Source organism: Notolepis coatsorum, assembly GCF_963971535.1.
Source record: "Notolepis coatsorum genome assembly, chromosome: 7".
Taxonomy (NCBI): Eukaryota; Metazoa; Chordata; class Actinopteri; order Aulopiformes; family Paralepididae; genus Notolepis; species Notolepis coatsorum.
In genome coordinates this window covers 7,565,848-7,790,847 of record NC_140171.1, presented here as the reverse complement: position 1 = coordinate 7,790,847, position 225,000 = coordinate 7,565,848, and the positions used below count along the sequence as shown (strand labels likewise).

General features: G+C 44.0%; 6 protein-coding genes across 7 annotated transcripts in view; all 6 read left to right on the top strand.

Annotated features, from left to right (window-relative positions):
• Window positions 1–31,558, top strand: part of LOC311232608 (androglobin-like) — a gene marked incomplete at both ends in the record, with an annotated part of 75,454 nt that extends 43,896 nt beyond the window's left edge. Inside the window, 11 exons of the mRNA XM_084319468.1 lie at window positions 10,536–10,689; window positions 13,636–13,862; window positions 15,212–15,378; window positions 16,548–16,690; window positions 16,839–16,947; window positions 17,513–17,601; window positions 18,651–18,806; window positions 19,439–19,505; window positions 21,023–21,107; window positions 27,813–27,996; window positions 31,346–31,558. Coding sequence (XP_084175594.1) covers window positions 10,536–10,689; window positions 13,636–13,862; window positions 15,212–15,378; window positions 16,548–16,690; window positions 16,839–16,947; window positions 17,513–17,601; window positions 18,651–18,806; window positions 19,439–19,505; window positions 21,023–21,107; window positions 27,813–27,996; window positions 31,346–31,558 — 1,594 coding nt within the window. The remainder of the gene's footprint in view (window positions 1–10,535; window positions 10,690–13,635; window positions 13,863–15,211; window positions 15,379–16,547; window positions 16,691–16,838; window positions 16,948–17,512; window positions 17,602–18,650; window positions 18,807–19,438; window positions 19,506–21,022; window positions 21,108–27,812; window positions 27,997–31,345) is intronic.
• Window positions 31,559–37,319: 5,761 nt separating this feature from the next.
• LOC311232089 (uncharacterized protein) lies at window positions 37,320–54,172 on the top strand. The gene is made up of 12 exons (XM_084318778.1): window positions 37,320–37,452; window positions 38,473–38,653; window positions 43,552–44,255; window positions 46,431–46,635; window positions 48,184–48,242; window positions 48,373–48,541; window positions 48,629–48,718; window positions 50,836–50,925; window positions 51,463–51,534; window positions 51,693–51,767; window positions 52,380–52,622; window positions 52,828–54,172. Exons 1-12 carry the CDS (start codon window positions 37,444–37,446, stop codon window positions 53,625–53,627), a joined length of 2,697 nt encoding a protein of 898 aa, XP_084174904.1. The 5' UTR covers window positions 37,320–37,443; the 3' UTR covers window positions 53,628–54,172.
• Window positions 54,173–58,998: 4,826 nt separating this feature from the next.
• Window positions 58,999–96,873, top strand: LOC311232607 (uncharacterized protein). Its single transcript, XM_084319467.1, has 17 exons — window positions 58,999–59,127; window positions 61,140–61,515; window positions 63,188–63,658; window positions 64,580–64,791; window positions 64,909–65,062; window positions 67,456–67,839; window positions 72,988–73,059; window positions 78,683–78,852; window positions 79,606–79,864; window positions 82,667–83,170; window positions 85,416–85,885; window positions 87,111–87,363; window positions 89,145–89,209; window positions 89,341–89,502; window positions 90,841–91,057; window positions 91,980–92,336; window positions 94,674–96,873. Exons 1-17 carry the CDS (start codon window positions 59,119–59,121, stop codon window positions 95,294–95,296), a joined length of 4,758 nt encoding a protein of 1,585 aa, XP_084175593.1. The 5' UTR covers window positions 58,999–59,118; the 3' UTR covers window positions 95,297–96,873.
• Window positions 96,874–99,563: 2,690 nt separating this feature from the next.
• On the top strand, window positions 99,564–124,732 carry LOC311232021 (uncharacterized protein). Of its 2 annotated transcripts, none has more exons than XM_084318685.1 (6): window positions 99,564–99,955; window positions 112,185–112,405; window positions 114,416–115,416; window positions 115,800–115,998; window positions 117,873–117,995; window positions 120,606–124,732. In XM_084318685.1, exons 2-6 carry the CDS (start codon window positions 112,210–112,212, stop codon window positions 121,340–121,342), a joined length of 2,256 nt encoding a protein of 751 aa, XP_084174811.1. In that variant the 5' UTR covers window positions 99,564–99,955; window positions 112,185–112,209; the 3' UTR covers window positions 121,343–124,732. The 2 variants fall into 2 exon arrangements, with proteins under 2 accessions (XP_084174811.1, XP_084174810.1); XM_084318684.1 differs by having other exon boundaries at window positions 117,873–118,007.
• Window positions 124,733–127,606: 2,874 nt separating this feature from the next.
• Window positions 127,607–160,534, top strand: gaa2 (alpha glucosidase 2). The gene is made up of 21 exons (XM_084317965.1): window positions 127,607–127,764; window positions 129,192–129,279; window positions 130,323–130,877; window positions 131,936–132,081; window positions 133,463–133,628; window positions 135,518–135,614; window positions 136,863–136,982; window positions 137,846–137,964; window positions 140,597–140,728; window positions 141,305–141,415; window positions 141,730–141,843; window positions 143,128–143,212; window positions 143,845–143,962; window positions 144,882–145,015; window positions 150,650–150,801; window positions 151,680–151,828; window positions 152,007–152,148; window positions 153,462–153,560; window positions 154,984–155,148; window positions 155,595–155,741; window positions 157,373–160,534. Exons 2-21 carry the CDS (start codon window positions 129,193–129,195, stop codon window positions 157,433–157,435), a joined length of 2,901 nt encoding a protein of 966 aa, XP_084174091.1. The 5' UTR covers window positions 127,607–127,764; window position 129,192; the 3' UTR covers window positions 157,436–160,534.
• Window positions 160,535–178,591: 18,057 nt separating this feature from the next.
• Window positions 178,592–225,000, top strand: part of LOC311231529 (uncharacterized protein) — a 54,702-nt gene continuing 8,293 nt past the window's right edge. The window contains exons 1-15 of the mRNA XM_084318146.1: window positions 178,592–178,936; window positions 188,337–188,385; window positions 192,657–192,798; window positions 196,094–196,296; window positions 197,747–197,877; window positions 198,530–200,740; window positions 202,123–202,361; window positions 206,486–206,543; window positions 209,685–209,812; window positions 210,698–210,762; window positions 211,980–212,103; window positions 214,269–214,371; window positions 216,251–216,324; window positions 218,259–218,373; window positions 224,371–224,417. Coding sequence (XP_084174272.1) covers window positions 178,794–178,936; window positions 188,337–188,385; window positions 192,657–192,798; window positions 196,094–196,296; window positions 197,747–197,877; window positions 198,530–200,740; window positions 202,123–202,361; window positions 206,486–206,543; window positions 209,685–209,812; window positions 210,698–210,762; window positions 211,980–212,103; window positions 214,269–214,371; window positions 216,251–216,324; window positions 218,259–218,373; window positions 224,371–224,417 — 3,832 coding nt within the window. The 5' untranslated portion in view covers window positions 178,592–178,793. The remainder of the gene's footprint in view (window positions 178,937–188,336; window positions 188,386–192,656; window positions 192,799–196,093; window positions 196,297–197,746; window positions 197,878–198,529; window positions 200,741–202,122; window positions 202,362–206,485; window positions 206,544–209,684; window positions 209,813–210,697; window positions 210,763–211,979; window positions 212,104–214,268; window positions 214,372–216,250; window positions 216,325–218,258; window positions 218,374–224,370; window positions 224,418–225,000) is intronic.

Here is a 225,000-nt window from a genome sequence, read left to right as displayed (position 1 = left end):
CAGACCCCCTGGGGAACGGTCGTGGCGGGTCTGAGCTGGCCTCCTCTCTCTATCACCAATACCTTATTTTATACCCCATTATTTCCCCTTGCTTCCATACATGGCGTTTCTCCTTAGATGACCGTGTGGGGGAGGCTGGTCCGCCCCCCCCCCCCTGACTTCCTTGTTGGTGTCTTCTTCCAGTTTTCAACATCGAGGAGGTCTGATGACTTCAGACCTTTTAACATTTCCTTAATAGGGCTTGTGTTGATCTAGCATTAACCCAGTATAGTCATTGCTTCTTAGGTTAATACCATTCAGTCCACAAGAGCCAGCACCAAACCCCATCTACCAAACTGACACTTTGTATTACTCTATGAAAGGAACCAGCTTTGGCATTCCTAAAATGGTAATCTATTATTGTATAGATTCAACCACATTTGTCTTATCTCACAGAGGCATCTCCGCTTTCATCCTCTCTTGCTGTGCTCAACCGTCACATGTCTAGAAGGTGTTTGGTTCTTGGGGGTTTGGAATGGCGCCTCTACAACTGTGTAAACAACCTTATCATTAGAGAGGTTTTGCCTGAAGGTTTCCTCCAGAATGTACTCTGAGAGTCCATGTAATGCATGAATTACTATTACCACAGATATTTTCAGTTTTCAGGGTTGTTCTAACATTTTGATTATGAAATCTCAGTCAAGGGTACCACAATTCCTCCCTTTGACATTCTAATAATGTCATATACAAGTACCTTGACTTGATTTCTATACATACTAGCCATACAATTTAACATAATAACAAAAATCATACATTTTGAATTTTTCTCAATTTTCCTTTTTTCTCACATTTTTCTTTCCATTTCCAATTTTTCTCAATTTTCCCTCACAGTTGCCCCTGACTATGATCCCCTCCCGGGAGTGCTAATAACCCATTTATCAGTTCTCCCTCTTAACTTATCCTGCCTTTGAAATAGTGTTTCCCACTTACTTTCATCAGGCTTTGTTCATCTGGGCTCACAGCCAGAGGTCATTTGTTGAAAACAATTAAAACAATTTAATCTAAACATTACACATTAAAGTATAATCAATCACAATTTTTTTAACACCCAATTTCCTTAAGTTACAGAAAGTTTGGTCCACATTCTTTTATATGATCTGGGAGAGAAAACATAATTAGTATCACAATATTTTCATTTTACATTCATTTTCTGAAATAATATCTTCCTTCTGCTAATTCTTTCTTAAAATAGTACAATCACATTTGCATAATCAATCAATTGCTTCCCACCTATCCTCCCCCCTTTATGACACATATAATGGTCATAATCTTACCACCTTGGTTTCCACAGCCCAGTCTGGTAGAGGAAAGCAGATTTTCAACGAAAAATTTCTTTCACCTACTCCGGCCATAACCTCACTATGTGAATGCGTCTTTACCTGTCCCTGCGTTGTATAATCTATCCGCCCTTTGTTTGCGCGTCTTACCAAATCAATGTGCACAAAACAAAGCCCATCAGTAGCTAATCAGTCATGTCCCTGTCCCCTACAGTCCACTCCATCCATAACCTCTCAGAGACTCTTGCTCACATTCTTCAGCTAAGCCCTCAGGCCGGCCCCGCCCCCCAGGCCAGGCGTCCCCAGGTCCAGTCATCCATCTTGGCATGACAACCTGGTCGTCAGATGAGTTTTTTACCCTGGAAATTTGTCCCAAAACCCCATCTGTTCAGTTATCACAACCTGGCCCCACCTGTAGAGACGGGGGCGAATGCATAAAACTGACCACTGCTGGACTGCAGAGTAACAGGGAAGATGAAATCCTACGTTACCACTCTAATGTAATGCATTCATGTGTCTCCCACCGCTGATCTGCAATCCCCCTCCTTGACTGAGCTGTTGAAGAAACACAAGCACAAAACAAATCCTTTTACACCATGTCAACATACTTTATAAGGGAAGCCATTAATTCCATATGCAAAAATGTGGTGGCACTACTTAACTGTCATCGATCTGTTCCAATGCATCCCAGCCTTCAACAGTCCTCTCCCACCAGATCATAACAAAAACATTTGGGAAGAAAAAGAGAAAAAATCAAACAAAGCCACACACTTCAATAAACAAACACCTCCAGTCTGTTGTGGCCCCAGTCTATGTAACAACCATGCACACCCAAACACATGAAAAAAATCCACGAATTTCTAAAACATGAAAGAAAATAAAAACCACGTTTCCAAAACCATCCATTCAGCATCATCCCTGCTGCAATTCTCACACACACTCTCAACCGGAACAGCATCCTGTCCCTGTGACTTGACACCTCTAACGCTTTGACCTATTCAACCTCCTTTCAGTCCACACAATTACAGATAAAAAATTTGAAAATAAATCTAAAATTGTACATTCAACCGCTCACCCATACATTCAAAAAAATTAAACTTAAATGAAAGCAGTGTATCTGTATCAAAACCACCACTGTTTCTAAAATAAAACTTTAAACCTTAACACTCAACCAAATAATATGACATAAAGTAAACGCTTTCATCCAAATGATATGAAACAAAATCAAAATGACACAGCCAAACCCAACAGCATCCCAATCATCCACCGTTCTACTTCATCGAAATCCTCACAAAGAAAAAAAACATCCACGCTCTGCTTCACTCCTGCATCAAACCCCTTTCATACAACATAATCTCTCAAACACACAAAATAACCAACACTCTCTCAATCATTCACAGCCACTCTGATCATTTCAACCTTGTCCTCTCCAACATACATCACTCATATTATAAACAAATACTCTCAACCTGCTCCCACACTTGTTAATCACCCAACATACAGACAAACAATGGTTAGTTGTTTCTCCCTCTCCTACTTCTAACTCAGTCTACACTCATTTCAGGCTAACACAATCTACACTTACATCTGCACTCAAAGGGTCTAGCAGAACCCCCTTTTCAACCTGAAGTCACCCCAGCCTGCTAGAACCGTAATAACACCAGGTTATTCCTCCAATCAAATAGGCCGCCCTAATCAATGTAAATAACCGCATCTGACTTGGCTCCTATTCAACCTACTCCTACCTTCTCTTCCTAAATTAGCCGCTTCCTGTCTCACCTTCCATGTCCCCTGTTGTAAAAATAACTGTCAACTGTTATCTCACTTTGCAACTGTTTTCTGCAATCTTCACCTCTGACTTCTACTTCCCCTGCATTTAACTGATTAGCTCTGCTCCGTCTTCCTGTCATAAAACAGCCCCTGTAACAGCTGCCCATCTCGACCCCCCTTGGGCCTTGTGACCTTTTCTAAATTTCTTTACCACCCCTCGACCCTCTTGAAATTCAACAAAGGGTTAACCATTACACACAAATAATTTATAATAACTGCAAAAACACAATCTTACATCAAAGCAGCATCTAAACAAGTCCCCCGTCACTAAATTATCCTATTGTGACCCAAGGATTTGCAATCAATCTTAATATAAAACATCAGCCTATGTAAACCAATGGCATTAAAGATTTAACAATCTAAAACAAGCTAAACAGTATTTTAACATAGCAATGCAACCAAATAATATGCCAACAAGCCTACATCATAAAATGATCACCCCCCATGATCTAAAGACTTGCAGCAACATTAATTCAACAGTGTATTAAAATCTGACATCTTAACATCAATGCATTCTATACAAGCATCTTAATTCAAGCTAAATAATAAACTCCAGTAAAACACAACATCATTATTCCAAGCTTACAATTGTACATGTTAAACAGATTTAAAAACTACCATTTAACACAACATCATTCAAGTAATAAATTTACAAACCTAAGCATCACTCATTCCAGAAAAACATTAATAGTGGTTAGTTCTAAATACTTCCTCATACCATACACATGTGACAAACCGATTCTACATGTATTTTACTTTGTAGAACATTTTACCCAATTCAGCCCATCTCATATTCCCTGTACTCTGTTCTCTGGTCTCTGTACTCTGTCTACATTCCCTTAACAATTTGTATGTATTTAGCTGTACTATTTTTAATCAATCAACTACTCAATCCCCCCTTGGTTAAAAATACCCTTGTGTCCAATGTGTGTATGTATGTTCCCATTAAAGACAATAATACAATTTACCCAGTTTAGCTGGTTTTATGAATCCCAGCTTATCTTAGGCAACACATCCCTTAACTATCTACCCCTTGATAGGCACACTGCAATGTTTGCAGTCCATTACCAACTTCCTCCCCTAAACCAACCACTGATAATGTTACATCCCTTTCCCTGCGTACACAAAAACACAATGCACAATATACAATTACAAACATCTTAACACAATGCCAAATATCTTCTCACCCGTTTCTCGTCCTCTGAGCGAATTAATGAAAAAACAGCGATCCGCCGCGCATGCGCACACTAGCGCAAACGGCGCACACAGAACGATGTATCGTGACAAAGTACAACTATCACCATAAAACACTTCGTTTCAACAATGCCACGACAACCAAAAAATGCCACGACAACCACCGCGTCCTCTACTACTCCCTAACCATTATTTTCCAAACTCTAATCATCACACATGTCGCCCGCAATTTCACAAAACAGCCGCATGCAAGCTAAATAGCCTAGCCAGCCTTGATGCTACCCCTTTCCTAGGTCTCACAATATGACGTCAGAAGCGACCAACTTTTGCAAATAACTCCCAATCAACGTTATTATCACACAATCGCTTCACACATAAAGACCGCTCACTTAACGCCACCATGCCGCTTCTAACCATAATATTGCATGAGCCCTTTCCACGGCGCTATCTCCCAAACTCTCATACCAGCTAAACAGCTAGCCAACCTAATGCGACGTTCAATGCCCCCCGGGAGCCGCGTTTTACGTGCTGTTCGAGACCCGTACATTCATTCAATCCGCTCAGTACCAATCCATCTCTAAACAACTCACACATGTCTAAACAACAACTACTTTAAAAGAACAAACTATCGTAAAAGAATTTAAAAACATCCTCATATATCAACGTCGTTACACAGATCAACACGAATCATTTCTCCTACCCTTTTCTCCGCCTGGCCCCATACGGGACCTTCACACTCTCCACTCAACACCATGACGTCATCAAACATCGACTTCTTCCTCCACCACAATAACGTACACAATTGTTACCGCATTAAATATAACCCTCAAAACGGCCACAATCTCCTCAACTTACGCCTCGATTCGCTTCTTAACAGCAATTGCCGCCACAGTGTTCAGTCAAATCTCCTACCTCGCCGCCTTAACGTCCCTAGATTTACCACGGTCCTTCCACAGAGCTAAGCTAGTTAGCCCCAACTTCCAATATGATCCACAGACTCGTATCGATCTGATCCACGTCTAACAACATAACAACCTTCGTCAAGCTTGCTACTGATCACATACATTTACACATCACATTGAACAGACAAACAAATTCCCCGTACGAGGCTTTTGATTACATGGCGCAACATTTATAACCTTAGATTCTTGTGTAAGCCGACTTTTCATCTAAAAATTGTTCACTGAACATCCGCTAGTGTCCATTTCCTAAAAACCCCATATTTTCCTAATCTCCCGCGTCATACACAGTTCCTCCGAGCGACGAGCCCAGTCATATATTTAATAATACAATTTCGTCCCACTAACAGGGTATAATCTCCCACATTTACACACTCCTCACACTTTTTACCTAACCCTACACTACAATCCTTTCTTTAAGATATGTCTGACTACCCTGCATTGTCCATCAATTGTCTAGCCACTTCTCAGTCCCACTTCCTGCATTTCTGTAACTTAATCCACGTTCTACCACTCCACGCCGTCTCCTTCAAATATTTTACCTAAACTATCCTATATGCTTTGGATCACCTAAGCTCTTGCTTTCATCAGACAGACATACAGATCCGTATACTCTCCCTCACTTAGGTCTGCTCATGCACGCAGCCTCCTAACTCGACACCTTGTGTCAATCATTTCCTCAGCGCCGCCTAACATCAGCCCTAGCTTGTCCCTACAATATGACTAATAACTACTCGTCGGGCCGTCATCTTTATATAATCAACAAAAAATAAAAAAGTTCCATCCTCCTGTTTACCCTGGCACTGCACAAATACGCCGCTCGTATTTCCTGCAATAAAACCCCAAGCAAGCAGGTCGACAGTCTAAATCTAACATCACTCCACCAGTCCTGTACGCAAATAATACATCCACCCTGGGCCCTACTGTGGCTTATACTTGACCAATATTCCTATTCACCCCACGTTCCCTCATCCAGACAGCCACCACTCCGTACTGCAAATTCCCAACCCGGCTCTTTTACAGTCTGTTCATTATGTGAACAAATCAGAACAGGTCTTAAAACGGCACCAATTTGTCGTATATTCCTAATGAATATCTACGGTTAATTACAGCACAATGAGGTTGCTATCTGGAAGGAGGGAAAGATCACAGAGTGATAGAATGGTCTCCTCACCTGACTTAGTCAGCTGAGGAATAAGCTTGTATTAGCCAGACAACCAGGAGCTTTGGTCCAAACTCATTTATTTTGCAGCGTGGCCAAGAGTTAATGCATTGGTTACATACAGGAAATGTATTCAATATAATACATGATTTGTACAAAAGGATTGATGAGGTAAATCACAATAGCCATTACACATTGGCTCTCTACATCAAGACAGTATTGCACATTAATAGTAGTCATGTTATGTTATGAAATAAGACCATAGTACTCCTTGTCACCACATGGGGAACGGTCGTGGTGGGTCTGAGCTGGCCTCCTCTCTCTATCACCAATACCTTATTTTATACCCCATTATTTCCCCTTGCTTCCATACATGGCGTTTCTCCTTAGATGACCGTGTGGGGGAGGCTGGTCCGCCCCCCCCCCCCCCTGACTTCCTTGTTGGTGTTTTCTTCCAGTTTTCAACATCGAGGAGGTCTGATGACTTCAGACCTTTTAACATTTCCTTAATAGGGCTTGTGTTGATCTAGCATTAACCCAGTATAGTCATTGCTTCTTAATCAATCAATCAATCAAATCCTTTATTTAACCAGATAAGCATCATTGAGATTAAAATCTCTTTTTCAAGAGCGATCTGGCCAAGCAAGGCAGCAGAAAGTTTCAACATAAAAAAGAACATCACAATAAAATACAGATAAAACATTTACATCAAGCTCCAATTTCAGGCAAGTTATCAAACAGGCAAATGATCAAACACAGTTGCACTGACCAAGGGAACTGAGTTCGTAGGATTTTAAAATGGCTTTGAATTCTCCGAGGGTGACCAGTCCTGGTAATTTTAGGTCCTCCTGTATCTTGTTCCAAGATGAAGGAGCAGCATATTTAAACATAGGTTAATACCATTCAGTCCACAAGAGCCAGCACCAAACCCCATCTACCAAACTGACACTTTGTATTACTCTATGAAAGGAACCAGCTTTGGCATTCCTAAAATGGTAATCTATTATTGTATAGATTCAACCACATTTGTCTTATCTCACAGAGGCATCTCCGCTTTCAGCCTCTCTTGCTGTGCTCAACCGTCACAGGTCTAGAAGGTGTTTGGTTCTTGGGGGTTTGGAATGGCGCCTCTACAACTGTGTAAACAACCTTATCATTAGAGAGGTTTTGCCTGAAGGTTTCCTCCAGAATGTACTCTGAGAGTCCATGTAATGCATGAATTACTATTACCACAGATATTTTCAGTTTTCAGGGTTGTTCTAACATTTTGATTATGAAATCTCAGTCAAGGGTACCACAGACCCCTTTGTTCTGATTGGCTGAAACCCTAGAGCGGCCATTTTGAGCCACCCACTATGGAGACCTTTGAATTCTGGGGGCAGTCTTGACTATTTTAAAGTACAAATGTACTGTTTGGTTTTAACATTTTTAAAACATGCTGCATTCCTATTTTACTGACTAAAACCCAAAGATTACTCTTAACTTTAATTAATAGTTTAGTTCTTTTGCCGTATTTTAATACCTATGTTAACCTATTATTTGAGTATAAGATCTTCTCTTTGGTTTTAAGACACTCCTGTTATATTTTAATCATTATCCCTTATAAGCAGCTAGTTGTCAGTATTTATGGATATTCTAAAGATTGGCTCAGAAAGCGTTTTATGGCAACTTTGGTGCTCACTTTGGGTATGAACAATGCATGTTTCATATCATTACGTCCAACCTCATTAGCACAACATAACTGTAATATTTGTAGTTTAATTTGGAGTTTCTTTAACGATATAAAAGTACTTTAATGACTAGAGTAATGAACTTAGTGTCTCCTGAAACATGTGGTCTCTCTACAGTGCCCACAGGATGTCTGCAGCCTAGGGCTTTGTTCCTGTTGCTTTGTGACACTTGTATGTAAATTCGTTCAGGGAGATGTTATTAATGGACTTTTGGTGAAACCAACTGTCTTCAACTGTTACACTATTTTAAATAGTGTCTCCATCAGCTGTGTAAATAGCACCGGCCTTTGAACTGGTGAGTTGCACCTACTTCCCCCAGGGGGAACAGAGGTTTATCTAACACAGGGAAATGCTAATCCATTTCTCCCCCAGGGCCTCACTCTTAACAGCCAAACCCCCTAGTATTGTATGTTGTTCAGACTACTATGAGACTTCTAAAATCCATGTACTATTCTAAAATGTGTGTGCACTGGTCCCACCATTTTCAGCTTAGTCCCAGTAGCGGCTGACCTCTGGGAAATACAGATTTCAATAACATTTTCCCACCCCTAGTGGTTTCATGAGTTTGAGCTTGGGGAAATCTACTACACCTTCTTATTGTCTTCTACTATTATGTACTATACGACTATGTCTATACTATCATCTACTATGTACTATGCTACTATGCCTATACTACTACCTACTATGCTAATATGTCTATACTACTATATGCACTCAAGACTGTAGCACTCAAGTTTGACACTGTGTGACTAAAGATGTTACTTACCCTTAGCCGCCAGAGATGTGCGCTTTCTGCTGACTTGTTGTACAGTCGCTTTGGATAAAAACATCAGCTAAATGTAAATGAGTAATAGCCCACCTGTTTCAACCATCGCCATTATTAGTGGAAAAAAAATAACAACCTTGTTTCCAAAACATCTGAAGTTCATAATGTCAAGATGCTTGTAGGAAACAAAAGCAGGCGATCTCAGAACATGGAGAACGCCATAGAGAGTCTTGGGGTTCATCTAAACGGGTAACAAGGGCCTTCCGCCCTCTTAATTGAGGTGAGCGGCGCCCAGCCGTCAATCTGCGGACATCAGATTTAGTCTGTTAAACTTATGGCAGTGAACAAGATGCTTGTTTAAAACAAACAAATTGCTCTAAATGTTGGCACAGTATTCTCAAATCGGTAATGACATGGTGTGAACAGCGTGCGTTTTTCTACGTATATCTCAGGCGTGTTGTTGTCGTTTACTTGCTGAAGTCTCCTGAGCTCTGCACCTTGTGGGGCGGCGGTTAGAGAAGGTTAGAGACGCAGGCTTGTGACTGGAAGGTTGCCGGTTTGATCCGCCTGGCCGGCAGCAAACATCTCCTAAGTGAATGAATAACAGCCTCCCCATCCCTCAAACCCCACTGTTGAAGTGCCCTTGAGCAAGGCACATAACTGTTGGAGCTGCCAACCGTGTCAGACTGTGGTCGTACTGGGCGGCTCCCGGGTGAGAATGTGTGGAACTGGGTGAGGGAGGCAGGGCCTTGCTGAGAAGGAGCCTCTGTGCTCAGAGAACCTACCCTGGTGAATAAAGGTGAACTGAAGCTTCTCCCTCTCTATCCTCACACTCAAATCTTCCATCTATTTCACTGTATCATGTTTTATGTAAACAGAACATCTTGCAGAGAGGGATCAGTGAGTCAAGCTGGTTGTTTCGATAGTGTGTCAAGTAAAAGAGACACATGGCTTAGATGTGACGTCCTTCAGTTGATTTTACGATCTTTAAAACATGAAATGAAGAAAACATTTTGATAATTTACAAAGATCATTTTGACGCAGATCTGGTTGTCTTCAATGAGAGCGAGTGACTTTTACCCCCCTCTCACGTGACAGGCACGTTCTGGTAACACTTTATAATAACACTCATAAGACCTTTATAAGGTATTTGTAGATAATGAACTAATCATGGACAAACCATTTATATACATTCGTAAATTATTATTAGATCATTTATAACTATATTTGTATAACATTTACAAATTAGTTCTACATTATTTACAACTCATTATCAACATTGTTTGTACTTGATTTGTTCATCATTAAATAATGTTGTTTAATGTGTAGTAGTAACACATTTGAGGATGCTTTGAAAAATGGATATGAAAAAACTACTATACTGTACCTCCATTTATTTGTTCATGTTCAACAAATGATGTGTAAAACATTCTTAAACGATCTATAAATCATTTGCAGGTGTTATTGTGTTACCGTTTAAGGTATATAAAGTGTCACCCATGTTCTTTCTGGTTACATAGCGACGTCGGTGTGAAACGAGGCTAGAACTCTGCTCTCACTTCTTCCTGGTTCCTCCAGGGAGGTGTTCCTGGTGCAGAAGGAGGTGCTGCTGGTCCCTAAGGTCTACTCCCCAGTCAGACCCTGTCTGCTGCATGTCGTAGACAACGACACGGGGGAGGAGCTGCCTATGGCCTTCAACCAAGTCTCCCCCCACATCTACAAACCCAACAAGGTTTGTGTTGTGGACTATACACCCTCCTGCTACGAAGCCTGTATCACCAGGAAAGCAGGGGAGTGACGGATTACATCATGCAAATTGGATATCGGTATCAGCCTCAAAAATACATATTGTAGCTTCCCTACAATCTAGATACGTGTGGTGTTAAAGGAGGCCTCTGTAAATACAGATGTCTTGATGTATTTCTGTCTGTTTTCTGCCTCTCTGTAAATACAGATGTCGATGTATTTAAGTCTGTTTTCTGCCTCTCTGTAAATACAGATGTCTTGATGTATTTCTGTCTGTTTTCTGCCTCTCTCTGTAAATACAGATGTCTTGATGTATTTCTGTCTGTTTTCTGCCTCTCTCTGTAAATACAGATGTCTTGATGTATTTCTGTCTGTTTTCTGCCTCTCTCTGTAAATACAGATGTCTTGATGTATTTCTGTCTGTTTTCTGCCTCTCTCTGTAAATACAGATGTCTTGATGTATTTAAGTCTGTTTTCTGCCTCTCTCTGTAAATACAGATGTCTTGATGTATTTCTGTCTGTTTTCTGCCTCTCTCTGTAAATACAGATGTCTTGATGTATTTCTGTCTGTTTTCTGCCTCTCTCTGTAAATACAGATGTCTTGATGTATTTAAGTCTGTTTTCTGCCTCTCTGTAAATACAGATGTCTTGATGTATTTCTGTCTTTTTTCTGCCTCTCTCTGTAAATACAGATGTCTTGATGTATTTCTGTCTGTTTTCTGCCTCTCTCTGTAAATACAGATGTCTTGATGTATTTAAGTCTGTTTTCTGCCTCTCTGTAAATACAGATGTCTTGATGTATTTCTGTCTGTTTTCTGCCTCTCTCTGTAAATACAGATGTCTTGATGTATTTCTGTCTGTTTTCTGCCTCTCTCTGTAAATACAGATGTCTTGATGTATTTCTGTCTGTTTTCTGCCTCTCTCTGTAAATACAGATGTCTTGATGTATTTCTGTCTGTTTTCTGCCTCTCTCTGTAAATACAGATGTCTTGATGTATTTAAGTCTGTTTTCTGCCTCTCTCTGTAAATACAGATGTCTTGATGTATTTCTGTCTGTTTTCTGCCTCTCTCTGTAAATACAGATGTCTTGATGTATTTAAGTCTGTTTTCTGCCTCTCTCTGTAAATACAGATGTCTTGATGTATTTCTGTCTTTTTTCTGCCTCTCTCTGTAAATACAGATGTCTTGATGTATTTCTGTCTGTGTTCTGCCTCTCTCTGTAAATACAGATGTCTTGATGTATTTCTGTCTGTTTTCTGCCTCTCTGTAAATACAGATGTCTTGATGTATTTCTGTCTGTTTTCTGCCTCTCTCTGTAAATACAGATGTCTTGATGTATTTAAGTCTGTTTTCTGCCTCTCTCTGTAAATACAGATGTCTTGATGTATTTCTGTCTGTTTTCTGCCTCTCTCTGTAAATACAGATGTCTTGATGTATTTCTGTCTCTTTTCTGCTTCTCTCTGTAAATACAGATGTCTTGATGTATTTCTGTCTGTTTTCTGCCTCTCTCTGTAAATACAGATGTCTTGATGTATTTAAGTCTGTTTTCTGCCTCTCTCTGTAAATACAGATGTCTTGATGTATTTCTGTCTGTTTTCTGCCTCTCTCTGTAAATACAGATGTCTTGATGTATTTCTGTCTGTTTTCTGCCTCTCTCTGTAAATACAGATGTCTTGATGTATTTATGTCTGTTTTCTGCCTCTCTCTGTAAATACAGATGTCTTGATGTATTTCTGTCTGTTTTCTGCCTCTCTCTGTAAATACAGATGTCTTGATGTATTTAAGTCTGTTTTCTGCCTCTCTCTGTAAATACAGATGTCTTGATGTATTTCTGTCTGTTTTCTGCCTCTCTCTGTAAATACAGATGTCTTGATGTATTTCTGTCTGTTTTCTGCCTCTCTCTGTAAATACAGATGTCTTGATGTATTTATGTCTGTTTTCTGCCTCTCTCTGTAAATACAGATGTCTTGATGTATTTCTGTCTCTTTTCTGCCTCTCTCTGTAAATACAGATGTCTTGATGTATTTCTGTCTGTTTTCTGCCTCTCTCTGTAAATACAGATGTCTTGATGTATTTCTGTCTGTTTTCTGCCTCTCTCTGTAAATACAGATGTCTTGATGTATTTCTGTCTGTTTTCTGCCTCTCTGTAAATACAGATGTCTTGATGTATTTCTGTCTGTTTTCTGCCTCTCTCTGTAAATACAGATGTCTTGATGTATTTAAGTCTTGTTTTCTGCCTCTCTCTGTAAATACAGATGTCTTGATGTATTTCTGTCTGTTTTCTGCCTCTCTCTGTAAATACAGATGTCTTGATGTATTTAAGTCTGTTTTCTGCCCCTCTCTGTAAATACAGATGTCTTGATGTATTTCTGTCTTTTTTCTGCCTCTCTCTGTAAATACAGCTGATGTCTTGATGTATTTCTGTCTGTTTTCTGCCTCTCTGTAAATACAGATGTCTTGATGTATTTCTGTCTGTTTTCTGCCTCTCTCTGTAAATACAGATGTCTTGATGTATTTCTGTCTCTTTTCTGCCTCTCTCTGTAAATACAGATGTCTTGATGTATTTCTGTCTGTTTTCTGCCTCTCTCTGTAAATACAGATGTCTTGATGTATTTAAGTCTGTTTTCTGCCTCTCTCTGTAAATACAGATGTCTTGATGTATTTAAGTCTGTTTTCTGCCTCTCTCTGTAAATACAGATGTCTTGATGTATTTAAGTCTGTTTTCTGCCTCTCTGTAAATACAGATGTCTTGATGTATTTAAGTCTGTTTTCTGCCTCTCTGTAAATACAGATGTCTTGATGTATTTCTGTCTCTTTTCTGCCTCTCTGTAAATACAGATGTCTTGATGTATTTCTGTCTGTTTTCTGCCTCTCTCTGTAAATACAGATGTCTTGATGTATTTCTGTCTGTTTTCTGCCTCTCTCTTCACAGCATGGTTATACCTTCGTAGCATGGGTGTACACCCCTGAATCTCCCCCCGTCGGTGCCAAGTGGAGAATGCGTTTGATTGGCTCAAGGGAACCCCTCGCCAAACTGGCTCGCAACGCCCCACTCAGCAACTTCGTGGTGAATGAATTCCAGGAGTACTACATTCCCAAATCTTACTTAGGCCCATCGCTCCCAATGGGAATTCCCAGCAGCAAAAGCATCATATGTCGGTAAGACAAAGGAATATTGGTAAATTATTTTGGTATTATGGAGGTACAGATGATCCTGGGTCAGCTGTCTTCACTGAAATTAATGATCAACCAGTTACTTTCTTCATGTGGGGTGATGACACCTGAGTGTTTAAAAACATATTGGTGCTTTGAGCAACCCCCCCCCCCCCACCCAACCTCCTCCAATGTAGTTTTTACGTCAAATGTATATACTCCCTTTTCTGGACTCTTTTTGTATCACAAACAGTACTGTATTTGCAAATCTGGTATGTCATAAATGTATAGATGTAGCAGTACTGTCTATCTGTATGTCATGTATGTCCTGATGAATTGAAAATGGGGGACCCTGATGTAAACAAGACGAAAGTCTTTCTCTGGTCTGCATCCCCTTAACAATTGTGTGTATTGAGCTGTACTGTATTGTACCCATTCTGTTAATAAAGTTTTCAATCAATCAATCAACCATGAGACACTAGCTCAACCATGAGACACTAGCTCAACCATGAGACACTAGCTCAGCCATGAGACACTAACAGTAGCTCAACCATGAGACACTAGCTCAACCATGAGACACTAACAGTAGCTCAACCATGAGACACTAGCAGTAGCTCAACCATGAGACACTAGCTCAACCATGAGACACTAGCAGTAGCTCAACCATGAGACACTAGCTCAACCATGAGACACTAGCAGTAGCTCAACCGTGAGACACTAACAGTAGCTCAACCATGAGACACTAACTCAGCCATGAGACACTAGCAGTAGCTCAGCCATGAGACACTAGCTCAACCATGAGACACTAACTCAGCCATGAGACACTAGCTCAACCATGAGACACTAGCTCAACCGTGAGACACTAACAGTAGCTCAACCATGAGACACTAACTCAGCCATGAGACACTAGCAGTAGCTCAGCCATGAGACACTAGCTCAGCCATGAGACACTAGCAGTAGCTCAACCATGAGACACTAACTCAGCCATGAGACACTAACTCAGCCATGAGACACTAACTCAGCCATGAGACACTAGCAGTAGCTCAACCATGAGACACTAGCTCAACCATGAGACACTAGCAGTAGCTCAACCATGAGACACTAACAGTAGCTCAACCGTGAGACACTAGCAGTAGCTCAACCATGAGACACTAACAGTAGCTCAACCATGAGACACTAACAGTAGCTCAACCATGAGACACTAACAGTAGCTCAACCATGAGACACTAGCTCAACCGTGAGACACTAACAGTAGCTCAACCATGAGACACTAACAGTAGCTCAACCATGAGACACTAACAGTAGCTCAACCATGAGACACTAGCAGTAGCTCAACCGTGCTGAATATCCCACAGCTTCTCTGTCGAGGTCACAAAAGACCACATGGGAACGATCCAGTTTCAGACGTCCAAGCGGGACGTTCTGATCCGTCTGTCTGTTCTGGACTGGGAGGAGGAGGTGGCCAGCAACACTGGGAGAGGCCACGTGGTCATTCCTGTGTTCCGCTTCCTGTCCGACAAAGGTGAGTCACATGGAGGGTTTGGGAACACTGGATGAGGCGAGCCCTCCTTCCTGCAGGGTGAGGTCAAGTATAGGCTCAAGTCAAGTCAGCCTTTATTACGGTCTACAGTGAAATGCAATATTATTATTATTATTATTATTATTATTGTAAAGATTATCATTACAATTATTATTATTTTGTGCACGTTGTGCAAATTGAGAGGCTGTGCTCTTTGCACACAACCCTCGTACACTTGTAACATTGCCTCTCCAGGCGGCTGCGATTGTAATGATAATCTTTACAATAATAATAATAATAATAATAATAATAATAATAATATTGCATTTCACTGTAGACCGCAGCAGCGATAGAAATATATGGCGAATGTAGCTGTGCATTCACTGTACATGTATTGCAGGACAATGTGTGTACTGCCTAATATCTGTGTTGGTACAATTATATATAAAACGATATATATTTTAGCGACTAGCCCACTAGCGTCCTGCTACGCTCATAGCGAGGGGGGCGTACTAGCGTAGGTCAGTGGCCAATCAGAGCGCAAAACGGGAACCCGGAAACACGAACGCGTTGGTAAAAGCATAGACGCACATAGTAGTAGTAGTAGTAGTAGTAGTGGTGATGTACAGTATAGTCTACCAGTGGGGCTAGAAGCATGACCAACACAAACCTGCAGAGCTCCTACGTAGTATTGTAGTAGTAGTGATGTACAGTAGAGTCTACCAGTGGGGCTAGAAGCGTGACCAACACAAACTCCCGGTAACCCTCTTTCTTTCAGCTCACTCTCATGTCATGTCACTGAGAGAAGGGGCAATTCTGAAACCTTTTCCTATTTTATTTTTTATCAAATCTTTTTATACACAAAACAAGACACAATACAGTAACAATAACAAGACCTAACGATACCACAATAATAATAACAATGACATTAGCAATAACAAAAATAATAAACACAGAACATAACATAACAATTTTTATAAGAAATAATAATAGAAAATAAAAAAAACAGTAATAATAATATATAATATAAGTAATACTCTCCAATTTGGTAGCATGTTTTCCAGATAGTTATAAAATTAAGAAATAGAAAGTAATTTTAACACCCTCAGCGGTAGTAAGACCTTTTCCTATTTTAGCACACTAAAGCACAGTACACATTTACTCTGTTATAGATGAGGAGGGGAGCCAAGAGGGATCCTCCATCCTGACCAGGGGGAGCAAGGCCGCAGATACTCCCCAGGGACGAGAGGGGCAGAAGGGCACCGCTGCAGGGACAGACCCCCTGGATGACGACCAGCCGCCCGTGGAGACATTGGTATTGTTGTCGTTTCTGGACTTATACGTACATGTTTATATCCATCTGACACAGTATCATTGTGTTCAGTGATATGTAATAATAACAACAGTGTACTAGGAGACAACAGTGTACTAGGAGTGGACTATGTGTGTATTTTGTTTCCCAGGGTCATAAATACTTGGTGCAGGCGGAGGTCCGTTATAACAGCTGGCCTCTGGATGACTGCCAGTTAGCCTTCATCCAAACAATCAGAGACTTAGAGAATGAAACCAGAGGTACGCACTTAAACCAATCACTTACTCCACATCCCCCACGGTCAGCCTCCCAGATGAACCAGGAACCAATGGGAAGCCCTGGATAATATTTTATTAAGAAATAGTGACAAAGAAACTATGACATTGTTCTTCCTCTGTGGCGTATTGCTTCACAGTTATTGTATTTTGTAGTATTATTATAGCAATACTGTTTCTACTGTTAGTCACAATTCAGACCTTCTATCATTTTTTCATCACATCCGTTGCATTCCCTCTTTCAAGTTGTACACATCTCATCCAGATTTCCTTGTGTCGTTCTCAAGTCAAAAAGGGTTATTGAAGAATATATTTTATGGAATAGATTTACAACCTTGTTAATTCAGACCTTCTATCATTTTTTCATCACATCCGTTGCATTCCCTCTTTCAAGTTGTACACATCTCATCCAGATTTCCTTGTGTCGTTCTCAAGTCAAAAAGGGTTATTGAAGAATATATTTTATGGAATAGATTTACAACCTTGTTAAGTCAAAAGTCAATTTCAGTGTGATTTCCCCTTTAATAACTTTGACCTCTGCTGCAAGTAGGTCTGGACAAGCTGGACTACGATCTCGACAGGCAAACGCCCAAATCCAGCCGCAGGAGGAAAGGGGAAAGAGATAAAGATAAAGACAAGGTAACTGAATTAAAGGAGAGAGTTAGTTCTAGGTTCCAGTCTGGGCTGAGACATCTGATGCATTGATCTGTGAAATCACGCTGTGAACGTATACCTTGCTTTTAATTTGGAAGACAAATCAAGTCTTGTGTGGTTTTAGAGATGCACTAATACTGATATTGGTATCGGATATTGGTCCGATACGAGGCTATAGGGTATCGGTATCAAAAGATTTCCCCAATACTAAAATACAATACCAAGAAATGCGTAACTTGTCAGAAATCAAAGCAAAGTGACTTTCTTTTTTAAACACATAGGAGCATGTTATCATATCTCAATGACCCCAAATCTTATCAAATTTTGTTAAGTATAGTATTATATCATCCTCTAACTCAGGGGTCAGGAACCTTTTTGACTGGGAGAGCCATAAAAGCCAAATATTTCTAAATATATTTCATTGAGAGCCAAATAGTATTTTTAACATATAATAAATTAAATATGTCTTACTTTTAATGCGACTTCTGGTGCTGCATGGTTTTGCTGATGGCCTTGTAATCTGGTTCATACGTGGTGAGGTTGAGCTTCATGCAGGCGTTGAGGCTTCCATCAGTTAAACGTGAGTGTAGGTTGGTCTTAATGTTCCTCATATGCAAGAATGACTGCCCACATGCATATGTAGAGCCAAACATGGTCAATACGGCGATACTCACGCTGCATTGTGTGGTACAGTATGTCACAGGAAGCTCGTTCCAAGTTTTAAGAATCAGCTGGTCTTCAGGTTGAAGATTTTTAATTTCTGTCCACTTGTGTTCCCTCGCCAGCTCTGCTCGCTATATCTTCAGCTACAGATACTATTAGCTGTATCTTCAAAACTAATTTCTGTTTACTTTAAAATGATACAGTATTATTAAGAAATATCACAAGTATTAAAAAAATATATATATATATATATTTTTTTTTACTCAAATATTTCTGGGAGCCATATGCTGTCACCAGAAGAGCCATATATGGCTCGCGAGCCATAGGTTCCCGACCCCTGCTCTAACTCATACTTACTGTATGTTCTGCAGAGCCTGGACCTGACCAAGCCTAACTGGACGCTGCGTCTGGTGAGTGAGCAGAGCGAAGAGCGGAATATTGACGTGAAGAAGGACACAGAGAGGATGGACCAAATTCAAGCCATTATAAATTCCTGGGAAGCTGCTGAGCATGGCCGTGCTGCCAAGGTGACCACACACACACACACACACACACACATATTACAAACATTACCAATGAAAACTTTTTTTTACCTGTTGTCTAATAATAATAATAATAAACTATTTGTATACCACCTTACATACAAGAATTGCAGCTCAAAGTGCTTCACATCAGCAAAAAAGACAGGCATACAAAATTGGCATAAAATTTGCCAAAAATCTACAAAAACATGCAGACATAAAACAAATAGAAAACAAGTATAAAAAGCAGCAAAACAGACATGTCAAGGCAAGGCACAGAACACCAAATTGTTAGTCCTTGTATCAAGAGCTCAGTCAGTCGACTAGAGAATGAAAACATGTCTACTTTTTGGGGCCGTCTGTTTGTTTACGTTTGGGCATTTTTTTTTGTTTTGTGCCATTTTTTTAGGGCACTCCCCCCCCCCCCCCCCCCTTTGGGGGACAACTTTATCATTTATTATACGTTTTAACTATTTACAGTACAAAATTAAATAAAAAGTGTAGTAAAATAAGAGAAATATTAAAAGAATATATTTCATTGCCCTCTCGGAGGGGGGGGAACTCAGACTAGACATTGACAAACAAATTACAACGTTTGGGCCTTTTTAAAGTGTCAGTATGTCGCTCTATGTTTCTAGGCCAGGAGGTCTCGAGAGACATTTCTCAACCCACTCTTGCTTCTTGAGGACACCGCTGCAGAGCCTGGTACTCTGACACACACACTCACACACACACACACGCACACAAAGTATCTACTTTTACTTGAGTAAAGGAACTGTGTACTTCTTCCACCACTGTTCTTATCCATTCCACCACCTGAAAAGGATCCAGTTCAGGTGAAGTGGAGGGTATTCAAGTTAGGAGTGGACTCTTTTTGTATCACAAACAGTACTGTATTTGCAAATCTGGTATGTCATAAATGTATAGATGTAGCAGTACTGTCTATCTGTATGTCATATGTTATGATGAATTGAAAATGGGGGACCCTGATGTAAACAAGACGAAAGTCTCTCTGGTCTGCATCCCCTTAACAATTGTATGTATTGAGCTGTACACACACACACTTTGTAGTTTAATTAAACCTCTAGTCTACATGTTCACCTTCATATGTGTTGTTTTGCTGCCAGAGTCTGCAAAGAAAAAAGGGAAAGACAAGAAGAAGGGTCATTCTGAGGGTATGTACGCGCACACACACACACACACACACACACACACACACACACACACACACACACACACACACAATGAATTGAAAATCGGGGACCCTGATGTAAACAAGACGAAAGTCTTTCTCTGGTCTGCATCCCCTTAACAATTGTGTGTATTGAGCTGTACTGTACCCATCGACTCAGAAATAATTTATTTTAAAGATATGATTTTTTTTTAAGATATGAAGAAATGGCTTAGTCACACAGGATAATGATATGCAGGTGTGCTGTAGACATTGTGTTTGTTTGTGTTATTGCATTTATTTATTTTTATTCATATTTACATTTTCACAATGCTTGGAAATTGTATTTATATGTATTTTTTGTGCATAGTGCGCATAGTGCATACTAGTCATCTTGTCCACTGTCCATTGTGAGGACCACAATGGAAATAAACCGTAAGGTTTTATTGTGTTTTAAATAATCCTCAACGATTTTAGATTATATGTGATGGCTGTACATGTTGTGTACCGGTATTGTATGGAGTGAGTTTACACCAAGGGGAGGGTGTTTAACTCAGGAGTGAGTTTACACCAAGAGGAGGGTATTTAACTCAGGAGTGAGTTTACACCAAGGGGGGGGGGTATTTAACTCAGGAGTGAGTTTACACCGAGGGGGCGACCGTTGCACATGCATACTTCCTCACACCAGCAGTTTGAAATGTAAACATTGCACTGCATATTAGGGATCTAGTTGAAGGTAAACCACCTTTTTATTTGTGACATATGGGTTTACCTTTTGTAAGCCGATATGAATCTTAATGATCAGAATTCATAGTGTACATTTTAGGAAGTAAGACCAACTGGTTGCAAGTTACATTAAAAACAAGGCATTGTTTTTAGGAAATAATACAAAATAAAACTTTTGAAATATATTAGTGTGTTGGTGTTACTGTGATCATTGACTGGATGTCATAGTTTACCAACCTTTTATTTGACCTCTGCACTACTGCCGCATGCACAGTATCTGCTGTTATATGTAAATGCATCTCTTTTCTGATTGGTTCTCCCGCAGCTGCTCCCCCTAAGTCTCCTGATCTATCCAACCAGCGAGATCTCACACTGACATATGTTCCCAAGGACTTCAGTCATTTAATCAGGTACTCTCTCTCTCTCTCTCTTATCTTTTTGCCTAACATAATGGTAATATCCACAACATGCAGTAATTACTTGCTGACTTGGCCCACAGTATCAGTACATTGTACAGGGACTTTCTTGTCTTGATGAATGAAGTGAAACGTGATTCATATTCAGTAAATCCTTCACAATATCTTGGCTCAGTTATTAGTAGTAGTAGTAGTTTTATTCAGTCATCATCTCACACAATACAATAATTATGCAAAATCATTTAACAATATATGATTTGGCAGTGACTGAAAAGGTACAGACTGAAGCATAATGCATATACATGCCTGTCCTATATTCTTAACAAAATTAAGACTCAAACAGTATTCTAAAAGAAAATAACAAAAAAGGTTTCTTAAAAACCAAAAGCAAATGACTCATTCTTAACGTAAGGTTATGTATATAACCAAGTTCTATGAATACTGGTGACGCTCAGCGTCATCTGCACTAACCTCACTTCGTGCACATGCACTGAATAAAAATCCACAATGTACCTTTACATACCAACATCCGTCTGGCCACACCCCTATCCGCTACCTTCATAAGCAGGTGTGTGGTCACCTACTCGCCTCCTTCCCAAACTTTCACCACAAGGCGAGATCAAGGGCCGCAGTGGCGTCCCGACGCTGAGCGTCACCAGTATTCATAGAACTTGTTTATATACATAACCTTACGTTCTATATCATACTGGCTGCCGCTCAGCGTCATCTGCACTACAGGAGCTGAGCGGGAGCCTGAAGCTCGACAAATGTACCCCGCTGAGGCCCCCCACAACCATCAGACCGGAGAGGACCGAGCCCCCCGACCCTCCCTAATGGAGGATACCCTCCCTATTGGAGGACGGGAGGGAGACGGATCCGACCGTGCGAAGAGAAACTCGAGCAACTCAACGCACAGGGTGAGCAGACCGTGGCTTGACACCACGAATACGCACAACCCGCATGCCACCAGGGAACGAACGGAAGGAACAAACCTCGTTACTGCCCCCAAAATCACGGGGTCAAGAGCAAACTCAACCCCTGTGGCAAGGCCGTAGCAGCGGAGCGCGAAGGAAGACCCAGACCCACTGAAGGGACTGGATCCCCCGGAAAAAGGGGGCCCGGAGAGGTCAATGACGCCAAAGCATCAAGACCTCACCAGGCGGTCACTTAGTGACACCGCCCCTCACATCGCCAGCGTATTCGGACAGGGCCCCTCCAAGAGCGGGCCCTTCCCCCCCACTAGTACGCCGCCTGGCACACTGACCCTGGCAAACTCAGGCAGTCAGCATGGCCGTAACTTGAAGCACTCAAAAGGCTATACTACAGCGGAAGCAGGCAGCGCACCGGGGAGACGACCCCAGAGGGGGTCGATCCCTTAAACCAGGCAGCAGGCGTTTGACCCGAGCCTGGAGCACTGCGGACGAGACAGCACCCCGGCGGAAGGGGCGTATGCTGGCATTGTTGCGCACCATGACAAAGCCTCCACCAAAAAACCCCGACCCAGAAGGGTCGAGGCAGAGAAAGCTGACACGATTGGCAGGCGTCATGAACGTGCAGGGGCACACTCAACCGGGTAACCCGGGAGTTGACTCTGCTCCAACACACCAGGGAATCAACCACCCTCTTGGTACCACATGCAGTGGTTGTTCCTATAACCCCTCAAGAAAAAACTCCAAAACACACCTGCGGGTATACACTGGCTATACCGCAGTACAAGTGTTTCAGTTTTCAAAAAAGGGTTATTCCAGGCCTACGGGTCGACAAAACATAACTTCGGACCGGGCCCGGTGGCTCGGGAAGCACACAGGGCTACCAGAGGAGGTCCAAAAGACCACCCCAACAGCCCCCTCTTTGCCATGCGTGAGAGAGGAGCGAAAAGAATGGAGAACCAGCCCCTTCATGATAGTGCAGGGTACAACATGTACCCAACAAAGGGTCTCCATAACGCCCAACCCTGTGACACCCGAGCCGACCCGGCATTTTTTCCCCTGAAAAAAGCACAAGTCCCTCAGGGTACCAGAACAGCAGATCTGCGTCCCCGGCGGACAACGGGTTAACTGACCTGGACCAGCGTGACCAGAACCAGTCCTGTGCCCTAACCACGCCAACATTTCCACTCCAAGAGAGGGGGTAGGTACGCGTGTCGATCTAAAACATGAAAAGAGGCTGCCACCCAGACGGTCCCATTCGTACCGCGCTCAGTGGCCCACCCCAAGGGCGTGAGACCCCTCTACCTATGTTTTGATCTATTCCGTTAACATCTCCCAGATATGAACGAGAATCCGTCGAGACCTAGTAACAGGCGCTCGGAAGAGAAAGACCTCCATCCCAGTTGCCCTATAAAAACGCTGTTTTAATAAGGAGCAACCAAGGCGTACCAGCCACATGCGTGATTCTTATCAGAAACACCCCGAGCCAGCACTATGTACGCGTCGAGACCCAAACACATCAATGGATAGTCTAACCAGACACCAGACATTGGTCCTTCATGTCGCCTGGGAGAACGACAAGGAGTTGTCGTGCTTCATATTCTTCCCTCTTTTTATTAAAAAGAAAGAAACACCGACTGACATGAATCCCACGTGACGCGGCCGAGGGTAAAAAATGTTTACATTCTTACATCCCGCCACCCTCACCACAGAGAGGAGACGGGAATCCTCAGAGAGACTTCCCACGTGAGCCACAGATTGAAAAGTCACGGTAACATTGAGCCATGTGACCAACAGACTCAAGTTACACGTATATCGAGCGTAGCAGAACAGTAAGTTCCTACGCTCTGCCCCGACAACTTGACGATGACAGACCCTACATACGGGTCTGAAAAAACTCACAGAAGCCGTCGTCCAATAGAAACGTGCCTAGTGACGTTTTCTATGACGGGGGGAAACCCATGACTCAACCGCCCGTGATAGGTGCGGAGTCAGGGAAACCCTTCCCCCCCCCCCCGTGCCAAGCTGCCTAACAGCTTGGCCCTGACCGAATGAAAAGAGTCCAAAAAAAAACCCAACCAATCAGAAGAGGGAAGGAGTGGTTTATCCGGTACCCCCTCGCAAGCCCAACCCTTGAATACGACAACAACAAATAGCCATATGATACCTTAAGTAGCCAGTATGCTAATGAACAGCGCAAAGCTAATTCAATGCACGCTAGCCACAGACAAGTCTGTGAACAGGGTTTATAACAAGGCCAAGTTATGTATGTGTGAACCCGACACCCGTGTTTATGTTGCAAGACACAGAAAATCTGATAGAGAGAGAGAGCGGCCTGAACCGCGGTACCTTTACACACACGAGCATTACTGCAGACCAACACAACAGTATTGCGGCTCAATATCACTGTTTAAGCAACAGAGCACACAACTAACCTCTACCTTTATGTGAAGACCTAACTTTCAGGTCGAGGCAGAAAAAAACCTTTTTCAACCGAGTCTAAGCTGCAGGCCTTGCTTAAGCTCTAACATGAATGTAGCGACCAACAAGACTTAAAGTCTAGCCCTTCTATCAAACCCACACTAGCGAAAGGTTCACACATCGTATCCCCATCATATGTTAGTGAATAAACACACAGTTTGTAACAAAAAATACAGTCCCTCCCAGGAGGGACTTTTTATTTCTCATAATCAAAATCATATGTTTGGGCCGGGAAGGGAACAGGGGGGGACCATTTTCAGCGACGCCTGCCACGAGCCGCTCGGGACTTGCCACCCCGGGGAGCCCCGGATGGACGGTAAAGGATAGGAGGCTGGTCCCTACCGTCACCTCCGGGCGTAGATGGGCCGGCTGCAGTGGCGGAGGCGCCCTCTTTCCTCCTGGCCTTCTTTGCCGAAGGTCCAGCAGTGGCGGTGGTAGCAGCGGCGGCTACGGCGGCGGAACCCCGACGACAAGCCTGCCGTCTGACTCCACCGGCGACATCGGGCGGGGGGAAATGAGGCTGGAGCACGGAACGCTCCTCCTGCATCTCCCTGCAGGTCGAGGTCATCAACTGCAGTGCCGACCCGAAAAGTCCAGCATCGGAGAGGGGTGCCGTCAGAAGTGGAGTCCTCTTCCTTTCCGGCACACGCGCCTGCTCCAGCCAAAGGTGGCACTGGACTAGAGTGGCCAGGGCGCGTACTTTCCCAGCGGCGATGGCCTGCGGCTGGATCAGATGCAGGATGGCTCCTGCCGACTGGGCGAGCTGATCATGTTGCAAATCGGTCAGCTCCGTACCGCCCGTCAGTATCCCGGACATGAATCTCGCCAGCTGTGCGATGTTAGAAGTGGCAGCCAGAGATTGAGTCGCGGAGATAAATGACTGGTCACTCCAGTAAGCCAACCGCCTCGCCGATTTCCCTTGGGGAACCAGCTTCCGTAACGGCTCCCACACCACCTCAGGACAAAGGAGAGCTGCCATCGGCCTATCAAGCCGAGGCACCCCCTCCTTCATGCCATCTACCAAACCCACCACCCTCGTGACTCGCACGTAGGCGGGGGTGAGGCCCATGATGTGGGAGACCACCTGTCCCTGACGGACGTAGGCCTCCATCGAGGGGAAAAATGGACAGACAACGCCCATCTCTCTCACAGGACGGCGTTGCCATAGATGACCTATGAGATCATCAGGAACAGGAACAGGCAGTGGCTGCGGCAGCGGCACGCCGTTTGCGACTGCCGCCGCCGCCATGAGCTCGGGGAACAAAGCATGCAGTTCCCCCTGCATACTTTCCCCCACCGAGCTCGCGTCCCTCACATGCAGCAGACTACTGGTTACAGAGCCACATTCTGATGTGGCTGATAGCAGGGCATCCTGCCGCCGAGTCGGAGGTTCTAACCCAACATCCGCGTACGAGGAACCCCAAGGAGACCTATCACCCCCCTCCAGTGTTACCTGGACGGGCGGCGGACATGTCTCCACCGGGGCGTCGAACAAGAACCCGTCCGCTTCTACCATGTAGTCCTCTGTTTCCATTGGCCATGGAGAATCAGACGCATCCTCATCCGGCTCCAGCAACTCACCAAAACCAGGTCGTTCGCGTCAACAAGCCACCATCTTACAACGGGAGCGAGCCGACGCAAAAGGTTTGCATCTCAAATCCTCCGCCACCAGAGGAGCCGGCCGCCCAACAGCGGACGACTCTCCGGAGGCAAAGGAACCAGAGCCGGAACCAGGCCATCGCACAGGAGACGGCGCTGGTGCACCAGCTCCTTGGAGAGGCAAACTATCTATCGGACGCCTACCGGGCGCGGCTGCCGACCACGAAAGAGGCCTCAACCCCGCTCCAAGACGCACGACAGAGGAGGCAATGGAGAACCGCTGGTGAAGGGTAACGTTGCTAGCGCGACCCTCCGAGGTAAACATTATGACTTCGCTTTTTTCTTTTAAAAATGTATGAGAGAAAGAAAAAAGCAAGAAAAAATGTAAACACGTAACTCAACTTTCTTCAGCTAAAACAACCTCGTCAAGTGATGTATACAACAGGCACTTCCTTGTGGTGAAAGTGAAGAAGGAGGCGAGTAGGTGGCCACACACCTGCTTATGAAGGTAGCGGATAGGGGTGTGGCCAGACGGATGTTGGTATGTAAAGGTACATTGTGGATTTTTATTCAGTGCATGTGCACGAAGTGAGGTTAGTGCAGATGACGCTGAGCGGCAGCCAGTATGATATAGAATAGAACTGTATATCAGCATTGTTCCACAAGTTAACCCCAATAATAGAAATACCCCTCCTTTTAATCCCTTTCTTAGCTTTTTGAACAGTAAATTTACAAATATCTCAAATCATATTTTCTTTCATGTATTGAAAAAAAACTTTGGACACCGTCCGGAAGTAACTTTGCTTTAGCTCTGTACATTATTTGCATAGTTGTATAATAAACCAAATCATTAAATTTCATAACATGAGACTTAGTGGAATTGTGTGGTCATAGTAACCAGCCTTAAAAAGGTTCCGAATGGCCCGCTTTTGCAGTAAGACTATTGGATTTACAGTTTTTTTTAAATGTCGACCCCCATACTTCCACACAGTAAGATATGTAAGGAAGTATAAGTGAGCAGTAAATGATGTTACACCAGCCTTCTGTCCACCTGCCAGACTACCATACAGTATATATCCGTAATAATACCATGGTTGGGCGGCCGGGTAGTGCAGCGGACTAAGCGTCTGTCTACCACCACAGAGCCAGTAGGATCTAATCCAGCTGCGGTGCCTCCGGCTTGGCCGACCGTCTATACTAACACAATTGGCAGTGTTAGCGGGTGGGAAGCCGGCGTAGGTGGGTCCTGGTCGTTGTAAACAGCGACTCCTACAGTTCGGTCGGGGCACCTGCACAGCAAGGGAAGGATCTGGGAGAGGTAGTGCGACCTTCCACACGTTACACTCTCCCAGTGAGAGTCCGCGCTGCCAGGTGGAAAGAAGCGGTGGTCTGGCTACACATGTGTCGGAGGAACCATGTGTGATAGTCTCCGCCCTCCCAGACCGACGGTAGGGGGTAGAGTGCGCAACGACCAGGAAGGGGATTGGGAATTGACATAACGACTAACATTGGGATGGGAGAAAAACGGAAAAATAAGGGGGGAAAAGATAATAAAAAAAAATACCATGGTTAATATGGACATACAGTAGTATAAGGGGCTTTGGATTACAGCCACCCTATGGCATATGACACGTTCAGATTCCAACTAGTGACATAATTCGCCGGTGACGCGCGTCTGTTTTTCTGAAAGGTACAACGCGGACCGTTCTGTGGTGAATATCTGTGAGATAGCGGATGCGCGACGGAAGGAGAGAGCTGCAGAGATCCAGGCCTGGCAGCTGCAGAGAGCGGTCGCCCTGGAGCGCAGCAAGCAGGAGCGTCTCGACACCACAAGGCTGCGGCGCAGACAGCTGGAGCAGCTCGAGGCCATGCAGGTCAGAGTTTTTGATTGATTGATTGAAAAGTTTATTAACAGATTGCAGAATGGGTACAGTACAGTACAGCACAATACATACAATTGTTAAGAGGATGCAGACCAGAGAAAGACTTCGTCTTGTTTCCATCAGGGTCCCCCATTTTCAATTCATCATATGACACACACACGACATACAGATAGACAGTACTGCTACATCTATACATTTATGACATACCAGATTTTCAAATACAGTACCGTTTGTGATACTAAAAAAAAATCCAGAAAAAGTGTGTATATACATTTGACATAGACACTGTGCATTGGAGGAGGTTGGGTAGGTGGGGTGGGGCTGTACATTGGAGGTGGGGGGGGGGGGGGGACACTGTACATTGGAATACTGACATACATTTGACATAGAAACTGTACATTGGAGGAGGTTGGGTAGGTGGAGTGGGGTTGGGTGGGGCTGTACATTGGAGGTGGGGGGGGGGGTTGGGTACGTTGGAATACTGACAAAGCCATGCTTGGTCTTTATTGTACAACTGGGTTAGGACATTTGTAGGGGCCAGTTTTGAATTGCAGTCTCCCGTAGGTGTTCTTTGAGAGTGTTTTTGAAGGTGGGTAGTGATTCCCATTCCTTTACAGCTTTGGGTAGGGCGTTCCACATTGTTGTGGCATAATTGCGAAACGTGTTTAGTCCCTTGTTTGAGCCGAATCTGGGTTTTACATGATTTGTGGAGCTCCCTCTGGTGTTGTGATCGTGGTATTCACTGACCTTTGGGAAGTATTTTGACATGTACATGGGTACCTTGGTCGTGTAGTGTATCTTGTAGACCAGGCCCATTGCAAGTTGCTGTACTCTGTCGTCTACTCTAAGCCATCCTAGGTTGGCAAAGTGGGCAGGGGTGAGGTGGGTTCTAGGAGTCAGGTCAAGCAGTAGTCTGACTAGTTTGTTTTGAGATGTTTGTAATTTGGTTTTTAGTGCCTTTGAGGTGCTTTGGTACCATGAGGTGCAAGCATAGTCGTAGTACCCTTGAATGAGTGCTCCTGCCAGAGTCTTCAGGGTATTCTTGTTTACCAGAGAGGAGATCCGGTACAAGAATCGAGTTCGTTGTTTGACTTTTTTTTATTACATTGGATGCCATTTTGTCACAGGAAAGATTAGCCTAGTTCACTTTAGTTTACTTTATTAGGATCCCCAATTAACACATTATTTATTAAATCTAGAATAATTAAACTTGAAGACATGGTTAAGTTTCAAACAATGTTAATTATGTTTAGGGCAAGAAGTAATACACTGCCAGAAAAATTACAAAATCTTTTTCATTTAGAAAGTGAGTTTAGTAGGAGGAAATACAATTTTAAACATCAGTTTGCACGTACCACACTTAAACAGATGTGTCCTTCAATTATTGGTGTAAAGTTGTGGAGGGATGTAATAGTGTTTGTCAATTCAAAAATAATTATAAAAAATATATATTTAGTCAGTATGAAAGTCAAATGTGATCTGAATAGCGAGATCTTTTCTTTTTTTTCTTTTATTCTTTATTATTATTATAATTAAATTTTTTCTTGTTTAAACTGTGGATTGAAGAATTATGGAAGAAGAATTATTATTCTTCCTGCTCCTTTTGCCCATGGTATGGTATTTATTTATTGTATTGTTTCCATGTGGCAAATAAAACTATGAATCTGAATCTGAATCTACAGCATTGCAGTGGCTATTCTTCCTGGGGGTCCACAAAAAAACGTACATTGTGACTGTGCAACATAATACTTACATCATGACATTACAAGTAATCCGGACAAAGGACTAGTATACACACACACAGACATAATACTTACATCATAATATAACGTTACAAGTAATCCGGACAAAGGACTAGTATACACACACACACAGACATAATACTTACATCATAATATAACGTTACAAGTAATCCGGACAAGGACTAGGGACTTGGACTAGTACACGTGCACACACACACACACACACACACGCAATCAATTGAGTCATTGAGCATCCTGATGGCCTGGGCCCAGGAGTTCAAAAGTTGTAATCCCTATTGATTGATTGATTGATTGATTGATTGCAGATTGCAGAATGGGTACAGTACAGCTCAATACACACAATTGATAAGGGGATGCAGACCAGAGAAAGACTTTCGTCTTGTTTACATCAGGGTCCCCCATTTTCAATTCATGAGTTGAAATTAATGAATCCAAATCTGATCAGATAGGGATTAAAAGTTTTGAAGTTTTGAACTCCTGGGCCCTGGGGATAGAAGCTCCTTCTGAGTCTCTGTACTGGCCATGAGACTCCTGTAGCACTTGCCTGACCGCAGCAGTTCAAAGAGGCAGTTTGGGTGACTAGAGTCTTTGGTTATTCTCTTAGCCTTGGCCCTGCGTACGCTTGTTATAAATGTCCTGGAGAGTGGGAAGCCCACCTCCAATTGTGCGTTCGGCTGAACGGGCCACTCTCTGTAGTCTGCTGCGGCCGTGTGCGGTGCTATTCCCAAACCAGGAGGTGATGTTACCCGTCGGGATGCTCTCTATATTGTGCATGAGTAGAAGTTCTTAAGGATCTTCTGACTCACTTTGAACTTCCTTAGGCGCCTAAGGAAGTAGAGGCCTTCTTCACTACACCGTCAAGGTCAACGCGTGTGTGGTCTTTGATTGATTGATTGAAAACGTTATTAACAGATTGCAGAATGGGTACAATCCAGTACGGCTCAATACACACAATTGTTAAGGGGATGCAGACCAGAGAAAGACTTTCGTCTCGTTTACATCAGGGTCCCCCATTTTCAATTCATCATAAAGTCCTCGGATATGTGGACTCCGAGGTAGTTAAAACGGTTCACTCTCTCGACCGGTGCCCCGTCGATGCTGAGGGGGCTGTACTCCCTGGCCCCCGACCTCCTAAAGTCCACAATCATCTCTTTCGTTTTGCTGACGTTCAGGGAGAGGCTGTTCTCCCGGCACCACAGCGCCAGGTTCTCTACCTCTCCCAGGTAGGCCCTCTCGTCGTTCGCAGAGATCAGGCCCACCACAACTGTGTCGTCAGCAAACTTGATAATCGTGTTGCTGTTTCGCTGTGCCACACAGTCATGTGTGTAGAGCGAGTAGAGGAGGGGGCTCAGAACACAGCCCTGGGGGGCACCTGTGTTGAGAGTGATGGATGAGGAGGTGCAGTTGCCTGCTCTCACCACCTGGAGTCTTCCTCTCAGGAAGTCCAAGACCCATGACTGGCAGATGTCGTAGTTCAAGCCCAGGTCTCTGAGCTTGACTACGAGCTTGGGAGGAGACTATGGTATTGAATTCTGATTCTGATTTATCCGACTTATCCCTCTCCTTCGTCCTGGCAGGTGACTCGGTGGGAGCAGTATCAGAGGTTCCTCGCTGTGCGCGAGGTGGTACGTAGTCATCAGCTGGCTGCACAGAGGGAGGAGGAGGAGCAGCTGGCGCTGGAGGCGGCACAGCAGGCGGCACAGCTCGCGGCGCAGGACGCGGCAAACCAGGCGGAGCGAGACAACGCCACTGCCACTCCCACCATCAAAAAGGATAAGAAGAAGAAATAACCGCGGGTGCATACAGTCAAGTCAACTCTATCCTCTAACTCTGACTTAAAAAATATATCAATCAATATCAATGTGTGAGACAACACAGTGAGTAAGTAACTCCAAAAGGGTTCCACATAGTTATGTCATATTCTGTTATGTAATTATATTTTAGGAGCGACATATCTAGGATTTTCTTTTTCTTTTTTTAAACAAATATACCTTGACATGAGATACTGTTTCTTTATGTACTTGTTACAGTTACATATATAAAAAAAAAATATATATAATGTCCAGTTGCCTTATTTGACCCACTGCCCACCTCCTGATTTAAAGGGATAGCGCATATTTGAGAAGCCTATCTGATTTGACACACAAATCAAAGTGTAAATGTTACAGTGGTTCATTGGGTGCCAGACAGTCTAAAACCTGTCAATAAATTAAAGCTTACTGTCGTTACCCGGCCGGCTGAAATAAGAGGCAGGCAAACAGTATTCAGTGAAATAATTAGGGATGTCCGATATTGGCATTCAAATGTGATATCGGTTGATATCGGTATCGGAAATTAAGAGTTGGACAATATCGGTATCGGTAAAAAAAAGCCAATATCGAGCATCCCTAGAAATAATATATACTGTATTCAAAATAATCAAGTGCAAAACAGATACATAGAATACAAGTGAAAAGGGGTAATGAGTCAAATAAATAAACAGTCCAGTTGGGTGTGTGCTCAGTGAGTGTGTGTGTGTGTGGGGGGGTAGCAGGCTGGGGTATAGGCCGAGGTGGTGGCTGAGGAGAGCTTGGGGGTTGTAGGAGGGAGCTGGGAGAACAGAGACAATGGAGACCTTGAGTGTCAAAGTGGTCAAGTCCGGGTTATTTGGGGTTTTGAAGACAGGTGACAGTTCAGTGAAGTAGTGCAATGAAAAAGAACTGTGTGATAACTTATCCGTCTGTTTCACTGGTGCCTTCTCTCCACTGGTGTCTTGGAACCTGTGATCGGCCATATCCTGTGCCACTGGATCCTTGAGAACTCCATTTTGTAATTCCTCCATATTGACTTATTTATGTTGCTTTCTTTGTTTTCTTCATCAAGTTTGGTCTCTGTCTTTGCTTGTTCTCACTCCACTCTGGTTTCTTGCTCTGCTCCACTTGCTCTGCTGCTTGCTCTGCTGCCCATGCTGCAATCAACTCAGCTGAGTCCTATATTATGGCAATTAGACTGCCTGCCTTAAAGGGGCAGTGCCAATAGGCTACTCTGCTACAACACACACACACACACACACACACACACACACACACACACACACACCCACACACACCTGTTTGTCCTATTGGTTCAGTGTGGTTGCCGGGTCCCTCTGGCCTGCAATGCCCCAGTGTTATTGTTCTCTAAAGGGCTCAGATTACATGCTAGCAGCCACCGATGAAAGACTAATCAAAGGAGAGACTTCAGAGGGAGACCTTGTTTGATTGAACAAGGTAAGGCGAGCTCTCACCGATTGGCAGATTGTGATATTAGTACATCATGAAGATGAAAGTGAAAGGAGATCAACTATCCTCCTGCTCCATTTGTGGCCGAAGCTAAAAAGAAAAGGCAACAGCCACAGTACACCACAATAACTATTTTAAGGATTAGTTCAGATTATTTAACATAAAGTGGTGTGAAATACTTGTGTAATTGATGCATAGCATGTTCTGACAATGTTCTTTGCGATCCAGGCAGCTTCAGACAGGGAGCAATCTGTCATTCCAGTTTTGATTGCAGCACAAAAGAAAACTCCTTATTTGGGTATTTTATTGAGTGCAATTTCACACACTATAGGCCTATAGTTTTTGTGCTTTTTGAGGGAAATCAATTGTTTGTTTATTTAATAATTGATTTAACTCCACCAACAAATAGTTCCACAACTGCGCTCTTGAATTTGGACCGTTGCCAGGCAACCTGAACACAAACATTTTCCTGCACAGCACGTTACATTTGTAATTCAACTCAAATGTTATTTGTGTTATGGGGGGTGTCTATAGAACCCAAGAGCAGAACACAGGCACAGGAGAATGTATCAGTTTAGAATGTTTAATTAAGCAGGGGGGAGTCCAAGGGGTCAGGGGGGGGGCTGGTGATGAGGAGCCAGAAGTGGAGGAGAGACAGACAGATGGCGTGGGGAGGTGAGGTCCAGGCTGGTGGGATCCGTAGTCGACGTGTAAGGTGTGGAGGAGGGTCATGCAACCACTGTTTATGTTTAAGAGTTATTTCTGAGTGGACCAACAGTATGTTTCATGCTGCCACTAAGTCGGTACAGAGTCCAATATATTCTGAAAAATAATGGCACTTTGAGTGTATGGTATGGCTGGTTTTGAGGGCTTGCAAACAATTCTGCTTTACATGAACCTTTTGTCATGAAATTATGAGAGCAGGTGTGCTCGAAACTTCACCATGGTGCATTAAAAGTGGATATAGAAGCAACGCAGTGTACGGGCTGTTTCTTTATTTCATATTGATTGATTGATTGATTGATTGATTGATTGAAAACTTTATTAACAGATTGCATAATGGGTACAACTACGGCTCAATACAAAACGACTGCTAAGAGGATGCAGACCAGAAAAAGACTTTCGTCTTGTTTATGTAGCAGGGTGGATTATCCCTGCTTTATGGGAGTGGTTGTACACGGCCACCTGGTAGCGGGACGCAGCAGAGCTGAGTCTAGCTGGATCCCCGACTGTAGGCCAGGAACGTCGAAGTGGAGGTCGAGCAGCAGGCCTAGGATTCACTGACCTAGGGATGGTACTCTGGTCCTTCTTGCCCTCCAGGGCGATCAGCAGTAGCTCCCCACACACCCCCACTTCCCCCAATATTTCCTGAGCCCTCCCACACCTGATGGCAGTAAGATGGATGATGTATTCGCTCCCCAAAGCAGTACCCTTCCTTAATGACCTGTAGAGACCTTTAACCATGAACTATAAGCAGGGGTGGGGAAAGGGTTAAATAATAATGAGCATTACCCGGGCAGAAAAGGGTTAAGACAACGGACTCAGTAACAGACACACACAGTGCTCCCATTCAGTGTTCTTTTAGTGAAGTCTGATTCAAGTTACAATTAATTACAGTCTGATTCAAGTGATTTACGCCCTGGGCACCTAGTGCCCTCGCTCTGTAACACAGACTAAAGTGCTTCCCACACTGGGCTAGACACAGTAACAACACCTTCCCTTTAAGGGTTTATATATACTGTTCCGCTACTCCATAGGTGGGGGGAGAGGGGAGGAAGAGGGAAGGGATAAAGGGGTTACTGAATGGGAATTTTATAAAGGAACACACATATTATTACACTCAAAAGAAATTAACAGTGGGCCCACATTTAGCAAATAAAGTCCTATCTAAAGCCGGCTTGAAATGGTTGGGGCGCCCCTATACACTGCTCTCCAGTGTGCGTTCAAAGCACCGTTTATCTTCACTCTTACAGAGCCTGCTCCCCACAGTGGACTGTCTACCAAACACGTTTCAACACTCAGAACACAGCTGATACTTATCCAAGATGACGGGCCCAACCTCAGCACCACTAGTCCGGATGCTAAGATGGCCGACGGAGATCCCGCGATAACAGCCAGCGGGGCGGAGTAGACGCTGGGGCAGGTGATGCTGGGCAACGGCTTGGAGAGGCTGGAGAAGCGTGCAGTGTAGTGGCGTCCTCTGCTGGGCTGAAGAGGTGGGCCGGCGCGCGTGCTAAACTGTGGTACTCGCCTAAACACAGCTAAACTGTGGGTCGTGTTGAACCCTCCTGCTATGACGCCTATACACAGCTAACGCAAGGTGGCCAATGCCTACCACCTGGTCTTCGGCGATGCTCACCTGTTGATTCCTTCACAGTGTCTCTGACACACGAACCAAACGCTAAGCTACCGCAGATATTTCTAGGATAACCCGTTGTGAAACTGAGTTTATCTGGCGCATTAATCAAACGCTCAACTACCGCATGTATTTCTGGGATAACCCGTTTTCTAGCTGAGTCTTCCTCGCGTGCTGACTCGCTGGAGCTCCCGTTTCAGACGTCCTTCTTCCTCCGTGTCGAACGCCGAAGAGGAAGCCCCTCCCCGCTGCACCGTGCGATGAACCATTTCTTCTTCTCCTGACGTCCTCCCTGCCCAGCGACCACCACCGCCCCCTCCCGGCACCTGTATCCTGTCTCGCTATGAGACGTCAATGTTTTGGATAAGGAGAATCAGAGAGCAGCAAGTTAACCGTCACTGTCGGGGTAGGAATGATCAAAGAGAACCGCACGTTAAGTGTCCACAACGTCCTTGTGAACATAGGGAATGCAAAAGACCAGCGTCAGACATCCTGAATAATAGTCAGACATATTCAGGTGACTACATTTACATCGGGGTCCCCCATTTTCAATTAATCAGGACATTTATGACATACAAGACATACAGATATACAGAACTGTGTAATAAAAAGAGATCATAAAAAATATATACATCCAAAGGGGTAGAAACTGTACATTGGTGGGGGGGGGGGGGGTAGGGATTCACATTCCTTCACGGTTGTGGGTAGGGCGTTCCACATTATTGTGGCATAATTGCGAAACGTGTTTAGTCCCTTGTTTGAGCCGAATCTGGGTTGAACATGATTTGTGGAACTCCCTCTGGTGTTGTGGTCGTGGAATTCACTGACCTTTGGGAAGTATTTCGACATGTACATGGGTATCCCAGTGGTGTAGTGTTTGATTGATTGAAATCAATTGATTGCTCAATACACACAATTGTGTATCTTGTAGATCAGGCCCATTGCAAGTTGCTGTACTCTGTCGTCTACTCTAAGCCATCCTAGGTTGTCAAAATATGCAGGGGTAAGGTGGGTTTTTTATGAGTAAGGCCCAGCAGTAGTCTGACCAGTTTGTTTTGTGATGTTTGTAGTCTTGTTTTTAGGGCCTTTGAGGTGCTGCGCTGCCACTAGTTGACCTATACAGTGTTTAAAGACAACCTTTTTTTTTGTTACTGTATGAAGCACAATCTCAGGAGGCTCATACAGAACCAAGCATTTCACTGTAATGTACATGTACTTGATATGTAACAAATAAAACAAAACTTGATCATCCAAATTGGTATCTATCCATTTAGACTGGCAAGAACTTCAAGTCAGTTATTATCATACAAAAACTAAATTTGCATCGCCTATGTTTATTGTAGGGCTGTCAAAATTAATGCTTTAACTCTGGAGATTAATTTAAATTAATTAAAGCATTAAAATAAATTAATCTAGATTAATCTATGGAGTGAAAAATCTTCAACGTTCTGAACTTTCAGCAGTATATTTGCTTGTTTTTTTTTTTGCATCGATTTATGCACCTTTTTGGAAATCATCTGACATGAAGATGGAACACATTTTTGTTGTTAATATGATTTATATTACTATTAAAATAGTATTTGAATCTAAATATACTTTCTTTGTGTTTTACATTAATTCCATGATTTTACTCAAGTAAAAATGCTATTTTTAATCTAGATTAATTACAGAAAATTGTGAGATTAATTAGTTAATTTGTTTTATCTATTGACAGCACTAGTTTATTGCAATGGTTAATTTATGGTGTTATGCATAAAATAATGTTTTTCAATGGTAATGTGTCTTATAGAATTAAAGATAGTGTCGCTTTTATTTTGAAACCGCTCGTCCTTGCAGGCGGAACCCTGGTCCCTGCAGCGCAACCTAACTAGGGGCGGAACCCTGGTCCCTGCAGCGCAACCTACCGTGGTGTCTCTGGAGGCGGAACGCTGGTCCCTGCAACGCAACCTAACTAGGTGTCTCTGGTCAGCTCCATCTGACGACTAGTTAGCCTGATTTATTGTGTATCTGCTCCTTCTTGTCGCTTCTTACAACACGAACACGGCGACTAAAGCACATTATGTTTGAGGTACAATATCCTAAAAGTTTGTCTTGGCGTGTTAGCTAGCTGTTAGCAACGAGTCTAAACTTAGCTGATGTTTTTCCACATTATTAGCTAACGTTAGCTAGCCATGAAGTGAGCTAACCAGCTAACGTCAAGGCTAGCCCCCGAACCGGATCATGCTAACAATCAATAAACAGCACAGTGTTGACCTACATGGCTTAACGTTTGTTTGCTAAGGTAACGTTGGATAGCTCCAATCAACAAATGATTGCGTTCGCTAACGTAACAAATGTGTATATACTGTATTTTTTTTAGACTCTTTTGGTGTCTGTCATATTATGTTATGATGAGTTGAAAATGGGGGACCCTGATTGTAAACAAGACGAAAGTCTTTCTCTGGTCTGCATCCCCTTAACAGTTGTGTGTATTGAGCTGTACTGTACTGTACCCATTCTGCAATCTGTTAATAAAGTTTTCAATCAATCACAAACAGTACTGTATTTGTAAATCTGGTATGTCATAAATGTATAGATGTAGCAGTATTGTCTATCTGTATGTTGTGTATGTCTATGAATTGAAAATGGGGGACCCTGATGTAAACAAGACGAAAGTCTTCCTCTGGTCTGCTGTACTGTACTGTACCATTCTGAAATCTGTTAATAAAGTTTTCAATTCAATCAATCAATCACAGTCGCTAATTAGCTATAACCATAGTGACGTTAAGACCGACAACATAGCTCGCTGGTGAAGCTGCATCCCATATTAAACTATTTGGGAAAAACTTAAAAATGAGTGACCTCGGAACTCCCAAGTTCCTTGACTTGGTTCAAACGTTTAGGTAAAAAAAACTAAAGCGGCAGACGTAACATAATGGCCACACGCCCCTTTGCCAGCGCCTGGGGGAAGCGGCTCGCTATAGGGGACATGGTGGAGTAAGATCTATACACAGGTTTTGCTGTGAAATATATATATATATATATCTAGCAGGGCCCTGACTGCATCCCACATGTCCACATCAGTCCATGTCTCTCCATCTCTTCGTAGGATGCCGAGCCCCAAGACTCTTTGTCACTGGGTCTAGACGGGAACTACAGTGACCAGAATTCTCCACCACCACACGACTCCAGAACGGTACAAGTCGACCCTCATCAATATAACTGTGAGATACCGGAGATTAATGTGATCGTCAAAGAAGAGGAGGAAGCCTGGACTTTCAGTGATTGTGGTGAGTGAGAAGCAAAGAGTTTTAAACGTCCTCCCATTAGGTGGACTACTGACACAAAAAATGGCCACAGCTGTCAAAAGAGACACCCCATTCATGCAATGAGCGGTACTGACATGAACATGCATTGTTGTTGTTCCATTCATAAAGTCTGCAATGAGCGGTACTGACATGAACATGCATGTTGTTGTTCCATTCATAAAGTCTGCAATGAGAGGTACACTACTGACATGAACATGCATGTTGTTGTTCCATTCATAAAGTCTGCAATGAGCGGTACTAACATGAACATGCATGTTGTTCCATTCATAAAGTCTGCAATGAGCGGTACTAACATGAACATGCATGTTCCATTCATAAAGGCTGCAATGAGAGGTACTAACATCACATGAACATGCATGTTGTTGTTCCATTCATAAAGTCTGCAATGAGAGGTACTAACATGAACATGCATGTTGTTCCATTCATAAAGGCTGCAATGAGCGGTACTAACATGAACATGCATGTTGTTGTTCCATTCATAAAGGCTGCAATGAGAGGTACTAACATGCATGTTGTTCCATTCATAAAGTCTGCAATGAGAGGTACTAACGTGAACATGCATGTTGTTGTTCCATTCATAAAGTCTGCAATGAGCAGTACTAACATGAACATGCATGTTGTTGTTCCATTCATAAAGGCTGCAATGAGCATTACTAACATGAACATGCATGTTGTTCTACCCCCCCCCCCCCCCCCCTCCCAGATATGATAATAGGCTTAACACAAGATGATGGCATGTCATGCTTGAAGTGAGTTAGTGTGAGCGCCCACGGTGGAATTTCCATTAATACTGCGCTTGTCCGGACATGTCTGACATGCCTGAAAACACAAAATCAAAGAGTTGTAATATACAGCCAATACAGAATGCCTGCTTCACCCCCGGTGCCCATTTCAGCTTCCTCTTTTCATTTGCTTGGCTACAACTCTAATCTGCGCTCAGTTCAATAAATATATACAGGAAATGGAAAAATACGGAATAAGGTTAGCTGACCACACAAAAGAAAGAAATTGCCATTTTCCTTGATCCAATTTACTGGTAATCTGTGTTGTTTTACTGTAGATGTAGGCTTTGTTATGGTGTTTGGTCCCTGGCTGTGTAACGCAAACAGCTGGGGACCAGCACATTTAGGCTATCCTTTTTGTAACAACAACTTCATGTTTTGAAGTGTAATGATTCTGAAAATGGCTCTGAGATTTTGTGCCCGTCTTCAATGCATTCAATATGCAGATTGATCATAATTAGGGCTGCAACTAATGACTAATTTGGTAGTCGACTAATCTGTCGATTATTTTTTCGATTAGTCGACTAATCGAAAACCAATTATGTAAACAAAAAAAGGGATATAATTTTTTTTTTTTTTTTTTTTTATATAAACTACCTATCTTTGTGAAAGTGGCTTCTCAGCTCTGGTCCAGCTGAAGACAGAGCAGAGGAACAGATTGGACATTGAGCATGACCTCAGAGTTGCTTGTCTACCATCACCCCAGACTTTGAGACTCTTGTCAGGACCAAACAACAACATCATAACATGATGATCCCATAGCAAATTAAAATAATGACTCATGAAACATTTGAATTTGGATCTTAAGCCACTTTAAATGAAAATGTATTTGAAGAACAATACAGCAATCACTCATAACAAGATAAATAAATTAAATAATACAAATTAAAGTGGAAGTGTACTTTAAATAACTAAAAAAATAATAATAAAAAAGAAATAACTAGCAGCATCTGCCCCCAGCACCGCGGCTGATGGGGCTGTAACTTGGTCCAGGACCAGGAGGGTGACGTGGAACAGCTATAAGGGGAGAGGGGGATGAGTCAGATCAGACAGACTTCTAGGTCTTTTGTTTGCTGTGTGTGAGAGGAGTCCGTGTATGTGTGTGTGTCTTACTCTGATCGCTGTGTGAGTGAGAGGAGTGTGTGTACTGTGTAATTTGTGTGTGTGTCTTACTCTGATCGCTGTGTGAGTGAGAGGTGTGTACTGTGTAATTTGTGTATGTGTGTGTGTCTTACTCTGATCGCTGTGTGTGAGTGAGAGGAGTGTGAATGTGTGTGTGTCTTACTCTGATCGCTGTGTGTGAGAGAGAGGAGTGTGAATGTGTGTGTGTCTTACTCTGATCGCTGTGTGTGAGTGAGAGGAGTGTGTATGTGTGACGTGTGTGTCTTACTCTGATCGCTGTGTGTGAGTGAGAGGACTGTGTATGTGTGTGTCTTACTCTGATTGCTGTGTGTGAGTGAGAGGAGTGTGTATGTGTGTGTCTTACTCTGATCGCTGTGTGTGAGTGAGAGGAGTGCGTGTGTAATGTATTGTGTGTCTAGTCTGATCATCATCTCCTGCAGGGGAACAATGTTTTCAATGTCCAAAATTTGCTATGGGATCATCATGTTATGATGTTGTCTGGAACCCTGAGAAGCCACTCTCACAAAGATAGGTAGTGCACACACAAAAAAAAAAAAAAATTAAATAAAGTTTTTTTCTTTTTTCTTTTTTTTCTTTTAATGACTAATCGACGCAACAATTTCTCGTCAACGATTTTTTATAATCGACGTCGTCGATTATGTCGACTAATCGTTGCAGCCCTAATCATAATACTATTCTCCGATTGAAAACAGAAAATGGCTGCTTATCGAGATGCCTAATGGTAACACATGACGTCACATCTATAACAGCCTGTGACAATCTACAGTAGTTAGCTTTGAAAGCAGGACAGTTACAACTCAATAGACGTCAAGCTCACTCAATAATATCATGTCAGTGAGATTTAGGATTATGTATCAAGGCGGTTGCCACTTAAAAACTGTGCGCTACTCACCATCACACGTATCTCACATTCCTTGTAAACCCGTTCACGAAGGCCTACGGCCTCTAGTCGTCTCCCCGTCCTTTGTTATTATTATTTCTTCAGCTTATGTTTTATTTGTCTTTTTGTTGCTTTGTAAAGTGTCCTTGGGTTTCACGAAAGGCACTATATGAATCCAAGCTATTGTTATTATTATTGTACAAAACCCAGCAAGTCCATTTAGTCCAGTGGAATGTTTTTCAAGATAATATTTGGTAAGGCCGCCAAATACTTGTGTTATCAGTCAAGCTCTCTGGTCCACATATCCATCAAACGCACTAGGGATGTCCCGATCACATTTTTTTGATAGCCAGGGCGCTTGACACTTTCAGACAAGTGTCATTGGACAAAAGTGTCACTCAACAGTAATTTTTCTTTCATATCACACCCACCTCCAGAAATATGATATGTGACGTATACCGTCTGTCATGTACTTTCGCACAGCGTGGATGAAATGCCAACCTTGCAAAATGGATGTACTCATGGTTTCACTTTAGTTTAGGCAAATGTCTTTATAGATGACTTCTGAGACAAAGGGAAAAACTGGCAGAGAAAATAAACAAACAGGCTTGGCATAACAGATTTATTACCGGGTGATTTACGGCAGGTCCAACTCAAGTTTCAAGTTTCTTTTATTGCCACACAGAGATTTCAAGAAGTGATCTTTAACTTCAGGTAGGGTTGGGCACGGTCTTCAGTGAGGTTGACGTTAAGGTGAGGTAGGGCTGGGCGATATAACGATAACCGATACTTATCGCGATATATTTTTAATAATCGATATCGAAAAGAAAAAAAATATCGGGGAAAAAAAATATATCGAATTATTATTATTTTTTACCTGCAACAGGGCAGTTTTAAAACCAGAGACAGTGGACAGACTTGTCTTTCTTGCCTGCAACTTAAAGTAATGGCTTTGCTTGTCCAAATGACAATACTGACCAAATTGAGATACATTCTTCTCTTGTCCATTTATTTTGTTTTTGCTTTCTAATTTAAAATACAGTTTGAAACCGTCTGTACACAGTAGGCTATGTGTGCTAGCAGAGCTAGACTCCAGTCACGAGTCACGGTGCACATGTGCGGTGGTTTGTCCACCAAAAAAGCGCCAAAAGATAGAAAAGAAACTAGCAGAGCCAGCAGAACTGTTCAACTCCCCTGGAGCCACAGCCAGCAGAGAAGCCGGTTTACTTTAGCTTTTAAACCAGCTGAGAACTGGAGTGTGAGGGGATGTAACACTAAAGATGGCGGCAACGACAAAGAATTGCTTCAAAATAACATACATCTGTTGTTAAAAAAATAAAATATAAAATAATAATATTCGCTTTTTTTTATCGAGTGATATGATATTGTTATCGATATTGTTATCGCGATATAATTTTTGGCCATATCGCCCAGCCCTAAGGTGAGGGTTAGGTTTGTAAACAACCTTTTAGGTGCGAAACGATGAGGCGTTCTGGTTTGCAGCCAAATAGCAGACTTGTGTGTTGTGCTCTTGCAGCATACAAGCCAGCAACAAGTAGCTATAATATGCAGAGAGGGTCATGTGGTTGCAGTCCAGTAGGGGGCGGGGCTCGGCCTCTGTGGTTCAGCAGGAGGCCCCTCTGAGTGGTTGCATAGCAACGTGTCCGTTCACGGCTGGGCCTATGCTCACTTCCGTTTTCAGCCCAGTGGCGCTGCCCGCGAACATGGGTCTCTGGGCTCATGGGCCAAACTGAGCTCATTCATATAAACATCACACTACCAGATGAAATATATACATTGAGATAAGATGAGATGAGAGATATTTCTTTTTTGATCCCCGTGGGGAAATGTGTACGTCGGTCATAGCAGCACGGGGGACATAGATATATAGGCAATAAAATTTGATCTGAAAAAAAAGGGTTTGACCGATTTTCTGTAAATTTATAATTATTCCAACCCCTTGTTTTCTTATCCAATGAGTTCTAACCTCAAATACAAACAACTCTTCGTTTTAATTTAACCACGTCTTTATTATTTCCACCCTGTGACGACAGATTCGTGCGATAGTAGTTTGGACGATGATGCCCCGGACCGAGAGGACGGCGTCTCGAGGCCGGGGGGGGGGCAGCCGGACGACCCCACGGAGACGACCCGGCGTCTCCACTACTGCCTGGAGTGCGGGAAGGAGTACTCGTCGTCGCGCCGGCTGAAGAGACACCAGCGGGCCCACGACGCGTCCGACAGAACCTTCGTCTGTTCGGCGTGCGGGAAGTGCTTCCCCTACGCGGAGCGGCTGAAGTCGCACCAGTGCAGGCCGGTCGGACAGGCGCTGGAGAGACACATGCAGGGGGCGCACACAGCCGGCGAGGAGCCCTACTACTACCGCTGCTTCGTCTGCGGAAAGACCTCCCCGCAGATGGAGAACTTGACTGTGCACGAGCAGCGCCGCGCCAACACGGGGGGCGAGAAGCTCTTCTCCTGTCCCGAGTGCGAGGAGAAGACCCTGGGCCGGGAGAAGAGCACCGAAGCCGCCGCCGTCCGCGAGACGTCCCAGCGGAGCGCCGCCGGCGGGGAGACGTACCACCAGAGTCCCGACCGCGGCAGGCGCGGTGTCTCTCAGAGGGACAGCCTGGAGGTGGACCGCCGCGCTCACCGCGACCACCAGGGCCTGAGCGGGGAGCGGAGCGCACCTTTATCCGGAGGACCTGAGCAGCAGCAGCGTCTGGAGAACCGGGAGGAAAAGACCCCGTCTGAACGAGTACGTCAGAATGAATGAAATACACAGAAACAACAGCATTATCTGTGCGGGGGAATTAAAAAGTCTTAAAAAGTATTAAATTCATAATTCTCAATTTTTAAGGCCGTATTAAAAAAAATCTTAAAAAATCTTAAATTCATAATTCTCAATTTAAGGCCTTAAAAGGTATTAAAAAAAAGTCTTACATTTAATTTGCGCAGGTATTACATTTTTGAGGGGGCAAGTCCGGCTGTCGGGAGATGAAATAATATTAAATATATGAAATGTTTTTGTATTCAAGTTGTTGTTCTTTCCCGGGGCCAGCGGGAGCTCGGAGCGTCTGGCGAGAGCGTGTGAGGAACGTGCGAGGATTTAAATTGGCAGGTGCAGCTGCCGGTTCAGTGTTGTTATTTATTTTTTGCTAGTATGGTCGTGACATTGGTATTACATTTAGCTCTTAATTAAGTGGTGTTAAAATGTCTTCAAAAAGTCTTAAACCTGCAGATACCCTGTTCATGCACCGTATACATACAGTATCTAATAAAAGAACACGGGAGATGATTGTGACCTGTCACCATCCGATGAAGAAAAATATCACATTTTTGTGATGGAGCACATACTGATAGCCATTCTATGGGGGATGAATTGTAAGGAGTCAGAAAACTGAAAACAGAATACTGATGTGGACTCTTTGCATTATGACCTTGACTACAGTTGCTATAGAGCACTGGCTCTTAAATGGATGTCCAGGGACCCTCAGGGGTCCTTCAGGGAATCCTAAGGGTCTCCGACAAGATGAATAATAATAATAATAATAATGGTTTCAATTTGTACCGCGCTCTACATTCGTGAGAATCTCAGAGTGCTACAGGAGATAAAGACAAAAGTTAAATGAATAAAACAATTTAAAATGAATAAAAACAATTAAAAAGACTAACAACCAGTGAAATGGAAGGACCTAAGAGTAAAATAAAATAAAAATAATAGTAAAATGAATAAAAGTAAAAGAAAAATCAGGCAAAAGCCTTGTTAAAAAGAAATGTTTTTAGGCCCCTTTTAAAAACCTCGACGGATTGTGGTGCTCTCAGGTGGATGGGGAGAGCATTCCAAAGTCTGGGTGCGGAATAGTGGTTCATTTTCACCTGGTTTCATATACTAGTCGTTAGCACGGAGAGCTGGGCGAATTTAGATTGCTTTCACTGCCCCCACTTTAAAAAAATAAATTCTATTTATATCTGGGCTTTCTGTATTTTTCACCCATCCCTATTTAGTCGCTATGCCAATTCCCTTCCTGGTCGTTGCGCGCATTGCCCCACTGTGGCTCTGAGGAGGGTGTAGAACTACCACATTAGCACAGAGATCTGAGAGAATTTAGATGAGCGGTTTCACTGCCCCCACGTTTTGGCAGCCCACCTTCAGACAGTGTTCGGCCAAAGTCAAGTTAGCATGGTCTCAGACTCGGTTGACCAAATGCCAATATACCGGTATTTGTGAGTCCTTGATTTGAGGAAGCTTGAGAACCCTTCCGTCTTCTCCTTGGCTCTTCCAGCGAGACGAGAGCCATGCGAGAGTCTATGAATGGCAGGGCTTTCCCCAGGATTCTCAAACGAGATGGTGCTGCTGACTGAGTCACAACTAGGGGGCGGTCTGTCCGTGAGGCAAAAACATGTGCAATAAAGAAATCCATTTAGCTGTAATTTCCTGCAATGAAAAAATTTAAATTAAATAGCAAAGTTTCAAATGAGTTATTTATTTAAGTACAGTGTATAAGGTTGCACAATTGTTTAACGTTGAACATGAAACTAACATGAAAACAAACGCACAGAGGACAGAGCATCACGTATTAGACAATGCATCTGTTTCTAAGCCCCAAGCTTTCACTGCAATTTTTTTTATATATATATATATATATATATATATATATATATATATATATATATATATATATATATATATATATTTTTTTTTTTCGGGAAAGCCCTACATGTTATGGAGGAGGAGCCAGAAGCATCGCCTGGCTTTGCACCCAAAACCCCCCACAAAAATAGGATTGGTCTGAAGCCAATATGAAGATTTTGTCAATGAAATTCAGTTTGGAAACTTTTCCTGTTGGGTTCCTCTTATCTTTTGATGGCAAGTGGAATCCATCATCTGCTGTATGTGATGTTTTTTTTTTTTTTATCTCTATTTGTCTAGGATTCTGGTGACGGCAGCGAGCGGAGTCCGGAGAGCGTGAAGGTGGTGTCGGCGACCCTGACGGACCAAACCCTCCGCCTGACCATCCGGCTGCAGCAGGGGGACCGGGTGATGGAGGACGAGGAGGACGAGGAGGACGAGGAGGAGGAGGAGGTCATCGGTGGTTTCATCAACTCTGATGGCGAAGAGGTGGACATGGATACTAGTGAGTAGACGAACTGTGGTGGTGGTTTGTGTTCAAAGTCATGAAACACATCGAACAGCTTTATCATAGAGCCATCAAGGTATTTGCAAGGAAACCATTGGCATACCACCATTGCAATATTTTGAAACAATATAGCTTTTTGAGCTTTGAAAATTTCAAAGTCTTAAAAAGCTCTTGTTTCATCTACAAATGCCTACATGGACTAGCTCCCCCTCCTGTACAGGAATTCATCTACAAGAAAAGAAACACTGGACTCTGCACCAGGTCAGACACCAGAGGTGACTGCATGGTCCAAAGTAGACTGACCACGTTTGGCCAAAACGTCCTGTCCATAAAAGGCAGTCAAACATGGAACAGTCTCCCTATTTCCATAAGGGAAAGCCCCACCCTTGCTTCTTTTAGAGGGCAACTAAAAAAATAGCTGAAGACCAACCAGTCATGTGAACACATGTGACATGCTGTTATGTATTTGTAATTTTTTTTTACTGTTTTTATGTGTCCTGTTTTTATGTAGTTGTACATTTCTTACTGTTTTTATGTTTGGGGACAACGGATGGAAATTAGCCTCGTGCTAAATCCGGCAATTTTTACACTCCACAGTGTTCATTAATTTTGCATTGTCCCGTCCAAATATATAAAAATAAAAAAATAAAAAATCACTCCACACGTTCATTCAGTCCCCAATCCTTCGAGATGAAACAAATATTGAAAACCGTCAAAATGGTCAAAGGTACCAACCTGTGTACAAGACACAGCCTAGCCCGATAACGCCCTACAACCCAATAATGGGCCTATCTCAAGCCCCGCCCTCCTTTCTTGATCCTCCAATCACAACTGTTGCTGAGCAACAGTTGTGATTAGAGGATCAAGAACAGAGGGGTCGGAGTTATAAGTTATAAGTCAATTATGACATTGGGAGCTGGCTACTAGTATAGTAGATTTCGGACGAATGGTTTTCTTGCAAGGCAAAACGCTGAATCATTATGTCTTTTATACATATCAAACAGACAACAACACTTACCACCCCCTCTACCATTGATTAAACGGCTCCTGTCACATCACCCCATCTACCCTGATTGTGTATATAGTGATTCTATTCAAGTCCCAGTAAGCTCTCTGTCAAACCATCCTGACTTTTTGTCATTAATTATTGTAAGTATTGTGAAAGGTATCATGTTGGATGCCTTCCTAGAAAGGAGAAAAAACCTCTGCCACCGATCAGAGTACCATGTGACTGACACGCTCTTGTCAGCATGTACCTCAATGTGACTGCTCTGTAAGCATGCAAAACGTACCTCAAGAGTACCATGTGTGACTGATGCGCTCTGTAAGCATGCAAAACGTACAGTCAATCAGTAAATACTACCATGAAGTCACACACTAATGTGTGAAAAATATAATGATACTAATAAAAATTATAATAATGATGATGATAATAATAAAGTTATCATTATTATTATTATAATCAAGCAACCATTAGTTAGGCCTGGATACGTATCAGCAGAATATGGTTAATGTTTATCATGCATCTCTGTATCATCCTGACAGGATACGGTCATGACTATGATGGCCCAGAAAGTTGCCAAAAGGCACATACTACGAGCAAGGTAAACTCATGTTTCGGTCATGTTTTTGGAGATAGTTGTCTTTTTTTTTTTTTTTTTTTTCTCTCGTTAACCCTAGCCTCCCCTTCTTCTACACCCTGCAGTGTTTTTAATGGTTCTCATGTGACCGTAGGGTGGTGGCGTCCCGTCGGAAGCTCAAACGCAAAACCACAGGGAGAACGGCAGCCCGACACTCGTGATGGAAGTGGATGACGAGGCGGGCAAGGACGGAGGAGAGGAGAAAGGGGAAGTAAAGAAGACCAAGAAGAAGAAGAAGAAGACCCCCGTCTCCACGTATCATGGTAAATTAAGTTCAAACGACCTCAGTGGGAAATATACACCACCTTAAACTTTGGAGTTGCTGATCTCTTTGCACCTGTTGTTGGCAGTGAAGACACGTGGCAGAAAGAAGATCCCAGACATACCAGTGGAGCTCTTAGACGACCTGGATGTAGAGGACGACCCCCCGGATAAGCCTGGTGAGTAGTGTTGTCACGATACTGGAATTTCGAACTTCGATACGATACCTTGAAAAGTATCGATATTCGATACCATTTTCGATACCGTGGGGAAAAAGGTTCAATCTTAAAATGTTAAAAATAAAAAAAAGATAAATATATATATATATATCTTTTATAAATTTAGCTTTTGTTGCTGGTTGATTCTCCTCAGCTTCTCTCTGGTACTATAAGAGAAGATAAATATAACACTTTTAAAACCCTTTGTTTATCTTTAGATCACACATTTCAAAATAACTAAATGATATAATCTTAGAAATTAAGTAAACACTGTAATCTGTGTTGCATGTACCTGACAAACTGAACTGTTTGTATTACAGTCATATTCCAATTTAACTGAATGCACATGTGTGTGTGTGTGGACTACTGTACCATTACAGGTATTGAAATAAACAATGCAACTTCCTTATACAAGAAAAAATAGATTTTTTTTATGAATAATTAAATGTCGATATTGCGGGAAATGAGTATTGAAACCGTTTTAAATATTCAGAATCGATATGTATCGAAAAATCGATATTTTTGACAACACTACTGGTGAGTGTGGTGTTATGGTGACAGTATACTGACTTCGCAATCTAACTTTGGCAGGTTCGTTAAGAAGAAGATTATTCAATGCGCAGTAGGGCTGGGCGATTCTTGCTCAAATGTGAATCACGATTCTCGAAGAATTGAGATCACGATTCTCTCAAACGATTCTTATTTTTTCAATAAAATCATTTATTGCACTCTTTCTTAAACAGACAACATAACATATCAAAGTGCTTGACTTAAACTTAAACATAACATATATGAAAGTGCTTGACTTAAACTTAAAAGTCTCTTGTAACATACAAAATCGTCATCATTTAAAAAAGTTAAGTAAAAAAATATATATATATATATATTTTTTTTTATAAATAAAAGTCGTCATAATTTAGAAATGAAATCGAGATCGCGATTTTTTTTTTATTAATCGCCCAGCCCTAATGCAGAGAATACGAAGCTCCACATTGGCTTCAGCCACCACAGTGTGTACCAGCTTGTTAGCTGAACTAGTCTGATTCTCCACTACAGTGTGTACCAGCTTGTTAGCTGAACTAGTCTGATTCTCCACTACAGTGTGTACCAGCTTGTTAGCTGAACTAGTCTGATTCTCCACTACAGTGTGTACCAGCTTGTTAGCTGAACTAGTCTGATTCTCCACTACAGTGTGTACCAGCTTGTTAGCTGAACTAGTCTGATTCTCCACTACAGTATGTACCAGCTTGTTAGCTGAACTAGTCTGATTCTCCACTACAGTGTGTACCAGCTTGTTAGCTGAACTAGTCTGATTCTCCACTACAGTGTGTACCAGCTTGTTAGCTGAACTAGTCTACCACAGTGTGCACCATATATGTTATTCATATGGTTTAGTGAACATGAGCAACTATCTGCAAAGCCAAAAACCAGACAACTAAGACCTGAGATATCAACATGTGGAATCTGGAGATAATCTTGTGGAGAAATAATTTGTGACGATGGTAAAGGTGGCTATGAGAGGGGATACGGATATATTTTCTGTTTTGGAACTGATAACACTTTCATAAAATAAAGTTGTATGTATAAAACGGTTTTAATAAAAAAAACTGCTTCCACAAAGTACTTCTCCAATGTATCGTCTAAATGGACTGAATTTAAATGGACGGCATTTATATAGCGCTTTTATCCAAAGTGCTTTAGAACTTATGCCTCACATTCACCCATTCACTCATACATTCACACACCGATGGCGGAGGCAACCATGCGAGGTGCCAACCTGCTCATCGGGAGCAGTTAGGGGGTTAAGTGTCTCGCTCAAGTACACTTCCGACATGCTGCCAGGATGAGCCCGAATCTAACCGGGAACCTTCCAATTACCAGATGACTGGCGCTCTACCTCCTGAGCCCCCTGTCGATAGAGCAGCTCTAGATTTTACATGTTGATGATCTCATTGGGTTCCAGCCCTAATTCTCTTGCTTCCTGGTTTGAGTGCCGTCCATGTTCACATAATGTCACAGGTTTTTATTTCTTACTCTCATCTCCTTGCTGCCATGTTTTCCGTTTGTTCTCCACCCAGTTAAGAGACGGGGCAGAAAGAAGAAGACTCCAGCCCCTTCTGTCGGACCGGAGGGTCAGCCTGGCGCTGACGGTGTCCCCGGCAAACCTGGTGAATTTCACTAAAAAGACACACCGTTCACACTTTACGGGAAATGTGCTTATCGTCTTCTCCAGAGTCAGACAAGAATATAGATGCCAGTTTCCTCTCTGCGCGTTCAGTAGAAAGCTATCCGGCTGCAAGCTAGCCTAATTTAGCACAAATGAATGGAAAAGGATGTGGACCAGCTAGCCTACCTACCTGTTGGCCAACATCGCCTCTCCTGGAGTTTTAAGCTAGGCTAGCTGATCCATACCTGCTTCCATTCATTTGTGCTAAGCTAGGCTAGCTTGCAGCCGGATAGCTTTCTACTGAACGCGCGGAGAGGAAACTGGCATCTATATTCTTGTCACATATTCTTGGTCTCATAGTAGAAAGGCTCGTCCGTCCCCCCCCCCCCCAAAATATGTTTTTGCTGAGTGGGAGAATGGGAATTGGACTTGAACATTGTCCCTCCTGATAAGAAGATAAAGTTATAGGACAGTATGAGCTTAGTTTTGCCATTACTGTTACTGATTCACACCACATACTTTCTATCGTTTCAACCAGCAAAGCGACGCTACAGAAAGAGGAAACTTACCATTCCACCCCCTGAGGCGGTGAAAGACACCCCCACTCCCGGTAAGAGAAGATGAAATCTGGTTCACAAGAATTATCATAATAATAATAATAATAATAATAATAATAATAATAATAATAATAATAATAATAATAATAATAATAATAATGCTAATAACCATAGCTGTTTAAATGATTCCAACACTCGTCTTGCAATACAGGGAAGAGGCGTTATACGAAGAGGAAAGTCAGCCTTCCTGCTGCAGAGGGAACGACTGACGGTACGGTTCCATCTGGTAAGAATGATCAAACTATCAATATTTAGAATGATCTGGTTTTGGAGCCGAGCAATAAGCTGATATTTATTTCATGTCTATTTTATTACCTGTTTATTATGTCTATTTTATTATTTAGTATTATTGCACAATCAAAGCGGGCATGGCCACCCGCATTTCACTGTATGCCCTGGTATGTATGTGACAAATAAACCTCTGGAAAATCTTGAATCTTTATGCTGATACTATTTGTGTTATATTGTGGGATTTTATTTGATCTAATACGTTTTTTTGATAGACCGTTTCATTGTCTAAATTAATGATAAGTAAATTAAGATTTCTCACAGAAATATTTGAGTGTTTATTTAAACCATTGTTTTGTACATGGCAATGGCTTGCTACGTGCAAAACAACGATTGCTACGTGTCGATATGAGAACAATCAACATAATAATTTGGTGTCTTATTACTGAATCTCGTAAAACAAGTCACAGTAGAACAGTAATACTCTAATAAAATATTCAGGTATTTATTTTTGAAAGTGGTTACCAAAAGTTACAGGCAGCCATGCTGGAAGAAAGATAACCACGCAGGGACTCCGTTCTCTGACTCCATGCTCTGTTCCCCTTCACAGTAAAGAGGCGCCCGGGCAGGAAGATGATCCAGACGCCAATAGAGATACCACCAGAGCTCTTGAAACCGCCCAAAGAGAAGGTCAGCTACCACTGCCGAGTGTGTAACAAGGACTTCCCTCATGCGTACAAACTGGACAGGCACGTGTTTACTCACACCGGCGAGAAGCCTTACAGCTGTAACATCTGTGAACGGGGCTTCAACCAGAAGGGAAATCTCAAGACGCACTACAAGGTTCACACAGGTAAGAAGAGCTGTGTGGAAATGACATACTGTAGTATTGTATTCCTCGCCTGTTAGACCAGGGTCTTCAGATCAACACGCCTAACACTTTTAAAGTAATAATTTAGTCCTGGACAAACCGACGCTTGTTGATGACGAGTATGAAGACTAAAAGCCCGATCGCCCCCCCCCCCCCCCCCCCCCCCCCCTCTGTTGTGCCCACGCAGGACGTAAGGGTGTGGTGGACTGGCCCGACGACATGAGTCCCATGACGTCGGGGCTCCCCGACTACATGGACAACCCGCTGGAGGACGAGGCCAACAAGGTGGAGTCGTGCCTGCGGTGCCTGGAGTGCGGCAAGGAGTGCGAGAGCCTCTCGGCCCTGCAGGCGCACCACATCACCACGCACACGCAGCCGTCGCCGCCCCCGGCCGCCAACAACAACGCCGTCGCCGTCGAGATGCAGCTGCACCTCTGCCGCCGCTGCGGCGTCCAGTTCGGCGAGAAGGAGCTGCTGGAGAAGCACATGAAGACCCACGTCAAGGAGAAACCCTACTCCTGCCCCGACTGCGGGAAGAGGTTCATCAACGAGAGCTACATCGAGGTCCACCGGCGGATCCACACCGGCGAGAAGCCCTTCCTGTGCTCCCAGTGCGGCAAGGGCTACCACACGGCGTCGTCGCTCAAGCTGCACGAGATGCAGCACACCGGCGACCGGCCGTTCGCCTGCTCCCTGTGCGACAAGAAGTTCCGCATCAACTCCTACCTGATGGCGCACTACCAGACGCACATCAAGGACAGGCCGTTCCTCTGCAGCGTCTGCGGCAAGGGCTACGCCCGGGCCGAGGAGCTGAAGGTGCACCACCGGATCCACACGGGAGAGAGACCCTACGAGTGTGGCGAGTGCGGGAAGAGCTTCATCTACCGCCAGGGCCTGAGGCAGCATCAGCGCACTCACGCCGGCAGGCGCATAGGGCCCACCAGACAGCTGGGCCGACCCAAGCAGCAGTCCAGGCAGGACACTTGACAATTACCCGATAAACTGTGCTTTTATAATAACCGTTTATTTTTTATTGTTTTGTTCTTTTTGATATAAAAAAAATAGTAATAACGACTGCTTAAGAAATTATGTGTTTTTTTTCCTACCTATGTACACATCTCTTTGTGTTTTCACCCCCCAACGACGATGTACACTTCTGTGTGTGTGTGTGTGTGTGTGTGTGTGTGTGTGTGTGTGTGTGTGTGTGTGTGTGTGTGTGTGTGTGTGGGTGTGTGTGTGTGTGTGGGTGTGGTGGTTTGATTTGGCTCAACATAGCTGAGCCAATTTGATCTGTAGCTGAACTGATCTGCCACAGATCCGGACGTGTTCGGCAACAAGTGATAAAAAGGGGCGACGGACCGACTGGAAAATGAGTTTCTCGTCTTTATCTTGTCGTGGTCATGATCTGATCATCATTCTCTTCATCCTGTGAGAAGAAGCCTGTCTGTATGAATCGAGTGCCTTTATACCCTGCATGCCAAATACTAATATTGTTACCTAATGATCATGCACAATACCCTTGTTATTATCAAAAAATCCCTGTTGATGATGGAATAGAAGAATTTTACAGAAACTTGCCTCGCTCTGTTTCTTACCGTCTTCTTTGAGTTTGACCGGCCTTGTAAGCGCCTACAGTGCCCGCCGTGTGAATTGTCGTCACCCTCCTACCTGTAGGTAAATGTTGACAAAAAAGGCTTTGTTGTGTTGAGCAGATCATCGTAGACTCAAAATATGAGAGAAATCTAGTAGTTCTTTCCTCCAGTATGGCTGCCTGTAACTAGGGATGCTCGATATTGGCTTTTTTACCGATACCGATATACCGATATTGTCCAACTCTTAATTTCCGATACCGATATCAACCGATACCGATATATGCAGGGTTTCCCCCCCAAAAAACTGAATAATTTCAGGTAATTAACATTACATATCTCTTGTTGTGGAATTAACACAACATTATGCATACTTTTGACAATAAATAAAATCAGAATTTGTTCATACTTGCTTGCCTGGGTAAATAAAGGTTCTAGAAATGTAAAAACATATATATATTTTTTTTAAACCGAAACCGATATTTTCCGATATCACATTTTTATGCCGATATCGGCCGATAATATCGGACATCCCTACCTGTAACCATTGGTAACCACTTTCAAAAGAAAACGTCTGATTCCCGTGCGGTGGTAGGAGTAGGTGCACCGCTGGAAAAGCCTGGTATTACTGTTCTACTGTGACTCGTTTTACAAGATCCAGTAATAAGACACCAAGTTGTGTTTTTGTTTAAATATTTCTCATACATCAACACACAGCAGCAACCATTGTCTCTTCCGTTGCCATGGACACAATGATGGTTGCTATAGTATGTTACATGCAGCCATGTGTTGGAAGAGGGAGAACAAACTCAACATTCTGTGCGAGGCCTCTATTATCAGCACCAGGGATGTGTAGCTGGTGGGGTGAGTCGTGAAGGGTTGCGATGCCCCCCCCCCCTCACACACAATTATTTGTATTTTCAAATGATAAATGATATTTTCTACACTGTAAACATAGTCAGACAGTAGGTTTCTCTCCCCGACTTCCAAAAATGGCACTACAATATGGATGAGCACCCTGAGAAATTCTTGAATTAACAAAATCTTATAGATGTATATTCTGGTTAAGATTTATTTTATTTTTTTATCCACTTTTTCTCCTCTCTTTTTCTCCCATCCCAATTTTTTCGTTGTGCCAATTCTTTCCCTCCCCTGTCTTGAACGTTGCTCGCATATGCCCCCCACAGGTCGGCCGTAGGGAGGATAGAAGCCTTGCATCACGTGTCCCCTCCGATACACGAGGAGGCAGCCTGTCACATCTTTTCACCTGCCAGCGCGGACTCTCATTGGCGAGGTGTAACGTGTGGGAGGCTCACACTACCCCCGCCATTTCCTGTCTCTGCTGTGCAGGCGTCCCCCAACCGACCTGTAGGAGTCGCTGTCCACAACGTCCAGATTACCACCCATCGACTTCCACCCTCTAACTCTGCCAATTGAGTTAGTATGACGGCCGGCCCAAGCCGGAGGCAACGCCGACAGCCGGATTTGAACCCGGTGTATCTTGCGTTGGTGACGAGCGCAATGTCCGCTGCGCCACCCAGCCCCGGTTAAGATTTTTTTAATTTATTTTTTTTAGTTCATCCAAGTCTTTGGGAACTCAAGTGGTCATTTGTGATAATTAAAGAAAATAAAAAGAAAATATATATATATATATTAGGGCTGTCAGTTTATCGTGTTAATTAGATTAATTAATTAAACAGCAAATTATCGCGTTATGAAAATTAACTCAAAATTAATTACAATTTTTTATTTTTTAATAATATTTTTTTTGTATCATTCATTCCATAAGAACGTAGAATACACATTTACAGACTTTTTTTTTAATATGGTCCATTTGCATGTTCTTGGTATCTGATTCTAGGGACATCTATGGATTTCCCCAAGGGGATCAATAAAGGAATATCTTATCTGATCTCAGGGAATGTATTCCCAGTGTCAGAAATACTGTGGGCTAGATCCACAAAGAATGGATTGCACGGTGCAAGTTGCACCCTTAGTTACAATTCATTATGAATTGAAAATGGGGGACCTTGATGTAAACAAGACGAAAGTCTTTCTCTGGTCTGCATCCCCTTAACAATTGTGTGTATTGAGCCATACTGTATTGTACCCATTCTGCAATCTGTTAATACATTTTCATTCAATCAATCAATCAATCTGCGTGGTGATTGAATGAAAATTTTATTTTGAGTAAATTGTAGGCTAATCTTTGACTGTGAATAACACCATGCTCAAAAATCTAAGCAAATTAATAGATGGAAGATGATTAAACAGAAGGTTTTGTAGATACAGTATTGAATTCTGCCATCCGGACACATGCAATTTGAAATATGATTATAGAATATATAATACCAGGCATAAAATGGTTATGCGATTAAAATGCGATTAATTAGATAAATTAATTACAAATCCTGTAATTAATTAGATTAATTTTTTTAATCGCCTGACAGCACTAATATATATATATATATATATATATTTTTTATGTCTTTCTTGCTAACAAAAGCAGAGACCAATGCCACTCAATACAGGTGTACAGTGGACTCCATTACAGTGCAATACTTCTGCAGTCAAGCTGGTTGACCTCTGGGTGTTATTCAAATCTGGTCCTTGGGGTTTAAAAGGAAATATAAATCACACGTTGCTTCAAGTGAAAATAAAGATATGGGCAATTTCAGTGATTTTCAATTTCAGTAACTTTTTCAATTTCAGTTACTTTTTCCTATCCAATTTTACTATGGAAGTCGATGGAGAAATAGGACAACAAAAAGTCTAAATTGCACCCAATTTATGATAGAACTAATTTGGTGCAACTGAATATTTGAAAGGTGTTGCTCACTTGTTCTGTGTTGCTACGGTGTTGCTCCACCAGCTCTTTACACAACAGACTGACCAGGTACATCCAAGCAGTATCCCCCTCTGATTTAACTAATAAATAGTTTTATAATAACAATAACAATAATAATAATAACAATAATAATAATTAATTAAGACCGAAGCTTGTAACAGATATTTACTTGAGTAAAATCATGGAATTAATATAAAATCAACACAAAGAAAGTATATTTAGATTCAAAGACTATTTTAATAGCTTTCTTTGAATACAGTTTCTCTCCTGTGAAATACAAATGTTCAACAAAACCATCAACATTGACTCAGCTAGACCTCTTTCTTATATCCGCAGCGCTAAGATTGAAGACTTCACTCCATAGATTCATCTAGATTAATTTATTTTAATGCTTTAAATCATTTAAATTAATCTCCAAAGTTAAAGCATTAATTTTGACAGCCCTGATATATATACAGTATACATGCACCACAAACCTCACCCACCCAAAGGGACAAGGCTTTAACTTAACGGGGGAACTGCACCCACATTACGAATGCATACATGTTACTTCTACAGTTTAAAGCAGATGAAAGGTATTAGTGCTAAAACTCAAACTTGTGCCGTCATCAGTTATAAAGTCTGGAGCTGCTCCGTAGTGAATCAAGAAGGGTGCTAAAGGTGACACTGAGCAGCACCCAGGGGAAGAACTGAGAACACTACTATAGAACGACCATCGGTTGTGTGATAGTAAAGGGTTAACCTTCTGTCGTGTGGCAGTGAAAGGGTTAAAAAAACATTCTCATGCATTGTCAGTCAGCAGCTCTGGTGTCTGGCTTTGGGAGAGATTAGCTCATGTTCACAGATATTGATTGACCTTCCTAGGCCATGGAAATAAATAACATTGTAATTTTGAATATTCCCCTTTAAAGTCTGGTCGTAAAATGTAGATTCTGCCTCGCCTTGCCCAAGTTCAGGCACAGAAATAAGGAATCCAGATGATTTGCACAGAAGGAGGACCCTGATGTAAACAAGACGAAAGTCTTTCTCTGGTCTGCATCCCCTTAACAATTGTATGTATTGAGCTGTACTGTACCCATTCTGCAATCTGTTAATAAACTTTTCAATCAATCAATCAAGGGAGCAGACCTCCACCCCATCAGAGAACCCCCAAACCATAAGGGATGAATACCATGTCATATTTCGAAACTGAACAAAAAAAAGCTTTGGATGGTTTAATGCCCCCCTCCAAAATCCTCTGCTGTCTGGCTTTGGGATAGTTGTTAATGTTCACAAATGTTGATTGATTGATGCATTCCTACATTGAGTGGCATTCCCCTTTAAATGATTGCCAGTTGCAGACAGACTTTTTGAGCCACGTCTCCCAAACATCACCTTTTATCACAGCCTAATGTTAAAAACTAAAATAGTGAGAACATGTTTTGGCCTTTATTGGATTGGGGCTTCTTTTCACTCTGGTTGCTTTAACTGTTCAAATGTCGGTCTCTGGTTGCTTATTTCTCTGCATTATCTGGCAACCCTGGGTTTTCCTGGTAGCGCCTGTGTCAAGCGAGCAACAGGACCATTTAGACTTCCGGTTCTAATTATTCAAAATAAAGATAATTCAAACTCAATAAAGTACACAAATTGAAGCGATGCCACACAAAATGAATAATACTGTACAAAGGGTTTATTGCATTTGATATGCAGATCCTTGTATATTTTAGATTAATTACAGAAAATTGTGAGATTAATTAGTAATTTTTTTTTATCTATTGAGTCAGCACTAGTAGTAGTAAAAACCGAACATCCTCGTGCTTTTACTTTGAAGGCAAAATCGCTCAACCGGAAGTGATCCAGTGGGCAACTGTTGCTGCCTTGTAGCAACGGAGCTGTTGCTACTAGCTGCTAACGTCAGACACTACTGTAGCTGGATGCTAGTGAGGGGCAGCATCGCTGCAAAAAGACAACAAACTTCCCAATCCTAGCGAAAATCCACTTGTCATCATCGGCACGAAGGCCTGGTATCTTTAGCTAAACTGGAAACCTAACGAGATCCACGATGAACGAGGTGAGAGTCGCAGTTCTCTACCAGCACAGTAAGAGAGGCTCCACCAGTCCAATATGCTGCTAGCTAGCTATGATACCTGGTTAGCGACTGTAAACGGGTTTAACAACAAAAAGTAGCATAATGTGTTGTTGCTCTCTTTGCTAAATCAGCAGCAAGGCTAGCCGAGGTGAAGCGGTTACGAATCTTGCTAGCATCAGAGAGGAAGAGGCTTGACAAGCAGATTATGATATGATGATTTATGATGAATTGAAAATGGGGGACCCTGATGTAAACTACTAGACGAAAGTCTTTCTCTGGTCTGCATCCCCTTAACAATTGTGTGTATTGAGCTGTACTGTACTGTACCCATTCTTTAATCTGTTAATAAAGTTTTCAATCAATCAAACGTAAATGGTTTTCAAACTTTGCTTGGGGGGGGGGCCCACTTACCAAAACATTTCCTTTGCTGGCTGTCATAATAGGTTAGGCCTGTCTCTGTCAAAATGGGTACTATTTCACGACCACTTACTTACCTGATTGGACCCTGATGTAAACAAGACGAAAGTCTTTCTCTGGTCTGCAACCCTTAACAATTGTGTGTATTGAGCTGTACTGTACTGTACCCATTCTGCAATCTGTTAATTAAAATTGTCAATCAATCAATCAAACCTGAGGTAGCCTGCCTTATATTGTACGCGGTGGGCACGGTTTTTGAAACAAAACATTAACGTTATTGTTAGCTACTAAATTTCTCTAGTCTAGAGTAATTTGGGAGTAGTGGCACTGGGGACCCACTTCGATCCCCAGCTGGAGTTGGTCAAAGTTACCCACATCAGTGTGACTGACAGGTCATGCGACTGTCTGTGGAGAAACGGTGTGACTTGCATATACATTCTCTGACTGATTGATTGAATTGATTGATTGAACATTTTATTAACAGATGGCAGAATGGGTACAATACAGTACGGCTCAATACACACAATTGTTAAGGGGTTGCAGACCAGAGAAAGTCTTTCGTCTTGTTTACATCAGGGTCCCCCATTTTCAATTCATCAGGACATATATGACGGGTCCCCCGTTTTCAATTCATCATAGATCAGGCGAAGTCATGGGGTCAATCAGGGAATGTCACGGATGGATCGATTGGCAGGACTCTACCTTTTCACAGAAAGACCAACTGCAGTGGATTTAAGCAGCAGACTATCAATTGAGAACTTGTTTGAGCTGACAAAGGGTGAAACCATAATGACCAGCATCTAGGCTATTTTGAAGCTGTAATAGGTTTATGGTTGCATTGTTTTGAAACACTGGAGAATGGAGAGTTATGATGGTGTGACAAGTTACAATAAGCATAATACCAGCCATCTGTGCTGTGGTACACCCAATGGAAGCTGCATTTAAAAAAAAATTATAATAAAGACAAAGGAAAAAAAGAAAAACAAACGTGTGTTGACCACATATACTACAGTAATAGTCATGTTTTTCTGCTAGTATTGGGATGCATTTTCACCCTCCACCTTTTAAAGACCACTATGTGTAGGCGGTCAGGTGGCGTAGCGGAGATTGCGCTCATCACCAATGCAAGAGGCTGCGGTCTCGACTCCCGGAGAGTCAGCATTGCCTTGGCTCGGGCCGATCGCTATACTAACTCGTTTGGCTGAGTTAGGGGGAGGGGAGCCGTGGGTGGGTCCTGGGCGTTGTGGACAGCGACCCCTACAGTTCGGTCGGGGCGCCTGCACAGCGAGGGTAGGATCTGGAGAGAGGTAGTGCGACCTCCCACACGTTACACTCTCCCGGTGAGAATCTGCACGGCCAGGCTGGCTGCACATGCGTCGGAGGAAAGCATGTGACAGTCTCCGGCCTCTCGGACCAACAGTAGGGGAAAGTGCGCAACAACCAGGAAGGGGGTTGGGAATTGGCATAACGACTAACAGTGAGTTGGGAGAAAAATCTGAAAAAGAAGGAAAAAAAAAAAAAAAAATACCACTATGTTTATGAGACACCCTTTGACCTTCCCGTCTCTCTGTCGTCAGGATCCTTCTCAGTGCTCTGGCGCCGTCCTCTCCCGGCACTCTGGACCCGCGTCCCGCCGTTCGCCTGCCACCAGTAACCATGGTAACCACGGACAACAACAACAACAACACAGCCCGGTCAGCGACGCCGACCGCGGTGACGGAAGTCCGACCGATGACGATGACGAGGACGATAACGAGAGTCACCACGGCGGTCTAAGCCCCGGCGGCGACGACGACGGACACCTTTGGGATAAAAAGACTTTGCGCTCAGGAGCCCGGAGAGGAACCGACGACAAACGTGGAGCGTTTTCACCGAGGAGGATAAAAGCTGAAGACGAGGACGCTGGAGAAACCTCAGAAACCTCAGACGGTCCGTGGGACTCTCCCCCACAAGGTGAGTGGGAGGGGGATCATCAGCCTAGACTCTCCCCCACAAGGTGAGTGGGAGGGGGATCATCAGTTTAGACTCTCCCCCACAAGGTGAGTGGGATCATCAGCTTAGACTCTCCCCCACAAGGTGAGTGGGGAGGGGGATCATCAGCTTAGACTCTCCCCCACAAGGTGAGTGGGAGGGGGATCATCAGCCTAGACTCTCCCCCACAAGGTGAGTGGGAGGGGGATCATCATCTTAGACTCTCCCCCACAAGGTGAGTGGGAGGGGGATCATCATCTTAGACTCTCCCCCACAAGGTGAGTGGGAGGGGGCTCATCAGCTTAGACTCTCCCCCACAAGGTGAGTGGGAGGGGGATCATCAGCTTAGACTCTCCCCCACAAGGTGAGTGGGAGGGGGATCATCAGCTTAGACTCTCCCCCACAAGGTGAGGGGGAGGGGGATCATCAGCTTAGACTCTCCCCCACAAGGTGAGTGGGAGGGGGATCAGCTTCACCTCAAAGTCACCACAGATAGGGATGTGTACCGAATTCGGTACTTTTGAGGTACCGAACCGAAACACGTCGGTACTACCGAGTATCGACTGAGAAACCGTTTTTTTTTTTTTTTTTTTTTTATAATTTTTTTTTATAATTTTTTTTGTTTAACTTTTTTCTTTTCATGTCAACGTTCACACGCACAATATATGCTTACCTAGGATTTGACTTGATTCAACAACAAAGCAGTCGGAGCAATGACAAGCCGAAAACTGTCGAAATTGTAGTTATTTGAAGTTTGGATTTTTTTTTTACGACTGAGGTAGGTAAATTACATTTATTGAGACTAAAGTACCGAAAAAAGGTACCGTTGGGTACCGGTATCGATTCACAGGTACCGGTACCGGTATCGGTTCAAATGTGAAAGGTACCCATCCCTAACCACAGAGTGTGTTTGGAATTCATTGTGTGTCGACAGTGGCTCGGGAGGTAGAGCAGTCGTCTGGTAATCCGGAGATTTCCCGGTTCGACTCCCGCTCCTCCCGGGCGCGTGTATATTTTCCCTAACGGAGTTGCACTTCTGCGTTCGGTTTGCGCGATCTGATTGGCCACTGAAGTTTTTATCAGCGCCAATCGCGTTACTCCTAACAATCGCGCCAGCAGGCTGTTACCCTAACCTTAACCAACTAACCCTAACCCTAACCTTAACCAACTTCGAAAGAGAGCGACTTCGAAAGAGTCCCCAAGCTTAACCAGTTTGTTAGGAGTAGCGCGTTTGGCGCTGAGAAAAACGTCAGTGTCCAATCAGATCGCGCAAACCGAACGTGGAAGTGCAACTCCGTTAGGGAAAATATACACGCCTCCCGGGCAGCGTGTCGAAGTGTCCTTGAGCAAGACGCTTAACCCCTAATTGCTCCCGATGAGCAAGTTGGCACCTTGCATGGTCGCCTCCACCGTCGGTGTGTGAGTGAATGTGTGAGTGAATGGGTCAAATGTGAGGAACAAATTGTAAAGCGCTTTAGATAAAAGCTGCTATATTAATGCAGCCATTTACCATCACCTGTACATTGTATACTGCTATTGCACTTTACTGTTACATTTGCACTCTGGTTAGATCGATGCCACTGTACGTGTGCCATACGATGACAATACATTTGAATCTAATCCAATTGGATTGTAACCCGCCCTTTCCCCGTAGAACTCAAACTGGACTCGGGCCACGAGGAGGAGGAGGAGAGTCGGACCCGAGCCTCGGACGGAGCCGAGCGGCGCTCCGACGGCCGGACCTCCAGGATACACTGCTGTGTGATCTGCGGGAAGGCGTTTAGCACTCGCAGCGGCCTGTGTCAGCACAAGAAGAACCACCACGGGGGGGCCAAGCCTCACAAATGTATCCACTGCGGGAAGTGCTTCGCCTATCGGAACCCCCTGACGGTTCATCTGCGGACTCACACCAAAGAGAAGCCCTTCCTCTGTCCCGTGTGCGGCAAGGGCTTCTCCCTCATGGGCCACGTGAGGTCGCACGTGAAAACCCACGGCAAGAAGGGCGGCGCGGTGGAGGGCGGCTTGGAGGAGGAGGGGGAGGAGGAGGAGGAGGAGGAGGAGGAGGTCGGCGGCCTGATGATCAACTCCGACGGGGAGGAGGTGGAATGGGATGCCGGTGGTCTTGGTGAGTGGTTGAGAGAGTTTAGTTTCCGGGTGCGGCTGGGTAGTGTGTAGAGGTCTAAGCACTGGCGCGGCTGGGTAGTGTGTAGAGGTCTAAGCACTGGGTAGTGTAGAGGTCTAAGCACTGGGTAGTGTAGAGGTCTAAACACTGGGTAGTGTAGAGGTCTAAACACTGGGTAGTGTAGAGGTCTAAACACTGGGTAGTGTAGAGGTCTAAACACTGGGTAGTGTAGAGGTCTAAACACTGGGTAGTGTAGAGGTCTAAACACTGGGTAGTGTAGAGGTCTAAACACTGGGTAGTGTAGAGGTCTAAGCACTGGGTAGTGTAGAGGTCTAAACACTGGGTAGTGTAGAGGTCTAAGCACTGGGTAGTGTAGAGGTCTAAACACTGGGTAGTGTAGAGGTCTAAGCACTGGGTAGTGTAGAGGTCTAAACACTGGGTAGTGTAGAGGTCTAAACACTGGGTAGTGTAGAGGTCTAAACACTGGGTAGTGTAGAGGTATAAGCACTGGAGTGGCTGGGTAGTGTAGAGGTCTAAACACTGGAGCGGCTGGGTAGTGTAGAGGTCTAAGCACTGGAGTGGCTGGGTAGTGTAGAGGTCTAAGCAACACCCTCCCCAGACTGACTGTAGGGCAGCATGTGGTAGTCTACACCCTCCCCAGACTGACAGTAGGGCAGCATGTGGTAGTCTACACCCTCCCCAGACTGACAGTAGGGCAGCATGTGGTAGTCTACACCCTCCCCAGACTGACAGTAGGGCAGTGCAACAACCAGGGGGGATACCGATTAATTTTTTTGTTTATTTGCTGTTGAACTTCAAACAGACAGCTATAACCTCTTTAATGAGTTATGACAAAATAAACGTTCACCTAACTATTTACCTTACCGCTTGTGTGGTGTTTTTTTAACACTGTTTTTACCATAGAAGAAGAGGAGGAGAGCGAGACGGACGGGAAACACGGCTGTAAAGTGTGCGGCAAAGAGTTCACCACCCGGAGTGGACTTTGCCAACACAATAAAAAGCACACGGGCGTCAAACCGCACGAGTGTGTCCACTGTGGCAAGAAGTTTGCCTATCGAAACCCTTTGGAGATTCACCTTCGAACTCACACAAAAGAGAAGCCTTTCCCCTGCCGTGTGTGTGGCAAAAGGTTCTCGCAGATGGGCAACGCACGGTCTCATATGAAGATACATTCCAAAGAGGCCTCTGGCACAGCAGCAGGTGGAGAGGAGGAGACGGAGGAGGAGGAGGAGGAGGAGGAGGAGGAGGAGGAGGAGGAGAAGGAGAAGAAGGAGAAGAAGGAGGAGGAGGAGGACAAGGAGGACAAGGAGGAGGAAAGGGGGGAAGAGGCGTTGGGTGGTTTCATCAACTCGGATGGAGAGGTGGTCGAGTGGGATCCTCCCAGTGGTGAGTTGGAGACACTGTGCCATGATATGAAGTCCCTGCTACACGTCGAGATGATTTTCCTTTACCTTTACGTTTAATTTATACTCTCAAATGTAAAGACAAGGAGCCTACTGGTGCAGCCTACATGCACCTCTCCCAAAATGTAACTCAAGAATCAAGAATCAAAGAGGTGTGCGGCTGGGTGGCGCAGCGGACTAAGCGCTCGTCACCAACGCATGAGACACCGGTATCGAATCCGGCTGTCGCCGTTGCCTCCGGCTTGGGCCGGCCGTCATACTGACTCAATTGGCAGAGTCAGCGGGAGGGCAGTCGATGGGTGGTATTCTGGTCGTTGTAAACAGCGACTCCTACAGGTCGGTCAGGGCGCCTGCACAGCAAGGACAGGAGATGTCGGGGGCAGTGTGAGCCTCCCACACGTTACACCTCGCCAATGAGAGTCCGCGCTGGCAGGTGAAAAGAAGTGGCTGGCTGACTCCGCATGTATCGGAGGGGACATGCGATAGATTCTTCAACCCTCCCTACGACCGACCAGTGGGGGGCACATGCATGCAACGATCAAGACGGGCGAGGGGGGAATTGGCACGACTAAATTGGGATGGAAGAAAAACAGAAAAAGGAGAACAAGTGGATTAAAAAAAAAAAGAATCAAGAGGTTTATTTGTCACATACATACCAGGGCATACAGTGAAATACGGGTGGTCATGCCCGCATCGATTGTGCAAAATACAATAATAAAAATAGGCATAGAAAAAAGAAAAAAAAATAGGTAAGACACAAGATGTGCATGATAAAAAAAAGACATGCTAAGTTCCTGAGAAACTGGTTCCTATGTACGCTACTATACAATATACAATTTACAATTTGAACTCCGCCATTTTTATACTTAATGTATCTAAACTATACTCAACTCTAGTATGATGCGGCACCGCAAGTGCTGTGACTGGCCCACTCGCTTTGAGTTGCACATCTCTGCATTTACCTTGCTCTCTGGAGGTCTCATAGCAAAAATGTTGTGTCTCTATAAAGGCTCCACCCCTATAACCACCGCAGATAAAGAACCAATGTGTGCTTGTTGTTGATGTTGTCATGTGACTTCCTTTTGTATTATGTTTCAAGTTCAAGTTTCAAGTTTCTTTAATAGTTGTCATACAGAAGTACAGAATACTTTTATACAAAATGCTTCTTTCTGTTACGCTCCAGAGACTGTGCTAGACAAAAGATAAGTATGAAATAAAATAGTTAATAGTATAGCATGTAAAAAATAGAAATCACGTACGTAGACACAGTGTTCAGTATATACATATGCACAATGTTCAATGCAGAATAGAAGTAACTGAGTTACCATACAATATACAATATACTATGCAATATACTAATATACAATATACTATATAGTGCAAAGCAGAAATGGGATGAGGTACAATTTAGGTACAATTTACAGTAAGGTGTACTGAGGTATGGGTTGTAGTGCAAATCCTTTACCAATAAATATAAAGTGTGTCTAGGTGTTCTAACGTGTGGAGAGTGGGTGCTGCAGTGTGTTGTTTGTTTAAAGTGAGTGTGTGCGTGTGGATGTGTGTGTTGTGAGTGCATTTGATGGTTGTTGCATAGTGTTTATTGTTCGTTGAGCAACCTGATGGCCTGGGGATAGAAGCTTCTTCTGAGTCTCTCTGTGCTTGTCATGAGACTCCGGTATCGCTTGTTTCGTAATAATTTTGTATTGCTTTGCATTTAAATTTCTTTTATTATGAACTACTGTTGTTAACTTTAGTTAACGCAACTATATTTTTCCTGGGGGTAGCTTTGTTGTAGTTCAACTCCTTCAGGTGTGAAGTAACTGGTATCTTCCCCAACACTGTATACTGTATGTATATTATATTATAAGTCATGCATGGCTCTTGGTATCAGCTTGTGTATTGGAGATATTCTCTGATACCAATATCCTATGTTAACCTGGCATCGACTAGGTCACTTGTCCCCAAGAATACCAATACAAACTGAAATGAGGGAAATTTGAATATTAATTATAACATTTACATATTATTGCCACATCAAAGCAGGCGTAAAATGCTTGCAACGAACAAGTTAATTGTGTGTCGTATTTGTTATTATGGGTAGTACCAATAGGAGACTATCGTTAGCCATTGCGGCTGTGCTTTGTAACACTCATTTTGCAGGCTTGTAATATGTATTGCAGGCACATTTTTCCAAAATCATGAAAAAAGTGTGATGCATTTTCAGTTTTGATTTATTTAATTTCAACTGGGAGTTTGGTATTAAAATTTGAATTAAATAAAAACATGAATATTAAATTAATTCTGACCGCACCTCCTAGTATCGAGGTATCCCTACTGTTCATTAAGTTGACGCCTACCTGTATCTATACCCTTTAGGCACGGCGACCGATGCCACCTGGCCCGGCGCTACTAAACAACCACGACAGAGCGGAGCAGCGTTTCCCGCCGTTCACCCGAATTCCAACGGGAAGGAGGCGGATGATTCCCGTAGCTCCGTGTCCCAGGCAGACAAGAAGGTGGCCCCCAGGGCCAGGCCTCCTCACCGGTGTGTCCAGTGTGGGAAGAGCTTTCAGCACCAGCTGAGTCTGAAGAGGCACCTGAGGACCCACCGCAAGAAGAAGCCCTTCGCCTGCCCCGTGTGCGGCCGGGGCTACAGCCGTAGGTGCCGGCTGACGGCTCACCAGAAGACCCACAGAGAGACCTCCTCGCGGGCCACGAGGAGCAGACGCTTAGCGGAGGACAGAGGGCAAGCGGTCCAAGGTGTGCTTTGACTCTCTCTCTACTATGTGTCTCTCTTTGTCAACGTTTCTATTTTTGTCAAACGAGTAAATGTTATTTACAGCTGTGCTATGTAATTTTGGGAGGGACATTTTAAACACCCAGAAAAAAAAGGTTTTCACAACTTTTCATATATAATAGTAATAATAGATAAAATTTCTATAGCGCCTTTCATGAAAAAGGGGGATGAGGGCAGGTAAGGGATAATGGACCTAATCTAAACTAACTAATGGGGAAAAGCCTTGGTGAAGAGGTGTGTTTTGAGAGCAGTTTTGAAGGTGTCCAGGGTTGGTGCATTGCGGATTTCGGGGGTGAATATATATATATATATATATATATATATATATATATATATATATATATCTCTTCATAACTGTAAGATTCTGATCAAACTGGCCAGTATCACGTCTTCGTCTGTTTGGCCCTCCATCCAATTCCTCTGCGTTGTGTACTTTTAATGGTCCTGACGTCTCCGATACTGGTAGATAAGATCCTTATCTTCCCCCGTTAGTGCAATCCATAAACCATAATACTTCTCCACTTCCGTAAGAATTCGACACTTCGACACTGTGAGATACCTTATGAGGAGAAGCGTTGTTTTATTGCTATAAACAGAACCTCGTAATCAGATGTTATCAAATTGTATCGTCCTTGAAGAGTCTATTCTAATGATCTCTCTGTGTATTCAGATTGTCCTTTTGTTATTCAGTCCAATAGTGGTCAGGCCTAGTCGTTAGCCTGAACCCTCCTCGTGTTAGCCGAAGCTAATGATGTCGTGGCATTCTTCCTCCTCCCCCCCCCCCCCTCTCTCGTGATAAGAGGAGAGAGAGAGTCCTCTGTGTGATCTCAGTCCTACTCGCTCTCGGTCAGATTATCGTCTGGCTTCCACCCGGAAACACCGTTCGACTCATAGATGTTCGTCGTCGCAACGACGGCCCCGCCTTCTGGTTGTCATGCGACGTGTTGTCATGACAACTGCATAACCTTTAACACTAATAAACTTTCATTCACTGTGAACCGCTCTCCCTCTCTGGGAGACACTCCGTCTTATCTCAGATGTTCTTCCAAGGAATGCATAACAAAACCCTCACTGACGCGGCCTGTGCCTGTGAAACCACTGGTTCCACCACCGTCAATTCCTCCTGCTTCCATGCACATTTCGATCTACCATTTTAGCTGTCATCTCTCCCCAATCTATACATCACATACATTGAAAAACCACCATTTTCTCTCAATCCCCCCTTGATTCTTATCACCCCTTCAGAATCATAAATCATTATTTGGTTTTTTAATTAATTATGCCAAAAATAGCCTGTGGTTGAAGCAAACCAACCTCGTCTCTCGTGCACAAGAAACGAAGACGGCCCACGGTCAACCCAGTGATCCTGCTGCCTGATGTCTGTTTGCGCCCCCCTTCGTGCACAAAGGGAACCGAAACCGACCACCAAAACCAACAACATCCAACGACTCATAACCATTGGAGCCCCCCTGTCTGCTCCCAATAATTATATCCTGTTGTTCTACTGTTCTCCCTCTTATCTACCTTCTATATATATATATATCCTTCTATACATATATCTTATATATGAATCCTCCATTTATATCTCATACTCCTAATCAATGAACACAGGACTTCTCGCTGTTGTCTCGTCTCTCGATCTCCTGATTGACTCTGAAAGGAAGTCCCTGCTTGTCCATGATTCACCGCCCGTGCTCTGTTGTTTCAAAACGCTCTCTAAACAGCGTCTCCGCCGGGAAGGCCTCTCCGATGTCCGCCTCGTTCTCCCCTGGGCAACACCGCCTGCGACCGCTGGACTCCGCCTCGTCGGCCGTCTCCGCCCCGTCGGTCATCTCCGCCCTGTCGGTCATCTTGGTTGAGGCTCATCTCCACCGCCGCCGTCTCCTCCCTCTCGTCGTGGATCATCTGTGTACCAGGCTGCGGTGCCTGGCCCCTGCGGCTTCCTCCTCCTCCAGTCTGTCTCCTGGCCATCTCCATCGCTGTCGGTGTCATTCCCCCCTTGAAAGCAGAAACACAACACCGGCAGTCTTTCTGTACACTCGACCCTGTGTTTTCTATTAGTCTACCGTGGCTTTGGGCCTGCAGCTCGTTCTCTATATATTTTTTCCCTCTGCAAGCCCCTGCCATGGCCACGCCCTTTCAGACTGTTGGACGGTGTGAGTGTCCTACAGCCCATGGCGCTATTTGTTCTCTATTAGTCCCCCACCTTCTCAACACCCATATCTAATCCTACAGGGCTGTTCCCTGTTTTGTTGTCTTCCGGCGTGACACCAGCAGCTAAACGATACCCACTCTGCGCTCTACGTTTGTCCCACGGGTGACCCCCAGCGCGCGCCAGTTCTTTCTGGTGACGTGTCCCCTCAAGACTCTGCCTATTTATTAGGTGTGAGAAGGCCCCACTGGAGATCGAACTCCCTCTTATTTCATAATTAAACTTATTTAATTAACCTGTATATCGATCTTATTATTATGATAATAACATACAACCGAGCATCGCTCTAACATACAACAGAGCAGGTTGGTTCCCTGCTCCTAACTCACATACGTACTCGTACTATCATCTAACATACAACAGAGCTGTCCGTCGCCCTATACCCTACGGGGCTGTCTACCGTCGCCCTGGAGCTGTCACCGTTGCTCTATACCCTACGGGGCTGTCTACCGTCGCCCTGGAGCTGTCACCGTCGCTCTATACCCTACGGGGCTGTCTACCATCGCCCTGGAGCTGTCACCGTCGCTCTATATACCCTACGGGGCTGTCTACCGTCGCCCTGGAGCTGTCACCGTCGCTCTATATACCCTACGGGGCTGTCTACCGTCGCCCTGGAGCTGTCCCGTCGCTCTATACCCTACTTTGAGTTCCTTTACAAAGTTCTACATACACCACCGTGTATACACACAAGCAGTTGGTAATCTTGAAAAAATTAAACTCCTTAATTAACTTAAACTCTAAATATTCCCCTATGGGTAATGGAAACTCCCCAGCACTACCCCCCCCTCCGCAATTAAACTCCTTAATTGAATTAAACTCTAAATATTCCCCTATGGGTAATGGAAACTCCCCAGCACTACCCCCCCCCCCCCCCTCCGCCCCTAGGTGGCGACCTACTCCTCCATTTGCCTGTATTATCCCACTGCCCCCCTAGATGGCGGCCAAAACTCAGTCTAGAGGATTGTAGGTGACGTGTCACTTCCTGATTCTAAACCCCTCGTGGCTCTGCGGCCATTTTGACTCGGTGCAAATGGCTACTCTCTCAACAAACGGCCGCTGCCCTTCCTTCCAAGGCCTGAAAACACTGCTGTTTTTCCTCTCTTTCCTATCCATTATCAGGGGACGCTTTCTCAGACTAATACTCTTGCCTGATCGGACATAATACACACTGGTACAATCTCCTTTCGACTTTCCTTCTGTTATGAAAACAGTCCCGCCATAACAATTTTTCGATCTGATTCAAGCGCCCCCCCCCCCCCCCCCCCCCCCCTTTCCTCATCTCGCCCTCCTTAAACCAAAACTGTGCAGCCTGCCTCATTTGCTTTTCATTCTCTGTAGATAACACCCTCGATTTTCACCATGGCTCTCTGCTCATATTATTACAGCTGGCATTCTCTCTCTGTGTCAAACTAGACATGTTTACGTTTACGGATTCACTATCTGTTCGTTTTTATTTGGCTATAAAAGATCAAAACAACCGTGTGCACAGTGAACTCACATTTTTGATCGGAGCGCTGTTTCCCCTACAGCGCTGGTTCGCCTCCTGACCGCTCGACTCGCCGCTCTCTCCCAGGGCTGGCCGGCCTTGCTTCGATCATGATTCTCCCACACATTGATGACTGTTGTCCACTGTCGCCCCATTATTGAAAAAGTCTTTATCCGTTGTTCTTATCTCTTGCAAATCCGGCTGTCATCAACAACCAACTGTTCCCGTTGTTTTAATCTCTTGCAAATCCGGGTCACGGCACCAACTGTAAGATTCTGATCAAACTGGCCAGTATCACGTCTTCGTCTGTTTGGCCCTCCATCCAATTCCTCTGCGTTGTGTACTTTTAATGGTCCTGACGTCTCCGATACTGGTAGATAAGATCCTTATCTTCCCCCGTTAGTGCAATCCATAAACCATAATACTTCTCCACTTCCGTAAGAATTCGACACTTCGACACTGTGAGATACCTTATGAGGAGAAGCGTTGTTTTATTGCTATAAACAGAACCTCGTAATCAGATGTTATCAAATTGTATCGTCCTTGAAGAGTCTATTCTAATGATCTCTCGGTGTATTCAGATTGTCCTTTTGTTATTCAGTCCAATAGTGGTCAGGCCTAGTCGTTAGCCTGAACCCTCCTCGTGTTAGCCGAAGCTAATGATGTCGTGGCATTCTTCCTCCTCCCCCCCCCCCCTCTCTCGTGATAAGAGGAGAGAGAGAGTCCTCTGTGTGATCTCAGTCCTACTCGCTCTCGGTCAGATTATCGTCTGGCTTCCACCCGGAAACACCGTTCGACTCATAGATGTTCGTCGTCGCAACGACGGCCCCGCCTTCTGGTTGTCATGCGACGTGTTGTCATGACAACTGCATAACCTTTAACACTAATAAACTTTCATTCACTGTGAACCGCTCTCCCTCTCTGGGAGACACTCCGTCTTATCTCAGATGTTCTTCCAAGGAATGCATAACAAAACCCTCACTGACGCGGCCTGTGCCTGTGAAACCACTGGTTCCACCACCGTCAATATCACCGTCTCCTGCTTCCATGCACATTTCGATCTACCATTTTAGCTGTCATCTCTCCCCAATCTATACATCACATACATTGAAAAACCACCATTTTCTCTCATAACTTAAGATGCAAACTGTGTTCAGAGGAACACCAGTTCCCCCGGAACCGTGTGGGAAGCGAGCAGGCTGCCCTAGAAAGCTGCTGTTTCACTGTATGGCATCATGGCATATACAGTTTAGTTTACAAACACATTTACTGTACTTTTAGGCTCAGACTTGGTTCACAGTACTGCCTCAAAAAACATGTTGGTTTTGATCGATGACATAACGTTGAATAATTCTCTCAAAAGTCTTTAAATGATTGTTAACTTGGGAATCATTTTGCTCTCGTCGTGACAAGAAGCAGATGGAGATGAAGAGACTTCCAGTCCGGCCGACTCGGACCGAGAGGACAACGAGTGGAACCCCGAAGGTGAGGAGACTCGGTACATTATGTGGAATCATAAGTAAGATTCAAGATTCAAGAGGTTAATTCATCACATACATACACAAGACATAATGGTGAAATGAAGGTGGCCATGCCCACTTCGATTGTGCAAAAAATAGAAATAATAATAATAATAGAATAAAAGAATAAAATAGAATAGAAATAAAATGGACATGATAAAATATTAAGATAAAATACAAAAGGCAATGAGTCCTATGTACACTTTCTATACAATATACAGTTCTGCCCTATGTCACTTTCACTATGCTATCCTAACTATACTATACAAAAAAAATCCAGTTATGATTATAATTCTTTTTTTTGAAGTGCCCTTTTTTCTTTCCTTTAAACGTGACCTCTTCTCATGTGATTGAAGTGACCTGTGGTGTGTTTGTGTGAGAGAGAGTGCAGAATGTGTGGTGTATGTGTGTGTGTTCATGTGTGCTTGTGTGTGTGGAGAGATCAGTGTTCAAGTAACTGAACCCTTGCACTGAAGATCAATATAACTTTTGTTTTTCAGTTGTATGAATGGGATGTATCACGAGGAAGTACTCAAGCTCTACTGTCGTTAAAGCTGCAGTAGGCAACTTCTGAGAAATTATCAAGAGTGAGTTTACCAGGCGGTTAGGTGGCCGAGCGGAGATTGCGTTCGTCACCAGCCCCGGAGCTGTGAGCTCGATTCGCCTGTTCGAATCCAGCTCACAGCTCCGGGGTTGTCACCAGCTTGGCTGGCCGTCTGCACTGATACAATTGGCTGTATCAGAGGGTGGGAGAAGCTGGCGGGGTGGGTCCGGGTCGTTGTAAACAGCGACTCCTACAGTTCGGTCGGGGCGCCTGCTAAGCGCGGATTGGACATGAGGGGGATAGTGTGGTCCTCCCACACGCTACGCCCTCTCAATGAGAATCCGCGCTGCCAGGTGAAAAGAAGCGGTGATTGGCTGGACGTGTGTCGGAGGAAGCACGTGGTAGCCTCCACTCTCCCAGATGATCTGACTGTGGGGGGTAAGTGCGCAGCGATCAGGAAGGGACTGGGAATTGGCATACGACTAACATTGGGATGGGAGAAAATCGGAGGAAAATGGAGGGGGAAAAAGAAAAAAAAAAAAAAAAAAAAAGAGTGAGTTTACCTGCCCGGCAGGAATAGAGCGAGCTCTGCATCACTTTTCAAGCCTGTGCACACGCAAAAAAAGGTTAAACACTCCCAGAGGCACCAGCAGCCTAATGGGCTGCAACTAATGACTATTTTGGTAGTCGACTAATCTGTCGATTATTTTTTCGATTAGTCGACTAATCGAAAAACAATTATATTTATATATTTAAGATATAATTTTTTTTTTTCACTACCTATCTTTGTGAAAGTGGCTTCTCAGCTCTGGTCCAACTGAAGACAGAGCAGAGGAACAGATTGGACATTGAGCATGACCTCAAGAGTTGCTTTGAGACTCTTGTCAGGACCAAACAACATCCCCAGTTATCCCATTAGTTCCCCCAAACTTACTGTCGGTCTGTTATGTTGAGCTAAGAAGTCTTCAGCTGGCTGGACCAGAGCTGAGAAGCCACTTTCACAAAGATAGGTAGTGCAAAAAAAAAAATTATAATAATCTTTTATTTATTTTTTTGAATGACTAATCGACGCAACAATATCTCATCGACTAATCATTGCAGCCCTACTGAAAAGCTATAGTCACTTTTCTGCACCTACTCCAAGTGGTGCAGTGGTGGTCCCACGCGGCACCACGATGTCCCAGCAGTTTTCTGAGCAGAAGTACGCGCACGGATGTGCACGGATGTGCACGCGCATGCACGCCCGCGCACACAAAAATGCGTTCACAACTTTCACTGGACTCGTCGCGCCGTGCGCCAAGTACCGGCACTTATCTATCACCTAGACTTTGCATAATAATAGGATAACGATAACATAACAAAGAACGAGAAGTGCAAAACCAAAATACAAGCCCCGTGGTGGTTGATCTGTGGAGCTCTCACTATGTGACAAATGGTCCTGACTGGAAGGATGAGACATTTCAAGTTGTGCTTCAGAAGGAAACTGTCCTTCTGTAAACTAAGTTACATTGTTAATTTAGTTTGTATTTACATTTACATTTACATTTACATTTAGTCATTTAGCTGACGCTTTTATCCAAAGCGACTTACAAGTTCTGTACGACAAGCCATCAGGAAGGGCACAACTCTATCAGCTGAGTAACAATGTTCATCAAAGTGTTGAGTGCTACAGTGTAGGTTAGTTTATTAGGACAAGTGCATGACAGTATGGTTAGTTAGGGTTAGATTTTTTTTTTTTTTTTTTTTTTTTTTTCTAGTTTAAGTTAATTCAATTAAAGAAATTGTAACTATTACATTTAAAACATTGTTTGTTTTTCAACCATATCTGTTGACAATATAATTTCTTTATATATTGAAGGCGACATCCTGCTACCTTTTTCAGCTTCTCTATTTCAAGGCAATATTTACAAAAACTAAACTAAAACTAGTAATTTCCTATACAAGCATGTTTCCTACTATTTATGCATAATAATCATCTGTTCTGTGCGCACGCGAGGGAACATGTATTCAAGATTCAAGATTGTTTATTGTCATATGCACAGTTAAAACGACAGTTTGCCATACAATGAAAATCTTACTTAGCTAGTCCACCCTTCACAAAAAATCACACAGTACTTAACTTAAACAAGACAAAAGTCTTTCTCTGATCTGCATCCCCTTAACAATTGTGTGTATTGAGCTGTACTGTACTGTACCCATTCTGCAATCTGTTAATAAAGTTTTCAATCAATCAAACATATTTAAATACAAGTGAGTGCTAGAAAATAAGGTAAAATAGATAAAAAAATATATACAAGGCACAGTGATGTATACGCACGTGCGTGCACGTGGCGTCCAGGCAGTTCTGATATTACGACTGCACCCCTGCCTACTCCTCAAACTCTGCATGTGCAGATTGCCCAGGGAGTCTCTCTGGATTGTCCACACACACACACACTCCCTGGCCCAATCTGTGCATGCGTAGTTCGGGAGTAGGTGCGAAAAAGCAACTTGCTCTGCCGAGAAAGTGCCGATCACCTTGGGGTTGGTCCCCCCCGTGTTCAGGAAACTCGGGCGTATAAGAAAGTCTATTGGCTCATGTCACCAGCACCCCCACTTACGTCAAGGCTCTCATCAACATTCATTAATTTTCTCCTCCCACCACCTCAACAACAGCCTGTTCAAGCTGCTGCGGTCAGGCAAGCGCCTACGTATACACGCTGCGAGAACAGAGAGACTCCGGCTCAGCTTCTTCCCCCAGGCCATCAGAACACTGAACTCTCCACCCACAAGTACACAAGAACACACACACACACACACACACACACACACACACACAGACACAACACTCATGCGGCAACCGCTAAAACAATCACTTTTTTTTATTTTTTATTATGTTTTTGGTAGTTTTTTTATTTGTTTGTACTACCGGGCAGTCCGGTAGAGAGAGAGAGAGAGAGAGGAAGAACGGGAGACAGAGCGGGGGGGAGAAGACATTCGGCAAAGGACGCCAGGTCCGGGAATCGAACCCGGGTCGGCCGCTTCGCAGGGCTACAATACAGTACGGCTCAATACACACAATTGTTAACACATCCACCGCCATAAACGGCGTACGATGTGTTTGATGTCCATGCTAATTCTGCCAAACCACGCTGTACGACGTTATTGAGATCATATTTCATTTTTTCGCCATGGTATTCACAATTCCGCCACTCAGCCTCTGCTGATACAGTGGGAGCCTGCACAACAGTGCAACGCTTCAATACCGCCGCCTGGTGGATGATCGGGCGAGTTACAACCGGAAATGGATCTGGTGATCTCGGTGCATCTGGGAAATCCGTCCAGCAATCACATATCGTTGCGGGACTCTAGACTAGAGCTGCCGCGGTATTGATATTTTCCTTACCGCACAAATTTGCGAAATATTTCCTATCGCCGCGGTTATTACCGCACAGTGCGCACAAAAAAAAATGTAATGCATTTTTTTTTTTAGTAGTCTACTCTTTATAGCATATAGCCTGCCTCTAGTCTAATGGCGCTTTTCCACTGCATAGTACCTACTCGACTCGACCCGCTTTAGGTACCTGGTACTTCGTTCCTTTTCCACTGCAGCCAGGTACTACTCCGTTTGTCTCCGTGTGGGGATGCAGGCGGGGCCGCTTGTGTACACTGAAAGCTCCGTGGGCATAGCCATGTCCGAGGGCTTGCAGCAAGCCAGAGTTTAACACAATTTCAATCAATCAATCAATCAATCAATCAATCAATCAATCAATCAATAACAACATTAACCAGACTCTCGTTGTGTCTATTGTGCTAAAGCTAACGTTACCTCATTGTGTCTATTCTACCAAGCAACCCGGGTTTAATGTTACCTCTCGTGTATATCTGCTGACGTTAGTATTAGGCTAATAACAACAACAAACTTAAAGGGGAACTATTTTAATATTTCTTTCACTATTTGGGCACTTTTACACAATTCCTGTGAGTCTATGGAACACCTCTGTAATATATATATTTTTTTTATTCATTGTTTTGTATTTCTAATCAAGTCCTCAAAAACAGCATTTTTCTACCTCAAGATCTCGAGCTGTTTTGAGCTGATGTGGACTGGGGTGCAGGTGCTGGTGCCTGAGGAGCCACATTAACATGCAGCGGTGACTATATGACATCACATATAGGCACATTTTCAAACGACTCAGTTCAGTGAGGGTGAATATTGTGAGAGGAGAATTGGAAGAATGCGCCAATATGAGAATTTTGAGACATAGATCATATTAATATAAGTTCACATAGCTAGGAAACAATGCTAAACACTCAAAAAGGCCATTTATAAGATAGTTCCCCTTTAACACATCAGCGATCTTGTTGTGACACTAAACTCTCCGCTCGGTGGTAAATTGGGTTGATGTCGGTTTTGTTTCATCAATAAATGAGGCAGAATACACAGTGAATCCATCCTTTTCTGTTTATTACACTTGGTGCTGTCGCAAACAAATCCTGAATGAAATACATCCTTAGCGAGGCAGTAAAGATGGCGGCTTTCTGTTTTTGTTCAGAGACTCCAACGTGTGACGCGTCTCTCTTCTGACCAATCAGTGGTCTGCAATGTTTCACATGACTTTTCTGGTACCACTTCTACCCAATAGGGTCGCTTGGAACCGAGTAGGGTATATCTGCAGAGCCGCAAGTCCAACGTCTGGGCGCTACTTTATTATTATTAAAAAAAACAGCGGTGATGCGGTATTCAGCCCAACTCTGCGGTGGGCGTGATGCAACAGCGATACCGCGGTAATGCGGTTATCGCGGCAGCTCTACTCTAGACACGCATCCGTGTATATGGATCGCTGCCATAACTCAATAATCGATATGATTTGGGCGTTTATTGCGCCATACAAACCGGAAATGGATCTAGTCGATCGACGTCAAATAAGTGGGATCTTTTTCCTCATGTGGGGGGGACAAACTGCGTGGCAGTTAATGTGTTAAGGGGATGCAGACCAGAGAAAGACTTTCGTCTTGTTTACATCAGGGTCCCCCATTTTCAACTCCGTATCTTACCGTGCAGCAGGGACAGCAGCGTCCCGTGGGGCCAGCGGCGCCCAGCAGCAGCAGCAGCAGCGGCAGGCGGAGGACAGCATCACGCTCTGCAGCTGCCCGCAGTGCGGCAAGGAGTTCAGTAACCCCCGGGCGCTGCACCGCCACCGCAAGACCCACGGAGGGGAGAAGCCCCACAAGGCAAGGAGAAATATATAAGAAGTCGACGTGTATCTGTTGACCCTTTCACTGCCACACGACAGAAGGTTAACCCTTTACTATCGCACTAGTAAAGGGTTAACCTTCTGTCGTGTGGCAGTGAAAGGGTTTTAACCTGCTGCCGTGTGGCAGTGAAAGGGTTAACCTTCTGTGTATTGTTGCAGTGAAAGGGTTAACCTTCTGTGACTTGTTGCAGTGAAAGGGTTAACCGTTTGGTAGTGCGGCAGTGAAAGGGTTAAAGGGGCAAAACTATGGAGTAACTTTGACAAAGAAGTACAAATGTGTAGTTCGCTATTACTCAAATTGTCACTCAAATATAAGGTGATGCATAAATATAAAAACCTCATTATTATCCTAATTATATTTGATCTATAACATAACTGTATTCAAATTGTGACAAAGGGGAAAAGAAAAACATATATATACGGTATATAAAAAAGTATATTAAAAAAAAACATAAATAAATGTGTATACATTTTGTACATAAAGCTATGAAACGTTTGTAACCTTTGCTAAATGATATACTGAATTATGTTTCTTTTTTGTATTTTTTTGTGTGTAAATTATGTAATGTAAAAATGGTAGGCAATTATATACGCCTCGACTTCATTCAGCCTACACCTTTTCGGTCATTTTATTTTTATCGTTTTGTTAGAAGTTCTACTACTATGATGTGTAAATTTTTTTGAATTTTTTTAAAAGACCGAAATAAAATCATTCATTCATTCATTCAAGTGCCCCCAGTGCGGGAAGGCCTTCAACTACCTGAACAGACTCAAGAGGCACCAGCTCACCCACACCCGGGAGAAGCCCTTCCCCTGCCCCGCGTGCAGCCGGGCCTTCTCCCGCAAGGACCGCATGAAGGAGCACCTGAGCACGCACAGCGGCTGGTCCCAGGCCACGGCCAAGGGGGCGGACGAGGCCGTGGACGACGAGGAGTCCGCCGACAGTCCGGTGGCCTCAGACGAAGGGGACGTTGACTGGATCCCAGAGGGTGGGTGTGGAGTCTGTGGTCTCTTTTTATTTATGTATTAACATAAACATAACACGCGCTGCGACAGCAGAGAGACTCCGGTTCAGCTTCTTCCCCCAGGCCATCAGAACACTGAACTCTCCACCCACAAGTACACATGAGCACACACACACACACACACACACACACACACACACACACACACACACACACACACACACACACACACACACACACACACACACACACCTACACACACACACCTACACACACACCTACACACACACACACATACACACACACACTGATGCGGCAACCGCTAAATTGATTCCGGAAGCTCCCGGCAGTGCGTCGAAGTGTCCTTGAGCAAGACACTTAACCCCCTTAACTGCTCCCGATGAGCAGGTGGCACCTTGCATGGTTGCCTCTGCCATCTGTATGTAAATGTATGAGGGAATGGGTGAATGTGAGGAATAAGCGTAAGTGTAAAGCGCTTTGAATAAAAGCTCTGTATAAATACAGTCCATTCTGGTCACAAGTCCACTTCTATAACCTTGAGGTCACAGCTGCCCCATGTTGGGTTTCAGACCCACGTTTATTTTTACATTTAGTAATCTGGGGATTGATGCAGCTGGTTTCAACATGGTGTTGATAGTGCTATTGGTTTCATGATAAGATTACAACACTTCCTCAATTTCTAGCGTTTCACAGTCCTGCAAGGCGTACAACTATAAACAGGATGTGGACAGTTTGTAACTCATGTTCATACAATGAAGCTTAACAACAACACTTAAATGTGCTGTAGGTGGTATTTTCTTTTTTTAAAACTTTGACCAGTCAGCTGGTTCTTTTAGCGTTTATCGCTTTTTCATCGCATTCATACTTGGTCAAGTTCGACCGACAGAAGCAGGCTGAAAGGGTTCAGATGGGGGGGAAGACCGCGGGATTCGAACGCGCTCAGCCCCAGATCCGTGACGAGCACGGTTGTCCACGGCGCTGAAATAGCACTCGCTGTACGTGGTGAGCTACTGGAGCTCCCTAGGTGGTATTTTCATTTATTTTTTCACTTTTTCTCCTCCTATTTTTCTGTATTTTTCTCCCATCCCAATTTAGTCGTTATGCCAATTCCCCCCCTCCCCTTCCTGGTCGTGGCACGCATGTGCCCCCGCTGGTCGGTCTAGGGAGCCCTGAAGTCTATCACATGCTTCCTCCGATACATAGGAGACAGCCAGCAGCCTCTTTTCACCTGGCAGCGAGGACTCTCATTGGTGAAGTGTAACGCGTGGGAGGTCACACTACCTTCACCATTTCCCTCCCTCGCTGTGCAGGCGCCCAGACCTGACCTGTAGGAGTCGCTGTTTACAACGACCAGATCACCACCCACCGGCTTCCCTCCCGCTGACACCGCCAATTGTGCCAGTATGATGGCCGGCCAAGCCGGAGGCACCGCTGACAGCCGGATTCGATACCAGTGTCTCTGTGGTGGTAGACAGACGCTTAGTCCACTGTACTACCCGGCCGCCCTAAGTGGTATTTTCTTGTTAAAATAAGTGGTCTACATGTTAAAATAATATCTCTACATTCCTACAGCCATCATTGATATAGAGTGTTTGGTCAGTAACATGGGTCTCCCAGTCCCTCCACTCTGCAGTAACAAGTACAATATATCAGTGCAGTAAGCAAATCTGGCTTGGCAAGATTTCTTGAAATAAGTCAAAATATCTAGGGTTCTCTCTCCTGATTGGATAAAGTGGGAAGGGATACCAGAAAATGTATGTTCTGTTTACTGCAGAGTGGAGGGACTGGGAGACCCATGTTACTGACCAGACACACTATATCAGTGATGGCTGTCAGAATGTAGAGCTATTTAACACTTATTTAAAGAAAGAAATACCACTTACAGCATCTTTAATAACCGATGAGGCTTCTTGATAATATGTTAGAAAAAGCCAACACACAGGGCGCCCTCGTGGCGCACCGCATAGTGCCTCGCACACCTGCGCGGCCGCCCCGGGTTCGCCTCCCGCTCCCGGTGACATTTGTCGCATTTCTTCCCCGCCTCCTCTCCCGTTCATCCTCTCCTCCTCTGTCGGTCATGTCTGACCATGAAAAAGCAATAAATGCAAAACGATTATTTTTTTGTTTTTTATCTACTTTTTCTCCCATTTTCTATTTTTCTCCCATCCCAAATTCGTATCGTCCAATTCTACCCTCCCCTGTCTCGAACGCTGTTAGGCCATGCCTCCCACAAGCCGGCTGCAATGTGGACGAAGCCGGTACTCGAGGAGGCAGCCGTCGCATCTTTTCACCTGCACAGCGCGATCTCTCAGCGGCGGGGGTCTGCGTGGGAGGGACACGCCGCCCTCGTCGCTTCCTGATTCTACTGTGCAGGCACACCAACCGACCTGTAGGAGTCGCTGTCCACAACGTCCGATCCCCACCCATCAGCTTCCCACCCCCTAATACTGCCAATTGTATTAGTATGAACGACCAGCCAAGCTGGTAGCAACGCAGAGAGCTGGGCTCGAACCCAGCATCTCCTGCATTAGTGGCGAGTGCCTTGCCCACTGCGCCACTTAGCCGCCCCCAAAACAATTAATCTAAAAAAAAAAAAAAGCCAACATCACCATAGCGGCATGCCTTTGTGCCATTCCCTTGTCCTCTTTCTTTGTACCGTCCTGAAAGTGCCGTTACTGCCATGTCGTCTACCTGTGTCTCTCCACGTGAATGCAACATGTGAATGTGCGCGTGCCAGTTTTGTTGAATTCTACCTCTACCTCTATTCCCCCGCCTCTGACCGCTATCCGTCATGCGACTATACAGGACCGGCTGCTGAGGATGAATTGTCCGGCGACAAGCGTCGGCGTGCGTCGGCCAGACGGCGCCAACACTCCCAGAAGACGACGTCGACGTCGTCCAGGAAACCGAGGCGGAGGAGAACGGAGGCGGAGGAGCTGTTCAGCTGTGCCGATTGCGACAAAGTGTTCCAGAGCGTCTACGCCAGAGACCGGCACGTGAGGGAGAAACACGGCAAGAGTCTGCTCCACAAGTGTTCCGACTGCGGACAGACGTTCAGGGCCAACCGGAGCCTGGCGGTCCACCGGCGCATCTACCACCCGCCACTAGGGGTGCCGGTGGAGCCCGAGGAGGAGCACAGGACTCCGAGGACGTACCTCTGCCCCACGTGCGGCAAGGAGTTCCCCACCAGCGCCTCTCTGAACCGACACGTCATCATTCACTCGGGGAAGAAACCGTACAAGTGCCAGGTGTGCGGGCGGGGCTTCACGCAGATCGGGAACCTCAAGACGCACCAGAAGGTTCACAAAGGTGAGAGAACCTGAGGTTGATGTTTTCTCGACAAAGCTGTTCCATTGCGGTGGACTCTCTCTCTCTCTCTCTCTCTCTCTCTTTTTTCTTTGTTTCTTTTTCTTTGTTTCGTTCTTTCTTTCTTTCTTTCTTTCTCTTTCTTTCTTTCTTTCTTTCTTTCTTTCTTTCTTTCTTTCTTTCTTTCTTTCTTTCTTTCTTTCTTTCTTTCTTTCTTTCTTTCTTTCTTTCTTTCTTTCTTTCTGCAGTCTTTTTTCTCAGACAGTACAGTGGGGTGAGAACAACAAGAAATGTGACGGCAAAGCAGAAATGACTTTTCAAAAGAAGAGTCCACCACACTTGCTATGTGTACATTCAAATTCTGGGGCATCCCATACTAAATGTGTATTTCTGTGAGGCAATATCTAACCTCTGAACTGCATTTCCAACAAACCTGAAATGATAAGGCAGGCACAGCAAATAATGCATCAACAAATCAGTCAAATTGGAGAACACTTCAGACTAGATTTCTGGCCCCATCCTTATCACACTAGAGTACGGGGGGGGGGGGGGGGGGTCCAGCCTCCTCAAAACGCGTGGAATACATATTTACAGTACCCAACGCTGAATCAATAAACGCGATCGATATTTGGAATGGTGATCAGGAATTGGAATAATCTTTTTGGATAACATCTGAACTGAGGTAAGCTATTTATTTTACCAGTCTTGGGGTAATCGGATCTGTTTTGACCTATATATCAGCGTGTGCCATATGTGTGTATGTGTGTGTCTGTGTGTGCGTGCTGATCAGGAAATGAGAAAATATATTTTTCAGATCGCTTCTATAGCGTGCATAAGTACACATATACTATCGATAATCTAGCGTTTATTTGAAAACGATTCATAAATAGGCCGAAAAATGACAGTTTTTTGTGTATGCCAGAATATTCCAGTAAAGGGCGTTTATCACGGAATCTATATATTTTCCTGAAAAACAAGTGCTTTTCAAAATGCTATGAAACGGAAATTAACCGATTAAAAAAAAATAAAATAAATAAAAAAAATCCGTCTCGACAATGTTGACTGCAAACAAGTCATTGATAAGCGACGGCCAGATTAGACACATAGCCATAATTTAAGACAGAGATTGTGTTCACAACGCTATCATTGAAGTGGGTGGTGGCATTCAACAGGGTTTTACCACGTTAACAAGTGGCAACCAAAGTGTTAAGGCACTGTCCAGGGTCCTGAAAACCACACTGTAATTAAAAAGCACCATCTAAATAATATGCTACAGATAGTGAACATTGAGAAGGCTCTATGTACTTGTTTTCTCTGTCCATAAAGGTTGCATTATGAAAACATAACAAGCCACAATGTCATTAGCCCCTTAACAGGCGCCCCAAAAAGTGGGCATTTTTGTTTTTGAGGACTGCATACTTTTTTAGCAAACCGAAATACTATACTTTATACTTATAGCACATGCATAAGCCTAGTCTCTTTTGAAGGATAACAGTCTGAAGTTTCACATACAATAAAGAAAGATCACTTTTCTTTTTAAGTAGTAGTTGCAATATCCAGAAGTAGTATATCCAAAGAAATTGGTATGAGCTGGAAAACACCCTGGGTCCATAGCCTGAAGTCTTATGTAGTACATGTCCAAATTTCATAAAATTCCGTTCAGAAATGAGTGATTATGAGGATTTTGGTAAACTGTGTACAAAGGAAAAAGCTCTGCAGGTTTCAGTTTTCTCATTGACTTCAATGCATTCTGTGATTTCTTTCTCTTCCTGTTTTCGCTCGTGACTTTTCACCTAGATCCCTGATTCGCAGATCCCCACCTGGGGTATCATTGGAAAGCCACTCTCATTGGCTACAACCCTGTCCAATAATTCTCGAGATCGCCAAATGATTGACGGAGCTAGAGCCCCGGGAGTTGGGGGTGGTAATAAAAAAAAAAGGTCTGCTGTGTACTTTGGCGCACGCCTCACATATCGGCATGTAACTCGAGAACCGCTGGACGGATTTTGTCACCTGAAAGGGCAATCGACGGGCAACAAATAGGGCTTTAATTGTACATTCATATATATATATATATTTTATTTTAAAAAATGATACAGAGCCGCTAGAGGTCGGCAAATTGTCCTCAAGAGGGCCCGGGGGCGGTCCGTTGCACGTTAAGAGGTTTTAATCACTAAATATCTTTTCAAAACACACAAGACAAAGCTGTTTGACGCTTGTATGAACCCTCTACGTCTCTCTCCTACAGGAATTAAATTATCCAATCTAACAGCGCTGGACGAGACCGGTTCCCTCACGCCCGAGGAGGCCCAAATCTCCGAAGAGATCTGCTTCTGTCACCTGTGTTTGACGCAGTTCTCCGACAGGAAACTGCTGGAGGAGCACATGGCCCAGGTCCACGAGTCCAAGAAGCCGTTCGCCTGCAAGGACTGCAGCAAGAGGTTCATGTCCTTCCAGAAGCTGAAGGACCACCAGGTGGCGCACGAGGGCCTGAAGCCCTACCAGTGCGCGCAGTGCGACAGAGGCTTCGGCACGTCGAAGGGCCTCGAGAACCACATGAGGGATCACACCGGGGAGAAGCCCTTCCCCTGCAGTATATGCGGGAAGAGGTTCAAGCAGGCGTCCACCCTGCGAGCGCACTACGTGACCCACTCCGGGGAGAGACCCCACCTCTGCTCCATCTGCGGGAAGCGCTACGCCCGCGCCGAGGAGCTCAAGGTCAGTTCAGTTCAGTTCAGAGTTTTTATTTGCCACATGGAATCATACAATCAGAGTTTCTTCATTACACAATCATAAATAACATTCCATGGACAAAAGGAGCAGGAAGAAGAATAAATCTTATAGTTACCTGCCCCTTATTCCTAAACTAAAGAAGTACCGTAATTCCTCTAATAGTAACCGGGTCTCAAATACAAGCCGGGTGATTAATGACCGGGTGCGCTCTTGAGCTAAGCAATTATAAGCCGACCTCCTAATACAAGCCGGGTTACTAATATACTGAGCTGCATACTGAGCTAGTTACTTGATTTCACTTTGAAAACGTTGAAATGACCAGTGACCACCTGTAATTGCGCTGTTTACTATTTCATACAGTACTTGGTTTCAATAAATGAACCCAGTACATTTTACTGGGTTCAAACTGACACAAAATGTTGATTTATTCATTATGATCCGTTTGAAAATTTGAAATATAGGCCTCCCTCTTATACAGGCCTCCTCCTAATACAAGCCTGGTACCCGCTACAGTTGAAACAAATACAAGCCGGGGTTACTATTAGAGGAATTACGGTATTTACTTAATGGTCAGCGTACAACCTAATTTACACAAATAATAATTTATACCATTATACAAGAAACTCACAATCCACAGTTAAACAAGAAAAAAATTTAATAATAATAATAATAATAATAATAATAATAATAATAATAATAATAATAATAATAATAATAATAATAATAATAATAATAATAATAATAATAATAATAATAATAAGGAATAAAAGAAAGAGAAAAAGAAAAGATCTCATTATTCAGATCACATTTGATTTTCATACTGACTAAATATTATTTTTTTATAAATTGTTTTTGAATTGATAAACACTATTACATCCCTTAAGCTCGCTATGGAGAGAATTCCACAACTTTACACCAATAACTGAAGGACACATCTGTTTAAGTGTGGTACGTGCAAACTGATGTTTAAAATTTTATTTCCTCCTATACTAAACTCACTTTCTAAATGGAAAAAGATTTTGTAGTTTTTCTGGCAGTGTATTATTTCTTGCCCTAAACATAATTAACATTGTTTGAAACTTAACCATGTCTTCAAGTTTAATTATTCTAGATTTAATAAATAATGTATTTGTGTGTTCTCGATAACTCACTTTGTGTGATTCTTATGGCCCTCTTCTGTAGTATATATATAATGGTTTTATATTATCAGGTCCATCTGAGGGTGCACACCGGGGAGAAGCCCTACCAGTGTGACGAGTGCGGCAAGAGCTTCTACTACAGACAGGGCTTCAACAACCACAAGAAGACGCACAACGCCAAGCCCATCGGACCCACCAGGCAGCTGGGCAGGCCGAGGCAGCTGGACCGGCCGAGGAAGATGAGCAAACCCAAGAGGATCCCGCAGCAGAGGGCCGTGCCGGACTCCGACGGAGAGGACCTGACCTGGGACCCCCCTAACCTCGGTAGGTGGACTGACTACTAGGGTTGGGCATCGTTTGGATTTGAACGATTCCGGTTTCCGATTCCGATTCTCCATTTCGATTCCTGTTCTAAACGATTCTCGATTCCGATTCTTTGAGGTGCAGGTCAAAACAGGTCACAGCTTATTTCGCAGGAGATTTTTATTTAATTTTTTTTATCTTAATTTTTTTTCATACTATTCACATTGTCAGTTGACTTGATACAGTTTAATTTGGGTGCTGTACTGTAACTAGGGTATTAATTAACTAAGTAAATTCTTTTTTAAGAATCGAAATTAATACCTTCCAGAACCGGAAGTTAGGAACCGGTTCCTATTAGAACCGGTTCTCGGTGCCCAACCCTACTGACTACTAGCGGGTTTCCATACCAGTAGGGGTCCGTGTCGGGGGGAAAGCATAGCGTTTAAAGCCTGCGCATCCGAGGAGAGAAGACATGCACGCAACATCCCCACATCTCTTCGTAAAAAGAATTGCCGCTTGACCAAAAAGAGTCAAAGTGAGGGAAAGTAATGTTACATTACCCACAGAGTTGTGCATCAGGTGAAGACAGTGCAGTGACCCGGGTCGAACCAGGGATCACTGTCTGTGTGAAAGGGTCCACCCCACATATCACACTTCTGTTTGGCTTGGCGTTGAAGTCAAATCAAATCAAATCAAATTGATTTGTAAAGCCCCGAAATCACAAGGTATTAATGTCCCCATGGGCTGGGCAAGTCCTCTTTAAACAAGTCGAGAAGAAACATCACATTAAATCAAGTGCAGTTGAAGCTTATTTAGAGCCACGTGTTGCATTCGCAATGGTTCCACACCGGCAGGTCTCAGATCAGCTCAACACGAGTCATTCTCTAGCTATTAGCTCCCATACAGTGCAGGGAAAGATCAGCACGGGATGAACCCATGATAATACCTACCTTACGACGGTATAAACACGGATATAAGATATTCCTTTATTGATCCCTTTAATAGGCAATACAATTATAATAAAGATACAAATAAACTATCATTAACTTAATAAGATAATACAAAAAGAAATTAAAAAAGAGTCAAACACTTTATTCTAGCTATTATTTGGAGACTTATTTCCACTGTGGTCCTGTTTTCTGAAGAATGGAGATTTTAAATGGAGGTGGGAGTCACGCGGGTAGTGCTGCAACTAATGACTATTTTGGTAGTCGACTAATCTGTTGATTATTTTTTCGATTAGTCGACTAATCGAAAAACAATTATATAAAAAAAATAAAAAATAATATATATATATATATATATATATATATATATTTTTTTTTTTTTTTTTTTTTTTTGCACTACCTATCTTTGTGAAAGTGGCTTCTCAGCTCTGGTCCAGCTGAAGACGGAGCAGAGGAACAGATTGGACATTGAGCATGACCTCAGAGTTGCTTTGAGACTCTTGTCAGGACCAAACAACATCCCCAGTTATCCCATTAGTTCCCCCAAACTTACTGTCGGTCTGTTATGTTAAGCTAAGAAGTCTTCAGCTGGACCAGAGCTGAGAAGCCACTTTCACAAAGATAGGTAGTGCAAACAAATAAAAAATTAAAACAAAAAAAATTATAATAATTTTTTTTTAATGACTAATCGACGCAACAATTCCTCGTCGATGATTTTTCTATAATCGACGTCGTCGATTATGTCGACTAATCGTTGCAGCCCTACACACGGGCGATCAATACTTTTTCGACATGCCACTAAAGCATCACTTTACAGTGTTTTCTGTGTCATCTCTCTCTCTCTGGTCGACACAGGAGATAGCCCCAACCATCACCTCGGCAACCAGGAGAATCACCACGCTGTGCCCGACCACGGCCAGGTGAGGGAAAACTAAGTCTCGCCTTGAGTCATTCAACAAATGTTATAATCAGCTGTTTTAATAAGGGGGGTGAGGGGGGAGGGGACTTCTCAGTGGGCTTGACTCATGTTGCCGCTCTGTGTTTCTCCCAGATATCCCAGTGGAACTTCACTCACCAGTACGCTGCTGCGTTCAACCCCTGGGCACAGCACCCCAACACGTCGTACTGGAGAGGAGCAGCGGAGGGCCACCAGCCCTACTACGGCCCCGCTGGAACCAACATGAGCTTTAGTGCCCTGCTCAGGGGCCCGATGGTAGGTGGTGATGACACAGGATATAATGTGGGGTATTCAAAAGTCTTACATTCAGAATTCTCAATTTAAGGCCTTTATAAAAGGGAATAAAAAGTCTTAGATTTAATTTGCACAGGTATTACATTTTTTTGCGGGGCAAGCCCGGCTGTTGGGAGATGAAACAACATTAAATAGGCCTAATATGAAATGTTTTTGTATCCAAGGGGCTACCGGGAATTTGGTGCGTCTGGCGAGAGCTTGTATGGAACACGCGTGAATTTAAATTGGTGCTGCCAGTTCAGCTGCCAGTTCAGTGTCTCTATGCATTTATTTTTGCTTAGTATAGTCACGAGTAGGGTTGGGCACCGAGAACCGGTTGTAATAGGAACCGGTTCCTAACTTCCGGTTCTGGAACCGGAAGTAACATATCGCTGCTGTCGGGACAAAACCTCATAACTCCATTTTTTGAATTTTTTTTTATTATATAAATCAACTCCGTAGATCATCCTCCATATGTGTGTGTGGGTTTTACAAAGTTTAAACAATGGGAAAGCATTAAACCGATCATCTGTCTAAACCTCCTAACTCTATTCACCCTCAAATCTGTGTTAGTTTTTTTTCATCTGCTGAAAAGTTGGGTTTTTGGAGTTATGAGGTTTTGTCCCGACAGCAGCGATATTTGCATTTCGATTCTTAATTTCGATTCTTACAACAAAAAAAAAATAATAATAATAATTTTACTTTGTTAATTAATACCCTAGTTACAGTACAGCAACCAAATTAAACTGTATCAAGTCAACTGACAATGTGAATAGTATGACAAAAATTCAAGATAATTTTTTTTTTATTCTCCTGCGAAATAAGCTGTGACCTGTTTTGACCTGCACCTCAAATAATCGGAATCGAGAATCGTTTAGAACAGGAATCGAAATGGAGAATCGGAATCGGAACCGGAATCGTTCAAATCCAAACGATGCCCAACCCTATACACGAGTGAGTGAGTGAGTGAGTGAGTGAGTGAGTGAGTGAGTGAGTGAGTGAGTGAGTCTATGACCGATGCAGTCTGTGGAAATAGAAGACTGTTTCAGTGGAATAGACCTATCTCAAACCCTGCCCCTTTTCTTGATCCTCCAATCACAGCTGTCGCTTAAGAGGAAGTCCGAGGTAAGCGACAGCTGTGATTGGAGGATCAAGAAAAGAGGGCAGGGTTTGAGATGGGTCCATTGCGTTGCTGGGGAACATCTTGGACCCAAACGTATTTCCTGTTGCCATGTTTGCCAAATATCAGGAGATGAAATGTAGTCCATTGAGAATGTTGGTGTTGTCAGGCTGGAACCATCTAACTGCTTCTGCCTCCAGGATGAAGAGCACCTCCAGGACAGCTGCGTGGCGGACCGGCCCGCCTGGCCCTCCGGGTTCCCTCTGGTACCAGGAGCCTTGGATCTCGGGCTGGGCCCGTCTCACCCACCACACAGCACTTCATCGCACCGAGCCCCGTCCAACAACAAGAGGGCCGGGGAGAGGAACCACTACGAGGACCCTGGTGCCGAGGTCGTGCCGGACCTCCCGCCCCCAGGTGACCTCGTCTACTAAACCTTATCTGACGTCTCACAGACTCCAGAGTCGTTGGCCGTATGGCATCATGCTCGGGTTGGGTTCCTTTCCTGGCCCGGGTGGAAAGGAACCCAACCTGAACACGGCGAAAGAGCGAAATGGCCACCGTGTGAATATGGTCAATGTAATTCCACCCAAAAAGCACTCGCGTCGTCGGGGTTTGGGGATTTTGAGATGGTGAAAATGTTAGCGTTTGTTTTTTTGTTGTCTGAAATTAATGATAAAAAATGTATATCAAGGCAGATTTCTCTCACAAAATTATTTCTGAAATATTTTAGAATGATCATCCATTTTGATACTATATATAACACTTCCCCATGTCCCTGCAATTAGGGATGCTTTTTTACCGATACCGATATTGTCCAACTCTTAATTTCCGATACCGATATCAACCGATACCGATATATGCAGGGTTCCCCCCCCCCCCCAAAGAACGGAATAATTTCAGGTAATTAACATTACATATCGCTTGTTGTGGAATTAAGTCATTATGCATACTTTCGACAATAAATAAAATCTGAATTTGTTCTTACTTGCTTGCCTGGGTAAATAAAGGTTATAGAAATGTAAAAAAAATAATAATAATTTTTCTTTTAAACCGATACCGATATTTTCCGATATCACATTTTAATGCCGATAATATCGGTAGGCCGATAATATCGGACATCCCTACCTGCAATCCAATATGATGAACATCAATTACATTCTCTAACATGTGATCTTCCATACTTATGCGATATAGTTATTGGGGGGGAAAAGCGCTAGTCCTTCTGAATACCCCCCTCCCCCCCCCCCCCACCCCACCCTGCCTGTATCACCAGTCGTTCAGGGCTCAGCGCTGTTCCAGATCGCCACTAACAAATACTGTTTTATCCACGACGTAGAAGAGGTTTGCAGCGGGGCCTCGACCGTTGAGGAACCGGAGGACTCGCCGGAGCCTCCTCAGGACGAGGGTGAGGGTGAGGACGAGGGTGAGGATGAGGACGAGGGCGAGGACCAGGACCAGGACCAGGACCAGGACCAGCCTCAGGAGGGCGAGGCCGAGCCGAGGCAGTTCCCGGGGGGGCGGAGGCCCAAGAAGGTCTACGACTGCCCCACGTGCAGGAAGGTGTTCTCTCACAACACCGCCCTGCGTCGACACCTGGTGATCCACACGGGGAAGAGGCCCTTCAAGTGTGCCCGCTGTGGGAGGGGCTTCACCCAGAGCGGCAATCTCAAGACGCACATGAAAGTGCACAGAGGTCAGGATCCGTTACATTAGGTCTTACCTTTTTTTTAGCTACTAAAGGTAAATATTATAAATAGTGCTGTCAGGCGATTAAAAAAATGTATCTAATTAATTACAGGATTTGTAATTAATTCATCTAATTAATCACATTTTAATCGCATAACCATTTTAGGCCTGATATTTTATATTCTATAATCATATTTCAAATTGCATGTGTCTGGATGGCAGAAATCAGTACTACAAAACCTTCTGTTTAATCATCTTCCCTTTATTCATTTGCTTAGATTTATCATGTCTGGTCAATTTTAGCATGGTGCTATTCACAGTCAAAGATAAAAGAATTGAATTGATATTCTCATTTGGTTCATTACAATTTACTCAAGCCCTAGTAACAGACACAGTATTTCTGACACTGGGAATACATTCCCTGAGATCCATAGATGTCCCTAGAATCAGATACCAAGAACATGCAAATGGACAATTAAAAAAAAAAAAAACGTTTGTAAATGTTTATTCTACGTTCTTATGGAATGAATGAGATAAAATATATATATATATATATTTATAAAAAAAAATACATTTAATTTTGAGTTAATTTTCATAACGCGATAATTTGCTGTGTAATTAATTAATCTAGTTAACGCGATAAACTGACAGCCCTAATTATAAATGATAAATATTTAGGATGCCTGTGTGAATGTGCCATGCTCTGCTACTGTACATGCTCCCCCGACAAACGGAGGGATGTCAAGTCGTGAGACACCCCAGCATGGTGCAGTGTGAACGGAATGGTTTAAAGGGCCTCGCCAACATTATGGCAAATGCGTTTACCGTCATCTCCGGAGTCAGACGAGGAGATGGATACCAATTTCCTCTCCAATGAATGGTAGCGGAATACGGAGACGTGTTTTGGCCAACAGCTAGGCTAGCGATCCGTATCCGCTTCCATTCATTTGTGCTAAGCTAGGCTAGCTTGCAGCCAGATAGCTTGAACGCACAGAGAGGAAATTGGTATCTCCCATAATGTTGGCGTGTTCCTCTTAACACATGTTTTGCTATTTAACTTGACTAATAAGTGGACTTCCAATATTTATTATTTCACCAAAAAAGCATCAATATATCAAAGATTTAAATTATGATATTGTATTTCATATCTTTTCGACCAACCAAAATCATCATCTCGTGGAGCCCTGGATGGTCCTAACCCCCAGATTGAGTCTTGCTTGGTGGTCATAATCACTGGGCTAGTAATCACAGTACATACTAGAATACTACATCTAGCTGTGCCACTGATTTCTGACCGTATTGTCAACTGGAGTCTAGATTGGAGTGCAGCACGCTCAGACTGGCATCCAGGCTGGTCATCAAGATGCTTCTACTGTTTATTCTTTAACCTTTTAACATGCACTGGCACGTATACGTGCCGTTTTGCCCTTAAACGAATGGCTGCTTTTTGTCACGGCACTTTGCGAGCGTCTAGCGGCTGCATTTTTCGCAGAACATATAAATTACCGTTCGAAAGATCTATTTGTTGCCGTTTGAACGCCCCCTCACTCGACCAAATCCGTGCCTCGGTTCTCGAGTTACATGACGATATGTCAGGCGAGCGTCTTTTTTTACGCACTGCACGTCAGATGACCACCCCGGACTCCCGACGTTCCAGAACTGCCAATCATCTGCTGATGGCGAAAATGATTGGTCAGCGTTGTAGCCAATGAGTGAATCACACTTCAGAATGAACGGCCGTGGATGAGGAAATGGATTTGAGAGCTTCCCCCCCCCCCGTCGGTTATACTCTGACGTCTCTCAAAGACCCATTTCTGAACGGATTTTTTATAAGATTTGGACCTGTACTACATAAGACTTCAGGCTATGGAACCGCAGTGTTTTCCAGCTTATACCTATATGCTGGAATATTGGAATATGGAATCTTGCAACCACTACAGAAAAATGTGAGTACTCAAGTTCAACTCAAGTTCAGACCTCTGTTACTACTATTTCATTAGCACTAAAAGTGATTTTCCTTTTTTGCATTAGTAATTCAGAATGTTATCTTTCAAAAGAGACCAGGCTTATGCATGTGCTAAAAGTATAAAGCTAAGGTTTGCAAAAAAGGTCCTCAAGTGGGTGCCTGTTAATAGTACAGAGCTGTTACGCAACAATTGACCTATACGAAACCCCGCCCTCTTTTCTTGATCCTCCAATCACTACCGTCACTTCCCCTCAGACAGGAACTTTGAACGGCAAAGGACTGCGGACTGTCCACCCCCGCGTAGCACAAGCTCCCTCTGCCTCCAAGGCTCTGTACTGCGAGTGCCCTTCAGAGTGTCTTTTTGTGTTTGTTCTGCAGGAGAGCTGCCCATAGCGGAGCTGTCCCAGGAGGAGAGCCCCGCCAAACCCACGGAGCCCCCCGCGACCATCCACGTGTGCGGCGAGTGCGGCATGGACTTCCCCCAGAAGCAGCAGCTGGAAGAACACCGTAAGATCCACGACAAACCCTACTGCTGCGCCGACTGCGGCAAGAGGTTCAAGAACGAGTACTACTTCAAGATCCACCAGCGGATGCACGCCGGCGACTCGCCGTTCCTCTGCGCCGAGTGCGGCAAGAGCTGCGTCACGGCGGACGCGCTCAAAAAACACGAGCTCACGCACACCGGCGAGAAGAACTTCCACTGCGACCAGTGCGGCAGGGCCTTCATCCAGTCGTCCCACCTGAACGTGCACCTGAAGACGCACACCGGCGAGAGGCCGCACCTGTGCTCCATCTGCGGCAAGAGCTACTCCAAGGCGTGCGACCTCAAGGTTCACCTGCGGGTTCACACCGGAGAGAAACCTTACACCTGCGACAAGTGCGGCAAGTGCTTCTATTACTCCCAGGGCTACCGGGCGCACCTCAAGACTCACGAGAAGAAGCCGAAGCGGCCCACCAAGCCGCTCGGTCGACCGAAGCAGCAGTCGCTTCTGGACAAATGATCGGAGGAACACGCCAGCGTTTTTTTTACGGGAGGTCCGCCGCTCGCCGTCTTCTCCGGAGTCGGGCCGAGGAGACGAGGGTTTCCTCTCTCTCTGTGCGCGCTCAGTAGGAAGCTATCCGGACGGCACGCCGGCCTAGCTTAGCAGCACAATGGATGGAAGCGGATTGGTACAGGCTAGCCTAGCTTAAAGCTAAAACGACTTTATTTATACTTGATAAATAGACTCGAGTAATTACACTAATTTACAGTGTCATTGAGTTGTTACATTCACAAGTGCCATAGCGCGTTAATAAATACAGAAGCATCAGACAATCAGAACAAGTAAGAGCACATATTAAAAAAAAAACGAAATCAGAGGTAACCATTTAAAAAACGTCTACATATTGTGGTGACCTGATTGGTCCATCAACGTTCTAAACCGACCTATAGACACTAAAGTGTCTAGTTTCAGAGTTTCCTGCACGGTATTCCACGAGGTAGAGGCAGATAAGCCAAAAGCAGATGTGCCAAGTTCAGTACAGACTCTAGGCCGGGCACTCTTAAGTGTAAGCCAATCACTGGCCCTCCAGGAGAGGTGTTAGTTAGTTGGCCAATGCCTAGGCTGGTAAAGCTATGCCTCCTAAAGTGTGAAAACGGAAGTACAGGAAGTACAGGCTACAGGCTTTCCGGTTTCGACACTACAATTATAGAAACGTGTGAAGTGCAACAATATTTCCTCGTTTAAGCCACTGCAACGGCGTTGCCTGAAGAATTTACTACATGACCGGGACGTTCTAGCTTGTTTGCCGACAGGATTCGGGAAAAGTTTGGTCCGTTCGGAGGCAGCTTCCAGGGGAAGTACATACACCGGAAATTCACACTTTCGATCGTAGCGCTTTACCAGTCTATCTCACAGAGGAGATAAAACTGGGAACGAGGTTAGCCAATGCCTAGGCTACCCTGTACCAATCCGTTTTCCATTCATTGTGCCCCTAGGCTAGCTGTCATGCAGCCGAACAACTTTCTGCTGAATGCACAGAGAGGAAACTGGTATCGGTCTTCTTCGTAAATGTTGGTGTGTTCCTTTTTAAAAGACACACTGTCATTTAGGAGTAGAGAAAAAAAAATCAAAGCTACTATCATGGATGTAGCTGATAGGAAATGCACCTAAAGGCAGTTTACCCACCTATAAGTTTGTGAAATCTTGTGAATTTACTCCCTGTTGTAAGGTATTCTATCTTCACTCTATCTTCATGATGAAAATTATATGCACTATCAGCCTCATGTGACTTATGTGACTTTTATTTTCTTTTTATTACAAGAAAATAAACCAATATGGCTGTAAATCATAATTATATTGGTGGTTCAGCCAAAGTTGATCACCAACAAGAGGTCCTCACATCCACTTATTTTATTATTTAGCTCACAGAACATGGAAGATGAGACCATGTCATGTCATGAGTGTCAGCAAATCAGAAAGTAAATATTTAACATCTGGGCCTCATGCAAGAACGTACGTACGTGTACGTACATTTTGTGGCATTCACAAAACATTCCCAAAATTCTCTTATTTTGGATTTGTTTCTTGGTACTGTCTATCAAAATACATAAAACATGTGTAAATTATTTTAGCAGTACATAGGATTAACAAATTAGCAGTGATTAACAGGCATATAAAGATTAACAACCAAATTATATCCCTGTAGTAACGGGGAGGAACCTGGAGGTTTAGGGAATAAGGTATTTGGTTCTTTATTAGCTTTGGGATACAAAAAGGTGCTTGGTATAGCCTACCACCGGTGGGCTTTGAGGTGTGGTTGGTGCTGTACTCAGGCTTTGATCACTGTTGAGGAATGCACTGGACACCGATGCCACCTTTTATTATAGACTATTATACCAATTTGATCCATTTCAGAGACTGGCAGGTTTCCTCCTGTCTGCTCCTGTTGCTGTCGTGGAGGGCATGGCGCTGGCGTCGCCTCGTAGCTAGAGTCCAGCTTCAAGGTAGTCTCACGTCCTTCTGATGACGCCGTTTCTTCATCGGTTGTATTTTTCCTGGTCTTTGGAAAAATGAAAGTGCTCTTCCTCTGTCGGCTCAGACAGCAGCTTTTACTTGTAATGTTATTCTTCTTTGCTCCCTTTCTAGGTGGCCTGTTTATTTTTTTTTGAACACATTTTTTTATTTCAATTTTTTTGACATGACATAAAACTAGACACACAAACATTAAAAGTAAAAATCCACAATAAATCATAGGACTATGATAGTCCAGTATTTAAATCAAAATAAATGTAGATTAAAGCATATACATATACATAATAATTACGATACACTACAATACATACAAATGCTCTTGCTAGCTCTTCTGCACCCTAATGGGGCTAGTAAGTGGAATATTCCTCAAAGTCTTGTTGTGTTTTGCACACGACACAGCAGCTGGCCTTAGAGGGTGTTAGAAGTCTTTATTTGTCATGCAGATGAACACACACATGCGACATGGGTGACAGGAACATGCATGCATTGGGTCGCAGATGAATTGCCTCTCTGCGCTTGACCCATCCCGTCGTCCTTACCCCCCCCCAAGGGGAGCAGACATGGGCCGCGCCCCGGGGAACAATCCAAGTGCTCCTGTCTGTCTTCGTCAGGGACGGTACAGCGTTGGCGATCTTTTCTGCATGTTTTTCCATTGGGTTTATCTCTTTTTGGGGGGGGGGGGGGGGGGGGGACCCTTGCGAGCACGGGGAGAACATGCAAACTCCGCCACAGAAAGACCCGGGAGATACCCCACCTGGGTACCTGGTAACCTGGTCCCCAAGCGGGAATCAAACCCAGGACCTTCTTGCTGCGAGGCGACAGTGTTAACCACTACACCACTGTGCCGTTAATTATGCTAATTGTAATGCACAGCCACGCGCATTCAGAACCGGTGACATTCATACGTGCCTAAGAATAATTTTAAGAACCCTTCACGATTCCAACGTCGATTTCTCGTAGCAGTTCTCTCAAGAGCACATTACAGAGAAATATGAGATACAATTAAATACATGTTCTTGCATGAGGTTCATTCTTTGGCTAAATGAAAAAAGAAATTCTAAATATACTTGTTTTTACTAAAGTATCGTATTAATGTCATAATTCTGGTTATATTGAAATAACCTTTCCCTTTACATCAGTTATGTACTTTAATGTAATCTACAACCAGTTATTAGGTTGCTATTACTGACCGTCGATTTACATGATGATGATAATGAGATTTATTTTATCATATGAATGTTTATTTTATCCTCTAAACATTAACACTATCGTATTACTACTATTATAAGAATCCTCCTCCACCAATAAGAATCCTCCTCCACCAATACCGTCATAACACTGCACCTGTAGTGAGGTTATAGGTCATTCAGTCTTGTGCTGCTAGTTGAGAACTCTGTTGTGGTCCGTTACCTCTGCTCTCGTCCTCCTCTCAAGACACTGATCAGCCCCACACTCCCTGGTGACCGTGATCTAACTGTAACAGACTAGTCTACTTCAATCTTGCAACAATTTGTACATGCAAACTTTTTTCATTGGTGTTCACCCATCAACACAATAAAACATTAAACATGGTTTGTAAAATGGCCTTGCTGTGTGTTTGTAGGACCGAGTGCTAATTGACCATATTCGCACGACAGACATTTTTGCTCTTATGTTGTGCTCGGGTTTGGATTCCTTTCACCCCAACAACTTATTGGATTCTATTATATGTTGTAACACTGTATTGCACATCGTTGCGGGCAAGACCACCCGCATTTCATTGTATACTTGTATGCCGTGACAATTAAAACTCTTGACTTGACTTGACAATGTACAGTTACCCCTCACCCCACCCCACCTACCCAACCTCCTCCAATGTACAGTTTCTTCGCCCTCAAATGTATATACTCTCTTTTTAGACTATTTTTGTATCACAAACAGTACTGTATATTTGTAGATCTGGTATGTCGTAAATGTCTAGATGCAACAGTAGTGTCTACCTGTATGTCATATTATGTTATGATGAATTGAAAATGGGGGACCCTGATGTAAACAAGACGAAAGTCTTTCTCTGGTCTGCATCCCCTTAACAATTGTGTGTATTGAGCTGTACTGTACTGTACCCATTCTGCAATCTGTTAATACAATTTGCAATCAATCAAACCGAATCAAGCCCCGGGGGCTTTTATTTTGACAAAGACCAACCGGAAGTGCTCACGGTTAATTCATCCCTCTGCTCCTCCGGCAAAAAGAGACCAACAAGCTAGTAGCAAGTTCACCTCGTTATAGCAGACTGAAAACAAAGCACTTTTCTTTAGTCGTAATGGGCATTAAATGGACAAAGAAGCCCGTTGCGTGGTTATTAATCCCTAGGTGGGCAACTCCCACCACCGGGCCAATAGTTTATACTTGACACAGTGAAGGGTCGGTCACACAGAAGAACTCCCCTCCATTGTCTTCTTGTTCTCTCTCTTTAGCTCCATGTTAGCTCCATGTTAGCATCATCACCGCCGGAGGCAGAGCACGGTCAGGCCTTTACTATCAGCACTTTTGCATCTCGGACTGAATGGATACTTTATCTATCTAGCTTTGTGGATATACCCCCCGTGCAGCGAGGATGGAGAGACTTCTTCTTTAGCTACTACTACTACTAAGACGTCCAGCTAAGTAAGCTAACGTTATTATAATTCACCACATCATCATCATCCTCATCATCATGTTGGCCATTTTCTGTGTTCAGCAGTCAGTCGTTACACCGGTCAGTGTCTATCTGTCTATCTGTATGTCATATATGTCCTGATGAATTGAAAATGGGGGACCCTGATGTAAACAAGACGAAAGTCTTTCTCTGGTCTGCATCCCCTTAACAATTGTGTGTATTGAGCTGTACAGTATTATTGTACCTATTCTGCAATCTGTTCATAAAGTTTTCAATCAATCAAGTGATGGCGTCATCATGAGAGGTCATCATACCGTGGCTTGGTGCTGCAGTGTAGTTACACTGTACTGCTGCTGTAACCGGTTATTGTTGTTATTGTGTGCTCAAGACAAACCAGCTGACATTAACAACAGACACTACCTGGGATTGAATGCACACAAGGTAGCCATAACAACAACAAAAAAAGCATTGATTGATTGACTTTTTATTTAACAGATTGCAGAACACACAATTGTTAAGGGGATGCAGACGAGAGAAAGACTTTAGTCTTGTTTACATCAGGGTCCCCCATTTTCAATGCATCATATGACATACAGATAGACAGTACTGCTACATCTATACATTTATGACATACCAGATCTACAAATATACAGTACTGTAACATTAACAGACACTACCTGGGATTGAATGCACAAGGTAGCCATAACAACAACAACACAAAACATTCACACTGGAGATACTCGATGAAAAGCGTGTGTAATTTCACTGCTAAATCAATGAAATTCCAAATATTATAATGCCAATTTTATTTTCCCAATATTATTTTCGTCTGGCATTTGTTTGATATGTTATTATTGTGCCTCGGTATATCATGCCTGGTTTGACAGATGCATTGAAATGATTCGCTTCGTCGACCGCTGTGTTCTGGGTGGGAGGGGTTACACAGGGGGCATGATGTACGCGAGTAGTTTATTTTCGTTCTGAGCTTTTTTTGCGGAGAGAGAGCGCTCCATTGTAGTTCGCCGACACACCGCGCTAAGTACATAACGGCGAGGGCGGAGCAAACCGCTTAAATGGAGTGTAATCTGTCAAGCGATGGACCACCGCAACACTTCCGGTATTTTGAGCTTGGGGGATGGGGAGTTTGATTGATTGATTTACATTTTTATTAACAGATTGCAGAATGGGTACAATACAGTACAGCTAAATACACACAATTGTTAAGGGGATGCAGACCAGAGAAAGACTTTCGTCTTGTTTACATCAGGGTCCCCCCTTTTCAATTAATCTTAACATATATGACATACAGATAGACGGTACTGCTACATCTATACATTTATGACATACCAGATTTGCAAATACAGTACTGTTTGTGATACAAAAAGAGTAAAAAAAAAGAGTAAAACAAATTGATTCGAATCTTGACCACTTACGTCAAGGCTCTAATCAACATTCATTAAACCCCCCCCCTCCCGAGCTCCATGTAACGGGGAAGTGCAGTGGTCTATTGTCACCTGACAAAACAAACGACAATGTCTGCCTATACGGGGTAAACGCTGTGGTTTTGATTTGATTTGATTTGATGTTTTTTTATTTTCGTGTCTTACAATCTGTTAATAAAGTTATTTTATACGTAATATAACACAAGCTGTAAGCAATGTATGTAAACAAAGAAACAAGAGGAATTCATATACATTTATATAGGATAGTGTGTTTTGTCTCAAGTGCCATGCTTTCTCCAAAAATCCTGCAAAACTGAAGATGTCCTCCACAAAAAAACAACTCAACATACAACTCTCAGACTCCCAAAACAAATCCGGATTTACAATTTGAATTTTCTCAAATAAAGCCCTCCCCAAATCGGTGTACAAAGGGCAATAAAAAACAAAATTATATTCATCTTCCACCACTCCCAGTCAGATCACATAGAACACACAACCGCTCCTCCTCGGGTTTACCTTGGAATGAATGAATGACTGTTGATTAGAGTCTTGACCACTTACGTGCTCTAATCAACATTCATTAACCCGCTCCCTTTCCCCACCCCCCCTCCCGAGCTCCATGTAACAGGGAAGTGCAGTGGTCTATTGTCACCTGACAAAACAAACAACAATGTCGGCCTACGGGGTAAAAGCCGTGGTAGTTATTCTAGTAGAAAAATAATGGCCAACATGGGACAGTAATGTTCACAATATGACTGTGTATGTAAGTCTGAATGACATTCACCAGTTATGTCTTATCAAGCGCTCTTGATGTGTGGTGGTGTTTGTTGTCGTGTGGGCCATGTGGTCGTTGGTGACGTACGATCTGGGTCCCGTTCCCCGTACCTGGTTCAACTAAGTCGATCAAGATGTCATTATCCAGATTCAGTTAACCCGATGTTTGAAGCCGGGATTTTCCTGTTCCTCGAAGGTGGATTCAGTCTCGTTAACTCAAGCCAGACTTGAGACCCAGGATAAGTGCGCGCGGCCGCTCCAGTTGAAAAGCCAGCACGTATCGATAGCAGAGATCCTGATTCTCTAGCGGCATTGATTGATTAATTGATTTAAAACTTTATTAACATATTGCAGTACGGCTCAATCGCCTCGCCGACAAGTTAAATGCGTTATCTATAGGCTAATTTTAAGTCCCTCATTACCTCAATCAATCAGATTATATTTCTTTAAACTTGCCTGCTGGATTGAATAATCAAATCAGATCTTGCTAGCGAAAATAATTAGTTAAACTGTTATACAAAATAACGATACGGCTCTCTTCCCATTGATTGATGTATGGTCGATCTTTTACTTATCTCCACTGTGGTGTAACGGGTTCTTCTTTTGACTTTCACGCAGACGACCGGGGTTCGAAACCTAGTCTTTCCCTTCTTTTTGCGATGTAGGAATAATTCAATTTGGTGCACGTTGAGAGCTATATAAAGAATAACATCCTCAATGCATGTAGATTTATAATATTCTAACTTGAAACTAGGCTACTTTGGCGTATAATCATTAATATTATATTCCAAAAAATTATATTGGAAACACGGGGTTTCGAACACCGGTCGCTGGGTTGACAGGATTGAGCACTACCGCTGCGCCACTGTGCCAGATGGGATAAATTCATTGTTTATACATTAATGAACGAGACAAGATCCACAATCCACGCATAGACACTTCAATTTTATGCTTGAATGAAACACAATCCAGGCGCTCCATTAAACATCCACAGCGGAGAATATGAAAGGAATCAGAGCCAAACGAGCGATAGGTTTCAATCATTAAAAATATCCCCGCGGGATTCACATTTGCAATGCTGCGCGTTGTTAAAATAACCACGTAATGTGTACATCGCACCGAGCGAGCGCCACGGTATATATAACGTGCATTATTTAGGACAAAGTGAATTTAGTATCAGCATTTTGGGTATATTTTACATTTCAAAAGCCCCCTCTGGAAGAATGGAGCACAAAAACGTAATTCAGAATGGTATAAAGCAGTTCCTAGACTGTGGGAATAATTTCAGGAAACGCGCTGTCACTTTCTTTGCGGGGGCGTGGCTGTGCTTCATCCGGCTAACTTGAACTTAAACCCTGCTTTCGACCAGGCTCAAACTTTTGGATCTGTTGTCATGGTGATTTGGACAATCCAGGTACGGGGAACCGGAAAGTCCGGCTTAAGTCAGACTTAACCGAAAGTTATCCGGCTAACTCAGTTATCCAGGTACGGGGAACGGGGCCCTGATCTGCCCGACGTCTGTCAAATCTCAAATGGTGTGCAGACCAGGGTTTCCGTTAGAAAAAATTGTTGCCGGTCTCCGTGACCTGCAAGATTTCAACTACCGGACAAATGAGATTAATTCCGGTCATAGTTTATTAAGCTTTAAAACAATTGATAGGCAGGCTATATAAAGAATGTCATCCTCAAGGCATGTAGATTTATAATATTATTACTTAAAACTAGGCTACTTTTGCGTATACAGTCATTAATATATTCCAAATAAAATAAGTCCCTCGATACTCCGTCTCCGTGCTGCTGCTGACTTGAAATAAAATAGACCGCGTATGTGGCAGTCGGTCCGACACTAAACAGCAGTCTGTTATAATCACATTTTTATGAGCTAACGAATTCCGTTATATTGGACATTTGTATTAATTATATCAAGCGAAGAACTGAGAAAGCAGAGAGACGGCAACATTATTGTGGTTTGCGTGACTACTCTCTCCACCTCAATGTCACGCGGTCGAAAAGGGCGCTTGTCTATTGGACAGTGGAAATGTGTGTGTGGCTGCGATCCTGTGTGTGCGCGCGCGCGTGTGTGTGTGTCTGTGTGTGTACTGCGGAGCCCAGATCAGCGGAGCCGAGTTTTGACATGGCATTGATCCATTGTTCTATTGAAGCACATTACCACCATCCTCTCGCTAAACAACTTGTAGACCACGGTGTTTTTATGAGTGCCCACAAGTAGCCGTTTTAATAATATAATAAGCCGCGCGCCTCGGTAATAATAATAAGCCGCGTTTTTTCTTCCTTCTTCCCAAGATGCACAGACATAGATAGATAGATAGATAGATAGATAGAGAGATAGAGAGATAGATAGATAGATAGATAGATAGAGAGATTAGATGCAGTGTGCTTGTTTTGCAGTGAGTGCTGCGAGCAGTGGTAATAATAATCACTTCCTATATTTGGTTCGCGTTTGGTCCGATGAAGCGAACCGAGACCTACGTTTTTAAAGCTCTCGCTGACAACGTCGTTGTCATTATTAGAAGCAACGAGGAAACAAATGTAATGATCGTTTCGTTCATCGCATAGGCTATTTAATTTTAGCCTATTTTAATACAATTCAAATAATCAAATTGTGCTTAGACTCAGGGAATTATTTTCACCGGACATTAAGACCGGAGAAATTAAATATGTCGGACTTCAAGAGATTTTGCCGGACAAATACCGGTAATTACCGGCTAACGGAAACGCTGGTGCAGACACCGCCCACTCGGCGTACCACAGGTTTTGTGATGGTGCGCACCCACTATGAGTATGGCATCCATTCAGATTATGTTCGAGGATGTGTGAGTGATTATTCTGATCATAGGTTTCCTCAAAATCCACTCTATATCATCATACTGTATCTAACAATATAAATCTTCTCAGATGGAGGTCCCAGAAACAACATCTTAGGAGAACCAGTGATTTGAGAGATGGAAGTGAAATTGAATTGAAGCTAAAATTGAATGAGAAGAAGAAGAATTAAATAGTTCAATCGATCGTTTTCTACTTCGCCTCGATTTCAATTTAATTGATTGTCAAATGTCTTCCCGTGCACAGCTTTGAGTTTATTCTTGGTTTCCTTCGCTGGAATAGATGTGTATCTTTCAAATTATAGGCTTCAATTCAAGAGTTTTCCCAGTGGTGGCAGAAGAAATTAAAAACACATAATTTGTCTGGCAAATAATTGCAGCGGTTAACCGGTTTTAATTGTCTCATTCTGCTTAAATCCAAAGTGTGCCCAGATCAGTGACTGATGTCATCATGTAGCTTCGCAGGTCATCCATGTTGCTCACTGGGCTACATTGAAACAATTGTAACTAGGGATGGGTACCAACTACCAAACCGAATGAACACTTTCAGTGCCTTTGATTAACATTGATTTACCCTGTTGAATGCCACCATCCACTTCAATGTTAGCGCTAAAAACGCCTAAACTATGTTTTAAATTATGGCTATGTGTCTAATCTGCCCGTTGCTTATCAATGACTCGTTTTCCAGTCAACATTGTCGAAACGGATTGTTTTTTTATCGGTTCATTATCGTTTTATAGCATTTTGAAAAGCCCTCGTTTTCAAGGAAAATATAAAGATTCCATGATAAAAGACATTTACTCTGGAATATTCTAGAATACACAAAAACGTTGTCATTTTCCTTCCGACTGACCGAGAACCACAGGGGGGCACTGGTAGGACTGACTGCTCGCAAATGGGTCCACCGCGGCCTCCCCCGAATCGGTTCCAGATCAGTCTGACTATGTCTGGGTCCAGACTCCAGACCCCACTCGTCTGGGTGGGGACCTCCCCCCGTGACATCAAATCTGCACCCACATTCTCCTTGCCGGGGATGTGGAGAGGCCTCAGGCTGCGCAGATTGCGAGACGCCCATAGCCATAGAGTCTGACCGCCGCCTGGTGGAGACGGGGGGGAGCGCACTCCTCCCGGTCTGTTGATATATGACGCTGACGCTGTGCTGTCTGTCCTGACCAGAACGTGCTCGCCCACCACATGAGGGCGGATCCGTTTGAGGACTAGAAGCACTGCCTTCAAGTCCAACACATTGATATGTAGGGGAGACCGAGCAGGCCAGCTGCCTCCTACTGCGTCCCGTGAGGGAGGCGTCGGAGAAGACTGTCACGTGCAACGTCCTGCTGCCCATGGGGACCCCGTCGGTCAGGGGGGTCCCCGGCCTCCTCCAGTGGTTGAGGTCCCCTATCACTGAAGTGGGGACTCTTCCAGACGCTTCCGCTTGCCTCTCACAGGGTCTATTTTCATACTGAAAAACCACCCCTGTATCCTCATGAAGAGGAGACCAAGCGGGACCATGGAGTGGGCAGATGCCATCATGCCGAGCAGGCGCATCACAAACCACGCCGTAACCGCCGTGCCAGGAGGGAACCCCCTGAGTGCACCGAGAATATCCTCTCGACGCCGCTCTGAGAGAGTTGCCCTCGTAGACCTTGAACTTAGAATCAAGCCCAAGTACTCCACCTGTTGTCTGGGAAGAGGGGTACTCTTCTCCCAGTTCACAGCTAAACCGAGCCTGGTGGTGAGGTGTTCCACCACCTGCCTGGTGTGAGACCTGGCGACCTCCTCCGACCGGCTGAGGGCCAGAATGTCGTCCAGGTAGAATAGAATTTGTATTCCCTGATGACGCAGAGGTCCCAGCGCAGTCTCCAAGCACTTGGTGAAAGTGTGAGGAGCCAGAGAGTTGGCAGTTAAGTAACCGGAGACGGTCGAAGTCATTGCCGAGCCGCAGAACAGCGGAAAATGTGTGTTTCCAGTACCCAGCGTTGGATCAGAGAGACTTAGGCTCAGCTTCTTCCCACAGGCCATCAGAGCCTTGAACACTGAACTCTCCACGCACAAGCACACATGAGCACACACACACTGTACACGCAGGGACCGAAACTAGAGAGCGCCACCCGCCATTTGCGCTCAGTTTTTACGTTTGGCGCCTCCCACTGAGACGTCGGTCTGAGCGCCGTGTGACGGGCAATCAAATAGTCATGTGAAAACCGAAAATCATGATCCAATTCTTTAGCGGAGTTCTCACTCGCTGTCTCAGCACAGACATGCAGCGCACTGCTGCTCCTACCCCCTCCCCACCTGTTTCTGTAACTATGTAACGTTAGTTAGCACTGCTGCTGCTGCTAATGCCTGCATGTAAACAGAGGCTATTGCCTCACCGTGACGTTAGTCTAGTCAGTGTGGGACCTTCGTGAGATAACGTTAGCTACCGTTACAAAATGACCCAGTCAACTATTCACTTAGTTTAATACACGAGGCATTGTGTAACGTTATCCAGCCGGCTAGCTACGGATAGCTCCCGACATCAACAAATCCTCCAGCAATAGTCCAGTGCATAATACCTCCGTTGGCTAGGTAACTAGTCACTACGAAATGTCGCAGTAAACTAAATAGTTCACTGAGGCGTTGTCCCAACGCCATCCAGCAGTAGCTACAGATAGCTCTTGGCATCAATGTCCTAAAACAACAACATGCGTATTCGAGTCCCTGGTTTACATCGCATGAGTGAGGGCTGCTGACTAGGGTCCAGGTGCAGCGCCGGAGAATTCTTTTGCATGCTGAATGTAGCGTTTAGGGTCCAGCTGCACCCCCGGAGAATCCTTGCTGGAGCTGGAGGCCACTCGAGTATACACACAGACAGTGGAGCTGTTTGCAGACAGCGAGGTGGCGATGTCTCGCAGATAACACAATCACAAGTATGATTATATAATATATATATTTTATTAAAAAAAAATCTATATAAAATAATAATCAAAAAAAAATTTATCAAAAAAAAGTTGGCGGGTAAGAAATATGCTTGGCGGGTAGATTCTTCCCATCTACCCGCCACTGGCCGGTGAGTCAAAAAGTTAATTTCGCTCCCTGTGTACACGCTCACACACTAGCAGCCACTTTAACATGAGCACACAGACACTCATGCTGCACACGCTCACACTATGGACACTTTACAGAAGGAAAGATCACTTTAAGAATAGTATAGCTTGAGATCGTATATAATATAGCATTGTATAGCAGTGTACATAAAGACCCAATGCCTCATCCGTAGCTAACAGTGTACTGCACTGCCACAGGACCTGTGGCATGCTCTGTAAATAGCTCATGTACAGATACCGATATGCCTACTTTGTTTACTTGTTTATTGCACTATGTCGCTCTATTGGTTGGACTCTTATATTATTACTTGTATTATGCACATCGTTGCGGGCGAGACCCCCCGCATTTCACTGTATACCTGTATGCTGTGACAAATGAAACTCTTGTATCTTGTTGTATCTTGTATAAACGCGATCGATATTTGGAATGGCGATCAGGAATTGGAATAATCTTTTTGGAGAACATCTGATCTGAGGTAAGGAATCTATTTTACCAGTCTTGGGATAATCAGAGCTATTTTCACGTGTGCCATATGTGTGTGTCTGTGTGTGTGTGCGATCAGGAAATAAGATAATCGATTTTTCAGCCCGCTTCTATAGCGTGCATAAGTACACATGTATATACTATCGATAATCTAGCGTTTATTTGAAAACTATTCATAAATAGGCCGAAAAATGACAACGTGTTTTGTGTATTCCAGGGCATAACAAAAAATATTGTTTGTTTCCTGTTGGTTGTCAGTTAAGGCCATGGGTAGGTAGGGAATTTATTTTATTTTTTATTTTATTCTTTCCCACAGCGACTATGGATAGGGAATTTCTTTATTTAATTAAAATGTTTACAACAACATGGATGCATGTACTCTGCCAGCATGTTTATTATCCATAATACTAAAGGTTTGACTAAGATTTCTATGAAACTTTATTGTAAAAAAAATATATATTTAATCTTTTATTTTTATTTTTAAACTCATCAAATAAATTGGGTCGCACCAATCGGCAGGGTCGGTCGGCAACCGGAACCAAACCATTATTTGACAATTACTATGACAAATAAGACGGTTCAATTACTTTATCTAAATCCAATCAATATTCCTAATGCCGTTTCAATCTAAGGTTATAAAAATAAACATATAAACATTCATATAATAATACAATAACCTAAATATACAGCTAAGCCCCATTGTATTATGAAATGTAGACTTTAACAGTGTAGGCAACTAAGCCAATAGAAATAAGGTATAACTCATGAGTGCTTTGGCTCCTATAGGAGTCCTTGAGCTTTTAGTTTGTTTTAGTATTACGTGTTTAGTAGTACTACATTTAATAATGTCATTTCTCAGCTATCTGTGATAGGAGTGCAGATGTTTATGCACTCCCTGCAAGAAGAATCACATATTAGTTGTTTCTCATGAGTGGGATTCATCAAAAAACTGAGATAAGAGTGTTCTTCATTACTGGAAGAGATTCACTCTGAGGCGCTTTAACAATGGATCACTAGAAGGCTTGCCAGGGGCAAGGTCATCTCTTTAGACTGAGGAATTTAATACCAATACTTCAGTTGCTAGAAGGTATGTGACCCCCCCCCCCCCCCCCCCCCCCCCCCCGAACAGTCAGTTTTCCAAACACCCCACCCCACACATCAATCTCCACCACGTCAATCCCCACCACATCCCCATCCAAGACACACACCCTGAGGCATAACAAAAAATATAGTTTGTTTCCTGTTGGTTGTCAGTTAAGGCCATGGGTAGGTAGGGATTTATTTTATTTTAATTTTTTATTTTATTCCTTCCCACGGCGACTATGGATAGGGAATTTCTTTATTTAATTAAAATATTTACAACAACATGGATGCATGTACTCTGCCAGCATGTTTAATATCCATAATACTAAAGGTTTGACTAAGATTTCTATGAAACTTTATCAATTTTTTTTTTTTTTTTTTTTTACTCATAAAATATATTGGGTCGCACCTAAATCGGCAGGGTCGGTCGGCAACCGTAAACAACCATTATTTTCTTTAGGCCCAGTGTATTCCAGTAAAGGGCGTTTATCACAGAATCTTTATTTTTTTCTGAAACTTTAAAAAAAACAAGCGTTTTTCAAAATGGTATAAAACGGAAATGAACCGATTAAAAAAAAAAAAATCCGTTTCGACAATGTTGACTGCAAACAAGTCATTGATAAGCGACGGCCATATTAGACACATAGCCATGATTTAAGATATAGTTTATGCGTTTGCAAATATGAGAGCTCTGTCATTGAAGTGGGTGGTGGCATGCAACGGGGTAAATAGGACACGGAGGCTGGCACTCAAAATGTTAAAGGGGAACTATTTAGCTATTTCTTTCACTATTTGGGCAATTTTACACAATTCCTGTGAGTATGGAACACATCTGTAAGTTTTTTTTCAATAAAATTCATTGTTATGTATTTTTAATCAAGTACTTTGGTGGACCACTTTCTGCCCTTCCAGATTCCAAGCTGTTTTTGGCTGGACTCCGCCCATACTCGCAATGCGCTTTGAGTGACAGTCACCCACCTGCACTCACTGGCACCTTTGGGGGAGAGAGAGATAGAGAGGGACTAATTAATTTCGCCGCAGGGGGGCATAATCCCACAGGACAATGCATTGATAACTTGTTTCAAATGACAATGTATACCCCCGTGAATATTATTGCACGGATCGGAATACGGTTGTGCGCGTGGAAGTGTGCGCTATGATATTTTGCAACAGGTTGACGGTGATACAGCGAGTGCTGATACGAGAGAGAGAGAGAGCTCCCCCCAGTCCCATTCCCTCCCACCCGTTTTATCTAGTTCTCTGTGTGTGATTCAGTGTGTGTGTGTGTGTGTGTGTGTGTGTGTGTGTGTGTGTGTGTGTGTGTGTGTGTGTGTGTGTGAACAGCTGACGGTCTCTGCTAAATAACCGCTTCCGCATTATTTCCACTCTCTGCTCATATAAACGTATCACAGTTGATTGCGGGCCGCGCAGTGGCAGATGAGAATTCTTACACGTCACAGATCCGCGTAAATTCGAATGGCTTGGTTTAGTGGGAGAGGATCTTGTGTCAGCTGAACTGGAGGAATGGGACTGAATGAGAATTTCACATCTAGTCAGTGTTGATACAACCCCACATTGCTAGAAAACCATGCAAACCACTGGAAAAGGCCATTTATAAGATAGTTCCCCTTTTAATATTCAGTCCAAGTCATCATATTAATATTCAGTGTATAAAACCATGTCATATTCATATTCAGTGTATAAAACCATGTCATCATCATATTAATATTCATTGTATAAAACCATGTCATCATTAATATTCAGTGTATAAAACCATGTCATCATCATATTAATATTCGGTGTATAAAACCATGGCATCATATGAATATTCAGTATATAAACCCATGTCATCATCATATTAATATTCAATGTATAAAACCATGTCATATTCATATTCAGTGTATAAAACCATGTCATCATCATATTAATATTCAGTGTATAAAACCATGTCATCATCATATTAATATTCAGTGTATAAAACCATGTCATCATCATATTAATATTCAGTGTATAAAACCATGTCATCATCATATTAATATTCAGTGTATAAAACCATGTCATCATCATATTAATATTCAGTGTATAAAACCATGGCATCATCATATTAATATTCAGTGTATAAAACCATGTCATCATCATATTAATATTCAGTGTATAAAACCATGTCATCATATTAATATTCAGTGTATAAAACCATGTCATCATCATATTAATATTCGGTGTATAAAACCATGTCATCATATGAATATTCAGTATATAAAACCATGTCATCATCATATTAATATTCGGTGTATAAAACCATGTCATCATATTAATATTCAGTGTATAAAACCATGTCATCATATGAATATTCAGTGTATAAAACCATGTCATCATATTAATATTCAGTGTATAAAACCATGTCATCATATGAATATTCAGTACATAAACCCATGTCATCATCATCGTCATTAAAATTCAGTGCAGTACATTTATGTTGACTACTTTATTCACCATTATGTCCCTGCAACCTCACATGGCAGGCAGGCCTAATCCTTCGTCTGGAAGATGGACTCAGAAAAACCGGAGGACTTGTCCCAAGCTCTGCTGCAGGCTGAGGACGATCCCCAGGAAATGTCTCTGCTGCAGGCCGAGGAGGATCCCCAGGAAATGTCTCTGCTGCAGGCCGAGGAGGAAGGCCAAGAAATAGGAGGCCTGATCAACTCCGATGGCGAGGAAGTGGCTGTGGATCTCTCTCAGTTTAGTAAGTAGATGGGATGTTTCATTCACCATTATTCACACACACGGCGGCCATTTTGCTCTTACGTCGGGATGGGATTGGTATTTCCTTTGTTCCTCTCACGGCCCACCATTTGAGGCAGATGGTCTTCTAAGACACTTAACCCCCTAATTGCTCCCGATGTGCAGCTTGGCATCTTGCATGGTCGCCTCCGCCGCCGCCGTCGGTGTGTGTGTGAATGTGTGAGTGAAGGGGAGAACGCGAGGAACAGAAATTGTAAAGCGCTTTGGATAAAAGCTGCTATATAAATGCACCATTTACCGTTTTCCATTTCTGCAATGTGTACAGGGGAAATTTATTCATTCTGTAAAGTGGTTACTCATCGCCATCACTCTTCTTCCCACTAAGTGGTTGTAAATGTGGAGGACGGTGTATTCACTGAATCTCAAATGAGGAAGAGACAGTGTTTCTGGGTAAAAAGAGATGCGGGTGGAGTTTTCATAATGACCTTGTAATGGCGCGGCGGCAGTGGGAGCGCTGTGCTGTGGAGACGGGCTCTGGCTGTAATGTCTTCTTTGGTCTCGACCTGCTTTCCTGCCCAGCTTTCATTCCTTTCTCAAATGTAGTAAATCTGCACATTTATCCTCCCTCTGTTCCACATATAATACGTATATTATAACCGATGGGGTATACTGTTTACCTTTATTTATACTTCATAGTTTATATTCAGATAAAAAAAGATTTATTAAGATACGATATTCCTTTATTGATCCCCTTGGGGAAATTCAGGCATCATAGCAGCATGGGCGATGGGGGGGGGGGTACAGGTAGTAAAAACAACACAAGCCGTGTAAACAAATAAGTCAATATAATTTACTGTCTAACTAACTGAAATATACAGTATTCACAGTATCACAGTATTCACATAAGGTGCAGTATGCATAAAGGTAGTGTTATAATTTACTATCTAACTAACTGAAATATACAGTATTCACAGTATCACAGTATTCACCTAAGGTGCAGTATGGATAAAGGTAGTGTTATTGTCCTCCTTGGGTTCCTATTAGTTCTAGTTGGATGTCTGGCCGCAGTCCCTGCCCACTGTTGTGGAGCCTGATGGCCGCTGGTATGAAGGACTGTCCGAGGCGGTTAGTTGAGTGTCGGGGGGGGGGGGGGGGGTATGAGTCTGTGGCTGAACGTGCTTCTCATCTTGACTAGCTCATCATAGAGGGGGTGGGAGGCAGCCAGCTTCCTTCTCATCCCCCTCTCTGCCATCACTTCTAGTCTGACCAGCTCGACTCCCACCACGGAGCTAGCCTTCCTCACCAGCTTGTTGAGCTTGTTGGTGTCCCTCGAGTTGATGTAGCCCCCCCCCCAGCATACCACAGCATAGAAGAGGACGCTGGCCACTACAGACTGGTAGAATGACTGCAGCAGTCTGTTGCACACATTGAAGGACCCGAGTCTCCTCAGGAAGAACATTGTTCCCCAGTCCAGTTTATTGTTCAGGTGTACCCCAAGGAACTTATTATGTCTCCACCACCTCCACCTCATCCCCAATAAAGGAATATCTTTTCATTTGACGGATGCTTTGATCCAAGGCACCTTATACAGCACCATGAGTGTATATCTTTAGTATGGGTGACCCCTCAAGGGAATCTAACCCCAAACTCCATACTCCAGTGCGTCATCATCACCGACGTGGACGAGAACTGATTCCTTTTTAATTATGTATTTTCTCTTGAAAGACAGTAGAGTTGATTCTTTTACCCAGTGGTTCCCAAAGTGGGGTCTGGGGACGCAATGGGTTCTTGGGGGGGGGGGTCACTAAGTTCGCCAAATATGAAACTGTATGAGTATGACTGTTAGGTGTCACCCCCCCCCCCGCCCCCCCACACTGTATCTCCTTTCTCCAAGTATAGAGTTATACAAAGTCAATTCTAACAACAAAAGTCTTATCAAATGGGGGTCTGTGGTTTATTTAAGTATCCAAAACGGGAACCACCGATCCCAATCTGTTTCCATTCCCCGCAGGCGACAGTGCCATCCCCGGGTGTGGAGACGAGGACGGCACTCCTCCCACAGCAGCAGCAGCAGCGGCCGCCATGTTGGATCAGAGTGATGAGAGTGAAAAAGCAGCCCAGCCACCTTCCAACTGCTCGGTGTGCGCCAAGACCTTCCAAAACTCCTCCAAACTCCAACGCCACCTGCGGACCCATTCGGGAGAGAGGCCGTACGCCTGCGACGTGTGCCAGAAGAGGTTCCCGGAGAAGGGGCAACTCCTGGTGCACCAGAGGATCCACACGGGCGAGAAGCCCTTCCCGTGCCCCATGTGCGAGAAGCGCTTCGTCAGCCAGGGCGAGCTGAGGCTCCACAAACGGACGCACACGGGCGAGAGGCCGTACGTCTGCGCCACCTGCGGCAAGAGCTTCTCCCGCCACTGGCACCTGAAGACGCACCTGCAGGCGATGCACGGCGAGATCGTGGCCGGCAGCACCCGGAAGAAGTTCCCGTGCACCGACTGCGAGAAGCGGTGCAACTCGGCGGCGGAGCTGCGCGACCACCAGAGGACCCACACCGGGGAGAGACCCTACCAGTGCTCCTTCTGCGAGAAGCGGTTCGCCCTGTCGGGCACGCTGGTGAGACACGAGCGGCTCCACACGGGCATCACGCCGTACCGCTGCGCCGACTGCGGCAAGACGTTCGCGCAGCAGTGGACCCTGACGACGCACATGCGCACGCACACCGGGGAGAAACCGTACGCCTGCACGCAGTGCGACCGCTCCTTCATCGCGCCGGGGGAACTGCGGAGGCACAACCGGATCCACACGGGGGAAAAGCCCTACACCTGCCCCGACTGCGGCAGGCACTTCTCGCTGGCGGGAACTCTGAGGAACCACAAGCGCTCGTGCACCCACATCAAGATCGAGCCCCCCGCCGCCGGTCCCGGTCCCCCCGCTGGTCAGGCCGCCGCCGGCGGGCCGTCGTCTCGGCAGGAAACGTCTCAGCCGCCGGTGAACCACGTCGCCTCGGAGGTAATGAAATTGCCCTTCCCGTTTCAGTGTCATCACTCGGTTTCTACTATTTCTGTTAACCCTTTCACTGCCACACGATCACACTACCGACGGTCGCAGTGAAAGGGTTAACCGCTTTGGTAGTGCGGCAGTGAAAGGGTTAAAGCCTTGTCTTGTCTTGTTGGGGTAGTGGAGTTTCTTCAGTAATTTCCACCGCCAGCATCCATCTTTAAACAAAAGACCTTAAAAACCAATATTTCAATATTTGGTCGTGGTACAAATAAAAAGAAAACATTTCTGTTCACTTCCTGCTTTGATCTGTTTTCAATAGGCTCCTGTTGACCTAGCCAGCCAATCGGCGCCCAGAGTTCTGTTCACCCCCTGCTTTGATCTGTTTTCAATAGGCTCCTGTTGACCTAGCCAGCCAATCGGCGCCCAGAGAACCTGAAGCAGCTCGAGTGTCAGAGGAGCGTCCTGAAACCGATGAGGAAGTCCAACAGGACGACGACTTCAGAGAATCTTCAGACCGGCCGGACGACAGCTGCTCCAGTCCACTTCTGAGCGTCGTCGTGAAGGAGGAGGAAGAGGAGGAGCCCCTGTATGGTACGCAAACATGACGTTACGTTGGAAAGTGAATTGTTACTAGGGGTGGGAATCACCAGAGGCCTCACGATACGATAGTATTGCAATACTAAATATATTGCAATATGCTGAGTGTATATATATAAGAATATATTAATATTGCGATTTATTACCTTTTTTCAACTGCAAAGTAAAACTTTGTCAACATGTTTTATCTAATAAAATAAAGTTCAGTCTGTTCATCTCACTTCAATAATTTTTATTGCAGAACATGGTATTTTCTCAAGCAGACAGATGTCAACACTGTAATCTGTGTTGCATGTACCTGACAAACTGAACTGTTTGTATTACAGTCATATTCCAACTTAACTGAATGCACACGTGTGCGTGTGGACTACTGTACTATTACAGGTATTGAAATGAACAATGCAACTTCCTTATACAAAAAAAACACACGGATCAAGATTACATGAAAACAAGATGCATGGAACAGACGAACAACCTAACTAACAGGCATACAAATATACCCACACATAACACAAACAAAAGCCAGGCTTTCGGGTCAAAAAACAAGGCAGATGCGTAAAGTGAAATCACATGACATACTGTCGCCTGAGGGATCTTAAGCCCAGCTGGCTACCAGTAATTTGCCCGGCTGTGATATGTAGTGTGATTTGATTTGATTTTTTAAATTTGAAATCTTTATCTTTCTGTAAATAAATACAAACAATATAAAATCAAAACAAATCATTGATCAAGAAATTAAATGGAAAAAATATATATAAATAAACAAAAGCATGTTCGAAAAGGAGTAGGGAGAAGTATACACTTATTTAATCCTACCCCTTTTCCACTACTCAAATGAGTGTACTAATTTAAAACCTTACAAAACAAATATATATATATATGCAAAACAAATGATTATGTAAAACATGAAAGAAATTAAATAAAAATGTAAACACCCGTGAATGTCAAATCCCTTCCTCATCCCTGTACCTCGTGAACATCATTTCCTTATCATTCAGTTTGAATTGTCTTATATTTGCACATTGCTTTAGCACCACATTCAGACTGTTCCACAGTTTCACTCCACATATTGAAATGCAGTGTCTTCTCATGGTAGTGCGTACACTAACAACTTAGCGTAGCATAGTGTTACACAGACTGGGAGAGGTACATGAGACAGGGAGAGGTACAACCTTGAAATAGTAGCAGATCAGAGAACCAAAATATTCTTTAGATTAGAAAAAACATTTATTTTCCTTCTTCCGCCTCCGTAGTGATGTGCTAGAAGGAAAATTAATACTCTTGTCTAGGGCTGCAACGATTAGTCGACATAATCAACGGCGTCGATTATAAAAAATCGTCAACGAGGAATTGTTGCGTCGATTAGTCATTAAATTTTTTTTAAATAAAATTATTTTTTTATTATTTTATTTGTATTTTTGCACTACCTATCCATGTGAAAGTGGCTTCTTAGCTCTGGTCCAGCCAGCTGAAGACTTCTTAGCTTAACATAACAGACCGACAGTAAGTTTGGGGGAACTAATGGGATAACTGGGGATGTTGTTTGGTCCTGACAAGAGTCTCAAAGCAACTCTGAGGTCATGCTCAATGTCCAATCTGTTCCTCTGCTCTGTCTTCAGCTGGACCAGAGCTGAGAAGCCACTTTCACAAAGATAGGTAGTGCAAAAAAGAAAAAGAAAAATATATATATATATATTTTTTTTTTATATATAATTTTTTTTCGATTAGTCGACTAATCGAAAAAATAATCGACAGATTAGTCGACTACCAAAATAGTCATTAGTTGCAGCCCTACTCTTGTCTTCAACTAATGGTGACATGTGTGTAACGGTGGGTTTCCTGGATTCATTCCTTTTTCCCACCAGCAGATGGCGATGATGATCTCGATCAAATGTCCGATAGTGAGGATTGTTCCATACCGGGAAAAGTTGTACAAGACCAGGAGAGCAACACGGTGAAAGAGGAAGAGGAGGGACCCATCGACCTGTCCAGTAAGCCTACGAGTGTGTATACGACCTGGGTAGAAATGTTCAGTGCCATAGCAATAGATCCTCTGTTTCTGTGTCGTGTTGTGTATATATATTAGTGCTGTCAATAGATTAAAAAAAAATAACAAATTAATCTCTCAATCTTCTGTAATTAATCTAGATTAATCTATATTAAAATAGCATTTTTCTATTTAAGACCGAAGCTTGTAACATATATTTACTTGAGTAAAATCATGGAATTAATGTAAAATCAACACAAAGAAAGTATATTTAGATTCAAAGACTATTTTAATAGCGTTCTTTGAATACAGTTTATCTCCTGTGAAATACAAATGTTCAACAAAACCATCAACATTGACTCAGCTGGAGGGCGGCTACGTGGCGTAGTGGGCAAGGCGCTCGCCACGAATGCGGAGACGCTGGGCAAGCCCAGCGCTCCACATTGCTTTCAGTTTAGCTGGTCGTTCATACTAATACACATTGGCCGTATTAGGGGGTGGGAAACTGATGGGTGGGGATCGGGCGTTGTGGACAGCGACTCCTACAGGTCGGTTGGTGCGCCTGCGCAGTAGAATCAGGAAGTGTCGGGGGCAGCGTGAGCCTCCCACGCGTTACTCCTCGCCACTGAGAGATCGAGCTGCGCAGGTGAAAAGATGCGACTGCTGTTACCTCAAGTACCGGAGGGGACTTGTGCTATGTATGACTTAGTCCACATTGCAGCCGGCTTGTGGGAGGCAAGAAACAGCGTTCGTGACAGGGGAGGGTTGAATTGGATGATACGAAATTGGGATGGGAGAAAATATAGAAAATGGGAGAAAAAGTGGATAAAAAAAATGTACTCAGCTGGACCTCTTTCTTATATCCGCGGCGCTGAGATTGAAGATTTTTCACTCCATAGATTAATCTAGATAAATTTATTTTAATGCTTTAAATAATTTAAATTAATCTCAAGTTAAAGCATTAACTTTGACAGCCCTAATATATATATATAAATCTTTGTTCCAACCAGTCACTCACATTAACTGGTTATTAATGGTTAACTGATGAGCTTAAAATCAGCTATAAACCAACAAACTCACAGCTGTGATTTTTATGAACAAGTTGAATCCGTTTTATGAACACCTGTGACCAAATCACACACACACACACTTAAATAAATACCTGAACCACAGAGTGGTTCATTGCGTATCAGTTTACTTTCGTTTTTGAGTTTACACATTTTAGGGACATATACATTTGCACTCGGCTCGACTGGCTAAAGTAACCTGGTTCAACTTTTCACTGAAGACACTTTGAAGTGAGGAGAGAAAGAAAGGACAAGTCTGCATGATGAGACACTGGGTGGGAGACGACTGAGGGAGACGGGATTGTGTTTGTGTAAAAGGTGGGAGTGCCTGAGGGATGCTAGATGTAGGTGTGTGTGTCTGTGTTTGTTAAAACCAAAGCGCTTTCATTATGGTTGCCGCGGTGATGTGGAATTTCTAGGGCTGTCCCCGACTAAGGATTTGGATAGTCGACTTTGATTGGCCGAAATTAGCCGATAGTCGACTATGACATTTTTTTTAAATAAAAAAAAATAAAAGTTTAATATATATATATATATCAATACTATCTAAGTATTGATAACACTTAGTATTTTACAAATACCTTTTTTTTTATTTACACATATTTTTTCTTATTTGATGAATGTGGGAACTGATAATGAACTAAATGGGTTTTATTTCTATATTAAAAGACCGAAAACAAAGCAGCATACACCGGTGGGGGCGGTGGGCGAGTAATGTACGCGGTGGATCCTGAATACAGAGTAACACCGACTACCTGGAAAACCTATAGCTTTCATTATGTTAATTAAATGAAATTAATTTATTATAATTTAGCAAAGCACAATGGTAATTTAAATACAGCTCTCGTTTTCAATCGGAGCAACGTGATCGGGAAATGAGCCAATATGTTTAACAATATGATTAGTTGGTCAAAATGACCGGCGGCAGTTAATGGTTAACCATTAACCATTGACATCCCTAGTGCAAATACCGACCAAAGTGTTCTAGAGGCATGTGAAGCCCTAGAGACCACAAGGTCTCAACAAGTAACACCCAGGGCAAGGCACTCACCACCAATGCTGGAGACGCTGGGTTCGAGCCCTGCTCTCCACATTGTTTTCAGTTTGGCTGGTCGTCCGCACTAATACACATTGGCAGTATTAGGGGGAGGGAAAACTGAGGGGTGGGGAACGGATGCAGTGGACAGCGACTCCTACAGGTCGGTTGGTGCGCCTGCGCAGTAGAATCAAGAAGCGATGGGGGCGGCGTCCCTCCAAAGCGCAGACCCCTGACGCTGAAAGATTGCGCAGCGCAGGTGAAAAGATGCGACTGCTGTTACCTCAAGTACCGGAGGGGACTTGTGCTATGTATGACTTAGTCCACATTGCAGCCGGCTTGTGGGAGGCAAGAAACAACGTTCGAGACAGGGGTGGGTTGAATTGGACGATACAAAATTGGGATGGGAGAAAAATAGAAAAATGGGAGAAAAAAGTGGATAAAAAAAACCAAGTAACACCCAGATGGCTCAGGAAGTTCTAAATGTTTTATCCCGTTTCTGTCCCGCCAGGAGATGGCCCCTTCGCTGAGGAGGAGGAGGAGGAGGAGAGCCCCCCTACGTCGCCCCAGAAGACGGAGAAGAAGAGCGCAGCGCCGCGGAACACCTACTGCTGCGGGCTGTGCGGCAGAGACTGTCACAAGCTGTCGGCGCTGCAGATCCACATGAGGATCCACTCGGGCGAGAAGCCCTACCAGTGCAGCCTGTGCGGCAAGCAGTTCACCCAGAAGGGCCAGCTCAAGGGCCACCTGAAGGTGCACACCGGCGAGAAACCCTTCTCGTGCCCCGACTGCGGCAAGAGCTTCGCGCACTCGGGCGCCATGAACCGGCACCGGCTCACGCACACGGGCGAGCGGCCCTACCAGTGCTCCGCCTGCGACCGCAGCTTCAACCAGTCGGGCCGCCTGCGCGAGCACGAGAAGACCCACTTCGGGGAGAAGTTCGACTGCCCCGAGTGCGGCAAGAGCTTCACCCGGGCGTCCAGCCTCAAGAACCACTGGCGGCTTCACACGGGCGAGAGGCCGTATCGCTGTGACATATGCGGGCGGGGCTTCAGTCGCTCCCAGAGCCTGCGGCTCCACAAGAAGAAGCACGACGACCGGGAGCCCGGCGAGGACGGCTCTCTGGCCGGGGGGGGGAATGACGACGACGAGGAGGAGGAGGAGGACGACGAGGACGACTCCGCCTCGCAGAGCGACGACGTCACTTCCTCTATGGATGACATCTGTATGACCGACCAGAATGACTGATGATTACGCATTTATAAAAAAAACACAGCACTGTGGGTTAATTGTAAAAAGAAGTATAGCTATCGAGGTCACAGTTTGTATTGATTAACTATTTAAATGTCTTTAAATGTTACAATTAATGGAATAGGGATCAGTAGAAGAAGCGTCTTTGTGAAAAGCCCGTCGTGGGACAGTGGTTTGCCTTCTTGGCACAGTGCTTTTAAACGTCCTCTCCACTAGAAAAAAAAAACAAGATTGTGTAGCTAAGACATGTTGTGTTTGGGTGAAATTCCTTTTGGCGAAGCATTTAGATGGAAAAAGAGAAAGTTAGCTGGTTTGGGGAAGACGTAAGAGAAACGTAATTGAGTGCGGCAAAGGTGTAGGGATGCTACTAAGACGTCTTCAGTCGTTTATTGTTTGTGGTGGAGAAACCAGACCAAACTAACTGTTATTCAATATACAACATCTTTAAAGTAGGGCTGTCAAGTTGATCAAGTTAATTAGATTAATTAATTACACAGCAAATTATCGCGTTATGAAGATTAACTCAAAATTAATTAAAAAAAAAAGATTTTTATTTATTTTTTATTTTTTTTTTATCTCATTCATTCCATAAGAACGTAGAATACATATTTACAGATTTTTTTTTTTTAATATGGACCATTTGCATGTTCTTGGTATCTGATTCTAGGGACATCTATGGATCTCAGGGAATGTATTCCCAGTGTCAGAAATACTGTGTCTGTTACTAGGCTTGAGTAAATTGTATGAACCAAATGAGAATATCAATTCATTTTTTTTAATCTTTGACTGTGAATAGCACCATGCTAAAATTGACCAGACCTGAAAGATCTAAGCAAATTAATAAGTGGAAGATGATTAAACAGAAGGTTTTGTAGATACAGTACTGAATTCTGCCATCCGGACACATGCCATTTGAAATATGATTATAGAATATAGAATATCAGGCCTAAAATGGTTATGTGATTAAAATGCGATTAATTAATTACAAATCCTGTACTTAATTAGATAACTTTTTTTAATCGCCTGACAGCACTACTTTAAAGTGTTCAAAACACGTGTGGAGTGGATCTTTAAAATCTCAACATCTAAAGCCCAGCAACATTTAGTTTTAGTTTATTTTTTACTTCTGTAACTGTCACTCTCAAAGGGGCATAAAGCTGATGCTGCGTTCACGACAGCTGTTCGGCTCGTAAAATACTACTTCGGGGGTTTTGACATGTACCTTGATTTATCCCACTTCTCAAGCCTGACGTCATCAAACGAATATCGTCCGACAACGTGCAGAAGAGCGCTTGTTTCCGCTGTCAAGTGCAAGAAGTGAAACATTTCTCTTTTTTTTTACGTGAAAACAAACGAGGCGTGGTTTTCAGCACCGATCGTTTTAAAGCATCGGTAACGCCACGACACGTCCTAACGAGGCTACTAGCTGCGCTGAATGTTTAGTTTGCTGTTGAAGTTGCGCAACTTCAGCCATAAACCACGAACTAGGAAGACTGAGAAGATGGAAATTAAATGTGAAAAGTATAACCATCAAGAGTACAAATCAAAGGTCTAGGAACCCCCCTCCCTCCCCCCCATCGCTGCTCAGACGGGTCCATAATAGTTAAAATGCCTGAACACAACCTGTTACCCCCGACCCGATGAGCCGTTATTACTACGTGACGTGAACGCAGCATGAGAGCGGATGTTCCCGCTCGTGTCCAAGTTGTTTTGCCAGATTATATTCAATAGGCAGCTTAGTGTGTTGGAGGCAACACGCGCAAACAAACGTCCACTGGAGGAAGTTCTTTCCGAAAGAAAAACCACAAACTGCATCTTTAATTCAGGAACGAATTACAGGTCCTCTCTCTGTCTCCCGGTTACCTCTCTGTTATCTCCTGTTGTATTTGATATACTAAGTAACACTGATATTGAGATGATTTGTAGCAGTGAAAATCTACTCTCGTCTCAAGGCTGTATTTAAATCATGTTTTTTTTTGTTGCAGTATTTGCCATTTAGTTGCGGTATTTGCCATTTAAACTGTTTTAATGAAGGATGTGGAAAGGAGTTTTTGTCACCTGTTTTACATTGTTCTTTTAGAGAACTGAATTTGAACATTAACCAAAGATGACGGCAAAATGGATGTCGGCCTTCGCCCCTTTGTCGGAAGAACACGCTGGGAAGTGTGATTATTTAAACACAAGTGATCGTATCGTATCGTATTGGATGGAATTCTTACGCCCCCGAGTGCAGGATGGCAAAGTGTTGCCACTTTCTAGGAAGAGAGAAGATGATCATGATGTTAATAATTAAAATATAAAGAAATTGTAGGTTTAGTCAATGAAGAAATGTGGGGGACGTATGTTGTAAAATAGCTGTACGAGTCATCCAGGGACACGATGTAACAGACACGTACTTTACACTTCATGGGGACTTTTAAAGGAGTGACAGAGCCAGAGAAGAAGGGACATTTTGGGTTAATACCTGTATCATTTTACGGACGATAATTATATGGAACATATTGTACTGAACAATAAGCCTAGTACTCTTCTATTGTGTTTAGGGTCAAATGTGACCCGTTTTCAAGTTAAGGTTATGTAATAAATACCATCTAGTTATTTTTTTTTTATTGGAACGAGGCTTCGTGATATCCTTAAAAACAAGCTATGTAAACACAAAACCAATGGTCAACTTTAATATTCAAAAACATGGTTACATCTGTGGGTCAAATAGGGCCCAGCTCCCTGCAGGAACATTTAAATAATAATAATGGATTGGATTTATATAGCGCTCTTCTCTGACTGACTGTTGCTCTGACTCAGAGCGCTTCACAGAGTATGGACAGTATGGACTTGTGCTCCCAATGCGTCTGCTGGCACCCCTCCCCCACAGGTGCTAAAATTTTCTTGCAGAATATCGACACTGATGGACACACACACTCAAACATGATTACCTCTCTCTCCCTCCCTCTCCTGGGAACACAATGTTTCTCGCAGTATGGATTTGTGCACAGTGCATCCCTCCTCCCCCCACGGGAAGTCCACCTTTCTTGCAGAATATGGACATTTATTTCACACACACATACATACACACTCACTCTCTTTCTTTCTCAATCTCTTATTTATCTCGTCTGTCACACACACTCAAAAAGACTACCTGTGTCGTTGTCACAACATTTCCCCTTCACAATATTGTGTCTCGCTTGGCATAATGAACAGCAATTACAGTTTTCTCTCAACATTTGGTATCAATCTATAAATGAGCCTCGTTTGAGTTCTTGAGTCAATTTCATTCTGCAGCACCACCATCTGTCTTTTCCAACATGAGCGAAGCATTCACCGGCTGTAGTATGAGGCTATTGATCATATCTTCGATCGTGACAATGACATGGAAGAGAGAGAGAGAGCAGCTGGAACTGAAATTGAGCAAGAGGATGTTGTGTATGATCCTGGTCGTGATGGAGATGTATCATGACGAGGTGGGCCCTAATGAGACAGGAGGTCTTCATGTCGTAGAATCCCCTGTGAAACCCAAGGGGGAGCACAAACATCTGCACTATAATAAAGGAAGGATTCTGTGTGTATTTCACATTATCCCAAGAACCGTTCATCCGATCGACTTCACACCTGGCTGGGGTGTATTGCAGTGACGACCCGAGGGTGTGCAGTGTTGAATGTGGTGCCATTCGGCCAGATGGTGGCGCTATAACGGCAAACTATGTTTCACATGTTTTATTGTTATGTAAAAGGTCTTGGGACCATAAAATAAGTGATTGTATAATTAGTTATCGATGGATAATAAATTGGTTAAGGTTAAGCCAGGCTGGGTACATGCCAGTGGGGATACTGTTTATTAAAGGGGCACTTCACCGAAAAAAAAATATGGCTGATTTATTTTGCACATAAATCACACACATCCCAAGGCTCTGAACTGTTTTGCACACATAGTTAATGCGCCACCAGTGATGCCATCGGAGGACACTGAATCCTTGTGTTTAGCTAATTACAGCTCAACTACAGCTTATGTAGATGAGAAAATAGCAATCCCTATCTCTATTATTTAATCTACATAATTTAATTGAGCTGTAATTAAAACAACACACGGATTCAGTGTGTGTATATCCCTAACTCAAAAGCTAACCCATTTTTAATGATTAACCATTCTAAGTGGGAAATCAATAATGAGCTATGTGCTCATATAGCTGTAAAGTATATTATGTCTATATATGAGTGCAAAGTCGGTCTCAGAAGTACCTCTTGATAACATCACAGATTAGAATCGTGTTTCTTTGAATGTGGGAGAGGTGCTCATCATAATATATAATAATATTATTCACAAATCCAGATTGATGTTTCAGGATCATCATGGTCATAACAGGCCAGTGGTTTTTCTGTTTTCTAGTGGATTTAAGCCACACTGGGAAGAGAATAGGAACATCATTCTCGGGATGGGAGGGTTAATGAGGCTTCCATTTCAGTCCATAGATTATAGTTTATATTCTGAATGCACACAACAGGAGCTCCGTCACGGAAATTACCAATTTGTCCGAGTTAACATGGTGCCCTGATACTGTTATGACTGTAGTTCCCATAGTTGCCTGTGGGTCCATGAGGGATCCCAATGAAATCACATACTGTATGCAATGCATAGACTACACTGTTGATTGATTGAAAACTTTATTAATAGATTGCAGAATGGGTACAATACAGTACGGCTCAATACAAACTATTGTTAAGGGGATGCAGACCAGTCTTGTTTACATCAGGGTCCCCCATTTTCAATTCATCAAGACATTTATGACATACAGTATACTGTTTCATCAAGACTTTTATGACATGCAAGACAAACATACACATATGCACGTATGTTACATATAGCCAATGCTGTGGGCAGACAGTGTAGGCCTATTATGTATATGAAATGTGCCAAAGCCAATACAAATACCCCCAAATTCACCTGTCAACTTGTATTAGTCCACCAGGAACAGAGTAGGAAGTCGAAACAGGCTATTTAGATGTAGATCGTGTCTTTCTCTGATTTCCCCACTGTTGTTCAGCAACAAACACACACACACATTTTAAATATCTTTATTTGCGTTCACATCACTTGTAATTCATATAAAACCTGTTTTCTTCGTCATTGAAAGGAGGTTGAATGTAAGAATATCTTTAGTCAAGTACATGATACAACTATGTACAATTAGTGAGTGATCTTCTTTACAACATAATCATTCATTTGTGAATATAAAATGAGGCATATTGTTCCATAGTTAATACAGTTTTTCAAGCACAAAGTAAATTGTTCCAATTCATGATTAACAAATGCTGTTATCTTCATTTTGTTTATATTCTTATTTTATTTACAATGGTCGCCTGGTGAGAGGACAAATGGGCATCACGAAGGGTAACATGTCCATTATAAATATAAATTGTAAATGCTATTGTAATTTCCACCATGCATTTAACTTTTAACTCAAAGAAAGAAAAAAAATGAATTATTATCATGGCTTTACTACCCTTGCATAGAAATCTCCCAGTTCCAATGTGTCATGATGATTGCAATAAGCTACACTATTAATTGGAAGTATCTGATGTTCATGTGTGTTCAGTGACAAGTTGCAACTGGGAGGTTTTCCCAATCCAAAAGACCACTTGAACAGCATCAGCTCACATTTACAAAACATAGCATTTCTATCTATTACCCCCCCCCCCCCCTCTCTCTCTCTAAAACTGACTTGCTTTATGTCTTCACACTGACTGTGGACAAAAATCATCATTTATTAGACCATAGATTCAGATTCAGAGTTTTATTTGCCACATGGAAACAATACAATCATAGAGTTTTTTTCATACAAAATCATAAATACCATACCATGGGCAAAAGGAGCAGGAAGAAGAATAAATCTTATAGTTACCTGCCCCTTATTCCTAAACTAAAACAAGTATTACTTGATGGTCGGCGTACAACCTAATTTACACAAAAAATAATAATTTATACCATTATACAAAGAAACAAACAATCCGGACCAGATTAAACAAGAAAACATTTAATGATAATAATAATAATAATAATAAATAAATAAAAATATCACATTTGACTTTCATACTGACTAATTTTTTTTTTTTTTATAATTCTTATAATTTTTTATTATTAGACTATTACTTCGTGCGTGTGTGGAATTCCAGTGTTATCTTTCTGAAGTTTCCGAGGTTCCGAGTTGTGTCTGGAACGCCTCTTGCAGCAGAGCAACACTCATGTAGCTCCAGCTGTTAGCCTGTTAGCCTCCTGACAGCACACTGAAACCAGAGCTCTTATGATGACAAGGCTAGCTATGATGATGCATTAGTGGATTTTCTTTCTGGGACCTTATGTTGTTGTTGTTGTTGTAGACATAAGCCTTGCAGTCAGATCAAGTGGCAATCCAGACTTTCTCATCCAGGTAAGTAAGTGGTGAAACATGTAGCTTGCTGACAGTAACCCCTGGCTGTGAGCTAACCCGACGTTACTGTGTGAAGTTAATTCGTTCGCTTATTAATACTTAATATTCACCATTGTTTGCCAACTGACATTGTGCTCACAGAAGTAATAACTTAATCTACTGGTGTCTGAACAAACTGGCTGAGGTGTTGTTCACAACTTATTTGACATGAACTGTTAGCTCATGTTACTTACTGGCTACTAGCCTATTATCCACAACACTCACTGCAAGCCTGAGCACTGTCTGTTGTTGATGATATTATTATCGGAAATATACGTTAATAATGTTAACTGTCTGCATTGTAATCATTTATACTAACAGGTATTCGTTCATGTTCAAGGCCAAATCCACCACTCGTCAGATTCTGATTCAGAATGATGCTATTGTTGTTGTTGTTGGTATGAGCCAGGTGGGCAGTTTTTGTATTTCTGTATTTGTAGATCTGGTATGTCATAAATGTATAGATGTAGCAGTACTGTCTATCTGTATGTCATGTATGTCATATATGTTATGATGAATTGAAAATGGGGGACCCTGATGTAAACAAGACGAAAGTCTTTCTCTGGTCTGCATCCCCTTAACAATTGTGTGTATTGAGCTGTACTGTATTGTACCCATTCTGCAATCTGTTAATAAAGTTTTCAATCAATCAATCAGCCAGGTGGGCAGTTCAATCAATATTGTGCACATGATCAACTGTAGACAAAGGCTGGGAGGAAAAGTAGACTAAAATCTATCCTCAAGACACACTTTTTATAGAGCTGTTCCATATAGAATGATGTTGATTTTGTGGACTTGTGTTTAGCCTACTCTTTACTGCTTTAATTTACAGTAATTGTTTTTATTAAATCATATTAAGTCTTAGTTATTTTGATGATCGTGGCTTTGGGAGAAAGCAAGTGTGCTAGTCTAAACACGTCCAAACTAAACTGCTCAAGATCATAGCAATAATCAACAGGAACTCTCCCTGTTATGAGTGACTATATAAGACACACTTAAGATACAATGGTAAATAATCAAAATGATAATCAAAATGTGAACTTTTGACCCACGTGTATCCATTCAAAAGTAGGTGATATTTATCTAGAATGTTGTTTCAGTAGTGGAATTATAAAGAACCTTACTTTGGCAATTTTTGGTATGTTTCTATTATTATATACTGCTTAAAATCAAACTTTAGTTTACACTAGTTAAGTTAGTTACAGTAGCCAACATTCCTGACCTGACTTCCCTTTTCTCTCCAGCCATGACAGACAGACAGAGAGGCCATGAAGTGAACTAAACTGAACTCTCTCTCTCTTTCTTGTTCTCACTCACTCACTCACTCACTCACTCACTCACTCACTCACTCACTCACTCACTCACTCACTCACTCACCCACCCACCAGGATGGTGTCGTACCAGCAGCTGCACCCTGAGGATGTGCAGTTCTCTGACGCTGTGTTGTCCGAGGACCAGGACCAGGAGGCCGTGACCGTGAGTGAGCTGATTATGTCCCTATTCCACTTTAGAAGATTTCCTGGACGGACAGAACCACCTGCTAGTCCAGAACTCCTCGTTGTTCTAGTCCACATGTTTTAACCCTTTCACTGCGACAACACACAGAGAGGGTTAACCCTTTCACTGCCACACAACAGCCGGTTGACAGTGTGACAGTGAAAGGGTTAATGAGACAACGAGAGAGAGGACGATGCCCGCATGCATGTTCTCACTAGAGGTGCACTGATGGAGGTACACTGATAGAGGTGCACTAATGGAGCTGCACTGATACAAGTGTCGGATATTGGCCCGAAACTACAATCAAATATTCATACTCTGTATCTGTGAAGGCCACTAGTACCAAGAGCTGAGTCCTACAGTGGTACCTGATTACGTTAAAATAAAATTATGTTTATCTGTCAGTTACATTACAAAATACAACAGGCGGTTGGGATTCTCTGTAAAGTGTTTTCCCCACACAGGATGTGAGTAGTACTCAAGACAAGCTACTTGTACTTTGGTCAGCAAATTGTGGACTTGACGCACTTCTCCTTCCTGCTGGTGCATTTCTCTATATAGGAAGGAATAGCGAGGATGAGGTACATTTTCTGCCTCATAACCGATAACACTTTTATAGAATGAAGTACATTATTGGTATAAGATTCAAATAAACATCCTTTGGGTCACACAATATCAGTCTTTGCTTCGCATTGGGGCAAACAGCGCACCTTAGTGGTGATATTATTTCCACATAACGTTTTTTTTTTTTTAACAAATGTTTTTTTATTTTCCCTTTTTTAACATGAAACTAGACAAACAATACAGTAACAGTAATAATCAATGATAAATCACAGGACAATAACAGAAATAACAATAATGACAGTCCAGTAATTAAATCAGAATGAATGTAGATTAAAAGACATACAAATAATAAATACAAGACATGTGCTCTTGTATTATTGTTAAAGAAAGATAATGCATACAAAAAATACCACAGCCTGATGTGAGTTAGTGCTTAATAATTGTAACGGTATCCCCAGGTGAAGGACCCAGAGGAGTGTGAGCGCCCCCTGCTGCCCCGGAGGCCCACCTGCTCCGTCACCACGGCCCTCCTGTCCACGGGCTGCCTGCTCCTGCTCCTCTGCTGCGGCTGGCTCCTGGCCACCATGTTCTGGCTCAAGGCTCCCTCCAGCCAGGAGCAACACAGGCCTCCGCCCCCAGCCTCCGCTCCCGCCCCACCGACGTGTGGCTCCACCCCCGAGGCCTGGCGGTTTGACTGTTACCCCGAGAGCGGGGCGGTGGTGACCAGAGAGATGTGTGAGGCGAGGAACTGCTGCTTCATCCCTGTCTCCTCCTCCTCCTCCTCCTCCTCCTCCTCCTCCTCCTCCTCCTCCTCCCCCACTCCAGGGAGGAACGGAGTGCCTTGGTGTTTCTACCCCTCGGGGTTCCCCTCCTACTCCCTGGTGTCGCTGAACGACACAGCCCTGGGGCAGAGAGGCAGCCTGGTGAGGGAGGTGAAGACCTACTACCCCGGGGACATCGTGTCTCTGGAGGTGGACGTACGGCATGAGACGGACACGCGGCTACGTGTCAGGGTGGGTAGAGGGCTCCTGTGGGCAGACTCTTAGTGTTGTACGGGTACTCCTTTGTTATTACCTGTGGCCTGTTTTTTGGGGGGTGCTAAGTATGAGTTTTTCAGCCACGTATCTGTGTATCCATTCCCTGCAGATTAAAATATCTAGACATTTGTATGGAGACATGTTATGTTATGTTATAGGCAAGATGTTATGTGTTATAGGCAAACGGGTGTGTTGTCATTTCTTTATAGGGTTTAGCTAGAAGAAGCCAGTCTATTCCATTTGGCTCAGACAAGAAGCCAGTCTATTCCATTTGGCTCAGACAAGAAGTCAGTCTATTCCATTTGGCTCAGACAAGAAGTCAGTCTATTCCATTTGGATCAGACAAGAAGTCAGTCTATTCCATTTGGATCAGACAAGAAGTCAGTCTATTCCATTTGGCTCAGACAAGAAGTCAGTCTATTCCATTTGGATCAGACAAGAAGTCAGTCTATTCCATTTGGCTCAGACAAGAAGTCAGTCTATTCCATTTGGATCAGACAAGAAGTCAGTCTATTCCATTTGGCTCAGACAAGAAGTCAGTCTATTCCATTTGGATCAGACAAGAAGCCAGTCTATTCCATTTGGCTCAGACAAGAAGCCAGTCTATTCCATTTGGCTCAGACAAGAAGCCAGTCTATTCCATTTGGATCAGACAAGAAGCCAGTCTATTCCATTTGGCTCAGACAAGAAGCCAGTCTATTCCATTTGGCTCAGACAAGAAGCCAGTCTATTCCATTTGGATCAGACAAGAAGCCAGTCTATTCCATTTGGCTCAGAAAAGAAGCCAGTATATTCCCAGAATGCTTTTGTGTGACATACTGCATCATATATCTGACATATATGTTTTTACCTGCAAAAACTGAATCTATGTTCAATATTAGGCCTATTGGGCTGGAAGTGAGCAATGGCTCCAGTACCGGTGGTTGTTGTTATTACAGAGTACTGTGTGTTCTCATCTCTCTGGACATGATCCCCTCTCCAGTATTAACGCCAGTGTTAACCATGTCTTCTCATAATATCCTTTTCATCGTTAGATTACCGACCCTGCTGACTCGCGGTTCGAGGTGCCAATCACTGTTCCCAACGCCACTGAGAAGGCAGAAAGTCCCGCCTACACTGTAGAGCTGTCCAAAGAGCCGTTTGGTATCATAGTGAAGAGGACCTCTACAGGAACAGTGCTGTACGTTTGACTGTCGACATTTTCTATATTAAATTATATTAAATAATAATAATAATAATAATAATTCATACATTTTATAGAGTGCTTCTCAGTAACCCAAACTCGCTGAAATATCTGTGTCTATGAGCCACAACAGGGATGTCAATTGTCCCAAAGAATACCACTTAGAATTTTGAATATGCTGAAATTAGGCTAATTCAATTCTAATATTAATGATACAATTTACATATTACCACATCAAAGCAGTAAATGCTTACAATTAACACATTATGGGTAATACCAATAGGAAACTCATTAGGCATTGTGCAACATTTGCAACACCCATTTATTGGATTGTAGGCAAATATATTCTAAATCATGAAAAAAAGTTAAGAACCAGCCATGCATTTTCAGTTCACCTCATATAAAAATATATATATATATTGTAATTTTTTAAATGTACATTTGACTGGCAGTTTTTTTTTTTATCCACTTTTTCTCCCATTTTTCTATATTTTCTCCCATCCCAATGTCGTATCATCCAATTCAACCCTCCCCTGTCACGAACGCTGTTTCTTGCCTCCCACAAGCCGGCTGCAATGTGGACTAAGTCATACATAGCACAAGTCCCCTCCGGTACTTGAGGTAACAGCAGTCGCATCTTTTCACCTGCGCAGCTCGATCTCTCAGTGGCGAGGAGTAACGCGTGGGAGGCTCACGCTGCCCCCGACACTTCCTGATTCTACTGCGCAGGCGCACCAACCAACCTGTAGGAGTCGCTGTCCACAACGCCAGATCCCCACCCATCAGTTTCCCACCCCCTAATACGGCCAATGTGTATTAGTACGGACGACCAGCTAAACTGAAAGCAAATGTGGAGCGCTGGGCTCGAACCGACGAGCCCAGCGGTTTGACTGGCAGTTTTATAGTGGAATTTATATAATTTCCTTAAAAAAAGGATTCTTCTTAGTTCTCGTCATAATACATATGATGTTGGCCCTTGTAGGTTTTTGACATGGTTTCCTCAATTCATTGAACTGTAGTGACCAACACAGCCGAAATTAATAGACAAATAAAGAAACAATTAACACTATTGCTAAAAAGGAAATGTGAAAATCAACATAACACTTTCCCACATGTGGCTATGTTTGATATTCTGTGTTTTTGACTCCTCCCTCACCCCTCTCATCTCCCTCATATCTCATCCTTTCTTCATCCCCTCATCTCTCTCATCCCTCCCTTATCTCTCATCTCTCCCTCATCCCTCTCATCCCTCCCTTATCTCTCTCATCTCTCCCTCATCCCTCTCCCCTCTCTCATCCCTATCCCCTCTCTCATCCCTCCCCCCTCTCTCATCCCTCTCCCCTCTCTCATCCCTCCCCCCTCTCTCATCCCTCCATAGCCTGAACACCACAGTGGCTCCCCTCTTCTATGCCGACCAGTTCCTCCAGCTGTCCAGCTCTCTGCCCAGCCGCTATGTGTACGGCCTGGGGGAGCATCGGTCCTCCTTCCTGCACGACCTGCAGTGGACCACGCTCACCATGTGGGCCAGAGACGTGCCTCCTATGGTGAGCTTGTCCCAGTCTGCCGTCCACTCTGCACATCCACAACACAAAAAATAGGCATCTTATCTTTGGCAAGAGGAGAACACTCAAATGTGCCAGCCTAAAGGGCGGCCGGGTAGCGCAGAGGACTAAGCTACCCGGTAGGGGAGGGGGGTGTAAGTGCGCAACAACCAGGAAGGGGATTGGGAATTGGCATAACGACTAACATTGGGATGGGAGAAAAATGGAAAAAGGAGGGGGAAAAAGATAATACAAAAAAAGAAGAGACAGGGATCGAATCCAGCTGCCGCGGTGCCTCCGGCTTGGTCGGTCGTCCATACTGACACATACTGGCAGTGTCAGCGGGTGGGAAACCCGGCGAGGGTGGGTCCTGGTCGTTGTAAAACAGCGACTCCTACAGTTCGGTCGGGGCGCCTGCACAGCGAGGGAAGGATCTGGAGGGCGGTAGTGTGACCTTCCACACGTTACACTCTCCCAGTGAGAGTCCGCGCTGCCAGGAAAAAGGAGGGGGGGGGGGGGGAGATCATTAAAAAAAAATAAAAAATTGCCAGCCTAAGCATAGCATGCAGGGGCCCACAGATCTGAGAGTCTGAAACTGTCAAAATCCATCACAACCTTAAAAGAAATCACTGAAAGAGGAACTGCTCAAATCATATCTCTAAATAGAATCCATACTTAGGTATATTAATTGTCTGTATTTATGTATCTATGTTGTATGTCAGTTAGTAGGTAGGTGTGCAAGCCTACCCACGTTGTATGTTTTAGTTTGTTTATATTTTGTTTATATTTATGTATCAGGCTCCCTCCAAAAGCTTTAAATAGCTTCTTGCATATGTGTGTAGGTTTTTTAGATAACAGGTATTAGGGGTATATCTTATATAAGACAACTAACTAAAATGTGATCTCATTGGATGTGCCCTGACAATTAATGCTTGTATATCTTATCGTGTGTTGTCATGTTTGTTTATATGTTTGTTTAAAAAATAATAAAAAAAATAAAATACAAAAAAAATAGCTTCTTGGGAGACCTGGCACACGCACACAATCTCGACGATGATGTTTTCACATGAAGATATGTATATGTAATATATCGTGTGTGTGTGTGAATAAATTCATTCATTCATTCATTCATTCATTCATTCATTCATTCATTCATCCATTCATTCAATGTTAACACACACACTCACCGTGTGGGCCAGAGACGTGCCTCCTATGGTAATGTTAACACTCCTCTAGTTGACCAGTACAATAGTATTACTGTTATTGCTGTTACTATTGTTGTGATCCATAGATAATAGTGTCTTCTTTATCAGTAGCAATATAATGTAGGTATTAAAAAAACGACTTCAGGTGTTCTCTTGCTATGTGTTGTCATGTCTCGGTACGGAGTGCAGTGTGTCTTTGATGGACTAGAAGAAGTTGATGCTAATTGGAGGGTTTCTTAAACTATGGGTCGGGCCCCTAAATCATACCTGCCAACATTAGACGGTGAAAAAGAGGGAGATCTTCTGAGGCTTCCAACTTGGCAACATAATATCCCCCATAGAAAGCCTGACTTAGTTCATGCCACTATGATAAACCACTCAATTAAAAACCTTTTTGTGGGGAAAAACAGGAGATTAAGGGGAGAAATTACTAAATGGGAGCACAGCGGGAGAAAGAGTTAAAGATCCACACATGTTTTTAACACTTAAATAAATGTGTATATTGAATAACAATTAGTTTGGTCTGGTTTCTCCACCGCAAATGTTCAATAAACGACTGAAAACAGCTTCGCAGCATCCCTACAGCTTTGCCCTCGTTGAGAACACAAGGATCTGTGAACGCCCCCGCCCCCCCTCACGTTTAAGGATCCCTACTAACGGTCGTGTCTACCTGTCTTTGTCCTGCAGGAGCTGACCAACCTGTATGGCGTCCATCCCTTCTATCTGGCCATGGAGGAGGGGGGGGACGCTCACGGCTTCTTCCTGCTCAACAGCAACGCTATGGGTCAGTCTGCCGCTCGCTCTGAACCGACACGTTTACACACAGGAAGAAGAGGACGTCTTTATCTGTAGCACACATCGCTACATTGTCGTGAGTGCATGTGAGCGGCGCGGGGAGCGGAGCGGGCGGTTTTGACGTGAGCGAGGAGTGGGTTTTAAAATGGGTCGGCGCGACGTCCAGAGCGAGAGTTCTCCTCCGTTCCAATCCACTCCAGGCCACTCACAGTGGTTTAACACTGATGTAATATACATGTAGTACAATGCCAAAGCAACAGATGGCGATGTACAAACATGAAGGCCATTTTCAACCAATGAGAAGGGTGAACCTGTGATATCCTGTTCAGGCTTTGTCACTCACTCCTGTTAGAAAAAGTTTTGACGCCATGGCAGCGACCATAGCATTGTGGCTAGGCTAGCTATCATCGCTTAATAGAGCTAGTGAATGGATAAACAACGTTATTTAACATTGCAGAATGGGTACAATTACAATGCGGCTCAATACAAACAATTGTTAAGGGGCCCAGGGGGTGTAGAGTGTTGTAGTTTGAGCAAATTTACACCATGCTCCAAAAAAAAAAAAAAAAATCTGCCGAGCGATGTGGAGCGGGGAGCGCTCGATTCAAGGCGAGCGGAGAGCGACTTGGGGGCGGGGTCAACATGAGCGATTAGCGGAGCGGACCAAGCTTTAAAGAGCGAAGAGCGGATTTCTCGCCCGCGCCGATCCGCTCACGTGGCCGTGTAGCGATGCAAGACACGTGTAACACATGCAAGATGGCCGACACACATAGGAACGGGATCGCCAATGAAATGTCCTCTCTGTGCTTGACCCATCCCGTCGTCCTCCCCCCCCCCCCCCCTCCCAACGGCGGCCGGTGGCAGCAGGGACCAACCCAAGTGCTCCTGTCTGTCTTCGTCAGGGAGGCGATAGTGTTAGTTATCTGCATGTTTTTGCATTGGGTTTATCTCTTTTTCTGGAGGGGAAACCCTTGCGAGCACGGGGAGAACATACAAACTCCACACAGAAATGCCCCTGTGTAGATAGATTGAAATTATATGCTATATTGCCTCTACCACAAATAAAAATAAAAAAGTACAGTTTACAACATTCTGTAGTTTTATGAAGCTCCCAGTGGACTACATGTCCCACAAGTCCTTTATACAACACCACCATTCACTGTTCTCGCAGCAGTGTGATGTTATACATGACTTGTCTGTAAACATCTGTGAATGTCTTTCAATACTATCTCATCAGACGTGGCCCTGCAGCCCGCCCCCGCCATCACCTGGCGCACGATTGGTGGGATCCTCGACTTCTACGTCTTCCTGGGTCCTGATCCTGCTTCAGTGATTGGACAGTACCTGGATGTCATAGGTCAGTATGTCGGGAAGTGCCTGTGAATGACACGTATGAGATCGTAGTGCGCGAGGACGGAATGTATACTTTTGTATCATATTATATAAAAGAGAAGTATTTTGTTTCTAACCCCTTTGTCATATCCGTAGACTTTAACTACACTAAGCAATATAAGACCATATAAAACATTCTATGTATATTTATATTTACTGTATATGTTTTTCACATCTGTCTGAATATACCTGCATATAATCCTTTTTACATATATCTGTATATCTTACCTACTCTTACTAGTTATAATGCTGTACTTACATCTGATTAGCATTATTACTTAGTAGTACTACTTTATATATATATACTCCAGTTGAATCACCTGTACATTATATATTACTATTGCACTTTACTGTTACATTTGCACTCTGGTTAGATGCCAAACATCTTTTCATTGTACCGTACTTGTGCTGTATGATGACAATACATTTAAATGTAATCTAATCTCCAATGTCCAAATGGTCAACCCCCCCCCCCCCCTCCTAATGTACAGTCTCCTCCCCATCATATGTATATATTTTCTGTTAGGATCTCTGGGTAACAGTACTGTATATTTGCATATCGTATATGTCACAAATATAACAGTACTATATAACTGTATGCCATGTATGTCCCTATGTCATGTATGTTGTGTATGTCATAAATGTCACTATGAATTGAAAATGGGGGACCCATGATGTAAACAAGACAAACGTCTTTCTCTGGTCTGCATCCCCTTAACAATTGTGTGTATTGAGCCGTACTGTATTGTACCCATTCTGCAATCTGTTAAATAAAGTTTTCATTAATTCATTCATTCATTCATCTAACCTTGTCCTGTCATCTCTCAGGCTACCCTGCCATGCCTGTCTACTGGGCTCTAGGCTACCACCTCTGTCGCTGGGGTTACGACTCCAGCAACGCCACCTGGGACGTGGTCAAGAGTCTGAGGAACAGTGGCGTACCTCAGGTAAAGGGGACGGGGTCAAGAGTCTGAGGAATAGTGGCGTACCTCAGGTAAAGGGGACGGGGTCAAGAGTCTGAGGAACAGTGGCGTACCTCAGGTAAAGGGGACGGGGTCAAGAGTCTGAGGAACAGTGGCGTACCTCAGGTAAAGGGGACGGGGTCAAGAGTCTGAGGAACAGTGGCGTACCTCAGGTAAAGGGGACGGGGTCAAGAGTCTGAGGAATAGTGGCGTACCTCAGGTAAAGGGGACGGGGTCAAGAGTCTGAGGAACAGTGGCGTACCTCAGGTAAAGGGGACGGGGTCAAGAGTCTGAGGAATAGTGGCGTACCTCAGGTAAAGGGGACGGGGTCAAGAGTCTGAGGAGTAGTGGTGTACCTCAGGTAAAGGGGACGGGGTCAAGAGTCTGAGGAATAGTGGCGTACCTCAGGTAAAGGGGACGGGGTCAAGAGTCTGAGGAACAGTGGCGTACCTCAGGTAAAGGGGACGGGGTCAAGAGTCTGAGGAGTAGTGGTGTACCTCAGGTAAAGGGGACGGGGTCAAGAGTCTGAGGAACAGTGGCGTACCTCAGGTAAAGGGGACGAGGTCAAGAGTCTGAGGAGTAGTGGCGTACCTCAGGTAAAGGGGACGAGGTCAAGAGTCTGAGGAATAGTGGCGTACCTCAGGTAAAGGGGACGTGGTCAAGAGTCTGAGGAGTAGTGGTGTACCTCAGGTAAAGGGGACGGGGTCAAGAGTCTGAGGAGTAGTGGTGTACCTCAGGTAAAGGGGACGGGGTCAAGAGTCTGAGGAACAGTGGCGTACCTCAGGTAAAGGGGACGGGGTCAAGAGTCTGAGGGATAGTGGCGTACCTCAGGTAAAGGGGACGAGGTCAAGAGTCTGAGGGATAGTGGCGTACCTCAGGTAAAGGGGACGAGGTCAAGAGTCTGAGGGATAGTGGCGTACCTCAGGTAAAGGGGACGGGGTCAAGAGTCTGAGGAACAGTGGCGTACCTCAGGTAAAGGGGACGGGGTCAAGAGTCTGAGGAACAGTGGCGTACCTCAGGTAAAGGGGACGGGGTCAAGAGTCTGAGGAGTAGTGGTGTACCTCAGGTAAAGGGGACGGGGTCAAGAGTCTGAGGAACAGTGGCGTACCTCAGGTAAAGGGGACGAGGTCAAGAGTCTGAGGAGTAGTGGCGTACCTCAGGTAAAGGGGACGAGGTCAAGAGTCTGAGGAATAGTGGCGTACCTCAGGTAAAGGGGACGTGGTCAAGAGTCTGAGGAGTAGTGGTGTACCTCAGGTAAAGGGGACGGGGTCAAGAGTCTGAGGAGTAGTGGTGTACCTCAGGTAAAGGGGACGGGGTCAAGAGTCTGAGGAACAGTGGCGTACCTCAGGTAAAGGGGACGGGGTCAAGAGTCTGAGGGATAGTGGCGTACCTCAGGTAAAGGGGACGAGGTCAAGAGTCTGAGGGATAGTGGCGTACCTCAGGTAAAGGGGACGAGGTCAAGAGTCTGAGGGATAGTGGCGTACCTCAGGTAAAGGCGACCGGACGGATGAGTGTGTCTGCACTCATCAGCCAACTGTATCTGTGCAGTGTTGCCCACAGGCTCATAGGTCACTTGTAAGGCTCAAAGTTATCGTGTTATTAACAAGTTAACGCAAAATTATTTTAGCGGCACTATTTATTTTGACGCAAGATTAACAGGCTGTTTAATTCTTTTTATTATAATATTATTTTGATTATATAAAAAAATAAATAAAAGCGTTTTCTTTCCCCTATTATTTCATGCACACTTTATTAATTGTTTTAAATGATTATTTTCTTGTAAGTAATTTTGTTTTTAATTCTATTGCAATGCATGAGGGTCATCCTTTTGTGTTAAATGGCTGCTTAAACAAAAATAAATGTTCAAGTGTAAAGTTCAACACACTACTGTGTTAGTAATCATTACTATGTAATGATGTAATGTTACAGTTAGTAAATTGGTATGCCCAATTGCCCATCTGTTATGTTTTTGTTGGGCTTTTATAAAATGGAATATTTTAATAGATTGACAGCCTTAGTTATTTGTGGTGGTGGTGGTGGTGAGCTGGAATGAATAATATACACAGTCTGAGCAGTGGGGAAAGTACGAGACGAGACATTATTAATGTGTTATTGTATCCGTTTGGGAAATCTATTGGTGGTGCCATGGGCCTTCTTGTTTTTTGTGGTGGGTCGCCTATGTGTGGGAAACACTGGTGTGTGTATGTGGTGTGCTGACTAGGGATGTCCGATATTATCGGCCTACCGATATTATCGGCCGATATCAGCATTAAAATGTGATATCGGAAAATATCTGTATCGGTTTTCAAATAAAAATCTTTTTTACATTTCTATAACCTTTATTTACCCAGGCAAGCAAGTAAGAACAAATTCTGATTTTATTTATTGTCAAAAGTATGCATAATGTAATGTTAATTACCTAAAATCATTCCATTTTTTGGGGGGGGAAACCCTGCATATATCGGTATCGGTTGATATCGGTATCGGAAATTAAGAGTTGGACAATATCGGTATCGGTAAAAAAGCCAATATCGAGCATCCCTAGTACTGACGTTATGATGCCTCTCAGCTCCGAGACATGCATGTGGTTTCAACCGTCTGTGTGTTTGTGTTGCAGGACGTTCAGTGGAACGACATCGACTACATGGATCGTTTCCTGGACTTCACCTTTGACTCCAAAAGCTTCTCCACTCTGCCTGACATGGTCAAGGACCTACACCGCCACGACCAGCGCTACGTCATGATCCTGGTGCGTACAGTAGTCTGGCCGCGTCTAGTTTTTTACCAACCCAGTTCTGCGATCTGATTGGCCACTGACGTTTCTGGTGCGATCTGATTGGCCACTGATGTTTCTGGTCATGTGACATGTGTGCCCAATCGTGTGACGCGCCCATTTCCGCCTCGACCAGCAGCAAACTACCTAACGCCTAGTTTATCACTGGTTAAGCTTCTGACTCTCAGGCTCATTAAAAACCCGTTGAGCAACTTCTAAAATCCTCCGTAATTAATCTGTCAACAAGCCAGCTCTTCTTCATTCCTCAAGTGATGTGTGTGTGTGTGTGTGTGTGTGTGTGTGTGTGTGTGTGTGTGTGTGTGTGTGTGTGTGTGTGTGTGTGTGTGTGTGTGTGTGTGTGTGTGTGTGTGTGTGTGTGTGTGTGTGTGTGTGTGTGTGTGTGTGTGTGTGTGTGTGTGTGTGTGTGTGTGTGTGTGTGTGTGTGTGTGTGTGTGTGTGTGTGTGTGTGTGTGTGTACATTGTCATTTGTGTGTTTTGACTTTGGATGTGTTAATTTACGGTTCCCCTCCTGTCCCGTCTCTCTGTCTGCAGGACCCCGGCATCAGCAGCGAGCAGCCTGAGGGGTCCTACTGGCCGTACGATGAAGGGCTGAAGAAAGGAGTCTTCATCAACCACTCTGATGGAAGCACACTCATTGGGAAGGTGAGACTCTCACACACACACACACACACACACACACATCTGTGAGAAAAGAAAAACGTTTAACCAGAGTAGGTTGTCGGAGCTCACTTGGGTTTATTCCACCAATACCCTATCAAACACATGCTCAGCTGTCCAGCTGTCCAGTGGTCCTCCAACGTTAGCCACCCAGCAGCTCCGGGGTTGAGTGCCTTGCTCAAGGGTATCTCGGGTTCAGGTCAAAGGCCTGTAACGCCAGTTCAACCCAGATGGTTTGGTATCTTACCAGTTCTCTCTCTCTCTCACTCTCTCCTCTGTCTCTCCCTCCCTGTCTCCAGGTGTGGCCTGGACTGACGGCATATCCGGACTTCTCTGACCATGTGACTCACGAGTGGTGGTACGACAACCTGAAGAGGTTCCACGACAAAGTGCCTTTTGACGGAGTGTGGATTGTAAGTGTGTGTGTGTGAGACGCTGAGAAGAGGAGATCAAACTCATGTACATTAATGCTGTATATACTGTATACATATATTTATTCTTACCATATATATATATATATATATATATATATATATATATATATATATATATATATATAAATCCACATCTTTGTGTCTGTACATACCTGCATATAATCCTTTTTACATATCTATAGCTGTGCTTATCCCTTACCTACTCTTACTAGTTACACTGCTGGCCAGTATGACTACGACCCTACTGTCTTCATACCTGTATCACTGTACATATTAATATTACAACTCTGTACATACATCTGATTAGCACTCAGTAGTATACATTTATACATATCTTATACCCAGCTTAATCACCTGTACGTTGTGTATTGCTATTGCACTTTACTGCTACATTTGCACTCCGGTTGGATGCCAAACCTTTTTTTGATTGTACTGTACTTGTGTTGTATGATGACAATACATTTGAATCTAATCTAATCTTAATGACCAGTCACCCTGAGGTCAAGCAATAATGAAAACATGAAAATACACACTGTAAATTGTTTGTCTGTTCGAGAGACACTATACACACTATACACACTTTAAGTAAATTATTATACAAGTATTGTATACAATAGTATAGTACATTAGTATACTATATACTCCATATACACAACCATATGCTGTAGTGATATTACTATAATGGTATAGGGAGGAAATTAATAATTTCCACAGTAGGCGTGTACATAAGACATACATAATTATACACACAATACAGGATTTGCAGGAGCAGTTAATTACAGGGGTCACCCAGCGGAGACAAAGACGTGGGTTGACACTCTATACACCACAGACCGGAGTTCACGTAACTTAAGAGGTTACCTGTTTAAGGCTTGTATGGCTGTGGGAACAAAGCTCTTGCTGAAACCAGACTTTCTGCACGTGGGCAGTCTATACCTACGGCCAGAGGGAAGGGGTAGAGTGGGCAGTCTATACCTACGGCCAGAGGGAAGGGGTAGAGTGGGCAGTCTATACCTACGGCCAGTGAGAAGGGGTAGAGTGGGCAGTCTATACCTACGGCCAGAGGGAAGGGTTTAGAGTGGGCAGTCTATACCTACGGCCAGAGGGAGGGCTGGGCAATTAATTAAAAAAATAAAAATAAAATCGCAATCTCGATTCATAGTCCATGTGAAATCCTGCATTTGATTGTTCTGGTCGTCAACATGCTGTGATCTCTGATCAGATGTTCAGGGTTTCCTTTGACCTTTTGACCTCTCGTTTTAGGACATGAATGAGCCGTCTAACTTCCTGGACGGCTCAACCGATGGCTGTCCGTCAAACAGTCTGGAGAATCCTCCATACACACCAGGTGAAACACACACACACACAGATACACACATACTGTACTACTAACACACACATACTGTACACACACACACACACACACACACACACACCTACTGTACTCTCTCTCTCTCACACACACATACTGTACTCACACATACTGTATTCACACACGTACACACATTGTACTCTTATACTGTACTATCTCTCTCACACACACACACTCACACACATACTGTATACACACACACACACACACACTGTACATGCACACTCACACAGACAGACAATGCTTTCCACAGGCTGTCAGGTTATTTGTTCTGGCAGGCTGGAGGGTTAGATAAGAGGAAAAATTTTCATGCAACACAAACATGGGAAGTGGAAGCAAACGTTAGAAAACCCTGAGAGCCCTCACTGTCCTGGTGAACCACTTCCCCGTGACGTCAGCAGTGAACCCTGACTTGGTGCTACGTTGACCCAGTGACGTCAGTTTAGTAAATCTTACTTGTGGAGGGCTGTCGCACAATAATGGAGACGTCACAAATCAGTCTATTTATAGGGAACACTACACAGTCTATTTATAGGAAACACACGCACACACACACACGCACACACACGCACACACACACTAAATGTAATGTCATGTCTCCCTTGCAGGTATTCTGGGGGGTTTGCTGAGAGGCAAAACTGTGTGTGCGTCGGCAATTCAGAAGACCTCCACACACTATAATATGCACAGTCTGTACGGACTGATGGAGGCCAAGGCAACCGCATGGTCAGTCAGTCAGTGTCTCTCTCTCGCTCTCTCGCTCTTTTGGTGTTTCTATCTCTCTCTCATTCTCTTGTTTTTTTTTCTCTCTCATTCTCTCTCTCTTTCAGTTTTTCTCTCATTCTCTTGTTTTTTCCCCTTTTGTTTTTTCTCTCATTCTCTCTCTTTTGGTTTTTCTCATTCTCTCTCTTTCTCACCCCTAAATATATTACACACATAATTTCCCACTGTATATACTGGAAATAATGTAAACATGTTACTTAAACAGACTTATTAGTCTTTCTCTTTCTCTCTCTCGTTCTCTCTCTCTCTCTCTTATTTCCTATGTCTCTCTCTCTCTCATTTCCTCTGTCTCTTATTTCCTCTCTCTCTTATTTCCTCTGTCTCTCATTTCCTGTCTCTCTTATTTCCTCTGTCTCTCTCGCTCTTATTTCCCCTGTATCTCTCTTTCTTATTTCATCTGTCTCTCTCTCTTATTTCCTCTCTCTGTCTCTCATTTCATCTCTCTCTCTCTCTCTCTCTCTCTCTCTCTCTCTCTCTCTCTCTCTCTCTCCTCTCTCTCTCTCTCTCTCTCTCTCTCTCTCTCTCTCTCTCTCTCTCTCTCTCTCTCTCTCTCTCTCTCCAGTGCTCTGAAGTGTATTCTCTCTCTCTCTCTCTCCAGTGCTCTGAAGTGTATTCTCTCTCTCGCTCTCTCCAGTGCTCTGAAGCGTATTTTCTCTCTCTCTCTCTCCAGTGCTCTGAAGCGTATTTTCTCTCTCTCTCTCTCTCTCTCTCTCTCTCTCTCTCTCTCTCTCTCTCTCTCTCTCTCTCTCTCTCTCTCCAGTGCTCTGAAGCGTATTTTCTCTCTCTCTCTCTCTCTCTCTCTCTCTCTCTCTCCCTCTCTCTCTCTCCAGTGCTCTAAAGCGTATTCTCTCTTTCTCTCCAGTGCTCTGAAGCGTATTCTGGGGAAGAGGCCGTTTGTCATCTCTCGCTCTACGTTCCCCAGCCAGGGTCTGTACTCTGGCCACTGGCTGGGAGACAACAGGAGCCTGTGGAAGGATATGTATACCTCTATAGCAGGTTAGAACTCACTCACTCACTCACTCACTCACTCACTCACTCACTCACTCACTCACTCACTCACTCACTCACTCCCCTGCCCGCCCACTCACTCACTCACTCACTCACTCACTCACTCACTCACTCACTCGCCCGCTCACTCACTCGCCCACTTCACTCGCCCGCTCACTCACTCACTCACTCACTCACTCACTCACTCACTCACTCACTCACTCACTCACTCACTCACTCGCCCACTCACTCACTCACTCACTCACTCGCTCACTCACTCGCCCACTCACTCGCCCACTCACTCGCCCGCTCACTCACTCGCCCACTCACTCACTCGCCCACTCACTCACTCACTCACTCACTCACTCACTCACTCACTCACTCACTCACTCACTCACTCACTCACTCAAGTGGTATTTTATTGTTAGAATAAGTGGTCTACATGTTGAAATAATAGCTATACATTCTGACAGCCTGAGTACAGTAAGAACTTTTGGCTTGGCAAGATTTCTTAAAATAAGTACTAAATATGTAGATTGGATAAAGTGGGAATGGGATACCAGAAAATGTATTCTCTGTTTACTGTAGAGCAGAGGGACTGAGAGACCTGTGTTACTGACCAAACACTCTATAGCAGTGATGGCTGTGGGAAGGTAGAGCTATTTAACACTTTTAACCACATTTATACAAAGAAAAATACCACTTTCAGGTCAACGGTGTGTAGGAGCACTAGATGCATTAGAGCACTAGATGCATTAGATCATATAAAATCAAATCAAATTTAAATAACTCTCACACACACACACACTTTATTTGAATCCACCAGTTAACTTATACATGCATATTAGAGGAACAAAACAGAATTCTATGCTGAAATCAGTGACCCGACGTCAGACCCAATTGCATAATCATCACATTCCGTTCATCACATTGACTGGAGATGATCAGAAACATCCCAGTATTTCGTAACCAATCCACCTCCTCAGCACTGAGGTTATAGTGCAGTGGTTGAGTGCATTGCTTGTTGGAACGTGTCCATTAGTCAAAACCTGGTCTATGGCTGGACCGCGATAGTGTAACTTCATCACTCAGCAGTGGCGGACTGGGACCATAATTCCTACCGGGAATTTGACTCAGGTAGGCCAGGCCCAGCCCACTGTAGAGGCTGTATACACTAGTATAAATGCGACCTTCAGCACCATGGACAGCGACGCTGTCACTCACAAAACACGGACCATAAGGGCGGCTAGGTGGTGCAGTGGGCAAGGCACTCACCACCAATGCTGGAGATGCTGGGTTCGAGCCCAGCTCTCCACATTGTTTTCAGTTTGGCTGGTCGTCCGTACTAATACAATTGGCAGTATTAGGGGGAGGGAAAACTGAGGGGTGGGGATCGGGCGTTGTGGACCGCGACGCCTACAGGTCTGTTGGTGCGCCTGCGCAGTAGAATCAGGAAGCGAAGCCCAGACCCCTGACGCTGAAAGATCGAGCCGCGCAGGTGAAAAGATGCGACGGCTGTTACCTCGAGTATCGGAGGGGACTCGTGCTATGTATGGCTTTGTCCACATTGCAGCCGGCTTGTGGGAGGCAAGAAACAGCGTTCGAGACAGGGGAGGGTTGAATTGGACGATACGAAATTGGGATGGGAGAAAAATTGAAAAATGGGAGAAAAAGTAGATAAAAAAAAATAAAAACACGGACCATACAAGTTTTATACACTACACCAAAGTGTAGAATAACTACTTTCCAAATAATGGATTGTCCAAACGTCGGGTCATAATACGAAAGTGTCCTTTATATAGAAGTTTACCGGTACACGTTACATTACATTTCTCTACTTCACTGGCGCTCTCTGTGATCTAGTCGATTCATTACTAGTATCACTCACCCTCTGCGCTGCTGCCGTCAGTTCAACATAATGACGCGTTCCTTATACATCTCCGCGGCTTCAATATCAGCATCCAAATCATCCGTCAGAGTTATAGCTGTTCTATTTCACGGTCAGGTTCCAACAAACTGTCTTCTTTAACTCCCAGTACATCCAATAAAGTGCTCAAGTGATCAACATTCGGGAGTTTCCATGTCAATTTCAATGTCCATCCGATTCAAAACTCTCGTAGTAACACCTGATTGCGCCCCGCTTTCGTCTCATTCTTTCAATTTCAGTCCGACGTTCGTCTTCACCCATTCGAGAGCGATCCAAAACGCTCATATCTCCCGGGTTTCGCCAGTCGATCTCATCATGATTTAAATCAATAGGCTTATTTGAGATTGGCGAGGCCCGCGCACTGCCTCGCGCTGGGTTGTGAATGACAAGTTAACTCATTCTTGCCTGCTTGCCGGAACTTATATAGAGAGCACATCTCCGCGCAAATAGAAACACGTACACTGACCTGGCCTGCTTCGGAGTTCAGTGGCCTGACTGCGGGCACAAACAAATACAAATTAAAAAATGTAAAAAAGCATTTGCCAGGGCAGCCATGCCAGTCTGCCAGGCCATGCCAGTCTGAAAACTCCCGGTGCTCCCTATGGCCAGTCCGCTAGTGCCACTCAGTCTAACTTCATCACTCAGTCTAACTTCATCACTTGAATGGCAACCACTTTAACTGGGAACATGTCGTGGCCATGGCAGCACTTACTGCTATGAATAAATCCCATCAATAAGAGTGAGCAACGAGTTCCTTTTAAATCATATGCCTTTGAAAGAAAAAAACTCAAATTTCAGTTTTGACATTAGACTGTTGTGGTGTTTTGACACTTCCTCTTCACCAGACTGACTCTGTGTCTCTTCTCAATTCCTCCTTTTCATGTCCTCTCATGGTTCAAACTGACGTTCCACTTTACTGTCCTATACACAAGAAATACAGCCACGTACAGAAATACTACCTCTCAGCCGTATAAGCAAATACAGCCAAGTACAGGAATACTACCTCTCAGCCTTATAAACAAATACAGCCAAGTACAGAAATACTACCTCTCAGCCTTATAAACAAATACAGCCAAGTACAGAAATACTACCTCTCAGCCTTATAAACAAATACAACCAAGTACAGAAATACTACCTCTCAGCCTTATAAACAAATACAGCCAAGTACAGAAATACTACCTCTCAGCCTTATAAACAAATACAGCCAAGTACAGAAATACTACCTCTCAGCCTTATAAACAAATACAACCAAGTACAGGAATACTACCTCTCAGCCTTATAAACAAATACAGCCAAGTACAGAAATACTACCTCTCAGCCTTATAAACAAATACAGCCAAGTACAGAAATACTACCTCTCAGCCTTATAAACAAATACAGCCAAGTACAGAAATACTACCTCTCAGCCTTATAAACAAATACAACCAAGTACAGAAATACTACCTCTCAGCCTTATAAACAAATACAACCAAGTACAGGAATACTACCTCTCAGCCTTATAAACAAATACAGCCAAGTACAGAAATACTACCTCTCAGCCTTATAAACAAATACAGCCAAGTACAGAAATACTACCTCTCAGCCTTATAAACAAATACACCCAAGTACAGAAATACTACCTCTCAGCCTTATAAACAAATACACCCAAGTACAGAAATACTACCTCTCAGTCTTATAAACAAATACACCCAAGTACAGAAATACTACCTCTCAGCCTTATAAAGGTATAAACCTTGGTATTTGTTAAACCTTGGAAGGTATAAACAAATACCAAGACAAGCACAATGTGTGGGCGTGCATTGACCATATTCACACGTGGCCATTTTGCTCTTATGTCATGCTCAGGTTGGGATTCTTTCTAGGGCTGTCCCCGACTAAGGATTTGGATAGTCGACTATGATTGGCCGAAATTAGCCGATAGTCGACTATTAGTCGACTATGAAAAAAATATATATTTATTTCTTTATTTTTTTAATCATTCCATTTGGGCTGTGGGGGTGCTTAACACTTTGAGTGCCACGAGGTGGCGCCAGAGTTAGCGCTTCAATGCCACCATCGGCGCCAATGTTACGCTTAATATCGCCTAATCTATGTTTTAAATTATGGCTATGTGTCTAATCTGCCCGTTGCTTATCAAAGAATCCTTTTCCAGTCAGTGCTGTCAAGGCAGATTGGTTTTTTATCGCTTCATTTCCGTTTGAGAGCATTTTGAAAAGCACCCGTTTTGAGGTAAAAAAACAGTTCATTCTAGACCATTCTATGATAATCGTCTTTTACTGGAATATTCCAGAACGTTGATATTTGTCGGCCTATTTATGAATCGTTTTCAAATAAACGCTAGATGATCAATATTATACGTGCACGCAAGCACATTCGAGGCGCGCACGGATAATCGCCGTGTTCATTTCCTCTTGGACTTTTACAGTGAAACCGAAAGAGCCCATTTCACAAAACAGCTTATATCTTCATCAAAATTAGTCTGATTATCCTAACACTGATAACATAGATTCCTTACCTGACATCAGATGGTATCCAACTGGTATATTCCAATTCCTGATCACCATTAGAAAAAATGTGTATGGATCGAACGTGTGTACAGTGCAGTACATGATTCCGCGGGTCTCAGAGGCTCCAGAATGAACTGTGGTAACCCCGGCTGCATCAGTGGACTGGAAAATGTGGAGTACAGGATTTTTTCCCCCATCCATTTTCATTGAGTCCATTCCAAAATCCCTTATGTCATCTGGGAGACGATAGGGGGCGCTTTTTTCCACATCTGATCGCCGGCGGCGCTCGGGTATACTAGGGTAGGCTCGCGTGATGCAATATGATTTCAGATCGCTAAAAAAAACAAAAATCAGAGAAATCTCGTGAGTGGCTTTCAACATAACTATCGGAAACCCGAGATATCTCGTGAGTGGCAGTGAAAGTGTTAATGTCTGAAGGAGTCAACTGAAGGCTTCTTGTCCTCTGGAAAAGCATGCAATTGGTCCACTGATGGATACATCTTGATATTTGTCTAGTCTAGTGTGTTCATTAGATGGTGAAATCCTCTTTCAGTGCCTCTGTGCCCGTTTTCTTAGGCAGTTAGCCTCTGGTATGTGTGCCATTAGCATTAGCCATGCTTCTAGGCCTCTTTTCTTTTGGAAAGAATGATAAAAGAATATATATATATTAAAAATATATATATAATATTTTTTTGTATTCGACTAAGAGGTTGGCAGTCGACTACGGCTCCTTTCGATCGATTATTCGACTATTCGACTAATAGGGGTCAGCCCTAATTCCTTCACATGGTGGCCATTTTGCTCTTATGTCATGCTCGGGTTGGGATTCCCTTCAGGGTGAAAAGGAATCCCAAGAGCAAAATGTCCGCCGCGTGAATATGGTCACTTAAAAGTTGGTGTTGCATGACCCACTGCTAATCGTTTGAGGATAATATCCGTTTCTAGGTTCCAAGTTCTGATGTTCTGGTCGTGTTTTCTAGATGGCAAGATTTACAATAGCCCATGTGCTGAATGGCTGTTATCCTTGATGCACAGAGCTTAGCAGTGATTGGTATAGAAGTCCTGGAGCACTGCTCCATGCTACATGTGCCTATGATTTTTCCCCAGTCCTTTTTCAATTGTTTTGTCTTGTTCGGTCAGGTTGCCAACCTGAACCCACACTAGAATCACCTCCTCACCTTGTCCGCCTCTCTTTCCTCTCCTCCCCAGGTATATTGACCTTTAACCTCTTGGGGATTCCTTTGGTGGGAGCAGACATCTGTGGCTTCAGCGAGCAGCCGGAGGAGGAGCTGTGTGTCCGCTGGACGCAACTGGGGGCGTTCTACCCCTTCACACGCAACCACAACTCCATAGACATGAAGGTATCCCTTCACACGCAACCACAACACCATAGACATGAAGGTATCGCTTCACACGCAACCACAACGCCATAGACATGAAGGTACCACTTCACACGCAACCACAACGCCATAGACACGAAGGTATCCCTTCACACGCAACCACAACACCATAGACATGAAGGTATCGCTTCACACGCAACCACAACGCCATAGACATGAAGGTATCACTTCACACGCAACCACAACGCCATAGACATGAAGGTGTCCCTTCACACGCAACCACAACTCCATAGACACGAAGGTATCACTTCACACGCAACCACAACACCATAGACACGAAGGTATCCCTTCACACGCAACCACAACTCCATAGACATGAAGGTATCGCTTCACATGCAACCACAACTCTATAGACATGAAGGTATCACTTCACACGCAACCACAACTCTATAGACATGAAGGTATCACTTCACACGCAACCACAACGCCATAGACACGAAGGTATCACTTCACACGCAACCGCAACGCCATAGACACGAAGGTATAGAGAACAAGATATGTATCACTTTACATGCAACCACAACTTGGTAGTTTGCTGGTATCTATCTTGTCCGAGTCGGGAGAAGACTGTAAGCGCATTTCCCATAAAGCTGCCTCTAATTTGAGTCGATTAACTTTCAATTCAGTCAACTCAATATGTGAACATGAATGAAATTTGATTTGCTAATGATAGAGCATTCATTCCCAATTATATACATTTTTAAAAACCGTATGCCAAAGGTTTTACAACATTTTGAATTGTGAGGAAAATTCACTTCCTGGTTTGATTTAACTGAATTGATCCTTATATATATATATTTTTAAGTCTTTACTAAAAGGTGTCTCTCTTGTGTTTGCAGCCCCAGGACCCAGCAGCCTTCAGCCCTCTGGCCCGTACAGCCATGAAGCAGGCTCTGCTCCTGCGCTACAGCCTGTTCCCTCTGCTCTACACCCTGTTCCATCACGCACACATACACGCGCACACCGTCGCACGCCCGCTGATGTTTGAGTGAGTGTCACACTTACAGTATGTCCTATAAATCCTACGAATAACACTTCAGTTGCTAATATTAACATAACATGAGCACAGCAAGGTCTTCTCCAAATAAAGCCAGTAGTTCACACACATACAGTTTTTATTTATTTTTTTGTAAACCCTTGCCTACTACATGTGTCCCACACCTTAGGTTCACCAAGGATGTGAAGACGTATGGGATTGACAGGCAGTTCCTATGGGGGAAGAGTTTGTTGGTGACACCAGTGTTGGATCCTGGTGTAGACTACGTGGTTGGCTACTTCCCTGAGGGTCTGTGGTATGACTTCTACATGGTAAGATGTACATAAACACACACGTGCGTGCGCGCGCACACACACACACACACACACACACACACACACACACACACACACACACACACACACACACACACACACAGTGATTTAGCTAAGGACACAACTGGGGACAGGGACTTACATTCAGTCCCTTACTCCTAACCATCGCCAATACAAGTCTCAACCTTAACTCAAAAATGATCTTTTTCCCAATTGAGGAGGTAGTGGTGTGGTTGTTTTTCCCCATACTAGAAAAGACATCCCTAGTCAACTGGCATGTGTTCTGAAATGTGTCGCCAATTTTTACCTCACTCACTCGCTCACGTATTAAGTACAGTGTGAAGGGTTGATTTCACGTCTCTATTAAGTACAGTGTGAAGGGTTGATTTCACATCTCTATTAACCACTTAACGTTCCGACGGCCCGCCCTCGCACACATTTCACAGCCGTCTGTCGGCGTCATGCTGTATTATCTCTCAACCAACACACCGGTTGAAAGCTGAAATGGCCGCCGTTTGATTGACACACCGTTTGACCTATTACGTGCTTCCAATCTCAGGTTATAAAACCAAACAGCCAACGAGCGTCAGTTTAGAAAACGTGACCACCTCCGGTTTCGCCTCTCAATGACCGGACCAGTCACCACTGACGCTGAAAATGATTGACTGTTTGTGTAGCCAATGAAACTATGAAGAGAATGACATCTTACTTGAGTTGGTTTTCTGAGACTGAAAAGTGAACCGTATGCAAGAGAATGAACGTGTGCCTGTCTCTCCGGAGCGCAAATTACGCTAATCTGTTGTTGCACTAATCTGTTGTTGTGTGAGGAGGGGTGAGGAGGGGTGGGGGACAAGAGATTAGTGGGGGAGGGGGAGAGGGGACTGAGGTAGTGCTGACTCCTCTCACAGATCAAAGATGTGTAAAACACAATTTCTTTTGTGATATTGTTATCGACTTTGGACATGTTCTAGGTAAGACTTCAGGCGATGGCCCCAGCAGTGTTTTCAGCTAATAACTATAGAGTAGATAGATCTGCAGGCATCTGTTTGCAAAATAATTCAGACGAAAATGAAGACATTTTTTATTTCAGTGTGTTCAAACCTCTGTAACTCTATGACTTGTGCATCTGCTACAAATGGTTCCAGAATAGTGTCCGGGTTACTTTCAGTATGCAATCGACAGGCGTTTTTATGCTAAATTAGCAGGACTGTTAAGAGGTTAAGTACAGTGAAGGGGTGATTTCACATCGCTATGAAGTACAGTGTGAAGGGGTCTGAAGCCTCTCTCTCCGTGTGACCCCTCCCTCCCAGGGGGACTCTGTGCGCAGTCGGGGAGAAGACCTGCGTCTCCAGGCTCCGCTGGATAAGATCAACCTGCACTTGCGGGAGGGATCCATCACTCCTACACAGGTGAATAATATTATATTAATATTATGATCCGACACTGCGGTTCAATGAATCACAATCCATTAGTAATTAAAAGTGCAACCTGTGTTTTGTCAGTCGGGGTGAGAAAAACACTTTGATTCACCACTATGTACAATAAAGTCAAGTCAAGTCAAGAGTTTTATTTGTCACGGCATACAAGCATACAGTGAAATGCGGGGGGGTCATTCCCGCAGCGATTGTGCAATAATACAAGTAATAAGAATAGGATGAGAATAAGACATTTGTGCAATAATACAAGTAATAAGAATAAGACATAACAGGTATAATGTACATAAAGTTTACAAAAAGCATGGTAAGACATGCTAAGGTCCTGCGATAGTGCAATACAGTGTTGGCTACGGATGAGGCACTGGGTCTTATGTACACTACTATACAATATACAGTTATACTATATATCCTTATGCTATCTTGCTATATCCATCTATTTACTATACAAGAACCACTCCTGTTCTTTTTTATTTTAATTTTTTAAAGTGACCTTTCCATTGTGTAAAGTGACCGTTGAGTGTGAGCGTGTGCAGCATGTGTGTGTGTGTGTGTGTGTGTTCATGCTAAAGTGACTGCTAGTGTGTGAGCGTATACAGTAAATGTATTATGTATTGGTGTAGAGAGGTGTACCTGTGTGTTTGTGAATAATTCTAAGTTTGCATACCATTAATCTTAATGGTTATCTATGTCTTTTTTTCTTTTTCTCTTTCGTTCCATTTGCTCCTTTCTGTCTTTCTTTCTTTCTTTCTTTCTTTCTTTCTTTCTTTCTTTCTTTCTTTCTTTCTTTCTTTCTTTCTTTCTTTCTTTCTTTCTTTCTTTCTTTCTTTCTTTCTTTCTTCTCTTGTTGATTTGTTCTTCCTTTCTTCCTATATCTTTATTTATTATTAGTATAATAATTATTTTTTATTTTTCTATTGTGTGTGTGTGTATATAGAGAACTCGCTGTACGTTCAAATACAATGCAACCCTATGTGGAGGCTGTGTGTGAATGTGTGAATGTAAACAAAGTCAATGTAAAGATGTGAACAGAGGCGAACAGGCGCAGCATCCCTCTGGGGGCGGCACGGGTGGGGTTAAAATATGTCGGCTTGAGTGAGAAATCCACCAGGCGAGATGGAGCAAATATAGGTATAATATCGTAACAATGGATATGAAATAGACTGCTGTTGAATGCTCTGTGTAGCATATAGATATTGAATAGGTTACATTTAGAAAGGGTCTAATATGTTTGTAAATGTCAACAATGCTACTGTTGAGACCGAAAGCACTAGCATGTCTTTGTGCCTGTTTAGCTAGTTATCAAGCTGTCAAACTGATGTGAGTAAAGCCAGACAATATGTATCTTTACGTTGTATCTGAACGTACAGTAACACCACCCTATATCTTGTGTATATAGAGGCCTAACACCACCCTATGGGTGAGCAGCGGTCAGCCTCTCCACATGATCGCCTCCCTCTCGGACGACGGCACGGCCAGCGGAGATCTGTTCTGGGACGACGGAGAGACCGTGGACACCTACGAGACCAACGAGTACGCTTACATCCTCTTCAACGTAGCTCAGGTAGGTCTCCTGTGGAGCTGTCTCTCCCTGCCGTCCCACAGGCCTCTCTGGGGGACCAGCGTGACTAAGACCAGTAAACACACTCCTGGGCGACTGTAAGACCAGTAAACGTACTCCAAACAGTATCTATTGAGGCCTGAGTGATTGTAAGACCAGTAAACGTACTCCAAACCGTATCTATTGAGGCCTGAGTGATTGTAAGACCAGTAAACGTACTCCAAACAGTATCTATTGAGGCCTGAGTGATTGTAAGACCAGTAAACGCACTCTTAATAGTATCTTCAAGTCAGGAAAGGTCTTTCTATGTCACAATTCTGAACACTCTGAAAGACTAATTCATGTCAACTATTAGTCATAATATAAATGTTTGTTTTGAATTGTCTAAACAACACTTTGATAGCCAGGGGCACTCACCACCACCACCCCCCTTGCACCTTGTTTTCTAGAAAACAATGACCTCAGAGGTGCTCCGAAGTCATCTGGAGGCCGCCTACATCACCGTGGAAACGGTCTCCTTCTACGGTGTGAAGGAGGAGCCTACCAGAGTGTCTGTGAACTCCCAGGATGCAGCATTCACCTACAAAGCCAATCAGGTGAGGCCAGGGTCAAGGGACAGACATTTTAAGCAAAGGAGGGTAAATGGGGGGGAGATGTCACAGCGGTCATTTCATGTCATATTATCCGGTGAGCGATTGGGGTATAACACATGCTGAGCACAGTGCTGTACCCCCCATCCCCTATTGGGTGACTTATCCTCCATTGTATATTAGCCTTGATTTTTAAGTGACTAGTGACTAAAAAGCCTTTTTACCCATAGATTTCTCTGCAATGTCATGAGGGAGACGTGCACACAACCAGGGGGACAGAGATTTACACTTGGGACATTAGATAAGCAAGCAGAAAGATTTGTTTTGCAGTATATTACAAAACACTGTCTCATAGTCTGTTAACACAGGATTCCAGTCATTCTGCTCATCATCGCTGGGATCTAATTATTACGGCAGTCGGCACAGTCTGAGCCAATGAAGCTACCAATAGAAAAGAAGTGTATACCTACCAGAGCTGTTTATTAGCAGGGTTTGGCCAGGTTACCTACCAGAGCTGTTTATTAGCAGGGTTAGGCCAGGTTACCTACCAGAGCTGTGTATTAGCAGGGTTTGGCCAGGTTACCTACCAGAGCTGTCTATTAGCAGGGTTTGGCCAGGTTACCTACCAGAGCTGTGTATTAGCAGGGTTTGGCCAGGTTACCTACCAGAGCTGTGTATTAGCAGGGTTTGGCCAGGTTACCTACCAGAGCTGTGTATTAGCAGGGTTTGGCCAGGTTACCTACCAGAGCTGTCTATTAGCAGGGTTTGGCCAGGTTACCTACCAGAGCTGTCTATTAGCAGGGTTTGGCCAGGTTACCTACCAGAGCTGTCTATTAGCAGGGTTTGGCCAGGTTACCTACCAGAGCTGTTTATTAGCAGGGTTTGGCCAGGTTACCTACCAGAGCTGTTTATTAGCAGGGTTTGGCCAGGTTACCTACCAGAGCTGTTTATTAGCAGGGTTTGGCCAGGTTACTTACCAGAGCTGTTTATTAGCAGGGTTTGGCCAGGTTACCTACCAGAGCTGTTTATTAGCAGGGTTTGGCCAGGTTGGATAGATACCATGCTGTGGCCACCTTTATCATAGTGAGTCATAAGTCACTGACAACTCTTTTTGAAGCTTCGCTGTCCAAACTCATACATTCCTCATCTGTAGATACTATATCTATATCTATATCTGTACATATTCCTTACCTACTCTTACTAGTTACACTGCTGGCCAGTATGACTTACTACCACACTGTCTTTATACCTGTATCACTGTACTAGTATTAATAATATTACAACTCTGTACATACATATGGTGAGCACTATTACTCGGTAGTACCCATTTATATATTTTATATCCAGTTTAATCACCTGTACATTGTGTATTACTACTGCACTTTACTGTTACATTTGCACTCTGGTTGGATGCCGAACTTATTTTTGTTGTACTGTACTTGTGCTGTCTGACGACAATACATTTGACTCTAATCTAAAGAAAAGCATCCACTTTTACAACATAATTCTTGTACCAATGTTTACAAACGGAAGATGTGTTCCATAGACTCACAGGAATTGTGTAACATTGCCCAAATAGTGAAAGGAATAGCAAAACATGGGACCTTTAACGGTAACGGCTCTCTCTGTTCTTACAGGTATTAACAGTAACAGCTCTGGGTCTCAACCTCAGTCAGAACTTCACCATCAGCTGGATGTAACCCCCGCCCTCATATTTCCCCACAATGCTTTGCTCTTCCACCGACTGCCGGAACCACATCATCGCCTGCCACGTTTGCGGTGAAGACAGGGACACAAGTTAAAGACGCCATGGAGTGAAGGATGACATGTTGAGTGTCGGTAAGCGGTGCGTTGCACCTGACTATAAGATACTTCAGAGGAAGGATGACGCCTATGGGAAATGTGCACTCGGTATTTCCCCCAAAACAGCTTCCTCTTCTTCTCTTCAGTGGCGTGTTCAACACTCGACCGGCACACGTGGACATAACATCCTCATTGATGTCCGTTAGCAGGTTGAGCTGCTGTGCTTCTCTCCAGGTTTTGTTGCTTCATCTTTACCGTATGTTAGCATGCTAGTAATTTCAACAAAAAAGATTCTCCCCAGTGAGTTAGAGCAACTACGGTGATCAAATCTGATAACTCCTCGAATACAGTGTAATTGGTTGGTGTTGTTATTGTTGTTTGATGTTTGGCTGTTCACCTTTTTAGCAGCCCAATGCACTTCCCCCCCCACCCTTCAACTCAGAGAATTCCTTCCCGCCAATATTTCCTTTTTTATCAGAGCCGCGTGGCTTCGACCAATGGCGTCGGCTCTGTACCAAAGGTGTAGCGATCCTGGGGCCGACTGGATGGTTGTTCTGAGTGGGAGAGATTAAGGCTTCTGCTGTGGAAACGAAACCAAATGACACTGTCTTTTGTCCTAATCTAGAAACCGCTTGAATGACCCGTGAGGAACCGATTTTAGACTTTGGTCGCCGAGAGAGATCGCCTAAAGATGCTGCTTCCGTGTGGTCTTCTGCACGGCTGTTTGTCTCAGAGGAGAGATTATGTGCAATAGATTGAAGGGAGGGTTTTCTACTTTTCCACAAGTCCAAAGACTGTTGGAGGATAACTTGAATGTACCAGTGTTCTATGGATAATGATACCATAGCGAGAGATTATTTATTTTGTTCCGTTTGAATATTGTCTATAAACGTGGCTTACACTCATCATGACTACTGCAGCGTAATGAAGGTAGTTCCTGGACAGGTGCCTTTTTTTTTTTATAAATCTGTGTTTCTGTTCTGGAGTGACTCTGGATTGGTTCTGGAACATCCCCCTTCGATCAGTTCCGTGTTCCAAATCAGTTCTAAAAAGCTGAGGAACAGTCTTACTGAAGACGGCTTTAGTTAGAAAAACCTTTTTCCGGAACAGTGTTGAGGAACCGTTTGGGTGTGAATGTCTTCAGAACAGGGTTTCTTGAGATCCGAGTGTTGGAAAGCAATTGCTTGACATAACTTTTTTTTTTTATCTACTTTTTCTCCCCTTTTTTCTGTATTTTTCTCTCATCCCAATTTAGTCGTTATGCCAATTCCCCTCCTGGTCGTTGTGCGCACTTTCTCCCCACTTGCCGGTCTAGGGAGGGTTGATAGATACTATCACATGTCTCCTCCGATACATGTGGAGTCAGCCAGCCGCTTCTTTTCACCTAACAGCGAGGACTCTCATTGGGGGAGCGTAACGTGTGGGAGGCTCACACTACTTCCCCCAGTTCCCTTCCTCACTGAGCAGGCGCCCCGACCGACCTGTAGGAGTCGCTGTTTACAACGACCAGGATACACCCCCCGCCGGCTTCCCACCCGCTAACACTGCCAATTGTGTTAGTATGGACGACCGACCAAGCCGGAGGTACCGCTGACAGCTGGATTTGATACCAGTGTCTCTGCGGTGGTAGGCAAGCGCTTAGTCCACTGCGCTACCCTACCGCCCGGAAAGCAATTTGCTTGACATAAAACTTGACGCACTAACAAAGAAAACGATGTAAGCGCTCTGCCGGCAGCTTCTATACACGACAAATACAATAGCGATCAGTGGGAACGGCGTCCTTGTTTTCCACCAAAAGTAGACGTGACCACGAAGAAATCCAAAGTACCGGTACCTGATCTGTCGGTCTGATGTATACGAGTTATTGAGCTGTAATAAGTGACGTCGCTGTTCCAGTCAAATGTTCCAAGTGAGGACCGTTTCAAAAAGCTTCTTTTGACAAACATTAACGCAATTGGAGGATTCTTGTCTCCTTGGCCAGATTTTTTTCCCCCTTTTCAGGCCGTCCCACACAAATCAAGAACATTGGGGTGAGGATCTTGTCACGGTTGTTCCCACAGGCTTCCTCAGGGCACACTGGTCTTGAAGGGTTCATAGCATGCATGCACCTTACGCCAGGCTTCTCAGAACCTTATGAAGCTTCATAAGACTGGCCTGTGAAACAAAAGATTAAAAAGCCCCATTATGTAATGGCAGTGTGTTAGGGTTAGTAGAAACAATGGTGCCTACTTTGTTTGCTTTGTTGATTTTGATTGATAACCGACTGAAAAAAAAATTATAATTATCTCTCAAATCAAATATATGAGCTTTTGATATAAGTACTGACAATGTGACGGCCACAAGTGAGTCTGTTCTGAGTACGAGGTTTGAATTGCCTTGGCAATGTTTGTAAGCACAGCAATGGACCACACTTGTATTTGGAGTTATGATGGTCAATATAGGCAATATAGTTTAAATACATTTTTCATGAACAAGTGGAAGGATGTCATGGATCTGGGGCTTTAAGCATGTGCTCAATATTAGTTATTTTTAATGTGACAAGATTATGACTGCATAACGTTTATGAAATTGTATTTTTCAATATTTCTATTATCAAGCCGTGTGTTTAGTTGTGGTACTATGGAGCGTTTGAATGCTGTGAGAACTATTTAGATTCTGTATTTTCTTTTTTTTCTTTTTTATCCTAAAAGATGATGTATTTGTCATCTCTTGGGCTAGCATTACCAGTAAGTGACAGGGTAACACGCAGTGAAGATGATAATCATCTTTAAAAAATAAAGAAATCTAATTTATAGTGCATTTAGGAACAATTCTGCACAATGTTGCTCGCTGTATGCAGTATAATTTACATTCAAAGCAAAGAGAGGTTTTTTTGTGAACAGTACATTTAATCAGCCTGCTTGTGTTTTTTATTATTATTTTGTATTATTATAGTTCATGAATACAAAATGTACATGTGTTTCATTGCAATGAATAAATGATTTTGCTCATTTGAATACATTTTATTTTGATGTTGACCTGACTCCAGTGAATTGTTTTCAAGGCAAAAGGAGTATGTCCACCACTAGAGGACGCTGTTTCTCACAGATCCTGGGACAGGCCTTGGCCTTCTTTATTGATTGCACAGTTGTCTCACAGATGGCCCTCTTGACAACATGCTAGTATCGTCCAGCACCAGGGATGGAGAAGAGGCTGACTGATCAAAGAAGGAATGCTGCCTTTTGAAGCGAAATATGAGAACATGATATCGAAGTACTTTCATGTTTGTTGATACTTGGAATACATTCAATATCACAAATGTTTTTTACTTGAAAGGCCCAATCTGGATTCTTTTTGACCATTTACATTTGGGTTACATCCACAATACATCCTGAATACATTCCTGTTTTGTATTATAAAAATTTTTATCGCTGATAAGTAGGGCAAGTAACATTTTGAATGGAAGACTTTTAGTTTTATCAGAGTAGAATATTTCAATTTTTACTTACTCAATGTTGACCCGGCGTCTAATTCAGTCCTGACCACTAAAAATAAAGGAGTATCACTCAATATAGTTAATACTACATCCTAACTAACATTATATGCATTCATAACCATATAATCCCATTGTAATTTGATTTTATGGCCCCCGAGACACATCATGTCCCTTATTTTTAAGATGAAAATTAGGTTGTTCAATCATAATAATACTAAATGTGAAACCCATAGATAATAATAATGTTTTATGACTATAATAGAACAATATTAGAATATAACTACTGAAAAAAAGTTTAGTATATTTATTATTATTTTATTTATTTATATTTAGTATATAGTTTTACCTTGCCGGGTCAAGAATGACCCTAACACCACAGTCGTACCTTTTTTTCTGCAGATACCTTCAGCATTCTCAAAATGGTGAAACATAGTTCTGATGTGTTGTGGAGGATATAAAGCCTTGTTCTAATAAAATCAACTACATGGTAGTTATTACATATTATAACCTTGAAACGGGTCGCTGGAGACCCTAACACCACATAAGGGTTAAATGGAATATTTAATATGTCTATTTTTAACTTTTTCCACCACTGCTAACAAAACAAGACTGTGGTTGCACTGGCTGGCTCCCAGGTGTAAGTCTGTATGTGCAGCCCTCCCTCCCTCCTCTGCGCTGCCAGCCCAGGGTCGGGGAGAACCTGCCAGCACAGCCCCGTTCTACTGCAGTATCCCAATATGTCCATCTTATCCATAATGATAATTCAATAGATTTATTCCTAGGCTAGTGTTGTTTCACCCTTTTATCTCCTGTTTATTTGTGTGTTTATACGTTCTGCTTTTTTCCGTGCTCTCATTAACCAGATTGCAATCTGACTGAGATGAGGAGATAGAGGGGGGCGACAGTGGCTCGGGAGGTAGAGCAGTCGTCTGGCAATCCAGAGGTTCCCGGTTCGATTCCCGCTCCTCCCGGGCAGCGTGTCGATGTGTCCTTGAGCAAGACACTTAACCCCTAATTGCTCCTGATGAGCAGGTTGGCACCTTGCATGGTTGCCTCCGCCGTCGGTGTGTGAATGTGTGAGTGAACGGGTAAAATGTGAGGAACAAATTGTAAAGCGCTTTGGATAAAAGCGCTATATAAAAAAGCAGCCATTTACCATTTACCATAGAGCAGGCATGCGTTGCTCATCGGAAGAGATTGCACTCCGTGCAGAGTAAGATTTGAGCAAAGATTTGAGCAGAAGCGCGTGCACGCACACAGGAATGCGCTGCACTCGCCAACTCGCTATAAGTACCCACCTGGGCTACTTTGCATATCAATAGCGCCGGTCGTCAGGTGTGTTAAATACGTTCTCAGATACATTCACACCTAACTTGTGAATGATATGTGTTACATTCCATTCGTAGAAGCAATTAGGCACTGTCTTTAGTCTGTGCTCAAGTGAGGGGACGTGCACGTGGTGCCATTAGCGTGCGTGCAATCACAGTTGATATCAGGAACGCACCGCTGAGATAGACAGGGCTGTCCGCTCGGCCCTCCTGTCCTCTTGACCGTCTCCGAGGTCTGAGATGAGGAGATAGACAGAGCTGTCCGCTCTGCCCTCCTGTCCTCTTGACCGTCTCCGAGGTCTGAGATGAGGAGATAGACGGGGCTGTCCGCTCTGCCCTCTTGACCGTCTCCGAGGTCTGAGATGAGGAGATGGACAGAGCTGTCCCCTCTGCCCTCCTGTCCTCTTGACCGTCTCCGAGGTCTGAGATGAGGAGATGGACAGAGCTGTCCCCTCTGCCCTCCTGTCCTCTTGACCGTCTCCGAGGTCTGAGATGAGGAGATAGTCAGGGCTGTCCGCTCGGCCCTCCTGTCCTCTTGACCGTCTCCGAGGTCTGAGATGAGGAGATAGACAGAGCTGTCCGCTCGGCCCTCCTGTCCTCTTGACCGTCTCCGAGGTCTGAGATGAGGAGATAGACAGGGCTGTCCGCTCTGCCCTCCTGTCCTCTTGACCGTCTCCGAGGTCTGAGATGAGGAGATAGACAGGGCTGTCCGCTCTGCCCTCCTGCCCTCTGACCTCTTCCTGTGGCGGCGCTCCCTCTCGTTTGTGTTTTCGGCGTTGGGAGGTTCTTCCATCTCTTTCTTCTCCTCTCTTACATCACCTCTTCTTACCCTCCTCCACCCAGAGAGCTATACAAGTCGCCGTCACCCGACTCTTTGTCGAGGGTTCCTTTCAACCCTCCCTCTCTCCCCAAGGAGCCTCTGTTGCCTCCCTCCCTCCCTCCCTCCCTCCCTCCCTCCCTCCCTCCTTCCCTCTCCTCTTTTTGTTTGACTACCATTCCCGGTCCTAACCATTCCAAACGCAGTCTATTATTAAGATAAGCAAATCAGTGTGTGTGTGTGTGCGTGCACACACGCTCATGCTCATGTGCACGTGTGTCATTAAGATATGGTGGTCTCAGGAGGGTTGAGCCAATTTAGTTTGTCTTTAATAACTTGGATTCAGCTCCTCTGTGTCACACAGTTCCTGCTGTCTTTACCTTCGCATACACACTGTGGATGGATGGATGAGTGGGTGGATGGATGGATGAGTGGGTGGATGGATGGATGGATGAGTGGGTGGATGGATGGATGGATGAGTGGGTGAATGGATGGATGAGTGGGTGAATAGATGGATGAGTGGGTGAATAGATGGATGAGTGGGTGGATGGATGGATGAGTGAAGGTACAATGTTGATGGAACAAGGTGAACAGAAAAAGAGTAAAGTCCCCTTCAGACCGAGGATGACAAGAATAAAGATAAATCGTCCCAAGTATATAGAATGTCGGCCATAAGGATAACCATAAACACAGCCAAAACATTCAAGTGTGTATTTTTTATAATTATAGTATTATCATTATTATATAATCATTTATAGCAGTGGTTCCCAAAGTGGGTGTCGCGAGCCGCCATGGGGGGGGGGGTCGCCAGATGATTTCCAAAACAAACAAAAAAAATAAGAAATGTTTTATTTATTTTTTTATTATTATTTTTTTTAATGCAGTTTCATTAAATGCAGCCACTGAACCTAGAAGCAGGCCGGGCCAGTGTTTCTAGTTGCAGCGGCGCAATAGTTAGATAACCAGGTGGGGAACAACCAGGAGATCACTGCAACTCACACAAGTTGGAGAACTATCTCTCTCTCTCTCTCTCTTGCTCACACACACACACACACACACACACACACACACACACACACACACACACGCACACAAAGGGAGCCGCATGTGATTGGTGGACCCTTACAAAAAACAAAAAATCCATCAAAATCAGTATCATGCTAATCATTGACACATGCTAGCCCCCCCCCCCCCCCCCCGAAAAATCTACTTTGCATTTGATATATTGCAAATATATGCCATCACACACACTGGCATAAAGGGTTAGAATTGTAAAATGAATATGTGGTGTTATGATCAGGGCTGAAGTTGAATAAAAGATTTATGAAAGAAAAAGTGGTATTTCAACATATAGTAATATTTGTATGGCGTTTTTGAAGGACAATTTTAGTCCCTTATAGAGATGGTGGCTTAATACTGGAGCTGAGCCAAAGTGGACTGTATATAGAGTGGTGATGCCGATACCACGTGTCTCCTCCACAGCAACCACAAGCACACAGGTGCGATCCCGGCTCTATCAAACACCAGCTAACTGGGAGAAGGTGAAAGCAAATAGCAGCTCCACCTTATCCCCTTCAGATAGCAGGGGCTTGCAGTCCCACTACTGATAAACTAAGCTCACAGTGGACATGTTTTCATTGGCTCTGGGCAAACATTCACAGGCTAACTGATTCCAGATGGGGGTTTCTGTGGGGCACATATATCATTTAACAAGGAAGGCGGGTAAAACGAGAGAAAGAGAGAGAGAGAGCAAAAGTGAGAGAACGGGAAGGAGCGGGAAAGAGAGAAAACCAGGAAAAGAAAGAAAGAGAGAGAGAGAGCAAAAGTGAGACAGCAGAACAGGGGTGAGAGAGGGAAGAGAGAGAGAGCGAGCGAGAGAGCAGCAGGGTTCTGTCAAATGCATTCTGGTCCGCGCTGACTAGGGCATTTCCTGTCTGGATTTTGGGAGGATTAAGTGTTTGTGTGTGTGTATGTGTGAGGTCACCATGCGCAGTGGGGGGGGGGGGGTGGGGGGGGGGTACAGACTGTAAAGGAGGGTTTTTACAGACTGCTGTGCTGCTGTGTATCTGTGCATGTGTTTCCAGAGCATAATGGTAGCAGCCTGTGTGTAGCCTACCTGTGTGTATGGAAGGCTGCATCACGTCACCAGGCAGCTTGCAGGGGGGGGAGCCCCACTTCTTAACAATTCACATGACGTATTTGGATTCGAGTGTTTATTTTCATTGGACATTGGACTTCCACTGAACTAGGGTCGTAGTTGGAACTTGGGAAGGTGTCTATTTTTCACCTTAAAAGGTTGTTTCTAAACCCAACTCGTACCTGAACCCCAACCTTGACCTCATACCTGTTGTTGTTTTATTGATATTTGTTTGTTTTATTGATATTGGATTTGTTCTATTATGTTTGTATATTTGTTATGGTTCTATATTTGTTTGTATATTTTATTGGTGTTTTATTGATATTTGTTTTGTTTTCATGTTTTATTGATTATTCTTGTTTGGATTTTTATATGTTTGTATCCAGACCCCAGGAAGAACAGTCGCTGCCGAGGCAGTGACTAATGGTAATGGGGATCTGAAATAAAGAAATAAAGAAATACCTGAACCTTGACCTCACTGTAGACGTCACGCCCCACCTTAAAGGAGCTTTTCTTTTTTCTTTAGTGTGTAATACAGCTGGGGGCGCATGTGTAGAACGTCATGCAGAGAACAAGTCCACGTCAAAGGGAGTTATTCTCTCGGACAGAAAACACTGTTCCTGAACGTCCTGAAACGCTGCGTTCGTAGTAGGGCTGTCCCCGACTAAGGATTTGGATGGTCGACTATGATTGGCCAAAATTTGCCGTTAGTCGACTATTGGTCGACAAAAAAAAAGTATAATATTATATATTATTTTTTTTTAACTTTTATTTAATACATTTTTTATCATTCCATTTGGGCTGTGGGGGGTGCTTAATGTCTGAAGGAGTCGACGGATGGATACATCTTGATATTTGTCTAGTATAGTGTGTTCATTAGATGGGTGAAATCCTCTTTCAGTGCCTCTGTGCCTGTTTTTGTAGGCAGTTAGCCTCTGGTATGCGTGCCATTAGCGTTAGCCACGCTTCTAGGCCTCTTTTCTTTTGGAAAGAATGATACATCTTTTTTTTTTTTTTTTTTTTTTTTTTTGTATATATTCGACTAAGAGGTTGGCCAGTCGACTACGGCTCCCTTCGACCGATTAGTCGACTAATAGGGGTCAGCCCTAGTTCGTAGTCTAGCCTTTTCTTCCTGAAATGCCACGTTTTTTGTCCAGTCTTTTCTTCCGTTACCGCTCTCTACGTCACTATGTAACACATTGCATACAGGGGGCGATCCTTGACTTCGGCATCTCAGTTTTGGAAAACAGCGTCTCGCTCGTAAAGTTTCTCTTTTTCCACCTAAACATTTAGGCAAGAAATAGCATATTATGCAATTTGCTGGATCTTCATTCATATTCATAATGTTCCTATAGTTTGACAGTTTGATCTGAATTTTCGTGAGCCAGACACTCGGGGGCGTGGGAACCAGCAGCTCGTTGGCATTTAAAGAGAGACTGGAGCCAAAACTGCACGTTTCAGACGTTGAGTGATCTGGGGCTCTGCTCTCAGCCTGTAGAGCTGGAACTAGCTGTTTCAGGGACCTGGGGCTCTGCTCTCTCAGCCTGTAGAGCTGGAACTAGCTGTTTCAGGGACCTGGGGCTCTGCTCTCTCAGCCTGTAGAGCTGGAACTAGCTGTTTCAGGGACCTGGGGCTCTGCTCTCTCAGCCTGTAGAGCTGGAACTAGCTGTTTCAGGGACCTGGGGCTCTGCTCTCTCAGCCTGTAGAGCTGGAACTAGCTGTTTCAGGGACCTGGGGCTCTGCTCTCACAGCCTGTAGAGCTGGAACTAGCTGTTTCAGGGACCTGGGGCTCTGCTCTCTCAGCCTGTAGAGCTGGAACTAGCTGTTTCAGGGACCTGGGGCTCTGCTCTCAGCCTGTAGAGCTGGAACTAGCTGTTTCAGGGACCTGGGGCTCTGCTCTCTCAGCCTGTAGAGCTGGAACTAGCTGTTTCAGGGACCTGGGGCTCTGCTCTCTCAGCCTGTAGAGCTGGAACTAGCTGTTTCAGGGACCTGGGGCTCTGCTCTCACAGTCTGTAGAGCTGGAACTAGCTGTTTCAGGGACCTGGGGCTCTGCTCTCTCAGCCTGTAGAGCTGGAACTAGCTGTTTCAGGGACCTGGGGCTCTGCTCTCTCAGCCTGTAGAGCTGGAACTAGCTGTTTCAGGGACCTGGGGCTCTGCTCTCTCAGCCTGTAGAGCTGGAACTAGCTGTTTCAGGGACCTGGGGCTCTGCTCTCTCAGCCTGTAGAGCTGGAACTAGCTGTTTCAGGGACCTGGGGCTCTGCTCTCACAGTCTGTAGAGCTGGAACTAGCTGTTTCAGGGACCTGGGGCTCTGCTCTCTCAGCCTGTAGAGGAGCTGGAACCAGTGTTAATTTTGTCAACGAAAATGATGACTAAATATGGTCGTCAACAAAGCTTTTTCCTCTGACTAAATCTAGACTAAAACAAAAAAGACAAAATCGAGACTAAAACGACTAAGACAAAAATAAAAAATAAATTAAGGTGACTAAATATGATAACTAAAAAGGAGCATTTGACACATGATTAAGACTAAAACTATTGGTTTGATTATGTCTTATGGTGTATATATGGGGAGTGGGGAGTGGGGAGAGGGGCGTCTACATGAGTCTATGATCCCAATAGAAATGAATGTGAATTTGACTGACGGTACATATAATTGCATATAATTGCATTACAAGATAATAAAATGCCTTTTTTTTCATTAACGGAAGAAATTAGACAAAAATGTCATCCGTTTTCTGCGACTAAATCTAGACTAAAACAAAAAAGACAATCGAGACTAAAACTGACTAAACGAAAAATAAATGAAGGTGACTAAATATGATGAAAACGAAAAAGGAGCATTTGACACATGACTAAGACTAAAACTAAAATTAAAATAGCTGCCAAAATTAACACTGGCTGGAACTAGCTGTTTCAGGGACCTGGGGCTCTGCTCTCTCAGCCTGTAGAGCTGGAACTAGCTGTTTCATGGACCTGGGGCTCTGCTCTCTCAGCCTGTAGAGCTGGAACTAGCTGTTTCAGGGACCTGGGGCTCTGCTCTCTCAGCCTGTAGAGCTGGAACTAGCTGTTTCAGGGACCTGGGGCTCTGCTCTCTCAGCCTGTAGAGCTGGAACTAGCTGGTTCAGGGACCTGGGGCTCTGCTCTCTCAGCCTGTAGAGCTGGAACTAGCTGTTTCAGGGACCTGGGGCTCTGCTCTCTCAGCCTGTAGAGCTGGAACTAGCTGTTTCATGGACCTGGGGCTCTGCTCTCTCAGCCTGTAGAGCTGGAACTAGCTGTTTCAGGGACCTGGGGCTCTGCTCTCTCAGCCTGTAGAGCTGGAACTAGCTGTTTCAGGGACCTGGGGCTCTGCTCTCTCAGCCTGTAGAGCTGGAACTAGCTGGTTCAGGGACCTGGGGCTCTGCTCTCTCAGCCTGTAGAGCTGGAACTAGCTGTTTCAGGGACCTGGGGCTCTGCTCTCTCAGCCTGTAGAGCTGGAACTAGCTGTTTCAGGGACCTGGGGCTCTGCTCTCAGCCTGTAGAGCTGGAACTAGCTGTTTCAGGGACCTGGGGCTCTGCTCTCGGCCTGTAGAGCTGGAACTAGCTGTTTCAGGGACCTGGGGCTCTGCTCTCTCAGCCTGTAGAGCTGGAACTAGCTGTTTCAGGGACCTGGAAAGCAAAGAAAAGAACGCAAAAAATGTATGAATAATAAAAAATAAAAACGCAAAAAAACGAACGAACTAAAACAAAAACTAACTAAAACGAAAACGAACAAAAAAATTACGCAAAAAAAATAACGCAAAAAAACAAACGAACTAGAAAGAAAACGAACTAAAACAAAAACGAATTCATGAAAACGGATGCAAAAAAACGAACGCAAAAAAATTAATGCAAAAGAACGAATGAACTAAAACGAATTCAAATGAAAATGAACGCAAAAAAAAGAACACAAACGAACGAAAAAAACGAACTAACTAAAACAAAAACGCAAAAAAACCAACGAACTAAAACGAAAAAGAACAACAAAAAAAACGCAAAAAAACGAACAAACGAAAACGAACAAAAAAATAACGCAAAAAAACAAAGGCAAAAAAACGAACGAACTAGAAAGAAAACGAACTAAAACTAAAACGAGCGCATGAAAACGAACGCAAAAAAATTTATGCAAAAGAACAAATGAACTAAAACGAACTAAAATGGAAATAAACGCAAAAAAACGAACGCAAAAAAGAACGTAAAAAAAACGCAAATAAATTAACGAACTAAAACGAAAACGAACGCAAAAAACGAACGAAAAAAATGAACTAACTAAAATGAAAACGCAAAAAAACGAACAAACTATCTGTTTCAGGGACCTGGGGCTCTGCTCTCTCAGCCTGTAGAGCTGGAACTAGCTGTTTCAGGGACCTGGGGCTCTGCTCTCTCAGCCTGTTAGAGCTGGAACTAGCTGTTTCAGGGACCTGGGGCTCTGCTCTCTCAGCCTGTAGAGCTGGAACTAGCTGTTTCAGGGACCTGGGGCTCTGCTCTCTCAGCCTGTAGAGCTGGAACTAGCTGTTTCAGGGACCTGGGGCTCTGCTCTCTCAGCCTGTAGAGCTGGAACTAGCTGTTTCATGGACCTGGGGCTCTGCTCTCTCAGCCTGTAGAGCTGGAACTAGCTGTTTCAGGGACCTGGGGCTCTGCTCTCTCAGCCTGTAGAGCTGGAACTAGCTGTTTCAGGGACCTGGGGCTCTGCTCTCTCAGCCTGTAGAGCTGGAACTAGCTGTTTCAGGGACCTGGGGCTCTGCTCTCTCAGCCTGTAGAGCTGGAACTAGCTGTTTCATGGACCTGGGGCTCTGCTCTCAGCCTGTAGAGCTGGAACTAGCTGTTTCATGGACCTGGGGCTCTGCTCTCAGTCTGTAGAGGAGCTGGAACTAGCTGTTTCAGGGACCTGGGGCTCTGCTCTCAGCCTGTGTTCACCGCCATATTTAATCAATCACTGGCGGAGTCAGTGGTCCCTGCCTGCTTCAAGAGGTCTACCATCATCCCTGTGCCGAAGAAACCCTCCCCAGCATGTCCAAATGACTACAGACCGGTGGCACTCACCTCTGTGGTCATGAAATGTTTCGAGAGGCTGGTCAAGGACCACATTTGTGCCTCCCTCCCCAGTGATATGGACCCTATGCAATTTGCATACAGGACAAACAGGTCCACCGACGACGCAGTCTCCCAGGTACTGCACAGCACCCTCTCGCACCTTGACCGTCAGAAGGGGGGCTATGTGAGACTGTTGTTCATTGACTACAGCTCAGCGTTCAACACCATAGTCCCCACCAGACTGGTGGACAAGCTGATCGAGCTAGGTCTGAGCTCCGCCCTGAGCGCCTGGGTACTGGACTTTCTTAGCGAAAGACCCCAGGCGGTCAGGGTGGGGGGTCAGACCTCCAACACCATCACCCTGAGCATCGGGTCCCCCCAGGGCTGTGTTCTGAGCCCCCTGCTGTACTCACTCTACACACACGACTGTGTGGCCAAGTTCAGCTCCAACTCCATAGTGAAGTTCGCAGATGACACGGTGGTGGTGGGGCTGATCTCGGACAACGACGAGAAGGCCTACCGGGAGGAGGTTGAGGTACTGGAACGCTGGTGCCAGGACAACAGCCTGCTCCTGAACATTGGCAAAACCAAGGAACTGATCGTGGATTATAGGAGAGGACAGCAGGAGACACACACACCACTGATGATAAACAGGGCTACCGTGGACAGGGTGAGCAGCTTCAAGTACCTGGGGGTCCACATCTCAGAGGACCTGACATGGTCAACACACATAAACACAGTAGTAAAGAAGGCGAAACAGCGTCTCTACCACCTGAGACAGTTAAGGAAGTTCAGAGTATCGGGGAAGATACTCCAGTCCTTCTACTCAGGAGCTGTAGAGAGCATCCTGACCGGAAACATCACTGCCTGGTATGGAAACAGCACGGCACAGGACAAGAAGGCCCTACAGAGAGTGGTGCGCTCAGCCGAGCGTACCACGGGTATTGCACTACCCCCCCTGCAGGTTCTATACAACAAGAGGTGCAAATCCAGAGCCTGCAGGATAATGAAAGACCCTCACCACCCCAATAACAGCCTGTTTCAGCTGCTGAGGTCAGGCAGACGCCTGCAAATCCCAGCTACTAGGACAGAGCGGCTTAGGCTCAGCTTCTTCCCCCAGGCCATCAGAGCCATGAACAATGTACATTGAGTGCTCAGAACATTGAACTGTCCACACACAAGCACACATGAACACACACACGACACGCACACTGTGCACGCTCACACACGAGCAGCCACTTAACACTTTAACATGAGCGGGCACACACTCATGTCGCACACACGCACACTTATGGCCAAAGGAAAGGACACTTTAAATTAGAATAACAGGAACAGTGTATTGCACTACCAAAGCTAACTAGCATGTCACACATGCGCTGTAAATAACTATGTACAGATACCGAGATGTCACTCCATGTTACCTGCTACCTGTTACTGCACAATGTTGTTTCTTCTTTTGATTCTATTATATGTACCACTGTATTGCACATCGTTGCGGGCAAGACCACCCGCATTTCATTGTATACCTGTATGCCGTGACAATTAAAACTCTTGACTTGACTTGACTTGACTTGTAGAGCTGGAACTAGCTGTTTCAGGGACCTGGGGCTCTGCTCTCTCAGCCTGTAGAGGAGCTGGAACTAGCTGTTTCAGGGACCTGGGGCTCTGCTCTCTCAGCCTGTAGAGCTGGAACTAGCTGTTTCAGGGACCTGGGGCTCTGCTCTCTCAGCCTGTAGAGGAGCTGGAACTAGCTGTTTCAGGGACCTGGGGCTCTGCTCTCAGCCTGTAGAGCTGGAACTAGCTGTTTCAGGGACCTGGGGCTCTGCTCTCTCAGCCTGTAGAGCTGGAACTAGCTGTTTCAGGGACCTGGGGCTCTGCTCTCACAGCCTGTAGAGCTGGAACTAGCTGTTTCAGGGACCTGGGGCTCTGCTCTCTCAGCCTGTAGAGCTGGAACTAGCTGTTTCAGGGACCTGGGGCTCTGCTCTCAGCCTGTAGAGCTGGAACTAGCTGTTTCAGGGACCTGGGGCTCTGCTCTCAGCCTGTAGAGGAGCTGGAACTAGCTGTTTCAGGGACCTGGGGCTCTGCTCTCTCAGCCTGTAGAGCTGGAACTAGCTGTTTCAGGGACCTGGGGCTCTGCTCTCACAGCCTGTAGAGCTGCGTTTTCGTTTTAGTTCGTTCTTTTTTTGGGTTTTTAGTTTTTGGCGTTTTCGTTTTAGTTCGTTAATTTTTTTGCGTTCGTTTTTTTTGCGTTTTTTTTTGCGTTTTCGTTTTAGTTCGTTCTTTTTTTTTTTTTTTTTTTTTTTTGTGTTTTTGTTTTAGTTCGTTCGTTTTTTTGCGTTTTTGTTTTAGTTCGTTTGTTTTTTTGCGTTTGTTTTTTTGTGTTTTCGTTTTTTTTGCGTTAGTTTTTTTGCGTTTTCGTTTTAGTTCGTTCTTTTTTTGCGTTAGTTTTTTTGCGTTTTCGTTTTAGTTCGTAATTTTTTTTTTTTTTTTTTTGCGTTTTCGTTTTAGTTCGTTCGTTTTTTGCGTTTTTTTTTGGTTTTCGTTTTAGTTCGTTCGTTTTTTTGCGTTTTTGTTTCAGTTCGTTCGTTTTTTTGCGTTTGTTTTTTTGCGTTTTCGTTTTTTTGCATTCGTTTTTTTGTGTTTTCGTTTTTTTTTGCGTTCGTTTTTTTGCGTTTTCGTTTTAGTTCGTAATTTTTTTCTTTTTTTTTGCGTTTTCGTTTTAGTTCGTTCGTTTTTTGCGTTTTTTTTTTGGTTTTCGTGTTAGTTAGTTCGTTTTTTTGCGTTTTTGTTCTAGTTCTAGCTGTTTCAGGGACCTGGGGCTCTGCTCTCTCAGCCTGTAGAGGAGCTGGAACTAGCTGTTTCAGGGACCTGGGGCTCTGCTCTCTCAGCCTGTAGAGCTGGAACTAGCTGTTTCAGGGACCTGGGGCTCTGCTCTCTCAGCCTGTAGAGGAGCTGGAACTAGCTGTTTCAGGGACCTGGGGCTCTGCTCTCACAGCCTGTAGAGCTGGAACTAGCTGTTTCAGGGACCTGGGGCTCTGCTCTCACAGCCTGTAGAGCTGGAACTAGCTGTTTCAGGGACCTGGGGCTCTGCTCTCACAGCCTGTAGAGCTGGAACTAGCTGTTTCAGGGACCTGGGGCTCTGCTCTCTCAGCCTGTAGAGCTGGAACTAGCTGTTTCAGGGACCTGGGGCTCTGCTCTCTCAGCCTGTAGAGCTGGAACTAGATGCTTTTTGATCATTAAAAAAATGCACATGTTTGTAAATAGACCACAAAAGTGAAAATATTAGGGGCGCCCTCGTGGCGCACCGCATAGTGCCTTGCACACCCACACGGCCGTCCCGCGTTCGCCTCTCGCTCCCGGGGGATAATTTGTCACATGTCCTCCCCGCCTCTTCTCCCGTTCTCCCTCTCCTCCTCTGTCGGTCATGTCTGACCATGAAAAAGCTGGAAAAACGCTAAAATAAATCTTAAATAAATAAATAAAGTGAAAATATTGAACTGGGAAATAGGGCCTGTTTAACCTAAAATAGAGATGAAAATGAAAAATGTTTGATTATACATTTGACATACATCGATTATAATACATTTCAACAATAACGCTTCCGTCTAGATACCTTCTAGCCGTGACCCTGAGCTGTGCTCTAACTCGATATGAATATCTCAGAATTTAAAAAATTATATATTATTCAAGTGGTCTGGGATGGTCTGATCAATGTGAACTATCAACAATTCTCCCTCACAGCCAGAAACCAGAGAACTGAGACTTAGACCTACAGTAGTATGATGTCACCCAGATGAGACATTTGGAGTTACTCAATAGAGGAACATTTGAGAGGGATGGTAAAGGTGACGAGGGAAGAGCACCCAGGGGGTTTCCTGGGGATGAGGATAACCTACGTTATCATTTAGTTATATGTAAACTAAAACCAAACCATTATTTTTTGTATACATCTTGATGACATCACAGATCTGAGCCTTCGTTCTGTGGATCAGGGAGACAATTGTTAACGTCAACAAATATTGAATGGACTGTCCACAAGAATAGTATGTATTAATTTGTCTCAACTGAAAGGTCTTCATACTGGGTCAGAGAGGACAGGGCTAATTCAATGTCCCAACAAACACCACTAACTACCGTCTACCCGGTAGTATTTGTGGTACAGTACTCGCCATTGTATCCTGCAGAAGGTTGGGGGGGTCATCTCTAGCAGGGAGACGTGATTTCCACTGGCATCTATTTCCATATAAGGCCATTGGAGATCTTCCCCCTTATGTCACTTCGTTATTGGACTGGTCTTCTGGACCTATTCATACTCAGCCATTTCACCCCAGTCTGCACTTGTTTTGAATCGTTTTATTGTTGACTTTCTTGTTTTTATTTAATACTTATTGTGCGCTGTATTTTTCTTGACATCATTGTAAAAGAGTGTTTACTCCTAATGATCCTCTGAGAATAAATAAAGATTGAATGAATACCAGTTTTGTTTTTTTTGTTGTTGTTGTTCGATTGCATTGTATTGTTTGTAATCTTTTTGTTAAAGGTCCCATATTGTAGTCCTTTTCAACAACTTAATGGATCCCTAAACAAGACAAGTGTCTTGCTGAAACCCCCCACTCAGATTCTGCATTCTAACATGCCTCTATAGTCCTCTGTTTCAGTCCTCAATGGGCTGTTTCTGTGCCTGCGGCCCTCTTGATTTCTCACATGCACACTCGAGTCAGGGCAGCGCATAGCAATGAGCTTTTTCGTATGACATCACATAAAGACGGAATTCCAAATGACTCATTGAAAGGCAGTTTCTAAATATGGGCTGAGACAGTGCAGAATCTGACTGAGTTGCCTTACTTCACTAGAGGCTCCCAGAAACAGTCAAAAGAGGATCGGTAATGCAGCCTTTATCAACTATGCCCCAAAACTATGGAACAAACTACCCCAAAACATCAGGGAAGCCAACTCACTAGACATCTTCAAAAGACAGCTTAAAACCTATCTCTTTGCTCAGGCATTTAAATGAAACATCAGGGACATCCTGACACAAATTGTACTTTACCTGCACTATTCTTACCCTACCTACTTTTATACACTTCCTATCAAATTCATGTGTCGGTTCTATGCACTGTAATTTTAAGAGCACTGCTCTGTTGTAATTCAAAATTGAACTATTTTATCACACTTTTGACTTCTTACTGATGCACTGCTCTGTTGTATGTTAAATACCCTGTTGTATGTCCGTTCTATTTTATCATTTTTAGCCTATTTTTAAACTGAATCATTTTAAACAATTTTTATTATTTGTATTACTGAATGAAACTGTAAACAGAGAGGCCTATTGAGATGCTAGATCCTAATGTGAAACACTGTGATTTACCTTACCTTGCTACCTCTCTATCTTTTTTATGCTCGCTTATGCCTGTATTTTCTTACTGTTGTGAAGCACTTTGAACTGCAACTTCTGTATGAAAAGTGCTATACAAATACAGTTATTATTATTATTATTATTCACAGTTTGAGTAGTTCGTATAGGCCCATCAGAGGCCCAAATGTTTGTACGCAAGCGCTGAAAAAGTGAGTTTTTCACAATAAGTGACCTTTAAAGTTTTGTTAACCAAACACCACACGGCAAGCCTGAGTTCCGTGTTTTTAAAAGCTATGACCTCAACAGGAAAGGATGTGTCAAAACATTGAAAAGGACCTTTTGAGGGCGGCTAGGTGGTGCAGTGGACAAGGCGCTCACCACCAATGCAGGAGACGCTGGGTTCGAGCCCAGCTCTCCGCATTGCTATCAGCTTGGCTGGTCGTTCATACTAATACAATTGGCTTTAGGGGGTGGGAAGCTGATGGGTGGGGATCGGACGTTGTGGACAGCGACTCCTACAGGTTGGTTGGTGCACCTGCGCAGCAGAATCGGGAAGCGACGGGGGCGGCGTGCCCTCCCACGCAGACCCCCGACGCTGAGAGATCGCGCTGTGCAGGTGAAAAGATGCGACTGCTGCTTCCTCGAGTATCGGAGGGGACACGTGATGCAAGGCTTCGTCCACATTGCAGCCGGCTTGTGGGAGGCATGGCCTAACAACGTTCGAGACAGGGGAGGGTAGAATTGGACGATACGAAATTGGGATGGGAGAAAAATAGAAAATGGGAGAAAAAGTAGATAAAAAAAAGAAAGGGTACCTTTTTGTTTTTTTTACGAAATCGTAATTAGTATTGATGATCATTTCAGTTTTACCAAGGTGCCGACCATGGTAAAAATAATTGACCATGGTAAACGCTATGTATATCATCATGGTACCATTGTTGTAGTTGAATAATACCATAGTATAATCCATGATGAAACCATGATAGCGATGGCAATATCATAGCATTTCCATGATTCTCTGATCACTGATTGATTGATTGAAACGTTTATTAACAGATTGCAGAATGGGTACAGTACAGTACAGCTCAATACACACAATTGTTAAGGATGCAGACCAGAGAAAGACTTTCGTCTTGTTTACATCAGGGTCCCCCATTTTCAATTCATCATAATTACACTACTATCAGCACAGCGACCAGGCCTGGATCACGGACTCTGCATACTGGGGGCCACAGCCCATCGGGGGCCCAAGAGAGCTCCGGGTTTGTGTGTAGATTAATAGATTTTATTTGGAAGGGGCCCCAGTATACTGTTTAAAGTACAGGGGCACCAATCTTGTCAGATATCCTTCATGAAAAGACTGAAAATAGTATTCCAGAGCTGCTTTCTGTCAACGCCCCCCTTGTTATGTCTGTCGCGGACCAAGGTGGACCCATATAGCACTGTCTTGCTCTGCGCGCCCCGGCCCTTGTGATATAACCCAGCCATGGTAGTGTCAAAACAACGATGGAAAACGTGTACGGGAAGTTAGTCGAGGTAGACGAGGAAGAGGCGGGCACTGTTTTCCCCTCCCTGTGAATCAGTCGTTCCAAAGGTCCTCCGTGGGCCGGCCGGCCTGCCAGCTGTAAGGACCTTGGTTCAAGCTGGTGTCAGGTGACTTAATAGTGAACGCCTTCTCCAGACACTAGACAGGCCCGGGCAGGTTGCAGATACAGGTATTGTCAGCCACACCTGCTGTACGTACCTAAATGGGTTCAATACGGCTGTTCTCCTGACACGCCCATAACAATGACTCTTGCTTTTAGACTATTCACACAGTAGAGATGGGCCACTCTTTCATGGTCCTTAGGGGCCAGGCAAGGTCCCCCCCCCCCCCCCCCCAGGTTGATCATATTTTGTCCCACGTAGGGATCCCCATGAGAAGAAGATAGCTTTTTTGTTTTGTTTTATGTGTGTGGGGGGAATCACAGTAAAGAGAGAGTGAAACGTGTGATCAGAGTAGTTTATTCATAAATGTTTATACTTATTCTGTTGACTTCTAGTGAATGGAATATTATCTCAGGAACCACTGACAACATACAGTATGCTGGCTGGTGGGCCATGTCTGTCTTAAATCTATTCAACTCATTCACACACACACACACACACACACACACACACACACACACACACACACACACACACACACACACACACACACACACATATACACACACACACACACACACACACACACACACACACACACACACACACACACACACACACACACACACACACACACAGGGAGAGAGATAGGGGGTATAGGTTGATGAGAGAGAGAGAAACAACAGACAGACAGAGACAGGGGGAGAAAGAGAGAGTGAGACAGGGAGAGAGAGACAGAGAGAGAGACAGGAGAGAGAGAGAGAGAGAGAGAGAGAGAGAGAGAGAGAGAGAGAGAGAGAGAGAGAGAGAGAGACAAGACAGAGAGAGGCAGAGGGAGAGTGAGAGAGAGAGAGAGACAGAGAGATAGACAGGGAGAGAGAGATAGAGAGACAAGACAGAGAGAGAGGCAGAGAGAGAGAGAGAGACAGAGAGAGAGACAGGGAGAGAGAGATAGAGAGACAAGACAGAGAGAGAGGCAGAGGGAGAGAGAGAGAGAGAGAGACAGAGAGACAGAGAAAGAGAGGCAGAGAGAGAGAGAGAGCGAGAGGCAGAGAGAGAGAGAGCGAGAGAGAGAGAGAGAGACAAGAGAGACAAGAGAGAGAGAGAGGCAGAGGGAGAGAGAGAGAGAGAGAGAGAGAGAAAGAAAAAGTAGGCTGCAGAACTCCACCCCATGCAACGTCATGAGAGAAACCTTTCCAGGTGTCAACTGTCAAGTCCAATGTTTTCAGATGTTTCAAACAGCACGCAGCAGCAGCAACAGCAGCAGCTATACTCCCACCGAACACCGACCGTCATGTTCCGGATATAGAAGCTGATCATCGGGAACACAGAACTGCAGTTTGTTCTCTTGTTGCTCCAGCAGCAGCAGCGGGGGCTCCGCTCCGCCACATCGACGCTGCTGCCAGCGGCCACACCGGCGGCTTCACCCGGGGGTTCGGCTCAGGATGTCGGCCGTCAAAGCTCTGCAGCATTGGGTCAAGATCCAGGTGGCCGGGTACAGGGATGTTTCCATCACCAACATGACCACGTCGTTCCGGGACGGACTGGCGTTCTGCGCCCTGATCCACAAACACAGACCCGACCTGATGTAAGTAGAGACCTGTAGAGTAGACCCACCGGACAGCTAGTTTGCTCCAAGTTTGTTGTTTACACAGTCAACATCATTCACACTGCCTTCTCCCGACTTCCTTCAACACTTCCTTCAACTCGGCGATTGATTCCAATGTCAACTCTTGTTTTATTTGTCATTTATTTGTCAAATGGGGGACCCTGATGTAAACAAGACGAACGTCTTTCTCTGGTCTGCAATGCATCCCCTTACTGTACTGTATTGTACCCATTCTGCAATCTGTTAAAGTTTTCAATCAATCAATATAAGGTACATTACAGTGAACTGCTTGGTTCTGTATGACCCTCCTGAGATTGTGCATCATACAGTAAAACAAATAACTAAAATAGACCTACACAATATGCAACTAAAGTATGAACTAAAGAGTACAAAATGCAAACTTTTTTTTAAAATGCAACACAGCTGCCCTTTCGCATAGCTACCATTTCGATCATATAAATGATAACTGTATATAATCTAAGTCTCTGACTGGGTTTCCTTGAAAGCGTTCTGCATGTAACGTGTCGGCATGTGGAGGGTCTGGATGAGGAGCGGAGTGGGAGTCAGATGGAATGTGTTCTCTGGAGAATCAGTGGTTCTCAAAGTGTGGTCCGGGGACCTCTGCGGGTCTGTGTAATTTCACTATAATTCACACCAGTGGTTGAATGGATCCCCGTCGGCATTTGTGGAAGTGTGTGTAAAACTAATTCCACTTGTTGTCATTCATTCGCCGTTCATTTAGAATCACGAGGAGGAAATGTTGAGTGACTTTATTGGTCCCATGTTAGAGACTCTCCCTCTCTCTCTTCAGATCTCCACCCCCGGCGAGAGTATAGTCAGACATTAATGCGATTCTGGTCTAGTCTAGATAATAAACACTAACATGTTCTACTCTAGATAATAAAAACTAACAAATGTGCGGTCTAATCTAATGTGTCTCTGTTCAGATCGGCCGGGGAACCCCTATCCCCCAAGCTATGGCCCGGCTAGCTCAGTCGGTAGAGCATGAGACTCTTAATCTCAGGGTCGTGGGTTCGAGCCCCACGTTGGGCTTAATACTTTTTCGTCTTCCACGAATTTTCCCCAAGGGGATCAATAAAGGAATATCGACCTGAGATCGACTATATATTTAACTTTATATTTTTCACAGAGAGCCACATGATGTATTTACTACTGTATTTATTACTTCTTTTGTTTCTTTGTTGTTTCTTTGTTTTTGTTTCTTTGTTTTTACTTTGCTCCCGACTACTGTCAGCGACTTCGGGTCATTGAGAAGCGCTATATAAATTAAATTAATTATTATTATTACTATGCCTTTGATGGTAAATCCTCGATTTCCTTTTGCAGTCTGAATAATGCTTTCATGTTCTGCTAGTATGTTGACCCTAACGGAACTATGTGCTGATAGGAGTGGCAATACACTGTGGGCAACTCTTTCAGCAATGTGATAGGTTAATGTGATAGGGTAATGTGATAGGTTAATGTGATAGGTTAATGTGATAGGGTAGTGTGATAGGCTAATGTGATAGGGTAATGTGCACACAGACAGGAAATGAAGTGAGACGGAGGGCTAAATATACAATAGCATGTATTGATTGATTGATTGAAAATGTTATTAACAGATTGCAGAATGGGTACAGTACAGTACAGCTCAATACACACAATTGTTAAGGGGATGCAGACCAGAGAAAGACTTTCGTCTTGTTTACACCAGGGTCCCCCATTTTCAATTCATCATAACATATATGACATCATGACATACAGATAGACAGTACTGCTACATCTATACATTTATGACATACCAGATTTACAAATACAGTACTGTTTGTGATACAAGAAAAGTCTAAAAATATATATATACATTTGACGAAGAAACTGTACATTGGAGGAGGGTCTCGTGTATTATTGGGTTGGGACATTTACTGTACATTGGGGGGGTTTGGGTTAGGACATTTACAGGGGCCAGTTTAGAATTGCAGTCTCCCGTAGGTGCTCCTTGAGAGTGGTTTTGAAAAGTGGGTAGTGATTCACATTCCTTTACAGCTGTGGGTAGGGCGTTCCACATTGATGTGGCATAATATACAGTATCTGGGTTGCCGTGCAATCAGTACAAACATGTTGAGACACTTGTCCAATATTGCCAAATGAAGTAGCCAGTGTTACCACCCTTGCAGTACAGTATGTGTTGCTTTTGTTGTTGGCTTTTGTTTTAGTTTTTTTTATGTGCACCTCTCACCACTGTTCATGTCGGAGCCATGACATTAAAACCAAAATGCTCAGTAGAGCGTTGGGACAAAAAAAACAATAAAAAATCCCTTTTGGTCACTGAGAGGCCATTTTGAGTTCTAAATGTTAAAACTAGAACGTGTAATGCCATCAAACAGCAACCTCAAGGCAGAAAAGCCCTGTTTTGGTGTTGCACTTTGTTATCTATGACCAGCTGCTTTATGGAGTAGGGTATATCTGCAGTGCCGCAGCCCCATACATAGGAGGGGTCAGTACTGTGCGTTGGGGGCCTGTACTCTGCGGTGCACTGCTGCGCATGTGAGAAACAAAGTAACATATAATATAGGACACTAGAAACATAAAGTAACATACGGAACATAAAGTAACATACGGAACATAAAGTAACATAAGGAAAATAGGACCTAATGTCCAATATATTTTTGTCTTAAACTGAATATCAATTGGATTAGGAGTAACCAAATAAAGCATTCAATGCAACCAATTGTCTAGATAGACTAGAATTCTTTATCTCAAACTGAATATCAATTGGATTACCAGCCCTGACTGTTACTCTAAGCTTAACCTCTTCTGGATGAGGGTCTAAACTTAACCCTTAGACTAGATTAGAATGACTTTACTTTGTTTCTCGCATGCGCAGTAGTGCACCGCACAGTACTACAGGCCCCCAACACACAGTACAGGCCCCCAACGCACAGTACAGGCCCCCAACACACAGTACAGGCCCCTCCTATGTATGGGGCTGTGGCACTGCAGGTTTATGCTATTGGCTTTATGGCTTCTTCTGTTGGTTGATTGGTTGGTCCACAAGTGTCCCCACCCTCTAGCAGCCACAGTTTTCGCTAAGGTTGACATTTGGCATGGAGGTTCAGTGTTTGTGTGTGAGGGTGTGTTGGTGTGTGAGAATGTCAGAATGTGAATGCATGCACGCGTCGTGGATACATGCTCATACACGGTCGCAGCTATTTTTCTTAGTGCTTGTTTGTTTTGTCTGTTATCCACTGCCTTCCAAATTGCTTGCGGATTCATGCTTGTTTGTTTTGCTGTGATGTGTGGATTTGAGTTTTGTAAGCTCTCATATTGTAAATGTCTCAAGACCTCTCTTAGCAGACAGAGCCCAACGTGTGGCCAGCGGTAGCACCCCCCCCCCCATCCCCACCCCCCCCCATCCCCACTCAACTCCAACTCAAAGAAAGTAAACAAAGTACAATACCAAACGGGGCTCTATTGTGAGGTTGCTGTTTGTACCTTTGATGTTTAGGTGTTTGCGGTAGGATAACTGTACTGTCTATCTGTATGTCATGTATGTCATATATGTCCTGATGAATTGAAAATGGGGGACCCTGATGTAAACAAGACGAAAGTCTTTCTCTGGTCTGCATCCCCTTAACAATTGTGTGTATTGAGCTGTACTGTATTGTACCCATTCTGCAATCTGTTAATAACGTTTTCAATCAATGTTTAGGTGTTTGTGGTAGGGCTGGGTTATGTTTAGGTGTCTGTGGTAGGGCTGGGTGATGTGGTCAAAATATGTAAGGGATAATGTATAGCTACGAGGTCATTGTCGCAAAATAATTGACCGACACGGAGTTTAAAATACCGAGCCGCCTCGGCGAGGTGTTTTAAACGTCAGTGAAGGTCAATTATTTTGCGACAATGATCGAGTATAGCTATACATTATCCCGCTCATTACATGGCTAACTTACTAACAATATACCTAATTCATTTTACATCGACTCGCAACAGTAACACTGGTTCTGGCTCCACTGAGTGCTCGTCGCTCCGCCCCCCAGCAGCTTCCCCGGCCAATAGTACCGGCAGTTTGCACTGATGTCAGTGGGTCATTATTGTGGGCTTGATTGCGAACAGCTGCGCACAGCGGTCATTATTGTCCCACAGCGGTCATTATTGTCTGATAACTGACCTCTGACGCGCGCTATTGACCAATCACAAGCAAGCATTTCGGAGAATGTGAAAACGCCATGTAATAAGATATAATAATTTTTTTTTAAACTTTACAAACTTAAAAGTCTGTATAACCATATTTGTTTGTATTCTGTTTTTTCCCGGCGCAAATTCCAGTGTGATTTGACAACTTGGTATATAAAAAAAATAAATGATCCCAAGATGATAATTTTAATCATGATCATTTTTTAAAAACTTAAAGATTTTATGATTTCTATACATCTTTGACGCCAGTATAGTAAAAATCCTTACTTTTGCATGGATCCATGACGGTATACCTTAAATATTCAGCATAGACCACTGCACCTCCGCGTTACATGGAGCTCATGGGAGAGCGTGGGGGATAAAATGAATGAATGTTGATTAGAGCCTTGACGTAAGTGGTTGTAGCTACGGCTGTGGGGGTGCTGGAGACATGATCCAATATACTTTCTTATACGCCCAAGTCTCCTGACCACAGAGAGTCCAATCCCAAGTCGATCGGCACTTTCACGGCCGACAATCCAGAGAGACTCCCTGGGCAATCTGCGCACGCAGAGTTTGGGGAGTAGGTGCGGACAAGTGAAAGCTCAGCCGCGAAAGTGCCGACCAATTTGGGATTGGTCTCTCCGTGTTCAGGAGACTCAGGCGTATAAAAAAAGTATATTGGATCATGTCTGCAGCACCCCCTCAGCCGTAGCTACAACCACTTACATCAAGGCTCTAATCAACATTCATTCATTTTATCCCCCCGTGCTCTCCCATGAGCTGAACATACCGGAAGTGTTGCAGTGATCTATGACTCCCAGGCCTACATGGCAGTCCTGCAGGATGTTGCAGTCCTTCTGAATATCACCTCCCCCCCATCTCTACCATTTCATTAAGACTCACCTAGATTCAGTGTCGCATTGCCTTCCGCTCTTCATTGAAGCTCTGTCTCTTAATGTGACCGATCGTATGGTACTCCTTCTGCGTTGTGTAATTTGTCGATGCCCCGAGGGAGAGTCGAACACAGGTCTCCCACGCCATGGGCGACAACATAGACCGCTGCACTAAGAGGTGAATTCACTCCTTGGTACCGTCCGTATCTATGTGTCTTTTAACCCTGTTACCTTACTGCCACAGTCACTTCACAACACACACATTCATCGTGACGGTGGATATTACTCACAGACTTCCGTTACATTAACACATTGGGCGCCAGCCATTAGCCGGGTCCCGTTGTAGCTATGCCACGCTTTAAAGATACTGTAGGAGTGTGTCACCTTGTTTGTAGAGCTATATCTATATTCTATATTATAGCTATGGGGACAATACTATGGTCATTTGACAGTGACTTTCTTCCGGCCAAGATGCAAAAAAAGAGATAATTTTTCCATGCATACGTTCAAGCGTTATCCCGTGGTGAATATAAGTATAATTTCAGAGTGGTCTGGGGTCATTCCCGAAAGGCTGAGTTATAGCCTTATACGTGAATTCTACTATAAGCTTTGGTGTTTCTTGCCTGGACACACGCTACTATTCCCAAATCAAATGTATATAATAGGTATTATGTTTCATCATCGTTTCTGATTTTTTGATTGCCAGTAACAGCATTTGTATTGAACACTAGAAACCCTGATCAGCTGGATCGGTATAAAAACATTGCACGATCAAGCTAGAATTGACGTCAGATAGCCCTTACCTGTCGGGAGTATTCCAAAAATAATATTCCAATTGTTTGATCGCCATCTGGTCCATCTGATCGCCATCTGGTCCACGACATAACCCACCACAACATATGGATTGGGGGTATTTGACGCGCTTCAATGCAATCGGGAGAACCGCTCGACTCGCCCGACCCAGAAAAGTGCGCCCGGAGACATTTGACCGTTGCACAGGCCAAGATTTAAGGTTTCAAAGGGTGCTCGATACTGCCACCTGGGAGGATGCGGCCGGTATTGCACTTTGGCATTCTCAGGATGATTCCCATGTTAACCCCAAGTCTGGGTGCCTGTAATGAATAGAAATATCAAATAAAAGAAATAACGATCAAATAACGAGTGTACTCGTTGTTGGCGTTCAAGCGATGGCGCCCAATAACGAGTATAATTGTTGTTGGCGGAATGAGTTAGCCTATTGTCCATCATTGAGAAATTAAGTCTTTCTGTAGAGAAGGAGCCTCCTTGTTCTCATCAGTCAATCACTTGGTGACTGACGGCATGTTCCAAAACAAGTAACATGTGAATAAGTGAACACAGCTGGAACAATAGTTTGCATTGGAATAGCTGCCTATTAACTGTGCTAAGCTACATATACTGTAGATATTTATCAATGGAACACTTTTCAGCTAAGCAGCTCTCACTGGTGCCGTCACAAACTCAACCCGGAAAATATGTTTCAAACTACAAACTAAAGCGTCATACAAAAAAAATAAAAAGAAATAGACATTTAAATGCAGGTTTGTTCTGGACGTGCCGGGTCAGCACAGCAAGCAGTTCCATGGTTCTAAACAGCCATTTTTTTTTTTTTTTTTTATCCTTTATTTATCCAGGAATTGAGATACAAGATCTCTTCTTCCAGGGAGTCCTGACCAACACGGCACACAACAAGTTTCAACATAAAACAGGGCATTAAACAAAAAACATACAATTCAAATATAAATACAGAAGGCCATTTGTGCAGTGGCAAGGAGCATAATCAGATCAGCATGTTTCAGTTACATGTTTCATAAAGGGCTAATCGTAGCATACCTTTAAAAGCATTCACAGTAGGAAGTGCCTCTAGACAAAGTTTCACTTGCAGCGTATTCCATAAAAAGGGAGCATAGTGGGAGAATGCAGCTTTACCAAGCTCTGACTGCATCAAAGGAACATTTAAAAGCATCCCATTTGCTGCTCATCTGGTATTAAAAAAGCAAATATAAAAGGACAGAAGTCTGGAGATATATAAGGGCAGCTTACCTAGCAATGACTTAAGCCATGCTGGAGGCTACTCTACTGTAATGTCTGTACACACCCCCCACTGCAGTGTGTAAACACAATGTTTGGCCACTGAACAGCAGCTTGTATTGTCATGGTTCTCTCAGCCCTGAAAAAAACAAACATTCCCAGCAGCTTCAAAGCCAGTCGTCGCACACAATGACAAAGACACCGGGGACAAGTGTCCACTCCTGAGAGGGTCAGAATCCAACGCATGTTGTAGCCTGTAGCAGGTTAAAACCTGTCATCTGGACCTTTATCCATGCACTGCATATTAAACCATGTTTTTTTTTTTGTATTTTATTTTTTTATTATTTTTTAAACAAACACATAAACAAACATGACAACACACGATTAGATATACAAGCATTGTAAAACAGTGTACATCAGTTAACTCATCGTTTGGATAAATGTCTTATACAAGATATACCCCTAATACCTGCTATCTATTCCCCTACACACATATGCTCTTGCTCGCACCCCCCGCCCTGGACCCCCCAATGGATAATCCGTCCATTATCCTTCGCTCCTAACCAGACACTACCATTAAATGCTAGCTTTTATTCTCTCCACCACTTCTAACCACATTGTCAATTTGGATTCATTGAGACCCAAAATTCTTGCTGTAGATATTTCTAGATAAATCACATCGAGATATGTAATTAAACCATGTTTTATGGTGAAAGTATTTTTCACAGACTCAAATCAAATCTATATTATGGATTAACTGGAAACTGTATCCCTGAAAGTTGGATGTACTATGATGACGAGTGGGAGAAAACGTTGGTTTCTTTTGGTTCCACACATGTTCACATTCACACCAGGGAGCTGCCCAGTACAACCACACGCTTCTGGCACTGGCAACTGGGCAGCTCCACTGGAGGTTTGGTGTCTTGCTCAAGGGCTCTTCAGCCATCGGAGGGGTGGGTGGGTGGGGGGGGGTTACTCATTCACTTCCCTCACCCTTTCCGGACTGGGAATTTCCACCGGCGACCTTTTTGATCACAGGCTCGCCTCTCTTTAAACGGCCAGGCCACTGTGCTGCCACTGTGCTGAATGTACTCGGATGAAAGCACAGATGCCGCGTTTGTGCTGCGTGCGTTAATCACGTTAAGTAGCTGTTCCATTCCACTCTCCCGTTCCGGTTCTTCCCCCCCCCCACCCAGAACAACGTGGCAGCACACAACATTAACATCAGTGTAACCACTACACACTCACTCATGGTTATAGGCGGGACACAAGTTGACACCACCTAAGCCATTCAGTCCAGTTTGAATGGAAGTAATGAAGGGAGGAAAACATGTCTTAGGCAAAGTAAAATATATTGTTGGTTTCCTGTTGGTTGTCAGTTTGGCCATGGGTAGGTAGGGAATTTATTTTATTTTATTCTTTTATTTTATTCTTTCCCACGGCGACTATGGATAGGGAATTTCTTTATTTAATTAAAATGTTCACAACAACATGGATGCATGTACTCTGCCAGCATGTTTAATATCCATAATACTAAATGTTTGACTAAGATTTCTATGAAACTTTATTAAAAAAAAAACTAAAAAAAAAAACTGATTTTTTTTTTCTTTTTTAATATTTTTTTTTAAAAACTCATAAAATATATTGGGTCGCACCTAAATCGGCAGGGTCGGTCCAACCGGAAACCAACTATTAATTTTGTTAGGCCTTAGTGTCAAATGTCCATGTTACTGTCTTTTACTATTAGAGGGAGTAAGAGAGTAGTAGCATGTACTGTGCTACTATGTCTATACTACTATCTACTATGCTAATATGTCAATACTAGTATGCACTCAGCCAGGGTGTATCAGGCAAGTTCAACACTGTTTGACGAACAATGACACTTACACCATTTTGTAAGTGGCTTTGGATAAAAGTGTCCGTGAAATGACTAAATGTAAATGTGGAACTTTGAGCCTTGGAAACAAATCCCCATCACCATGTGAATGAGAATGCCTGTTGGTAATCAAGCACACAGGGATGAGTAATGAAAGAAGAAAGGTGACTAAACGGTCATGAGATGAAACGCACGTTAGATAATGTGTGTGACAATGAGTCAAGAGCGTAATGGAATTTGTGAGGATGTTACGCAAGGATGAAACGAAGAAGACATTCTTGACTAACGTCACTTAATCATACCGGTAATAATGAAGGAGGACAGCTGGAGGTAGTCAGTAGTATTATAAGTAATATCTCTCTCTGTCTGTCTCTTTCTCTGTCAGCAATTTTGATCCCCTGAGGAAGGACGATGTCTATGACAACAACAAACTGGTAAGACATGTATGGCCTGTGCTGCATGCTTGTGTGTGTGTCTGTGTGTGTCTGTGTGTGTGTGTGTGTGTGTGTGTGTGTGTCCTGAGGACAATCGGTGTAATGGATGAACAGCCTCTGTCTAACAGGACTGTTTTCTCATTGACGACAATCCTACTACGTATACAAACACATGTACTTAATCAGTAGAAGAGGGGAGGAAGATGAGGAGTGACACTCTCTCAGGTTAAAAACAATAATCTTGGCAGCTGGGTGGCGCAGCGGACAAGGCGCTTGTCACCAACGCACGAATCCAGCTGTCAGCGTTGCCTCCGGCTTGGCCGGCCGTCATACTGGCTCGATTGGCAGAGTCAGAGGGTGGGAAGCCGGTGGGTGGGTCTGGGTCGTTGTGGACAGCGACTCCCTACAGTTCGGTCGGGGCGCCTGCACAGCGAGGGAAGGATCTGGGGGAGGTAGTGTGACCTTCCACACGTTACACTCTCCCAGTGAGAGTCCGCGCTGCCAGGTGAAAAGAAGCGGTGGTCTGGCTACACATGTGTCGGAGGAAGCATGCGATAGTCTCCGCCCTCCCAGACCGACGGTAGGGGGTAGAGTGCGCAACGACCAGGAAGGGGATTGGGAATTGGCATAACGACTAACATTGGGAGGGGAAAAAAACGGAAAAAAGAAGGAGGAAAAGGATAATAAAAAAAAATATATAACATTTTGGTTATTTCTCTAGTCTCTTTGCTCCTTAAATCATAGAACTCCGGTCTCTCAGCCCTGAGCCTCTGAGTTGCCGAGGAGAGAGAGTCTCATCCCAGAGTGCTTGTGAAACAGGAAGCTGCCTTCCATGTTGGCTCTAGATACTGTATGGGAGCTGTACAATCCATCTTCTGCTCCATGAATGTGACATTAATGACACAGGAAGGCAGTGGATGATAACAGTAAAAAAAAACGAGCAAATCCACAACAGCTGCAACATACACACACACAGACAGACACACACTCACAGACAGACTCACACACACACACAAACGTTTGACTTCCATGCCAAATGTTATAGGGTGAAGACTGTGGCTGCTAGAGGGTGGGGACACATTTGTGGACAACACCACAGCAACAGAGCGAGCTACTGTATAGAGCTGCTGGTTGCAGCAATAATACATAAACAAATAAAAGAAGTAGGACACAGTGGCAGTTTTTAAACATAACTGAAGGGAGTCCTCTTTCTTCTCTCCTCTCCTCTTTTATCTTCTCTCCTCTCTCCTCTCCTCTTTTTTCTCTCTTTTCTCTTCTCTTCTCTTCTCTTATCTCCTCTTTTCTCTCTTCTCTCTTCTCTCTCCTCTCTCCTCTCTCCTCTCTCCTCTCTTCTCTCTTCTCTCTTCTCTCTTCTCTCTTATCTCTTCTCTCTTCTCTCTTCTCTCCTCTCTCCTCTCTCTTTATTCTCTCTTCTCTCTCTCTCTCTTCTCTCTTCTCTCTTCTCTCTTCTCTCTTCTCTCTTCTCTCCTCTCTCTTCTCTCTTCTCTCTTCTCTCCTCTCTCCTCTCTTTCTTCTCTCTTCTCTCTTTTCTCTTCTCTCTCACACAGGTAGCACTCTGTCCTCCTCTCTTCTCTCAGCCTCTCCTCTCTTCTCTCTCATCAGTTGATGCCATATGATACTGTATATACAGTAGTGCTTCAGCAGGGACTTCCCAGAGGTGTTGCTGTTGGGATTCCATGACTTTATTCCCTCTGGAACTGTCAAACAGCCCAGGATTACAAGAAGAAACAAGAAGAGCTTCTCAAGTGTTTCTGCTAGTGTTAAAAAAAACTAAAAACAACAACAAAAGCGATCAAGGATCTCCTTTTCAAAGCGGCAGCAGCGTATTTACTTACCGTCAAAACAATATTTCATAAACATAAACAAGTATGGTAACCCCCCCCCTCCACACACACTGTGTGTGTTGTGTACGTGTGTCGTGTAACTAAAACTGTGTGAAAAACGTTTTAGTTCAAGTTCAAGTTCTTTAATAGTTGTCATACAGAAGTACAGAATACTTTCATACAAAATGCTTCTTACTGTTACGCTCCAGAGACTGTGCTAGACAAGATAGTATCAAATAACATAATAACATAATATAGCATGAATTTAGAAGAAGAAAAATGAGGTCACAGTGTTCGGTATAGACATATGTACAATGTTCTGAGTTACCATATAATATACAATACACAATACTATGCAGTGTACTAATGTACAGTACTATCTAGTGCAAAGCAGAAATGGGATGAGGTACAGTTTTAGGTACAATTTACAGTAAGGTGTACGAGTTGTAGTGCAATCCTTCATCCATAAATATAAAGTGTGGGGAGTGGGTGCTACAGTGTGTTTGTTTAAAGTGGGTGTGTGCTATAAAGTGTGTGGAGTGGGTGCTACAGTGTGTTTGTTTAAAGTGAGTGTGTGCGTGTGGATGTGTGTGCTATGTGCGTTTGGTGGTTGTTGTTGTGTAGTGTTCATTCATTGTTCGTTTAGCAGCCTGATGGCCTGGGGATAGAAGCTTCTTCTGAGTCTTTCTGTGCTCGCCTTGAGACTCCGGTATCGCTTGCCTGACCGCAGCAGTTCAAAGAGGCAGTTGTTCGGGTGACTGGAGTCTTTAATGATTCTCTTAGCCTTGCCCCTGCAACGCTTGTAGTAAATGTTCTGGAGGGTGGGGAGCCCCCCTTCAATTGTGCGTTCGGCTGAACGTGTCACTCTTTGTAGTCTGCTTCGGTCTTGTGCAGTGCTATTCCCAAACCAGGAGGTGATGTTGCCGGTCAAGATGCTCTCTATTGTACATGAGTAGAAGTTCTTAAGGATCTTCTGGCTGACTTGGAACTTCCTTAGGCGCCTGAGGAAGTAGAGGCGTTGTCGTGCCTTCTTCACAACACTGTCAATGTGTGTGGTCCATGTCAAGTCCTCGGATATGTAGGCTCCGAGGTACTTAAAGCTGTTGACTCTCTCAACCGGTGCCCCGTCGATGCTGAACTGAAATAAAGATAAAAACTAGACTTTAGAAACAAACTGAAAGTAACTGAAACTATATTGTGTACTTATAAAACCAACTGAAACTACATTGTGTACTTATAAAACGAACTAAAATGAAAATATACATAAAATGCCTTTAGTTTTAGTCTTTGTACATTTGGTCAAATTTGTCAACATTTGTTAAGACTGATGTCTACATGACTGTTAACCTGCCTTCATAAAGTTATGTGTTTCTAATATACAATACCCTTTGTACTTTGTACTTACATCTTGCCCCTGACAAATACCACCCATATTATAATAATAAAATAATAATACTGAAGCTAATAATAACTGAAACTAAAAATGTTTAAAGAATAAAAACGAAACGTAAACGTTCAAAACTAACTGAAACAAAACTGAATTGAAAAAAAAAATTATGTACAGAGAACGGGACCCCCCCCCCCCCCTCACACTTCAGCATAAGAATGACTAAAGCACTAACTGAAATAAAATAATAAAACTGACAATGAAAAATAATCTGAATTATTGGGAATCACAATGGAAGATTAAGAAATAACAAATATATAATCACAAAACTCTAAAACTATATTAGTCCTGAGCAAATTAATTTGTATAGGTCATCAGATAATCTGATAACTGCCTGTGTGTGTGTGTGTGTGTGTGTGTGTGTGTGCGTGTGCGTCTTGGCATGTCTCTGCTTGTTGTTGATTCTATTCTTTCTGCTTCCATGGAATTGCTGTATGTAGGCTTCTCTACTCTTCTCTTCTCTTCTCTTCTCTTGTGGCAAACACGTATGGCAATAGTTGGGCTTGGAAATCCAGTTTTAAAAGAGGAACAACTATTTTAGAAATGTAAACTCTCCACACACACACACACACACACACACACCTATGCACCGTATGTGCGTCATGCGGAGGAGGGTACAAATGTATACAAACGGGACAAGGCCTGTGTCTGTCAGAGTTTGTCTTAGAAATATGCTAAGTCATGGGCGGCCGGGTAGCGGTGGGCTGGGTACACATGTGTCGGAGGAAGCATGTGATAGTCTCCGCCCTCCCAGACCGACGGTAGGGGGTAGAGTGCGCAACGACCAGGAAGGGGATTGGGAATTGGCATAACGACTAACATTGGGAGGGGAGAAAAACGGAAAAAGAAGGGGGGGAAAGATAATAATAAAAAATAAAATAAAATACGCTAAGTCAAAATATCTATCGCTTTATATTATACAGATGCCACTGCCCTTCCTTTTATTATATCGTGTGTGAATTCCCATCATATGTCCCCAGGCGTTCCAGGTCGCAGAGCAGGAGTTGGGAATCCCGGCTCTCCTGGACGCGGAGGACATGGTGGCTCTGAAGGTCCCCGACCGCCTCAGCATCCTCACCTACGTGTCCCAGTACTACAACTACTTCCACGGCCGCTCGCCGAGTGAGTCTCTCCGCCGTATCTCTGCCCTGATCTGTATCTGTAGCTCTGCATCCCTCAGACTCGTTCTCACACGCCGGCCGGCTGTCTTTCTGGAGGATACAGACCCAGACGAGCGCAGATAGCGCTTTTCTCACGACCTGAACTTCAAGTATAAAGTTACAGTATATGCCACAGTACATTACATACAAAATACTAACTCATTTATAACAATAATAATAATACATTTCATTTGTAGTGCACTTTACATTTGGAACCAAATGGAACCAAATGGAACTGAGTGCTACAGGGTAAAAACATAGGCTTTGAAAACATAGGCAATTAAAAAACAAGGCATAAAAACATACAAAAGAAGGGGATAAAACACATGTTTAAAAGGTTAAAACTAAGAAAGCTTTGGTGAAGAGGTATGTTTTAAGTCCTCTTTTAAAATAAGCAGTGGTCTGTGGTGCTCTGGTAGTCAGGGAGGGTGTTCCACAGGCGAGGAGCAGCCCAGCAGAAGGCCTGGTCACCCCCATGGTGCGGAGCTTGGTCCTGCGGGGACGGAGGCGATTGGCGACTGGCAAAGCGAAGGTTACAGGTGGAGGGTTCTGGGGTGAGGAGATCTTTGAGGGGGGGGGGATCATTTCCATGGATGCACTGATGGGTCAGAAGGGATATTTTGAATTCAGTCCGGGCGGTGAGGTGACGGGCAGCCAGTGAAGTGAGTGGCGGATGGGTGCGATGTGGTCGTACTTACGCACTCTCATGCCATTATGCCCTGCCTGATGCAAAGATGGAACAGTTGCAGTATGTTCACCTTCTATGGATGGATATACAGTCCTCACAAGCCAACTGTAAGCCTATGGATCTCCATGCTCAAGACTTCCTGGAAGAAGAGATCTTGTATCTCAATGGGACATTCATGGATAAATAAAAAATAAAATGCTGAGGTGATTTGAAGTTTGCATTGGAAATACATTGGAAACCTTCCTTCCTAATTACAACCCAAATGACTAATTACAGATGTTGCAGATTTGAGTACCGATCCGATTATTTTCCATTACTCTGAGCGGTATTGACTTGGACCATTTAGTTTTGAGGTCATTGAGAGAAAAACGATTGACGTAATATACCAGTATTAAATATTTTCTCCATTAGAGACATCCAACAAGCAGGAAATAATTAATATCTGACATGTTTGACACAGATATTGGTATCAGATTGTAGTATTGAGGAAATAGTTTTGCCTGGAATTAAGATAAGATAAGACATTTCCTTTATTGATCCCCTTGGGGAAATTCGGGCGTCATATAAGATAAGATAAGATATTCCTTTATTGATCCCCTTGGGGAAATTCGGGCGTCATATAAGATAAGATAAGATATTCCTTTATTGATCCCCTTGGGGAAATTCGGTCGTCATAGCAGCATGGCAGCATGGGAGAGGGGAGGTACAGGTATAGGCAGGGTAATAGTAGAAAGACATAAATATAGGCTATAAAATTATAATAAAGATACAAATAAACAGGGTAAAACAACTGACAACCTGTGCCAGTCCTGGTAGTGGTCCATTCATAACCTATTTCACTATATTATTGGCAGGTTGCCCACTACACCACGCTGGCACCATGGTTACCACTGCTGCCTCACAGTCCTGGGTTGGAACAGGGGGGTCATTCTGCGCGTTTGAGTTTGAGTTTGCATGTTTCTCCCCGTGTTTGCGTTGGGTTTTCACCGGGTTCTCTGGTTTCCTCCCACACCAGAAGACATGCCTGCTAGCTTCCTTGACCAAGGCACTGGCCTCACAGCTGGAGCTGGTCCCTGGGTGGCTGCCTGTGGCCCACTGCTCCCTACGTAGTTAGGATGGTTTAAATGCAGAGGACAAATATCCCCACATGGATGAATAAAGTATAACCTGATGATGATGAATAATTAATTTTTGGTCTTTGTTTACAGATCAATCAAAAACACACAAAAGGAATAGGCTCAAGCACATGCTTATTTTTGCCTATCCTTTACAATTCTTAAAAACGAAATATACTTTAATATAAGAAAGAAAAACTTAAAATATGCTGCAAGATATAGATTTCTTTTTTAAAGAAAAACTAAAAAAAAGTTTGTTTTACTCAAAACTGTACTCCTGAATTATTTGATCCTTTAGGGCCTTTTTAAATCCCCCCTGAGAAGTACACAACTTCAACCCGTCACTAAGGCCTAAGTAACCTAAGTAACTACATACCCTACGTTCTAGAATCTAATAAAAATAAGGTGTGTACCAGTAGCTTGAGTTTGAGAATGTAGAGTGAAACTTCCTGCTCCGTCAAGTAGTAGTGCAGTGGGATTCATTCTCCTACACAGAGAGTTGGAGGACGTTCCACTGTCAAACATCTCTGCCCAAACAACGAAGTAAACTAATAACCAGTGCCAACTATGCTTATTTTCCCATGACATATTGAATAAATAATATTTATATTATTGTCCACCCCACATTTTATGATCTCTTTTACAGATAAGAGCCGCGAAAATAAGTTCTGAGAAAAGTTAAATGATTAAATTTCACGCCGTCTGTCTGCAGCCTTGTTTATTCACCGTGTCCATGGAAACGACCGTGAACTCGGCCACATGGTTTCCTTACACAGGAAAGACGTAATACAACGATAGTCTGTTCACTTCTCTGATGACTACATCACTGCATAACTCATAAATGTTCAGACAAACTTAATTTTGATTAGTTATGCTACCAAATTCAAAGTTATCGCCACGTTTTCCTTCACACTAATTTGGTCACATATGTACAGATTTGGGCAGAGCTGTTTAGCAGGCCGTGACGTACAGGCGCACAGAGACCGACCTGCGGAGGAGTGCGAGTGGGATCGTGTTTTCTTTATCCCGCCGTTGGCGTAGCAACTGTTCCGATTGTCCGACCTCTTCCCAGAGAGTTGGACAGAACCCGTCCTGACCCCATGGTGGGACGGTCTCTCACACTGAGGGTAACGGACGCTGGTGGACTGATGTTAATGACTTCCTTAAGAGCTTTGTGTCTTTGTTTCTCTGTTCCCACATCTGTGTGTGTGGGTGTGTTTGTGTGTCTGTGTGTGTGTGCGTACGTACGTGTGTGTCTGTTTGTGTATGTGTCTTTGTGTGTGTGTGTGTGTATGTGTGTATGTATATTTTTCTGTGTGTCTGTATGTGAATGTGTGTGCATGCGCGCATCCCTGTATGTGTGTGTGTATATTTTTCTGTGTGCATCTCTGTCTGTATGTCTATGTGTGTGTGTGTGTGTGTGTGTGTGTGTGTGTGTGTGTGTGTGTGTGTAGTTGGAGGCATGGGAGGTGTGGCTGGTGTGAAGCGTCCAGCAGAAGGCTCTTCAGACGAGCCCTCTGGGAAGAAGAACCAGCCGGTGGTTTCTAAGATGTTTCCTTCCTCCAGACCTGCCACAGAGAACCGGCCTCCACCCTCCTCCTCCTCCTCCTCCGCTCCTCTCAGACCCTCCACTACACCAGTCACCACTGGAGCTCAGGTACCACTCTGTCGTCCTCTCTCCTCTCAGCCTCTCAGCCTCTCAGCCTCTCAGCCTCTCATCTCTCTCCTCTCTTTTCTCTTCTCTCTTCTCTCTCATCTCTTTTCTCTCATCTCTTCTCCATCATCTTTTCTCTCCTCTCTCCTCTCTCAGGGGGCTTTCTCACTCACGTTTGGAGATCGAATCACTGCTCCCGAGAACGGGGGGCAGTGTTCTCACTCACCCCTTTTGCGATGCGAAACGGCGCTGATTCGTTTCACCCCGTCGTTACTGTCATGCTTGCTTGAATTTGTGAATAGTGTGAGTGAGAAAGGGCCCTCAGCCTCTCGTCTCAATAGCCAGTCCTCTTCTCTGTTACCACTACCACGTTTAGTACCGATTTGATACACTGCTTTTACTGAACAGAATAGACTTCTTAGACCATCAGTTTTAATGAACAGTATATACTTGGACCATTAATTATACTGTACAGTATATAGACTTAGACCATCAGTTTTGGGGTCAGAGGACGAAGGTCAATGAGATGTATAATAATAATGTTTCTCCATTAGAGATCTGATCTGAGAAGTGTGTCAGAAATTAAGAAAATCAAGTCGCTTTTGCTTTGATTTCTGGCATGTTAGATACTGATACCCGATTTTTAAATGGACTGCATTTATATAGCCTCATTCCACAGCTCTTCCTGTTCCAGTCTGTTTGCTGTTCAACATCCCATGAAGCAAACATATATATATATACTGTATAAACATACAGAGTTGTTTTTGTGTTTAGAAACTTTTTTTTGGTAATTAACAGCGAGCCATAAGGTACCTAAAAAAACAGGAGAGGACATGTGCGTCTTGTGTGTGTGTGTGTGTGGGGGGGGGGGGGTTCACAGAAGTTATGCAGAATGGAAATCTGTGCTCAGACCCCCCCCCCCCCCCACACACACACACTCTTGTGTAAATGTGCAGTTTTGCTGACTCACCCTGCGTTTTGTGGCATAACATCTGGATATCAAAGTGAACCTGAGGTGCTTTGTACTACAAACTGTATTCTGTTAGTCTTAACCACAGTTTAGCATAACCCCCCCCCCCCCCCCCACATACAAACATTACATCTGTTAGTCTTAACCACAGTTTCGCATAACCCCCTCCCCACATACAAACTTCTGTTAGTCTGTTTGTAGTCTTTCCAGAGGCAGTTATAATTCCCCCCCCCTTTCTTTTCTCTTCCATATTCACACCATTATCTATTCCTCTCTCTCTCTCTCTCTTCTCTCTCTCTCTCTCTCTCTCTCTCTCTCTCTCTCTCTCTCTCTCTCTCTCTCTCTCTCTCTCTCTCTCTCTCTCTCTCTCTCTCTCTCTCTCTCTCTCTCTCTCTCTCTCTCTCTCTCTCTCTCTCTCTCTCTCTCTCTCTCTCTCTCTCTCTCTCTCTCTCTCTCTCTCCTCTCTCTCTCTCTCTCTCTCAGAAGGAGGTGCTGCTTGAGGGCGCCAGGCAGACGGGCACTCTGAGCAATAAGTGTGTGTCCTGTCACAAGCATGTTCACTTGGTACAGCGCTACCTAGTGGAAGGCAGGCTGTATCACAGGAACTGTGCCAAGTAAGGCCTTATAATTAACTCACTCTATCCATAGATGATCCTAGTTTATCTTAGTGTGACTGTAGACGATCTTAATTTAAAAGTAATTTGATCATCTTGAGCAAAGTCATGGTTATGCAGTATTTAATTCGGTTTTACCCACCAGGTTTCGGTTGATTCCTAATGGTTGTTTCTCTAAGTATTGTCATTTCATTAAGAATTTCCATTTCTGTAAAGGCCATATGAGTGTTTTGGTTATTAAGTAGTGTCTTATTTATGTTTGAACACTAGAGGGCTCACCGCCTCCATTATAGCCCCTCTTCTATAAATAGCCTAGCTAATTACCGTAATCCCATGCACCTGTGATGAGGATACATTTTTCCACCTGTCTCACCGTTTGGAACTGACAATGGAGCAATTGACAACTGTTCTGATTTAACCCTTCATTCACCATCATTCACCTTTGGACAACAATAAACCCTGTAAACAGCAGCAACTTGGGACATTCCATATTTACATCACAAACTTTGGGACTGAGTAAGATAATTAATTGCAGGTGCATCGTGGACGCTTGTCGATTCATTGGGGAGCGACAAGCGGCCACTACAATTTCATTACGTATGTCTAAATTTGTACTTTACCTGACAGTTTCCTTCTCTTATCCGTCCCCCAGGTCTTTCTCGGGTGCAAACGCAATCACACCTCACCGGGACTCGATCACGCCTCTCCGGGACCTACCCAAAAACACCCCTGTATCCAAGTACACTCCTCACTCATCAGAGACCCCTGTATCCAAATACACATCATATTCAGAGCCTGATAAAACCCTTGTATCCAAATACACATCATATTCAGAGCCTGATAAAACCCCTGTATCCAAATACACATCATATTCAGAGCCTGATAAAACCCTTGTATCCAAATACACATCATATTCAGAGCCTGATAAAACCCCTGTATCCAAATACATATCCTGTTCAGAGCCTGATAAAACCCCTGTATCTAAATACATATCCCGTTCAGAGCCTGCTACAACCCCGGCTGTATCTAAATACACACCTCGTTCAGAGCCTGCTACAACCCTGGCTGTATCTAAATACACACCTCACTCAGAGCGTGCTACAACCCCTGTATCTAAATACACACCTCATTCGGAGCTTTCTAAAACCCCTGTATCTAAATACACACCTCATTCAGAGCTTTCTAAAACCCCTGTATCTAAATACACACCTCACTCGGAGTCTAAAACCCCTGTATCTAAATACACACCTCACTCAGAGATTTCTAATACCCCTGTATCTAAATACACACCTCGTTCAGAGCGTGCTACAAGCCCTGTATCTAAATACACACCTCACTCGGAGCGTGCTACAAGCCCTGTATCTAAATACACACCTCACTCGGAGCGTGCTACAAGCCCTGTATCTAAATACACACCTCACTCGGAGCGTGCTACAAGCCCTGTATCTAAATACACACCTCGTTCAGAGCGTGCTACAAGCCCTGTATCTAAATACACACCTCGTTCAGAGCGTGCTGCAAGCCCTGTATCTAAATACACACCTCGTTCAGAGCGTGCTACAAGCCCTGTATCTAAATACACACATCACCTAGAGCCAGCTAAAAACAACTCTCCTGCACCCGCACCCTCCAAGTTGGGCCCTAGCTGGTTTACCACCAGGAAAGAAGAAAGGTCCACCTCCCCGGACAACTCCTTGACCTCCAAGACAGCGAGGTCCAGGTCCCCAGCTACCACTGTGCCCTCCAAGACGGAGAGGTCCAGGTCTCCTGGTCTCACTGTGACTTCCAAGACATCAAGGTCCAGGTCCCCAGCTCTCAATGTGACCTCCAAGACAGAGAGGTCCAGGTCCCCAGGTCTCAATGTGACCTCCAAGACGGAGAGGTCCAGGTCTCCTGCTCTCAATGTGACCTCCAAGACGGAGAGGGCCAGGTCTCCTGCTCTCAATGTGACCTTCCCAGTGATCCCCTTGACATCCAGGACAGAGAGGTTGACCTCCCCAGCTCTCACTGTGCCCTCCAAGACGGGGAGGTCCAGGTCCCCAGCTCTCAATGTGACCTTCCCAGTGATCCCCTTGACCTCCAAGACAGAGAGGTCGACCTCCCCAGCTCTCACTGTGGCCTCCAAGACGGGGAGGTCCAGGTCCCCAGCTCTCAATGTGACCTCCAGGACAGAGAGGTCGACCTCCCCAGCTCTCACTGTGGCCTCCAAGACGGGGAGGTCCAGGTCCCCAGCTCTCAATGTGACCTTCCCAGTGATCCCCTTGACCTCCAGGACTGCTCTTGATACTCCTACCACCACCATCACCACCACCAGGCCTACCGTAGTCGCCACGCCCACCACCACCATCACCACCACCACACCCACCGTAGTCGCCACGCCCACCACCACCACCACCGTCACCACCAGCATCACCGCCAGGCCCACTCCGGCCCCGCGGACGTCCGTGGCCAAGACTCACGAGGCCAAGCTCAAGTTCTTCCTGACGGGAGCCGACGGCGGCGCCGCGGCCGAGCAGGAGAACAGGACTCTGAACGCTAACGGAGGGCCCGGTGCGGACAGGGGCCCGCAAGCAGTGGTGCTGGGGCAGAGTGTGACGATGGTCGTGAATGTAACCGGTGGGGTCGTCAGGGGTACAGATGTGATCGGTGGACCGGTTGGGGGTGGTGGTGGGGTTAAAGCAGGCGGTCTGGGCGGGGGTCCTGGGAAGGTTTGGTCTAAAGAGGACGGTAGTAGTAGTGGTGGTAGTAGCGGTAAGGCCCATGCAGCGGCCGTCGTGTCCAAGAATCTGACGGAGGAGAGCAACAACAACAACAACGACTCTAAGCCCACGTGGACCACTGTAGCTCTGAAGAAGGTGGAGAAGTGAGTAACTGCATGTACACATGCACGCACTCATACACACACACACACACACACACACACACACACACACACACACACACACACACACACACACACACACACACACAGTAGATTTTATAATAATAATAAACTTTATTTGTATAGCACTTTTCATACAGAAGTTGCAGTTCAAAGTGCTTCACAACAGTAAAAAATACAGGCATAAGCGAGCATAAAAAAAGATAGAGAGGTAGCAAGGTAAGGTAAATCGCAGTGTTTCACATTAGGATCTAGCATACCAATAGGCCTCTCTGTTTACAGTTTCATTCAGTAATACAAATAATAAAAATAGAATAGACAGAGTTAAAAACAAAGTGCGGTTGGATTCAGTTTAAAAATAGGCTAAAAATTATTAAATAGAACGGACATACAACAGGGTATTTAACATACAACAGAGCAGTGCACCAGTAAGAAGTAAAAAGTGTGATTAAAATAGTTCAATTTTGAATTACAACAGAGCAGTGCTCTTAAAATTACAGTGCATAGAACCGACACATGAATTTGATAGGAAGTGTAGGCAGGGTACGAATAGTGCAGGTAAAGTACAATTTGTGTCAGGATATCCCTGATGTTTCATTTAAATGCCTGAGCAAAGAGATGTATTTTGAAGATGTCTAGCGAGTTGGCTTCCCTGATGTTTTGGGTTAGTTTGTTCCATAGTTTTGGGGCATAGTTGATAAAGGCTGCATTACCAATCCTCTTTTGACTGTTTCTGGGAGCCTCTAGTAGTCCAGCAGCTGATGATCGCAGTGTTCTTGCTGGCCTGTAATTTATTAGAGTGTTGGCGATATAGCTAGGTCCCTGTCCATTTAGAGCTTAGTATGTAAGGAGAAGGACCTTGAAGTCGATTCTAAATGTTACAGGAAGCCAGTGTAGAGCAGCTAAGACTGGGCTAATGTGCTCTCTACACAGTAGATTTGATTAAAGTATAGTACAAGCCTGACCTCTGCTGGGGAAAGATGGCAGTGTTTCCCCTACATTGAGTCAACCGTGTCATGGCTAGAAAAAAATATAATAATAATCATCATCCATCATCTGGCATTACTGTATGTTACAATTACTCCACATATTAAGTAGCTAAATAAGAGCAATTCTTTACATAAGAGGTACTGGAAGTTATACGGAGAATGGAACCTCAGTCCCAGAGACTATATTACCCAAACTGTTACAAGCAATTATATAGGAAATACAGGATGGTATTTAACACACACACACGCGCACACACGCACACACACACACACATTAACAGACTGTGTAATGTCGCACCGAAAACGACCAAAGCAAATTCCTTGTATGTGAAAAACTACTTGGCAAATAAAGACCTTTCTGATTCTGATCCTCAGGCCTGCTGCTCCCGCTGAGACCCCCAAGAAGGAGGCGGGAGGCGTCAGAGGGAGAGTGAAGCTAAAAGCAGACTTCTCTCTCCTGGATGACCTGCCCTCCATCGCAGTCTCTCCTGGTTCACCTCCAGCCCCGGCTAACAGGAGCGGCCTGGGCACCAGAACGCCAGACAAAGGCCCCTCCAAGCCCACCACCACCACCACCAGCACAGAGTCACTGTTACCTAGTAATAACACTCCAGGTGAAGCTTTGAAACACTTCCATTACAGCCTGTACAGTATTCAATCCAATCCAATCCACTTTATTTATAAAGCACATTTAAAAACAACAAAGTTGACCAAAGTGCTGTACAAGTCCACAACATAAGATAAAACGTATAAAAAATTTAATAAAAGCACCCAATAAAAACAAGTACAATATGTCACATAAAAAGGCAGGTCTCTCAAAAACTGTTTAAAACACTGAAAGCCAGAGCAAATAGATGTGTCTTGAGGCGTGATTTGAACACCTGCAGAGTGGGGGCCTGCCTAACTTGCAGTGGCAGCTCATTCCAGAGCGTTGGGGCTGCCACAGCGAAAGCACGGCCCCCCCTAAGCTTCAGCCTGGACTTGGGAACGGCCAAGAGGAGCTGATGGGACCTGGGGTTCCCGCAGGTCCGAGAGGTACCCCAGTGCCAAGCCATTCAAACATTTAAAAGCAAACAGTAAAACCTTAAAATCTATTCTAAAACGCACGTGTTGGACACCCCTAATGTCCAACGCGGTCTCATCACAAAACGTAAATAAAGTACTAATCGACCACAGTGTCCGACCACATAATGTAGATAAGAGATGAGATGAGATATTCCTTTATTGACCCCCTTGGGGAAATTTGGCCGTCATAGCAGCATGTGGGAGGGGGGAAGGCATGGTAATAGTAGAACGACATAAATATAGGCAATACAATTATAGTATAGATAATTTTTTTTATAATTAACTCTGAATATAAGAATGAGAGGGTAAACCGTGTAATCAAAGGTGCAGATGAGGGTCTGTATGCAGATGCTATGAGGGTCTGTCAGGGTCTATGTTATGTCATAGCCATGGGGGAGATATCTGTGCACCTTACGCTCCCCCAGTGAAACTAGCCGTCGGGTGAAAAGAAGCGGCTGGCGACTCCACATGTATTGGAGGAGGCATGTGGTAGTCTACACCCTCCCCAGATCGACAGAGGAGGCATGTGGTAGTCTACACCCTCCCCAGACCGACAGTAGGGAAGCATGTGGTAGTTCTACACCCTCCCCAGATCGACAGAGGAGGCATGTGGTAGTCTACACCCTCCCCAGACCGACAGAGGAGGCATGTGGTAGTCTACACCCTCCCCAGACCGACAGTAGGGCAGCATGTGGTAGTCTACACCCTCCCCAGACCGACAGAGGAGGCATGTGGTAGTCTACACCCTCCCCAGACCGACAGTAGGGCAGCATGTGGTAGTCTACACCCTCCCCAGACCGACAGTAGGGCAGCATGTGGTAGTCTACACCCTCCCCAGACCGACAGTAGGGCAGCATGTGGTAGTCTACACCCTCCCCAGACCGACAGTAGGGCAGCATGTGGTAGTCTAGACCCTCAACAGACCGACAGTAGGGCAGCATGTGGTAGTCTAGACCCTCAACAGACCGACAGTAGGGCAGCATGTGGTAGTCTACACCCTCCCCAGACCGACAGTAGGGCAGCATGTGGTAGTCTACACCCTCCACAGACCGACAGTAGGGCAGCATGTGGTAGTCTATACCCTCCCCAGACCGACAGTAGGGCATCATGTGGTAGTCTACACCCTCCCCAGACCGACAGTAGGGCAGCATGTGGTAGTCTACACCCTCCCCAGACCGACAGTAGGGCAGCATGTGGTAGTCTACACCCTCCCCAGACCGACAGTAGGGCAGCATGTGGTAGTCTACACCATCCCCAGACCGACAGTAGGGCAGCATGTGGTAGTCTACACCCTCCACAGACCGACAGTAGGGCAGCATGTGGTAGTCTATACCCTCCCCAGACCGACAGTAGGGCATCATGTGGTAGTCTACACCCTCCCCAGACCGACAGTAGGGCAGCATGTGGTAGTCTACACCCTCCCCAGACCGACAGAGGAGGCATGTGTTAGTCTACACCCTCCCCAGACCGACAGAGGAGTCATGTGTTAGTCTACACCCTCCCCAGACCGACAGTAGGGCAGCATGTGGTAGTCTACACCCTCCCCAGACCAACAGTAGGGCAGCATGTGGTAGTCTACACCCTCCCCAGACCGACAGTAGGGCAGCATGTGGTAGTCTACACCCTCCATAGACCGACAGTAGGGCAGCATGTGTTAGTCTACACCCTCCCCAGACCGACAGTAGGGCAGCATGTGGTAGTCTACACCCTCCCCAGACCGACAGTAGGGCAGCATGTGGTAGTCTACACCCTCCCCAGACTGACAGTAGGGCAGCATGTGGTAGTCTACACCCTTCCCAGACTGACAGTAGGGCAGCATGTGGTAGTCTACACCATCCCCAGACCGACAGTAGGGCAGCATGTGGTAGTCTACACCCTCCCCAGACCGACAGTAGGGCAGCATGTGGTAGTCTACACCCTCCACAGACCGACAGTAGGGCAGCATGTGGTAGTCTATACCCTCCCCAGACCGACAGTAGGGCATCATGTGGTAGTCTACACCCTCCCCAGACCGACAGTAGGGCAGCATGTGGTAGTCTACACCCTCCCCAGACCGACAGTAGGGCAGCATGTGGTAGTCTACACCCTCCCCAGACCGACAGTAGGGCAGCATGTGGTAGTCTACACCCTCCCCAGACCGACAGTAGGGCAGCATGTGGTAGTCTACACCCTCCCCAGACCAACAGTAGGGCAGCATGTGGTAGTCTACACCCTCCATAGACCGACAGTAGGGCAGCATGTGGTAGTCTACACCCTCCCCAGACCGACAGTAGGGCAGCATGTGGTAGTCTACACCCTCCCCAGACCGACAGTAGGGCAGCATGTGGTAGTCTACACCCTCCCCAGACCAACAGTAGGGCAGCATGTGGTAGTCTACACCCTCCCCAGACCGACAGAGGAGGCATGTGGTAGTCTACACCCTCCCCAGACCGACAGAGGAGGCATGTGGTAGTCTACACCCTCCCCAGACTGACAATAGGGCAGCATGTGGTAGTCTACACCCTCCCCAGACTGACAGTAGGGCAGCATGTGGTAGTCTACACCCTCCCCAGACCGACAGTAGGGCAGCATGTGGTAGTCTACACCCTCCCCAGACCGACAGTAGGGCAGCATGTGGTAGTCTACACCCTCCCCAGACTGACCGTAGGGAAGCATTTGGTAGTCTACACCCTCCCCAGACCGACAGTAGGGCAGCATGTTGTAGTCTACACCCTCCACAGACTGACAGTAGGGCAGCATTTGGTAGTCTACACCCTCCCCAGACCGACAGTAGGGCAGCATGTGGTAGTCTACACCCTCCCCAGACTGACAGTAGGGCAGCATGTTGTAGTCTACACCCTCCCCAGACCGACAGTAGGGCAGCATGTGGTAGTCTACACCCTCCCCAGACCGACAGTAGGGCAGCATGTGGTAGTCTACACCCTCCCCAGACCGACAGTAGGGCAGCATGTGGTAGTCTACACCCTCCCCAGACCAACAGTAGGGCAGCATGTGGTAGTCTACACCCTCCCCAGACCGACAGAGGAGGCATGTGGTAGTCTACACCCTCCCCAGACCGACAGAGGAGGCATGTGGTAGTCTACACCCTCCCCAGACTGACAATAGGGCAGCATGTGGTAGTTTACACCCTCCCCAGACTGACAGTAGGGCAGCATGTGGTAGTCTACACCCTCCCCAGACCGACAGTAGGGCAGCATGTGGTAGTTTACACCCTCCCCAGACCGACAGTAGGGCAGCATGTGGTAGTCTACACCCTCCCCAGACTGACCGTAGGGAAGCATATGTTAGTCTACACCCTCCCCAGACCGACAGTAGGGCATCATGTTGTAGTCTACACCCTCCACAGACCGACAGTAGGGCAACGCAATGACCCCCTTAACCAACATCCTGGTTAATCTGAAGCTACATCCCACCGCTTTACATGCTGTGTGTCTGTTGCACAAGGAAGAAGATTTCTCGTTACTTTAAGCCAATCCGTTTGAGAATCGTAGTGAGTTCTGGGATACGGTTCACAGCATCATGGACCATACCCTTCTCTTGCTATGAATTTCTGTGCACTTTGTTGCAAAAAATGTATGACCCAACTAAGGACAAAGCCTTAACGTAGATAATGTGAAATAGAAGTGTGATGAGTCAAAATGTAACGTCTCCTTTTCACTCTCCTCTTTGGCAGCATCAGACGGCAGCGATGGCCCTACAGAATGGAGGTCGAAGCTCAAACCTGTCTCCAAGTAAGACCACTATCTATCCTTCTGAAACCACGTAAGACTGTACTATCTATCCTTAAAATACAAGTAAGACTACTATCTATCCTTCTGAAACCACGTAAGACCACTATCTATCCTTCTGAAACCACGTAAGACCACTATATATCCTTCTGAAACCAAGTAAGACTGAACTATCTATCCTTCTGAAACCAAGTAAGACTGAACTATCTACCCTTCTGAAACCAAGTAAGACTGAACTATATATCCTTATAAAACAAGTAAGACTGAACTATCTACCCTTCTGAAACAAGTAAGACTACTATCTATCCTTCTGAAACCAAGTAAGACTGAACTATATCGTTCTGAAACCAAGTAAGACTGAACTATCTATCCTTCTGAAACCAAGTAAGACTGAACTATCTATCCTTCTGAAACCAAGTAAGACTGTACTATATATCATTCTGAAACCAAGTAAGACTGTACTATATATCATTCTGAAACCAAGTAAGACTGAACTATCTATCCTTCTGAAACCAAGTAAGACTGAACTATATCGTTCTGAAACCAAGTAAGACTGAACTATCTATCCTTATGAAACAAGTAAGACTACTATCTATCCTTCTGAAACCACGTAAGACTGTACTATCTATCCTTATAATACAAGTAAAACTACTATCTATCCTTCTGAAACCACGTAAGACCACAATCTATTCTTCTGAAACCAAGTAAGACTGAACTATCTATCCTTCTGAAACCAAGTAAGACTGAACTATATCGTTCTGAAACCAAGTAAGACTGAACTATATATCCTTATAAAACAAGTAAGACTGAACTATATATCCTTATAAAACAAGTAAGACTGAACTATCTATCCTTCTGAAACCATGTAAGACTGACCTATCTATCCTTCTGAAACCAAGTAAGACTGAACTATCTATCTTTCTGAAACCAAGTAAGACTGAACTATCTACCCTTCTCAAACCACGTAAGACTGAACTATATATCCTTCTGAAACCAAGTAAGACTGAACTATCTATCCTTCTGAAACCATGTAAGACTGTACTATCTATCCTTCTGAATCCAAGTAAGACTGAACTATCTATCCTTCTGAAACCAAGTAAGACTGAACTATATATCCTTCTGAAACAAGTAAGACTGAACTATCTATCCTTATAAAACAAGTAAGACTGTACTATCTATCCTTCTGAAACAAGTAAGACTGAACTATCTATCCTTCTGAAACCAAGTAAGACTGAACTATCTATCCTTCTGAAACCACATAAGACTGAACTATCTATCCTTCTGAAACCAAGTAAGACTGTGCTATCTATCCTTCTGAAACCACGTAAGACTGTACTATCTATCTTTCTGAAACCAAGTAAGACTGTACTATATCCTTCTGAAACCAAGTAAGACTGAACTATCTACCCTTCTGAAACCAAGTAAGACTGTGCTATCTATCCTTCTGAAACCAAGTAAGACTGAACTATCTATCATTCTGAAACCAAGTAAGACTGAACTATCTATCCTTCTGAAACCAAGTAAGACTGAACTATCTATCCTTCTGAAACCAAGTAAGACTGAACCATCTATCCTTCTGAAACCAAGTAAGACTGAACTATCTATCCTTCTGAAACCAAGTAAGACTGAACTATCTATCCTTCTGAAACCAAGTAAGACTACTATCTATCCTTTTGAAACCACGTAAGACTGAACTATCTATCATTCTGAAACCAAGTAAGACTGTACTATCTATCCTTCTGAAACCAAGTAAGACTGAACTATCTATCCTTCTGAAACCATGTAAGACTGAACCATCTATCCTTCTGAAACAAGTAAGACTGTACTATCTATCCTTCTGAAACCATATAAGACTGAACTATCTATCCTTCTGAAACAAGTAAGACTGAACTATCTATCCTTCTGAAACCATGTAAGACTGTACTATCTACCCTTATAAAACAAGTAAGACTGTACTATCTGTAACACCAAGTAAGACTGCACTATCTGACATTCTAAATATCCACTTGGAGTGGAGAGTTCTGTCCATATGTTGTTCCCATCCTTTTCTTATGTCGGACCTTTGGACATTAAGTTGTATGGAATACTTGCCAGTAGTGTAATTGATGCTAAGCTGTTAGCTTACTTGCTGAGTCCTGTGGTCGGAGTTCTGGCTGCAGGTTCAGGTTCAGAGTGAACTTGGAGGCTTTTAGACGGACGGCAAGCGGCAGAAACAAGGTCACAAAACCAAGACGGTTTTAGTGCACACCACAACATGACGGCAAAGGGTAACCTAATTCCAAAACAAAACCACAGTCCTCCAGCATTTTGAAACGGATGATTGATCGCGTTACTGTACCAGTGAAACGGCTCCAGCGCGTAGTAATACACTGGTTTCTTTACACTCTTTTTCATGCATCTGAGGCTCGTGACGCAGGTTTTTAATTTCTTTATTTTTTTATTTTTGTTTATTTGGGTATCTAGCAATATTATTATTATTATAATTATTATTATTACTGTTATTATTAATGTTCATATTATCATTATTATTGTTATTATGGTAATGATTTATTATATTATTATTATTATTATTATTATTATTATTATTATTATTATTATTATTATTATTATTATTATTATTATTATTATTATTATTATTATTATTATTATTATTATTATTATTATTATTATTATTATTATTATATGGTATGAAGCTGTAAGGTGCACTTGAGCTGACCATTGTGTTAAAATAAATATGAAGTTTGGAAGGGGGCAGGAAACATCCTGCTCTTTCTTCATCCTGCTCCTTTTCGGCCATGGGTGTATCATGTAAAAAAAAAAAAAAAAAAAAAAAAAGGATGTTAGTGATATTGTGCAAAGATGAACTGTACCCCCATGTACGAAACAAAATAAAATGAATGAATGAAAAATAGTGCCAAGTGATAGTAGAATCTCAAGAATGAGGGTTTTGCTTTCCGGGTTCACTCAGACCACACTAGTGATTCCCTCAGGCGTTCTTGGGGGCCAATCTGGAGGTCCTTGACTTGAAAAAGCTTGAGAACCAATAGACTACACAAACTATCCCTTTTAAGTGGATGGTCACCGATCGACTCATCGACCTTTTCTAACCATAACCCTCTCCTAACTCTCCTCATCAATCCACAGACCTGCTGGCCCTAAGCAGACCTCCCCCCTACCTACCCATTTCCAGACTGACATCCCCTCGATACCCTGGGCTGCTGGAGCAGGAAAGTCCCAGGCTTCGGGCCCTACAGTGGTCCCTTGGACAAAGGGTAGGAACTAGGAACACACTCTCTACAGTCACACACACACACACACACACACACACACGCACACACACACACACACACACACACACACACACACACACACACACACACACACACACTGGCATTTAGTATGTGAGACAGTTTTAACATATTACATTCAAACTGCTTCTAGCTAGTCCTAACTAGCTTGGCTGGGTTAAATACAGAGGATACATTTCAGGTATATGTACAATGTGTAAATAAAGGTATTCTATTCTTAAAACTAAGTCCAACATTCTGATGTGTGTCTAGCATCATGTTGTTGTGGTCCATGACTAATTCATTTTACCATCTTGTATCGCACAGCATTGTTTTTTTTTAAATTTTATTTAGCTGAAACTTTTATCCAAAGTGACTTACAAGTTCTGTACAACAGGTTAGCAGCATGGGTACACCTCTTACAGCTGAGTAACAATGTTCATCAAACAGTGCTGAACTTGGGCGCTACAGTCTTGAGTGCATAGTAGTAAAGACATATTAGCATAGTAGGTAGTCATAATAGGCAAGGTAGATTCCATAGTAGCAACGTGCATAATAGTAAAAGACGGTATGAAGTTTAGTCTTTTTTTATTTATTTATCTACTTTAAAAAATTATTTTCTTTTAATTTCAGATATTGATAGAAGACGTGTGTTTTTACTTTAGTTTTCCAGTTCTGGTTTCTCTGACGTCGACTAAATCAAACACAGACTTCAGACACGCGGTCTGACCCGTCTTTAAACCCTTCTCGCTTTGAACAGGAAATTAACTTGAGGCGAAACCATATATGGACTCAGGCCTCACGCCTTCCTCTTCCTCTTGTCTTTCTCTCCGTCCCTCTTCCTCTCCTTTCTCCCCCTCGCTTCCTCAGACTTCCAGAATGGAGAGAGGTCACCGACTCCTAATGGAACCAAGGCAGAGACGGGCATTGCCAAGGTAGCTAACCGTTATGTCTTCCACTCCAAGGTAGCTAACCGTTATGTCTTCCACACCAAGGTAGTTAACCACTGTGTCTTCCACACCAAGGTAGTTAACCACTGTGTCTTCCACACCAAGGTAGTTAACCACTGTGTCTTCCACACCAAGGTAGTTAACCACTGTGTCTTCCACACCAAGGTAGTTAACCATTATATCTTCCACACCAAGGTAGCTAACCGTTATATCTTCCACACCAAGGTAGCTAACCGTTATATATCTTCCACACCAAGGTAGTTAACCGTTATATCTTCCACACCAAGGTAGCTAACCGTTATATCTTCTACACCAAGGTAGCTAACCACTGTGTCTTCCACACCAAGGTAGTTAACCGTTATATATCTTCCACACCAAGGTAGTTAACCATTATATCTTCCACACCAAGGTAGCTAACCGTTATATCTTACACACCAAGATAGCTAACCACTGTGTCTTCCACACCAAGGTAGCTAACCACTGTCTTCCACACCAAGGTAGCTAACCACTGTGTCTTACACACCAAGGTAGTTAACCACTGTGTCTTCCACACCAAGGTAGTTAACCACTGTGTTAACCACAGGGTGCAATTAGCACAGTGCAATCCATTCTTTGTGGATCTAGCCCTGAGACTTGTTACACGCGATGCTAGTCAGTCTCGGAGTTGTCTCGGAATGGATTTGGTAGCTTTTTTCTGCGTCTCCGTAGACCGTGCCGCACCACCGTTTTAATGTCTTAGTGAAGATTGATTTATATGAAAACCGATTGATGTATAATTTAGCTAGCTCGCCAACATTACTGTGATTAAAGCAAACTTAAAAAATTAAAAGACCACTGTCTTCCACACCAAGGTAGTTAACCACTGTCTTCCACACCAAGGTAGTTAACCACTGTCTTCCACACCAAGGTAGTTAACCACTGTCTTCCACACCAAGGTAGTTAACCACTGTGTCTTCTACACCAAGGTAGTTAACCACTGTGTCACCACACCAAGGTAGTTAACCACTGTCTTCCACACCATGCACAGAGGCTAGTTGGGTAGCAAGAGCTGTCCTCTACTGAAAACATCACTGTCCTCGCACCAGGAACCTTTAAATGTAGTGCTTATTAATGATCATATTCATGGATATTATGATAATAATGCCATTTTCTGCATGAAGAAACGACATAAAAAAACAACGTGTGCGTGCATGTGCTTGTAGACTAAGCCAGACTACATCCCCAAGGAGAAGATTCTGAAGGAACTGGATGAGATTGAAGACGGCCTGAATGAGCTGGAGAAGAGAGGAGTGGATCTGGAGAAACGCCTTCGTCACAGTGAAGAGGGTGAACACACACACACACACACACACACACACACACACACACACACACACACACACACACACACACACACACACACACACACACACACACACACACACACACACACACACACACACACACACACACAGTGTTCTCAGGACTCAGTAAAGTCTACTGTACACTGTAAAAAATAAATGTTTTTTTTCACAGGAAATTCACTGTATTATTTTACAGATTACTTTTGTTTTTCTACTTTAACCCTTTCACTGCCGCACTAGCAAACGGTTAACCCTTTCACTGCGACAATACACAGAAGGTTAACCCTTTCACTGTCACACACAACAGCCGGTTAACCCTTTCACTGCCACACGACAGAAGGTTAACCCTTTACCGTCGGTTGTGTGATAGTAAAGGGTTAACCTTCTGTCGTGTGGCGGTGAAAGGGTTCTAGTGTAAATGCCATAAAAATACAGTAAATTACCTTTTTATCAAAATATTAACCATTAAATAAAGGTTGTAATTTGTAAATGTATTTGATTTGACTGTAATTTGACAGTAAGTATTTGGCAACCGTTGATGCCAGACATTTACCGTTTTCTTGCAGCTTTTTTTTCTTACACTGTAGTTGATGATGAAACAGAAGAGATGGAATGAATGAAGGTGTGTCCGCCGGGCGTCTGTCTGGCTGTCTGTCTCCTGAGGTTGAATGAATGAATGAATGAATGAATGACCATTACATTTATATAGCACTTTTCTAGACACTCAAAGCACTCCCCACAATGTAGGGTGGAAATTGCCTCCTTCACCACCACTGTGTAGCACCCAACCTTGGGCTACGCAGACTCAATGACTGCCATACTGTACACTGGCACCAGACACACATCACACTACACAATGGCTGAACGGCTCAGGAGACAGGGATTGACATCAGCCAATTAACACATTCCTGGCCAACCACGTATATGTTATTGGGATCCGACCTCTGGAGGCCATCCACGTATATATATATACGCTATTGACTAGTTTTTGCTTTTATTCCATTTTAATATCCTACTCAATGTCACAGAGCTGTATGTTGGCTGTAAAATGCCTATTGGGATTCGTAAAGTGCAGTACCGGCCAGATCCTGGTAGTGGCGATGTCTCGAGAATGGAGTAATCCTTGCAGGAATTACCCTGTAACATTGCGGTATATAGTTCATATTCACGACGCTATAAAATGGGAACGTATTGATGAAAACATTTCTTTATGGCATATTGAAGGAACATTTTTATACTGTCAATTGACAATGACAATGGACACATAGCAATAATATAAAATATAGATTTAGCTCTACAAACAACCTCATGCACAGTGAAACCTTGTAATGAATGGCTGGCCTCATAGAGTGGGATTAGATGGGTCCCAATGGCCATGAATGTGTTTAAAGGGAAGGGATGATTAGGTGGCCTTGATGTCAGAGACCTGATTGGGAAATTTGGCCAGGAACGTCGGGGAACCCCCTACTCTTTGCAATAAGCGCCCTGGGTTCTTTAACGACCGAGATTCAGTCAGGACCTCGGTTTAGCGTCTCATCCGAAGGACGGCACTCGCAGCTGTACGGTGTCCCTATCGCCGTAACAGGGGCCTTGTTACTGATAAATCCAGAGGACAGACAGAGTGCCCCCTGCTGGACAACAACACCACTTTCCGACAGCAACCTTGACCGGGGCTCGAACCGGTGACCTTTCCGATCATGAGTCCGGAGCTCTACTCATGTAGTCACGCTGCCGTGACCCAGGAAAGAAGGCTGTCCAATTTCCAACTAAATTAACTCTGTCTGTGTCTGTCTGTGTGTGTGTGTGTCTGTCTGTCAATCTGTGTCGGTCTGTCTGTGTGTCTGTCTGTGTGTCTGTCTGTCTGTCTGTCTGTCTGTCTGTCTGTCTGTCTGTCTGTCTGTCTGTCTGTCTGTGTGTCTGTGTGTCTGTGTGTCTGTCTGTCTGTCTGTCTGTCTGTCTGTCTGTCTGTCTGTCTGTCTGTCTGTGTGTCTCTCTGTCTGTCTGTCTGTCTGTCTGTCTGTCTGTCTGTCTGTCTGTCTGTCTGTCTGTCTGTCTGTCTGTCTGTCTGTCTGTCTGTCTGTCTGTCTCTCTGTCTCTCTGTCTGTGTGTCTGTCTGTCTCTCTGTCTCTCTGTCTCTCTGTCTGTGTGTCTGTGTTTATGACTCGCTGATGGATGAGTTGATGGTAGAATGGTTCAACCTGATCAGGAACAAGCAGGTGTCCATGAGACGGGAGTCGGAGCTGGTCTACATGTGAGTCCAAGCCCACAGAACGCTTTGGCTTCAGACGGGAAACTAACCTCTGAAAAGTCCAAATAAAGTTTTATTTATATTTAGTATTGAATACATAAAGTGTTACAAGATAGCCTGGATCCCAGGAGCACTGTTTGAAACTAGAAATGATCCGTTTGTCTGTGGTGCTCGTACCCTCCCACCACATTTACCATACAAATAAATAAATAAAGTTATTATTAGGGATGCTCGATATTGGCTTTTTTACCGATATACCGATATTGTCCAACTCTTAATTTCCGATACCGATATCTACCGATATATGCAGCCCCCCCCCCCCCTCTTGTTGTGGAATTAACACAACATTATGCATACTTTTGACAATAAATAAAATCAGAATTTGTTCTTACTTGCTTGCCTGGGTAAATAAAGGTTATAGAAATGTAATATCGGACATCCCTAGTTATTATTATTATTATTATTATTATACAGAAGAAGTGTCCTCTAAGCACAGTGTTGACGTCACTTTGTTTCAAATGGTGATTTCTTTGGGGGGGGGGGGGTTTGTTTCGAGATTATGAATAACATTCAAGCGTTGGTAAGTAGTTATTTTAGAGGTAATCTTTTCTTCTCTACCCGCTTTAATTAATTAATGATGGTGGTCCCAGGGTGTGTGTAGATCTCAGAACACTGCGCTCATGCCATCATCTGCTGCCGCGCCTCCACCGCGTTGACACCACTCATCTAGAGATCTGCTCTACTCTTTTACTCTCTGTCCTCAAAACACAGTCAATGCACTCTACAGATGTGTCTGCTGTGTTCTCACAGTGTGCACATGCTTACTTAAAAACGTGGTGCACACAGTATTGTATTTCATGCTGTTTTTCTTTCTCTCTCTTCCTCTATCTCTGTCTGTCTCTCTGTGTGTCTCTCTCACTCCCTCTCCCCTCTCTCTCTCCCTCTCTCTGTCTGTGTCTGTGTGTCTCTCTCACTCCCTCTCCCCTCTCTCTCTCCCTCTCTCTGTCTGTCTCTCTGTGTGTCTCTATCACTCCCTCTCTCTGTCTGTCTCTCTGTGTCTGTCTCTCACTCCCTCTCCCCTCCCTCTCTCCCTCTCTCTGTCTGTCTCTCTGTGTCTGTCTCTCACTCCCTCTCCCCTCCCTCTCTCCCTCTCTCTGTCTGTCTCTCTGTGTGTCTCTCTCTCACTCCCTCTCCCCTCTCTCTCTCCCTCTCTCTGTCTGTTGTGTGTCTCTCTCACTCCCTCTCCCCTCTCTCTCTCCCTCTCTCTGTCTGTCTCTCTGTGTGTCTCTCTCTCACTCCCTCTCCCCTCTCTCTCTCCCTCTCTCTGTCTGTCTCTCTGTGTGTCTCTCTCTCACTCCCTCTCCCCTCCCTCTCCCTCTCTCTCTGTCTGTCTGTCTCTCTTTTGTGCCATCCCTCTCCCTCTGTATGTCTGTCTGTCTCTTTCTCTCTCTCTCTGTCCCTCTCTCTCTTTCTGTGTGTGTGTCTCTCTCTCTTTCTTTCTCTCTCTCTTTCTGTGTGTGTCTCTCTCTCTTTCTCTCTCTCCTTTCTGTGTGTCTCTCTTTCTTTCTCTCTTTCTGTGTGTCTCTTTCTCTCTCTGTATTTATGTGTGGCTCTCTCTCCTCTCTCTCTATGTGTCTCTCTCTCCCTCTCTCTCTCTCTCTCTCTCTCTCTCTCTCTCTCTCTCTCTCTCTCTCTCTCTCTCTCTCTCTCTCTCTCTCTCTCTCTGTCTTTATGTGTGTGTGTCTCTGTCTGTCTGTCTGTCTGTCTGTCTGTCTGTCTGTCTGTCTGTCTGTCTGTCTGTCTGCTCTCTCTCTCTCTCTCCCTCCCTCCCTCCCTCCCTCCCCCTCTCTCCCCCTCCCTCTCTCCCCCCCCCCCCCCGTAGAGCCAGGACCCAGGACTTGGAGCAGGAGCAGCCCAGTGTGGAGCAGGAGTTGAGGGTCCTGATGGAGAAACCAGGTGAGACAGACCCGAGGGAGCTGCTTGTATTTACATGAAGAATGTGGTTCATAAAAGCAGGGATGGACTGATCCCATTAGTTCAGGGTCACCGGAGAGAGAAACGCTTGACATATAATCCACCTTCCTCTCCGCTGCAGAGAGACCCTCCCCTGCATATTAAAACCTCATCTCACTTTGTGTGACATGTTCACACACAGTCATGTGACTTTGATTTCTGACATGTTGTCATGTCACTTTGTGATTTCTGACATGTCGTGTGACTTTGTGATTTCTGACATGTTGTCTTGTCACTTTGTGATTTCTGACATGTTGTCATGTCACTTTGATGTCTGACTTGAGTATTTGGGGAAATTTTCTTGCGATAATAATATAGCCTACACAGCAGTGTGGTATCTGCCCAGTATCTGATATCATTATTGAATCAGCCTATATTGAACGGGACACAGTGTAAGATCAGTACGATAGATTAGTATCTGTCAGTATCTGTGTGTAATGTATGGCTCACTGGTAAAGGAGGTATATATCGACTCCAGAGTCGAGCTAGATTCTAATGAGGGTGGAAATGGGGGCGTGGTCATCTTCAGAGGGATCCCTTGACCTCTGACCTCTATATGGGAATGGGCTGATCCTCTTAACAGCCACGCCCAGTTTAGGCTACTCCCTTTTATTTTGCATGCCGTACCAACAGGTTGTTTGCCTCATGTAATAATAATGTTTCTTCACCTGTAATATATCCCACCTCCATATCTTTGTCCCCATTCTTTGATAACCAAATTTGAGGGATCGTTATTAAGAATGTGTGCGAAGATAAATATCTATCTTAAAGGAAAATTGGGAAATTAGCTTATTTGGCATCTACCCTGGAGTTAGACAAGAAGATACATACCTTTTTTCTTCTCTGTGCATGCAGTAGGAGTAGAAAGACGCGCACCGTTAGCCTAGCTTAGTGTCAGTCACTGGAAGTAGGTTCCTCCATTAGTCTAGTTCCCAACGTCTTCCTACTCCTACTGCATGCACAGAGAAGAAAACAGTATGTATCTTCTTGTCTAACTCCAGGGTAGATGGCAAATAAGCTAATTTCCCAAAATGTTGGAGTTTTCCTTGAAGTATTTTACTCTCTCATATCAGTATCGGGCATCTTCCCCAAATATCCAGTATCAGTCAGGCTCTAATAGAGGCCTCGCACCGAATGTCCATATAGTTCTCTTTCGTCCAAGATGGACGCCTGTAACATGGAAATCGTTATCTTGTGCAAAACAATGGTTGCATGTGTTGATTTAGAATTGAGAAATATATCAACAAAAAACATAATCATTCAGTGTCTTTATGACTGGATAATTCACAGTAGAATAGCAATATCTTGTTTTTACGTACTCGACCACTTTCAAAAGAAAATACCTAATTTCTGTGCAGTGGTAACTGGGGATGGGTACCGAATTCGATACTTTTAAAGGTACTTACCGAAACACGTCGGTACTACCGAGTATCGATTCACGTGAGATACCGTTGTCTGTACTGAAAAAAATTTTATTCTTTTTTTTTTTTTTACTTTTTTCTTTTCATGTCAACATTCACACGCACAATATACACTTAACCTAGGATTTGACTTGATTCAACAACAAAGCAGTCGGGCAAATGGCAAGCCGAAAACGGTCGAAAGTGTGGTTATTTGAAGTTTGGATTTTTGTTTTTTACAACTGAGGTAGGTAGATTACATTTTTAGAGACTAAAGTACAGAAAAAAGGTACCGTTGGGTACCGGTATCGATTCACAGGTACCGGTACCGTATCGGTTCAAATGTGAACGGTACCCATCCCTAGTGGTAACCAGTGGTTACAGGCAGCCATACTGGAAGACGGAGAACTGCACAGACAGACTGTATTCTGTGCCTGATGGCCTGACCTCTGACCTGTGTGTCTGGTGTCCCTGCAGAGCACATGAAGACCTCGTGGGACAAGAGGAGAGAGGAGAAGCTGATGGCTAAACTGATGGAGATCGTTAACGACAGAAACGCGATCATAGACGGACTGGATGAAGACAGACTCAGGTCTGTGACACTAAGAGGGTCTTCTTTTCTTCTCCCTCTTCTTCTTCTTCTCCTTCTTCTCCCTCTTCTCCCCCTTCTTCTCCCCCTTCTTCTTCTCCACCTTCTTCTCCCCCTTCTTCTCCTCCTTCTTCTCCTCCTCCTTCTTCTCCCCCTTCTTCTCCTCCTTCTCTCCTCCTTCTTCTCCCCCTTCTTCTCCTCCTTCTCTCCTTCTTCTTCTCCCCCTTCTCCTTCTCCTCCTCCTTCTTCTCCTCCTTCTCCTTCTTCTCCCCCTTCATCTTCTTCTCCCCCTTCATCTTCTTCTCCCCCTTCATCTTTTCCTCCTTCTTCTCCTCCTGCTTCTTCTTCTTCTTCTTCTTCTTCTTCTTCTTCTTCTTCTTCTTCTTCTCCTCCTGCTTCTTCTTCTTCTTCTTCTTCTTCTTCTTCTTCTTCTTCTTCTTCTTCTTCTTCTTCTTCTTCTTCTTCTTCTTCTTCTTCTTCTTCTTCTTCTTCTTCTTCTTCTTCTTCTTCTTCTTCTCCTTCTCCTTCTCCTTCTCCTTCTCCTTCTCCTTCTCCTCCATAAATATCTACTAGACGTTGTCTCTCTGCTTCCCACACATTGTCTTCTGATGATTAGTTGTCCTGATGATGTCATCGCTGACAGAGTACAAAGGAGTGAAGGTAACAGTAGGTATCAGTACCTTGAACCCTGGTCTCCTTAGAGGAGCATCATGTACAGTACATGGAATTCAGGTTGAGAGAAACTCCTAAGTTGAACCACATGTGAAGGTGGAACTGATACTTTGTCCCGTAAGACATAACAAATGAACATTACAGTAGCTCTTCTCTTCACCTCTTTCTATCGCTTATTCTAGTTGTAGTAGGCCTACTTACTAATAAACATTGGTGTTGAACTACAGTCTCCTGGTTATTACATATAATATTATCATCCACATTCAAGAGAAGCATCATAACAGTGACACCATCTATAAAGTCAAGGACACACAGTTGTCAGTGTCATAGATGTGAAGCGCATGTATCGTGAGCCGCCACTCACGGCGGCTGGACTCTGCGAGGTCCGTGTGGACTCGTTGAGCTTTCATAGTCGAGCGGACCTCCGCGGACCAATTTCCTACATGTCTCGCGCCAGTTTACACAATTTCTCCCACGCTGTTCAACTACTGTCATGTCGTCGTCATCCGATGTCAAAATAAAGAGTGTGTTATCTCCGTTTCCAATATTTCGATAATAAAACGGGCAGTTTTACACACTTGAATAACAGGTATATAGGCAGTGGATATCAGGAAGGCAGCAGGACCGGACGGCATCCCCGGCCGCGTCCTAAAAGTCTGTGCCGACCAACTGGCCCCGGTATTCACTGACATCTTCAACCTGTCCTTGGAACAGGCCGTCATCCCCACCTGTCTGAAGAAGTCCACCATCATCCCTGTACCCAAAAAATCTACGCCCGCTTGCCTCAACGACTACCGCCCTGTAGCCCTCACCTCCATAGCCATGAAGTGCTTTGAGAAGCTAGTGAAGGGCTACATCTGTTCCTCCCTCCCCATCAACCTGGACCCTCTGCAATTTGCATATCGCCCCAACAGGTCCACGGAGGACGCCATAGCCCATGTGCTGCACACAGCAGCATCACATCTGGACAAGAGGCAGGGGAACTATGTGAGAATGCTGTTCATCGACTACAGCTCAGCATTCAATACCATAGTCCCCTCCAAACTCATAGCCAAGCTCAGGGACCTGGGCTTGAACTATGACCTGTGCCAGTGGGTCCTGGACTTCCTGACGGGCAGACCCCAGGTGGTAAGAGCCGGCAACTGCACCTCCTCATCCATCACGCTCAACATAGGGGCCCCCCAGGGCTGTGTTCTGAGCCCCCTCCTCTACTCCCTGTACACACATGACTGCGTAGCACAGCGGAACAACAACACCATCATCAAATTTGCTGATGACACAGTAGTGGTGGGCCTGATCTCTGCCAACGACGAAAGGGCCTACCTGGAAGAGGTAGAGAACCTGTCACAGTGGTGTCAGGAGAACTGCCTCTCCCTGAACGTCAGCAAAACAAAAGAGATGATAGTGGACTTCAGGAGGTCGGGGGTCAAGGACTACAGCCCCCTCAGCATCGACGGGGCACCAGTTGAGAGAGTGAACAGTTTCAAGTACCTCGGAGCCCACATATCCGAGGACTTGACATGGACCACACACATTGACAGTGTTGTGAAGAAGGCACGACAACGCCTCTACTTCCTCAGGCGCCTAAGGAAGTTCCAAGTCAGTCAGAAGATCCTTAGGAACTTCTACTCATGTACAATAGAGAGCATCCTGACCGGCAACATCACCTCCTGGTTTGGGAATAGCACTGCAAAAGACCGTAGCAGACTACAAAGAGTGACACGTTCAGCCGAACGCACAATTAGAGGGGGGCTTCCCACCCTCCAGAACATTTACAACAAGCGGTGCAAGGGGAAGGCTAAGAGAATTATTAAGGACTCGAGCCACCCGAACAACTGCCTCTTTGAACTGCTGCCGTCAGGCAAGCGATACCGGAGTCTTATGGCGAGCACAGAAAGACTCAGAAGGAGCTTCTATCCCCAGGCCATCAGGCTGCTAAACGAACAATAATCGCTAAACGAACAATAATCACTATGCAACAACCATCAAATGCACACAGCACACACACCCACACGCACACACTCACTCAAACAAACAACACACTGCAGCACCCACTCTCCACACTTTAGATCACACAAACACACTTACACTTTATATTTATTGATAAAGGATTTGCACTACAACTCGTACACCTACTGTGAATTGTAACTAAACTGCACCTCGTCCATTTATGCCTTGCACTATATAGTATTGTATATTAGTACACTGCACAGTATTGTATATTGTATGGTAACTACGTCTACGAACATTGTACATATGTCTAAACTGAACACTGTGACCTCTTTTTTTACTTCTAATTTTTACTATTTTTACTATGTTTTTATTTCATACTTATCTTGTCATGCACAGTCTCTGGAGCGCAACAGTAAGAAGCATTTTGTACAAAAGTATTCTGTACTTCTGTATGACAACTATTAAAGAACTTGAAACTTGAGTGAGGTGCAATGTACCGTATATGCTTGCTCAACATGAGGTGGACAGCGCGTGGTGCTGAAATGACAAACACGCATTGCATGAAATAAAAACACCAGTTTTATTTCAAAATATTGGAAACGGAGATAACATAGACTCTATGTTATCTCCGTTTCCAATATTTCGATAATAAAACTGGCAGTTTTACACTCTTAGAAAAGCCATTCTCTTTTGCAAGTGAAAAAGCGAGTGGTCAGAGTAAAATGCAGATCGGCGTCACATTAAATGCAAGTCGATGTCAACCAAAACGCAGAGCAGCGTTTTGTGTGACACCAAGTCAGCGGCGTGGACGTCCGCGCGTCAGAAAATAGGAGCTTCGCACTTGGAGTCCGCTTTGGGTCCGCGAGAGTCCGCTCCGTGTACGGTCCGCTCGACTATGGGAGCACCTTTACTGAATGAGACGGTGACATCGGTTGTCATAGAGATGATCTAAAAACGGTCTTGTGTGTCGTTATCGCCGCCATAGATGTTATGTTCTTAAAGGTGCAGGACGTAACTTTCCTCGAAACTGTTGACTCTGGAAGATGTCAACAGATGTCTCCAACACTGCAACACCGGTGTCCGCTAATATATCATCTGTTGTCTATATAAAGCATGAGACTGATATTCCATGGTGAACATGGGTGGTTTATGATGGTTTATGAGATAAGATAAGATATTCCTTTATTGATCCCCTTGGGGGAAATTCAGGCATCATAGCAGCATGGGGGATGTTAGGTAGTACAGGTAGTAAAAACAACACAAGCAGTGTAAACAGATACGTCAATATAATTTACTATCTAACTAACTGAAATGAAATATACAGTATTCACAGTATCACAGTATTCACATAATGTGCCGTATGCATAAGATGGTGTTATTGTTAGGGATGTCCGATATTATCGGCCGATATTGGCATTAAAATGTGATATCGGAAAATATCTGTCTGTTTTCAAAAAAGATTTTTTTTTTTTTTTTTTTTTTTTTTTTACATTTCTATAACCTTTATTTACCCAGGCAAGTAAGAACAAATTATAATTTAATTTATTGTCAAAAGTATGCATAATGTTGTGTTAATTCCACAACAAGAGATATGTAAGGGATAATGTATAGCTACGAGGTCATTGTCGAAAATAATTGACCGACACAGAGTTTAGAATACAGAGGCGCCTCGCAGAGTGAAGGTAAATTATTAATTAATTTAATTAATTAATTAAACGTAGTGAAGGTAAATTATTTTGCGACAATGACGAGTATAGCTATACATTATCCCGCTTATTACATGGCTAACTTACTAACAATATACCTAATTAATTTTAAACCATCGACAAGACGAGATCAAATGCAGACGCAGTTCTGTTCTGTCGCTCCGCTGTCATCGTCGGCAGCTTCGCCAGCAGCCGGCAGGTGTGTCTGATTGGCTGCACTGATGCAGTGTGTCAGTGGGCTTGATTGCTCCAGCTGCGCACAGCGGTCATTATTGCTCGGCAGAGGTCCGTTATCGAGTAATAACGGACCTCTGCCGAGCGCTATTGACCAATCACAATCAAGCATTTCGGCGAATGTTAAAACGCCATGTAATAAGTAAGGGATAATGTATAATGTGTAACGAGGTCATTGTCGCAAAATAATTGACCGACACAGAGTTTAAAATACAGAGGTGCCTCGGCGAGGTGTTTTAAACGTCAGTGAAGGTCAATTATTTTGCGATGATGACAGAGTATAGCTATACATTATCCCGCTTATTACATGGCTAACTTACTAACAATATACCTAATTCATTTTACAAAATCGACAAGACGAGATCAAATGCAGACGCAGTTGTTCTGTGGCTCTGTCAGCCCAAATAAAGTGATTATTATTATCACGGGCAGCCCGGCAGGTGTGTCTGATTGCACTGAAACAGTGTGTGTCAGTGGGGCTTGATTACTCCAGCTGCGAAAAACAATAATCTAAAAATAATTCACCGCTGTCTGGGGCTATTGACCAATCACAATCAAGCATTTCGGCGAATGTTAAAACGCCATGTAATAAGTAATGTTAATTACCTGAAATTATTCCGTTTTTTGGGGGGGGGAAACCCTGCAGGTATCTGTTGATATCGGTTGATATCGGTATCGGAAATTAAGAGTTGGACAATATCGGTATATCGTTATCGGTAAAAAAGCCAATATCGAGCATCCCTAGTTATTGTCCTTTTTAGCTTCTTAGTAGTTGTAGTTGGATGTCTGGCAGCAGTCCCTGCCCACTGTTGTGGAGCCTGATGTCCGCTGGTATGAAGGACTGTCCGAGGCGGTTAGTTGAGTGTCGGGGCGGTATCCTATGATGGCTGGGGGTATGATGGATGGGGGTATCCTTATGATGACTTATGATGGTTTATGATGGCACCACATTACATGCATTCTAAAAAAGCTACGCTTCTGTCGTAGCGTGTGATGCCACATGTGATCAGATATGAAGATATGATATGATGAATTGAAAATGGGGGACCCTGATGTAAACAAGACGAAAGTCTTTCTCTGGTCTGCATCCCCTTAACAATTGTGTGTATTGAGCTGTACTGCATTGTACCCATTCTGCAATCTGTTGATAACATTTTCGATCAATCAATCAATCAGCTCTGTCCCTCTAGGAGAGGCTCATTTCTGGTGCCGAGTACGACCCAGACACTGTATTTTGAAAGCTCATCATGACGATGACATATTCACAGATGAGCTCCATTTCTCCATCCATCTCAATTGGCCTCGATTCACGATAACATTTCCGAGCTGCTCTAAAAGCTCACACTTTGACTCTGGATGGAACACACTGTACTGAACACTTTGACCCTGGAACACACTGTACTGAAAGGCATGTTGTCTCTTTCCCTGCTCCCAGGGAGGACGAGGAAGATGAGGAGCTGAACAAGATGATGCTGAATCTGGGTGAGTCTCTACTGTCACACCTCCTCCACCACGGCCTGGGCCTGTGTCTCTCTCTCTCTCTCTCTCTCTCTCTCTCTCTCTCTCTCTCTCTCTCTGACTCGACTCTACTCTACTCTACTACTACCACCACTACTCTCTCTTTCTCTTTCTCTCCCTCTCTCTCTTTCTCTCTCTCTACTCTACTCTACTCTACTGTACTACTACCACCACTACTCTCTCTTTCTCTTTCTCTCCCTCTCTCTCTTTCTCTCTCTCTACTCTACTCTACTCTACTGTACTACTACCACCACTACTCTCTTTCTCTCTCTCTCTCTCTCTCTCTCTCTCTCTCTCTCTCTCTCTCTCTCTCTCTCTCTCTCCTCTCTCTCTCTACTCTACTCTACTCTACTCTACTCTACTCTACTCTACTACTACCACCACTACTCTCTCTTTCTCTCCCTCTCTCTTTCTCTCCCTCTTTCTCTGCTCTACTAATACCACCACAACTCTCTCTCTCCCCCCTCTCTCTTTCTCTCCCTCCCTCTTTCTCTCTCTCTCTCTACTACTACTACCACCACCACAACTCTCTCTCTCTCTCTCTCTC

Excerpts from the sequence above, each read along its gene's own strand:
- LOC311232089 (XM_084318778.1), top strand. Across the intron at positions 46,636-48,183 it reads AGAGGTGGACATGGATACTA|GATACGGTCATGACTATGAT; the intron begins GTGAGTAGACGA and ends TCATCCTGACAG. Across the intron at positions 51,768-52,379 it reads TGACGGTACGGTTCCATCTG|TAAAGAGGCGCCCGGGCAGG; the intron begins GTAAGAATGATC and ends TCCCCTTCACAG.
- LOC311232607 (XM_084319467.1), top strand. Across the intron at positions 61,516-63,187 it reads GTGGGACTCTCCCCCACAAG|AACTCAAACTGGACTCGGGC; the intron begins GTGAGTGGGAGG and ends CTTTCCCCGTAG. Across the intron at positions 64,792-64,908 it reads AGAAGCCTTTCCCCTGCCGT|GAGGAGGAGGAGGAGGAGGA; the intron begins GTGTGTGGCAAA and ends GAGGAGGAGGAG.
- LOC311232021 (XM_084318684.1), top strand. The coding sequence starts at position 112,210 with ATGGACTCAGAAAAACCGGAGGACTTGTCCCAAGCTCTGCTGCAGGCT. Across the intron at positions 115,417-115,799 it reads TGAACCACGTCGCCTCGGAG|GCTCCTGTTGACCTAGCCAG; the intron begins GTAATGAAATTG and ends TGTTTTCAATAG. Across the intron at positions 118,008-120,605 it reads CCTGTCCAGTAAGCCTACGA|GAGATGGCCCCTTCGCTGAG; the intron begins GTGTGTATACGA and ends CTGTCCCGCCAG.
- gaa2 (XM_084317965.1), top strand. The coding sequence starts at position 129,193 with ATGGTGTCGTACCAGCAGCTGCACCCTGAGGATGTGCAGTTCTCTGAC. Across the intron at positions 152,149-153,461 it reads TGTGGTATGACTTCTACATG|GGGGACTCTGTGCGCAGTCG; the intron begins GTAAGATGTACA and ends CCTCCCTCCCAG. Across the intron at positions 155,149-155,594 it reads TCCTCTTCAACGTAGCTCAG|AAAACAATGACCTCAGAGGT; the intron begins GTAGGTCTCCTG and ends CTTGTTTTCTAG.